Here is a 288,358-nt window from a genome sequence, read left to right as displayed (position 1 = left end):
TTTTTTAATGTGAAAATTTTCTCATTTTTTGTTTGCTTCATTGGCTTGAAAAACCTTTATTCCATGGCTCTGGCCATTTGAATACAGGAAAATTAAAAATCATAATTTTATAGATTATTAGACCCACACAAGCAGCCAGTGTAGACAGTCCGGTGGTAAAAACCACTCTGATATCTTAAAACCCCTCTTCTCTAATTTGTACTATGCTTTTCCCCTGCAAGTCACCCAGAAAAATGAGTGGGCACAATGGTACAATGGTACAATGAGGAAATGCTTGAGGGGTGTGTCTTTGTAGCTGGTGTGGTCTGACTAGCCTGGAAGATGGGGAGGGGAAGCCAGAACACGAAACTGCAGGCCTGGAAGGACCAAGGCCTCGTCTTGTCCAACAACCTTGTTCTGTAGGTGAGGAAACCGAGACCAAACAGCTCATTAATGGCAAGGCCAGAACCCTAAGCAGGTGGCCCAGTGCCCTGTCGCATTACTACCAGTCTGCTGGCAGTCTTGGGGATGCTCATACTGTATCTAATGCTGATACTAATACTGTGGGACCTCCCTTATAATGCAAGTATCTGGGAGCCAGGGCTTTGAACACAGAGGCGAATGGCAGGGACTTCAGACTTCATCAGGAAGGGCCAGCACGCTAGAGCTGGCTGCACCACAGTTGGCACAAGTGCAGGACACCCAGAGGCAAGGCCAGCTAGCCAGACATCATCTGAGACAGGCCAAAGGCCTGGAGGTCAGCTGGCGAGTGGGACGGGGAGTTTAAAGTTCACCTGGTGCCTTTCAGCTTCACTACCCACTCGCCACTACTGGGAACAGGACTCAAGAGCAAGGTGAGGTCTGCAGTGAATCCTGTGGGTGTCCCACCCCAGACCCCCTTTTCAGGCCTGCACACCCATCCCCCAGCTGCTGGGGGTGTGGTTGCTAATATCTCCCAGTTGCCTCTTTCTATGGAGAACTGGGCCAAGCTAAATGGGAGCTGCCAGAGAGGTGTTGCAGCCCGTACCCCCAGACTTTGGCCAACGACTGAAATGGGAGGACAAAAGACCAGCCCTTTGCATCAAGTGGAGAGAGGGTACAACTCTGTGGTGCAATTCCTGCTCGAGAGCCCCCATGGGATCAGGCTGAAGCTGACTCCAGCTGAGACCACATCCTTGCTTTGCTCCTTCCCTGCCCCATCCTGATTCCTCCACTCCCTTCCTCCTGAGAGCACCCTTCAATCAATCCCTTGTATGAATCTCTACATCTCAAGCTCCGCTTCCAGGGACCCCAGTCCTAGACAAGATCCCTCCTAGAAAGCCTTAATATGGTCCATTTATTGTGAGTGGTGCTGAATACATTTTGACCCAGTAATGGTTCTTGTCCTTGGCTGATTCCCCGACCTCTGGCCCCAGCTCTCTCCTTTCTCTGGGTAGGTTCTGTCTTCAGTCCCTGCCCCCGACAGCAGAGGCATCTGAGTGCAGCTGTTACTTGGCCATGTGGAGTTGTGACTCCACATGGAGTCAGCTTTGGGGGCAGCATTATACAGGAGCAATATCCTTCTTGCTTATTGAATCTCAGAATTCATTTCACACCAAAGACATCAAACAAACCCAGACAATACAAGGCAGCTCCATGGTTATGACTGGAGGAGATGAATTGCATTGTTCATCCTCTAAAGTTGTGTTCTGTTCCTTATCAGCCTCGTCTGAAACCTCAGACTCGAGAGTAAAGATGTTTCTCCAGGCGGAGTGGAAAGTTTGGTCTGCTTTGATATGTGTCGGAGATGATAGACTTGGGATGGGAAAGATAGAAGACCTCCCCAGCCCACTCCCTGCCAACAATCTCCATCAAGCCTTTGGCCCTCAGATAGGTTTCAATATCCTGTGCAGCTGACCTCTGACCCACATCAGGAATACAGCCTTTATATACCCGCTGCCCAGAGAAGCCCTCTATCACCTTCTGCAGAGGGAGGGACCCCCAAAGAGCCCCTGAGTTGAGAAAGCAGAGTGGCCTCTGAGAAGCAGGTGCCTGCTGGGGTTAAAATATGTAGAATATATGCATGAACATTTGTTGATAAATATTAGCCACGGTCACTGGGGGTGCTGGGGTTGTTGCTGCCATTGATTCCTTTATCTTATGGAGGGTGTTTTCTCAGTTTTCTATGATGTAGCACTTGTATAATAAAGAAAAGTTTTCAAAACAGGTACAGAACAATTCCATTTTTAATATAAATAACTACTCACAGACACGTATACATGTGTAAAAATAGACTGGAAGTATATTCACCAAAATGCTGGCAGGGCTTATTTTTGGCTAGTAGGAAGATGAGTTCTCTTTTCCTTCTTTTTTATGTGTCCTCATTTCTAATACTTCTACAATGGATAGATAGTATCCGTGTTCAACAAGAGTACAAGGATGATGCTCTGCAGCAAAGTGTCCTTTCTGAGCAGCGTTAACCACCACGGGGACATGGTGACAACCTGGAGCTGGCACTGTGGGATGTGCCTCTCAGGCTGGGTGAGACGCAATTTGGAACTCAGTGATTCAAGCCTTCCAGGGCCAAAAGAGAAGACTGTTTCAGGGCAGAGGAGAGAGTTGATGGGGCTGTCCACTCAGGGGTAGCTCTTTATTTTTTGATTTTTTTTTTGGCTGCGCCACACAGCTCGTGGGATCTTAGTTCCCTGACCAGGGATTGAACCCGCATCCTTGGCAGTGAAAGCGCAGAGTCCTAACCACTGATTCGCCAGGGAAGTCCCCCAGGGGTAGCTCTTATAAGAGAGAGGCCAGCAGAATCTGTTCCCAACTGTTGTCCCCATGTGCTCCTGCCAATGCCCATCCCATTGTAGGTCCCCCAGATGGCCTTCCTATGGCCCATTCTTCACCTGCTTCAGGCTATGGCTCTAGGTCAACCACTCCATTTTAATGTCCTTTGTGCCTTTATATGGGGTCTTTTATTGTGTGTGAGGGAAAGGGGAGGGCAGGATGAGGTGGGGAATAATCTTTATGTTCTTAAAGCTGTTTTATTTTTTTAATCTTTTATTGAAGTATAGATGATTTACAAGGTTGTGTTAATTTCTGCTGTACAGCAGTGATTCAGTTATACATATATCTACATTCTTTTTTATATTCTTTTCCATTATGGTTTGTCACAGGATACTGAATATAGTTTCCCGTGCTATACAGGAGGACCTTGTTGTTTATCCATTCTATATATACTAATTTGCATCTGCTAACTCCAAACTCCCACTCCATCCCTCCCCCACCATTCTTCCCCCTTGGAAACCACAAGTCTGTTCTCTACGTCTGTGAGCCTGTTTCTCCTTCTTAGATAAGTTCACTTGTGTCATATTTTAGATTCTACATGTAAGTGATATCATATGGTATTTCTCTTTCTTTCTGACATGTTGTTGATGATTTTTTTAAAGTTTAATTTTGTTTATTTTTTTATACAGCAGGTTCTTATTAGTTATCCATTTTATACATATTAGAGTACATATGTCAATCCCAATCTCCCAATTCATCCCACCACCAGCCCCCTGCCACCACTTCCCCCTTGGTGTCCATACGATTGTTCTCTGCACCTGTGTCTCAATCTCTGCCCTGCAAACCGGTTCATCTGTACCATTTTTCTAGGTTCCACATACATGCGTTAATATACGATATTTGTTTTTCTCTTTCTGACTTACTTCACTCTGTATGACAGTCTCTAGATTCATCCACGTCTCTACAAATGACCCAATTTCATTCCTTTTTACGGCTGAGTGATATTCCATTGTATATATGTACCACATCTTCTTTATCCATTCATCTGTCAGTGGGCATTTAGGTTGCTTCCAGGTCCTGGCTACTGTAAATAGTGCCACAATGAACGTTGGTGTGCATGTGTCTTTTTGAATTACGGTTTTCTCTGGTATTGCTGGGTCATATGGTAATTCTATTTTTGGTTTTTTAAGGAACCTCCATACTGTTCTCCATAGTGGCTGTATCAATTTACATTCCCACCAACAGTGCAAGAGGGTTCCCTTTTCTCCACACCCTCTCCAGCATTTGTTGTTTGTAGATTTTCTGATGATGCCCATTCTAGCTGGTGTGAGGTGATACCTCATTGTAGTTTTGATTTGCATTTCCCTAATAATTAGTGATGTTGAGCAGCTTTTCATGTGCTTCCTGGCCATCTGTATGTCTTCTTTGGAGAAATGTCTATTTAGGTCTTCTGCCCATTTTTGGATTGGGTTGTTAGTTTTTTTAATATTGAGCTGCATGAGCTGTTTATATATTTTTGAGGTTAATCCTTTGTCCGTTGATTCGTTTGCAAATATTTTCTCCCATTCTGAGGGTTGTCTTTTCGTCTTGTTTGTAGTTTCCTTTGCTCTGCAAAAACTTTTAAGTTTAATTTGGTCCCATTAATTTATTTTTGTTTTTATTTCCATTAATCTAGGCGGTGGATCAAAAAAGATCTTACTGTGATTTATGTCAAAGAGTGTTCTTCCCATGTTTTCCTCTAAGAGTTTCATAGTGTCCGGTCTTACATTTAGGTCTGTAATCCATTTATAGTTTATTTCTGTGTATGGTGTTAGGGAGTGTTCTAATTTCATTCTTTTACATGTAGATGTCCAGTTCTCCCAGCACCACTTATTGAAGAGACTGTCTTTTCTCCATTGTATATCTTTGCCTCCTTTGTCATAGATTAGTTGACCATAGTTGTGTGGGTTTACCTCTGGGCTTTCTATCCTGTTCCATTGATCTATATTTCTGTGTTTGTGCCAGTACCATATTGTCTTGATTACTGTAGCTTTGTAGTATAGTCTGAAGTCTGGGAGCCTGATTCCTCCAGCTCCGTTTTTTTCCCTCAAGACTGCTTTGGCTATTCAGGGTCTTTTGTGCCTCCATACAAATTTTAAGATTTTTTTGTTCTAGTTCTGTAAAAAATGCCATTGGTAATTTGATAAGGATTGCATTGAATCTGTAGATTGCTTTGGGTAGTATAGTCATTTTCACAATATTGATTCTTCCAATCCAAGAACATGGTATATCTCTCCATCTGTTGGTATCATCTTTAATTTCTTTCATCAGTGTCTTATAGTTTTCTGCATACAGGTCTTTTGTCTCCCCAGCTAGGTTTATTCCTAGGTATTTTATTCTTTTTGTTGCAACGGTAAATGGGAGTGTTTCCTTAATTTCTCTTTCAGATTTTTCATCATTAGTGTATAGGAATGCAAGAGATTTCTGTGCATTATCTTTGTATCCTGCAACTTTACCAAATTCATTGATTAGCTCTAGTAGTTTTCTGGTGGCATCTTTAGGATTCTCTATGTATAGTATCATGTCATCTGCCAACAGTGACAGTTTTACTTCTTCTTTTCCAATTTGTATTCCTTTTATTTCTTTTTCTTCTCTGATTGCCATGGCTAGGCCTTCCAAAACTCTGTTGAATAATAGTGGTGAGAGTGGACATCCTTGTCTTGTTCCTGATCTTAGAGGAAATGCTTTCAGTTTTTCACCATTGAGAATGATGTGTGCTGTGGGCTTGTCGTATATGGCCTTTATTATGTTGAGGTAGGTTCCCTCTATGCCCACTTTCTGGAGAGTTTTTATCATAAATGGGTGTTGAATTTTGTCAAAAGCTTTTTCTGCATCTATTGAAATGATCATATGGTTTTTCTTCTTCAATTTGTTAATATGGTGTATCACATTGATTGATTTGCATATATTGAAGAATCCTTGCATCCCTGGGATAAATCCCACTTGATCATGGTGTGTGATCCTTTTAATGTGCTGTTGGATTCTGTTTGCTAGTATTTTGTTGAGGATTTTTGCATCTATATTCATCAGTGATATTGTTGTGTAATTTTCTTTTTTTGTAGTATCTTTGTCTGGTTTTGGTATCAGGGTGATGGTGGCCTCCTAGAATGAGTTTGGGAGTGTACCTTCCTCTGCAATTTTTTGGAAGAGTTTGAGAAGGATGGGTGTTAGCTCTTCTCTAAATGTTTGATAGAATTCACCTGTGAAGCCATCTGGTCCTGGACTTTTGTTTGTTGGAAGATTTTTCATCACAGTTTCAATTTCATTCCTTGTGATTGGTCTGCTCATATTTTCTATTTCTTCCTGGTTCAGTCTTGGAAGGTTATACCTTTCTAAGGATTTGTCCATTTCTTCCAGGTTGTCCATTTTATTGGCATAGAGTTGCTTGTAGTAGTCTCTTATGATGCTTTGTATTTCTGCAGTGTCTGTTGTAACTACTTTTTCATTTCTAATTTTTTTGATAGGAGTCCTCTCCCTATTTTTCTTGATGAGTCTGGCTAAAGTTTTATCAATTTTGTTTATCTTCTCAAAGAACCAGCTTTTAGTTTTATTGAGCTTTGCTATTGTTTTCTTTGTTTCTATTTCATTTATTTCTGCTTTGATCTTTATGATTTCTTTCCTTTTGCTAACTTTGGGTTTTGTTTGTTCTTCTTTCTCTAGCTCCTTTAGGTGTAAGGTTAGATTGTTTATTTGAGATTTTTCTTGTTTCTTGAGGTAGGATTGTATTGCTGTAAACTTCCCTCTTAGAACTGCTTTTGCTGCATCCCATAGGTTTTGGATCATCGTGTTTTCGTTGTCATTTGTCTCTAGGTATTTTTTGATTTCCTCTTTGACTTCTTCAGTGATCTCCTGGTTATTTAGTGACGTATTGTTTAGCCTCCATGTGTTTGTGTTTTTTACGTTTTTTTCCCTGTAACTGATTTCTAATCTCATAGTGTTGTGGTCAGAAAAGATGCTTGATATGATTTCAATTTTCTTAAATTTACTGAGGCTTGATTTGTGACCCAAGATGTGATCTATCCTGGAGAATGTTCCGTGCGCACTTGAGAAGAAGGTGTAATCTGCTGTTTTTGGATGGAATGTCCTATAAATATCAATTAAATCTCTCTGGTCTATTGTGTCATTTAAAGCTTGTGTTTCCTTATTAATTTTCTGTTTGGATGATCTGTCCATTGGTGTGAGGTGTTAAAGTTCCCCACTATTATTGTGTTACTGTCGATTTCCTCTTTTATAGCTGTTAGCAGTTGCCTTATGTATTGAGGTGCTCCTGTGTTGGCTGCATATATATTTATAATTGTTATATCTTCTTCTTGGATGGATCCCTTGATCATTATGTAGTGTCCTTCCTTGTCTCCTGTAACATTCTTTATTTGAAAGTCTATTTTATCTGATATGAGTATTGCTACTCCAGCTTTCTTTTGATTTCCATTCGTATGGAATATCTTTTTCCATCCCCTCACTTTCAGTCTGTATGTGTCCCCAGGTCTGAAGTGGGTCTCTTGTAGACAGCATATATATGGGTCTGGTTTTTGTATCCATTCAGCAAGGCTGTGTCTTTTGGTTGGAGCATTTAATCCATTTACGTTTAAGGTAATTATCGATATGTATGTTTTCTTAATTGTTTTGGGTTTGTTTTTATAGGTCCTTTTCTTCTCTTGTGTTTCCCACTTAGAGAAGTTCCTTTAGCATTTGTTGTAGAGCTGGTTTGGTGGTGCTGAATTCTCTTAGCTTTTACTTGTCTGTAAAGCTTTTGATTTCTCCATCGAATCTGAATGAGATCCTTGCCGGGTAGAGTAATCTTGGCTATAGGTTCTTCCCTTTCATCACTTTAAATATGTCATGCCACTCCCTTCTGGCTTGTAGAGTTTCTGCTGAGAAATCAGCTGTTTACCTGATGGGAGTTCCCTTGTATGTTATTTGTCATTTTCCCCTTGCTGCTTTCAATAATTTTTCTTTGTCTTTGATTTTTGCCAATTTGATTACTATGTGTCTTGGTGTGTTTCTCCTTGAGTTTATCCTGTATGGGACTCTGCGCTTCCTGGACTTGGGTGGCTATTTCCTTTCCCATGTTAGGGAAGTTTTCGACTATAATCTCTTCAATATTTTCTCGGGTCCTTTCTCTCTCTGTTCTCCTTCTGGGACCCCTATAATGTGAATGTTGTTGCGTTTAATGTTGTCCCAGAGGTCTCTTAGGCTGTCTTCATTTCTTTTCATTCTTTTTTCTTTACTCTGTTCCACAGGAGTGAATTCCACCATTCTGTCTTCCAGGTCACTTATCCGTTCTTCTGCCTCAGTTATTCTGCTATTGATTCCTTCTAGTGTATTTTTCATTTCAGTTATTGTATTGTTCATCTCTGTTTGTTTGTTCTTTAATTCTTCTAGGTCTTTGTTCATTCAAGAAATGAATCTTCTCGATCTTTGCCTCCATTCTTTTTCTGAGGTCCTGGATCATCTTCACTATCATTATTCTGAATTCTTTTTCTGGAAGGTTGCCTATCTCCAGTTCATTTAGTTGTTTTTCTGGGGTTTTATCTTGTTCATTCATCTGGTACATAGCCCTCTGCCTTTTCATCTTGTCTATCTTTCTGTGAATGTGGTTTTTGTTCCAAAGGCTGCAGGATTGTAGTTCTTCTTGCTTCTGCTGTCTGCCCTCTGGTGGATTAGGCTATCTCCTGACTTATTTCACTTAGTATGATAATCTCTAGGTCCATGCAGATGGCATTATTTCATTCTTTTTTATGACTGAGTAGTATTCCATCGTGTAAAGGTACCACATCTTCTTTATCCATTCATCTGTTGATGGACATTTTGGTTGTTTCTATGTCTTGGCTAGTGTGAATAGTGCTGCTATGAACATTGGGGTGCATGTATCTTTTTTAATTAGAATTTTCTCTGGATATATGCCCAGGAATGGGATTGCTGGATCATATGGCAACTCTATTTTTAGTTTTTTGAGGCACCTCCATACCGTTTTCCATAGTGGCTGTACCAACTTACATTCCCACCAACAGTGTAAGAGGGTTCCCTCTTCTCCATCCCCTCTCCAGCTTCTGTTATTTGTAGACTTTTTAATGATGGCCATTCTGACCAGTGTGAGGTGGTACCTCACTGTAGTTTTGATTTGCACTTCTCTAATAATTAGCCATGTTGAGCATCTTTTCATGTGCCTGTTGGCCATTTGTATGTCTTCTTTGGAGAAATTTCTATTTAGATATTCTACCCATTTTTCAATTGGGTTATTTGTGGGGTTTTTTTGTTGAGTTGTACGAGTTGTTTGCATATTTTGGAAATTAAACCCTGTCGGTCACATCGTTTGCAAATATTTTCTCCCATTCTGTAGGTTGTCTTTTCATTTTGTTTATGGTTTCCTTTGCTGTGCACAATTAAAGCTGGTGTTTTAAATTCGCTTCTTCTCTCCTGTTAGTTATTGTTTTCCCTTCTACTTCTCCCTCTCCAATTCAGAATAACAATTAATAACAATATTATTTATGATGATGATAATTATTATTAATTTCTTTTAAATAAATTTATTGATTTATTTCTTGGTTGTGTTGGGTCTTTGTTGCTGCATGTGGCTTTCTCTAGTTGCAGAGAGTGGGAGTTACTCTTCTTTTCGGTGCGCGGGCTTCTACTGTGGTGGCTTCTCTTGTTGCAGAGCATGGGCTCTAGGCGCGCGGGCTTCAATAGTTGTGGCACATGGGCTCAGTAGCTGTGGCTCGCGGGCTCTAGATCGCAGGATCAGTAGTTGTGGCGCACGGGCTTAGTTGCTCCACGGCATGTGGGATCTTCCTGGACCAGGGATCGAACCCGTGTCCCCTGCATTGGCAGGCAGATTCTTAACCACTGTGCCACCAGGGAAGTCCCAGATAATAATAATAATAATAATAATAATAATAATAATAATTATTATTATTATTATTATTATTATTATTATTACCAGTGCAGTCCTCCTCTAGAGGTTGCAGAATTATCTAGGAACACAGGAGGTGAGGTAGGGTATAATGTTAAAGCTTATAGTAAGAGACTCAGCATCTTTCTTACTAGGTGAACCAAAGAATATGGCATTTAACTCAAGACAGGGTACGCCTATGATCATAAAATATTCTAAAATAAAATTCCAAATTATTACAATGACAGAAATCACAATTCCAGATCATTACACAGTGTGAATCATGATTTAAGTCCAGAGTGGCTAAGTGTACAAGGAAGGCCAAGAGCTAGGCTGCAATTCACAAGTATATCCTCTGGGATAGAACAACACGGAGCCTTGGACTGCTGGGAAAACAGCAGGGACTCAGAGACACTGTAGCACAGCCACTGGGAGGGGGTGGGGAGCTCTTCTAGGTTCTGAACAAGGTTCACACCTGCAGTCCAGGGTCAGACCGGGGTGGGATAGAGAGCTATGGGGTCAGCAATCTTTCCCCACCCCCCTCCCTGCCTGCTGACCCTCAGGAAGTCTCATAGAACTTCCCAGGAGCCCAGGAAGGACTCTGGTCACAGAGTGAAGTGGGGCCTGCTGGGTACCCCCAAGGTAAGTTATTTTCTCAAGTGCCAAAAAAGCTTTCTGGGAGACAGTTTGTACGAAGAGTCAAAATGAGGCCTTAGGATGTTATCAAGATGCCAATTATTTTGACTTTCATCAGTGCCTCTGTGAAGCACAAAAAATAACAGGCCCTCAGAGGCGCACTAGCTCACCCCAGTACTTTAAGGAGACAGTTCTGGGAATACTCAGGCAGTAAGAACACCAGGAAAATGCTCAGGGTGAGGGGAGGAGAGAGGCCTTTAATTGTCCTGGGTGAGCAGCAGCCATGCTACCAGCCCTCAGAGAACCACAGTAAATCTCCATCATCCTCAAAATATGCTTGGACCCTGGCCTGTCCCAGGGCATGGCAGAAATTACCACGCATCAGCACTTGTGTGGGGGATGCCAAAGCTGGGCTGCAGACTGTGCGATTCTGGTAGCTGGAGGTGAGGAGGGAGAGAAGGCAGCTTAACTCTCCCCGTCCTTGTAGCTTTAAACCTTTTAACCTAGCTGAGAAATGGATGATTCTTCCCCAGTGAAAGGAGAGAATTGGAACAGTGAAGACCAGCCCTCTTCTTGCCCCTGTTGTCAATGAACGAGTCATTTCTGTGCGGTGGGGGAGGGGCTAGGCCAGGTGAGAGGGGACACCTGCTCTGACCTTCTCTCCATTCCTTTCTTTCCATTTTAACTTCTTCCATCCTTCTCCCTTGATGACTCCTAGGTCATGGAGATCCAGAGTGTATTTTTGTCTGAATCTCCCCAGTTGAGTTCTTTTGGGACGCACTCTACCCAAAACATTGGAATGGCCACCAGGCTGATGACCTCCATCACTCAGGAGACTTAAAGAATGAACTGAAATCTGGGAATTGCACACGTAGGCGCACACAGGCTACCGTGGCACACTTCCTGTCCCGTCAAAGACGTACTGATTTAGTACTTTAGTAAACTGCATTTTTGGAAGTGTTTCACTACTGAGATGATGCATATCAAACTGACTAGGAGCACAGACCCTGGAGCTGAGCCTGCCAGCGTCTTAACTTCCTTTACCCAGTGGATGGTCCCAACTTAAAGAGACCAAAAGGACACAGGCTCCATCCTCACTTTGTAGTCTCCTGCTTAGAGCTCTGGCTCTTAGAAAGCAGCCAAAGTCAGCATAGTGAACTAACCGGTCATCCAATGTGTGTGTATGTGTGTGTGTGTGTTTGCGCGCGTGTGTGTAGAACGATCGATCAATAGATCTAAATACGTTTTAGGTGTGTGTGTGTGTAAAAATACATAGATAGAAAGTTTTATCAAGTGCCTGAGTGTCTCATTTAAAAAATTGATGCTCTCCGGCTCCTTTGCATTTGTGACTACACAGAATCTGACAGTGACAGGGGTGGGTCAACAGAGGATCAGACTCTGAGGGGCTAGCTCCTAATTCACCTAGGAAGGGAAGTTTCTGGTGATGAAAAAATAAGAGTCAGGGAGGCAGAAGACCCAGGTTTGGTTTCAGCTCTGCTTTTTTGTGTAGCTATGTGATTGTAGGCAAAATGCTGAACCTGAGCCTCGATTTTCGTCTTGGAAAAATCAGGGAGGGTGACTGTGTGTGTGTGTTTGTGTGTGTGTGTGTGTGTGTGTGTGTGTGTGTGTATTGTCCTAGGAATTCTTAATATGCCTTCCAGAATTACAAATGCTATGACTATATTAAAATTGACCAAGGTTAGGAAAGTTATTTTCTCCTGCTAGTTACCACAGGGTTGGAGAAGAGAGCAGTTCACAACTCACCTTGCTTTGGGGTATAAGAAGGTTTACAGTGACGCATGAGGCTAGCGGATTTGCATTACACTGAACTTCGCCAGTGTCTGGATCAGGAGATAGAGGAAGACTGCCACCCTCACGCTTTCCTCTCTAAGGGGCTAGCTTCTGCTAGAGATATCCTGGACCCCTAAGAGACAGAGGAACAATTGAAGCTACAGGGCAATGACCCAGACTCTCCTCCAGACATTCCTGTGAAAAAAGGGTCCCATTTCTTTGATATAATAGAGACATCTTGAGATAAAAGGAGGCTACATACTTTGAAGGTTCTCTTCCACTAGTACACAGCAGTTCTCAAATTTGAAACACATCAGAATTTGTCACAGGGCTTGTTAAAGCAGATTGCTGTGCCCCACCCCAGAGTTTCTGCATCTGTAGGTCCTGGGCAGGGCCCCAGTTCTGCATCTCTAACAAGTTCCCAGGTGTTACTGATGTTGCTGTTCCAGGGACACCACTTTGAGAACTATCAAGAACGGTACCTAGTATTCACTAGAAGAGTATGCTCTAGAACAGTTATCAAGTATTCACTCAAAAGTGGGGAGGAGATGGAGCAAGAGAAAGTAGCTTAAAATTTTTTTTAAGGTGTTAATTAGTCTGTAAGAGTTCACCTTGAAAAAAATCTTAATGCCGAAATAGCTCAGGCTTTAAAACCAGCTTTTGAAATGTGTTCATATACTAAAGGTTACACATATGAAAAGGATATTTACATGCCTTTTAAAATGAGTCATTTTCATGAAAGACACCTGGCTCAGAGGAACTACCGATTTCACCATTTTGGCACTTAACTGGGTGTTTTACAGGGCCTGAGGGAAATGCGTAAAAAGATAAATCACATAAAACCCTGTATGCCGCCGTGACGGGCGTCAGTGAGGCTGAGGGGTGGGGGTGGCCGCGTGGTGAGAGGCAAAAGCACTGCCATTAGGGCCAGTAGTATGGTTTCCATCTCCCGCCTCTCCCAGACAGGCAAGGGAGACAGAGTTAGCCCTTCTCTCACTTTCTGAAGAGTCCCTTCCTCACGTTTCAGGGGATCATCTTGCAATTCTTGGATTCCTTTTCCGAATCAAATAAAGACACATACGCATCTCTGGAGGAAAATGTCTGTATTAAAAGCCAAAAAAACACAGAAGTACAAGAAGAAACGCCCATCTGGCCACGTCACTGGATAGATCGACTTGGAAAAAGGTTAATAAAGTTCATTTTCAGCGGTAACAATATATCAGTGTTAAATCATTCCCATGCCTCCTCCCCCTTTTAAATAAATTAAAAAACAACAAACTTCAAATACTGTGTTCAGATACAAAGAGCTTCCCTTACTACAGCAATAGCAATTTGATTTTTTTTTTACTAAAACTTTCATTTAAAACGGTTATTAAATATATAAAACAAATACACAGGATTTGGTCATTTTCTGCCATGAATATAGGGCACGTGGGTGCGGGAAGGAAGGAGGGCAGGGGGACGCAAAGAGGGGAAAGGGCCCCAGGGGAAAGGGCCCCATTTCCCTCCTCTCCGTCTTCCAAGCTGCGGATCTCACCCTGCAGGGCAAGGGCTTGCATCTGCTTTTCGGAGCCAGAAGCGCGGCACAAACCTGGCTTTTCCCACACGCTGGGGCCTCTTCCGCGGACCCCTCCCGGGAAGAACTAACGGTCACTACTGCACGAAGCACACCGGCCGAGTCTCCCGGCGGGAAAGGCACCGAGAGCGCGGACACAGGGCGGACAAGGGGAGGAGTGGGGCGGGTCACTTGGTCGCCGCCCCCGAGGTGACGGCCGCGGCTGCGGCGGCAGCGGCTGCGGCTGCGGCTGCGGCGGCGGTGGTCCCAGCGGGTACAGCGGCGGGGGCGGCGGCGGCGGCGGCGGCGGCGGCGCTGGCGGTGGTCCGGCGCTGCTCCATGCCGTTGGGCAGGAAGCCGGCGATGATGGGCACCGGCCAGATGAGGGCGGCCACGCTCCACACGACGATGACCAGGGTCATGAAGCAGGCCACCAGCGTGGACTCGATGGGCTTGCGGTTCAGCCGCCAGCCCGGCTCGCCCTGCAGCTCCTCCAGGCTGAAGTCCAGGCAGCAGAAATGCAGCGGCTCTCCCTGCAGCCACAGCGGCCCGGGGGACTCGGCTGCGGGGTAGGCGGGCAGCGCGGTGGGCGCCCCGGCGGTGGCGCCGGCGGGCCGGAGGCGGCCGGGGCGGCGGCCGCGCACCCAGCCGCAGCCCACGCAGAGGCGCAGGTCCTGCTGCGCGCCGCCCGCCGCCAGCCCTAGGTGCTCGATAAGTAGCGGCGGCCCGACTCGGTGGAAGGCGGCGGCGAAGAAGGCGCGGCCGTGCGCGTTGGTGGAGAAGAGGAGCAGGTCGCACTGGAAGCCCCGCGGGCGGCCCCAGCGCACGAGCAGCGAGCTCAGCATCTGTCGCTGCACGCTGATGTTGCACGGCGCCGCCGCCTCCTCCTCCGGGCCGGGGCGCTCGGGGGCCCCGGGCGCCGCCGAGGCCAGCAGCCGCGGGGCGGCAGGCTCGTCCGCAGACGACGCGTTGACCGAGGCGTTGAGGGGCGCCCCGAGGAGGCCCGGCGCGTCCGCGGCCCCGCCGCGGGCGGGCGGCAGCGGGCAGGCGGCGGCCAGCAGCGCGGCGAGCAGGGGCAGCATGGCCTGTGGCGGGCGCCTACGCGCGCAGGGCAGGCGGTGGCTGCATGGCGCGCGGGAGACGAGCCGGCGAGCTGACGGCTGGACCGCGGGGACTGGCGGCGGGCGGAGTGAAGACGCGTCGGGCCCCCCTCAGCCCGCGGGGGCGGCGCGGAGGCGGTGGCAGCGGCTCGCTTGGCGCGGAGCTCCCTCCCGGCCCGGCGGTGTCTGGGGCTCCCCGCCGCCCCCGACGCAAGGGCCCTCGGACGGCCGGGCGGCTCTGCTTGGCCCTGCGCGCGCCGGGAGCAGGATTCCCCGTCTCGGCTCCGCCTCCCGCGCGCCTCGCCCCATCCCGCCCCGCCCTCCGCCCGCGAGGCTCGGAGACTCCGGGGAGGGCGGGGTTGCACGCGCCGCGGCGGGAGCGAGGGCGTGGTCGGGCGGGCCTAGAGGGGTGTAGGCAGCGTGCGGGGGTGGGACTCCGAAGGCTGCGCGTGGGCCCGGCCGGTCGCTTCTGTGGCTGTCGTCCGATAGTTCGGGGCGGGGTGGGTTGGCCCGGCTCGCGAAGCCTGCGGACGCGCCCTGGCGGCCCTGCCACACCGCCGGAGTCCAACTCCAAGCGGCGAAGGCGCTTTGAGGGAATTGCGTCCTCGGAGGGAGGCTTTTGTCACGCCTGAGGCGGGCCTGAGATGTCTCACCTTGGTGCTCACCTGGACCTCGCTCCTTTTACAGAAGGTAAAATTGAGGCGGAGAGAGGGGAAAGACTTCCCCAGGCCACCCCAAGAGCCAGAACCGAAACTCCTGGCCACGAGTGTCTCTTAGGTCCGGAGAGTTTGGCCGGTTTTTAATGTACCTCCAACACAATAGATCCACTTGGTATTCTCACAGCAAGCAAACCCCAAAATTCCAAGAACTCTATGGAGTTGGGGTGGAGAGGGTCGGGTGGGAATGTGAGCCCCATAGCCTTGCTGCCCTGGGGTTTCCTGATAGGGACTTTAACTCCCAGGAAACAGCTGCTCATGTGCAAGGCCCTGGTCTGGCAAGTCCAATGAGCGCGTATTTAGGAAAGATTTGTATGTAGAATCTGTTCAAGGGAAGATTCATCCCCGTTAGGATATTAAGCGAAGGAAGGCCTGTCAAGAATAACGTGCCAAGACCAGATTTATATTTTAAAAAACACTTTCCTAGCAGTTTGGCCTTTTACACTTGGTAAGAAAAATTCACTGACGCTGCTCCAAGAGAATAACCCTGTGGTTTGAAGCCATTGTGCTCCGTGCGCACCGGCTATTCCTGAGTCTGAGAGGGAAGGGGTGGAGGGAGCAGAAACAGGCCGTCACCAAAATGGCACTCCGTCTAAACCGGCTCCGTCTCCTGAACAGAACTACATTGCTAGGCTTGGTGGCTGGTTACATTTCTGGCAGATGTATCCATTGTTTCTGACAATGAGTCAAACCAGGTTGAGGAAGATGTAAAAACAGCTCCAAAATATAGGTCCCAAACCTACCTGCCTTCTTTCCACCTGGGCAAGTCATTATTCTGACTTGGCCTTGGCTTCCCCATCTGAACAGCGGGCTCAGTGGTACCTGCCTTGCGGGGTTGCTGTGATCAGTGCACTCAACCCAGTGTCTGTCCGTCTGTTCACAGAGGTGCTCATGTGGTGGCTGATGAGATGTGGTTCCTGTCAGTCTGGCCCGAGCTGGCTGCCTGGAATGACCCTTGGTTTCTACAGAAATGATGAATTTCCCTGAGGGGACGGGACTCCCTTTTGTTTAAGCCTTCGTCACTTCTCTGCTGGGAAGCAAACTACCAGAGAGAGCAATGTGAATTTTCGTGCTTTTATTAAAAGTTAGTTTTCCTTTTTAGCCTTGCATGTCAGGAACAGAATCTACCGTCTGATATGGCGGAGCTGTTTTGATCTGAGACATGTGGCTGGTGAACAGCCCAAGAACGAGGGCCTCAGGTAATCTTCAGGGCTGAGACAGGCCCAGTCTTCAAGGGGTGGATTTTGAGTCCACTGGCTTTGACAGCGGGTGATACTCTCTAGGGTTTCATCCAGAGGTGGGAGCTTCCTGGCTTTGTCTGAGCAGCAGGGAGGCAGCAGCAAAGGAAGAAGACACAGAGCCGCTTGGGGAGCCAAATAGTTCGCTGCAAAGCTGTGCCACCGTTGCCCTGCGTCCCAGGAACCTGAATTCTGCCCACTTTTCCAGCACGTGTAGGACTCCAACACCTTACCCTCATTCAGAGGGACAACCACACAGTTCTAGATTGATTTGCTGTCTTTGGGGGCAATTGGAATTTGGGAAGATAAGATAAAATTACGTTATTTTCGTTCTTGTTTACTGCTGTGTTACCAGCAATGGCAGAAGCGCTTGAGCACGGGGGAGAGGCTGTGTTTGTTGATTGGACAAATTTGCCTGTTTGCTAATAGCTCTGACTAGCCACCATTTATTTAGTACTTACCACGTGCCAGGTGTTTTACACATCATCTCTACTCTTTAAAACAATCCTATGGATGTGATACCTATTTTACAGTGAAAAAACTGAGGCTCAAAGAGCGTGAGTAACCTACCTGAGGCCCCACAGCAACTGGTGGCAAAACCAGAATATCAGTCCAGTCTCCACTGACTCAAAAGTTTGTGCTTTTCAAAGAACTAGTTGTGTCTTATCTTATTGAGGTTGGGTTCCAAAGTCTGTGCATAAGTTAAAAGAATATATGGTGTAATTCTAATTTCATTTTGATAAAAACTTTTGGTCGAGTTTCTTTTTAAGGATATATATATAACCAACATATTATAACAGCATTAGACAAAGTTTGGAAAACAGTGGAGGAAACCATTAGAATCCCGGCTGCCTGATTCTTTACTTCTCTGCATCTGCATCATTATTCTTTTCTGCAATCTTTGTATTCTCTAAATGTGCAACTAATACTCTGAAGAAAAAAAAAAAAAAAAGGAAATTGAAGTCCCACTACCTTTTACAGCCATTATCACTTTGTGTTCTTTCCTTCAGCCCAGCGGGGATCTGGGGTCCAGCCAGAAGCATAGGGCACTCAACATGCAGTTGCTGACTGAGTGAGTTGGCCTGCTGGTTAAGAATTCTGCCCAAGCTACAGGTGGAGACCTGTTGGTTAAGTTGTGGCCCCTGGTCCCTTCTCTGATCCATCTCCTACCACTTTCCCTTTCCCTCACCGGCTCTGTTCCAGGCATACTGCCTTTCTTGCTATTCCTGGAACACAGCAAGCAAATCCAGACTCAGAGCCTTTGCCCGTGCTGTTTCCTCTGCCTAGGACGCCATTCTTTCTGATAGCTATCTTGCTTGCTCCTTCCCTTCCCACAGATCTCTGCTAAAATGTCAGCTTCCCCAGAGAGGCCTTTCCGGACCATTCCTGTAAAACAGCACCCATTCCCAGCATCCCCATCCCTCTCCATCCTCTTGTGCGTTGTTCCGTGTCTTCCTGGTACTTATCGTCAGCCGTCACACCGTAGGTTTTTCTTCTTTGTTTAATGTGTTTCCCTTCTTTGGAATGCCTGCTGCCTGAAAGCGGGGCTTTATCTGTTTTGTTCAATGGAACAGTGCATGGCATATAGTAGGGGTTCAATAACTAGCTGATGAATGAGTGAGTGAATTTAATAGACTGGGCCAACCCAGCAGGCAGGATGTCGGGAAGCGGTCAGGGAATTGAGATGGACAGAGCCACGCCAGTTCCACAGCAACAAGACTCACGTAGCCCCTACCAGCCTGCAGGCCAGGAGCCGCCCACCTGGCCCTGCCCTGCCCTGCCCTGCCTGGGACTGGGGGAGGAGCCAGGTCCCATGGGGAACCACCTGGTGGGGCAGAGTTTGGCCTGGAAGGCTGAATTGATCTCACAAACCCTGACACCCAGCAGCACTGAGGGACATGAGTCAGGGCAAGCTGAATGACTAGGAAGAACATCCCAGATGAGCCCAGACTTCCCTTCTATGTAAGGAAGAAAGGCAAACGAGACTCCTTCCATCTCCTCAAGTCCTATCATTTTTATCAAACGAATGGAAGACTTTGATAAATCTGTTTTGTCTATAAAATACAAATAGCAAGTTTTTCTACATGGACTGTATTGTTAGAAAACAATCATGAGGACTTCAAAGAAAATAATTAGTAACGATGCCCAGTTGTTTCATTCTTTTCATTTCCTGTGTCCTTCGCCGGTGTTAGCTAATTTTTCCTTATGCTGCCTACTGAAGTTATAATTAACAAAAAGATCTCTCTGGGTTACTTGAATTCCTTTCATCTAGTGACCTCAGAGTGCCACAGGTACAGTAATTCGTTAGATATGATTACCACACGCTGTAGGCTGAGAAGTAAGCAAGAACCACAAAATAATCGTAAAAATAGGACAGAGGAAAGAGGGGCTTAGAAACCAGTGGTTCAGCTATACCAGAGTCACTGGTGAAGGTTGTGGTAGTTGGGTTGGCGTGTGTTTTGGGCGGGGGGCACTAGGAAATAGGGGAAGAATTCTTTTCATTCCAGTCTCCCTGCGAAATCCCATTCCTCCGATGGGAAACTTGACTGATTGCAGAAGCAGCTGAAGAGCTGGGCCTTTGTACCAGGCCCTGGGGGAGGGCTGGGGGCCCCCAGTGTTCAGGTGATTAGAGCCTGACCAGTCCTGTGCCCTCTGCTTCCAGGTTGCTTCGTGACCTCACCGAGTGGCTCAGCCAGATCTCCAGGGTGTGGATGTTTATCCTTCCTGATCACTGTGGTCAGAAGGGAGATTTCCCTTCGCGCACTTCTGGCAGCAATTATAGCCCACACAATTCATTTGGCAATTAATCGTGGGCTGCCTTGGGACAAGGCTGCTGTGGCCAGCTCAAGCTGTTACTAAGACAATTCAGTCTGGTGCATTGGTTGTTTGCTTTTGGATATCCTCTGTGCATGGTGGGCAGGGCCACTGCTGGTATTTCTCTTCTATCCAGAGACCCAGACATCATGCTGGGCTTCTGGTAAGATTTCAACGAAGCCTTTTTGAGGCAATAAGAAGCTTGTGCTGTTACAGGAATATGGAGAGTATCTAAGAGAGAACTGTGAGGAAGAAAATGGTGCCCGGGTGATAACATATGTGAAAGAATTTGAAGGGGAGAGAAATCCTGCCAAGTGAGACCCTCTTTTGGGTTTGGCCTGGCATTGGTACCTTCACCAGATGATAACTGTCCCTTGACACTTACTGTGCTCCAGGCACTGTGTCAAGCACTTGAAATGCATCCCCACCGTAGTTTACTGAGGAAGAGATTACTGTGACCACTTTACAGATGAGGTGAACGGAGGCTCGAGGGATTAAGTCACTTATACAAAATCACAGTGGTGGAACCAAAATCCAAACCTCATCTGACAACTGTGTTCTTAATCACAGCCCTGCTAAATGATCTCCGCCGTCACCAACAACCTTGTGAGTTGGAGGTTATCGTCCTGTTTTAATGATGAGGAAGCAGGTGCAGGATGTCTGGGCAGCTGGCAAAGGATGGGTCATCTGCATCTCTTCAGCATTCCAATGATATCTAGCCTGTACTCAGTCCCAGTTCATAAATTCTACCAATACTGAAATTCTGGAGGATGTTTTCCCAATCTGGTGCATCCTTATGGATGGAGCCCTGGATTCCCCACGCCTGTTGCTCTGCCTCCAGTGCCGTCAGGGCTCCTGGTACTCAGTAAGTGCTGGTCAGGAACCTGGGATTCAGCAGGGACTGCTCAGCTGGACAGACATCCAGCCTGGAGCTCCTGAGATACCTGAGAGCCTTCAGGTATGACGTTGATGGATTCTAAGATAACGTATTCACAAGTTACTTGGCGAAATATTCAAGAGGTATTGACTAAACCCCATTGATGGGGATAGCAGGGTAGTTTCTGTGAAAAAACTGCCATTAAACACTTATTTCCAGGGTGAGCATCTGTCAGGCAAACTGACTGAAACTATCTTTTAAAAACTTTTTTTTTTTTTTTGGTAGAATGGTGATGTGCATTTCTAAAACTTTGGTGCTGCTTAAAGTAATTTCTCTTGGAAAGACAACCCTTAAAGCAAATGATATTTTGTGGTTCTTGTGTCCACCTTATACAAAATTAAAAAGTCATTTAACATTTATAAATGTAAATTCTGAGAATTTCAATATGGCAAATATGGGAGACAGAGCTGGGTCATCAGAGCCAAGGCAGCTGAATGTTCCCCAGCAAGCAGTAACCAGCATCATAAAAATTTACTTCATGCTGCTTCTAAACAGCGCCAAACACTCCCTTCAAGTGAAATTGTTGGCGTTCCATTTCCAGAGGTAGGGAGGAGACGGAGGAAGCAAGAGCCCATTTAGAGAGAGCCAGGAACATTGGAACACATTTGTCAGAGTCTTTCATGCCTTCTCACCGTGCCCCCTTCCTGCTGGATCTACTGGCCCCACATGCAGGGGGACATCTGCCACTTGCCTGGGCACTGTCCTGTCACTCAGGGGTCCTGCCTGGCATTCCCTTCGTGTTGAGTTGGCCTCTTGGTCTACCCATTCTTTCTCTACTAAAGTCCCCAGATTTGGAGATTTGAGAGAGTTTTGACTATGAACATGGCCTTCGGAGCTGGGCAGACCTAGACTGGATGCACTACTTTACTGTGTCGCGGTTTTCTTGTCTGTGAAATGGGCCTAAGAGCTGCTCTCTTGTAAGGGTTAAATGGGATTCTTATTGCAAAACAGCATTCAGTGAGCGTGGCTAGCACTTTGGGTTCCAGAAACATGGGCACGCGGCTCTTCCTCTGTCCTTACACTGCTGTGGAAATGGATGTATTTGCACCTGCAGGGGTTCATCATTGTATGTGGAAAATAAAGAAAGAGGCATGGCTCCTGGCTTAAAAGAAGCTAGTGTACATTCCTGTCTACACGGAGCCATCCCTAGTAATCAAGTACACTTGGATTCCTGTGGCCGTGAGAGTTGGAAGGGATCACAGAGGCCACCTAGTCCAAGCTCCTCGTTTTATGAATGGGGAAACCAAGGCCCAGAGATGGCTGCTGGCCTCACCAAAGATCACAGTCTGGTTGGCAGCAAAACCAGGGCTGGAAGCCAAAACCCATGGCCAACTTGGCCATCAAACATGGCACCTCTCTAAGTACAGTCTATTGCAGTGCTTTTACAGCTGCACTGTAAAAATGAGGTCCAGTTGCAAAGTGAGAGCAAAGAGCCTTTCTAGTTTACTTAGAGAGGAAGAGGAAAATAATGGGCTTTATAATTGCCAGAATCACACTTCTAACTCTATTTACACGATGGAGGATTGATCGCATGGGCTGAAAGTGTCAGCACACTTGGCAAGCTTCCATTCTGATGCAATTAAGCCTTTCTCCTTCCAGCTCTGCTGAGAACCTGGGTCAGGCCCCAGGAGACCCAGATGTGAGTGGAAGCCCAGGCTGAACCAACCCCACCCTTAAGTCCTGAAGGAGTCCATGGGAATAGGCAGGAACTTGGAGCCCACTGTCCAAGTGAGGCCACTGGGGCCATCAGGTCATGCTTCTTCCTGATACCTGGGCTGTTGGCCAAACTCCTGCAGTCCTTTGCATGGTATGGGAATCCCCAGGTGACTACCTGCTTGAAGCTATGTACCAGGGTCACCCAGAGCTGGCTGTGCCCTGTCCTCACCATCCAGGCTGTCCCCCTCAATGGCATTCTTCATTTTGATGGTGCCTCAGTTTGCTTTGTCCTGTGCACTTTGGAGATGTGAGCTGTGAGCCCCTCCGTGGAAGAACCCAGTGCTACCCTGGAACTGGGCCTGTGGTTCCAGCCCTGTCCACCCTAGCCCAGCATGTATCGCCCTCTCTGGCTGGCTGTTGACTAAGCAATGGAGCACACAGGTGGGAGGGATCAGACTTCTTTTAAAGCCAAACTCCTGTGGAAATCTAATGAGTGAAGCTCAGAGATTTCCCACGCTGCCCACTTGCAACTCGCTTTTCAGTGACAGTGATGGAAAGGAAACACATTTGGCTTCCCATAGGCAGACAGTCTCACAATGTCCCATGCTCCACCAGGGCCCAACCATCTCACTGTCACAGAGACTGATACCTGCAGTCACCTACAGTCCCCTGAGCAGGCATCTCCCAGAGGGGACCCATTAGGGTTCTGAACTGACCCCTGTGGCTTACACCTTCCTTAAATCCAGTTCACTTTAGTCTCTTGTTCATCAATGATCTGGCATCTTGTTTTAAGCCTCAAAATGGCAAATCACTTTTATCTTGTAAGCTAGCTTGGATTGGCTGGAAGTCATTACCTGAGTGCTGTGTTAAGAAGGATTCTGAGGCTGAATCTTGGCTCAAGGGGGAAATATTGTTATGGATTAACAGTAGCTGCCAGGGTATGAAGGAATACAGATAGTGAATATCTGGTTTTGTCTGCCTGTTTCTTCAGGAAAGGACATCCCTTTCTCTTGGGTATCTGCTGCTCCCTAAATCCATATGGTTTTGGTGGTGCTACCAGTTAGAGTACCTGGCCTCTGGTTTCAGTGATGAACATGTGACCCAGGCCTAGCCAATCATAGTGCCCCAACCACCTAACCCTAATGATTTGCCCAGGGAGCATGTGGCCCAAGCCAGCCAATCAGAGACCTTCCTTGGGATTTGATACATGAAGCTGGAGGAGAGAAGGCATCTCTTTCCTCTGGCATGTCTGGCTGGAATGAAGGAATACTGGAGTTGTCTGCAGCTCTGCCCACTCCTTCCTCCACCCCCTGCCCATTTCTCCTCTCCCTGCACACAGAAAGCCTGTTTACAGTAGGAAGGAATAACCAATAGCAGTTGCTGAGAGATGCCAGAAGGCTTGTTGTTATCATTTGTGACCCTTGATCTAGCAGGACTTGAAGCCTGCACTGTCCCTGTTCTGACCAGATTGTGAGCTTAAAAGCACAGTTGTGAAACTGGAAGCTGGCTAGAGATGCATGTCTGACACATGCAACCAAATACATGAAGCAGACATGCAGCAGAACACCCTCAGCTATAGCACTGCTTTAATCTTACTGGGAAGCCCCTCTACTCCCTTTTCTCACAGTCCCCAGAATGCCAGCTCTACTCTTTGAACCCCTCTAATTCTCTCAAAGAAAGAAGACACTTTTTTTCTCTCCTTAATCATATTCATAAATGAGCACCACTCCCTCCCCTGCTCAATCTCAGGTGAATATTTCTGTTCTCTGTATACTTAGCATTTGACCCAAATCGCTCAACATTTGTGAATCTGTGTTCCAAGGTCATAATCGTGAATAAAGAGAAAGTTTGTAGCTCTAAGACATTTATCATGTTGTTTACGATAGTGAAAAATTGGAAACCAACAAAATGCTCCCCAGTAAGGGGATGGCTAGGAAACAGAGAAATGTTCTCCTTATGAAAGAGTATGCAGCCATGACAGTTCTCTTTACAGAGAGTTTTCTGCTGAGTGTGGCATTGAGATCATCATGCAGAATTTAGCTCCTCTCATGGTGTCCAGAGTGTAGAACCCCCAGAACTTTGGCTATTTGCGTAACCCTCACCAATGCTTTGTGCAGTTTAGGGAGAGGGCACATTGCATAAGGCTTGTGATTCCACAGACAATGTCTTGAGATACTCCTTGTTAGGGGGGGGTCTCACTCTCTCTTCCTTTTTCCCACATAGCACCCAGCCTCACTGTCTTCACTCTCCTCCCCCCTAGATTTCCTCAGGGGACCTCAGAAGTCCTTCCCTTCTATCATGAAGAGCAATCCAGTTCTTCCCCGGCTCCTACCTCCCAGTCTATCCCGGGACTCCCCTGACCTGAGCCATGCAGGGAACCAGACCCTTCCTTCTTACAAGGCCATTGACCCCTGGATTTTGCCACTGGAGCATGTTCTGGAGCTTCCCCATCTCCACCAAAATCGGCTTTCCAGGCCTTAACTGCTCCTGAATCCCCTGGAGGGCCCACCCTAGTGGTTCTGATGCAGCAGTGCAGGGTGGGGTCTGAGAATCTGCATCTCTAACAAGATCCCTGATGATTTCCAGGTGATGCTGAGGCTGCTGGTCTGGGGACACACTTTGAGAACCACTGACTTGGAGCATTTCTTTTGAACACATAGAATACTCTCCCTAAGAGGAATTTTGTGAACAGTGTTTGCTCCATCTTGTCACATATTATTGTAGTACTATTCCTGGAGATAGAAAACGTTACATAAAAATGTTTATGCCAGGGGCATCTGCTTCCCAGTTTCTCCAGAGAAGCAGAGCAGGGGATCCCAGGCTGCCCATCATCTGGGTTTGCTTAACTAAAGAGATCCAGATCTTTCCATGGTTTGGAAAGATGATTTCCAGCAACTGACCAGGGCAGCTTCCATGGTATCCAGGCCAGAGAAGGTGCCAGGATGGGGAGCAGCGTTGGGAGCAGGGCTGGGCCAGCAGAGGTTGGAGTCCAGCCCCAGAAGCCAGGTCAGGGACCAGTAAACTCACTGGCAGCTCTACTCAATTACCACTGTACCAAGGGCATGTCAGAGATGACCAGGGACACAGCTCTCTGCTGGTGGAGGAAGGGGAACCAGGCCAAGTCAGCACGTGAAAATATGAAGTCACCCCAGACTCATGGTGGGCACTGACGGAAAAGCCACGGGAGGTGGGGAAGCCCCAGGGCACCTGGTTCTAGTCCCGCCCTGGTGTTGGCTGGTGAGCCTTCCATCTTGAGCACATCACGTCACCTTCTTCAGTTCCAGTGTCTCATTGGTAAAACGAGGGGCCTGCACCAGATGATGTCCTTGGCTCCTTAAGATTCCACAGTCAAATGTGTCCTCAGGGCTGGCACTTCTCTTCTTCATTGGGACTGTCTTCCTTTTGTGGGGTAAGGGGGATAAAGGGCCAGCTCGGATGTTGCGAGAACTTGGGCCAGTTAGGACGCCTTGATGCGTGTGGCAGCCTCTTTGGTTATGAGGGGTCGTCAGGCTGTGAGAGACCCAACACCCTGTCTCAGTCCCTGGGGTGCTCCTTTTACTCTGACAAGTGGAAGCAGGATGTTGGGGAGCGCAGGTGTGGAGATGGGTCGCATACTGGGCTTCCAGATGTGGGGAGTGCCCAGCACAGCTGGACCACATTTGGTCCCCACTGGCTGCTGGGATCTGAAGGACAGGAAGAAAAGCATCGATAGCTCTTGCAGGGCCTCTCTGGACAGCAGCCCTGATGGCTTAAAATGGATGTGGATTGTGAAGGGAAGGGAGGTACTCCACTGGGGCAGGGGCACCGAGGACAATATTGTCGTCTGAGTGCAGGAGCGTGGCTCCTCCCTGCAGCCAGCCGTGGGACGTGGCATTGCCCACTAGGGTACTGCTGGGGATTTGCAGGGCATTTATGTAGTTTCCCCAGATTCTACAGTCAGACTGTTCCCAGGACTCGGAGAGCTCTCGTCTGCCAACAGGAGCTCCTGGTGGCCTTGCCAGCCTCAGGCAGGGCCCTTCTCTGGCCCGATGGGGGCTGCCCCTGTAACTTTGGGACAGACCTAGGCTCAGGGTTTTCCCCCTGCTTTCTCCCTTCCCGTGTCCCTCTTTCCAGGTGCCTGGGGATTCTCTTAGCTGACAGCCAGCTGAGCACTTCACACTTCATTGAAAAGTCACCACAATAATTACCAGATCATTAACAAGGGACTTTGAAAAGGCACTTCAAAGCATCTCTCCCAGAATTGCTAAGACAGGTGTAACAGTCTATCTGGGCAGAGAAGAATGGTTTAAAGGGATGTTGGGGACTGAGGGTAAGGTGTTAATTAAACTGGGCTGAGCAGCGGCAGGAGTGGGTAACCTTCTAATCCGAGCATGGTAACAACCCAGGCAACGGTGAGGAGGCCTGACAGTTTTAGACAAAACACAAAACGTACAGACTTTGTTTCTCCTCTTACACTTTAATAAGGAGTTTGACATAAATCCTAAGTCTTCCTTAGAACGCCTGGTACCTGTTTTGACAATGTTCATGTACAAGAAACATAAACTTCCCTGCACCATGGGCTTCGTTATTAATTTTACTCATTACAGTTAATGAAAAATCAAATGTCCAAATGGCTGGGGATGAGGTGGGCAGATAAGCTCTCCTTATATCAAAAGTCCCACAGGAAGGAAGATAAATGGTTATGTCTCAAATAGGTGGACGATTAGGTATGCCTGCTTAAGCTACCCCCTTTACTGAAACTTTAGATCAAGTTGTTGCCTCCTGATAAATCTGCATACTGTTTGGATGGAGATACAACCCTTCCCTACCTGGGAACCTTGTTTCCAGAGATCCTTGCCCAATTGCAGGTGATATCCGGGTGGCAACAGACTCAAGTACAGATCATCATCTTTCTGTGATGGTCCAAGTCAGTGGGTTTCAGCCCTGGCTGCGTATCAAAATCCTAGTAACACAGGTGTTGGGACTCACACAAGACATGTGGAATCAAAATCCCTGGGACTGAAAACCTGGCATCCATATTTTTAAACACCTCTCAAGGTGATTCTTGTGTAATTTTTAGAGTACTGGTGTTTGGGAACTAACTACAGGAGCTGAAAATAACTTTTTGTGAGGTTTTTTTTCTTTTTTTTTTTCTTTTCATATTCAATGCTACTTTAGAGCACAACTGCTTTAAAATGTCACCTGAGGGTCTTCGGCCTCCTTGAGAGGGCTGATTTGCATGAAGTATTTTCTAGATGCCAGGCAGAAAATGTAAGCTAAGCATAGGAGTGTTTGGGCTCGTGGTGACCATCTTTAGCATCAGGCAAGCATCTGTCTGGCACCTTGCAGGCTGGCGAGGCAAAGTGTGAAGTTCATGGTATTTCTTATTCGGAGAATAGCAGACTCTACCTAGGACATCATGCTATCTGGGTATGACTTGCTAAAATGCAACTGTGTCCGTTTGTGCATGAGATCATGCGTGCTGTGTGGGCCTAAATGTGCAGGTCCAAACTCCATGCCCCGTCCCAGATTCTCTGCCTGACTCTTGGACAGTGATCATGCAGCCTGAGACAACCGTGGTGGGAAAGGGAGGTCCTGGGTGGTCCCAGAGGGAATGAGGGTGATGGAAGATGCTGGGTAGACCCGGGGGGACAAGTAGATGGGAGGGGCTGGCTGTCCCCAGAGGGGATGGATGAGAGTGATGGGTGGGGTGCCATGCTTAGGAGGAAGGTGTCACCAGCTAGATCGGAATCCACAGTTTGGGAGACCCGCTGTAACTAACAGATCAGTCTGCCCCTCCCCCAATCCTTAAATGTGCAGGCATCAACTTGTCATTTTGGATTTTATTAAGTTTTATTAAAATCACCTTGGAAATCTGCCCTATTTATCACAGACACCCTGATGTCTCTGAAACACCTCCGGGCATTCTTGGGGCGTTCACATTTCTCCTGCCCGCCTCTGGCCCTGATTCCTGTTGGATTCCCAGTCTCTATTATGTGCTCTTGTTTTCCCCATAGGATATCACCCCACCTCCCTCAGCCCTGATCTCTTCTTACCCCCAAAGTCCCACCAGCTCAAAGCTTTGAGAGGACCGACTTCCAGGCCCAGATCAGCAGAGCCCAGCCCCATCACAAGGATACCCTTGCCCTTAGCCTGGTCGGGACCCTTTACACTCATGCTGCTCCTCGTGTTATAAAAGCAAAGCGTCCCATTCCTGCCCCATTGCCCCTCTCATCTAGCATCTCCTCACCCCTCAGAGACCTCCGACACCCCAGTTGCCAGGGCAACGCTGCCAGCTGCGAAGGAAGAGTAGCAAGATGGATTGAGGGAGGCAGAGGGAATGACCCTCCTGTATATCTTAATTTCAGCATTAAAATCAAATAGCCAGAGATCAGATTCTGTAGACAGAAGCCAATTACACACAAATTTTGGCAAATCATATGCAAATAACACATGTGACTCTGCCCTGGATTACATCTGCTTAGATGTGTTTTTCAGGAGCAGACAAGGAGAGATTACGGGGAAAGCGTGTTCGGGATGTGGGGCCAAAGAAGCAAGAGAGGGAATGATGGATTCTTAAACCCAACCACATGCCAGGAAATTTTACTTATGTCATTTGCTCAGCTAGCCCTTCTTGAGTGGCTGTTGTGCGCTTTGTATATTGGCCATGTTTCTCTCCATCATTTAAAAGTGGCTGCCATTGCCCCAAACACCATGTCATCACACAGTGAGGGCCAGAAACAGAGAAAGAAAGGAGAAAGATATCCTCACGCCTTTCTCTCTTTCATTTTTCAGAGAAGACAATTGCTTTTCAAAGCTACCCAATAATCTTCCCAAGGCCACAGAGCTGGGAATATAGTGGAGCAGCGATTTCGGTGTGGAAGTCTGACTCTAGACTGTCCAACAGAAACATAATGCAAGCCACATATGCAATTTTAATCTTTTAGTAGCTACATTTAAAAAGTAAAAAGTAGGTGAAATTAATATATTTTATTTAACCCAACGTATCCGGAAGATTATTTCAACATGTCAACAGAAAAATTACTAATGCTATATTTTACAATTTTTTATACTAAGTCTTTGAAATCCAGTATATCTTTTATACTTAAAGTATATCTCAATTCAGTCACCATATTTTCACTGGAAATACTTGATCTGTGTTTTATATTTCATAAAATTTATATAGATACACATACTGAAGTTGTTCCAAATAGACTTAAAGTTTCCCAGTTATTGAATCAAGTAGTGGTTTTTACATTCACATTTAAATTAATTAAAGTTAAATAAAATTAAAATTTTGGTTTCTCAGTGTTTCTAGCCACAGTTCAAGTGCTCAGAAGCCACATGTGGTGGCTACTGTATTGAATAGCATCGTTCTAGAGTCTGCACACTTAATCTCATTTTGATCAAATTCCCTGTACCCAAGTACATAGTGATGTGTTAGTAGGTGTCCACCTATATTTAAGTGATGCACAAACTCTCCAGCTAGAAGACTGGAGACCTGCCTTGTGTTCTTGCCCTGGTTCCAATCAGCTGTGTGACCTCAAGCGAGTTACTCTATTTCTCTGGCCTCTGTTTACTCATTTGTTAATGAGGTGGTGTGTCTCAAATGTCTCTTTCGAGCTCTCAAAATATGTATTTTTTCTCTTTTCTAAAAGAGAAAGGAATGAGGTCATTATTAAAGCCATGGGCACCAGGATGCGCACGTGCGCGCACACACACACACACACACATTCTCCTCAACATAATATATACAATCCGTGTTGCCAGTCTCCAGCATCTGCTGAAATGCTGTGGGCAAGCATGACTCCCAGGGTGTTCTCTTCCTCCCCTCCAGCATTGAGGGACTTTCTCCAGAATGCCCATGATAAAGAAAGATTGAGGCATTGTCTGGCCTCCAAATTCCAGGAAATATTGCTAGTTTGTTCCCTTTTATACACTACCTTTTAAGGAAGAAAAATCCTATACATGGACGGAATCCTGCGTTGGTTTCTGCAATGATTTTGAGTCACTGGCTTCCTGGAACAGGCTGTGTTCTTTTAATATATATAAAAGAAAGGGCCTTGGCTCTCCCATGCTCCCCTTTGTTACAGTTTGTATTGTGTGTACCTGACTTGTTAGTCAGAATGAGGCTTTGGGTTTATTGGAGAGCATAAAAGCTCGACTACATTTTAGGTACAGAGCCATGAAAGGATGGTCAGGGGATTCGAGTCAAACCAGAGAGTAACTACTGAGTCTGAAGGCCCAGCAATCCACATAATAATTGGATTTGACCAGAACTTGCCTTCCAAATGGAGGACGTGGATGTGCCAGGGGGATAAAACTTAACGGCCCTGTAGGAAAGTCGCAGTTCTGAAAAATAATTGCCCCAGACTGGTGACATTTTACTACTTAGAGTCTCATTTCTTTGGGTCTTGTAAGGTCTGCAAAGTGGAACTAGCCTCCTCACCCCAAACTGAGAGATTCTAGTCTGGGTTTGAATGTAGGAGAAGAGAATAATAAGAAACTGAATGAGAGAAGAGGGCAGGAGGGGGCAGGAGGAACTAAAGCGACACTGAAGGAAGATGCTAAAAGTTGTCAGCCATTTTATGTGAAGCTAATGCCATACTGGAGTTTATACAGACCAGCAAAGACATAAAAAATCTGTCACCAGTTTATGCTCTGCTTAAAGAAAGACAGGCTAAAAAGAATCAGGAGTGTGGGGTTTAGTTTCTTCATTTCTTTAACCAGCGTGAGAATCGGAAGGAAGGTTATAACTCATTTATTTGTTCATCTTTTCATCCATTCATTGTGGTAGGTAACTTTGAAAGATGGTCATCATCAATTCTTACCACTCCGTTCATCATGTCCTTCCATCAAGAGCTGAGTTTGTTTTCCCCTCCAGGTGATTCTGGGCTGGCCTGTGACTTGCTCTGACCAATGGAATGTGCTGGAAGTGATGCTATGCCCTTGGGAGGCTGCGCTGTGCCATAAAGGAGCTCAGGCTAGATTACTGGCTGATGAGAGGCCACACAGAGAGGGAGAGGCCAGGCGGAGGAACCTGAGGTGCCAGAGGTGAATGAAGCCTTCCCACCCAGCCCACCTACCATTGGAATGCAGGTGAGTGACCTCAGTCAATGCCAGATGGAGCGGAAAAATGGCTCAGCTTTGAACACTGCCCAAATTCATCATCAACAGAGTCATGAAATTGTTGTGGTTTTAAGCTATTATGTTTTGGGATAGTTTGTCATCCAGCCATAGATAACTGAATATATGTTTTTGGCAGCTGTATTTAAGGGGTTCCTTTTTTCAGTTTTCTAAAAATAGATTTTTGATCATAAATATGAGTTGAAATTTGTTAAATGACTTTTTCTGCCTCTATTAAAATGATCATGTGGTTACTTTTCTCCTTTAGTCCATTAATCTTTAATTTGCTCTGCATTTTTGGTAGTTTTTTAGCAGAGGTATTGCACATCATCTTTCATTAAATTTATCCTAAATATTGTATGTTTTTTGATGCTATTATAAATGGTACCTTAAAAGTTTTTATATCCTAATTGTTTGTGACAGTATAAAAATAACACTGATTTTTCTGTATATTAACATTGTGTTCTGTGACTTTGCTAAACTCATCTATTAGTTTTAGTAATTTTTAAAAAGATTCCTTAGGATATTCTATATACACAATCATATTGTCTACAAATAGAGATAGTTTTACTTCTTCCTGTCCCATATTTCTACTTTTTATTTATTTTTCTTGCTTTATTGAACTTGCTATGACCTCTAGGACTATGGTGAATAGAAGTGTTAAGAGTGAACATCGTTGCCTTATTCCTGTTCTTAGGGGGAAAGCACTCAGTCTTTCATCTTTAAGTATGATGTTATCTTTGGGTTTTACATAGATGTCTTTTATCAGGTTGAGAAAGTTGTCTCCTATTAATAATTTGCTGAAAATTTTTATTATGAATGGATGTTGAATTTTGTTAAACACTTTTTCTTCGTAAATGAAATGATCACATTTCCTGTCCTTTATTCTGATTATTTAATGGGTTGAACTACAATGTGGTTTGCAGCCTCTAACATGGTCCCCAGTAATCCCCTTCTCCTGGTATTCATGCCTTTGTGTAATTCCCTCTACTTGAGAATGACCTGGACGTAGTGACTCACTTACAATGAACATAATACAGCAGAAGTGGTGGCTTGTCACGTTTGAGATTAGGTTATAAAAAGACTGTGGCTTCCATCATGGGTGACTTCCCTCACTCACTTGCTCCGAGGAAAGCCAGCTGCCATGTTGTGAGCCACCCTCTGGAGAGAGAGGTCCACATGGCATGGAACAGAGGGAAGCCTTTGGCCATTAGCCAGAGAAGAACTGAGGGCTTCAGTCCCAACAGCCCATAAGGAACTGAATCTTGCCAAGAGCCACATGAGTCATCATGAAGCAGATCCTCCCTCAGTCAAGTCTTCAGATGAGATGACTATCCAGGCTGACCCCTTGACTACAGCCTCATGAGAGACCCTGTACCTGAAAACCCAGTTAAATAGCACCAGGATTCCTCACCCACAGAAACAGTGAGATAATAAATGTTCATTGCTTTAGTATGCTGCATTTTGGGAGTGATTTCTTTATGCAGCAATAGATAACTAATATATACATTGATTACTTTTTGAAGGTAAAATAAGTCTTGCATTCTTGGAATAAACCTCACTTCGTCATGAAACGTTATCCTCTTAAATATTGTTAAATTTGATTTACTAGTATTTTGTTAAGGATTTTTGTGTCTAGGTTCATAAGGGATATTGGTCTGTATTTCTTTTGTAATGTGTTTGTCAGGTTTTGATATTAGAGATATGCTAGCCTCATAAAATGAAATCCCTTCTCTGTTTTGTGAAAGAGGTTATATGATGTTCATATTATTTCTTCCTTAAATTTTTGATAGAATTCGCCAGTGAGCCTGGAGTGTTCTTGTAATGAATTTTTTTTTCTTAATTATAAATTCAGTTGTCTTACAGGACTATTCAGGTTTTGTTTCTTAGGTCACTTTCCCCCCTTCTCCAGCTTTAAATATTGAAAGAAAAAATATACAGGTTGATTATCAAAAGAAAGGCAATTATGTTGTAACAAGAACTCCTAAGGCTGCTTTGCATAGCAGGATTGTACAACATAAAAGGAACACGTTGCCTGGAAATGCACTGATGGTGGGAAAAGACAGCATGGATGAGAGTTATGTTGGAGCAGAAGAGTGAAAAAGTATTAGGAGTTTTAGGTGTTAGCGAGTAGAGAGCAGGAGACTTTAATGAGTTGCTATGGCCTAAATCAGATTCCCTGATATCTCTGAAAGAGACATGCCTTAAGATTAAAATTCTTGTCTGCACCAAGCTTAAGAGTAACACCCGTTTGGGACAACAATATGGATGCTTGGAACACACGAGAGGAGGGATATTCAAAGCTTTGTAAGCATTACTTTTCCATTGCTCTGATGTCACTGAACTTCATTAAAATAACGTGTACTTTGTTACCATTGCTTCATAACAAATTACCCCAAAACTCTGTAGCATACAACAGCCATTTATTATTATGCTCGTGGATTCTTTGGGTCAGGAATTTGAACAAGACATAGTAGGAACAGGAGTTGTCTCTGCTCCGTGCTGTCTTAAAGTCCCAGCTCTCTCCAGCTCTCTTTTTTTCTCTACCCACTATGCCTTCCAGGCCCAGTCATCTGAAAGTCTTTTACTTTCCTTAACACACTCTGCATTTTCTCTTACTGAGGTCCTTCCTCCATACATGCTCTTCCCAGTACAGAATGCTCTTCTCATATCTCCTTGTCCAATTAATTCCCAGTCTCCTTTGGGGACCACTTAGATGCTACCTCCTGTGACCCTCTGCACCTGCTTTAAGTGCCCTTCCTCCAGACTCCCATAATCCTCTGTACTTCCCCATTGTAAAGCTCATCACCCATTATTTATTTCCTGATTCTAATGTCCAACTCCTCAACCAGGATGCTAGCTCCATGAAGCCAGAGACAGCCTCTATGCCGTTCAAGTGCTTTCCCTAGCATGCGGCACAAGGCTGGATATTTACTTGTTGACTGCATTAATGGGCAAGGCAGGCATTGTTGTTCCCATTCACAGACGTGAAAACATGGTGGGGGAGAGTAAGAACCAGGCCCAGTCATGGTCAGTTCATGACATAGCTGAGTCTAAGTGCAGGTCACACCACCACCCAACACTCTCGTGCAGCCTGGAAACAAAATTTGCAACAAGCCCCCGCAGCTTTGGTCCTTCATACTCTACCAGCTGTGTCCACTGTCTTTCCAGCCTGGACATGCCAGGCAGCAGGGTCCATGGAGGGAAAAGTCCTGGTTATTAACTTATTTTTATTAATTTGCTTGTGAACCACCCAGTGGGAGATGGTGCTTTTGACTTGTCTTGGTAAGACACAGCCAGAGAGATGCAAGTTCTACTCCCATGATTAAGACTTCTCCACAACTAAAATATTGATCTTAATTAAGAAATAATGCAGGGCTTCCTTGGTGGTGTAGTGGTTAAGAATCCGCCTGCCAATGCAGGGGACACGGGTTCGAGCCCTGGTCCGGGAAGATCCCACATGCCACGGAGCAACTAAGCCCGTGTGCCACAACTACTGAGCCTGCGCTCTAGAGCCCGTGAGCCACAACTACTGAAGCCCGCGTGCCTAGAGCCTGTGCTCCACAGCAAGAGAAGACACGCCAACGAGGAGCCCACGCACCACAACAAAGAGTAGCCCCCGCGCGCCGCAACTAGAGAAAGCCCTCTCACAGCAACGAAGACCCAACACAGCCAAAAAAAATAAAAACAAACAAGTAAGTTAATTAATTAAAAAAAAGAAATAATGCATAAGGAGGATGATGGGAACAGTGGCAATAGGCTATGGAGACAATAGGCTTTTGTGAGATGGGGAGAAGATGGAAGTTCCATCCGCTCTCGTTGCCAGCGTTTTTCCTTCCCACTTAGAATAGTGACAAATAGTTTTCTTTTTCTTTTTTCCATTTGGGAGAAAAGTACCTGCAAAGTACTTAACTCAGGGGAAAAACGAGCCCCAAAGCCAGACAACTAGATCACCCTGTCTCTTAGCAGCTGCTACTAATGGGTGTAGAATCAATACCATCGAACCCCCAGACTTTCCAGAGCAGACACTTCCAAATGCCCAGCTCTGAGGCAGGAGGAACGAAGAGGTGAGGCAGGGCTGGACCAGCCAGAGCTGGGCCCGTGAGATGGTAACCAAGCAACAGGCCCACCCTGAACCAGGGCAACCAAGGGCATGTGGCTGGATGGCAAGCAGAATTCAAGACTGTGGCATCTCAAGGCAGGGTAAGAGAGGTCCCAAGGCAGAGAGCTCAGGAGCTAGATAAACAGGAGGAAAGAGCACCTGGTTACCAGGGGTAAGAAAGCCAGACAGTCATGGGAATTTCTGCATTCTGTGGCAGTGACAACAACGAAATAACCTTGATACAGAAGCCAGACCCTAGCCCACGGAGGAGCTTCCCATACACTTCCTTTTAAGGATGAAACCATTTTAATACTCAATAAATAACACACAGGAACACTTAACAGAAGAGCTATACAAGTGTCCACTAAGCATATGAAAAAGGTCTCCAATATTTTAGTCATCAGGGCAATAACAACTGAAACCACGGTGAAAAACCGTTTTAACGCCACTAGGATGGCCAACCTCAGAATGACACCACCTCTTGGTGAGGATGTGGAACAACTGCCTATAAGAATGCAAAATAGTATAACCACTTGGGAAACTTGTTTGACAAGTTCTTGTAAAGTTAAACAAATATACATCTACCCTTTGACTCCGTAGTTTCATTCTTACTATTCTTACCCAAGAAAATGAAAACACACGTCCACAAAACGATTTGTATATGAATGTTCGTAAGCAACTTTATTTATAAATAGCCTCAAACTGAAAACAACCCAAATGCCCATCAGATTGAGAATGATGAAAATGATCATTCCAGGATGATGAAAATGTTCCATATCTTGCTCGCGGTGGTGGTTCCAAGGATGTAGACAGTTGTCAAAACCTATCAAGCTGAACACTTAAGATCATTGCACCTTGCTGTGTGCTAATTATGTCTCAGTTTTTAAAAGAAAAGCCATAGGCAAATTGGAATCTTTAGGTCTAGAATGACAAACACAAAGCTCACATGCTGTTGCTTCTGATTCTGCTCCCATGGCAGACATGATGAATTGATTTCAGCATTCTGTGCCCTTGAACTTCAGTGGGGCTTCAGAATACATCACAGTGTAGCTCTTCAAGCAGCCAGTATTAGTCCACCAATCTGTTAGAGGTCAAAGCCAATGCAACTCATTCTTGCTACTGTGATCTCAACTTGTTTCTCTAGTTTGGTGAGGCCTAGGGAAATTCAAATTTTCTATGAAAATAATAATCCCATTTCAGAAAAGTTTTAAAGTAACTCAAAATCCCACTCTCCTATTACCGTCACTAATACCATTGAAGTTATTTCCTTCTATTATGTTGTCCTAGGTAGGCATATTTAACATAGAAGTGCAGGTCCTGTTTCTCACTATTCTAAGCATTTTTCTGGGATACCTAATAGTTGTCATAACTTCTTTTTATTTTTTAAATGGTGGCATAATTCTCCGAGGAGCTGCACTATCATTTACTGCCCCTGCCCCTCTGGTGCTCTGTTTTCACTCATTCCAGAAATATAGTTTTGTTGGGTTTATAAATCTAGTTGACGGTTATTTCTATCAGCACTTTGAAGACATGATTCCACTATCTTCTGGCTTCTATATTTGAGAAGTCAGGTATTGATTTTTATATTTTTGTAGATAATCTATCTTTTCTTTCAGGCTTCTTTTAAGATCTTGTCTTTGTCTTTGGCATTCTGTCTTTTCACTATGATGTCTGGATATGGCCTTTTTTATTGTTTATCCCGTTTAGGATTTTTTGGGAACTTTCTAAATATGAGGATTCACATCTTCACCGAATTCTGCAAAAATTCTCAGCTACTATTTCTTTGACTATTGCCTCTTCCCCCATTCTCTCCATTATCTGCTTTTCTAACCCTGATTGAAAGTATGTTGAACTTTCTCACTCCATCTTGTCATTTTCTTAACCAGAGTTTTCCATATTTCTGCCTCTCTGAGCTGCATTCTGTGTAATTTCTTCAGATTTATATTTGAGTTCACTGATTCTTTTTTCAGCTCTTTTTTGCTTTTGAACTCTTTCATAGATATTTTAATTTTTATTATAGCCTTCATTTCTAGAAGAAGTCTTTTTGGTTCTTTTGTAGTACATTTGCTGCTCATTTGTATAGTTTCTTGCTTCTTTTAAATTCTCTGTTATTTACATAATCATATTAAAATAATATTTTAAATTTGATAATTCTAATATCTAATCTTGGTGTGTAACATTTTTTCCTTGCTGTCTCTTACTCATCACAGTGGCTTGTTTATTGCGGCATTTTCTGGTTTTATATTGTGAGCTCATATATGATGGAACTTTGCCTGCAGGAGCTTTATGAGGCCTGGGTTGAAGGTACATGCTTGCCTCTGTCAGGAGTTTTAGGCACTAAAGACCTGGGTCCCTCTAAATTAAATTCTTACCTTGGGATTTTTTGGTATATTTCAGTGTATGAATCTATACGAGTGTTGGCCAGTGGCCTTGAAATCTCAGGGGAAGCCTTTTTTTTTTTCTCCTCCAACAGAATTGGTCCTAAGTCACTGTTTCTTGTAATCAGCCTCTGATAGGCAGGATTTCTTCTACTTCACCCCTTTTCTCAGGGTGTAACCCCCTCTGAGTCCTGGATTGATGCCAGGTTTTGCTGCTCTGTGTCTATATCACTATTCACATCTAAGGCTTGTTCTCCTTTCCCATCCACCCCTCACCCCAATTAGCTTCTATGTGAGGAAATTCTAGGTCTCTTTTCTCTAAAGATGACCTCAGGCTGGGAAGTGCTTTTTGATTTTTATTTACCTTCAAGGGCTGGTATTCCTGCCGATTTTCTAACTCACAGATGATTCCCTTACTTTACTTTCTTGCAGACTATTTCATTGCTATAAAGGAGATTGTGTGTGTGTGTGTATCATTTTAAGATATTTTGTTGCTAGAAGATCTCAGGATGCTCAAATTGTTTGCTACTCTTCTTCAGTCATTCTATTCTCTTTACATTGACTTATCTTTACATTGACTTATCCACACAGAGTATATTCTTTCTAATTGCATTAATATCTTTGTATTTTTCCTTTGCATTGTCATGATTATAAGTTCTTTTATGATAGCAACTTGATTTTGAGCCTTTTATTTCTTACTGTTTGTAAATTTTTTAAAAAATTATTTATTTATTTTTGGCTGCGTTGGGTCTTCGTTGCTGCGTGCATGCTTTCTCTAGTTGCGGCGAGCGGGGGCTACTCTTCATTGCGGTGCGCGGGCTTCTCATTGCAGTGGCTACTCTTGTTGCGGAGCACGGGCTCTAGGTGAGCAGGCGTCAGTAGTTGTGGCACGCGGGCTCAGTAGTTGTTGCTCGTGGGCTCTAGAGCGCAGCCTCAGTAGTTGTGGTGCACGGGCTTAGTTGCTCCACAGCATGTGGGATCTTCCCGGACCAGGGCTTAAACCCTTGTCCCCTGCATTGGCAGGCAGATTCTTAACCACTGCGCCACCAGGGAAGTCCCTATAATATTTTTATTAATTCTTTTATGATATTGTGTTTGTCCTCGATTTGTTTTCTTAATTCTGAAATATCTAGTTTAACTGTGGTCTATTGATTTTATGAACTCACTTTTCAGTTCTTGTTCTGTTGAATTCGTGAGAAGAAACACTCATGTTCTGTTTTTTGAGTTGTGTTTTCTTTTAGAATATGTTCTTCACTTATCTTTGGCATGCTTTGTCCTTTTCTTTCCTTTTGTTTATTGGGGTATTTTTTCCTAGTTTGAATGTGGACTGCTATATCCACACAGAGTATATTCTGTGAGAAATTTCCCTACAAGTATTTCTTGTTCTGTCTACTTTTCTGTAACATGAGAGCGTGGGATAGGGGTGAGTATTCTCCTGATTCACTGCGGAGTACTAAAGCCCTTGCTTTCATCTGAGAAAGTACCTCCCTTCTCCTCTCAGTGGCTGTTTCCACTACTCTTACTCTCCCACCCAGCCCCCCACCCAAATAGAAGAGGAAAAGAAAATGTCACATTCTCTCCAGAATAGCTATAAGTAGAATTCTCAGGATCCTGTTGACTCACCAGAGTTACATGTGGGAGGTAGGCTGCACTCCACCATATTCTGAGTTATTTTATTCCCCTTTGTCACCACTTCTTGAATTCTTATGTCATTAGGTTATGCCTTTGTCTGGCTCCTACTGGTAAAATTTTCTGGTTTGTTTATTTTTTCTTAGTGTTTTTGTCACTTCCTTAGGAGTTAGAGGAAAAAGCCTCTCTGATCCTATTTCACTTTGCCAAATCAGCTCAGACTCATCTGTTTTCTATCTTCCATAATTCTCTCAAACTTCCTGTTAGCTGTAACAGACATTATTGTCTTCCAGCGCTTTTATAGTTTCATTCCTTAAACACACACACACACAGCCACACATACTCTGCTTGGGGAGCAGCCATGTATAAAGGACGTGTTTTGACTGAGGTGCCTGTTTACTTAGGGCAGCTCACCAGCTTTTGGCTCATATGGACTTTTCTGTGCCAACTTGAGAAAGGCTTCCTGTGAATTAAGGCAGTACTCTTAAGCAATTACTGCACTTCTGTACCCCACATTGGCTAATGTCAAGTACCCGAGTTAGATTCATCAGGGCTTCTCAAACAGAGAAACGTCAGTTATCGGTGTTGGTGCATGAGGACATTTTTCTGGGGAAAGAGGCCTCAGCTTTCATCAGACAACCTCTCTAAGCCTCCGATTCCTCATCTGTAAAATGGGGATTATAATAAAGGTACCCACTGCAGAGGCTCATTATGAGGATTAAACAGTGGAATTCTTATTTAATCTTATTTATTTAAGTAAAGCATTTGGCATAAGGCCTAGAATGTAGTGAGTACTATTATTATTCTCAAAGGAGCCCATGTCCCCCAAATTTTAATAACCACTGAAATAGAAGATTTTCCTTCTGGTTTTCTACTGCTATATAACAAAATGCTCTAAAATCTGGTGGATTAAACAGCAATTTCCTATCACTTGCTATTTTGTGGGTTGACTTGGACTCAGCTGAGCAGTTCCCACTTGGGGTCTCTCAAACAGTGGCCATCAGACGTTGACTAGAGTGATCAACAGGCTCGACTGGGTTGGCCATCGAGATGGCTCACCCTCATGGCTGGTAGTTGATTCTGGAGGCTGGCTGAGAGCTCAGCTGTGGCATGCAGAGCGCCTACACATGGCTTCTCCTTGTGACTTGGGGGCTTCACACAGCATGGGAGCTGGGTCCTAAGGGCAGGAATCCCAAAAGTAAACTTCCCAAGAGACCCAGTCATGGAAACCTCAAGGCTCCTTATGACCTAAGGGAGTGAATACTGGGAGATGTGAGTACTGAGAGGCTTGGTTCACTGGTGGAGGGGGAGGGACATTTTGGGGAAACTAGCTACCACAGTTAAAGGTCTCTTCTAGCTCTAATATTCCACAGTTACATTGTCATAAACTGTTCTCTTTTCTCATTTCATGCATATAACCAATCTTTTGAACTTCCATTTTAAAGATGAGGAGACACAGACAGGGTAAGTAACTTGGCCAGGGTCCCTTAACTCCACGTCCAGTACTCTTTGCCCTAGTGGCTTGTAAACACGAACTGGAGTGCTGCCATCTATTGAAACCCTGCCCACGTTCCTAGCATGAGGCTGGGTACCCAGAAGAGGCTGAACTTGTGCTTACTAATGAAGCAAAGGTCTTTTCTTTGAGAACTCACCAAAAGAAGGGGTTGCTCAAGTCTGTCTCCCTGGGGTGGTTCACAGGACTTGAGAAATGCAAACACATTTTCCTTTACTGACTATATGTAAGACAGGCAAAAATCTCTCCTTGAACAGCCGTCTTCGGGAAGAGAAATGTAAACCAAAGCACGCTGCAGCCGCTGCCCAGCCTCTGTCCTTTGCCACAGACCTGGATAGGCATCCATGCTGTGCTGGGATGTTGTGTATCTATGACTGTGTGGTCACAGCGGAGGATCTTGACAGCTGAGCAGGCCCAGAATTAATCTTTTCCACCACCAAAATATAGATCAGCTCCAACCCATCCTGTCTGGGCATGTAGCTGCGCACACCGAAACAGGTGGCGTCAATTAAACACCCCTAAAATACCCTTTCCCAGAGGAACTAGTGAGAACAAAGTGACATAGTGGTTGAAGTTATGGCTGAAAAGTGTTTTGCTCTGACATACTTCCTCCCCCGGGGCATCGCGAGTTTGCCCAGCCTACCTGCCCAGGAGGGAGAGGAAATACCAGAGGCTCTGAGGGTCCGTCCCCTCTTAGTCTCTCCCTAACAACTGCTGTTTTGCCCAGCGCTTCACAGTTTATAAATTCTCTCACATGCCTCTTTGCAGAGGCCTTGTGAGCTGGGTTTTACAGGAAAGGAAAAGCAGGTGGAAAGAAGGAAGGTAACTGGCTCAAGGAAATGTACAGGCAGACCTCCTTTTATTGTAATTTGCTTTATTGCGTTTCGCAGATACTGTGTTTTTTCACAAATTGAAGATTCGTGGCAACTGTGCATCAAGCAAGCCTATCAGCGTCATTTTCCCAGAGGCATTTGCTAACTTCACGTTTCTTTGTCTCATTTTGGTAATTGTCACAACATTTCAAACTTTTTCACTGTTGTTATATTTGCTATAGTGATCTGTGATCAGTAGTCTTTATGTTACTACTATGGCTTGCTGAAGGCTCAGATGATGGTTAACGTTTTTTAGCAATAAAGTATTCTTTAATTAAGTTATGTACATTGTTCTTTTAGACAGTGCTATTGGACACTTAATAGACTACAGTATAGTGTAAGCATAACTTTCCTGTGCACTGGGAAACCAAAAAATTCTTGTGACTGCTTTATTGTGATATTCGTTTTATTGCTGTGGTCTAGAATCCAACCCACAATATCTCCAGGGTCTGCCTGTAGTTAGTGGAGATCATAGTCAGAACCTGACTGATTGTCTTTGGACACCAAATGCCAGCCCCTTCTGCTCCCCTGCGGCCCCCACTGTCCCACAATTACACTGGGAGCATTACCTGCCCCCCACGCCTCTTGGGGACCACAGTGAGCTACTCAGCCTTCCCCTCCCACCCGCCGTTGGTGTCTGCCGGTCTCCTCAGTGGAGCCACTTTGAGAACAGGACTACCCCAGCCAGGTCACTGCAGCTCCTGGTTTTCAGTTCAGTATGTTACACAGCACAAGTTACAACCATGAAACTTCATTTTTTTTCTTCCCAACCTTAAGTCTTTCAAAAACAGTCCCAGCTAAATATAATAAGGATGCCCTTTGGCACATCTTGCCAATCTTATGAGTGAATCATAGAGCTCACTGAAGATGCCCAGGGACACAGTAGCTGCCATATAGTAAAAATACCCGCTGTGCTGGAAGGTGGCACAGATGGTTCTTAATGAGCTCACCCTGCTCCTCCGGAGCCGTGCAGCGGTGTGCACAAGTGAGCCTGGCAGGGGACAGGGTTACGCTGGGCTTCCTCTGGGCCCCCAGTTGGCTTATCAGCCCAGTGGAGTTCCCAGAGTCTTCTCACAAGCCCACAGTGCTGGCCAGGCAGAGCTGGCCCCGTTCCACGCAGAGTCTCCCTCCTCTGGCCGCCCCTGAGGCACTGTCTTTGGTTGGGTTCCCCAGAAACAGAGCCTGAGACAGGGGTTTACTGGGGGACTACTCCCAGGTAAAACCTGTAAGGGAGTGAGGGAATCAGGATAGGGCAGGGAGGAGGCTGGGCAAACGTGTAGGTCAAACTGAAATCTAGTCTCAGCCTAATCCCACGGGGAGCTCAGAGGCATGAGTTTTTCCACCTGGAGGTAAGGCCTTTGGCCCTTGGACACGCAGACCAGTCACCGCTGGCTGCCAGCTGCTTCTGCGGGAGGGCAGAACCTCCCAGGCTTTTTCGGGTGAGGATGATTCCCTGGAGAAGGGAATCCATTAGTCACTGACACCCGCAGCAGCTGGGGTCTGGGTGCGCTGGCCAGGAAAAGAGGAACTCAGTGGGACGCCAACTGTACCTACTCCAGGCACCATTTCTCACCTGTTGGGAAAACCAAAATGATCAAGCATCGGAAGGTAAGTCACTTGCTCATAGCAAAATATTATTTTCTATTTGTCCCAAGGGTGGAAGGAAGCCAAATACAGCATCAATTCATTTATCTTTCATCTTGCATTACGTCTGATTTTCCACACGCAGGCCAATCCCTGTGGCTGAGGAAGAAGTAAAAGTATAAACACTACTGAGTCTTTCTTAAACATTCTAACCTCCTATACAACCAGGGAATGCCATAGTTTTCATCTCACTTCCTCAGTTCTTTCACTCTGAGATAAATTCCCTGCTGAGATGCACGTGGTGTGGGATACAGCAATGATGGAGTAAAGCATTCAGTAAGTCTACTGATGATGTTGCTGGAAGAAACATGGTGACCGTGGAAGGCAAATTCAAATCCAGAGTGGGCCCTTACTACCTGAGGACAACCCATTGCCCCCTTCAAGATGGAAGGGATTATAAACAACCTGCCCCTGGGTACCTGAGGTAGGTACTATATCAGATGCCCGGCAATGGTCTTTGCTGCTGGCAAACTGGGGAAACAGGAGTGGCTGTACCAGATCATCTTGGTGAGGGGGAGTCCCTATTGTTTATAATTTTGGAATGCAAGAGAAGCTCTAGGGACTCCCTCCTTCTTACTATAATTGCCTTTAGTCCAAGGTCAAAGAGTCAGTGTGGGGATTCTTCCTCTTGCTGAACTTGGAAATGAGCCATTATGTGCTAGGATATAAGTGTATAAGAAATCAGGAGGCTGACTGAGGTGGGCTAGTACCAGAGTGTAGTCCTGGGTCCCTCAGAGCAGATGTCCAATGCTCCTCAAATGGTCTGATGATTTCCCTGTCCCCAGAACATAGTTACCCTGGGAAATGGCCACAGGTCCGTTTGGGAAAGTGGTGATGTCAGGGAGTAAGGGCAGCCTGGAGAAATTTTGATTTCCCCATGAAAGTAACTTCTTTAGCTGATACCATTACAGGGCTTCAAGCAAGGTGGGGAGAGCCTCTTCAAACTGGGGAGGAAGGGACATTTTCTGGCAAGTGGATTAGTGGGACTTGGTACCTCTCTTACTAAACCATCCAGTGCCACTGGAAGAGGCCAGTTTATCCCAGGTTAGGTATAAGAAGTTGTGTACATACTTGTGATATTATCACATTATCCAGAAATTCTGGGTCTTCTAAATAACTCAGATCTGGGAACTGCTCTGGCGGCTCGAGTTAAGCTCCAGTTGGCCAAACTAGAGGTATAAGGTCAAGTGGCACCACAGTTAGCTGCCACCCTATTTTAGTCCTAAGGACCCCATGATCACTTGGCTGCTCCAAAAAGCTCCGTGGTCAGACTATGCTGAGTGCTACCCCAGCCTCTCTGCTGATTGCCGTGATCCCGAAGCACCTTCTGGAAGCTAGGCCACCTCTTGACCTCAGCCACCTCTGTACCCCTTCACCCCCTGCTGATATCAGGGAACCCATTTTAATGCAGTCTCTCCCACTAGCACATCCAAACTACAGGTAAGAGCTACAATAGTGCCTTTCAAACATTCCCATTCGTTCTTTATTAATGTAATTCTCAATACTTTGGCAAGGAGAGTGTCTTCAGGGCCCTTTCAGGGGACATGTCTAGGGAATGACATGTCCCCTGACATATTATATGAACAGATCTCATATACTTAGTCCAACATTTATAGCTCCTTCCTCTACATCAGGGCTTCATAACCTTGGGTATACATTTTAATCATCTGAGGAGCTTTGACAAAATACTGGTGCCCAGGCCCCATCCACAGATATTCTTTTTTTTTTTTTTTTGGCTGCCTTGGGTCTTCGTTGCTGGGGGCAGGCTTTCTCTAGTTGCGGTGAGCGGGGGCTACTCTTTGTTGGCGGTGCACAGGCTTCTCATTGAGGTGGCTTCTCTTGTTGCAGAGCACGGGCTCTAGGCTTACGGGCTTCAGTAGTTGCAGCATGCGAGCTCAGTAGTTGTGGCACAAGGGCTGAGTTGTTCCGTGGCACGTGGGAATCTTCCAGGACCAGGGATTGAACCCATGTCCCCTGCATTGTCAGGTGGATTCTTAACCACTGCACTACCAGGGAAATCCCCATCCACAGATATTCTGATTTAATTGGTCTTCAGTGCAACCCTAGCATCAGTAGTTTGAAAAGCCCCTCAGATGATTCTAATGTGCAGCCATGCTTGAGAGCTGCCGTTCTACATTAGGCGGTGAAATTTCTGGAACTCTGTTTTATGTTGGCTGCCATTGAATTCAGGATTAAGTCCACCAATCAATTAGAGAGAGTAATTAGAATAGTAATCACCTGCTCAAGACAGTCCATTAAACATGGACTCTGGTCAGAGCACTCCAGTTGACAAATGCAGGTCTATCTATGTTATGTTCTTCCCTCCCTGGCCCAGCATGTTCAGAATCAATCCCTACACACGCCTCCATGCTTCTTTCTGGCACAAATTAGCAGGTTCTTGCACGTCTTTGAATACAGATGCCTTTTCTTCCCAGATTTGACTTTAAATTTGGCCTCCTGTGACTGTTGGGTTCTGATCTCCTGATAGGTCTCAGGGCAATGAGTGGTGATGGCTGGGGGTGAGGGGAACTTGTAGGGAGTTAGAGTTACCGGGCCAAGTAACTCCTGTGGGTGAGGCATTCCAGGCCCTCAAGCAGGCAGGGAAGTAAGGGGATACTGTTCTAACAAAAGCAGGATGGAGGGGCTTAGTGCTGCTCTTGGTGAGCTGGCCAGTGTACTGGGGGCAGCCAGTTTACCACCCTTCCGGCCCTGAATTCCTCATACTTTTCATACCATTTGATGGCAGCACCATTAGATCACCCTGAGCTTTGCCTTCAATGTGCTCTTCAAGGCGGCCCCAGGAAAACACTGTTTTCAAGAGTCATGCCTTGGACTGCCTGGTCCCCTTCCTTATTGCCAGCTGGCCCTTCAGCGCCATCCCTTCCAACTAAGTCAGATAACCAAGCCCACATTCCTTCCCAGGGTTTTGTAGCTGGGACCGACTTCTAGTCCCAATTTCTGGATAAGTCAGGTGTCTGATGGCGAGACTGACTCTAAGTAGGAAAGGCATTTATTAAAAACACATTGCCATAGCTCGTAGAAGTGTTGGGAGGGTGGAGAATCATGCTCACGGCTAAGCTCCCAGAATCACACTGCAGACCTGACTTGATGAGGACACTGCCGCCTCTGGCACTAGAGGAACACTCCCCCCACCTCCAGCCCACCCCTCTGAGGCTGCTTTTTCCCCAGGAAGTGACTTTGTACCCGCTGCTGACCCTGAAAGCTAGATGCCTCTGCCACCACCCTGCAGAAGGTTCTGAATAGAGCCTTCTTTGTTGAGTTGCTCATTTCTGAAATTGTATCTCACACAGATGAGAGTTGACATATAGATCGTGTGCCTGTGTCCCAGCAGCAATGGAGGTTGGGGAACTGATTTTTCTGGGTTCTGCTCTCCATAAGCAGAATTTGTAAGGCTGGTATATGCGCTTTATCTTAAGGAATTGGCTTACGTGATTGTGGGGATGGGCCTGAAACCCTCAGGGCAGCCCGGAAGGCTGGAAGCTTCCAGGCAGGAGTTGATGCAACCATCTTGAGGCAAGAGTTTTTGTTCCTCAGGGAAACTTCAGTTTTGCTCTTAACACTTTCAACTGATTAGGTGAGGCTCTCCAACATTATCTACGATAATCTCCTTTACTTAACGTCAACTGAGCAACACCTAGATGAGTGTTGGATTGAATAACGGCTCTATAGCCTAGTACCCATAAAAAGTTAACACATAAAAATACCCATCACAGATGGTTATTTCTCAGAGTTAGCAATGGTGTTCAGAAGGTCCTGGGAACCCGGAAGACATGGCAGATGTTTACGATGCACCCCAAACTCACCACTAAAGAGGAGATGATGAGGATGATGGTGGTGATGACGACACCTACAACAATTTGTTGGGCTCCTACCACGCAGCAAATGCCTAGTCTATTACTATCTCATTTAATCCTCACAATAATTCCATAAAGTGGTTGTAATTATCTCCATGTTATCAGTAAAGAATCTGAGGCTCAGAAAGGTTAGTTCATGGTCACAGTGCACGTGGAGGAGAGAGGAGCAAGAGACACTCTGCTGGATTCCAAATCTCCGCCCACTCCACACACCGCCTCTCCAATTGTCCTAAGAAGGCACTTTGGTAATTTAGCTAATTCTTAACATTCGTGCTAAGGAGGGGACGAAGGAAGTCAGTAAAAGCAGTGATTCTCCAACTTTAAGGCACATAAGGATCACCTGGAGAGGTTGTTAAAGCACAGATTTTTGGGCCCTGTCAGCTGAGATTCTGATCTCGTGGGTCAGAGGTGGAGCCTGAGAGTCTGCACTTTTTAACAAATTCCCAGATGATGCTGATGGTGCTGGTGTGGGACCAGACTTTAGGTAGCATGGGGTAAAGAAATCCACACGTATCACGAGCATCTCTCCCCAGTGAAACCTTTAAGAGTGACATCTGTAAATAGCAGACAGCTGACTAGAGTGGCCGCTGTCCTCTCTAGCCTGGGGCTGACAGTGCAATGATCAGAAGTCAACGGGGTGATCATGGAGGAGAAGAAGCAGCAAAGGGCAGCTTGCTAGTCTCTTTGTCAAAGAGGAGCCACTGTCAGAGAACTGGGTTTCAGTTTTGTGAGCTCTTCCGCAAGCCTGCAAACACCCCGGTCCCAGGCTCTGAGGGAGCCCTGGTAGGAGGATTTGACACAGCATCATTTTCCCCACTGAGGAAACTCTAGGCAGAAGTTCAGCTCTTGGAAGAGAAGAGAGGATGGGCTTGGCATGGGTGGGGGTCATGGCCAGCTCACTCGTACCGGGTATCCAGCCCTTGAAGTTTTGCCCAGGCCCATGCTGACTACGTGTGAGGAGACCCCACTGCTCTCTCCTGGCAGCTTACTGGAGTGGGGATTTAAGACACGGTCCTGAGAGGTACCAGGAGAGGAATGAGCATTCAGAAGATGGGAGAAGAGTTCCAGTTCAATCATTTAAGCTATAAAACATCTGAGTCTCAGTTTTGTCACTTGCAAAATGGGAAAATACAAGGATCTACCTTACAGAGAAAGGTTTCAGCGCATGGTTGTAAAATTTTATATTGCTTTGACTCTTTCCCTGCCTCATTTCCTTTTTTATTTTATATCCTTTTTTATTTTATGTGACTGATACTACAACTGAGCACAAACTGTTCTCAATTTGGAAGGAAGAACAGTCACTTCCAGATTCTTTAAGGATTTGGATAGTCTGGACTTGATCAAATACCTGGGTGAACATGAGACAAGATAATGAGAAGGGTTTCTTAGCTTAGGCCTCTGGAAAGCAGAGCCAGAAGCAAAGACTAAAACATTGGCCTCAATTGTTTGTTTTTTTCTTTTTTAATCAATATTTTTTATTGAAGTATAGTTGATTTACATTGTTGTGTTGATTTCTGCTACACAGCAAAGTGATTCAGTTATACATATATATACATTTTTTATATTATTTTCCATTATGGTTTATCAAAGGATATTGAATATAGTTCTCTGTGCTGTACAGTAGGACCTTGTTTATCCATTCCATATATAAAAGGTTACATCTGCTAACCCCAACCTCCCACTCCATCCCTCCCCCAATCCCCTCCCCCTGGCAACGACCCGTCTGTTCTCTATGTCTGTGATTCTGTTTCATAGATAGGTTCATCTGTGTCATATTTCAGATTCCACATATAAGTGATATCATATGGTATTTGTCTTTCTCTGTTTGACTTACTTCATTTAGTATGATAATCTCTAGTTGCATCCATTTTGCTGCAAATGGCATTATTTTGTTGGTTTTTTTATGGCTGAGCAGTATTCCATCGTATCTTCTTTATCCATTCATCTGTCGATGGACATTTAGGTTGTTTCCATGTCTTGGCTATTGTGAATAGTGCTGCTATGAACATAAGGGTGCATGTATCTTTTTGAATTATAGTTTTGTCTGGATATATGCCCAGGAGTGAGATTGCTGGATTATGTGGTAATGCTATTTTTAGTTTTCTGAGGAACCTCCATACTGTTTTCCACAGTGGCTGCACCAACTTACATTTCCACCAACAGAGTAGGAGGGTTCCCTTTTCTCCACACCCTCTCCAGCATTTGTTATTTGTAGACTTTTTAATGATGGCCATTTTGACTGGTGTGAGGTGGTACCTCATTGTAGTTATGATTTGCATTTTTCTAATAATTAGCGATGTTGAGCATCTTTTCATGTGCCTATTGGCCATCTGTATTTCTTCTTTGGAGAAATGTCCATTTAGGTCTCATGTAAATCAATGAAGCTAGAACACACCCTCTCACCATACACAAAAATAAGCTCAAAATGGCTTAAAGACTTAAACATAAGACATGACACCATAAAACTCCTAGAAGAGAGCATAGGCAAAACATTTTCTGACATAAAAAGTACCAATGTTTTCTTAGCTCAGTCTCCCAAGGCAATAGAAATAAAAACAAAAATAAACAAATGGGACCTAATCAAACTTACAAGCTTTTGCACAGCAAAGGAAACCATAAACAAAACAAAAGGACAACCTACAGAATGGGAAAGAATATTTACAAATGATGCGACTGACAAGGGCTTAATTTCCAAAATATACAAACAGCTCATACAACTCAACAACAAAAAAACAAATAACCCAATCAAAAAATGGACATTAATTGTTTGACAAGTGTCTAGCCCAGGGTGGTGAGAGTGGGGAAAAAGAGAAGGGGGGCAGGGATAAGGAAAGATGCAAAACAACATGATGCAACGTGTTACCACCCTGGGTACCACTTCACGACAAGCTGAGAAGGAAGAAGCAGGTAACTTAGAAGGTATGTTTATCCAGCACATGGGACTCCTCCAAAATAATTGCAAGGGAGAGCTAGTCTTTTATGGTAGTCCATGGAAGAGAGAAAGGAGGGCACACTTGGTGCTGCCACTGATGAATGCCAAAGGGGGAAAGCCTTTGCCTCCCTCCATCTCTTGTTGTGTCTTGCAGATATGGGCACCTTGGGCTTTCGCTGGAAACTAATTGATGTTCTCTGGCCCCTTTCCTAGGGATGATGGTAGATTCTCTGATTCCATTCCAATCTCCCCACCCATGATATCTGTAACCAATTTCCCCCACTAAGTTATCCAAGAAGCAAGCAACGTCACCAAGGCAAGCATTGTCCTTGTTCCCCTCAGAGGTAGGTCCAGCCTCAACATGAGGAAAATGTCTGCCTGCCTTGAGCATGACTATCATACCCCTGGTATAATTGTGGCAAGATGAATTTGACTTTTTCTGTCCCTGCAAGTGTTGCCAAAGTGGCTGTAAATGGCCTCCCTCTCAGCCACCTGCATGGGTGGTACCAGCTCAGATTAAAAGTCTTCTTAGACATACATACACTACCAAATGTAAAATAGATAGCTAGTGGGAAGCAACTGCATAGCACAGGGAGATCAGCTCCGTGCTTTGTGACCACCTAGAGGGGTGGGATAGGGAGGGTGGGAGGGAGGGAGATGCAAGAGGGAAGAGATATGGGAACATATGTATATGTATAACTGATTCACTTTGTTACAAAGCAGAAACTAACACACCATTGTAAAGCAATTATACTCCAATAAAGATGTTTAAAAAAAAAAAAAAAGAGTCTTCTTGATTCCACTTCTCTCTGACACAGTGGCTGATGCATAGGAGATGCACAATGTGCATATCTGCCCCCTTCAGCACTCCTCCTATTTATGATTATGTTGGCATTGATCCTATTAAATAACTATTTTCCCCCATCACCTCTTTCTTTTACATTTTCTCCCTCCCCTCTTCTTTTATTTCTGACCTCATCTTTGTAGTTTAATCTCTTCTTTGTGGTTTTGTATATCCTTTGTAATTATGAAGTGGAAGGGCTCTTTGGTGATAATTTCTTGAGAAATTCGTACCAGAGGAGAACAAGAAATTTAAAGTCTTCTCTCATCTCAACAAAGAGCTGTGGTTCTGTTTACGTCAGTAGAGGTGCAATTCAAAAGTACTAAACAGTCCAGATTAATGCTCCAAACAGCTTCTGTGTGGGTGGGCAAGGCAATTAAAAGCTAGACATGTTCAAGTTTTTAGCGGATGTCTAGGTGATCAAAATGCTGTCAACACATCCAAGGAGGAGTCTGCCAGCTTTTGTTGGAACAACACAATTCTCGTGTCCACAAAGGAAACTCTCATCTTTTCTTCAAGTTCATTGTCAAACTGGAGAGGAGTATTAATGGGAGCGGGGGAATGGGGATGGAGCAGAGACAGCAGGTGGCTTTGTATTTAAAGGACAGCCAAGGAGACACCCATTAAAATCGGGATTATGCTACAGAACTTAAAAAAACCAATCTCTAAACGTCTAGATGAAAAAAGAGATGAGTTGCTTTAGGATGTCTCTAAAGGTCGCTTTCAAAAAGTTTGAAGGGTCCTTCAGCACACGCTGGGTTTGCAGCTTGGAATGGCTCATTGTCATTGCCCTTAAGTTTTCGTTGATTCTCTTTAGTGTAGCAGGAATGTTGCCATGAGCTTCATGTATACCGTCTCACTCTTCACAATAATAGGCATTATAATCTCCGTTTTGCAGATGACAAGACTGGGTCTCACACAAGTTAAGAAGCAGAGCAAAAGTTACACAGTTTCCAATAGTGAATAGTTGTTCTATTCACTATTGAAAGTGGGGTATTGAAATTTCCAAGTGTGATTGTTGAATTGTCTATCTCTCCCTTCAGTTCAGTTAGTTTTTGCTTCAAGTATTTTAGGGTTCTGTTGTTAGGTGCATATATAACTATAATTGTTATATCTTCCTGATGGAATGACCTTTTTATCATTATAAAAAGTCCATATTTAACTCTAGTAACATTTCTGTTTTAAAGTCTATATTTTGTGTGACATTTGCATAGCCACTCCAGCTCTCTTATGGTTGCTGTTTGCATGGTATATCTCTTTCCATTCTTTTACTTTCAATTTACTTATATCTTTGAGTACATAACTCAAAGCCCATTGAGTACTAACTCCAAAGCCTATTGCTATCTACTCTCTGAGAAGGCACTTTAGATTCAAAGATATAAGTAGATTGAAAGTAAAAGAATGGAAAGAGATATACCATGCAAACAGCAACCATAAGAGAGCTGGAGTGGCTATGCAAATGTCACACAAAATAGACTTTAAAACAGAAATGTTACTAGAGTTAAATATGGACTTTTTATAATGATAAAAGGGTCATTCCATCAGGAAGATATAACAATTATAGTTATATATGCACCTAACAACAGAACCCTAAAATACTTGAAGCAAAAACTAACTGAACTGAAGGGAGAAATAGACAATTCAACAATCACACTTGGAAATTTCAATACCCCGCTTTCAATAGTGAATAGAACAACTAGGCAGAAGACCAACAAGGATAAAGAAGACTTGAACAACACCATTAAATGACATCTGTAAAACACTCCACTCAGAAAATACATTGTTCTCAAGCACACATGGAACATTCCCCAGGTTAGACCGCATGCTAATTTATGAAACAAGTCTCAATACATTTTAAAGGATGAAATCATACAAAGTTTGTTCTCTAGCCACAGTGCAATTAAGTTAGAGATCAATTACACAAAGAAATTTGGGAAATACACAAATATGTGGAATTAAACTTCCACATTTGTTTCCCAAATAACCAATGGGAAAAAGAAGAAATCACAAAGGAAATTAGAAAATACTTTGAGATGAATGAAAACAAAAACATGACATTCTAAAACTTATGGGATAAAACTAAAGCAGTGCTTAGAGGGAAATTTATAGCTATAAATACTCATAGTAACAAAAAGAAGAAGGGGGACTTTCCTGGTGGTGCAGTGGTTAAGAATCTGCCTGCCAATGCAGGGGACGTGGGTTCGAGCCCTGGTCCGGGAAGATCCCACATGCCGTGGAGCAACTAAGCCCGTGTGCCACAACTACTGAGCCTGTGCTCTAGAGCCCATGAGCCGCAACTACTGAGCACATGTGCCGCAACTACTGAAGCCCACATGCCTAGAGCCCGTGCTCCGCAACAAGAGAAGCCACCGCAATGAGAAGCCCGCGCACACAAAGAAGAGTAGCCCCCTTTCACCACAACTAGAGAAAGCCCTTGCACAGCAACGAAGACCCAACGCAGCCAAAAATAAATAAATAAATAAATTTATTTTAAAAAAGAAGAAGAAGGAATTGCAAATCAATAGCTTAACCTTCCATCTTAGGAAACTAGAAAAAGAAAAGCAAACTAAATCCAAAGCAAGAAAAAGGAATAAAATAAGGACTAGAACAGAAACAAATAAAATGCAGAGTAGAAAAACAAAACTTATGTTTTATAAGTAATCAAATATTTTTAAAGAAAAAAACTTTATATATCTGTACTTTAACAGCACTTTTTTCCTGCTTTTTGAACAAGGGGTCCCACATTTTCATTTGCACTGGGACCTGCACGTTACTCAGCCCTGCCCATTAAACAGGAATTGTTCTAAAATGCAAGTCATACCTGTCCTTCAGCTACTTAAAACCCTCTACTCTTCCCTGGCTCCCCACTACCTTAATGTAGCTTTCCAAGGCTCCTCACAGTCCTTGCAAATCCTAGTTTCTGCTGTTCCTCATATCACGCCTTGTACTTCCAATACGCAGACCTCCTTGTCATTGCCTGGACACCCCATGCTGCTTTTCATACCTCAGTGCCTTTGCACCTACTGCTCTCTGTGTGATATGTCTTCTCCTCCTGCTCTGCTTTCTGCCCCAGTGTGGTAACCCCCTCAGCCTTCACCTCCTCCCTAAAGCCCTTGTCTGAAGCCCTAGTTAATTGAGAGCTCTTTTGTGTTATTTCTGTACCTTATACATACTTCACATTGAATGGACCACACTTCCTATATACTAGGTGACTGTAGGCTCCTCTAACACAAAGACTGTTTCTTATTTACTGCTGTACTCCAGGAATCAGAGTAAATCAGAACTGAACCACAGGGAGAGCACAGCTCTGCTCCACTTGAACTAGGGAAAGCATAAAAAAGAAGGTAGGTTAATATGTTACAACCATGAGCAGAGAGCTGCCTTATGATAGCAAAGCTGACACTAACCAACCACGTGACCCTTGGAATCCATAATTTTAGAAAGAGGTAGGAAATATATACATGTTTACATATGTTACTTGTAACATAAATACACATTATCTACATGTTCAAAATTCAGAAACTCCAGCATGTTTTGTCCATGATTCTTAACATGTCTAAGAAGTAGGGAAAAAAATAAAAGCACAAGTATACCACACACCATTTATATTTTTGCTTTAAAAGACTGTTCAATAAAAATATATGAACACAGTAATTTTAGGAGTATATGTTCTAAGAGCAAAGTTATTTTAGTCTACTACCAGTACATTTTGTAAGTGACTCAAGTTTCATTCTGCTTTGTTCTCTCGTTAGAATACATCCGTTATGGTATAGATTAAAATTCTCTTTTATAGAAAGGCTTTCTGAAGAAGTTTTTTAAAATAAAGTCACTTGAAAGCCAACAAAAACGTTATTTATTAAACATATATCTAAAAGGAGCTTTAATCAATGAAAACTAGGAGTTGGATTAGAAAACATCAAAAGGATGGAAGAAAGACACTGTAATTTCTGTCTGATGTATTCTGGTAATTTTTCATTTTCTCCATACCTAGTTGTTTGACCATCTGGAGATGTATAACTAATAGAAGACAATCCCTGCTTGCACGACCAACTGGGACCCGTCATTAAACTGAACCCACACAGCTCCACTAGTTAACTGTGTAGCCCAACCAACATTTTTCACAAAAACAGACTTGAAAAGTTGTGCTGATTTAGAGAGACAATCTTTTAGACTACTAGGAGAGCTGTTAGTTCCAGAAGCTGCACCTGCAAGGCCAAGTCCTTCATTTGTAACCATAGGAGGATTAAGTATTGGTGCCTGTTTTGGAGAAGCAGCACTATTTGTGATCATTCTATTCAGAGGTGGTGTCTCTCTCATTGGGTAGTTTGGATCCACAGAAGGAGGAGGTGTTAAGGCCTTAGGTGAACTAGTACTACTAGGTTTTCTTCCTATGATTATTGGGGAAAAGGGAGCACTTCCACTTTTCTTTTCCTCTTCTGAAATTATGGATTTAAGAGGTAAGAAAGGGGTTGAGTAAGCCAATACTTCTATGGAAAACAACAGTGTCTGGCACATAGAAGGTGCTAAATACGTTTTAACTAGAGTTAGCAGAGCTTAGTTGTTAAGGGCCTTAACACCACAGATCCTCAGTTTCCTAACCTGTAAACTGGAGATGACAATACCAATCTCCAAAGGGATATTGTGAGAACCAGTGCAATACCATGAATAAAGCAATTAACGGAGGGCCTAGCTGTTACTGTTTATTATCATCAGGCTCTTTGAGTCAATAGAGGAAAGGAATGAGATGTTCAAATGAGAGGCAAAGCTGACCTGCAGAGTCAGCAGAGTTTCGATGCCCATGTGGTGTCACAGAGGCCTCTAGTAAATGCAATTACCCTTTGGAGCCATGAAGACCGGGACAGTGCTGGTAGCAGCTAGAGTTAATTGAGGATCAATGACCAGGCACTTCTCTAAGTGCTTCTGTAAGGTATATGACCTATTATAATATGCCTATTTTATGATGAGTAAACTGAAACAAGCCTAACTGTGTGATGTGTAAGCTGAAATATAGTGATGGGAAGTAGGCTACTAATGTGACACACTAATAGTGGTGGAGCCAGGATTTGAACCCAGGCAGTATGGCTGCAGAGGTTAGGCCCTTAACAACTAAGCTCTGCTAACTCTAGTTAAAACGTATTGAGCACCTTCTATGTGCCAGACACTGTTCTGTTTTCCATAGAATTATTGGCTTACTCAACACCCTTTCCTACCTCTTTCTAAAATATCTTCCTACACTGCGAAGACTGGAAAGCTAGGCATTTTCCAGACCCCCTAAGAGCTTGTCTCCAGTTGTTCTCCTATGAGACTTTGATGTACAACTGAGTTACTTGAGCAGAGAAGCAGGGTCCAAGGCTCCATTTTCCTGGCACAGGTTGGTCTAGATGTAGCATGGTTCTTAAGTCAGCAACTGTAGAGTTCGCTTCCTGATCCTGCAGTTTCCTAATTAAGCAGAGGAACAGTTCTTTTGGTGACCCAGTTTGGCACTGTGGTTTTGGCAGTTGTTCCTGGAAGCTCAGCCCGGAGCCAATTTCCTCAGCCCCTATAATGATTCTGTAAGTTTTCTATTCTCCCTTATAAATTCCTTAGCTAGAACAGATACTGTTGCCTGTAACCAAGGGTCCTCATTAGCACCCTTGGATTCCCTCACCCTGGGGTTAGTCGATTTCTTCAAGAGGAAATTGAAACTCCAAGAAGTTAAAAGATTTGTCAAAGTCATACAGTAAGCCAGGAACCAAGATTTAGTTCTGCCAAACTCCAAAGCCTGGCATTCAACCACTATATTTCACTGTTTTGGTTTTTTTGTTTGTTTGTTTGTTTTTTGTTTTTTCCATTTTTCTGCTAGGCTCGAATATAATCACAACCCATCATTTTTGAGATATCCTTATTATCAGAGGCAGCTATGTTCCTCTCTTCCTCTCTCAGTCTTCTTGGAATGTGGTTCTGAATATCTGGCAGTTCCAGCAGCATTACCTTTTAATGACTTATCTCCATTGTCATGTGTTGAGCTGGGCCTCATGCTGGGGATTCCACATCATCCTGCAAGGATCCCAGAGATGGATAACGTAATCGTCATCTTAAAAAGCAGAGAAGAGATCCTGAGGGCTGTTGATTGAAGATCATAGCTGGTTAGTTAAGGTCATGCTAGCTGTTGGAACAAACCTAACAATATACAATGGCTCAAACATGATAGGAATTTATTTTTCATTCACCCAAAGCCCAAAACAAATGTTCCTGATTGGCAGTGGCTCCCCTCCAAGTGGTGATTTAGGGACCCAGGCCGTCTCCGTCCTATGGTTTTGTCACTTTTGACCGGTGGCTTCCTCTAAGTCAAGGCAGTAGATGGAGAAAGGGCATGGGTGACCCCATGTGGGAGGGTTTTATGGACCAGGCCTGAAAGTGATGCTTGTCACTTCTGCTGACTTTCTATTAACAAAGACTCAACCGAAAGGCCACACGATCTCAGGGGAGGCTGGGAAATGTCTATGTAAGGAACACTTGGAAATGGAGCCTGGCCACATGCCCAGGGAGAAGAGGGAATGGGACTGGTGATCGTTAACCAGCGCCACACAGCAGCCTCAGCGGGGCCAGTGCCAGCCCTACTCTCCTCCCTGCTGCCCAGTCGTCTTTGTCACCAGTAGTGGTGCAGAGGGAAGGAGATTGGACTGGAGACAGGAGTCCTAGTACTCACTCTGGCGCTGGCTACATGACTCTGGGTAAGTCATGTCACTGTTCTTGACCTCACTCTCCAACTCAGTAAAATGAAGGGGTTGGGCCAGCTATGTCTACCGCCCTAGCCGGCGCCAACATTGACTTTGACTATGCTGATTGCCTTAATTATGCTTTTGTCTAGAAGAGATGTTTTTAAAACATCTTTTTAAAACATTTATTCTTTCTTCAAAAGGCAGATCACCTGGAAGCCCAATATAGGACAGATAAAAGGAGAGCTGCTCCGGCTGGAGGCAGGAGAGGGGCTGGGAGCCGTGTGTCCTTGGCTGCCTGCTCCCTCTTTCCTGCAGTGGCCCCTGGAGGGTCTCTGTGGACCTTAGGTCTCCAAGAAGCGTAGTCTGAAAACCAGTTGTCGAAACCATAGTGGTCCCTCCACATGTGCATGCTAGGTCTCTGAATAGCACAGGTAACCCCTAGATTCATTCTTTCACTCCTCCATCCAATCTTACTGAGTTCCTATTTTGAGAGGCAGGAGGGTACAGTGGTTAGTCATGTGGTATCCGAACCTGGGTTTCAATTTTGAATCTGCCACTTAATAGCCAAAGGATTGGATTTTGAACACGTTCCTTAACTTCTCTCCACCTCAGTTTCCTCAGCTACGAGACATGGAAAATATGCATCTCATGTGCTTGCTCAACCCTCTTCCTTGTACTGTCTTTCTCCTTAGCACTTATCACCTTATACTATGTCAAGTAATTTACTTATTTATCTTGTTTCTTGTCTGTCTTCTCCACTAGAATATCCACTCCTTGAGGTGGTGACTTCTGTCTATCTTGTTCTCTGATGTATTCCCCAGGACCTATGACCCAGCCTAGCTCAATAACCATTGCTCAATAAATATTGTTAAACGTTGTTAATTGCCTTAAAGCACTCAGAATGGGGCCAGGTGCATTATAAGCATTTAGTAAATGTTGACTGTTAGTATTTTTATTGAGTACTATTGATGAGGATACAGTGTTGAAAAGAATCAGATAGCGCTCCAGCCTTCATGAACTTTACAGTTCAGAGGGGAGACATATAAAATAAAGAAGCAAATATAAATACCTATTATATGTTACACATAGTTAAATTGTGACAACTGTTATGAAAGTTTAGAGAGCCATGAAAGGATGTAACAGAAAACTACCATTTGGTTTTGGTTTTTTGGAGGTGGACAGGGATCCAAGCTGGCTTCTTTGCGATAAACCATTTAAGCTGAGTGAGACCTGACAGGTGAACATGAGTGGGCCAGGCACAGGGACAGTGTTCCAGGCACGGGGACAGGTATGTGAGGCCTCAAGGCAGGATGGAACTTGGAGTTTCTGGGATCTGAAGGAAGACCAGTGGGGCTGGTGCCCAGTTAGTGAGGGGAACAGGGATAGGGAAGTCCGCTGGAGAGGCAGGGATTGGAGGGGACAGGATATACAGAACCTCGTCATCCCCAGCAGGGCAGAGTCTTGGCTCGACAAGCAGTGGGTCCCACAGGCAAGTGATGTATTTAAACAACAGAGGAGGGACATGGTCCCTCTGGTTGCTGAGTGGGGAGGGAGCTGCAGGGGGAGGAGGGAAGCGGGACACAGAGGCTACACTTCACCCCTGCACCGCATTCCACAGGTCAGTGTTCTTTTTCTGCCATTTGTTTTTCCACAAGTTTTGAATTACTTAGGCAAACTCTTTCTTCTGTTTACTGATCAAGTTCTAGTGCTTGATCTTGAAACTGCAGGTCCTCCTAACTGCCAGGAAAGAATTCTCATCACGCTAAGAAAGAAAAACATTGCCTCCTTTCCTGCAGCTTAGGCAAACCTCCTTTGCCTTGGCAAAGCAGATACTACTCTACATCTTAAAACTGTCTTTGCAAATGCTGTTTCTGACAAGGTCTTCTCTAAGATGCCTGGATTTTGGAGATGGTTGCTCTGCCCTATAACTACCTTTTAACCTCTAAAATGTCTCTTGTCCTAATTGAGTGCCCTGGTAATAAGATTTAAAATGGCATCTTTATTCTCTAAAAGTGATAAGTACTTGCGAGGTTTCTTTCTCGAGCCTGGAGGAGAACATGAACCCTCCCTTCTTCTTTCTTTATAAAAAAAATACCTTTTTGTATTTCTTTTTTAAACAGAGTTTGCTAGCTTTGGCTCACTGAAACGAACCCTGGAGACTCGTAGCTTTTGCAAAGTCAGGTGACAGATGCTGCAGGTTTGGATTGGGGGGTGGGGGCGGTGGGGATGAGAGAGCTGGGAATTGGACAGAATTGAGAAAGATTCCGGAGGGAGAATTGACAGGACTTGGGAAAAGACTGAACTGAGGGACTTTGTGGGAGGGACTTTGACAGATGACTCCCAGGTTCCTTGCATGAACCACCCGGAGGATTGTCCGTGAAAAGAAATAAGAGGGTAGAATGTCCCTCGGAAATCTGTTTACTCCACAAATAATGATGTCAAGAGGTCCTTTGTGCAAAATTTCCCTCCTCACAGGCCCCAGAGTGAAAACTTAAAGGTCATTGGCTGTGTCTGAACAGTATTAGAGGAAATGGGGGTGGGGTGGGTCACGGGGGTTCTTGGTGACTCAGCAGGTGGATTTTCCTCCATAGACGTCTCTGATGATGTACTGGGACGTGAATGGGAGCCGAGCTCCACCCTGAGCCCCCAAAGAGGTGGCATTTCTGCTTGAACTCCTCTCAGCTCTGTCCTCTGGGCACTGAGAGCTTAGGGGGTTGGGGGAAGACATCTCACGAGTCGGGGAAAGTCTGACCCTGGATTGTTCTGTGGGAAGTAAGGACAGGGCTGAATGGCTGAGGAGATGTGCTGGGAATTGAATTCCCTGTGAGAGACTAAATGTACAAATGCAGGCAGCTGGACCACATGTAAAAATAGAACTCTGACCCACAGTCTGCTGCCACCAGCTCAGGAAGCCAACCCACAAGGCTTGTAACATTCTGCCCAAAATGACTGGGACATTACAATCAATAGCTGCCAGCTTCCCTAATGTGTGTCTTCCTTCCAACTTAGGACCAATCACAGAAGGCCAAATATGCTCCCCTAACCAATCACATAGGATGCTCGGCTTCTAGTTAGCCCACCTCCAGCTCCCTCTGCCCACAGCCTCCAATCAGGACACACCTGAAACCTTCCCTTTCTCCACTACACAGCTTTCCCACTCCTCCGCCTGCCTTTGAGTCTCTGCCAAAGGCAAGTGATGCTGCTGACTCCCTTGCTATATAGCAAGCCCTGAATAAATATCCTTTGTTTGTTTTCATTTGGGTAGTCTTCGCTTATTTCCGCACCTGGCCCCTTCCAGGACTTCATCGAAGCTACCTTGCTGGGGACTTGGGGAGGGGGAAAGCAGACACGGACCTTGAGATCTCTGTATTTCTCAGTGTTGGGGCAGAAGGCTGATTCTTCATCAGAGGTGATGCCGGCAACATCTGGCAATTAATCTGAAACCTTCCCAATGCAGCTGAGGAGTATGACTGAGTAGGAGGAGGGCCGTCTGCTGGGACAGACCCTCTGAGAAACAGCTGTTTAAAGGGGTGTGTGTGCGCATGTGCACATGTTTTTCTGAAATCATTTAGCTCCTTTACAGGAAGAAAGCCCACAATGGCCACCAGCGTAGCCTTAGAGTTTAGAGCTGTACAAGTGGCCCACATGGTGTGTTCTCCTTCCCAAAGAATGTGTACAGAGTATGTGCACCTCTGACTGCAACTGGGTCTGAATCCTGGCTTTATCACTCTCCAGCTGTGTGATCTTGGACACGTTACTTCCCCCCTCGCGCCCACCCAGGGTCTCAGAGTCCTCCTGTGTTTATTTCATGGGCATTTCCATGCTGCCATGCTGGTTTAAGTGTGGTCTACACACCACCTGCATTTGAATCCCCTGGGGTATTTGTTAAGCATACAGGTCTCTGGGCCCCACCGCAGACCTAATGAATCAGAATCTCTGGCAGTGGTCTGGATATCTATCAGACTAGCCAACTCTCCAAGTGATTTTTCCACTCATTAAAGTGTGGGAACCTCAGGGTTACTGCATCTTAGGTACTTGCGAGATTACAATGATGATCAAGAGCTGATGCTCCTCCAAGGCAAAACACATTGCAATAAACCCAGAAATGGAGGAGCCAACAGCTGTGGGAAAAAGGATGAACTCCAGTCTGGGAAATCTGAGAAGGCTGCATGAAGGAAGTGGTTTCCAGTCTAAGCCTTGAGGGAGAAGCAGAATTCCATCCTGCGGACATGGAGCCCCATCTGAGGTGCTGGTGGTAGGGAAGAGGAAAACCGTCTCCCTCCAGAGGAGAGAGGCATAGACTCAACACTGCCTGGAGGTCACTTACTACAGTGGCACAGGCCCATTCTAAAGCCCCGTTAGATGCCACCTGCCTATGGGGTAGGTAGTACTGTCCCTGTTTCATGCATGGGAGACCAGAGGGCCAGCGAAGACCTGGGACTTACCCGAGGATGTGCAGCGAGGAAGGAGGACGCCGGAGGTTTGCCTATGGAGTTAGAGAATCTGCAGGAAGAAGGGGGTTTCTGTGGAGCATTAGAGGAGCAGGGAGCCCCCGTTGATCGGTTTTTTGGAAAAAGGTTGTGGTGCTGATTTGTCACTATGGGAAACCTGGCCTCAAGGCAGGGGTAGGCTGGTGTATGTTTAACTGGTCACCAGCTCTGGGGAGAGCAGGGGCCCTGAGTTGTAGCATTTGCTGGTTGCTGTGGTGTAATCACTCCCACCATGGCCTATTTCAAGCTGTTGACATGATGCCACTGAATAAAGTCGGGAAGAGACGCACCCAATGGGCTCTCGAGCCAGTAGAAGCAGCTCCAGCACCCTGTGTCTAGGGCATGAACGAAGGAGAAATGTGAGCCAGACTCACCCATCAAGAATGAAGTAATGCTGTGGGCTGGTTTGTGGGCTGACTGTGGCCTTCGGCTGGTTTAGAATGCCCCTTAGTCTCTCTGATAGTCTCTAAAGATGTGCCATCTTTATTGCTTCTTGGGCATGCCTTTGCTGAAACATTTGCAGTTGAGGAACCCTGGGTGTGAGGGAGGCGGGGAGCTGAGCGCTGCTCTTCTCTCTCAGAAGGGAATGCATCCAAGATCTTTACAATGTTGGCTTTTGAAGAACAACCAGTCTCAACATGGTCGAAGGGGCCCTGTGGGCGCGTGGAAGAGCCAGAGGAGAATGAGGGCGTCCTGGCCTTTGGGACACTGGGAGGAGAGGTGCTAGGAAGACAGTGAGAAATAAAGGGGACCTCCCAACCGAGCTGGGCTTCGTGGGGCAGAGACAAAGCGGAGGGAAGGAGGGAAATTTACTTTCAACAAACCTATGCAGAACCATGGCAACCAGATAATTAAGAAGTTATTATAATTTCAGCATACATATAAATATTGTGCTTTATGATTTTTATTTGGAGTTAGGTATAGGGAGGAGGCATGACAGATAACAGATGTCTTTTCTTGCCCGGGGCACTAAATGGATTCATCCAGCCCCACCTCACTGCCTCCTGGCCCATATCTGCCTCCTCCAGCCCCTCACCCCACTCAAACATAGCCCATGTTGGTAGTGGGAGAGGGAAGCGGTGCCGTTTCTCCCCCTTGGAGAGGAAGCCAAGCTGTCCCTCTCTGAGGGCATCCTCAGTGACAAAGGGGGCCAAGCTGAGGCGGAACACACCTGATGAGGGCCATACCCACCATCTAGGCAGAGAGCACCCCACCAGCAAAACCAGAGGGAGCCAGAGATAGGCCCGAGGCCTCACCCAATGATGGGAGACCATCCCTCATCCTTGATTCTCTTAGGTCCCCAAGACCTAAGGACCCAGGAGAAGGCATTTGGTATTGTAATTATTATTCTCTGGTGGTATCTTAGGAACCTCAGGGCTGGGACAATGCCTGCTATGTGGCATCCACTCAGGCATCTACTAAGATGGTGGGTACGTCTTGTAAGCCACTCTGTGGAGGACAGATTGGACAAAAGAGGCAAGAAGAGAGGCTAGGAGAATGTGGCAATAAGTAATAAAGAGCAGGGTGTAATGATGAGGATGCGGGGGCACTTCACCTCTGTGCCCTTCCTCCCAGAAACCCATAACCCTGTCCAAGCACGAGAAAAAACATCAGACAAGCCCAAACTGTGATTGAAGAACTATCACAGATCAGGGGAACCTAAGGAGAAATGACAGCTAGATGTAATGTGCATCCTGGAGGGGATTCTGGGACAGAAAAAGGACTTTAAGGAAAAACGAATGAAATCTGGACAAAGTGGGAAGTTTAGTAGTGTACCAATGTTGGTTTCTTCGTTTGGCAAATGTACCATGGTAACCTAAGATATTAACATCAGGGGACACTGGGTGAGGAGTATATAGGAACTCTTGCTGCTGTCTTGGAACTTGGTTTGCCTCTGTCAAACCTGCCATAAAACTGTAAACTTCAAAGAGTCAATTCTACTATATGTAGATTTTCCCTAAATTTAAACACACACAGTACACACATACACAGGGTCACTTAGGCTGGCTCTCCTCACCCAGAACCAGGTAGGCCTCTGTTGGTCGGATGTTAACTCCAAGTCCTGCCTACAACTCCTGGGATCCTTGTATAATTTTTTAGAGGAGGGGAGAAGGAGGAGAAACGCCAACGCAGGATTATAAAAACTAGGAGGTCTCTGAAGCAGGGGCTTGCCACCTTGGCTGTCCCCAGCACCCCCTGCGAGCTCTGACAGCTCCAGGCCACACCCGACAAATGAAGTCAGAATCTCTGGAAATGGGACCCATCCTCAGGATTTAAAAGTCCTCCCACCCCCACCCCCACCCCATGATAGTTTTGTGTGAACGGTTTGGGACACTAATGGCTCTAAAATCATGAGGAGTGGCTCGTATATTCCATCCTTCACTGTTACATCTTTGGAGTCAGTGTCCAAGGCCTACATCTGAGGCTCTGTGCTCTCCCACCCGCCACCCCGCCCGCCCTACAGGTTGCTGGGTGCCCTTGGATTTCCATCTTGCTGCTATGATGGGACGTCAGTAGACTCCTTCCTCTCCCACTCAAGGATCGATTTGGAACTTTGGCCCTGGGTTCCCACTGCCTCTGGCCCCTGCCCTCCTCCCTCTCTCCCTGGGAATGTACATACATATCGTGTCCCCAGAGGAAGAACTTAGAACTGAACTCTGGTTCCAGCTCCCCATCTTGGGTGAGATTCCTGGATTTAGGAATCCAGGAATGTGCCATCTGCCACTCAGCTTGTCCCTGGGCCCCCTCCTGCCCAGGGCAAATTTGTTAGGGCAAATCATGACCCTCTTAGAAGGGTCATTGGATTTAGATTCCTTGGGTGAGCACCCAGGTTAGGACAAATCACTTATCCTCTTTGAGCCTCAGGTTTCTCACCAGTAAGATGGGGAAGATGGCTGAGATGATATGTAAGGACTCACTTTGGAAATCCAAGCATTCAAGCCCTAGTTAACATTTTCACCAATGGCTCCCTGGAGGACAGGACTTTATATCCTACATTTCTTGGTTTCCAACAGGAGTCTCTGCAGTGTTCTCCCAGGGATGCCCGATCATCGTTTGCCAAATTAATTACTGTTAAACCTTGTTTTTCATGGGGAAAAAGACCAAGCTATTTTCAGGCTGGTGGGTTAAGTCAGAACTCCGTGCAGGCTTCCAAAACAACTGCTGGTTCCTGCTGGGAGGTTTCTGAAGTGGCTCAGATTTCTAAGTGCCCCTGTCCTAAGGGAAAGGCTGTCACCATGCCTGCCCGCCCACTGTGAGGGAAGAGGATGAGCACTGCCCTCCTATGCGTTCTGTTCTTTCCTGTACGGCATGGACAGGGAATGAGGCTCTCCCCTCTGGAGGGGAAAATTGAGGGACACAGTGGGAAGTGGTGTTGTATTTTGAAGCTTTTCCAGAACTGATTGTTTCGGACACTTTTTTAAAGGGTCCCTTCTTGAATGTTGGCAAAGTGGCCAGACTGCCAGAAAAAGGTATGACATGGACAGTGTCCCTCTGCCCTCATTAGATTCCCCACCCACTTCAGAGCCCAGGAAGGCTGCACATCCCACCCCAGGACCCAGGGTTCCCACTCAGGGTGTCAAATCTGGAGTGTGTTCTATGCTTGGCAGAGCAGGGTGGTAGGGGTTGGGGGGGGGTGGCTAGAAACAACAGAAATTTACTCTCTCTCAGTTCTGGAGGCTGAAAGTCCAAAATCAAGGTGACCCATCCTCCCTCTGACAGCTCCAGGGAAAAATACTTCCGTGACTCTTCCTAGCTTCTGGTGGCTGCTGACAGTCCTTGATGCTCTTTGGTTTGTAGCTGCATCACTGCAATCTCTGCCCCATCGCCACATGGCCTTCTTCCCGGTGTGTCTTCACATGACCCTCTTAGAAGGGTCATTGGATTTAGTTAGTCATTGGATTTAGGGCCCTCTCTAATCCAGTATGACTTCATCTTAACCAATTATATCCTAGACCCTATTTCCAAGGAAGGTTTGAGTAGAGCTGAATTTTAGGGGGACACTGTTTAACCCAGTACAGTATCCCTGGGGCTTATGTATCCTTATATATTCTCTGTGCGAGGGGTTTTTTGGGGGCAAAGTGTGAGCAGGGTGAGCTCAGCACCACAGTAGTGAAGACAGGCACTGTGGTGTGAAAGAAGGGCCAGGGCTTGGATCTGAAGACTTGGATCAACTTCCTGTGGACCTGAGCAAGTCACTACCCTCAGAGCATGAAGCTACCTGCAGCCCCACAGCTTAAAAGGATTAAGTTCTAAGACTGTGCATTAAAATTAACCCTCCAACATTCACAGAAAGATAGACAAGATGAAAAGTCAGAGGGCTATGTACCAGATGAAGGAACAAGATAAAACCCCAGAAAAACAACTAAATGAAGTGGAGATAGGCAACCTTCCAGAAAAAGAATTCAGAATAATGATAGTGAAGATGATCCAGGACCTTGGAAAAAGAATGGAGACAAAGATCAACAAGATGCAAGAAATGTTTAACAAAGATCTAGAAGAATTAAAAGAACAAACAGAGATGAACAATACAATAACTGAAATGAAAAATACGCTAGAAGGAATCAATAGCAGAACAACTGAGGCAGAAGAACGGATAAGTGACCTGGAAGACAGAATGGTGGAATTCACTGCTACGGAACAGAATAAAGAAAAAAGAATGAAAAGAAATGAAGACAGCCTAAGAGACCTCTGGGACAACATTAAACGCAACAACATTCGCATTATAGGGGTCCCAGAAGGAGAATAGAGAGAGAAAGGACCCGAGAAAATATTTGAAGAGATTATAGTTGAAAACTTCTCTAACATGGGAAAGGAAATAGCCACCCAAGTCCAGGAAGCGCAGAGAGTCCCATACAGGATAAACCTAAGGAGAAACACACCAAGACACATAGTAATCAAATTGGCAAAAATCAAAGACAAAGAAAAATTATTGAAAGCAGCAAGGGAAAAATGACAAATAACATACAAGGGAACTCCCATAAGGTTAACATCTGCTTTCTCAGCAGAAACTCTACAAGCCAGAAGGGAGTGGCATGATATACTTAAAGTGATGAAAGGGAACAACCTACAACCAAGATTCCTCTACCCAGCAAGGATCTCATTCAGATTCGACAGAGAAATCCAAAGCTTTACAGACAAGCAAAAGCTAAGAGAATTCAGCACCACCAAACCAGCTCTACAACAAATGCTAAAGGAACTTCTCTAAGTGGGAAACACAAGAGAAGAAAAGGACCTACAAAAACAAACCCAAAACAATTAAGAAAATGGAAATAGGAACATACATATCGATAATTACCTTAAACGTGAATGGATTAAACACTCCAACCAAAAGACACAGGCTCGCTGAATGGATACAAAAACAAGACCCATATATATGCTGTCTACAAGAGACCCACTTCAGACCTGGGGACACATACAGACTGAAAGTGAGGGGATGGAAAAAGATATTCCATGCAAATGGAAATCTAAAGAAAGCTGGAGTAGCAACACTCATATCAGATAAAATAGACTTTCAAATAAAGAATGTTACAAGAGACAAGGAAGGACACTACATAATGATCAAGGGATCAATCCAAGAAGAAGATATAACAATTATAAATATATATGCACCCAACATAGGAGCACCTCAGTACATAAGGCAACTACTAACAGCTATAAAAGAGGAAATTGACAGTAACACAATCCTAGTGGGGGACTTTAACACCTCACTTACACCAATGGACAGATCATCCAAACAGAAAATTAATAAGGAAAAAGAAGCTTTAAATGACACAATAGACCAGAGAGATTTAATTGATATTTATAGGACATTCCACCCAGAAACAGCAGATTACACTTTCTTCTCAAGTGCACACAGAACATTCTCCAGGATAGATCACATCTTTGGTCACAAATCAAGCCTCAGTAAACTTAAGAAAACTGAAATCATATCAAGCATCTTTTCTGACCACAAGGCTATGAGATTAGAAATCAATTACAGGGAAAAATATGTAAACAACACAAACACATGGAGGCTAAACAATACGTTACTAAATAACCAAGAGATCACTGAAGAAGTCAAAGAGGAAATCAAAAAATACCTAGAGACAAATGATAATGAAAACACGATGATCCAAAACCTATGGGATGCAGCAAAAGCAGTTCTAAGAGGGAAGTTTATAGCTATACAAGCCTACATCAAGAAACAAGAAAAATCTCAAATAAACAATCTAACCTTACACCTAAAGGAACTAGAGAAAGAAGAACAAACGAAACCCAAAGTTAGCAGAAGGAAAGAAATCATAAAGATCAGAGCAGAAATAAATGAAATAGAAACAAAGAAAACAATAGCAAAGATCAATAAAACTAAAAGCTGGTTCTTTGAGAAGATAAACAAAATAGATAAACCATTAGCCAGACTCATCAAGAAAAAGAGGGAGAGGACTCAAATCAATAAAATTAGAAATGAAAAAAGGGAGGTTACAACAGACACCGCAGAAATAGAGAGCATCCTAAGAGACTACTACAAGCAACTCTTTGCCAATAAAATGGACAACCTGGAAGAGATGGACAAATTCTTAGAAAGGTGTAACCTCCCAAGACTGAACCAGGAAGAAACAGAAAATATGAACAGACCAATCACAAGTAATGAAATTGAAACTGTGATTAAAAATCTTCCAACAAACAAAAATCCAGGACCAGATGGCTTCACAGGTGAATTCTATCAAACATTTAGAGAAGAGCTAACACCCATCCTCTCAAACTCTTCTAAAAAATGCAGAGGAAGGACCGCTCCGAAACTCATTCTATGAGGCCACCATCACCCTGATACCAAAACCAGACAAAGATACTACAAAAAAAGAAAATTACAGACCCATATCCCCGATGAATATAGACGCAAAAATCCTCAACAAAATACTAGCAAACAGAATCCAACAGCACATTAAAAGTATCATACACCATGATCAAGTGGGATTTATCCCAGGGATGCAAGGATTCTTCAATATACGCAAATCAATCAATGTGATACCCCATATTAACAAACTGAAGAATAAAAACCATATGATCATCTCAATAGATGCAGAAAAAGCTTTTGACAAAATTCAACACCCATTTATGATAAAAACTCTCCAGAAAGTGGGCATAGAGGGAACCTACCTCAACATAATAAAGGCCATATATGACAAACCCACAGCAAACATCATTCTCAATGGTGAAAAACTGAAAGCATTTCCTCTAAGATCAGGAACAAGACAAGGATGTCCACTCTCACCACTATTATTCAGCAGAGTTTTGGAAGGCCTAGCCACGGCAATCAGAGAAGAAAAAGAAATAAAAGGAATACAAATTGGAAAAGAAGAAGTAAAACTGTCACTGTTGGCAGATGACATGATACTTACTATACATAGAGAATCCTAAAGATGCCACCAGAAAACTACTAGAGCTAATCAATGAATTTAGTAAAGTTGCAGGATACAATATTAATGCACAGAAATCTCTTGCATTCCTATACACTAATGATGAAAAATGTGAAAGAGAAACTAAGGAAGCACTCCCATTTACCATTGCAACAAAAAGAATAAAATACCTAGGAATAAACCTACCTAAGGAGACAAAAGACCTGTATGCAGAAAACTATAAGACACTGATGAAAGAAATTAAAGATGATACCAACAGATGGAGAGATATACCATGTTCTTGGATTGGAAGAATCAATATTGTGAAAATGACTATACTACCCAAAGCAATCTACAGATTCAATGCAATCCCTATCAAATTATCAATGACATTTTTTTTCAGAACTAGAAGAAAAAAATCTTAAAATTTGTATGGAGACACAAAAGACCCCGAATAGCCAAAGCAGTCTTAAGGGAAAAAAACGGAGCTGGAGGAATCAGGCTCCCTGACTTCAGACTATACTACAGAGCTACAGTAATCAAGACAATATGGTACTGACACAAAAACAGAAATATAGATCATTGGAACAGGACAGAAAGCCCAGAGATAAACTGACGCACGTATGGTCAACTAATCTATGACAAAGGAGGCAAGGATATAAAATGGAGAAAAGACAGTCTCTTCAATAAGTGGTGCTGGGAGAACTGGACAACTACATGTAAAAGAATGAAATTAGAACACTCCATAACACCATACACAAAAATAAACTCAAAATGGATTAGAGACCTAAATGTAAGACCAGACACTGTAAAACTCTTAGAGGAAAACATAGGAAGAACACTCTTTGACATAAATCACAGCAAGATCTTTTTTGATCCACCTCCTAGAGTAGTGGAAATAAAAACAAAAATAAACAAATGGGACCTAATGAAACTTAAAAGCTTTTGCACAGCAAAGGAAACCATAAATAAGACGAAAAGACAACCCTCGGAATGGGAGAAAATATTTGCAAACGAATCAACAGACAAAGGATTAATCTCCAAAATATATAAACAGCTCATGCAGCTTGATATTAAAAAAACAAACAACCCAACCCAAAAATGGGCAGAAGACCTAAACAGACATTTCTCCAAAGAAGACATACAGATGGCCAAGAAGCACATGAAAAGCTGCTCAACATCACTAATTATTAGAGAAATGCAAATCAAGACTACAATGAGGTATCACCTCACACCAGTTAGAATGGGCACCATCAGAAAATCTACAAACAACAAATGCTGGAGAGGGTGTGGAGAAAAGGGAACCCTGTTGCGCTGTTGGTGGGAATGTAAATTGATACAGCCACTATGGAGAACAGTATGGAGGTTCCTTAAAAAAACTAAAAACAGAATTACCATATGATCCAGCAATCCCACTACTGGGCATATACCCAGAGAAAACCATAATTCAAAAAGACACATGCACCCCAATGTTCACTGCAGCACTGTTTACAATAGCCGGGTCACGGAAGCAACCTAAATGCCCATCGACAGACAAACGGATAAAGAAGATGTGGTACATATATACAATGGAATATTACTCAGCCATAAAAAGGAACGGAATTAGGTCATTTGTAGAGACGTAGATGGATGTAGAGACTGTCATACAGAGTGAAGTAAGTCAAAAAGAGAAAAACAAATATCGTGTATTAATGCATATATGTGGAACCTAAAAAAATGGTACAGATGAACTGGTTTTCAGGGCAGAAATTGAGACACAGATGTAGAGAACAAACGTATGGACACCAAGGGGGAAAGCGTTGGGGGGTGGGGGGGGGTGGTGTGATGAATTGGGAGATTGGGATTGACATGTATACACTGATGTGTATAAAATGGATGACTAATAAGAACCTGCTGTATAAAAAAATAAATAAAATTCAAAAAAATAAAAATAAAATTAGCCCTCCGCTCTCTGCAGAAAATTCCTGCCCAGGAAGATAAAGTTACAAATAATTGTATTGTTTGTCTTATGAACTTCCTGAAAATCCATTTTTCTGAATTTTTATGTATCACTGAACTAGCCTTCGTCAGGGTAAATAGCCCCTTTCTCAGCTCAGCTGGTTTTAGCAAATGACTGTTTACTCTTAAGGTTCATTCAAAAACTTCCTTTCTTTGTTTTTCCCAATCCTCAACTATTGTATCAGGAACTTAGTCCAATTCCAATCAGCTCCCCACAGTTGAAGATCCACCTTAAACCAGACCCTCGAATCCTATAAATATGGTACCCTTGACCTCCCCACTTGCTACAGAGCAATAAACTGAGCTTTGCCGGCCCCACAGGCTATCCGGGTGGTATTTTGCCTGGAGATGGTAGCTGGCATCTCTCTGAGTGTCAATCTCCTATATTTTATATTTATATTATATATAGCAAATACATATTCTTATATAGAAATATATTTTTACATTATATATTTTTATATTTATATTATAAAAAGTCTATAAAATGGGGATAACAATTCCCTCCTTTACCCACCACACAGACTTGTGTGTTCCCTGCTCACCCCCACCCCTGCACCAAAGAAGAAAAGGGAGACTGGCAAAAATTCTCGTCAGCAAGGACGTACTCCAAGACTGAAAGGAACAGTTGCCCCCTTGGGAGCTTTGGAGTCTTTTAAATGTGATATGTCAGTAAAAGAATTCTGTAAGTCATAGGCTGCTGTTAGATATTTTTGTCCCTCTACCCACAAACGGAAGCTTTTGAACCAAATAACAATCTAGTGAGGTAAAGTTGGCGACTTGTTGTAAAATTGGTCCCTGAATCAAGAGTTTCCTAGCTTTTGTTAATTAGAAGTAGACACACACACACACACACACACACACACACACACACACACACACACACACACACACACACACACCCCACCGGGCTCAGGATTAGCCTGGGGTATGTCAGGCACCCATGTGGAATGAGGGACAGTGCTGGGTGGTCTCCTTCCACCAGCCCACCTGCAGCATCTTACATGTCCCCGCTGGTTGGGAGTCACGGGGGAATTACTGTGCAGTAAGCCAAGATGTTGATACTTAATAAGTGGTACTTCCTGAAAGTTTAGTTACCAAAACTGAATTTAAATCGTTTTCTAATAGGCATTTTATGTAAAATGAAGAAAAATGTGCTATTTTGAAGTTGTGCAGAATTCCCCTTGGTTTAGGAACATACCGTAATGGCCTCTCTGAGTGTGTCTCTTATGGACTGTGATTCTAGGGGTGGGGCTTTTGCAGATCAGGTATTTGCCAGCTGGGTGGCAGGTCTGTAGTTTGGCCAAGTGAAGATCAAAATGAAGATTCATATTTCACTTTCCCCAATTGTCCCTACAATGTCATTTAGACCTGACCCTGAGTCAGGACCCAATCAAGATTTGAACGTGGCATTTGGTTGCTATGCCTGTTTAGTTTTCGTTCATCTAGAATGGTCCCCCCAATTGTTTGTCCCTTATCATATCAACTTTTAGAGAAGATAATCGGTTTCTTTATAGAAGGTTCCATCTTCTGGATGTTGTCAACTTGTTTCTTCGTGGTGTCATTTCACTTCTCTCTCTCTTTCATGCAAAGTGGGAGTTAAGGCTCATTTGATTAATTTTTGGCAAGAGTATGTCACAGATTTTTTAAAATATTTTTTCAGATAATGAAACCAATTCAAAGTTATTATGGAAAAATTTAAAGAAAAAATAAATAAAGGCAGCCCATAGTCCTATCATTCCAAAATAAATATGTTTTGGTGCATTTCTTGCCAGTCTTTTGTTCTCTGCATGTATATAAAGAGAAACAATGAGAGAAAATATATAAATATCCTTTATAAGAACAAAATTAAGCTCACAGATTCTCTGTGTAGGGAAGTGTGTGTGTATCTGTGTGATCCATCCATCATTTGATCAGTTGTCCTATTGTTGGGCATTAAGGTCATTTCCAGTTTTTGTCTTTTACATGTATGACAAACATCCTTGCATCCAAATCCTTACCTATCTTCTTCTAAAATGGAACTACTAGGCTAGTACTATGTACACCTTGGTACACATTAACAAGGTGCCATAGTTGATTAATTTATACATCCGCCAGCCATTACTCCCCTACCCATTTTATTACAACTTCACCAAACCAGAATTTTCTTTAAAAATATTTTGATAGATGAAGACATAATGGTATCCAATTTTAGTTTTCATACCAGATTATTTAAGGAAGCTGAGCATATTTCCATACGCTCATTAGCCCATCATGGGGTTTTTTTAGTATAATTTTATCCATAATTTCTTGATTGCACAGTCCTTTATATTAAGAATAATCCTATGTCATATATGTTGCTCTTATCAAGTTGGAAAATGAAAGGCCGCTCATAGCCTCAGATTTCAATCATAGCCACTCTCTCCTTGGGATCACGCTGGAGTCTAGGGCCTGTTGAGAGGGTAGGAGCTTGGTGTAGAGAAAGCCCTCGGCACAGGGCCTGGGACACAGGAGGCACTCAGCAGAGGTTGGGAGCATACTGGTGATCCCAATAAGCCCCCAGGACACGTCCCCTCCTGTGACCAGAGGGACCCTGTCATAAACCACCAGCATGAAGCTCAGAGCTCCTCCCGACCTTGCCTCCCCATTCCCACTTCATTCCCTTCTCTCCATCTGCTCCTCGTTGAGTCCAGACCTGCTTGGATTTGCCTCTTGATTTTCCCTTTGTTGAACTACAGACCATGATCCCCAGTTGACAAGGGCCTGATTTGCAGAAGCCCCACCCCCAGAATCGGGTTCAGAATACCTGGTTCAGAGGATTGCACCTCTGAAAGCTGCAGAAGGTGGGGGCCGGGGCGGGTGCAGAGGGAGATGCATACCTCCAAAGCAAGCCTAGTCCAGGCTGGCCTAAGGCATGAGGACATCCTGGGCAGCCTAATAATTTGGTGCCCCATCACACTGATATACTTCTTAAATTCTTTAATGGGAAGTAAATAGAAAGTAATTTTCTGTTTTAAAAAATAGTTTGCAGAGACAGCTTTCTCCCTCTATGTTCCCAGCACGGCTTCTCTAAACCTTTGCTCTGGTTTCCATGTTGTGATCACCAGCAACTGCCTATCTCTTCCAACCAGACTGTGAGTGCCTGGAAGGTGGGGACTTTCCCTCTTTGTCTCAGAGTCCCCAGCACCTGGGGCAGTGTCTGGCACATAGAAGGTCCTGGAATGAATTGCTGACTCTCCTTCTGTAAAAGGCTGCAGTAGACACGTGGGCTCAAAGGGGAGAGCAAGAAACCCACACACTGCTGATCTCAGGCCCCTTTGGACACCGGGGCTCAGCCCTTATGACTTGGAGCCCCTATGCCTGGGCCCTGGAGGGAAGCCCAAGACTCCCCCTCCTCCCCTCAGTTCTTCTGGGAGCTCTCTGCATCCTGAGACACATTTGGCTCTTCTTGTCCTGGATTAACTTTAAAATGCAGCAATTCCTCTTGGAGGAAGAGATGGAGACCGAGAGGGAGAGCAAGCTGGAAGTGATCTGAATGAGGGTGGGGGCTAAGTGGACCACGACGCTGTCCTGGACACCAAGGGTAGGAAATCAGATCGGAAGCCAAGAAGCTGTTGGCAAAAGTGTTGGGGTTAGCAAAAAGGGCATCATAAAATATCTGTTCTAAAGAGAAGTCACTGGGGCTGAAAGGCTAGGGCCTCGCCACTCTAATCCTGTTCCCAGCTCTCTGCTGCCTCTCCCCTGCGAGAAGCCTGGCCTCACACTTCTGTGCTGACCACATCAGCCTAGGCAAATAATAATAGTTGCCATTTGTGAGTGTCCTCTGTGAACTCTGCTTCACATATGCTTTCTCCTTTAATGTAGACCTCACCGCTTCTCATCTGCTCTTTGATGTATGATGATACCTATCCTCACTTTTGTAGCTATAATAAAAATCAATATAACAATAAAAAGCACTAGGGACTTCCCTGGTGGTGCAGTCGTTAAGAATCTGCCTGCCAATGCAGGGGACACAGGTTCGAGCCCTGGTCCGGGAAGATCCCACATGCCGCGGAGCAACTAAGCCTGTGCACCACAACTACTGAGCCTGCGCTCTAGGTCCTGCGAGCCACAACTACTTAGCCCGCGTGCTACAGCTACTGAAGCCCGCGCGCCTAGAGCCCATGCTGCGCAACAAGAGAAGCCACCTCAGTGAGAAGCCCGCGCACCACAACAAAAAGTAGCCCCCGCTCGCCACAACTAGAGAAAGCCCGCGTGCAGCAACAAAGACCCAACGCAGCCAAAAATAAATAAATAAATAAATAAATTTATAAAAAATAAAATAACAAGCGCTAAATTTTTATAATGAAAAAAAACCCTATAGATATGATGCTAACACCCCCCCTTGGAGCAGAGCTTGGCTGCACTAGGTTCCCAGTTATAACTGATGGGCTTCATCTTAGAGGATAAATCATTGGGTTCAGGCATCGCATAGATAAGCCATGCCCTGCACCACCACCCCACTCCTATCCTCCAACTGCTCCCTCTCCCCAAGCCTGTCACATCAGCACTCAAAGCTTATGTTTGCATTAATATATCATTTACATAAAGTTCACCCATTTGAAGTGTACACTTTGAAGAGTTTGAGTAACTGTATACAGTCATGTAACTACCATCAGAACCATCCCCTAACCCTAGGAAATCCCTCCTGCCCCTGTGCAGTTGCTCCCCGCCCCCCACCAGCCTCATGCAACCACTGGTCTGCTCTCTGTCATTATAATTTAGCCTTCTCTAGAATCACACATAAATGCTGTCATGTAATATATCACCTTTTGTGTTTGACTTCTTTCACTTTAGCATCAAGTTTTTGAGATTGATCCGTGTTGTTCCATGTATTGCTATTTTGTTCCTTTTTTTAATATAAATTTATTTATTTTATTTATTTATTTTTGCCTGCATTGGGTCTTTCGTTGCTGCGCGCAGGCTTTCTCTAGTTGCGACAAGTGGGGCTACTGTTCGTTGTGGTGCGCAGGCTTCTCATTGCGGTGGCTTCTCTTGTTGCAGAGCACGGGCTCTAGGCGCGCAAGCTTCAGTAGTTGTGGCATGTGGGCTCAGTAGTTGTGGCTCGTGGGCTCTAAAGCGCAGGCTCAGTAGTTGCAGCACTCGGGCTTAGTTGCTCTGCGGCATGTGGGATCTTCCCAGACCAGGGCTCGAACCCATGTCCCCTGCATTGGCAGACGGATTCTTAACCACTGCACCACCAGGGAAGCCCCTATTTTGTTCCTTTTTATTGCTGAGTAGTATGCCACTGTATGCATATTCTACAATTTGTTTATCCATCCACCATTTGTTGCTTCCAGTTTTGGGTGATTATGACTAAAGCTACTATGAACATTCACACACACATCTTTGTGTGGATGTATGTTTTCATTTGTCATAGGTAAATATCTAGGAGTGGAATGGCGGAATCATATAGTAAGTTTATATTTAACTTTAAAAGATACAGCCATACAGTTTCCCAGAGTGACTGTACCACGTTGCATTCCTATCAGTAATGTGCAAGAGTTCCAATCGTTCCACATCCTTGTCAGCACTTGGTGTTGTCAGTTTTTGTTGTTATTTTGTGTGTTTTAGCCATTCTAGTAGTTGCATTGTGGTGTATTGTTGTGGTTTTACTTTGCATTTCCCTGATGACTAATGATGCTGAGTATCTTTTCATGTGCTTATTGGCCATTTGTGTATCTTCATTGGTGAAATGTCTGTTCAGATCTTTTTCCTATATTTGTATTGTGTTGTTTGTCCTTTTATTACTGAATTGTACAATGCCTAATTTTTTTAAAATTTATTTTATTCAAGTATAGTTGATTTACAATGTGTTAATTTTTGCTGCACAGCAAAGTGATTCAGCTATACATATACATACATTTTTTTCATATTCTTTTCCATTATGGTTTATCACAGGATATTGAATATAGTTCCCTGTGCTATACAGTAGGACCCTGTCGTTTATCCATTCTATACATAATAGTTTGCATCTGCTAACCCCAAACTCCCAATCCATCCCTCCCCCACTCCCCCTTCCTTGGCAACCACAAGTCTGTTCTCTATGTCTGTGAGTCTGTTTTGTAGGTAAGTTCATCTGTGTCATATTTTAGATTCCACATATAAGTGATATCATATGGTATTTGTCCTTCTCTTTCCGACTTCACTTAGTATGATAATCTCTAGGTCCATCCATGTTGCTGCAAATGGCATTATTTCATTTTTTTATGTAAAATGCCAAATTTTTAATAACTAAATGTTCCCTATGACCCAGTCTGAGGCACGGAAGTCTGATTTCTGTCTCCACTGCTTTATCTCACTTAGAGAGACAGATTTAATAATAGTAAAATACAGAATGTGCCTCCATCCAAGTCATGCTGACCACCGAAAAGTTATTTTAATCCATTGCACCTTTTAAAACTGAACAAGCATTTGTCCTCTGAACCCTAAACATGGTTAATATGACTTTTAACTTCCTTTTTTCAGGAACATAAACATGTAACAATGCTTGTGTAAGAAAACACCCACACTTTAGCTGATACCTGCTTTTTCTCTTCTTATGTCAACTAAAGTTAAATAATCACCAACAGAACTTGGAGGAATCTATTCCAGAGATAAATCCCTTAGCTTCTTGATACTCTGATGGGTCATTGCTCTGAGTAAGAAAATCCTTACATCAGGAAATCTATGCCTTGGCTCAAATTCTTGGAGTTTCTGATTTTTACATAAAGTCCTAACCATGCCAGGGGGAACCCTTCCATAGAGTTCGTCCATGTGTCTGTGCTTCATTCAATTCTCTCCCATGGTGGGACACAGAATAAATCTAGTAAGTTTGATAATTTAATAATGGTTACCATTGTAGATGGCTTATTGTGTGCCTGGTCCTTGGAACTTGGAGTCCATAATCTCATCTAATCCTCAGGTAAACCCTGAGAAATGGTGGCTGTTATTATCCCCACTTATAGGTGTGGAAGCTAAAGCTTACAGAGGAGAAGTAACTAACCTGCCCGAGGTCTCACAGCCAGCAGAAGCTGGGCCAGGTTCAAACATTGGATCCAGTGCTACTAACCACCCTACTGCACTGCCTCTCATTCTGTGTATCAGGATTGCCTCATCTGTTCAGCCAGAACACAGCGGTGCTTGCACGGTGGCCTCTGTGCTAGCCACACGGGTGGGCTTTCCGCCTTTATTCGCCCTCACTCTATTTGACCAGTTGGAAGCCTAACACTGCATTTCCTAGACTTCTGGATGTGAATGAGGTTGTGCCAATGAGATGCAAGGTTAGGAAATGTTATGGGTTAAATTGTGTTCCCCCGAAAAGATATGTTAAAGTCCTAACCTCCGGTGCCTGTGAATATGACCTTTTTTGGAAATGGAGTCTTTGCAGACATAATCAAGTTAAGATGAGGTCATTAGGGTGTGTCCCTATCCAATATGACTGGTGTCCTTGTAAGAAGAGGAGAATGCCATGTGAAGACAGAGACACATGGAGAACTTCATGCGACGACAGAGGCGGCGATGGGAGTGATGCAGCTTTAAGCCAAGGAACATGGCCACCACCAGGGGCTAGGAAGAGGCAAGGAAGGATTCTACCTAGAGCTTTAGAGGGAACATGGCCCCGCCCACACCTTGATCTCAAATGTCTAGCCTCCAGAACTATGAGAGAATAAATTTCTGGTTTTAGGCCACCCAGTTCGTGATACTCTGTTACCAGCCTGAGCTGACTAACACCGGAAGGTAGAGCAAGGCAGAGGCTGCTGGCAGGCAAGCTGGGGGCCGGGGGCATGAGCAGTTTCAGGGGCCAACTCTCCGCCCACTGCCATCACAGCTTGTGGCCAGAGACAGTCACAGCAGGTCCTGGCTCTGGATCTTGGCTTTGAGGCTGGACCTTGAAGGCTGTGCTCCAGTGGTGGTCCCTAGCTCCACTTCTCCAGCCCTTCCAACAACTTTTGTAAGGGCTCAATTCCCTGGGTTAAATCCTTTTCTGCTCTATTTCCTGTACTGAACCCTGACTGACACACATTCCTAATGCTGCTAAATATTGGATAGGCTCAAAAGTGGAGAAGATTCCCGTGTGGAAATCAGGGCAAGCTGTACTAGAAACGCAGCTGCAGGGGTGGAGGGCTTCAAGCCTGCCTTGGTCCGCAGGTCTCTCTCTAATCTCCAGGTGACGCACTTTTCCGTCCTTTTGCAGAGCTGACATCCTCAGTGGGTTTCACCCCACTTGGGTTGGCAACCTTTGCTGGATTGTTCTATTGTCAACTTGTTTACGCTGGGAATTCTGTTTTCCAAAATTGCCTTCCTGGTATGGTTCTGAGTTTGATTTGGCCACAGCTGAAGTTCTGCAAGACCCAAGAAGCAGAACTGATGCAGCAACCCTGAAGGTTGTTATTGGCGGGAGGCACTGAAAGAGAGTTTGTCACACCCTGCTTGCTCTGTTTCCCCTCCTGACTGCCAGGTGCCTGACCAGTAATGGCCCAGGGTCACTGTTGGATGCTGCACTGTCACCTCCCAGAGACAGTAGCCACTGCTCTTTGGTTAGCACTTAGGATGGCTAATCCCTTCTTTGAATATCCTGTTTCTCCTTGTCCCAGAGCTAGGGGCACCGTCTGCTCAGAGTTCCTGCATTTTCTCCTTTTTTCAGGCTTTTGCTTTTCTTTTTTGGAATCAGGATGCAATAGGGTAGATTTCCTGCCAAGCCTCCATCTCTCTCCTGTTTGAGTCACATGATTCAGGTAGTTTTCTTTGATGCTTGTCCTATTTTGAGGTTGGGTGATGGGGGAGGGAAGGACAAGGAAGGATTTAAGGGTCCTTTCTTGTAGCAGGATCCTGTGGGAACTGTTATGGGGCTAACCGGTGCATGTACGTCTCAAAATGTCAGAAACCACAGGCAGATTGGAGGGTTGAGAAAACTCTCAGTGAGAACCATCAAGCTGCTCATTCTGTCTGTCTTGATAAATGCCCTTTTTATTAGGGGATGAGGGTGTTATGGTGATGGGAGAGGGCTGAATGGGGAAGGGTTTGGTGTTTTGGTTTTATGTGATTATTTATAGGCAGGGGCATAACTTGTATGAACCACTGTAAAAGTTTTCTTCTCTGAGCTGTACTGAATTCATGTCCCCCTAACACTGTGGACACCATAAGGGAGGAGAATGCTGTTTTCTATGATTCCCAGACCAGGTCAGTTCCTACCTTCTTGACATTGCCCAAAGACCAACAAGGAACCCACAGCTACTAATGAGGGCAGGGAACAGCCGGGGCAGGTGACCCAGTGGCTGGGCATGGACGTGTTTTATTGGTCGTCTTTCCATCCATTTCTTTGGGCTCTAGAATTTGCACACGTTGGGGTGAAGTGTGTGAATGCAGTTCTGAACTCGTCATGACGTTCTGATGGGTACAAAGTGCTTTCACTTGCAAAAAAGACACAGAGCCTGGCTGGAAAAAAATCACATGTCAGGGGGCTTCCCTGGTGGCGCAGTGGTTGAGAATCTGCCTGCCAATGCAGGGGACGCGGGTTCGAGCCCTGGTCTGGGAGGATCCCAGCATGTGCCGCGGAGCAACTCGGCCCGTGAGCCACAATTGCTGAGCCTGCGCGTCTGGAGCCTGTGCTCGGCAACGAGAGGCCCGCGCGCCGCGATGAAGAGTGGCCCCCGCACCGCGATGAAGAGTGGCCCCCGCTTGCCACAACTAGAGAAGGCCCTCGCACAGAAACGAAGACCCAACACAGCCATACATACATACATACATACGTAGAAAGAATGTAAGCAGACAAGGATAGCATTAAAATAAAAAAAAATAAAAAAAAGTGGATTTATTGAAAAAAAAAAAAAAAATCACATGTCAGACTTGAGTCATCTGTCCTTAAGGAAATTCTTGGACTGTGGAAATCCTTTTCTGATATTCTGGCCGGCCCCACGTTTACTCACATATGGGAGAGCCTGGGGAGATCCTCTCAATAGCTATCACAACACTTCTATCTCCACCTGAAATCTCGGGACCACCCAGACCTTCTCACGTTTGGCTTCCGTGGCTCAGGGAAGCAATCATATTGCCACAACCTCCGGGAAGACTCGGGCTTGCTTCACGCACACTGCTCTTGACTGCTGGCATTAACCTTGCAGACAGAGGCCCTAATTATACCAGTCACTCTGCCCGATAGACCTGGAGTATCCCCATGACTAATAGGAGAGATTCAGTCAAAACGCAAGCTATCTCATTTCCTAGTTGGGTGTACAAGCAAAGTACTGCGGAAATGTAGCCTCCACTACTCCAGCTGAAATGTCTCGGCAGGTTTCCTTCTCTTCCCAAGCAATTGGAAACAGCAAGGGTGTCTTCCTTAGAATCCAAAATCACATTCAGGAAGAGGTGGGGGAGGTAGTCATTAGAGGTCCCAGGTGGTTTTTAAACAAAAGTCACTTTATGTAAGTTCGCTATAGAAGAGCTGGAAATTATAGAAAGATATATAAAAGAAAGCAAAAGTCACGCACAATCCCACCAGCCACAGATAGCTATGGTTGGCATTTTGGGGTATCTATTTCCATCTGTTTTGATGCATACGTAGAGTAATAGCTCACACAAAATACTCTGTTTTTTAATTTTTTTTTTTACTTCAGCATACTATCCAAATTATTAAATACTGCCAGTCAACACCTATGGAGCATTAGCTGTGTACTGAGACCAGTTTTCCACACTCCATACTCTACTGATAATACCTCATTTAATCCTCTCAAGTACTAGAAAGAAAGCTACTTTTACCTCCACCGCTCTACAGGTGAGGAAATTGAGGTGAGGAGGGATTAAAACAACTTGCCCAAGGTCGCTAGGTAATACAACGGTAGAGTTAGGATTCAAACCCCGGCAGCCTGGCCACAAACCCGTGCTCTTAGCTGCCACTGTGCCGTGCTCCGGTTTCCAGTGCTGGCTCCCCAACAAATGAGCTGTTGACCTTGGTAGGTCTCTCTGGTCCTTCTTGTCACAGCTTCTGTAGGCCTGGCACCAAGGCATGCTGTGCAAACGTTTCCTGAGCACCTACTATGTGTAAGGTGCTGTGGCTGCAAATTTAACAAACACAGGGTCCTGTTCTCAAGAGTGTCAAAAGGTCATAAGGAGACGAACACCGGTTTCCTTAAAGCATGGCATAGCCAGGGAACTCATGGAAAGACCTCCAGGGGGTGTCCTGCAGGCAACAGCGAGAGCAGGACCTGCTGTTTGGGGTGACCCTGAAAGTGGCCAGCAGCCCAGCTTTCAGCACCTGAAAGAGGGGGATTGCTCTAAACAGTTGTGGATCCTCGTAGGGTTGACCTGGCCAGGACCGGGGCAGTAATGCTGCTTGGAATCAGGTGGTGAAAGAGCCGTGTTTCCAGGAAGTGCATTTGTTGCCATGGTGCCCAGATAGCAGGAGGGACCAGAGAGAGAGGAGCCTCTGTGCCATCTGCCCTGTCCCCGGGAAGGTATTTATGGGGGGAGGATGAGCCCAGGAAAGAATTAGGGACCAATTCCAACCCCAGGAGGACAAGAGGAGGACGACGTTCCTGGCCACGGCCTGGTCTCCTACAGGCGAGGCTCTTGGAAGCCTGAGCTTTGAGTGACAAGGATGCTCAGGGCAGCCGACGCCACGCTGCCAGCCTTGGCCAGGACCCCTCATCCTCAGAGCTTGCAGCCAAGTGACAAGCTGGGCTGCCACTCCTGTGTTCTCCCTCTTTCATCTGTCCTACCGTGCGGATGAGAGGAAATGGGAGATGCTTCGAATAGTGAAAGCAGCAGGCCAGGCTAAGGCCTCTATGGGTGTCCTTATGCCTGCAGAAAACTAGGTCCTCGTCATTAACCCATGTCTCACGAAAATTGAACCCGTCCCCCTCCAGGCTGGCGACTGGGCTGTGCCCCTCTTGTCAAAGAAGTGTCAGTGTCTGGGAAGCATGGACAGGCCGTATTTTCCTGCTAGAGAGTCCTGACTACAGCCCCCAGGCATGTCCTCCGGGCAGGCACTGAGTCGAGACTTTTCTGTGCACTATCGCACAGAACCCACACAGCATGAGGCAGGCGCTAGGATTTCTCTTGTGTGGACAAGGAAATGAGCCTTGGAGAAGCCAGGGCCACACCGGGGCCACATTGGGGCCATGCTGCTACTGAGTGACAGAGTTTGGATTCAAACCCAGAGGCATCTAATCACAAATTGCTCGCTTGGTCTTGTGTGACTGCATCCATTTGTGTGACACTTGAAGCTCACTTTGGTCTGGAAATAAACTAACAGTTTAAATCCTTTGGGCTCACTTGGTGTCATTTTATTTAGGCAAAGTGTTACTGGGTCAGGGAACCAGAGAAGTGGCGGGTGGGTTCTGTCTTTATCTGTCTCAGAGCCCAGGTGTCCAGGTTCCAGTCCACACTCCGACCCCACCGAGGACTCCAAGGAGAGCTGGGAGGGGCGGCACGGTTGCCTGCTCACTCCTGTATCCACAGCAACTAGACCAGCATCTGCCCCACACCCAGGGCTCCATCCACACGCTGCATGAAGAGGGGGTGAGGCTCAGGACACCGAGGCTGAAGGCAGACTCCTATCCATCAGGGAAGCTCTTTCTCACCTGTCTCAACCAGCCTCCTTACCTCCCCACACACCCCCTGTTCTGGTGGAGGTCATCTGCACCCCACCCCGTCCCACCTCTCACTTTTGCTTATGACAAAAGGATGCCCTCCTACCAGGCGAACACCACTCCCGTCTCCAAGGCCCAGATCCACATTCCTCCCTCCTGCACAGAACTCCCCACCAGCCAGTGGCTTCCTCCTCCTCTCAACTCCTGGCACACCTGTCTGAGCTGTGAAAGCCTGGGGGCCCCTCCAGAAGGTCCCCCATCCTGCTCTCCTTCCCCTCTGTCTCCCACTTGCCAATTCATCCTCACCATTTGTGTGTGTGCTGGAGTGGGGGGATGCAGTAAGGAACTGTTGCATCACAGCTCTTGTATTGTTACAGGAGGTAGGAAATTATAAAGACATTAAGCTTCTAGAATGATGCTTGCAGAATAATGTTTGTAGAATAATATTAGCACTAAGCATATTTCAGTCCCAGCTTCTTCTTTTGTTTTTAAGACTCTGAAATTCCAAGTCTAATTTTTCCATGCCCATCAAAAAATTGAACCTTCCTGTGGGCTTTTACCACCACCATCCGCCACTTTCATCAGGAGCTCACGTGAGCTGTGTACTCACACTCCCACCACACAGGTAGCAATCCAAACACACAGCAGGCCCTGATTCTGGACAGAGAGACCTCTGCCAAAGCTGGGGGAAGAAAATCGAATCCCATTCATTCATACTTTCATGTTTGCTGAGTATCCCCTATGTCCCAGGCACTGCCTTGGGGACACAGTAGTGACTAACATTCCAGTGCAGGGAGCCAGGAGTAGGCAGATAGCACTTTCTAGGGAGGGAAGGAGGTGCTATGGAGAAAGTAAAGCAGAAAACTGGACGAGTGGCGGGAGCCCAGCGTGGACTCCAGGCAGAGGGATCAGCAAGAGCAAAGGCCCTGGGGTGGGAGCGTGCATGGCAAGCCAGGCCCACAGGAAGGCAGAGGAGTGGACCGTGGCAGTGGACCAGGGAGAGAGTCAGGTGCCGAGGTCGGGGCAGGGGGTAGACCATAGGACCTTGCAGATGACTTCACATGGCTCTGTGTTGTGCCCAGGTCAGCTGGAGAACCTTTGGAGGATCTTGACTTGTTTTTTTACTTCTGTGTTAAAGAATCACTCTGGCTGCTGAGTGGTGAACAGACTTGGGGGCTGGGGCAAACGTGGATGCAGGAAAACCAGTTTGGAGGCTGATGGTGGTCTAGGGGCTGGATTCTAGGTACACTTTCAAAGACAAGCTGATGGGATTTCCTGACGTCTTGAATATGAGTGTTAGAGGAAAAAGAAGTTTGATGAAGTTGACTTTATATGGAAACCATTTTCAAAGTGCTCGTGTGCATATTATTAGGGTCTTTGATGACCCCTGGGAGGTGGGCGGGACTTCTCTTTACAGATGGAGAGTCTGAGGGCCAGAGAGAGAAGGGGCTTGTCCCAAGTCACAGGTGTTGTTTCTTAGACCCAGGCCATTGGCTGCTGCTGAGGCATTTAATCTCGTTTCTTGCTTTATGTTCTGAGACAGCCTGAGCAGGAGAGCTGTGCAGGGCAGGAGAGGGTGAGCTGGGCCCCAAGAGGGGGTCTGCACAGAGGCCAGTGTGAAAGGAGTCGGGGCACCACAGGCGGGGCCCGGGGTTATGGTCAGAGGCTGTCTCTGCACCCTCCACCCTGCAGAGCAAACGTCCTTCACCCTCAGTAGAAAGACCGTAAAGGTGGCACCCTTGGCTCTGCCAGCTCCCCTCTGGCACTAGATGGCAGAGTCGATTCTACTCATTACCACCCCGAGCTCCCACTCCAGCACCTTCCATGGTGGTCACAGCATGATTTGTTGGTGACACAGAGGTCCCACTAGCCTCAGAACAGTTGGGGAAACCCAGACCCTTTGCAGTAATTCAGGGAGGAAATGGGATAAATGTGCTGCCAGAGAGGGTGACCCTATGCTGCCAAAAGGCTCAAGACATCTTGTCACCCAGTTCCTCAGTGGGGTCCCGGCTGGAACAGAATCCAGCCCTTACGGTTCAAGAGACTTCAATGATGGGGCTGTTATTACAGAGTTTGGGCAGGTTAAGGAAACCCAGAGACCAGCTGCAATGGGGGCTGTTGTTACCACCGGACCTAAAAAGGAGGAGGAAAGGTGTTCCTGGAGGCCTGAGGGCTGGAGCGTGAAGGAAGGACTGCCCCGAGGGAGCAGTGGTCACGGGGCCACGTCCAGGGCCAGAGCAGGGCCAACAGGGCAGACCTTCCCCGGCTCTCCTCCCCGAGGAAGGTCTCGCATTGGCCAACCCAGCCAGAATCCAGAAGACGAGGGAACCCCTGGTGCTGCCATCCTCAGGACCAGCCTTGGGGTACACAGGGCAGGGCCAAGAACAGAAGAAGAGAGAGGCAGAGGGAGAATAACAAACACACCAGAGATGCCTCAAACCTGGGGGAAATGTGTGCTTAAACACTACATTGATCGTTCATTACTGCTTTCCCTGAACCTGTGCTTAAGTTACCGCTGGAGAAAATCAAGTTCTCTGGAAAGAATATCCTGGTAGGAATAGTGATTAGGTACTAAAATCCAGAGACTGTGAAATCTTGACTCCTGGGGACTTTCCAAAACAGACTTAAAAAATCACTGGCTTCAGATGTCAGAGAGCTTCCAGAAGGCAGAGGAATAGACCTAAGCCCCAGGAAGTCATTTCTAGCTCTAGTGTTAACGTATGTGATTTTCCAGTATTTTCCAAAGTGGCCTATATAATTTTGATATAATGGAAACATAAGTCATTTTCCAGGCAGAGTCTATACTAGCAGATAGGCTACTACTATGTAACCCTTTTCAGGGCAGACACATCTTGATAATTGGGATGGTGTAGATGGGTCTTAAAGTCCTCATAAATTCTAAGTAATTAGGATGCTTTGGAACCAAAAGGAATTTGTTGTAAACTGGGACTAAACATGTTGCCTTCTTAGTGTGAAGTTTTTTTTTTAAATTAAGACTTTTTTTATTCCTCTTTTTCCTCAACTAAAATCTAGGTTTCCACAGGCGACCGGCTGGCCTTTTGACTTGAGCAGAATTTGCTGCTGCTTATAAAGTCAAAGATCAATGCTTATCAAAAATCGTCAGCCTGGAAATCTCTTTATTTTCCTGAGCTGTGTAGGCGGCTTTTCTGATAACATGCACTCACTCTGGTGCTACATTTTGGAGGCGGTCTGCATCTGAAAAGCACCCTACAATCTGCTTTCCCTCCCAACATCCAGGCACATTGGTCGGCAATTCCCATCAGTCCTTTCGAGCTGCTCCATGGGGTCAAGGCTGGGTCACAAAGCTCTGAATTCACTCCATCTATCCAGAGAGGGGGAGATGGGAGCGCAGACCTGCAGGAGGGCCGCCACACTTCGCTTAGATGCACCCTCTTTAGGTCCCTGTCGCCTTCGCCTTCTCTCTGTGGCTGCCTCATGGTGTTTCTGTCCTTTTTTGCCCTTTTTTTCCCCTTTCTCCTCTGGTAGGGATTTTTGGGAAAGGATCTTAAATTGTAAGCGTTTGCACTCCCACTCCTTTAAATCATCTCTAGATCACTTATAGTACCTAATACAATGTAAATGCTATGTAAACAGTTATAAATACAATGTAAATGCTATGTAAATAGTTGCCAGTGCGCATCAAATTCAAGTTATGCTTTTTGGAACTTTCTGGAATCTTTAAAAAAATATATTTTCTAGGGGACTTCCCTGGCGGCCCAGTGGTTGGGACTCCCCTCTTCCGCTGCAGGGGGCAAGGGTTAGATCCCCGGTCGGGGAATTAGGATCCCGCATGCCATGCAGTGTGGCCAAAAAATTTTTAGATAACATAAAATAAAAAATATCTGCTACCCCTGGTTGGTTGAATCTGCAGATGTGGAAGGTGGACTGTAATTCTTCTGAAAAAAAGAAGGCAACCTTCACTGACAGTGCATACATTCCTCCAGCTGATAGGTGGCGTTGCATTCGATTAGTGTCAGTACCCTAGGAATTTAAAAGGAAAAATTTGTATTTCTAGATATAATTAAGCAGTTGTGATTTCCACTTGATTATCTTTCTTTTCTTTTATCATGCCATTTCTTTTAGTTCAATATAGCAAGAAAAAAGATGAAAAAGGAACTCCAAGCCTATGTAAAAGCTTGTGCTGATGAATTAAACCAAAGCACCTCATTCATTCATTCATCCAATCATTCATTCAATGATATTAACAAGGGATACTTTTTGAGTATTTACTCTGTGCCAAACTTTATGCTAAGAACTTAAGATGATTACCTCATTCAATCTATATAATTACTCTATGGGATAACTGCTAATATTATCACTATTTCATAAGTAAGAAATTTTCAAGAAATATGCCAGGTCCTATGCTAAATGGGGATGAACAGAAAAACTAACATATTTTCTTGGCATCAAGGATTTAGGACCATGGAGGCAGAGACAAATGCATAAACAAAAACATAAAATAAAATATTATAGGAGCCACCATGAGCAGCTGTTAGGGTCCAGCTGGGCACAAAGGAGGGAATGGTCCCCTCTCCTTACTGTTATTCAGCTGGCTGTAAGTCCTGAGGCTTTCCAATGGGTTGGGAAAAAATGGGCCTAGCACCAGCATCTCAACACACTTTTTTTTCAGCCAAAGCTCTTGGCCACTCCCCCTTTTCCCAATCACCTCTGCTTGCAGGTTCCCCCACCACCCTATTGACTGTGTTATCCCCCAGACCCTTGGGTATGCTCACCCCCAGCCCTAGAAAAGAAAAGCCCAATACTTTCTGTGATAACCATGTTGTGATGTAAAAAGTATACTCTGTTAACTGCAGGTACCCTAAGCCCTCTTAGGAAAGCCAGCCTGGGAAGATACCATGATCAACTTTTGAGGGCAGAGCAGGGAGGTTACAAGGTGAAAAGTCAAAAGTAATGCTTAAAGATGAGAGAGTAAGAGGAATTTGCTCTGCTCCTGAGAGGAAGAAGGAAAAAGAAATGAGGCAGAGAGAAGCCAGGAGCTACCCAGAGGGTGGGTCCCTAGGGGTAAAAGTAGCAGAAACAGGTGGTCCATGCCGGTGGCCTGAGGAAACTTCTAAGAATGAGGACGCCTAGTGGCCAGTTGTAGTTGTAATCCCTTTCTTCCCATCCCCACCGCAACACACACACACACGCGCGCACACACACACACACACACACACACGGTAGAGAAGTCTACCACACTCAGGAATACCTTGACACCTTTTGGAGGAAAACAAAGGGCTGAATCTTGTGTGAGGGTGAATGCACTGTGACATACAGACAGGGAGCTAGGTGCAGGGGCAGATCCAAATTTCATGGAATCTGAAGCTCATACAGTTTGGTGAGATGCCCTTAAAGAAAAATAATATAAAAATATCAAACTTTTGCAAATTTTACCAAAACATATGACCACGTGAACACTTTGCTAGGGCCTCCCACAAGGGAACAGCCCTGGAATTTAAGCTTCGTTAGCTTACTTATAAATCTTTCACTGGGAAGACGTGACCACAGGAGAGCCAGGCCCCATTTGAGAATCCTCAGAAATTTTTGAGGGGGCTTTGGGCTCCATAGTCCACACAATGGGGGAGTTTGAGTCAAGCTGATCTAGATCTCAGGGGCTGGCTGGATATGACTGACAGCTGGGTTATAATCACCTTCCTAGTCTCCAGAACAAACTACAATCTCAGAGGAGGAAAGACCAGGGTGAAGGAGCGACTGAAGGCAGCTGCGTCGGAACCTGGAAGGGTAAGTCTGAGAGCTTGCGTTTCTGGAGGGGATGGGAGGGAGGATGAGCACAGGCCTGCAGAGTGAGGTGAGCCAGCTCTATAAAAGCTCTTCAAGTCTAATTAGAAAATTGCAATGGAGAGATCCCCTGCCCTCTCCTCCATCCCAGGGTACACAGTAAGGTCTGTCCTCCACTCTGATTACCCTCATTTTGGAGCTCAGAAAGAAGCTAATCAGAAGACTCACATTGTACAAGCTACTTCAAGTGCAATTTAGGATTCAGCGTGACGAAGGGAGTCATCGGGTGTGTGATTATAGAGAAATATCCCAACATAATTAAGGCATGAAGGTGCAGGGGTGGGCGGTTGGACAGGGATGGTCAGAAGAAACCGGGCACAGCTCACCACCACTCTCAATAGCTCCCAGCTCTGCACTCCAACCAATGAGGAAACACAGCTTCCCTGTGTTCCTGCATGCCCAGTAGCATCGCCAATGATCCTCACAGCCCTCTCAGTGGCGTGTATTAGTTTTCTCTTGCTGCTGTAACAAATTACCATAAATTTAATGTCTTAAAATAATACATTTATTTTCTTATAGTTCCATAGGTCAGAAGCCTGAGATGAGTCTCACTGGGCTTAAATCAAGGTGTCAGCGGAGTTGCATTCCTTGTTGGAGGCTCTGGGGAGAAATCATTCTCTTGTCTTTTCCAGCTTCTAGAAGCTGTCTACACTCCTTGGTCATGGTCCCCTTCCATCTTCAAAGCCAGCAAGTCTTTCTCACATCTCATTACTGTGACATTGACTCTCCTGCCTCCCTCTTTCACATGTAAGGATCCTTGTGATTACATTGGCCTCACCCAGATAATCCAAAATAATCTCTTTATTTTAAAGTCCAGCTGATTAGCAACCTTACTTCTCTTTTCCCAAATAATGTAACATATTCACAGGTTCCAGGGATTAGGGGATTAGGATGTGGACATCTTTGGGGCCATTATTCTGCTTATCACAATAGGAAATATTATTATCTCCTATTTTCCAGGGGAGGGATATGAGGCACAGAGAGGTCCTGCGGCTTGCTCAACATCACAGAGCCAGTGAGCAGTAAAGTTGGGATTCACCCAGGCCCATTTGATGCCAGACCCTGGATTCTTAACCTTTAAACTGTACTCCTTTCATATAATCGTTGTTCTTTTGTTCAATACTTTATTGAATTTTATTTGACACTTCCATTGATAGAAGCATTGGGTAAGGCAAAGGCTCTGGGGGCAGGAATTGCTGGTGGTATGGACACGCAGGAGTGGGAGAGGCATACTGTATACCCCATAACAGTGCCAAGTGGGGGACCATCTGCTTGCGTTAGGTCACAAGAGACCTGGGTTCACATCTCAGCTCTGTCACTTGTATCTATGTGCCTTCCAGCCAATTGCTGGATCTCTGAGTTTCCTCTGCAAATGATAACAGAACCCACCTTACAGGCTTGTTATAGTAACTACAACAGCATGTATGAAGCTCCCAGCTGTGCCTAGAGCACAGGTGGTGTTCCATGAATGCTGCTGTTACGCCCTCTCTCTCCTTGGCCCCTCTCCCCAAGGAACCTTAACTTCTCACAGGTAGGTATTAACAGGGGAAATGGTGGCTGAGATTTCTGGATTCTGAGGAAGCAGATCTGGGGAAGCTGAAACAGAACAGGTAGGAGGAGGACAAGGAGCTCTGCTTTCATCTGTCTTAGGTAGTGCACATTAGACTTAATTAGAGAAAAAGGGCTCTGTGGCCAAAACACATTATAAAAACACTGATGTCTCCCTCCCTCCCTTCCTTCCTTCTTTGTGTTTTTAGAAAAGTTTGGAAGAAGGAGAGGAGAAATGAAATGTCCATTAGATTTAGAGTTCTTGGTTGCAAGCAACAGAATCTGACTCTGACTAACTTAGATGAAAGTTGAAATTTAGTGGAAGGACATGGGGTGACACCAAATTGAAGACAAAGCTGAACATCTGGGTCTCGGGAAGACAGGAGCATGTACACAGCAGGAAGGAATAGATAGCCTCTTCAGGGCAGCAATGCCCTGAGTGGAGCCCTTCCCGCTGGCCCCCTGGGCTTGGCACTGGGTCCACTATCCATCTTCCTGGGAAGCAGAGTTACTGGACTAACCTGGGATACTTGCTGGCCCCACGTCTCAGTGGGCAGGGAACCTTGACTGACTGTCCCTCCAGAGCATCTCCAGAGGGCACGATGGGGTTCCCCAAGAAGATGCCAGCAAGCAAACAACTGTCACCTTTGACAAAGGTCACCTTTGCAAAGCAACCATTGGTCACCTTTGCTATGTCTGAAAATGTATCTTTCACCCCTGCCCTGCCTCCAGGACTCTCTTTCATTTCCTCATTCATTCTATTTAAACTGCAAAATGTCATTTTTGTAGCTACTGCCACCACCCACCCCCCCAAAAAAAAACAGGAAAAAGAAAAGCTTCATGCTTCTTGGACCTGGGGAGAAATACTTTATGTTTTACTATAGGGTCAACCGAGTCTGGTTAATATGGGACCCTGAGCATAGTGACCTTTTGCTGTGTCAACATCAGTCGAAAAAGTACCACTATGTCACAGAAGACCCACCTGTTAAAACCTCATATTTTACAGTTGAGACACAGGTCGGAGATGCTCAGTGACCTGCTCAAGGTCACAAGGCAGTTTAGAGGCAGGATCTCTGCTGGTTCCTTCCATTAAACAACCTAGGCCTTTGGAGTGGCAGTGCCTCATCAAGAGGGAGCTTCCTCTTATCTGTCGTGTACAACGTTGCCCCATCATGGATGAGGATGTGAGTGGCGCCTCCTGGCGTTTGCGGTACAATATGGCGCTGAAACCCAGCACCCAGGGATGGGCTCCTGGGCGATGGAGCTCTGCTGGCTGTGCTTGAGGTGTCCAGAGTCAGATGCAGCTCCCTTGTCAGTCCGTGCCCCTGAGGGCTTAAAAAAGGAAAGAAAGAAAAAGAAAAGAGAAACACTTCCAACCTCTGATTTTACAGAACAAGGCAAATTTCTCATTTTGACAGAATCAAAACCCAAATCCGTCTTACCAAGAGACCAAAGGAAAAAACAAAGTTCAATAGATTTTTTTTTCTTAAACTGTTGGATCCCATTTGAAAGGAAATGGGTTTCTTTCTTTAAAAGAGAGACACAAGAGAAATGAGAGTTCCTCCAGGATGGAGAATTCAGAAGTATGGTGTCCCTACGTGCCCGGAAGCCAAGGGAGGGTCAGCAGTTTCAGGGTGTGGTTGACAGGTGATTTGACCAGGGGATGCAGAACTGGAAGAGGGTAAGGTTTCCAGAAGAACTGGGGGGTCTCTTACTGTCCAGTGACTTCCAAATGGCATCCTTCAGTTTCAAGGAGGGCAGGGCAGGGTGAGCTACTCAAATCAAAGTTGGCACTACAGTGAGCCTCCAAGCCCCACCTCCAAATGCTGGGCCTAATTGTTTTGCTCTAAAGTAGATGGAATCTAAACCCAAACACCCCATTCTACCTTTATTGCATTTCTAGGCTGTCCTTGCCCCCAGACTTTTCCTCCTGATGGGCCACCTGAGTGAAAAAACAAAATAACCCAAGACCTTGCAGCAAAATGAAGCAAAACCAATCATGTATTTCACCAGGAATAAAGTATTCTGTTGTTGATTTTTTAATGCAGACACTTTGCCTTGGTATGATTTATACCTCATTTTATCTTTCCGATACATTTAGCCATCAGTTGGTGGGAAGTTTTCAGAGCCCTTCTCAAATGTCCTCTTATCCAAGAGATTGGCCATCCTATCCCCAAGAGAATATGCCCTAGTACCTAGAAAACCCCTGGCATATATTAGGTGTCCAATAAATATTTGTTGAATGAATGAATGACAAATTCTTTCACTCAGATGCGCCCAGACCCGGTTGTGCTGATGCCCACAATATTCATCGACTACCCTCCGAGGTAGATACAGTGGGCACAGTATGGGAGGGATAAAGGGAATAGTACCCCAGGCTGCAGCCCTGGAGGACTTGAATGTGTAATTTGGGAGGAAAAAAAAAATGTACGTGTTATAGAAGTTAGTGAACTCGTAACAGAAACAGAGCAACAAGGAGGCAAATAGGGCCATCCATCTGCAAGTGATTTCATTCATCCATCAAATGTCCTGAGTGCTGACTGAGGCTGGCTGCTCAGCTGAGTGCTGGGGCATGATGAATCCTGAGGTCCACCCTGCCCTCCCCGAGCCTTGAGTCTGGTGGGGTGAAGGGAGAGTGAGAAGAACACCCAGAGCCAGAGACAATTTAAGTCTCAGGCTTTATAAGAAACTTATTTAATATTCTTTAATTACCTTAAAATCAATGTAGAAATTTGACTAAGAATTGAGGATTGGAAAATCTATTTTAAGTTCATGTAATTGATTTTGTGGGATCAACTTTTAGAGCTGGGCAGAGCTTGGAGATCCTCTAGCCCACCCCACCCCCTCCTTTATTATCAAATGTGGAAAGCGAGGCTCAGATCAGCCAATGAATAGTTTTCCATATAAGAAAGAGGGCCCAGATCCCTAGGGTGACAAAATCACAATCTCTATATGGTCACGTAGAGTGGGGAAAGCATACAATATGATAGCGACTTTGTGGTCATGGAATTTTACTTTTTAAATTTTATACATCATTAAAGCAGGATGTGAGATTTGTGTGTTTATCAAAATGAGAGTGTATGCCTGACCCAGTCCTCTGCCAAAGTAACATTGTTGTGAAAGATAAGGAAAGAGAGAGAAGCTGCCCAGATCAGAGGAAGCCATGGAGACCTAGTGACTGTATGTGCCATGATAAATGACTCATGGTTATGTAAGATGTTAACAACAGAGGGACCTAGGGGAAGAGCACACAGAATTTTCTGTACCGTCTTTGCAAATCTTCACAATTATTTGAAAATAAAAAGCAATTTTTTTTTTCAAATTGCGGTTTTTCTTTTTTTTTTTTAATTAATTAATTAATTTATTTTTATGGCTGTGTTGGGTCTTCGTTTCTGTGCAAGGGCTTTCTCTAGCTGTGGCAAGCGGGGGCCACTCTTCATCGCGGTGCGCGGGCCTCTCACTATCGCGGCCTCTCTCGTTGCGGAGCACAGGCTTCAGACGCGCAGGCTCAGTAATTGTGGCTCACGGGCCCAGTTGCTCCGCGGCATGTGGGATCTTCCCAGACCAGGGCTCGAACCCGTGCTCCCTGCATTGGCAGGCAGATTCTCAACCACTGCACCACCAGGGAAGCCCAAAAAGCAATTTTTAAGAAGGAGAGCATGGTGTGGTAGATCGTATTTTCTAAAAGTGGATGCCACATGGGTCTTCCAAAGTTTGCCACCTCCACGTCAAGAGGTAGAATCTATGTTCTCTCCTTTGAGGGGGCGCAGGTTACTTACCTTCTCTGTGCTTCTGCTGCCCTGTAAAATGGGGAAAAAATGCTAGGATTGTTTTTACTGTGAAATGGGAACACACATGTAAAGCACGTAGACAGAGCTTGGAAATGTTGGATGTCATTATCGTGGGGCACAAGTTAGGAACCCAGTTATCAGAGCTGGACTGGCAACCAAAGTAACTTAATACAGAATCCCGGGAATTCCTTAAACTCCTCCTGTTTCAGGGGAGAATCCTTCCGGGGGGTGGAGATGCAAGTTTGCAGGTGGACTCTGGGAGAGACGGGATGGAGAAGATAAATGCAGAGACCAGGGATGGATGATGATGTGTAGTGCATTCGCTCGGGGGAGGAGGAAACCTCCATAGTCTGGGGCGATCAGGGGTGGTGTCAGGAGGGGGTTAACTGTAGCTGTACCTTGAAGGCTGGCTCAGGTGCAGACGAGCAGAAAGGCAGGGAAGGGTAGCAGAGGTGGAACCAGGGCCTCACCAGGGGCCTGCCTGGGCACACTTTTAATGTTATTTGCCTTTAGCTATCCTTCTTTCTCGATTTTTACCAATGTGAAATGGTGGAAAAGAATCTGTACATTTCATCATTTTAAGGATAATAGACTGTAGCCATGAACTCAAAGTTCCTGCTGGCCTACATGTACTCGTCAGCTGAGCCCTCTCCCTCCAAGGTCACATGTCCATCAAATGGCACAAATTGGAGCTTATACCCAAGACTGGCCACTTAGGACAGACACCACATCCATGTGCTGGTGGTGATCGGTCCAGAGGTGGTCCTGGGACACCAGCAGGACCGATCAGTGTCCTCTCCTGGGATCATAAGCACTCTGGGAGAGAGAGGGACCCCTTGTGGTGGTTTTAAGTCATGGCCACAAATTCTGTGATAACTCCTGCCTTAGAATTGTAGCCCATGACTTTCGCCTTGAATTTGGGCAGGATCATAACTGCTTTGAGCACAGAATACGATGTAAGTAACACCAGTTGACATTTAAGGCTCCAGCTTAAAAGATCATGTGGCTTCTGTCTTGTTTGTTGAAACACTTGCTCTTACAGCCTTGAACAACCAGACAGTAGAACAGAGGAGAGGAGAGGAAGGAGGGAAGGGGAGGGGAGGGGAGGAGAGGGAAGGGAATATGAGCCCTTAGTCATGTGAGTCATCCCACCCCTTGTGCTAGACATGGAGTGAAAAAGCACTTAGATGATACCAGCTCCCAGCCATTTGAGTCTCACCAGCTGTTATGGATTGAATGTTATACCCCCAAATTCATATGTTGAAGCCCTAGTCCCTAATGTGATGGTATTTGGAGATGGGGCCTTTGGGAGGTCATTAGTGTCAGATGAGGTCATGGAGGTGGTGGCCTCATGATGGGACTAGTGCCCTCACAAGAAGAGACACCAGAGAGCTGTCCCAAGCACGTGCTAAGAAAAGACCTTCTGATCACATAGAAGGCAGCTGTCTGCAAGCCAGGAAGAAACCTGCACCAGAACCTGACTGTGCCGGTACCCTGATTTTGGACTTGCAGCCTCTAGACTGTAGGAAAATAAATTTCTGTTGTTTAAGTCACCCAATCTATGGTATTTTGTTATGGTAATCCAAGCACAGTAAGATACCAGCTGAGACCCCAGACATAGTGGAGCAGAGAACAGCCAACCCTGCCATGCCCTGTCTGAATCCTTGGTCCATAGACTCCATAAGCATAAGAGACAGTTGTTTTATACCACTAAGCTTTGGAGTGATTTTTTAATATAGCAATATCTATTAACTGGATGGATGGTTCCTATTAACTGGAATATTGTCCTTCCAGAGCCTTGAGCTGGGGACTGTGGAAGCTTTGAGTTGCCAAAGGCCATATCAGCTAACAAAGGGACAGAGAGAAGGAGCTGGCCTGAGAAATAAGCTGGCACAGAGCTGGCAATGAAGAGGAGGAAAGGTCCAGCCCTTCTTGATGATACCACTCAAACCCCTGGATCAAGCTGTGTCAATCTCCTCTTCAACTTTTCAGTTATATGAGCCAATATATATATTTTTAAGTCTTAAGCCAGTTTGATTTGGTTTATATTCCCTCCAATTATAACTGGATTAGAGATTAAAAGGATAAAAAAGGGAATTCCCTGGCAGTCCAGTGGTTAGGAATTCACACTTTCACTGCCATGGCTTGGGTTCAGTTCATTGTCAGGGAACTAAGATCCTGCAAGTTGCATGTGGGGCAGCCAAAAAAAAAGAATGAAAAGGAAGAAGAGAGAAATGAAGGAAGGCGGAAGGGGGTCAGGTGGGAAGGGGGACAAGACCAGACCTGTTCTGTTTTCCATTTAAATGTAAGTGGTATCTGTAGCAAACACTGTAGGTTGCCCATTTACTATCCATTCCCCACCTTCCACCTTATTAACAGAACCAATCCAGGTTGTCCAATGTTCCTTACCAATGATTGGCTCAGGAGTGGGCATGTGACCAAGTTCCTCCAATGAGATGTGAGGGGAGGTCTCTGGGAGGAGCCTTTGGGAAAGGCTTCCTCCTCTCCAGGAGGCGAGACAGCCCCTCTTGCCTTCTAACCGCAGGAGTTGGGAAGTACACCTGGAGGGGCCACAGCTACCTTGTACAGAAGGAACCTGGGTCTTAGATGACATTGAGCTGCTGATTGTACCTTGCCTCAGGCGCACTCTCTTCTGCCTTTTGTGTGAAATAGCAAATGACAATCCGGTTTGAACTGCGGTTTTCTGCTACTTGCAGCCCTGATATTGCAGAGCCTGAGGAAGGCCGACTCACCACCATCTTATTTTACTGAGAAAGGAACCAAGGCCTAGAGGGACATCTGTGTGTCCAGGTGTCAAAACTAACTGATGGCAGTGAGAGACAAGAGCCTCACCTCCCTTCTAACCTAGGCTTCATCCCGTGGTAAGACAGGTTCTAGAATCTTCCATGTTGCCTTGCCCCCCCCCCCCCCTCAGCCCAGAGCCTTCTGTAGTCAGCTGTGTCTGTGGAAGCTCATCTGATTTGAATCCCGCAGGCAATATTCCACCTAATTAAGCAATTAAGAGCAGGAAGGCTACATCTCCGGAGTCTACCTGCTTTTCATGTTGAGCCTTTATAAGCCCTCACTGGTTGTTGTGACGGATGCCAGGGGCCGCGGAGACCTCTGGAAGCCGAGTCTTGCTGGGCTGGCCTGTGGGCTGTGGCCCTCTTTATGGAATCTAAAGTCTGCCTTTGGATAATTACCTCCAGGTGATTGTGGGATTAATGTCACCTGGGCCAGAGGTCTGCTGTTTTCTGCTTAAGGGAAGAAAAACAAAACCCTTTGGAGAGGCTCAACGACTGTGAACTTGGAAATCGCCCTAAAAATTAGTGAGCCATTGTGGTGAGGCCAGAGCACAGCCACCAACGTGCTGAACAAGTGTGCCCGTGGGTGAGGTAGAGAGGAGCCTCATAGAAAATGTGTTGATTTTCCTGCTTTCCTCACACACAGGCACAAGGGTTTGCAAATTCACTGAGAAGCAGGCAGCGGTGGGCTTCTGATACGGCACCCTCTGTCCTGGGCGCCCGCTATCAGGAAAAATTCAAGCCAGAAAATTCAGGAAGAAAACTTGGGAAAAGCCAGGTCCAAATAGAAGCCACCTTCATCGTGGACACCTCAGCCATTGCTCTCATTACTCAAGGGCCCGCCCTGCAGCTCAAATTCACAGGCAGTAATATTTCAGCACCAAGGCAAACATCCTTCTCTCAGAAGAACCCCCTCAAAGAGACTGATGCTACAGGTAGAGGTGCCATCTGCCACATGTCTACCACTCAGCCAGACAGAGAGCTGCTGATCAGTGGGTGGGAGGCACCCCCAGCCGATGTTCTAGAACAGCATTTTCCCTCAAGTCCAGTGTGGGGGCGGGGGGGGGATGATATCCTCAGGCAGGTGCTCTGTGGCTGGTCTTGGGGGTTGTGTGTCTTTGTGGCCCCGGGTCCTCTTTCCCTGAGTGGCTCTGTGGGACGAGTGGTGAGTGTTGGGGGTGGGGGAGGCAGAGAGTGTAAGTCGTCCTGCGCAATCGGGTTGTGTGTGCTTGTGCGCGTGCGCGCGTGCTCTCTCGCTTACACAGGGACCTATAGGGATTTGGGTATCCCCGGATATGGGAAATGCCTGGTGCTTTGCAGGCAGAGCTCTAGACCAGGCGTGTAGTCATGTTAATAAAAATAGAACGTGAGTTAGATATTAACTTTCAATTTTCTAGTAGCTACATTAGAAAAAAAGAAAATCTATTTCCAAAATATATTTTATTTAACCCAGCATATACAAAATTATCATTTCAACATACATTCAATATAAAAATATATAAATGGGATATCTTACAGCCTTTTTTCTCTTATGAAGTCTTCAAAATCTGGTGTGTATTTTACACTTACGGCAATATCTCAGTTTGGACCAGCCCCACGTCAAGTGTTCAATAGTCACGTGTGGCTTATGGCTGCTGTCCTGGACAGTGTGGGTCTGGAGACTTGAATCTGTGTCCCTGCTCGGTTTCTTTCTAGCTCTGTGGCCCTGAGAAAATTATTTATGTGTCCTGAGCTGCTATGTGGCCATCTGTGTAATGCCATTGATAGCCCATCTCATGGCAATCGTTCAGGTAGCGTCCCATGTGTTGCTGGGTATGTAGGGTCCAAATCAGTGCTGCGGGGCTGGCTTGTACAGTGGTGTGCCGGAGCTGGACCATACATGCTCACAAGAGCCAATGGTTAAGTATTCAGGAATTTTGTAAACTGATGGTAAACTATTGGTCTCTTGAAATCAGCCATGGTGGGAGAATGTTTACACCATGGAAATGAGCAAATGCTTACAAATCGGTCCCTGCCACTCCAGAGAGCTGGTTGTTAAACATTTACTTGCACGCCATGGACTTGGGTATATTTATATGTGATTGCAGGGGTGAGTGTGGTCTGGGGGCTGCTTCCTTGGCTGTTTTTCCTCGCTGAGGTCCCATCATCTCCCTTTAGGTGCTCCTGTCTTGTGGCAGCCCCTTCCAGATTACTCTTTCCCACTATGAGAGGCAGCATTGAGGAGTGGTTAAGCCAGCAGAATCTGGAGCAGACCCTGGATCCTCCCTTTACTCATTTTGTAACTGTGGACAGGCTAACTTCTCTGTGCCTTAGTTTCCCTCATCCGTAAAAATAATAGCAGCTGAGAAATAGGGATAAATACCATCCCTGTAAAGTGATAGAACAGTGCCTGGCATACAGTATGTGCTCATGAATGTTGCCTGTTCTATGTTGATGATTCGCAGGTGATGTCTGCAGCTCCTCCTGGCCTGCAGGCTCTAACTGTTGGTCACTGTGGAACAGTCGTGAAGGGACAGTGTTTATGGCAGGTACATCCAGAGGACGAGCTGGTGTGATGGTGGGGTAGGTAACACCACAGTCAAGTTGGATCTGGGGTTGTCCTTCCTTACATTTTCCTTTCATCTTCTCTTTCTCATCCTGTTATAAGAATTGACCGCCTACTGTGTGTGAATTCTGTGGGGAGGGGATGGGCACACAAAACTGAGAAAGCTGATCCCTGCCCTCAAGGAGCTTACAAAAGCTCTTTGGGGTCTTCACTAATTTTTAAGAGTATAAAGGGGTTCTGAGATGGAAAAGTTTGAGAACTGCTGGACTGCGGGTATAACGAAAAGACTACTAAATGTGGGGGCCAGAGGGGTTGGCAGGTTTGAGCTCTAGCACATATTACTGTGTTTCTAATCCCTTGACTTCTTCTGGCCTCAGTTTCTTCCTCTGTAAAATGGGAATGATAATGTGGATCGATACCCCAGCCACCTCCAGGGCGCTGTGAAAGTGCATTTAAAGACTCTAAAGGCCTGGGCGGGGGGGGGGGGGGGGGCGTTGCTGTAGGCACAAGCTGGGCCCTTGGGGACTATGTTCTAAAGCTGACATTTTACTATCTTGGGGATCTGACTGACCCCCCTGAAGTGAAGCCCAGAGAGTACCCAACAGGCTATCCCAAGCCCTGTCATCTGGCTCTCTGGAATACCAGGGATTCTCTGGGGTAATTCCCACATCAATGCATGAAAAACAAAACCGACACATTTAGGTGACCCTGGAAACATTGCTGGAAAATGCAGGCAGGGAGTTCCCTGGTGGCCTACTGGTTAGGATTCTGGGCTTTCACTGCCTTGGCCCAGGTTTAATCCCTGTTGGGGAACTGAGATCCAACAAGCCAAGTGGCATGGCAAAAAAAAAAAAAAAAAGGCAGGAAGGGGATTTGGAGCTTGAAATTTCCAGATTTCTGCCACCCTTCTTTGACTGGAATTGACAGCCTCAAGTGTGTCACCTACCAGGACCAGCCTCAAATGGAGGGCTGTTAAGACTCCAGAATAGCCCAAAGGGGACATTGCCCCACCCTACCCTGCTCCTGACCTTCTTCCATCAACCCTGGCTTCCTCCAGGATCCAATGCTTTTTTCCTCCCCAAAAGATGCTGTCATGATTGTTCCTACCCATAAGAACCCCTAGGTTGTCTCTCACCAGAACCCCTATCTCCTACCCCCTTCCCCCAGAGACCCCAGCCCTAACCTTGGCCAATGACTAGGTGGGATGAGGAGACTCCATAAGAGCTGAAGAGCTTTTCCCAAAGAAGAGCTTCAAAGGTTCCTGGGACGTTTAAATATGTCAATATTAATAGAGATGTTTTAAGTAGAAGAAAATGCCAAAATTGCAGCTGGTCAAAATGCTAAAAAACACTCCATGTCAAACTCAGCAACCAGCAGGGTAGAGAGGACAGGTTCTCCTTAGCATCGCTCTGGCCAATTAACTCCACTCCCTGTCTTCCCCCCACGGAGCAGGAAGCCTTCCCAGCACCGCTCCCTTGCCCCTGCCCCTTAAGGAAGACAATTAGCATCTGAGCAGAGGTCTCCAAATGACATCCTGTCAGTTTTCTATCTAGTTCAGTACCATTTCCAACAGTGACTTTCAAAACAGAAATGATTTTTTTGTCATTTACTTACAATTTTTAATATTTTAAATCTGTTTTACATAGTTGTGTGATTATATTCTAAAAACAATTTAATAGGCTGTTTAACGTTTTAATAAACAATTTTTTTTTTTGGTTTTATTAAGCACTTCTTCTTTTTGTTTTTCTTTCTTTTCCAAAATGGAAATGATTTTTTAAGTGTACAAAAGTAATGCATCGTTTAAGAAAAAGTTTAGGGGAATTCCCTGGCTGTCCAGTGTTTAGGACTCAGCTCTTTCACTGCTGTGGTCCAGGTTCAATCCCTGGTTGGGGAATTAAGATCAGGCAAGCCGTGCCACGCGGCCAAAAAAAAGAAAAAAGAAAATGTTTAAAATAAGGAAAAGAAAAAAAACCACTCATAATCCCCTCCCCCCAACTCTAACACAAGCAATACCATCATATTGGTGCTTTTTCCTTGCAGTCTCTGTCCCTGTAAATACATTTTATTTGAACGTTGTGATGCTTGTCTTGGCCTGGTTCCCCAGAAAGCAGAGTCTGAGACAAAGGTTTCTGTGCAAATATTTTACTGAGGAACATGCTTTCAGGGAGGAGGAATGGGAAATGGGGAGCGAAGCTGGCAAGAATGTGTTATGGAATTGGCCACAGCTGAGTGCACCTGGGTGCTGGATCCAAGATCATCTGAGGAGTCATAGGAAGACCTTGCATGGGTGGGGGGAGAAAGAGAGAAGCATTTTCCATTGGCTCCCAACCCCCGTCGGTCAAAGGCTTTCCCCGTGGGGTAACTCACCCACATTTCTGAGCTGCCCTTGCATGGGTGTTGAGTGGGATTCCCCTAAGTCCCAGGCGAAGGCATTGACAGAGAAGCCCCAGGGTGAGTGGCATAAGCAGGGGACACATAATGCCAGGTTGCAGCTGTGAGAAGCTGGCTGGAGTCGACCCAGAACTGGTCACCCCAGCGTGGGTGGGACTAGGAGACAGGCAGGGCCAAGCAGATCTGAAGAGGTGCCCAATACAGTCTTGGCGATGCCCACCTAATTTTATCCTTGCTTTCCCCACTGAACTTTATATATTTTCCATATTGATCAATAATTCTCAAAAATTTTTAATTGAAATATAGTTGATTTACAATGTTTCAGGTGTACAACAAAGCGATTCAGTTATACATACAAACATATATTCTTTTTCAGGTTATTTTCCATTACAGGTTATTACAAGATATTGAATGTAGTTCCCTGTGCTATACAGTAGGTCCTTGTTGTTCATCTATTTTATATATTGTGGTGTGTATCTTTTAATCACAAATTCCTAATTTATCCCTCCCCCACTTCCCCTTTGGCAGCCGTTTGTTTTCTATGTCTGTTAGTCTGTTTGTTTTGTAAATAAGTTCATTTATATTACATTTTAGATTCTATATATGTGATGTCACATAGTATTTGTCTTTCTCTGTCTGACTTACTTCTCTTAGTATGATAGTTTCTAGGTCCATCCATGTTGCTGCAAATGGCATTATTTCATTCTTTTTTATAGCTGAGTAAGAGTCCATTGTATACATGTACCACATCCTCTTTAATCATTCAACTGTTAATGGACATTTTGGTTGCTTCTATGTCTTGGCTATTATAAATAGGGCTGCTATGAACATTGGGGTGCATTATCTTTTGGAATTAGAGTTTTCATCTTTTCTGGATATTTGTTCAGGAATAGGATTGTTGGATCATATGGTAACTTTATTTTTAGTTTTTTAAGGAACCTCCATACTGTTCTCCATAGTGGCTGCACCAATTTACATTCCCACCAACAGTGTAGGAGGATTCCTTTTTTCCCACAGCCTCTCCAGCATTTATTATTTGTAGACTTTTTGATGATGGCCATTCTGACTGGTGTGAGGTGATACTTCACTGTAGTTTTGATTTGCATTTCTCTAATGATTAGTGATGTTGAGCATCTTTTCATGTGCCTTTTGGCCTTCTGTATGTCTTCTATAGAGAAATATCTGTTTAGGTCTTCTACCCATTTTTTGATTGGGTTGTTTGGTTTTTTTGATATTGAACTGTGTGAGCTGTTTGTATATTTTGGAAATCAATCCCTTGTCAGTCACATCACTTGCAAATATTTTCTCCCATTCCATAGGCTGTCTTAGTTCTCATAATTTTTAATGGCTGCTTTCCAAGTAGAGGGAAAAGTTTAAATTTTATATATAATCGATTTCTATATATTGTGTTATTTGCAAAAGAGTGACAAGTCAGCCCACTGAGGTGACCTAAGAAGGGTCATTTTATACCTTTGTGGCAAAGAGGGAGGTGTCATTCCTCAACCCAAGTGAGTGGAGGGAAGGCATTGATCTCCTTACTAAATACTTCTGTTTCTGTTTCAAATTCAGAACTATTTGGAATACATTGATGATTGGAAGTCAGGAGGAAAAAACCCTACTGACTTCAGTGTTCTCAATAAAACTCTATCCCTTTTCTTCCTTCCCAGCAGTAATACTTTTAGGACTGCTAGAGAACTCTGGATAGAGATGGGTTTAGGACTCCATTTGTCTCTTGGCACTCATCCATTCGGCAAATATTTATTGAGCACTTGCCATATGTCAGGTATGGCACCAGGCACTGGGGACCCAGAGACCATGGACCATCTCTGTCCTCAGGGCATCAGGTGATACAGGCTTGTAAACAATCAAATGTTATGACAATGCTATGATAATAAGCACAAGACACAGCAGGGAAAGAATAGGTCTGACATTCCATTCATTCACTGACTGTATTTGTTATTTATTGCTGGGCAATAAACTGCCCCAATACTTAGCTACCTAAAACAATAATAACTATTATCACACAGTTTTGGTGGATCAGCAATTTAGGAACAGTTTAGCTGAGTGGTTTTGGCTCAAGGTCTGATGTTGAAGTCAAGAAGCCAGTCAGGACTGCAGTCATCTGAAGGCTTGACCAGGACTCAAGGATCTGCATCCAATATGGTTCCCTCACATGGCTCTTAGCAAGAGGTTTTAGTTTCTTGCCATGTAAACCTGGACTGCTTGAGTGTCTGTGATGTAGCTGCCCCAGAGCAAGTGATCCTGCAAAAGGAGGTTGAAGCCACAATGTCTTTCATGAGCTAGCCTCAGAAATCACACACCATCACTTCCACTATATTATATTGGTCCCACAGGACAACGCTATTCAGTACAGGAGGGGACTACCTAAAGAGTCAACATTAGGAAGTGGGGATCATTGGGGGCCACCTTGGGGGCTAGCTACCACGTTGGTTCATTGATTCATTCGATTGCCAGTTATTAAGCACCTGCCAGGAGTCTGGCACTACGCTCAGGACTGGGGATACCAACATGGTTGGGAATAATTGAGTTCAGGGACCAATTCTTTGTTTAATTTTATATCTCCAGTGCCTGGAACACAGACAGTCTCAGTAAAGGCTTATTTATTTGTCAAAAGGAAGCAAAAATGAAGTGGTTAGGAGCTGGACTTATGGAGCCAGTACGCCTAGGTTCAAATCTGGCCTCCTCCTCCCCACCCTGATGGTTTTCCAACAAATCTTGTTGGTTTATGTTGCTTACAACCAAGAATGCTAATGATATGCTCATTAGTTTTCCCACTAATCTCCTTTTGTAGTTCAGACTCCACACAGGATCCCACATTACGTTTAATTGTCATGTCTCCTTTAATCTGGGACAGTTTCTCAGTCTTGCCTTGTCTTTTATGACCTTGCCACTTCTGAAGAGTACTGAGTATGCATTTTGTAGAATGTCCCTCAATTTGGGTTTGTCTGAGATTTTCTCATGATTAGATTGAGGTAATGCATTTTGGACAAGAGCACCAGAAGTGATATTATGAATCATATAAGGGATACGTTATATCAACATGTCTTATTACTGGTGCTGTTGACTTTCATCACTTGGTTAAGGTGGTAGGTATCTGTGCAGTTTCTATTTTTTCCTTTGTAATTAATAATTATCTTGAGATACTTTGAAACTGTGGAAATATCTTCTTTTTTCGTTCTTTTGCCCATTGATTTGGCATCCATTGATAATGCCTTTGGACAACAATTATTCCATGTTGTTTGCCTATTGCTGATTTCCTATCTCTATCATTCATTCTACATTTATTAATCAGAATTTTACTTTAAAGAAGAATTATCCCTTCTCCTTCTTATTTACTTATTCAAGTATTTATTTGTAACAGTATGGACTCATGGATTTTTTTCCCTATGGTTTATAATCCATTACTATGGTTATTTATCACTCAAATTATCTCAGATTTGGCCATTGGGAACTCTCAAACTGGCTCCTGTGTGTATAGGAGAAATTATTTTTAATTTTAATTTTTTATTATAAAAGTAATATATGCCTGGGTGGAGGGTACATGAGAGACCTCTCTGTACTATTTTTGCAATTTCTTGTAAATATATAATTATTTCAAAAAGGAAGTTAAAAAAGTAATGTATGCTCATTATAAAAAATCAGGGAATACAGAAAAGTATAAAAATTATCTCATCTCTTAGACTTAATCACTCTCTGTATTCTGGTATGTTTCTCTCCATTCTTTCATTTTAAATGCTATCATAACACAATTGTGGCAGCTCTGAGCACTGACATTCTAGTTTTATAATGGAGAGAATGCCAGCCAGGGAGACAGGGATTACTAAAACAATAATACCACCAGCCCAGCATCCATGTGTCTGCCACATGCCCCCAGCCCTCCTGGTGCTGGACCACATCTAATCCCTCCCCCGCCAGCATATGAGGTGGGGTGGTGTGGGCAGTACCCATCAGACAGGGTACTGGAGGGTCTCAATGTATTGATTCAGGGAGAAAAGAGTATCAAGGTTAGTTAGTAGAAACAGAAGGAGTTAAAGCTAGTAAATTCAGGAGAATGTACACAGGTCAGGCTGACTTGAGAGAAGAAGAGAGAGATTAAGATGATTAGAGGGAGAGAAAAGAGAGAAAAGCAGAAAATGTTGAATTTTTACATTCTTGCTTCCAGGAAACAGAGGGCAGCCAAGAACTCAGTGGGTGTTTAACCAAGCAGACTTAAGGTCTTGGTCAAGGATGAACTTCTCGCCTCCACTCTAGGTTGCCCTGACAACCTTCTCCTTCTGGTATTGACATTATGATGAGAAAGAAGGGAAAACAGGCAAATGAAGAAAATAGTCATTAGAGGCAGAACCAGCTGTGGTCTGGCTTGCTTCATCTTGCAGGGAGGTCTGGGGAGGAGTCCGGGAGAGGCAGAGGGCTCTTGGGCTGGTGTTTCAGACAGAGGCATGAGGACTAGAGGGAGAGATGGGGTTTCCTGTACAGGGATGGACTTGAACTCATGTGCTGGAGACACTTGAGGCTCCTCTCAGAAATTTTAGTGAAGCCATTCAATTTAAATTAAATCTCACTGGTTGCATATCCTCCTTGCTTCCCTGGCTCTTCAAATTAGTCAAGGTTGCTTAGAAGGAAACTCCAGAACCCAGGTTCAGGAAATGGCAGCCACCCACTCTACCAGCAGGGCTCTGAGTCACCACATTAGCCTGGGGCTTAGAGCCCTTTCTCCTTTTCCATCACCCAGAAGGGTTGGGACCATCAGAGGAGAGAGAAAGAATGGAAGAGGGCATCAACAGTAGTTATTACTCTCTTCTCTTTTCAGGTAGGGAAACTGAGGCTGAGACATTAACTCGCCTACAGTCACAAAACTGAGAAGTGTCCGGGATTCAAACCCAGGCCAGATCAAGTCAAGGTTTTGCTGGGTAATTACCTCACTCTGTGATACAGAGCAGTGGTTCCCAAACTCTATCGTGTGTCAGAATCCCCTGGAGGGCTTGTTAAAACACAGAAGGCTGAGCCCCACCCCAGAGTTTCTGATTTGGAAGATCTGGAGTGTGGCTTGGGAATTTGTTTCTGACAAGTTTCCAGAAGATATTGATGCTGCTGGTCCAGGAACCACACTTTGAGAACTACTGACATAAAGCAAGCCATTTAAACCTTGGACCTTGAGTACAGTCTTTGTAAAACAAGGAGTACCTTTTTCAGAGGTGCTTTAGCCATGGGGATACAAAGGTTGAGGGAGTTTTACTTTTAGCAAAGTAGCTCCTTGGATCTCTTTACATATTAGGGTTCCATGTGAGAGGTTATTGGAAAGGAGGTTTCTGCTATTAAACATAAAACCAAGAGTTATAAACTAGTGACCTAAAAGATGTCAAATACTGTTTGTTCCTGTTGTCTCTTGCTGTGGCTTAAAACAACAACAATTTTAATACATGATTTTGTGGGTCAGGAATCTGGGCAGATCTACCCCTATGGTGCCCACCAGAGTTGCTCAGGGCTACTCAGCTGGTGTCCGGGCTGGTCTGGAGGGTCCAAGATGGCTTCACTCACATGGCTGGAGCCTTGTCGGGGTGGTTGGAAGGCTGTTGACTGGAATATCTACCATGGCCTCTCCAGCAGGATGGTCTCAGGGTAATTGGATTTCATGGCAGCTCAGGGTCCAGAGCAAGTGTTCCAAGAGACAGAAAGCAGAAAGCACCAGTCTTTTAAGGCGCAGGCCTGGAAACCAGCACAGCGTCACTTTGCCATCTGCCATTTGTCAGCATAGTCACCAGAGGTCCCTGTCCCCAGATTCAAGGGAGGGCACATACACCCGCCTTCTCAGTGGGCGGAATGTTTTGTGGCTGTCTCTTTGAACTCAAGCTTCATCCACACCTGAACCTTATGCCGATGATAAGCTTCTGATCCTCAAGCCAGATGTGATAAAGGGATGAGACTTGGGTTGGGGGGGGGGTGAGTGTACTTTGCATGTGGGATAAATGTAAATAACTTGAGCAGAGGGTGGGTTGTAATAAGTCCTAGAACACCTCCATCCTTCTGGAAGAAGCCCAGTTGGCCCCATGGAGAAGCCCATATAGAGAGAAACCTGGCCCTGCACCTTTCTCCCAACAGCCCAGCTGAGCTCCCAGCCCATAGGCAGTGCTAACTTGCCAGCCATGGGAGTGAGCCAGCTGGGAAGGTTTGGTCCTCCAGCTCCAGTCAAGCTTAGCTGATGGCACATAGAGTGACATGGCACTAAATAGGGCTGTGTGATGGTTCATGTTGTGTGTCAGTGCCCGGATGCCTGGGTGTTTGGTCAAACATTATTCTGGATGTTTCTCTGAAGGTGTTTTTCAGATGAGATTAACGTTTAAATCAGTGGACTTTGAATACATTAAATTGCCCTCCATAATAGGGTGGGCCTCATCCAATCAGTCGAAGGTCTGAATAGAACAAAGACTGACCTCCCCTGAGCAAGAAGGAATTCTTTTTAAGGTTCATTATTTATTTATTTATTTATTTATTTATTTAATTTTTGGCTGTGTCGGGTCTTAGTTGCAGCACGCAGGATCTTCGCTGAGGCATGCAGGATCTTTTGTTGCAGCACGCGGGCTCTTCATTGTGGTGTGAGGGCTTCTCTCTAGTTGTGGCGTGAGGGTTTTTTCTCTCTCTAGTTGTGGCGCACAGGCTCCAGGGCGCGTGGGCTCTGTAGTTGTGGCGTGCGGCTTCCAGAGCATGTGGGCTCTGTAGTTTGCAGCACGCGGGCTCTAGTTGAGGCGTGCGAGCTCAGTACTTGTGGCACATAGGCTTAGTTGCCCCACGGCATGTGGGATCTTAGTTCCCTGACCAGAGATTGAACCTGCATCCCCTGCATTGTAAGGTGGATTCTTTACTGCTGGACCACCAGGGAAGTCCACAAGAAGGAATTCTGCAGCAGATCTTGAGGTCTTTGACTCTAACTGCAACCCTGAGATCTATGGAATACTAGTTTTTGATGAATGTTAATAAGTCCTCAGCTACTAAAAAAAAAGTTTCCATGGTCAATTATGTTTGGGAAAACTATTTATCAAACAATGCTTAAAAGGTCTCTGTGTTGCAGAACTTCTAATTTGGCCGTGGATCAGTTTCCGTATAGCACATCTGGAGCCTTGGAAAGGGCTGATCTGGAGTTATTGCGAGTTTCCTGACAGTGAATCTTTATTCTGTTTTGTAAGTGGGTCACCCTGGTCGGCTTCCACTCTTTTAGAGGGTCTCATTTATAGGAGAAAAGGGGTCTCCTTCTTGGGTAAAGGGAAAGCGATGCATCGCTTTGTTCTCTTCCATCAGAGCAGCACTGTGGGTCCGCGAGTGAAGACTTTCCAGCCTGAGAGCTGCTGCTGCATCGGAGCCCTCGCCCAGCTCCTGAGGTTTCCCCTTTCTGCGAGGGAGTTTGGACCTCTCTATCAGATATTCTAGAGCAGAACCAATGAATTATTTAAGTGCTTTCTGCTGGCACAGATGCTAATGAGATGCTACTGCATACATTAGTGTAATACCTGGAGGTTCTTTTTGCTCAGGACCACTGTCTCTGCCCTCTATTGGCTGTGGTGGTGGGTGGGGTATGGGGTGGCAAAGAAGCCAAGGAACTGAAGACTTGCCAGCCAGCAATTCATGACTAGGGAGGACAGAGGCCTATCCATCTTCCTAGGTCCCATGTTGGGGACTTGAAGAATGAACATCCAGAAGCTGTTTTCCACTCACACAAGCAGGACAGAGCTCAAATCACCTCCTCCAGGATGCCTTTCCTGACTTATCCCTACCCACTGTGCCCTCTCCTTCCTCTCCAGGCTGAGAGATGTGTCCCTCTTCTGTGTGCCACAGTCCCTGTGCTGACCGACATCGTAGATGATGGCAGGGCTCCATTGTCTGTGTCCACCATTACACCCTGAGCTCCTGAGAACGTGTGTTCAGTGCCTTTCTTCTCTTCCTCTCCAGGACCGAAGGTGGCGCTCAGTACGTACAGGATGTTCAGATGTTGTTTCATGAGTTGAATTGAATTGTTCATACGTGATTAGTTCAATTCAGAAGGAAATGTGGTTATTTTGATAGGGATTGGTCTTTGCCTTTGGAGCTGCTGAGCAAATTTAATATGTAAACAAGACTCAGGTGGAGAGATGTTAAGCACTCAAAAAAAAATCTTTTCCAAGTACTTTGGCAGCTTCCATTTGATGAACAGTTGGTTGGTTTCAAATGATTTAGATGTATTTATTCAAGTAAGTGCAATAGGACCAATCTCTATTTGGCAAAATTCTGTTAACTCTTACTGTCTTTTACTGTATGGCCTTAGAAGTAATTCATTTTCATTTCATCTCCCTTCCTTCCTTCCTTCCTTCCTTCCCTCCTTCCTTCCTTCCTTCCTTCTTTCCTTCCTTCCTTCCCACTCATTCAGATGAGAGTTTACTCCCCAAATTAAGAGAATAAGTAAGTATTAGGAAGTAAATCTGCAGTCATGTATCTTGTCTGGTTTCTGCATTGCTTTCATGTTTCAATCAACACTGTCACACCAAAGCTATTGGTTAGCTCTTTACTGCTTACGGTGCAGTGCATGGGCTGGCAGTATCGGCATCTCCTGGGAGCCTGCTAGAAATGCAGAACCTCAGGCACACCCCAGACTTTCTGATCCCTGGGTGATTCATATGCATGTACATGTTTGAGAGCAGAGGTTTAACTAACCTGGGCAATGTCCCTGTTTCATACCTTGGAGATGATGTGGGGACTGAACCGAAAGAAGAGGATTGAATATATACCTCTTTGCAATTTATCAGCACTAAGTGGCCTACACCTTTACGGGATCTACACACTGGAAAGGTTTCCCTACCTGTCCCACGCACACCTTCTGTAAGAAGCAGCACCACTGCCCCTAAGGGACTGCCATTAACCACTTTATATGCGTTCTCTCTCTCAATCCTTACAACAAATCTATGAGGTAGGCACCACCTCTGTCTCTTTACAGATGAAGAAGCTGAAGACTAGAGAGGTGAAACAGCTTGCTTGCCGCCACCCAGCTTGGCACAGCACCTGGCCTGTAACAAGCGTTCTATAACTGAAGGCTTTCAGCATCCTCCTCCTCTTTTTGGGGACAGGGTGGTCCAGATTTAAATGGCTGCAGAATAGTTCAGTTGACTCATAAACTGCACTGAGGTGTCATCTTCTGTTTTCAACCCTTTGCAGACTCTAGAATGGTATTTGCTACCCTGGGCCAAGAGCCAGGGATAGTATCTTATTGCCTGCCCCGTCCCAAGGCTCCCACTTCCTCTTCCATGTACTTCTTCTCCTCCTCAATCTCCTCCTCCTTCTCAGCCTTCTCCTCCTTCTCTCCTTCATCCAACTTCTCCTCTTTCTCTTTCTTGTCTTCCTCTTCTTCTTTCTATTCCCTCTCCTCTTCCTTTTTTTTAAAGATTTTTTAAATTGAAGTGTAGTTGATTTACAATGTATTAATTTCCGCTGTACAGCAAAGTGATTCAGTTATACATATATATACATTTTTCTTATATTCTTTTTCATTATGGTTTATCTCAGGATATTGAATATAGTTCCCTGTGCTATAGAGTAGGACCTTGTTGTTTATCCATTTTATATGTAATAGTTTGCATCTGCTAACCCCAAACTCCCAATCCATCCCGCCCCCACCCCTCTCGCCCTTGGCAACCACAGGTCTGTTCTCTATGTCTGTGAGTCTGTTTCTGTTTCATAGATAGATGTTTCCCTTTTTTCTCTTCTTTCTCCTCCCATGGTCAAGCGTGTGAACTCAGTGCAGCTCCTCTTTCTTCCATTCCCCTCCTTCCCTCCTTTCGCTCTGGGCTCCAGGTAGAGAATTCAGATGATGATGATGGTGACAATGATGACGACGAGGATTTTATCGTTGTTATTGTTTGGCCATGCAGGATTTTCGGTCCCTTTTCCCCCTTTATTCTTTTCAGCTTCTACCCTGGTGGGAAGGAGGTCATTCAGCATAAGAACATGAACTGCTATGAAAGACAACCAACATTAGGAAGAGAAAGGCTGGTTTGTCTTAAAGATTTAGAAACTCTGTGGGTGAGGAGGAGGGACATGATGGGTAATAAGGACCGCAGGGAGTGAGGAGGGAGAGAAAAGAGAAGAGACTAGAAAGAGGGAACTCCAGGGTGCTCCTCAGACACACAGTCTGGTTGTTCTGCAAGGGGATTAGTAGGAAAAGCACAGACTATTTGGCGCCATCCTCTCTACTTGGGGTGTGTTCGTCACCAGCCACTGGGAAGCCACTGTCAAGTTAAGGGTATGCCGGCAAGTCCTTCCAGCCACTGCAGGACATTAAGCGGCAGTTACATCATTGTTACTGCTAATACCAGCCCACCACTTCCTACGCTCCCTCTGCATGCCTGGCGCTTGTTAAATTCTTTCCATACACGACTCCTACATCTCACAGATTGGGCAGAGTAGGAAACTGAGGCCTGTGCTTTCTCTATTTGTCTGCTCTACAGTTTGGACTGTAACACACTAAACTAGATCGTTGGGACTGACACACAACTTGCTGTCCTCTGTGTACAAAACTATGCTGCTGATCAAGGATCAGAGGAGTGTGATCATTGACTTAATTAATTTATTGTCTACTTGGGAAGAGAAGACATATACACATAAATTCAAGGGCTAATTACCTCTAGAGGAATATAAGAGATGCCAGAGATGGTCTGACTAAACACCAAATTAATGGCAGAGATATAGGACCTATAAGATCTTACTAACATTTATTTATTAAAATTGCAGATATCACCAAAAGATGGACAAGATACATTTTACACATTTGCAAATAAATATAAGTAACCCATAACCCACTCTTAGACTAAAAATAACAAATTCTGAATATCTTCAGGTCAAATGAAACTCAGTACTCTTTTATACATTCAGTATTTCTTCAAATAGGATTATCTTTTTCTAGAAGCAATCACAAAGCCTAAAGAGATTTGCAGCAGTGGAAAGGATTTTTTTCTCCCCTGTAATGAACAGATCAAAAGCTTAATCCCAAGGTCCGTCTTTGTGTCCAAGGATCATTGTGGTGTGAGTCACTCCAAGTGGGTTTTTTCCTACACACTCAAGAACTGCAAGGCATGGCAGCGGGGTGGGGGAGACATAAAATTTTAAAAGTCAACAAAAGAGATCACTTTCAGCAAACTTTGTATCCTGGCAGGGACGCCAAAAACGGGTACTTTTTTATATCAGGCACCTAGGAAAATATGTACTGATTTTGCTCCAGGCCACTCAAGGCCAAGACTGCTCTTCAGAAAGGCATCTACTCCCATTTTCTTTGTTCCTGATCTCTTGGACACTGGCTTTGCAAAGATCATTATGAGTGTTTTGACCCACCAGTGCTAGGCTTAACTTTCAGGTCAGCAAGAACTATTAAAGAAAATATTATCCATGACACTAGTTAAAATAGTGAGGCAGACTTTATTCAGGGAGACTTTTACTATAGGTGTAGGGACTACTGCAATGGGGTTTTGCAGTAGGGGAGAAAGATTAGGCTTAGCTCTGAATATAACAAGGAAAAGTGGCAATTTATAGCCAAGGAGCAGAGTGAGGGTCAGTGGATGGAAAACTACTAATAGGAAACATCAAGGGTAAGGGGAGAGTCTGGCTAAGCCAACCTAACAGGATTCTTGCTGAAGGCAGGCCAGGGTGATCAGGCATCACTTGGGGGTTGGTGGAGGAAGAGGAACCCCGGGCAGGGGGAGTCTGGCTAAACTGACTTAGCAGGATTCTTGCTATGATTGGGCCATGCAAAGATAGACACAGAAGTCCAAAAGTTGAGGCCTAGTTGGGAAGAGGATTCTGAGATAGCTGGCTTCAGGTAGGGCTTGATCTGGCAGATCCTTCTGTAGCACCAGGACCCAATTCCTCTCTTAGCCTCCTGCCTTCATTCTTAGCAGACTCATCCATCTGGTTCTGGGATGGCTGCTGCAATTACTGAGATTTTTCTTTCCACACAGCAGCAAAAAGAATCTGGGTTCTAGTGTTCCCAGCAGAAGTCCTATGCTTTCCTCTGGTTAGTCCAGCTTAGATAATGTGCCTGCCTCAACCATCTCTGTGGTCAGGGGATGGAATAACTGGATTGGATTAAGCCAGACCTCAGACCTGGGGTATGAGGGGTGGGGTCAAGTTCACAAGACTAAATGGCTCAGAGTTGGGGTGAGGGGTGGTTTTTTAAAGGGAAGTCCAGAAGCATTGATCAGAAAAGGGGGAGGAGTAGGTAAGGGGAAAAATCATAGATGATAAGCCTATCTACATCTTCAGTGGTTTGATTATCACAGCTGGGGCATTTTTATTGAAAAACAATCCACACAGTAGCAAGAATCTTGGGGTTTGCCTTCATAGTGGAAGACTGAAAGTTGTTCCCAGAAGATCTGAATCAATGTCTGAAATGTGACAGCTCAGATAAGAATTTACATGACTGCCTCAGGATTTATTTTTTTGAAAGGTCGCAAAAGCATGGAAATAAATGTCAAGTTGGAATTATTTATTACTCTTGCACCTCGAGGTCATTTCTAGTGAGTTTGCTTCACCTAGTGAGGTAAGCAGGGAAAAAGCTTGTTTTTACACTAAGGGAAGAAATGAATGAAGAAATAGAGACTCCTACTCCTGGAAATTCCTGACGCGCAGGCTTTTGTATTAATCAAAGAGAGTGCAGAGCAAGGTGCAAGAGGTAAGGAAAATGAACAAAGGGTAAAGAAGTAAAATTTCAGTGATTCAAATAAAACTCAAAATTGTTAAGGGAGTCCGCAAAGAACTCAGGAAATTGGTCATTACAATTTTCAAAATAGTACTTGAATGAATCCAGAATGTCTAAACCTTGGTAGCGTCCAACAGAGTAGGTGGGGCAAGGTGAGGTGGGAAGGGGGTGAGGAGGTGGCGTGGGAGGGACCAGAAAGAGACCAACTGATAGGGTGGTTGGGAAGAGAAGAAACAGTGAGAGACGGAGGGGTCGGGGGGGGGGAGAAGAGGAAGAAGCAGGGAGAGGAGGAGGAGGAGGAGGACGAAGAAGGATAAGGAGAAGAAGAAGAAGAAGAGAAACTTGGAGGATCAGACACCATAATATGAAAGGCACACAGATGGGAGGAAAGGCAGGGGCACCCAAGCAGAGAGAACTAGGGAAACAATTTGAACATGAGAGTCTCCCTGAGGTCAGAGAAGCCTGTTTTCTTCATCCTTGTCCACGCATTTCCTGATGCAGGGCCTGGCTCTTATAGTGAAAACCAAGGCAGAGGAAGCACGCAGAGAAGGATGCCGGGAAGCTGGAGGGGGAGACACAGGGATGGGAGATGTGCAGCGGTTCAGGCTAAAGATCGAATGCCGGCTGTTAAAGGCGTAAACATGAGTAAATACGTTGGAAGGAAAGTAAAATTTGCAAGTCTCCACGCTATAGAAGCCTCTTACAATATGGGGGGGAAAGGTAGTATAATTTCTGAAACAAGATTGAGCCTAGAGTTTAAAAAAATAAGTCTTTTTCATTTTTTAATCACAAAAGTAATACATGTGTGTTGTTAAAAACTTCGGTGTTTTAATACAGTGAGTAAAATGTGGAAGTCCACCTCTGTGAGCTGGGCATCCTGCCCCCTCTCACTTTTTCAGGCTTCCCTCTTTCAGTTATTCCTTCCATGTCCGGCACTGATTCCTCCTTTGACTTTACCATCTCCACCCCCTTACAAACATGTTCATGCATTTCCGATTCCTTTTAAAAAACACACCAAGAAGGGCTCAGCCTTCACTTCTGTGGCATGTCTGCCCCATATACAAATAGTGAATTAAATCAGGAGGGACATTCTACAAAATACCTGACTGGAACTCTTCAGAAGTGTCAAGGTCATAATAAAGCAAATAAAGATGGAGGAGCTGTCCCAGACTGGAGGAGACAAAGAAGAATTGTATCTCAATGCAGGGTATACCCTGGACTGGATCCTAGACCGCGTATTAGAAGGAAACACTCCTGATGTGATAAAGAGTGCATTAGTTATCTGTTGCTGAGAAAAATTATCCCAAAGCATAGCAGCTTAAAACTGCAAACATGTTCTATCTCATGCCGCTTCTGAGAGTGACTTAGCTGGGGTTCCTCCTCAGGGTCTCTCCTGCTGTTTCAGTGAAGTTGTTGCCTGGGGCTGCAGTCTTAGAAGACCTGACTGGACTGGAGGAACTGTTTCCAAGCCCACTGACCTGGCTGCTGGCAGATGACCTCAGTTCCTCACCACGTAGCTCTCTCTTCTTTTTTTGGCCGTGCCACTCCACACAGCATGCTGGATCTTAGTTCCCCGACCAGGGATCGAACCCATGCCCCCTACAGTGGAAGCATGGAGTCTTAACCACCGGACCACCATGGAAGTCCCTAGCTCCCTTTATAGCCTTGCTCATGACATACTCCCTCATACCCCATCGCCTGAGTAAGTGATGCAACAAACACACGCACCAAGATGGGAGCTGCAGTGTCTTTTACAACCTAATGTGGAAAGTTTAGGTACATATAGTTATTTCTGCTGTGTTCTATTGGTCGTACTAACCCAGCCCAGTATAACATGGGAGGGGATACACAAGGTTGTGAAGACCAGGAGGTGGGGTTATCAGTGGTACTGGTGGTATCTTGGAGGTGGGATACCACAGAGAGTATTTACCAAAAACTTAAAGCAAGCATCATACGTTAAGGTAGAACATTAGAAGCAACCCCAATCCAAGTGAGGGACCAATGGAGTAAGACAAGGATGTCCACTATCACGGCTATTAGCAGTGCTTAATCAAGTGTGAAAGAAGGCTCTCCTTCTCTTTAAGGATTATTTGTGGTATCTGGCATGTTTGACCCTGACCTGTTCTTCAAGTTGAGTCCTGGCCAAAGGAGACAAGTAATGTTTGGGTGAGACTCTGGAGAGCTAGGCTCCTTTGATGAGAGGGTGCCATGTAAAGAACCTTTCTGAAGATCCATAACTTAGAATGTTAGTAACATACAATGCCCTATAAAGATGAAACCAAACAAATGGTGATGGGCATCACTCTATGTAATAAAAAGTCTTCTTAATCTTTTTCTGTATACAAAGTCATAGAAGCTGAATAGTATACAAATTACCACACGCTCGGTGGCTTAAAACAATACACACTTATTTTCTTATAGCTCTGGATATCAGAAATCCATGATCAGTTTTACTGGGCCAAAATCAAGGTGTCAACAGAAGTCCACTCCCTTCTGGGAGGTTCTAGGAAAGGATCTGTTTTCTTTCCTTCTTTTGAATTGTGGTAAAATAATCATAAAATTTACCATCTCGGGACTTCCCTGGTGGCGCAGTGGATAAGAATCTGCCTGCCAATGCAGGGGACACGGGTTCGATCCCTGGTCCGGGAAGATCCCACGTGTTGTGGAGCAACTAAGCCCGTGCGCCACAACAACTGAGCCTGTGCTCTAGAGCCCGCGTGCCACAACTACTGAAGCCCGCACACCTAGAGCCCATGCTCCGCAACAAGAGAAGCCACCGCAAGGAGAAGCCCGTGCACCGCAACGAAGAGTAGCCCCCACTCGCCACAACTAGAGAAAGCCTGTGCGCAGCAACGAAAACCCAACACAGCCAAAAATAAATAAATAAAAAAAATTTTTAAATTACCATCTCAACCATTTTTAAGTGTACAGCTCAGTGGCATTACATACATCCACACGGCTCTGCATTCACCATCATTCATCTCTGGACCTTTTCATCTTCCCAGACTGAAACTTTGTACATGTTAAACAATGACTCCCCATTCCCCCTCCTCCTAGCCCCTGAGCAACCACAACTCTACTTTCTGTCTCTATGACTTTGGCTACTCTAGGTACCTCATACAAGTGGAATCATATAATACTTGTCCTTTTGTGACTGTTTCACTTAGCATGTCTTCAAGGTTTGTCCATGTTGTAGCATGTGTCAGAATTTCCTTCCTTTTAAGGCTGAATGATATTCCACTGTATTTATGTACCATGTTTTGTTTATCCATTCATCCCTTGATGGACACTTGCGTTGCTTCCACCTTTTGATTATTGTGAACAATGCCTCTATGACATGGGTGTGCAAGTATCTCTTTAAGATCCTATTTTCAGTTCTTTTGGGTATCTAACCAGAAATGGAATTGCTGGATTATATGGGAAAATCTATATTCTTGTCTTTTTCATCTTCTAGAGCTGCATTCCTTGCTTTCCTTTGCTCATGATCCTTCCTTCATCTTCTAAACCATCAGGGCAGCATCTTGTTCAGTGGTCACATTGCCTCTTCTTCTGTTTCAAATTTCCCTCTGCCTCTCTCTGTCATTGCATTTAGGACCTACCAGGATAACCCAGGATAATCTCATCTCAAGATTTTTAATTTAATCACGTTGCAAATTATCTTTTGCCATATAAAACAATATTCACAGGTTCCAGGGATTAGGACCTAGATATCTTTGGGGACCATTATTCAGCCTACCACACAAGCTAATAGAAAAAGCAAAAGTAACATAGAAAACTATCATGAATAGTAAGCCCCATAGAACCCCACTGTCCTTAGAGATCATCATAGGAAATAAATAGTATGAGACATATTTTTCTAGATTTCTTTCCATGCATATACTAACACATGCATTTCATTTATTTCCTTTCCTTTTTAAAAAATCAAAAATGGGATAACATTTTACACAGCCCAGCAACTTGTCTCTTTCATTTAATAATGTATCTCTGTAGCAAGCTCTTTAAGAGTAAAAGAAATTTACTTTCATGCTATGTCTTCTTTGATGTAAAAATAGCAACTTTCCTGTAAAGCAAGTGAACTTTTAGAAAAATTCTATTTGAAATAATCTCCTAGAAATGTCAATGTTAACTTTAATTCTTAAGAGGAAAGAGATATTTTGAATCAAAATAAGGGTAGAGGCTACTTAGAATTTAGTGTTTTGGGTAAATTAGAGAAAGGGCACCCTAGTTATATGTGCATACAGCATGAAGTCCTTGAAGATTGAATTACTTTGTGTGGTATGTTGATATGAGAGTCAGTGCTTCCATGGTGTCAATTTAAATTAAGCATCTGGTTTCAGGGGTGGAGATATCAGGAGACCTGGATGGGAATCCTGACTCTGCCATCAACTAGCTGTGTGACCTCAGGCAAGCTGTAGCCAATCTCTGGGCCTCAGTGTCCTCATCTTTGAAATGAGAGAATTGGCCTGGAAGTTGTCTCAACTAATGATCTTTCATTCTGCACTTTGGGAAGGGCACTATTTTAGCAGGTTAGAGACCCAGTTTTGAATACCAAATCTTTTACAGTCAGCCCTCTGTATCCGTGGGTTCTACATCAGTGGATTCAACCAACCACAGATGGGAAATATTCCCCCCCAAATTCCAGAAAGTTCCAAAAAGCAAAACTTGAACTTCCTGTACACTGGCAACTATTTACATAGCATTTACATTGTAATAGGTATTATAATCTAGAGATGGTTTAAAGTGTACAAGAGGATATGCATAGGTTATATGCAAATATTACACCATTTTAAGAAGGGACTTGAACATCCTTGGATTTTGATATCCTCAAGGGGTCCTGGACCCCGTCCCCCTGGGATACCTTGGGATGACTGTATTAATTTGCTGTGATCTTGAGCTAGACAGCTCCATTGGGCCTCAGTTTATTCATCTGTAAGATGAGCCGGCTGGGCTAGAGTATTCTCAAGATCCTTTCTAACGCTCACATTCTAAGACAGTGAGTCTCAAACTTCAGTGTGCCTAAGAATTCCCTAGAGGTTTGTTAAAATGCAGAGTCCAATTCAGCAGGACTGGGGTGGGGCCTGAGATTCAATATTTCTAGCAAATTCCCAAGTGAGGCTGATGCTGGTCTGAAGTGTACACTGAATAACAAAGTATTTGGATTTCGAACTGTCAGGAAACTTTGTTTAAAGACTTGGAAATTGGTGAAAGATTAGTGTGTGGGTGGAGTACTGGTCTGGGGATTATCTGGTGCTGTGGGGTATGCACATTTGCTTGTCTTCTATTGTCCAGCTCTGTAAAAGCTAAGATATAGACTATAGATGTAGAATACAGAATAATGGGATGAATTTTGTTTGATAGAGGTACAAGTGATTTCAGCCCTGTAGAAAAAGATAGCTCTCAAAATTACTTTTTCTAGTCCTACATGATATCAACCAGTTTTGCACAAGTAGCAAATTTCTTTCAGTATTCCTGATTGCCCATATATATGTTCTTCTAAATCTCCTTTAAACAGGTTTTACGTTTTTGAAAATTATACTTTAACACCACTGTTCCTTTGCAATTCATTCATCGATTCATTCATTTATTTATTTATAGCAAGAAATACTTGCCAGGGATGGGGAGGTTACAGGGTGGAATACATAAACTCTTCTAGGAAAGTGGGTGGTCAGGCATCATGCTTTCCTGACTCCCAGCCCAAGTATCAGGTGAGGAAAGCACACTTTACCTCCAACTTTGGGCAGGTAATTCCCCTCCCAGAGCTAGACCACGGATATAGTGGAAGATGGCTTAACCATCATGTGGTCCATTAAGGATCAAGAGGTTGAGAGAGGAGGAGGAGGCTGTAACTACGATGTACTTCGAACCGTGGCCTCGGGATTCCTCCAGTGGTCTTTACACCACGTGCCGCCTAGGGACACTAAACTGATGGCTTTCACACGCCTGCTACAATTGTTAAGAATTTGATCCTTGGGTGTCCAGAGTTTTGCAGCCGCCAGACGCAGGGTGGAGGTCTGGGCCCAAGGGCGGGGCTTGGGGCCAGGGGGCGGTGCCAGTGACCGAAGAGCGGAACCTGCGACAGCCGCCCAGCGGCCCCGGCCTCAAGGAATGCCGGGAGTCGGGACCAGGCCGCGCTCTTACTCCTTCGGCTCCGCCCCCGCCTGTCTGTGTCTGCAGTGGCCGCCATCGATAAAGTTGTTGTTCTGCCAACATGGCGGCGCCCGTGGTGACTGGCCGTGCCGTGTTCGCCTAAGGTGGGAACCGAGGCGTAAGGAGGCGTAGGCCAGAGCCTGTGAGCAGGTAAATCCCTGACCCGGGCTCATAGGGGCAAGAGACGAGGCCTGATCTCCCCTCTACCCGGATTGGTAGATTTCGACTTGCCGGGAGCCGGAAGGGAAAGTGCGGGCTGGGTTTGGTGGTCTCGGAGCTGTGCAGTTTCCCAACTGGAAAAGTTTCTGAGATTCAGATCTTCAGACTCTTTGAGCCACCGACTCTGTTGATAGGTCTGGACCCTTTCCCAGAAAAACGCATATGTACGCATAGTTTTGTACTCAATTCCCTCTCTCCACCGCTCCACTACCCCGGTTGGTCCCTGGATCTTTGCTCCCGGGGCTGAGGCTTTAGACTCGAAAGACATCCATTGGCCCACATCATCTCTGTGACCCACAGATCATTGTCACAGCATGTTAGGGCTCTAAGTTCCTCAGAGATCAACTGGATTTACCCCTTTATCTGAAGGAGAAGCTGATTTTCCAGGCAGGAAGTAATTTCCCTGAGGTCACATAGAGAATTAGTTGGGGTTTTTTTTTGTTGTTTTTGCACATAACTTAGCTCCTTTAAGATTAATTTCCCAGGTACATTCTTGCACACTTTCTTTTGGGCGCACACTAATGCTCTCGTGTGCTTCTCTGTGTTCTGTGTCTTTGCCCTTTTTTTCCTACTCTGCTAGGTTTCTCTGTCCGTATATGATTGTCATTTTGGGTCCAGTTCTCAGGCCCCTCCCTCTATGGTCACAGGCCGCTACCCCCACCATTCTCAAAAAACTTAACCTTAAGCCCTAAGTGAGGTTGAGATCAGGGCTGACTCTTAAAGAGGAGTGGAGTAATGGGGATTGATGCTTTGGAAGGATGTGGAAGAAGAGACAAGATTCCAAACATCTAGGCAAGGAACTGGATGTGACAGAGCTAAGGAAGAAAAGGGCCAAGTTGATCATAACACAAGATATGAATCACACCTTTCATATTCATGGTAGGGGCATGGCCCTCTAATAAAATGGCTGCTCCTTATCAGGAAGAGGCAGTGTCCATCAGGGCTTCGGTGGTGGAGTGTCCCAGAGCAGGGCCTGGGATGTAAAGAAAGGGAACTGGACTGAGCTCCAGCGCTGCAGTAAATCATAGCCCTGAGTGCACTTATGGCTGAGTTCCCCTAACATAAAGGGTGTGGACTTTTCTTAAAGGGTCTTGACACATATATTACCAGATTGCTCCCCAGGGAGTTGGAATCAGTTTGCATTTCACCAGCAGTGTATAAAAGTGCACATTTCTTTTTATAACAGGTTTTTGCCAATCTGATAAGCAAAATATTTCCTTGTTGTTTTAATTTGCATTTCTTTGATTAGTTGTAAAGTCATTCTTTTTCAGGTATTTGTTAGCCAATTTGTATTTCCTCTTTTCTCCTTCCCCAATTTTTAAAATTAGGTTGTTACTGTTTCTCTTCTGATATGTGAACTCTTTATAGAGAAGGGTAATCTTTTGTTGTAGTTTTGGCAGTTTTCTCTCAGCTTGTTGTTTGCTTTCTAATGTTGTTCGTGGTGGTTTTGATATGCAGGTATTTTACATTTTTTAGATAGTTTTATTAATATTTTCCTTTATGAAATCTTCCATTGCTTTTATGCTTAGGACAGAACATCCTGCACCTTTTACAGAATTAGTACATACTCATCTATGTTTTTTCTTGTTTTATGGTATTTTAAAAAATTCTTTAATCTATGTGGGATTTACTCTGCTTTTTGGTTTGAGGTGGGGCTCTAATTTGAATCAGCCCCCCATTCATTGAATAGTCTATCACTTTCTAATCTATTTGTGCTTTTTGCTTTATGAACTTTAAGTTCTTTAAAATACCTGGATCCGTTTCAGAATTCTCTAGTCTATACCATTGATTTATGTACAGGAAAGGTTATTAGTGAGCCAGGTATTATGTAAACATTTTTAGAAAGCTTACTGTTATGTAGACACGGAATGTTGTTATACGTTTTTTATAATTTAGTGCATAGTATAAGTAAGTTATAGAGACAGGATTAGAATTTTAAGTGAACTTAAATTCCTTCCTTCATATTGCTCATATTGGTGATCTGTCTGCACTCTTTGGTATTTCTTTTTTCACAATGGCTAACCAGCATCGAAACAAAACTTTTGAGAGGATCAAGAATTAATGCCAGCTTAGAAATAGAGACACAGATGTAGAGAACAAATGTATGGACACCAAGGGGGGAAAGTGGGGGGTGGGGGGAGGTGATGAACTGGGAGATTGGGATTGACATATATACACTAATATGTATAAAATAGATAACTAATAAGAACCTGTGGTATAAAAAATAATAATAAATAAAATAAAATTCAAATCAAATCAAAACAAAACGAAAAAGAATTAATGCCAGCTCAGAGTGCCAGTTTCTTCCTTCATTTCTCTCTGGTTTTGAAAGGTCTGTTTTTGTCTGTTTCTGCACTATAGCTAATGCTGTTATGCAGGAAGGCAGAAAGTTTAGGCTATTTAGTCATAAATCTTAAATATCTGATGAACTGTCACCTTAGGCTTTAACACAGTGATAAAACATGAAACTTCTTCTATGAGGTCATTTCTGGAACTCAGCTTTGGAGGAAACCAATGAAACATTAAAGTTGAATTTTGGGGCTTCCCTGGTGGCGCAGTGGTTGAGAATCTGCCTGCCAATGCAGGGCACACGGGTTCGAGCCCTGGTCTGGGAGGATCCCACATGCCGCGGAGCAGCTGGGCCCGTGTGCCACAACTACTGAGCCTGCGCTTCTGGAGCCTGTGCTCCGCAGCAAGAGAGGCCGCGATAGTGAGAGGCCCGCGCACCGCAATGAAGAGTGGCCCCCACTTGCCACAACTAGAGAAAGCCCTCGCACAGAAACGAAGACCCAACACAGCCATAAATAAATAAATAAATAAATAAATAAATAAAAATTAATTAAAGTTGAATTTTGATTCGCAGCTAGATGTCTTAGTGGGTCCCAACCTGTGGGTTGTATTCCAGAAAACCATAACACTCATCACTGTTACACATGTTATATATTTATTTGTTTGTTTCTTATCTGCTTTTCTCTACTAGTATATAAGTGCCATGAAAGAAGGGACTTTGTTTTTGTTCACTGCTCTATCCCCAGTGCCTAGAATAGTGTGTGGACCTAGTGACACTCAATAAATATTTGGTAGGTGAATGAAGAACTAAATGAATAAGCAGTCTTCTAAATAATGGTTATTTTCTGGCTCAGCCTACTGAGTATACTTAACTTGTAGTATGTATGAAGAATGTTAATCTTTGCTCAGAGTCTCCGATCTTCCGGGGAGACCTGTGTTCAGGTCTCTTCTGATACTTGAGCCTAAGGCCAAGCCCAGATGTGCTTAGAGCTCTTCTGAAGCCTGGACAACGGGAAGTAAAGCCTCCTGTACAGACCCTGGGCTGGCCTAAAGGCGAGGGCCGGAGGTGGCTCTGCTGCTTCCCGTGCAGGCAAGCTGTGAGGTTGCAGCAGGAGCTGGCCCAGTTGGTGGTCTCCTTTTTTTCCTATGGGGCTTTTGTATCTTTGTTGTTTGGGAGCATCGAACACCTTTAATATTTTCCAATTAAGAAGTTTGTGTTTAGCTCAATTGCACTTCTAAAGTATTCTTTTCAGGGAAAGAAGTCATCAGAATAAGAGGAAAGCGTGTGGACGGGCAGGGAGCGCTGGCTGTGCTGAATGGAAGGATGAGCTCGGGGAGGTTCCGGGCGGCTCACACGTGTGCTTTCTGCCCTCTCTTTCAGGGCCTTCCCTCCTTTTGAAGAATGGCTCCTTCTTGGCAGAGGCTGGGTTTATATGCCTCTCTTCTGAAAAGGCAGCTAAATGATGGTCCAGATGTCATCAAATGGGGAAGGAGAGTGATTCCAGGATGTTCCAGAGGTATTTACAGTGCCACGGGAAAGTGGACCAAAGAGTATACGCTGCAGACAAGAAAGGATGTGGAGAAATGGTGGCATCAACGAATAAAAGAACAGGCCTCCAAAATGTCAGAAGCTGATGTGAGTATTCTTTTATATATATATTTTGGTTGCACCAGGTCTTAGTTGCGGCAGGTGGGCTCCTTAGTTGTGGCATGCGAACTCTTAGTTGCTGCATGCATGTGGGATCTAGTTCCCTGAACAGGGATCAAACCCGGGCCCCCTGCATTGGGAACTTGAAGTCTTATCCACTGTGCCACCAAGGAAGTCCCGTGAGTATTCTAAGAGACGCTGAAAGGGTAGAGAAGAGGGACTAAGGGCTTGGACTGGGGTGAGACTGCCTGAATTCAAATAAGTTATTGAGTATGTGACCCTGAACCAAATTTCTGAATCTCTCAGGGCTTCAACTTTTTTAAATCTAAAATGAGCAGTGTTAATAGTAGCGCCCACCTGCTTCCCAGGATGCTTGTGAGGGGTAACTGGGATGAGCCCAGGATGGTGCTTGGAGGAGTTTCAGTGTGGTGCACATACAAACAAGGTGCATGCAAATGGTGCCACACTGGGCATTCTGGAGCAGCATTTTCTGGGGACACTCATCAAGACAGGAGCCACAGCAGATGTCAGATCCTCTGTGGTCCACTGCATGGTGGGGCAGCACACAGGGAGCCAGCAGGGTCACATAGGAGACTCTAGGAGAGGCACCTGGGCCCCTCAGCTGTGGAACTTTTAAGCTCCTGCATATTCTGAGAAGTACCTCCCTCTCCCCTCCCATGACGTTGACCTCCAACCCTATTCTGCCATCATGGCTTGGGAGGTACCAGCCCTTCCCAGGTGTGATCTGGGACTGGGGTCCAACCTCATGGTCGCAGCTATATAAGTTAGTGGACCCTTGGCTTCTGGTCTGTCTGCACCAGCTTAGCGCTCTACCTGAATTAATTGTCTTAAGCACTTGGCTGTAGCGAATTTCCGTGGAGTGCTCTGCTGGAGGCCAACTCCTTCTCTGGGAGGCCAACCTGCTGGGGATCAGTCTTGGATGCAGTAACCCTGACCTTACGATATTGGTCAAAATGACAAATGGAAGATGTGATTTGTTACATGAAATGTTGAATCTGATCAGAGCACAGCACTATAAAATAAAGTTTTACTCTTAAATTCTGACCATCCTTTCATAATAGTTACCAGTCAAATAATACTGACCCTCTATGTTTAATTAAAGAGATTAGGCCAAAGACAAGCAGTTGAGTAAATATATATCTGCACAAGACCACACTGTGCTTGAATCACCTTTCCTGATTCTCCACTCTTATCAGACTCATTCTTTCTATGAGATTGATCATTATGAAAAATGGGGGTGGGTAGCTATTTGTGTTAAACTGAAGGATGGTTTTTGGCATTAGTTACAAAGAAAATCTGGTATTTAAGAGCTGTAGTGTGTAACACGTGAAATGATAAAAAGCAAGGTTTAAATATAATGCATAATTATACAATAAAAGCTTGACTTTTACCTCATTAGGAAGTGAAAATTCTTCGTGGCAACATGACCAGACTAATGTAACTAAATGTATTTTGGAAGCAGACCTTAGGGAGCAGTTTAATTCTCAATGAGGAGCATAAAATTAGCTTTTTTTCTTTTTACTTTTGGTTTAGATTTAGTCACTTCCAAACATTTTGAAGTTGTAGCTTTTTGTTCTTGTGACATTGCATTCTTAAGCATATGGTTGTGTAAAAAACTAAATGGATCAAAATAAACTGTGTTTCACTAGTTGGGTAAATGGCTTGGGGGACATTTTGGGTGATCCCCTGGTGGCATTCTATGAGGGTTTGAATTAGGGAATGGCAAAGTGGAGAGAGCACTGGATCGGGAGCTTGGGCAGTAATACTGGTTCTGCCCCAAATCAGTGTGATCTCATCAGCATCGTTTAACCTCTTTGATCCTCAGATTCTTTGCATTGTTTATCTCACAGAATTGCTTTGAAAATTAAATGAGAAAATATGACTGAACCCATTTTATAGACTGAAAGAGGATAAAAATGTGTGGTGTGTCTTTGTCAGGAATGAGAACATGACTAGATGCTGGTGGATTTTGAAGCATCTATGATCAACCTCTCTCTGGTATTAGCTACATTTGAAATCCACCTGAATGAGTTTCTAGAAGTTGAATATTTTGCCATCATCATCATAATCATCGTTATAAAAAGAACTTCCATTTAATGAGCATTTTACTATGTCAGCCACCATCTTTCCATTTATTATCTCATTTAAATCCTGAAACAACCCTGGGGGTGGGTAGTATTATCCTCATTTTGGGGGTAAGAAAACAGGCTCAGAGGGAGGTTTGGTAACTTGTTGAGATGCACAACTCACTTGTGGCAGAGCCCAGAACTCAAACCCAGACACGTTTGATTTCTGAGCTCATGCTTTCACCAGGAACCTTCTTTTGCCTTGCCTTTGATTTATAGATTGTAAACCGAGCCCAGAAAGACAAAGGAATTTGCCTAAGGTCTCACAGCTAGTGCCAAAGCTCGACCAGATCCCAGGCTGCAGGCTCCTATTGAGTGGTCCTTCCCCCTCCATCCTCTAGACTCAGCGACAGCTTCAGAGCATGATCTATAAAGAGGCAGAAGTTATCTTTCTCTTGATGTTAGAAGCTGACAAAAATAATAGGACCCACTTATAAAAACCATCCTTTTTCCATCACTTCCAATCTTAATTTCTTTTAAAGGCTTAAATTCTTACACTTTTATATAATTATGAAAATTTCCCTTTCAATCAGATTCCTACTCAATTATAGTATAAATTCCCATAATTCCTTCTTTCCACTCCCAGAGATAGGACTCATTTCATTGTCACAGAGGAAAATGACTTAATTCACACAGAAAAGCAAAAGGCAAGGGCAGGCAATAAGCTGAATACCTTTTCTGCAATAAATAAAAATATTCATGAATAGTAAAGACTTTGCTAGCAATACTTTTCTTTTTTTTTAAATTAGTTAATTAATTAATTAATTTTTGGCTGTGTTGGGTCTTCGTTGCTGCGTGCAGGCTTTCTCTAGTTGCAGCGAGCGGGGGCCACTCTTCGTTGCGGTGCGTGGGCTTCTTATTGAGGTGGCTTCTCTTGTTGCGGAGCACGGGCTCTAGGTGCACGGGCTTCAGTAGTTGTGGTGTGCAGGCTCAGTAATTGTGGCTCACGGGCTCTAGAGTGCAGGCTCAGTAGTTGTGGCACATGGGCTTAGTTGTTCCGTGGCATGTGGGATCTTCCCTGACCAGGGCTCTAACCTGTGTCCCCTGCATTGGCAGGTGGATTCTTAACCACTGTGCCACCAGGGAAGTCCAATACTTTTCTATATATATTCTGTAAACTCAGTTTTGTAATTTGGCTTAGCTAGTATATAATGAATCCCTCGGTTTTGCTATAAATTTAATCTTTGTTGGATAGGCATACAAAATGGAGATGTTAATGAAGAAGCTATATGTGGAAAATGTTTGGGGCAACATTGTTAAATAAACATAATTTTAATATATATGTCACTATAATAAAATCAAAGTGATTATAATAAAAAGTAGGTTTAATGTAAAAACTTTAAAGTGAAAAACTAGAGATAGTTTATATCTAGGATTTTATTGTTTTTTTCAGGTCCCAAAGAACTCTGTAACAGCTGTTTTCCCATGTCCCTAAAAATTCCCAAAGGAAAGGCAGTAGGCCTAATCCATTGCAATGAGTCATGTTTGAATCGAGTGGATAGTCTGCTTATTTCCTATTCTGCACCAAGTATCAGAACGAGGTCTTGTACTTCCTTTGAGGGATTTGTTTACAAGCTGAGAGGACTGTCTGTCACTTGCCTTCTTAAAGAAGGAAAGTCCTGAGTCCCCACTAACTCCTGAATCTCAAGTCCTCTCTCATGCTCCTGAGGTTTTCCTAAGAGTTATGGATCCACATTAAAGTACATGATCAATGTGGAGCTTTCCATCCGTTTCTAGAAATCAATAGCAGCTGTCACTTCAGTATTCCAGATTTCCAAGTTTATGTATTATCCAAACTTCTTATTTATTCACTTTTCCCTTCTCTTCCTTCAGGCAGCTTTACTTACCACTCACTCAGTTGGTAATTTCCAGAAGATGGGCAGTACAGAGAAAAGTGCCACTCTGGTCTGTTTTGCCACCCTTTAGGGGCCCTGCTAAAGATTTGTTTAACTTCTTTGCAGAAGGAAGTGTAAAGCAGGGAGTCGAATGAGATTTGGAAAGAATCTGATTTCTGGTTTCTTCTGTTCCCCTGATTACGGTTGGCTGTCAATTATCAGTCATGCAAATACTTACCAAAAAATACCTCCCCAATACACACACATACCCAAAAGAATGGTTATGAATATTCTGTCTTGCATTTGTTTTCATTAATTTTGGAGAAGCAAGGCCTTAAAGAACTCTAGTAGAGCTCACAGAAGGGAGTAAGGACAGAAAGAGAAAAATAGAAGGTGGCAAAAAAGTAATGATAACATCAGACAGTCCAGACCCTTAGTGACTAAACAGAAGCAGTTACCTGTTCTCTTCCTTTCTTCAGAGGCACCCCTTCTCCCCAGTGGGAGGATTTAAGGTTGGATAGGGGGAACATTCCTGTCACCTGGACAGGATTGCTGAAGTGTGCTGGGAAAAGTGCCCTTCAGTAATAAGTGCTCTGCAGAGGTCTGTTATCAGGCTTCAGAGCACAAAGGCCGACAAACATTTATCCAACAGTTATTAAACTGGGAGGTGGGCAGCCGGGAAGGTGGGGTTGGGGGGAAGGGATGATTAAAACATGGTCCTTGCCCTTGAACAATAGGTCCCCAAAAGGAATCAATTAAATGACACCACCTTTCCTGTGGAGCGTTGTCCCCTCATGTGCACAAACTCGTGACAGCATTCACCATTTTACTGTGGAAGAACTAAGGTGCCAAAAGTCAGTGTTCCAGTGAGGACCTCCTGCCCTGTGTTCATTCCATTCCAATGCATTTACCTTTCTTCTGTGTTTCTCGTGATGAAGCCGCGTCTTTGGAAGTTGGAGAGTTATGTAACCCTGGCCTGAGGCTGCCTGTAGATCACCCCCTGGGAAATGGCAACCTGGCTAAAATTTTCTCATTACCTTCGCATTTCAACTTTTTCTGTTGAAAGATAAGCTCACAATACAGCAGAGAAGCCCGGCACCTGAACCGGTGCCTGAGGACCCTGCTCGTACTGTTCAATCCAAGTCTGCGCGCAGCTACAGGGAATTTAGGGAGGGGCCCCATTTTTAGACATGTCACATCTCTGTGATTCACCATTGTTTCCTTGAATTATATGGACATATGTGTCAGAGCTTCATTTGGAAAAACTTATAGTTCTTTAAGACCTAGATAGCTGTCCTAAAAGAGAAGCTTTTAAAAGAGAAAAAGACAGATTTAAAAATACATATGGGTAATAGGACTTTGAGGTTGTTTGGCATTATTTTGGACATTCTTTAGGTTAAGCCAGGGCTTTGAATTTTGGTATTAGGCATTTTTGTCAGTTTACCTTATAGGAGTGGTTTTTTAAAAAGAAAACTTTTAAAAATGTTAAATTATTACCTTGAGTAAAATGCCAAAATATTATGTGCATGCAGGTTTCCCCGTGAATGCTTAATAAATACTCATTGTCATTTTTTTGTCATTCTTTCCTAGAAATCAAAGCCCAAGTTTTACGTGCTTTCCATGTTCCCTTATCCTTCCGGCAAGCTGCACATGGGCCACGTGCGTGTGTACACCATCAGCGACACCATTGCACGCTTCCAGAAGATGAGAGGGATGCAGGTAAGGCAAGATGCCTGCTGGAATAGCACTTTCCTGCCCGACTCAGGACAATATGAATGTAGGACAAAGGAAGAAAACCAATCTTAGTTAAGATTAGGACAGCTTTGAAGATAAACATGAAAAGCTCAGGGTTTCCTCTCATGAATTGCAGGACATAATAAAGCATCCAGATTAATTGGGGGGCAGCCGCGTGTTGGATGTTGTGCTAGGGAGGGAGGTGGGGTGTGGATGCAGTGGAAGGAGGTTACAAATGTGGGTACCACATGATATCTCCTCAGGAGGAGTTCACAGTCCAATGGGGCTGACATCCATAAATAGACAAACATTGAACAGGGGAATGAATCCAATAGTAGAGATGAGGAACAAATGCTGTGAGTAGGAAGTGGGGCCACAAGAGATTTTTCTCCTTGTATTTGATATTTTCTGTATTCTCTAATGAGCATGTATTATTTTATAATGGAAAAAGTAAAATTTTCCTAACAAAAAAATATGTGGGGAGTAACAGCTCTGCGGGAGTTGGGGAAGGCTCTGCTAAAGAGGGAGCATCTGTCCTTGAAGGACAAGGTGAAATTTCCTGGGAGAGGAGGAGAGGAACCCTTGCATGTCTGTTGTGGGTAGACCCCTTTACCCCACTGCCAGTTACCCCAGAGCCTGCGCTCTACTCTTTACCAACACGTCATCTGTAAGATGAGGTGGCAATGATCATAGCAGCTTCTTTAACACCTTACAGAGAGAGGCAGGATCAAAGAGGGGCTGAGAGCATGGCCCATTGAACCAGATGGCCAGCATTTGAATGCCAGCCCTGAACACTTAGTAGCTGTTCGACTTTTGACTAATTACTAAATTAACGTCTCTAATACCTAGTTTTCTCTCATCTGTAAAATGGGGATAAAATATTACCTGCCCATTGGACTGTTACAAGGATTGAAAGAGGATGGCTATGAAGCACTTAGCACATAGCTGGCGCATAAGTATGTAACCAGTAAATATTAGCATCGCCAGTGGAGGGCTGGAGCCTGCTTGTACCAGCTCCTGAGAGCTGTGCGCATGTCTGCCCAACTTCATGTTAATTATTTGTCACCTTAGTAGCTTGAAATCCACCATGGTGGGAGTATTTACATCATGGAAATCAGCAAAGCCTACAAATCAGGGCTTTTTCTGCCAGAGAGTTGATTGTTAAACATTTACTGGCATTCCCACTGGCTGTTGCTATTATTAACCTCTCAGGGTCTATATAAAGGTTATCTGCCCCCTCCCAGTTCTTTATCAAGATTTTCTTTTAGAAAGGTACATGAATCCATTGTCATAATTGGTTTGAAAATTTGTGCTGAACTGACATTGGCAGCAAGAAGTATTCCTAAAAATAAAAAGGAAGTCAAGGTATAATGTCTCTTTGTCACTTGAAGAGTTAATGACTTTTACTGTCAGATTCAGAGATTTGCCTTCTACAGGGGATGTCTCCCTGGGCTATGCCAGGTGTTATTTTTCCCAGATACTGCTTTCCATCACTTCTGCAATGTTTATTAGAAAGAGGTGGTGCAGAGTAAATTGGCTCTTGTCATGAAGCATAATATCTAACTGTGTTTCTTCAACTAGATTTATTATTATTATTTTTTTTACTTAGACCAACTTATTTTGGACAATTAGTGAGTACAGGCCAGTTGCTGAAGATTAACCTTTTAAAGCAAAACTGTACATTTATGGTACATTAGTGGCTAAGTGGTTGAGGGGATGTAGGTGGGACTCTAATTCCCTCGGATGGATGAGACGTTACAGAGAAAGCTCAAGGCAGAACCCCAGGCCCAGAGATAACTGGGACCCTTGTAGGCAGCTTAGGCCCAAAAGACAAAATGGAGTCCCTTACAGTAACTGAAGCCCAAGGTCAGGCTGGACCCAGGGACTGGGCAACCCAGGTTTGAACCCCACCGTACCACTTTCTCACTGAGTGACCCTGCACAAGTCATTTAATGTCTGTGAATCCTACTCTCCTTGTCTTTAAAATAGGGATGATAATATAGTAATAATTATTCTTCCCTCCTGGGTCGTTGTGTGGGTTAAATGAGATAGTACATGTGTCTGGCACATAATAGTCCCTTAATAAGTGGTAGTCATGATTATTATTTATACTGATCTGACTTACTCTGGGAAGTCATTTAATAAGTGAAATGAAATCTAATTCATTTAGTAAATGAATCTGTGCTCTCTTTTGCTTGGGGCCTGCTGCATGGAGTTGCCTTCTTAGAAACAACTAGACTGTAGATCATCACCTGCTATTTGTATTATCTATCCTGTGACTCGGTTGGTTCCTGAAACCACTCTTTGTTATTTGGTTTATGGTATCTTAGTCATTGTGACCAGCAGGCACCTAGGGTTCCCTCTGTTCCTCAGTTTCAGTTGCTCTCTTTAAGATGATAAGCTATCTTGGACGGGGGCGGGTATCCTCCAGGCGCTCTTGAAATTAATTTCTTGTTAATTTTCATAGCCCATATTTAAGTCAGATCATCCCCAAGATAACCGCCAAATATGGTGAAAACTTGTCCAGCCATTTCTAAGTGGTAATGGCAAAAAAGAAGCAAATCTCTGTAATGGTGAACAGTGTGAAAGCCTGTTGAGCTTCCTGTTGTTTTAAAATCCTTCTTTCCCAATGTCAGGACTAGTCCCAGGGATTGGGATTCAGGTCAGGTTCAGTGATCCTTACTCTAAGGAGGGAAGGAATATCTGCTCTGCAATAGCAAGGTCTGACATGTGTATTGATTAATTCATTCGGTACATAGTCCTTGGGCACCTGCTTTTCCAAACACCAGCCTTTCTACTGTATTGTGTAGTAGTATTGGAGTCTTAGATTCAAAATCAGTCAGTAGGCCTAGGAAAAATTCAGTAAGCTTGCCTTTTTCTATAATTTGTTAATTTGTTGGTAGATTTGCTTAATTTTTTTTTTTTTAAGATTGATTTATTTATTTGGTTGTGCTGGGTCTTAGTTGCGGCAGGTGAGCTCCTTAGTTGTGGCAGCCAGTCTCCTTAGTTGTGGCTCACCGGCTCTTTAGTTGTAGCACGCGGTCTCCTTAGTTGCGGCACGTGGGCTCCTTAGTTGTGGCATGTGAACTCTTAGTTGCGGCATGCATGTGGGATCTAGTTCCCTGACCAGGGATTGAACCCAGGCCCCCTGTATTGGGAGCACGGAGTCTTATCCACTGCACCACCAGGGAAGTCCCTGATTTGCTTAATTCTTTTTTTTATTATTATTATTATTTATTTTTAAAGATTAATTAATTAATTTTATTTTTGGCTGCACTGGGACTTTGTTGTTGCGCGCAGGCTTTCTCTAGTTGCAGAGAGTGGGGGCTACTCTTTGTTGCGGTGCGTGGGCTTCTCATTGCGATGGCTTCTCTTGTTGCGGAGCACGGGCTCCAGGCATGCGGGCTTCAGTAGTTGTGGTTCGCGGGCTCTAGAGCACAGGCTCAGTAGTTGTGGTGCGTGGGCTTAGTTGTTCCACGGCATGTGGGATCTTCCCAGACCAGGGATCGAACCCGTGTCTCCTGCATTGGCAGGCGGATTCTTAACCACTGCGCCACCAGGGAATCCCCCTGATTTGCTTAATTCTTGAATGGAGATATGGAAGTCATTCTAAGGCACACTAAGAACAGTAGATGAGAAGTAAAAAGTGGAGTGACCTTTGCACCAAGTCTGCTCTCTTCAAGGCCACCAGTGACCTCCCTGGATGTGTCTCTGTCATCCTGTCTCACCTCAGTGGGATGTAATACAGTAGAACATTTCCCCCTCTGTGAAAGACTGTGCTCTTGGCGTGAGACCCCACTCTCCAGGTTTTTTTGCTGCATCTTGGTTTCTTCCTCCCAGTTTACTCCACAAGGTTTTCCTGCTCCACTCCATCTTTGCATACTCTTATCAGGTTGGAAAGTTCTGCTTTAAAGGCAGACCTCAGGGATTGTGTGGGTTTTGTTCCAGACCACTGCAATAAAGTGGATATCGCAATAAAGTGAGTCACAGGATTTTTTTGGTCCCAGTGCATATAAAAGTAATGTTTACATTATATTGTGGTTTGTTGTGTGCGATAGCATTATGTCTTTTAAAAAATGTACATACCTTATTAAAAAATAATGCTGTTGGAAAAATGGTGCCAATAGACTTGCTCAACGAAGGGTTGCCACAAACCTTCAATTTGTAAAAAGCACAGTATCTGTGAAGTGCAGTAAAGCAGAGTGCAGTGAAACGAGGTTATCCCTGTATTCCTAGTTTGCTCAGAATTTTTATCATGAATGGGTATTGAGTTTTGTTATATGCCTTTTCTGCATCTATTGAGACAATACATGGTTCTTCTCCTTTAATCTGTTAATGTGATGTATTATGTTGATTGATTTTTTAAAAATATTAAACCAACATTGTGTTCCTAGGACAAATTTCATTTGGTCATGATGTACTTTTTTGAATGTATATATTGCTGTATTCATTTGTCAATATCCCTATGTGCCTGAAAGACACTGACCTGTAATTTTCTTTTCTTGTAATGTCTTTGTATTTAATATCAGGTTTATGCTAGCCTCATAAAACAAGCTAGGAAGTGTTCCCTTCTTCCCATTTTCTGAAAGTGTTGTGTATTATTGGTGTTATTTCTTTCTTTATTGTTCAATAGCATTCACCAGTGGTGGTATCTTGACCTAGAGCTTTCTTTGTGGGAAGTTTTTAAATTACAGTTCTATTTCTTTAATGGATATAAGGCTATTCAGACCTTCTGATTTTTTTTTCTGTCAGTTTTAATTTGTGTTTTTCGAGGGATTTGTCTACCTTACCTCAGATTCCTTTCTAGACTGCCTTCTCTTTTTTTTCTCTATCCACTTTCCCTAGGTAGGCTCTATCCTCTTTAGTTTAAATATGATACTTTAAAAAATTATAAACATTTCCAACACAGGAGTACAGAGAACATTATTCTAAATACTCAGACCCGCCATCCTGATATAACAGATATTACCATTTAATCTTGTTAATCTCAGCTTTTTCTTTTCTATGTTGCAGATACAGTTGTGCCTCTCCACAATCAGATTCCAGTCCTTCAGTTAAAAAAAAAGCTAGTGTCTCTCCTTTGCCTTCACGTTTTCATGCTTTTATTCTATGTATTGTTTATGGATACATACACACTTGTGTGTAGTATTGTGTGTTTTAAATTTTATGTAAAAGACATCTTAATATTCTGCATGTTTTTTCAGTCAGTATTTTGTTTCAAGATTTAATCTATGTCTCTAGAGTTAGTTGTTCATCCATTATAAGTGCTGTATAATTATGACAATATTTAATTATCCATTTTCACATTGATAGAGTTTTAGATTGTTTTAGATTTTTGTTCCAATGAACATCTTTGCACCTGACTGTTAGCCTGTGGGAGAAGTGGCATTGCTGGGTCATAGAGTGTACACTCCTCAGCATAAATATATCTTGCCAAATTGCTTTCCAAAATGTTGGTGCCAATTTATATTCCTACCAGAAATGAATGGCATTTCGTATAGCCCTACATCCCTGACAATACTCACTAATGTTAGGCTTTTAAATCTTTGCTAATTTGATATATGGGAAATGGCATCTAATTGTGTTTTTAATTTACGTTTTCCTGAGTTCTGTCCTAGTGAAGCTATTTTTTATCTATTTAAGTTTCCTCTTCTCTGACTGGCTTGCTCACATTATTTGCCAAGTACCTCTTGGGTTGTTTGTCTTTTTCATATTGTTCTTACTGTTCATATAGTTCTTTTTTTTTTTTTGGGTCTCAGTTGCTGTGCACAGGCTTTCTCTAGTTGAGGTGAGCAGGGGCTACTCTTCATTGCTGTGTGAGGGCTTCTCATTGTAGTGGCTTCTCTTGCTGCAGAGCACGGGCTCTAGGCTCACGGGCTTCAGTGGTTGCAGCACAGGCCTCAGTAGTTGTGGCGCACGGGCTGTAGGGCGTGTGGGCGCTAGGGCACGTGGGCTTCAGAAGTTGTGGCTCGTGGGCTTAGTTGTTCTGCGGCATGTGGGATCTTCCCGGACCCGGGATCGAACCCGTGTCCCCTGCACTGGCAGGTGGATTCTTAACCACTGCGCCACCAGGGAAATCCCTCATATAGTTCTTTATATAGTCTGGATTATTGATTCTTTGTTAGTTAAATACAATGCAAATGTCTTCTCCCAGTCTGTGGTTTGTCCTTGTATTTTGTGAGCCTGCCAGACCGCAGATTGTAATTTGGGTTTGAGAATGGACAAGAATGATGATTTGGAAAGTTCAAGATTGCTTTTACTTTGGTTTCCTCCTATAGCAGCAAATAAGTTGTGCAAAGGAGAGAAATGAGACAAGAGTGTAAGCAGATCATTGGGGTCCCCCACGTTCTTGTTGTAGTCAGTGGAGATGTGCCTGAGGCCATGATCATCACAGTTCTCTTGGGGAAACCTAAAGTCACAAAGTTGGCCAGGCCTTGGGCATACAAGTAAATTACATGTGGACTTGGCAAGTGGAGAGGGAGGTGGTTTGGGGATGATGAGTTGATCAGGAATCTGTGACTTTAGTCAGTGGCAGTGGCCTCCCACCCGCCTCCTGCCTCATAGATTTGTTGCAAGGTTCATGTGCAATGATCAATGAGAAAACTCATTAAAAACCGTAATGCAATTTTCCAGTGTAACCCAATTAATAATAGCAGGAATACGGTAGTCCTGAGGTTTGGATGTTTAAGCAGGAGCCACTTGAAGCCAGAGATAAATTATTCTCTTTCAGGAGTCAGTAAAGACCACAGTGCCGATCGGTTTCTTCTTAAACTCATACAATGTCTGATGACATATTTAAAGTTTAGCACCATATGGTGATTTTGTTGTGTTTTCATATGTTGTATGCACAGATGGTTAGAAAATAAAATTACCCACCTCCCACCTCGGCTGGTCTCCTCAGCACCTTCTGGGCCAGAAGCGGGGCAGTTAAAGCATCAAGCTGCCAAGTCCCCCCTCACAGAGTTGGACCTTGAGTAATTTGTCTCAGGCAAAACGCCTCAGGGCACTGCCCAAGTAGTGTTTTCCGCCTGGGCCTTTTTGCTATTCCCTGTGGAGGAGGAAGGAAATTGAGGCTATGTGTCTGGCACCCGCATGATCATAATGCAATTACCCACAAATATCAGGAAGTGAGGGGAGTTCTTAGCAAGTGAACCATAATATACGTTTCATCAGCTTTCAGTTGGCCAGTCAGTCAACAAGTGTTTATGAAGCGCCCAGAGAATGCATCGCATGGCATTTAGTTTTCAGATTTTCTAATCTCTGGGGCATCTGAAAGTAGAGAGTAGATTTCCAGGGCTTATCCTCTCAGATGTAATTTGAAAGGGACAATGAGTTGCTAGTCCAGTATTTTGATTGGAAACTGCCTGATTTATCTGCCTCACATCCCCAGAGGTCTTCTGTTTTGGGTCTAGTTACTGTCATTTGGATTCTTTACCCTGAAGTATTCGCTTCATTTTGATCCCCAACCTGTAATAATAGTGAGTTATTAAACTTGCTAAACAAAATTAAATGTTGTGTTTCTCATTTCTTGGAAATAAAGTGTTGAATCTACTCCGCAGAAACCACGACACTCTCTGAAAATAGCAATTTTTTTCAGAAGCAGTAACCATGGTTGCTCTTAATTAGAAGCTGAATTGGTTTCAAATATAAAGTTTTGTTTTCTGATGAAAGGGAGAGAAAGCTGGTCATTCCTGGGGAATTGGTACTTCCCTCTTTGGGAGGGCAGACAATCAGCTGCCCCAGCTCCCTTCCCTTCTTAACCTCCAAAGTCTTCTTAACTCTCCTTCATCTTCCTTCCCGTGCTGGAGGAAGAACTGTACTTTTGCCTGTTCGTTTCTTCCTTCTTAAAAAAGGTATTTTTAACTTATACTGAAAATTCCATATTCTCCCCTTTAAAAAGGAGAGATACAACATAGATAAGGCTGCAGTCCCCTTTGACTGCCCACTCCCCCCAGGCCCTTCTGGACAGTGATCCCTATCATTTTCTAGGGTATATCCCTCCAGAGCCTCATCTGTACATTGTCACATGTAACTGTGTTCTCCTGTATCCCTTCTCGTCTGCTTGCCATCCATCCTGCCTGCCAACCCTGAGATGCCCATAGCTCTGCCCAAATGGAGGCAAGAGGTCCTGTTGGGTAAGCCATGGTCATGTGACTGGGTCCACACCAGAGGCTGGCCTAGCTTGAGCTTCTAGGTCTCGCTTCCTGGCCAGCTCTGTCTAACTTGACAGGGCTCTGATCCCTGTGTTTGCCCCTCATCAGTAGCTGGCCCTCACGCGCCTTTGATATCTCGAGTCATGGTAAATTTTGCAGTCCTGTAGTGTTCCTTTGCTGGTCTTTGACTAGTTTGCTGTCAGATGGATCTCCTGCTTTGCTTTGTATGGTGGAAGGGCAGAACTCTGCAGGCCACATTTCCCAAGCTCTGGTGTCAGCTGGCGTCTGGCTGGTTTTGGACAGGAAGAATTCTGGCAAGACTGTAGGGGAGGAGGAAGGAAGAAGCCAAGGAATTTCTCTCTCTCTGCCCTGGTTAGTATCTCCTTCATTAATCCAGTTCCATTTGGCCAGACCTGCCTCTTTCAGCTTCTGCAACTGATCTCAGCCTTTGGGTTCAGTTATCTCTGCTTCCTCCCTTTGTTCCTTCAGTCTAGAAGTGGGGGCAGTGTCCCACTCGTCCTAATTTCTGGGTTGTTTCCCTGTCCTCTTGGCTTCTCACTCAATTTAAAATACTTAGAGCATTTGTTAGAAGAACAGCTGGAAATGATGGTTTTTTACACCCTGGAAGTTTATTTTATGATTTCCAAGTTATAGCTGCCAGGACTACTTGATTCCCTTTCTGCTGAAAGCACTCATCCAAGAAGAGGTTAACACCTAGGGGACTGAGAGGGCTCAGGTGGCCCTAAAATATAAATCCAGATGTTGGTGGGCGGGTTGTTGTTGTTGTTGTTATTTTTAGGAATAATTGTCTAGTTGGCATATGTGAACTGTAGGTTTAGTTGCTTGTGGAACTATGGAAGGATTAAACCAAGTTATGGTGATAGAAAAGAAAGAATAGGAATTTCAGAAGCCAAAAGGAGAGTTTAGAGTTCCTCCAGTGAATGTTTTCGATACTCTTGCCCATAGAGAAATCACAGACAAGAAAGTGGGCATTATATATCCAGAATGGGGGTATTTGATCTGGATGATGTAGAACAGTGGTCCCCAACCTTTTTGGCACCAGGGACCGGTTTTGTGGAAGACCAATTTTTCCACGGACCGCGGGTTGTGGGGGGATAGTTTCGGGATGATTCAAGCACATTACTTTGTTGTGCACTTTATTTCAATTATTATTACATTGTAATATATAATGAAATAATTATACAACTCACCATAATGCAGAATCAGTGGGAGCCCTGAGCTTGTTTTCACTTGCCACTCACTGATAGGGTTTTGATATGAGTCTGCAAGCAATTGATTTATTATGGTCCCCGTGCAGTCAAATCTCTCTGCTAATGATAATCTGTATTTGCACCCACTCCCCAGCGCTAGCATCACTGCCTCATCTCCACCTCAGATCATCAGGCATTAAATTCTCATAAGGAGAGCGCAACCTAGATCCCTCGCATGCACAGTTCACAGTAGGGTTCGCGCTCCGATGAGAATCTAATGCCGCCGCTGATCTGACAGGTGGCGGAGCTCAGGCAGTAATGCGAGTGAAGGGGAGCGGCTGTAAATACAGATGAAGCTTCGCTCGCTCGCCCGCCTGCCCACCGCTCACCTCCTGCTGTCCGGCCCAGTTCCTAACAGGCCATGGACCTGTACCAGTCCATGGCCTGGGGGTTGGGGACCCCTGATGTAGAAGAGACCAAGAGGTGAACGAGGTGGGCAAAGGCAATACTGACATGGTGTCTTTTAAATAAATAGGCCATAACAATTTGACCAGCAAATAGAATCTGCTGCCCAGGGGAAAGGGACAGGCTTTGGTATTTTGTAATCTTGTTATAGGTCTTTACTTTGTTCCTTCTGGACAGTAGTGAGTCATCTTATGGCACAAGAGTGAGTTCTGCCCTTGGTCACGGGATGTCTGGGAAACCCAAGGTGTAGAATTCATTGGACCATTTCCTGTTCCGTAGAAACTTGGTTCACAGGGACATTGACTCCAGTGGTCCAGCCCATGGTGGAAAGAACTATCCTGACTCCCCACAGTCTGTATTCCAGGGCAGACATTTGTTTTTTGTTAATTTCTGGTAAGACTGTGAAATATTAAGGAGCTTTAAGATTTTTCTAACTTTCTTTTCTTATTGGATCTTTATTGGAGTATAATTGCTTCACAATACTGTGTTTTCTGTTGCACAACAAAGCGACTCAGCCATATGCATACACATGTCCCCGTATCCCCTCCCTCTTGAGCCTCCCTCCCATCCTTCCTATCCCACGCCTCTAGGTCATCGCAAAGCACCGAGCCAGTCTCCCTGTGCTATGCTGCTGTTTCCCACCAGCCAACTATTTTACATTCGGTAGTGTATATATGTCGATGCTACTCTCACTTTGCCCCAGCTTTGCCCTCCCACCCCATGTCCTCAAGTCCATTTTCTATGTCTACTTCTTTATTCCTGCCCTGCAGCTAGGTTCATCAGTACTATTTTTTTTTTCTTAGATTCCATATATATGTGTTAGCATACGGTATTTGTTTTTCTCTTTCTGACTTACTTCACTCTGTATGACAGTCTCTAGGTCCATCCACCTCACTACAAATAACTCAATTTCATTTCTTTTTATGGCTGAATAATATTCCATTGTATATATGTGCCACATCTTCTTTATCTATTCATCTGTTGATGGACATTTAGGTTGCTTCCATGTCCTGGCTATTGTAAATAGTGCTGCAGTGAACATTGCAGTACATGTTTCTTTTTGAATTATGGTTTTCTCAGGGTATATGCCCAGTAGTAGGATTGTGAGTCATATGGTAGTGCTATTTTTAGTTTTTTAAGGAAACTTCATACTGTTTTCCATAGTGGTATATCAATTTACATTCTCACCAACAGTGCAGGAGGGTTCCCTTTTCACCACACCTTTTCCAGCATTTATTGTTTCTAACTTTTTTGATAATGGCCATTCTGACCGGCGTGAGGTGATACCTCATTGTAGTTTTGATTTGCATTTCTCTAATAATTAGTGATGTTGAGCATCTTTTCATGTGCCTCTTAGCCATCTGTATATCTTCCTTAGTGATATCTATTTAGGTCTTCCGCCCATTTTTTAACTGGATTGTTTGTTTTTTTGATATTGAGCTCCATGAGCTGTTTGTATATTTTGGAGATTAATCCTTTATCTGTTGTTTCATTTGCAAATATTTTCTCCCATTCTGAGGGTGGTCTTTTTGTCTTGTTTATGGTTTCCTTTGCTGTGCAAAAGCTTTTAAGTTTAATTAAGTCCCATTTGTTTATTTTTGTTTTATTTCCATTACTCTAGGAGGTGGGTCAAAGAAGATCTTGGTGTGGTTTATGTCAAAAAGTGTTTTTCCTATGTTTTCCTCTAAGAGTTTTATAGTGTCTGGTCTTACATTTAGGTCTTTAATCCATTTGGAGTTTGTTTTTGTGTATGGTGTTAGGTAGTGTTCTAATTTCATTCTTTTACATGTAGCTGTCCAGTTTTTCCAGCACCACTTATTGAAGATGCTGTCTTTTCTCCATTGTATGTTCTTGCCTCCTTTGTCGTAAATTAGATGCCCATATGTGCGTGGGTTTATCTCTGGGCATTCTATCCTGTACCATTGATCTATATTTCTGTTTTTCTGCCAGTACCATACTGTCTTGATTACTGTAGCTTTGTAGTATAGTTTGGAGTCTGGGAGCTTGATTCCTCCAACTCCGTTTTTTGTTCTCAAGATTGCTTTGGCTATTCAGGGTCTTTTCTGTTTCCATATGAATTATAAGATATTTTGTTCTAATTCTGTGAAGAATGAATGCCATTGCTAGTTTGATAGGGATTGCATTGACTCTGTAGATTGCTTTGGGTAGTATAGTCATTTTCACAATATTAATTCTTCCAATCCAAGAACATGATATATTTCTCCAGCTGTATGTCATCTTTGATTTCTTTCATCAGTGTTTTATAGTTTTCTGAGTACAAGTCTTTTGCCTCCTTAGGCAGGTTTATTCCTGGGTATTTTATTGTTTTTCTGGCAGTGGTAAATGGGAGTGTTTCCTTAATTTCTCTTTCAAATTTTTCATCTTTAGTGTATAGGAATGCAAGAGATTTCTGTGCATTAATTTTGCATCCTGCAACTTTACCAAATTCATTGATTAGCTCTAGTAGTTTTCTGGTGGCATCTTTAGGATTCTGTATGTATAGTATCATGTCATCTGCAAACAGTGACAGTTTTACTTCTTCTTTTCCAATTTGTATTCCTTTTCTTCTCTGATTGCCATGGCTAGGACTTCCAAAACTATGTTGAGTAATAGTGGTGAGAGTGGACATCCTTGTCTTGTTCCTGATCTTAGAGGAAATGCTTTCAGTTTTTGACCATTGAGAATGATCTTTGCTGTGGGTTTGTCGTATATGGCCTTTATTATGTTGAGGTAGGTTCCCTCTATGCCCACTTTCTGGAGAGTTTTTATCATAAATGGGTGCTGAATTTTGTCCACAGCTTTTTCTGCATCTGTTGAGGTGATCATATGGTTTTTATTCTTCAGTTTGTTAATATGGTGTATCACATTGATTGATTTGCGTATACTGAAGAATCCTTGCATCCCTGGGATAAATCCCACTTGATCTTGGTGTATGATCCTTTTAATGTGTTGTTGGATTCTGTTTGCTAGTGTTTTGTTGAGGATTTTTGCGTCTATATTCATCGGTGATATTGGTCTGTAATTTTCTTTTTTTGTAGTATCTTTGTCTGGTCTTGGTATCAGGGTGATGGTTGCCTCATAGAATGAGTTTGGGAGTGTTCCTTCCTCTGCAATTTTTTGGAAGAGTTTGAGAAGGATGGGTGTTAGCTCTTCTCTAAATGTTTGATAGAATTCACCTGTGAAGCCATCTGGTCCTGGACTTTTGTTTGTTGGAAGATTTTTAATCACAGTTTCAATTTCATTACTTGTGATTGGTCTGTTCACATTTTCCATTTCTTCCTGGTTCAGTCTTGGAAGGTTATACCTTTCTAAAGCTTTGTCCATTTCTTCCACGTTGTCCATTTTATTGGCATAGAGTTGCTTGTAGTAATCTCTTAGGATGCTTTGTATTTCTGCGGTGTCTGTTGTAACTTCTCCATTTTCATTTTAATTTTATTGATTTGTGTCCTCTCCCTCTTTTTCTTGATGAGTCTGGCTAATTGTTTATCAATTTTGTTTATCTTCTCAAAGAACCAGCTTTTAGTTTTATTGATCTTTGCTATTGTTTTCTTTGTTTCTATTTCATTTATTTCTGCTCTGACCTTTATGATTTCTTTCCTTCTGCTAACTTTGAGTTTGGTTTGCTCTTCTTTCTCTAGTTCCTTTAGGTGTAAGGTTAGATTGTTTATTTGAGATTTTTCTTGTTTCTTGAGGTAGGCTTGTATAGCTATAACCTTCCCTCTTAGAACTGCTTTTGCTGCATCCCATAGGTTTTGGATCGTCATGTTTTCATTGTCATTTGTCTCTAGGTATTTTTTGACTTCCTCTTTGATTTCTTCAGTGATCTCTTGGTTATTTAGTAACGTATTGTTTAGCCTACACGTGTTTGTGTTTTTTACGTTTTTTTCCCTGTAACTGATTTCTAATCTCATAGTGTTGTGGTCAGAAAAGATGCTTGATATGATTTCAATTCTCTTAAATTTACCGAGGCTTGATTTGTGACCCAAGATGTGATCTATCCTGGAGAATGTTCCGTGCGCACTTGAGAAGAAAGTGTAATCTGTTGTTTTTGGATGGAATGTCCTATAAATATCAATTAAATCTATCTGGCCTATTGTGTCATTTAAAGCTTCTTTTTCCTTATTAATTTTCTGTTTGGATGATCTGTCCATTGGTGTAAGTGAGGTGTTAAAGTCCCCCACTATTACTGTGTTACTGTCGATTTCCTCTTTTATAGCTGTTAGCAGTTGCCTTATGTATTGAGGTGCTCCTATATTGGGTGCATATATATTTATAATTGTTATATCTTCTTCTTGGATTGATCCCTTGATCATTGTGTAGTGTCCTTCCTTGTCTCTTGTAACATTCTTCATTTGAAAGTCTATTTTATCTGATATGAGTATTGCTACTCCAGCTTTATTTTGATTTCCATTTGCATGGAATATCTTTTTCCATCCCCTCACTTTCAATCTGTATGTGTCCCTAGGTCTGAAGTGGGCCTCTTGTAAACAGCATACATATGGGTTTTGTTTTTGTATCCATTCAGCAAGCATGTGTCTTTTGGTTGGAGCATTTAATCTATTCACGTTTTCGGTAATTATGGATACGTATGTTCCTATGACTGTTTTCTTAGTTGTTTTGGGTTTGTTTTTGTAGGTCCTTTTCTTCTCTTGTGTTTCCCACTTAGAGAAGTTTCTTTAGCATTTGTTGTAAAGCTAGTTTGGTGGTGCTGAATTCTCTTAGCTTTTGCTTGTCTGAAAAGCTTTTGACTTCGGCATCGAATCTGAATGAGATCCTTGCTGGGTAGAGTAATCTTGGTTGTAGGTTGTTCCCTTTCATCACTTTAAGTATATCCTGCCACTCCCTTCTGGCCAGCAGAGCTTCCGCTGAAAATCAGCTGATAACCTTATGGGGATTACTTTGTATGTTATTTTTTGTTTTTCCCTTGCTGCTTTTAATATTTTTTCTTTGAATTTAATTTTTGTTAGTTTGATTAATATGTGTCTTGGTGTGTTTTTCCTAGGGTTTATCCTGTATGGAGCTCTCTGTGCTTCCTGGACTTGGGTGACTATTTCCTTTCCCATGTTAGGGAAGTTTTCAACTATAATCTCTTCAAATATTTTCTCAGACCCTTTCTTTTTCTCTTCTTCTTCTGGGACCCCTATAATTCGAATGTTGGTGTGTTTAGTGTTGTCCCAGAGGTCTCTGAGATTGTCTTCAAGTCTTTTCATTCTTTTTTCTTTATTCTGCTGTTACTTCCACCATTTTGTCTTCCAGCTCACTTATTTATTCTGCTTCAGTTATTCTGTTATTGATTCCGTCTAGTGTATTTTTCATTTCAGTTATTGTGTTGTTCATCTCTGTTTGTCTGTTCTTTAGTTCTTCTAGATCTTTGTTAAACATTTCTTGTGTTTTCTCAGTCAGTGCCTCCATTCTATTTCCGAGATTCTGGATCATCTTTACTATCATTACTCTGAATTCTTTTTCAGGTAGATTGCCGATTTCCTCTTCATTTATTTGGTCTTGTAGGTTTTTACCTTGCTCCTTCATCTGTGACATATTTTTTTGCTATCTAATTTTTTTTTGTTTTTTTTTTTTATGAGTGGATTGTGTTCCTGTCTTACTGGTTGTTTGGCCTGAGGCTTCCAACACTGGAGTTTGTAGGCTATTGGGTAGAGCTGGGTCTTGGTGCTGAGATGAGGAACTCCGTGAGACCTCCCTTGGATGAATATTCCCTGGTGTCTGAGGTTCTCTGTTAGTCCAGTGGTTCAGACTTGGACCTCCCACCACAGGAGCTTCGGCCTGACCCCAGGCTCATGAACTAAGATCCCGCAAGCCGCCTGGGGTGGCAAAAATAAATAAATAAAAAGAAAAAAAAAGCAATAACAAAGTAAAAAATAAAATTAGACTAGGAAACTAACAGATATGTTAGGAAGAATATAAAAATAAAATTATAGATGAATCAACAACTGGAAGGTACATCAGTACCACAATAGTAAAAAAAAGTGGAGGAGGGAAAAGAAAAATAAAGTGGGGGCGGGGAAGGCCTCGGCTGTGGAGGGCGGGGCCTAAGCAAGGGCAAGGTTTGGGTAGTGGGCAGGGCCAACGCTCTGGACCCATGGAGCTGGGAAAGGCCCTGGGGCCTGTTGGGGGTGGGGCTTAGGCTCAAGGAACAGAAGGGACCCAGGTTTGCCCCCCACCTCTGGTGTCAGAGGGTAGGGGACCTCACCTGGGAGCCCAGCAGGCTTCCTGGGCTCGAGTGGGTGGGGCAAATGCCCTCTTCTCCTCTCCTCTGGTCTGGGAGGGCCCCTCCCGCCTGCCTCTACTGATCTCCCTGGCCTCCCTCCTATGCCCCCAAGGACCGACGCAGCCTGGAAGGGGGTTTGGAGGGCGGTTACTGGCTTGGGAGCTCAGCAGGGTCCCCTTGCCCGAGTGGGTGGGGCAATTGCCCTCCGCTCCTCTCCCGCTCCTCCTGGGTGGCTCCTCCCACCTGCCTCTCCTGATCTCCCCGGCCTCCCTCCTATGCCCCCAGCACTCACACAGCCTGAATGGGGCTTTGGAGGGTGGGTACCGGCTTGGGAACTCAGCAGGCTCCCCTGCCCGAGTGGGCCAGGCAATCACCCTCCGCTCCTCTCCCACTCTTCCCGGAGAGTCCCTCCTGCCTGCCTCTCCTGATCTCCCCGGCCTCAGGGGCATCAATCCTGTCTGACCTCCACTTCTCCGCCCTCAGCCCCCCTACGTCCTACTGGTTCACTTTGGGGTTCCTCCCGTCTCCTTGGGCATCAGAGTCCCCCACCAGCGGCGGGCAGGTGCCCTAGTTGTGGGGAGACGCTAACTCTGCATCTTCCCACACCGCCCTCTTGACTCCTCCTTCCCTAACTATATTTTCATAGACAGCTTGGGGTAACATGTGAACTAAGAATATCTTTTCATGTTAATTTCATCTGAAAACAAAAATAGAAATGAATAAGTATATTACATAAATCCAGACTGATTTTTTGACTGTCTCTGTATTGACTTTATTTAAAAACATGGATGGTAACCTAACAGAATGTTAATAGGCAGAAACATTGAACTGGTGCCATTTTGGCAGTTCCAATGAAGAAACCAAGTGGTAATTAAGTTTTCCCCTTTCTTGTGGAACATGGTTATACAACAGTTACATTATTCTGCCAGCGAAGTAGCCCTAGGAGAATTAAAGCATCACTGGAAGCTGTACTGTAGTGTTGTCCATGGAAGTATTTCAGAACTTTCTACTAATCAAGCACAAATCCCCAACATGGGATTATTATTATTATTATTTTTAGCTCTTGAAAATTAAAAAGAAAAAGAAAAATCTGTGAAGGAAATGTTTTTCATCTATGGGTTAAGCAGTACTCAAGAGAAAGCTGTATCCTAAAGGGTGAGTGTTTTAGTCAGGATTCTTGGCTACCAGGGACTGAAACCCAGCTCAGACCAGTTTAAGCAAAAAAGGAGGTTTTGTGTGTTTTTACAAATCCTGGTGTAACTCACAGAACCAAAGGAAATGTTGTAGGAATGGGGCCCACTGGGAATTGGGCCCACGTCCTTGGAGCACATCAGTATCCCTAGTCTCTGCCTCCCATTTCTGCATCTGTCCACATGCCAGCTGTATTTTCTTAGACATCTCCATCAGGTGCTCCCTCTGTGGCCAGAGGGGTGGGTTTTGTGATTCGCCGTCCGCAGCAGGACCATGTGAAGTAGGGGGAGGAGCATTTTCCCAGAAGAAGGGGAGGGTGCTGTTTGGAAAGATGAAACACTTTGGGTAGGACACATTTAGCAAGAGGAAAAGAGACCTCAGGTCTGAAAGATCAACTGGATTGGGTTATGTTTTGACAACTTCCTAAAACTACATAGACTAGATATTCCTAGGGAATGTTAGAATCTTTTTAAAAGACGTGTACACACACACACACACACACGTACTTACATATTTTGTACACATGTCCATGATATGTTAAATGAAAAAAAACAGGTCATAAAATAGTGTATGACAGGTTCTATTTCCATAAAAACAAACCAGCCAGCTCCTGTATATGTATATATATGTTTGTGTATCTGTGTTTGAGTGAGGAGAAAGGTGTGGAAGGATACACTTGCTTGTTGGTTACACCAAGGAGTTGAGAATAGGAGTCGGGGCTGGGGGAGATGATCAGCTTTGCCTTTATATATCATGTATTGTGTCATTTCACTTATTAAAATAAGCTTGTATTATGCTCGTAATTTGAGAAACAACCAATTAAGGAAAAAGAAGAGGAGGCTATTCCGGCTGACCTCAGGAGCGTGGATGCAAGGATTGAATGTGATAGCTTGGGAGTCATGTCTTTTTTTTTTTTGGCCGTGCCGCATGGCTTGCGGGATCTTAGTTCCCTGACCGCGGATTGAATCCGGGCTCTCGGCAGTGAGAGCACGGAGTCCTAACCACTGGACTGCGAGGGAATTCCCCGGGAGTCATGTTATCTTAGGCTGGCAGGCCAGGGCATTCCACTCTTCCCAGATTCCCAGGACTGGGAAGCACGGCAGAGGATGTGGCAAACCAGACTGGAGCAGCAGCAAACTGGAAAGATCCACAGCACTGTTGTTCACCAAGTCTGTATCCCGTACAGAAAGCAGACCTGAGTGGATCAGACCTACCACCTCCCCTGACATGGCAAAATCTACTGGGCAGGGCCCTTCCTACCCAGCACACAGATGGCTGCTTCTGCTCATGGACTACCCCTGCTCCAGTCAGCCATGGCAAGAACAGCTGGGCTGCTTTCGAACGAAGCACCTGATGTGAGCCACTTAGTTATGCGCAAAAGAAGAACTGATGGGCCCCTTCCGTGGAAAAGAAGGCCAAACGGCTGGCCCTTTGAGCCTCATGGTCTGTTCGGTTTGGTTAAGAACTTCCAATGCCTGGCACCAACCTGCTACAGAGGCTCTTATCATAAGTAACACACCCTTAGGAATGTACATGGATGAGGATGTGTGTGAGGTCAAGGGGTCTCCCTGCCTGTTGTCACAGAGCCACCATAATGAATGTGGCCAAAGAGACACGGGCTGAGGTCCTGACGAGGGAATTGGTGATGTGCAATGTTGTGAGGTGCTGAAGATCAAGCAGACGACAGCAGCTGCCACTGCAGCCAGCCCTGCCATTTACTGGGTGCCTGTACTGTGCTGGGTGCACCACATACATCTTAGTGTGTAATTCTCAACGATTTGGGTGGCTGCTTTCAGTCAGAGTTGATAGTTGGGACTCAGTGTAAGTGACGTGCCTCAGGTCCCACTGCCAGTAAATGGCAGGTTTGGGTTAGGACATTTCCCCCCAAACCACACAGCCTCCCGAGGAGCGAGCCTTTGTTGCATTTCCCACTCACTAGCCAAAGGAGTTAGAGCAGCTCTGATTTTAGATGCATGGTCTTCATTCTTGAGATGGAATTGTTCCATCAGAACTAAAACCTAATTAAAAAATAATAATGTGCAGAATGGAAGGACGATGTAAGGCAAGTGGCTTCTGCCACTGGGAGGGCCGTGCCTGTTCTCTTACTGCCACCTGCTAAGAGGGACTAGGGAGAGAACGGATCTGGGCACTGGGATTCGAGTGTGAATCCAGTTTGGGACACTAAATTGTAGGTGCTTATGGACTTGAGGCAGAGGTGGCCATGGGTGATACTCATTTGCATCTCAGAGAGTCTGAACAACACAGAAAGATGGAAGAAAACTCTAGGTGCACAATGAAAAAAAAAACACACAGAAATAATATGATCCCAATTGTTAAAAATTGGATGTAAATTTACCAAATAACATTTATGTATGGCTACATGGTAGAATTAAGGGTATTTTATTTTCTTCTGAATATTTTTCTCTATGTACCAAAGCTATTTGTAGTGAACATGCATTATTTCAATAATCAGGGGAAAAAGTTATTTATAAAAGAAAATGAGACCTGTTTCTTTAGTGGAAAATGTTCCATCATGATATGGGCGGGTGATGAGGTAGTGCCAATAAGTGTGTCTGAGTGTCCATCACTATCCAAGATGTATGTGAACAGAAGCTCAGGTTCTCTGCATGATTACAAACAAACAAACACACAAACAAACAAACCCAGCTTGTGGCAGTTGACAGATCAGGAGCTTGATAGGAAGTAAGAAGGCCAGCTGTAAAGGGCTGTTTTCTAGAAATACTGGAGCCTCCTCAAGCCATCCTCATCCACAGGCAACCTTCAGAAATATGGCTCTGGGAGAAGCTGTGTTTATGGCTTTGTGGCTGAAAATCAGCATTAGAGAAGGGTAGGAGTCTGAGTTTTCAAAGCAGGTGTCCTTCCTGGCAGTGGGTAGAGAGCCCGGCCTTCTGAGTCTGTCCCTTGATGCCACAGCTTGTGTTTCAAGCCATTGTTCCCATTCATGGCATGTAAGTTAGGTTGAGAGAACTTGCTATTGAAGCTGCCAGCTGAGCTGTGACTGGTCATCCATTTGCAGAAATGAGAGCCTATCCTGGTCTGAAGTAATTGCTTCTGGTGTGACCTAGCTAGGCTGCTTACTCTTGTTGGTCCATCGTTGCTTGGACTGTCAAATAAAGGAGTGGGGATGGAGGATATATTTCAAAAGCTTCTTCGAGCTCTGAGATCTTAGGATCCTCTGTTGTTTGGAAAATGGAAATATCTTACAGGAGGTGATTCAAAGTGGCTTATTGTACACTTGAAAAGTGGCTAGTGTGACTGAGGAACTGAATTTTAAATTTTAATTAATTTTAATTAATTTAAGTTTAAATTTATATAACCACATGTGGCTAGGGGCTACCCTATTGGACAGCACAACTCCTTAATTGGAAAATCTAGCATGAGGTGAGCATTTTGAATGCCTATATATATTTTTATATATACCTATTTTTGGAATTGAAAGAAACTTTTTATAATTTCAGAAAAACCCTTTGGGTTCATTACACACAATACAGACAAGAAGAAGAAGAAAGTAAAAAATAGTCACGAAAATACCTACTCAGAGATAACTGCTATTGGCACCTTGGTGTATAACCTTCTAAATTCTCTTCTGTGCTTACGTCTTAGGTAGCCAGCTGGCTTTCAAAAGCATAGTTTGAAATCATCCAGGAAAGGGATAAGACGTGTTAGAAGGAGAGAATGCCTGCTTATTTCCCAGAAGAGAATACTGATAAAGATTTTAGCAATCTGCCACGGCTGATGTTTCTTTTCTGGGTGCTAGGTTATCAATCCCATGGGATGGGATGCATTTGGATTACCTGCCGAAAATGCTGCGATCGAGAGGAATCTACATCCAGAAAGTTGGACACAGAGGTATGTGTTTACAGGCATATTCAAGCATTTGTATACAGAACCCTTAAACAATTTTTTTAAACCTGTGCACAAGAAATAGAAAGTAAAGCAAACAAAACATTGCAGTCTGCCAAGCAATAAACAGGATTGTCTGTATTTGGTGTTTGCCTTTTAGCACGCTGTATTCTTGTCTAAGAAATAACAAAGAGGGTTTGGATATTCATTCATGTGTTCATTTTGATGCTTTGTTATTTACAGTTATTCTTCCTTTGAGTATGTACATTTGGAAGGAAAAAGGAGAAGGAAAGGGTGACATTTGTTAAATTTCTACAGTGCTCCTCATCTTCCTGACCATAGTTTGAGCCATATTCAAATTCCACATTATAATTTTCTCTGCAAATTCTGTTAATTTTTTGCCTTCACCATTTTGAAGCAAGAGGAACTTAGATATTCACCGAGGAAATATATGGCCAATTTATTCTGGGTGTGGCTTTCTCCAAGGAGGACATACTCCCAGTACCCCCTGTGCCTCAGGCTTCCATGTACTTGTGGGCCAGCAGTGCCCATCCCTCTCCCTCCTGGTAAAGCCTTGAGGGCCTTATACCAGAACCCAGCAGAATGTTCTGGGCTCACTCCAGCCCCTTTCACAAAGCCTTTCCTCACCCTACCCCTCAGAGGTAGAGAGGGCAGTTCAAAGTCTATCCCCATTGTCTTTCACCTCCCTTTGCTTTATCTTACCCAAGGCTACATTGTAAAAAGAAATATCTTCTGCACCATCTACTTGTCTTTTTTCTTCCTAATCCCTAGTTTCCACTTTTCCAATTATGGTTAATTCTAGAGTAATGGGCGTGATGAAAAAAAGGAGGAAATAATGATTTAAATAAAATGAGTCAAATATGGTATAAATTTGATGTAAGCTAGGCCAGGGATTGGCAAATTCCATGGGCCAAATTTGGCCCTGCCTGATTTTGTAAATAAAGTTTTATTGGAACACAAGCTACACCCATTTGTTTATATATCGGTCATGGCTGCTTTCATGATGCAATGGCAGAACTGAGTAGTTGTGACAGAGACCATATGGCTCACAGAGCTGAAAACATTTACCATCTGGCCCTTTACAGAAAGTTTGCCAACTCCTCCAAGGAGGAGTAGTAAGCATAGCAGTAAAGAAGATGGCCCCTGAATCAGGCCATATAGGTAAAAATCCTGCCTCTCCTTCTTCCTAGCCATTCACCTTGAGCAAATTACCTAACCTCTCTGTGCCTCAGTTTATTTATCAGTAAAGGAGGGATAGTCATAGGTCCTACCTCTTATGAATGGATAAAGATTAAGCACTGTCTTAGTCAGCTGCTATAACAAAAATACCATAGTCTGGGTGGCTTATAAACAACAGAAATGTATTTCTCACAGTTCTAGAGGCTGGGAAGTCCGAGATCAAGGCACTTGCAGATTTGGTGTCTGGTGAGGACCAGCTTCTTGGTTCATAGACAGCTGTCTTCTCTCTGTGTCTTGACATGGTAGAAGGGACAAGGTTGCTCTCTGGAGACTCTTTTATAAAGGCACTAATCTGGTTACCTCTCAAAGTACCTTTGGTTACCTCAAAATACCATCACGTTTGCAGATAAGGTTTTAACATAACAGTATGAGGGGGACACAAACATTCAGTCTGTTGTAAGCACTTTTCTGCAAAATGCTTAACACGAGGCTTGGAATTAAAATAAGCTATTGTTAGCTAATCAGAGATCACCTAGAGAACTTCTTCATGGTTTTTCATATTTTCAGTCTGCTTGAACTGAAAGGGGACACAGTAGAAATGAATTAGTCCTTTTTCTTTAAAAAGAAAAAAGAGGACCTAGAGATTATCATATTAACTGAAGTAAGTCAGACAGAGAAAGACAAATATCATATGATATCACTTACGTGTGGAATCTAAAAAAATGATACAAATGAACTTATTTACAAAACAGAAATAGACTCACAGACATAGAAAACAAATTTATGGTTACCAAAGGGGATAGTGGGGTGGAGCAGGGGGGAATAAATTAGGAGTTTGGGATTAACATATACATATTACTGTATATAAAATAGACAAACAACAAGGACCTATTGTATAGCACAGGGAACTATACTCTGTCTTGTAATAACCTATAATGGAAAATAATCTGAAAAATATATTTATATGTATATATGTATAACTGAATCACTTTACTATATATTTGAAACTAACACAACACTGTAAATTAAGTATATTTCAATTAAAGTTAAAATTTTTTTAATTAAAAAAATTTAAATAGAAAAAAGTAAATAATATTTTCTTATTTCATATTATATTAAAGTTGATTAATTTACTTCTCTCCTCTTTTCCAATTGTTGGAGAGTTTTCGGTTTTAGGTTTTGATTGACAGAGCACTGTATGGCTCCTCTTGGATTCCCGCAATTTGTATGTTAAGATTTTTCTTTTCAGTCGCTTTTAAATTTGTAAATGCTTGGCCTAAATTTGTGCAGAATACAGGCATATGGATGGGCCAGGAGTGCACAAATCAGAAGGGTTGCCTTCCTGAATGGCCAGGGAAAGGGTTAGTCCCCAGGACCAAAGACTGTCATGGTTTTTAGTGGATTTTGCACAGGTCCAAAGAATAGATGTCTTCTACTAGGCAGATATTTTCACTGATTCTTAGTAATTAATTTTTTCGCCAGGGCGAAACAACACTTAAAGCCCTTTGGAATAATCTAGACTTTTCCAGTTTCCTTTTCATATTCTCAAAGTGTAGTTTGTTTATGGCTTTTCCTGTTTCTAAAATCCAAACTCTTTTCCCTTTGTTTTGCAGTAATATTAGACACATGAGGAAACAACTTGATCGACTGGGCCTGTGTTTCAGCTGGGATAGGGTAAGTCACCTTTTTCCTGGAAGGTCTTTATTTTAAACAAGGTCCTGATTGAATGCGGGATTGTGCACATTTACTTTATCTTCCTTCTCTTCAGGTTGGGAGGAAGGAGGAAAAGAAGGGTGGCAGAAAGCAGGAGGGAAGGATTAGCACTCCACAAATAAAAAAGTATCCCCAGTGGATAATTTGCCTGCAAACAAGTAATTTTCTGTGGGATTAAGCTAAGAGAGTTAACATCTTATTTAACTTCACAGTTGGCTATTATTTATGTGTGGCAAAAGCTTTGCACAAGGATTTCTCGTGTTCTCAGCAATAGTTTAAAAAGACTATTGGAATCTATGTAAAAGTGATTAAATATCAACCTATGTGGTCCCTTTAGGTGATTAGGTGTAGGTTGATGGATCATTTATCTCTTTTGTTCCATGTTTGGAATTGAGGCGTATAACAAATAGCCTTTTGGTATAAAATGTTTTCAAACTGTGTATTAAACCACTGGAGAATTCCAGACCTGGGTGGAGCTCAGTGAAGACCACCTGGGTGTTAGGAACACCCGCACTAAATATGGCTGAGCCCTTTAAAGCTCTGGCCAAAGACCACCCCTTAGACATTGATGAGTGGTCTGTTAGGTAAGATGAACTCTTGCTTGTCCTCTCCACAAACCAATGTCGTGATCTCTCTTAGCATCCCATTAACTCCACAAAATGCTTTTCATTGCTGGGTCTGTCAAGTTCAAGTTCACATCCTTTTACTCATGCGAAGCACCTGGAACAAACCCAAATGTAATCACCTTCTCCTCCTCCCCCATAATTTCTTAAATGATTGCAATTTGATGAGTACAGTAAAAAAGAGTGAAAATCAAACACGTTTAAACAGTCCCTGCTTTTTTCTTTTTTTCTATTTTTTCTTTTTTAGCTTCTTTAGATAAGGTCATGGGTTGAATCAAGTTCTTATTGTAGCACTGATGCCATTTTTATCACTAACGTGCAAGGTCACCAGGGTTTCATTTGGTAGAGGTGTGAAAAAGTCCTGGTGCCTGAGTCAAGTTGTCCTGAGGTGCCAGTGGGGAAGTGCTGATGGAGAATGAAATGCATTCTAATGTGGAGAGAACTGAGTAATGCCCTCAGCTCTCCAGAGATGCGTTGAGAGCAGAGATGGGCTTGTTAACCCTCTAGGATGAGAACTAGCCTAGTCCTACGCAGGGACAGCAACCATAAATAGTTCAAAAATTAATGGATTGTTTTCCTGGTTATCATAGAAGATTAGAAAATACAGAAAAGTATAAGGAAGAACATAATGTGGTTAATGTGGTTAACCACAATGTAGTTAATTTAAGGTCCTTGTATAGTTCCTTGTAGTCTTTTATTCTGGGATATTATATAATTTACTTTTGCAAAAAAGAATTCATAATTTGTGTTTTTTATTTTGCTTTTTTTTACCTGCTATTCATGAACATTTTCCCAGTTTATTAAATATTCTTTGGAAAAAGTGACTTTTTATAGCTGTATAGTTTTCCATCCTATGAATGTATCATAATTTATGTAACCTACCCCTTATTATCATACGTTTAGATAGATTCTAATGTTTCTCTGTTATAAATATAGGTTCTCAATCCCTCTCGTAAAAATCTGAAGTCCAGAAAGCTGTAAACACGAAAAGTTTTTCCATAACTCATTTGACTGCAAAACCTGACCTGAACTGATGTTTATCTCACTTAGAATGAATATTCATATATTTTACTCTACGAATAGTGATGTAATTGATTACCAGGTGCTTTCCCAGACCTAGTTAGGTAAATATACTGTTACCTTTTCATATCCAAAAAGGTCTTAGTTCTGAAGCACCACAGTTGGACCACAAGCATTTCAGATAAGGGATTTTGAACCTGTTAGTGCAGGATTGTAGATAAATATCATCACCCCTGCTGTCAGTGTCTAATAGTTACTGAACAATTCCCATGGGCCAGGCACCCGTAATTCTCTCTTCAGATCTCCAGAAAGCTCTAAAATGTGGGTGATTTTATTGACATCATTTTATTGCTGGTCACCCAAGTGGCAGGGCTGGGCTAATCCACTGGCCAATTTATGACTGCTGTGCTCACCTCCCGCACTTGGAGCAGATACTTTAGTACACACATTTTATTTCCTTAATATGACTTCTCAAAAAACCATGAGCAAGTTTAAAGCTTACAGTACTTGAATTTAAAGATACTTAAAGGTATAATTTGCTTATGTTACTTTGCTATTGCCAAATTATCCTCCATAAAGGTTATACATATTTATACTCCCAAGTTATTATATAGTTGTTTTCACCTGTACTTCTTTTGTTGTTAGTGATGAGTTTTTCCGTGCTTTTAATGAATGTTTGAATTTGGGGAGGGAGGGTGTGTGTGAATAATCTAATCATGTCTTTTGCCCATATGGTTAGAGGGTGTTTGTCCTTTTCTTAATGATTTTCATTTTGTTACAAATATTTTCCCTCAATTTATCATTTGCCTTGCATTTTGTTTGTAGTGGGATTATTGTTAGCACACAAATATGTACTTGGAAAGGCTTTTCAGATAAATACATTTTTGTTCTCAATCTTGTGTTTAATTTTGCATTTAACTCAACTGGAATTATTTTAGTATATGATATAAGACAAGGAATTCCTCCTTTTTCTGAATAACCAACTGTTTCTGTCTTTGATTTTCAAACATTCTTTTCCTCATTGATTTAAAAGGCTACCTTTATTATAACCATCTTCTTTTACACTTATTATACAGTAAGTTCTGTTTCTGTTCATTTGATCCATTTATTACTATGTCATTACTAAGCTATTTTTAGTTACAGTTGCTTTATAATTGGCTCTAATACCAGGTAACAGAAGTTGCTTCTTATTGTCTGATACTGACAGTGCCATCCCTACTATCTTGTGTTTCTGTTTCCTTGATATATTTTGCCCATTTGAAAAAAATTTTATCCTTTATTTGTTGAATTCTTTTGGTGTATCACTTGTGGATACAATTAATTAAAAAAATTAAAAGATGGACAAAGCATATGGGGGAAACCTTCTTTTGGCTAATCTAGAGTCTTTGTCTTTAACAGGGAAGTGTAAGCTATTTGTATTTGTTTTTATAACTAGTATAGCAATTCTTTATTGTGCTAAAAGATAGCTGTAAGGGTCTTAAACCACGTGTTTAGTATCAACATAAAAAATAAAACAGAACATATGTTTTTGCCTCCCATGTATCAATAAGGTAAGGAGATTAGCTGGCAGCATTGGGTCTTCATTGCTGCGCATGGGCTTTCTCTAGTTGCAGCGAGCAGGGGCTACTCTTTGTTGTGGTGAGTGGGCTTCTCATTGTAGTGGTTTCTCTTGTTGCGGAGAACGGGCTCTAGGTGCATGGGCTTCAGTAGTTGCAGCACGTGGGCTCAGTAGTTGTGGCTCGTGAGCTCTAGAGCGCAGGCTCAGTAGTTGTGGCACATGGGCTTAGTTGCTCTGCGGCATGTGGGATCTTCCTGGATCAGGGACCGAACCCATGTCCCTTGCATTGGCAGATGGATTCTTAACCACTGTGCCACCAGGGAAGTCCCACACTTTCCACTTTCTAAATCTATTTTCCAGAGTTTTTTTTGGGTATGTTCTGAGATTTTAGGCCTAATTTCTTCTTCTTCTTCTTCTTCTTTTTTTAAATTAATTAATTTATTTATTTATTTATTTTTGGCTGTGTTGGGTCTTCGTTTCTGTGCGAGGGCTTTCTCTGGTTGCAGCAAGCGGGGGCCACTCTTCATGGTGGTGCGCGGGCCTCTCATTATCGCAGCCTCTCTTGTTGCGGAGCACAGGCTCCAGACGTGCAGGCTCAGTAGTTGTGGCTCACGGGCCTAGTTGCTCCGCGGCATGTGGGATCTTCCCAGACCAGGGCTCGAACCCGTGTCCCCTGCATTGGCAGGCAGATTCTCAACCACTGCGCCACCAGGGAAGCCCCCTAATTTCTTCTTATTGTAATTTTTCTTATCATGTATCATTTCTTAAATATAAACATAGATCTTTGCTTTTGGTTTTAGAATCATTTTCATAGCAAATTACTTAAACTGAATGCTCCTTAACTAGTTTCAGTGCTCATCAGTAGACCTTATAGAGCATGATTGCCCACTTTCACAATTTAGATTCATGAAAGAAAATGTTTAGATATTTTAGCTCTTGCTTTGAATCTTCCGATATTACATGTTATTTTCATAATGGAGAATGACTTTTCGTTGCTTTCACCTATGACCAGCAACTTACTGGGGTATGAAATTCTCTTTTCTTTCAAATCTCTTTAGTAGACCTTGATCCTTGATTTACTGTCTTAAAAAAAAAAACAAATTATAGACTCACAGGAATTTGCCAAGATAGTATAGACAGATCCTATGGACCCTTCATCCAGCTTCCCCCAATGATAACATTTTATACAACTACAATATAATATCAAAACCAGGAAATTAACATTGGCACAATACTATTAACTGGAGTACAAATTTTATTCAGATTTCACCAGTTTTTATATGTACACACAGTGTGTGTGTGTGTGTGTGTGTGTGTATAGGAGTAGTAGTAGTAATTCTGTACAATTTAATCACATGTGTAGATTTATGGAATGACCACCCTCTGGCCCATTGGCCTCTGATGGAGAAGTTCTGAGGCCAGCCCAGATCATCTCTTTGTAATACAGTGATCTTTCTACCCTCGTTTTGATGCTTGTTGGACTCCTGTCTCTGCCTTTTCCATTTAAAATTTTCATCAGAGTGTAGCTCAGTGTCCATCCTTTCACTTTAATTTTGCCTGGTGCTTGGTGACCATTTTTGATCTGCAGTGTAGGTATTTCCTCCTGTTGGTTTTCTAGACTCTCTTTCTCAAGAACACTGATTTTGAGTGTGTGCTCTGTTCACTGTCCTCCATTGTTTTCACCATCTTTCTCATGATTTTGGTCCCTTTGTTCTTCTCTACCTTTTGGGAGAACTTCTCATGTTTGCTTTCCACATCACTGATTCAGTTTCTATTGAATCAGGGCTGCTTTGTATGGTTTCTAATGCAGATAGTAATGCTATTGTATTTTTAGATTGATTCTTAGTGTTCCTCATCTCATTCAGTTTGCATTTTCTTTCTCAAGCCTCTTGGCCAACTGCTTTTTTTTCTTCTTATTTTGCTATCTTATCTCATTTCACAGACTGTGTATGTTCAAAGATCTTCTTGAGAATACAAGGTGATGCTCTTGAAAAATTATTTTTGCTTCTTGTAATAAATCTTTTTACAAGTTTGAAATGCTGTGCTCTCCTTGTTTGTTTCAGAATCTTTTCATAGACACCTTGTGGATTTTTCCCCCATTTCCTGAGTGAGGTGGACTAGTGTATCAGTTTAGGGATCCATCAGCATGAGGAGAGCGGAGTGGAAGCTCTGTCATACTCTCTGCCTCATTCATTTCTGTCCAGGTTCGGGGAACCCAGAGCTCCTGGGGCATCTTTCTCTTTGCTCTGATCTTTACCCGGGTGTGAGTTGTGGTATCACAGATGCCCCTGTGACACCCTGCCTGCTTCAAATGCTTCTGAGGCACCACAGACAGGGGTGTCCAGTTGGTGGGCTTTCTACCTGCTCCGTAGCCCACTCTCCCCTCTGGATTTGCCGTTTCAAGTAAGGGGTGACAGAGCCCTGCTTCTCAAGAACCCAGTCTGTCCTTAAGAGGGAGAGATGCTATTTGGCTTATGGTATTTTTCTTCAACCTAGTCCCATCTGCCAAAATTCCTTGACATTTCTGGCATGTCAGTGGCACCTCTGTTATTTCCTGTATTGGTGCGGTCCCCTCGGCCCCCATCTTTATATTCTCTTGGTCATTTTAATGGGAGTAATGGAAACAAGTTTAGATACATGTGTTCGTGATGCCCTTTTTCCCAGAAATCCACAGTGCTTTTTAATGAAACCTTTACAATCTGATTGGTCATATAGAGCAGCAGAGTGAGGAGGTAGAGGAATAGTTTATTTAATTGACGAGGCAGATCTGTACTCTTTGCAAATAACAATTCTAAAGTCCCATAAAAACTGGGTAATTAAGCAGATGGGTATCTGACAGTTAACAGAATATTTAAAAAATGAGATGGCTCAGAAACGTTATCTTCCTCCCCCAGGTGAAGAAAACTAACTTGAAAACGTGGCTCATGGCCTCATTCTTCCTGTCTTTGCCTGGATGGGAATCCCTGTAGGAATGGTCCAGCTCTGGAGCTGCATTCTCATCTTTCTTACAGAAAATGCTTAATTCTCTGAATTAAAAGGAAAAAAGTATACATTTCTTGAATTAATGGTGAGCCAGAATGATAATCAAATGATGTCTTTTAGCTCAGCACTGTGTTTCACTTTTTCAGACGTTATTCCGCAAATAGTTTGTATCGTCTCGATTTGGAAAGTAAGAAACTGAAAGCTGAATTTGAATAGTTGAACATCTACTAAGGGAAGAGTGAAGAGGAGATAAAATTCCAAACTGTGCAATGAGAGAGATCAGACGTGTTTTTTTGTGGAGCATTTACTTTGTGGAATAATTGGCAGCCTTTCTGGAGAGGGTGTGACCCTGCATTCTGCTCTCATGGGTTCAGATTATGGCCTTGGTGATCATGCACTGGTCCTAGGGGATGGCCCCGTGAGTTCCTTGTGACAGTGACATAGTTAGCTTCTAAGTTGTGTGGTATGGCCCACTGAGGCAAGTGTGTCTCTGACTTTGATCTCTACCGTCTCACCAGTGCTCTGGTGCCTGAGCTGGTTCTGGACCAGGCCTTGGCTGTGTTTTGATTGGCATAGACTCTGTGGCTTGATTTTTATCAGGAGTCATCTGGATAATTATTTGGGGACCAGTTCCCTAGGAGTTCCCTTCAAAACCAGACAAGTATACAAAAGGAAAAAAACATCCAAACCAGATAGGATTCAAAGTAATGCCTGTGGAATCTGCGAGAGCAGGGCTTTATTAGCTGTTTATGGTGCTTGCTGAGCAATCCCCAAACACTCATACTCCAATGTAAAATCAAAACAAAACAGGAACATAGGACTGGGCATAAATGACATTTGGATTAACTTTTCTTGTCTCCTTTACTAGAGTAATCAAGAGTTGACTCTGCTGAGTTTCTTTACTATGGAGATCTTATGAACTTTTATTTGCACTCATTCTCATTGGATTTTAAATTCCTGTGTTTGATTTCCTTCTCGTGTTTCTCCATTCTGCCTTCTCTACATGTTGGTGCCCAGTAATAAGACTGATGGCTTTGCCCATCAGTCCCCTTGGAGCCAGGCAAACACACGAATTACTGCCCCCAAGACAATCATCCATTGAAACGAACTCGGTGTGCCCCCCACCATGTTCCCCAAAGGCTGAGTGGGCTAAGGTGGATGTGTAGTGTGGTTATCCTGGAGCAGTGGAAGAGACACATCAGAACTGGGCTCCATCAGAATTTTTACTGGGACAGGCTTTTATGATGTCGAGCTTTTCCAAGTTTTATCCATCAATGCTGCACAGCCTACATAAATTAAGGGGGCTGCTGAGGCATTTGTGGCATCTCCACCATGTGCAGATGGTGCTTTGCTTCTATTTGCATCTCTTTGCTTCTATTTCTCTCTCTCTCTTTCTCCGTCTTTCTTCCCTTTCACTGTCCTCTTTCCATTCCCTTATTCTCATCCATTTTCCTTGACTCACCTTCCTTCCTTCCCTCCTTCCTTCCTTCTTCACAATTCCATTATCACACCTAAAACAATTAATGATAATACCATAAAATCATGGAATACCAGTCATTTTGCAGATTTCACTGGTTGTCTTATCAGTATTTCTTATTCCGTGGGTTTGTTTGCCTGCACTTCTGCTGGCCTTTTCTTCCCCACCCTCATGTCATAATCATGGTTTGGAACCAGTACTCTCTTTTCATCCAAAACACACACCCTTTGGACCATACCTGCATGAGTTTATTTTCAAAGACAGCATGATTTGTATGATTACAAAGTGAAAATTATTATTGCTTCAAGACCCTTACTACCTCGGAATTTTATTTACATAGAAGACTAGACATTCGAAAGGAAGGATTAAACTCCAAGAAATAATGAGGGTTCCAGGATAATAGAAAGATATATTTTTAACGGTTTTTATTTTAAAAGAATTTAAAGAATAGCCTAAAACAAAAAGGATTTAGGGCAAGTGATTGCCTGAAAACCTGGTTGGGAAGATTCCTGTTGTCAGAGCTTGGGGTTGTGGTTGCCTTGACAACGTGTAACAGGCCCTCGAAGTGTTTGACTTTCTGAGTCCTCTTTCAAGTCCTTACAGAGGTGAAGCAGTTGGTCTGGTAGATCTCTGACTCTAGATTACTTTCTGTCTCTCAGAATCAGAAAATTAACCTTTTTCCAGAGGTTTTTCTTTTGGTTGGGAGGGAAGAGGCAATACCTTTGTTTTAACTGAAATGAATTGGCAGCATATCTCTAGTGCTTTCATTTCAGGGAAGGTTGGTGCTGGTGCATAAGGGTTAGTGTTCAGAATTGTCATCATCTCGAGGCTGGGAACCACGTCTCATAATGAATACCTAGCACACATGCAGCTGACCTCATGCACAGCTGTGACAGCTCAGTCCTTACCAGCCTAAAACATGGAGGGAAGTTTTTCATTGCCTCAGACAGGATAGTGTTCTTGGACTCTTCAGCCCTAACTAAAGAAGGAGGTCTCCTGGGGCCGCTCAGCAAATGTGGCTATGCAAGGAAGTAGTTTGTTTTATCCTCATCCCCAGTGGTGGTCATGAGCCCTATCAAGGATGTACACTCTGGCTAATGGGAATAGAATTTACCAATTTAATGCTTGTTAAATGCTTCTAGGAGATTGGATCTTGGATGCTCATTCCAGAGGCTTGGGTTTTGGTGATAGGCTTTACCATTCACACATGGTGGGCATGATCTGTTGCCCCTCTGAGCCTCAAGTTCTTATGGTTATTAAAGAGATTAGATCACTCTTCAAATACTGTAGAAAATAAGAGTACAAAACCTCTTTCCCCATGGCTGAATCAGGTCTCCAGGTCAGTTTTGCATAATGGCCAGTACAACCTTTGACAGAACAGGTGCCTGTAGGTGTACAATGCAAGGTGCTCTAAGCGTGTGGTTCAAGATCGCAAGGTCTTGAAGATGAAGTTGTTACTCCATGAAAATAACAAGGATAATTTATGTGTGTGCTTATACCAGTGGTTCTCAAACATCGGCGAGCATCAGAATCACCAAGAGGGCTTATTAAACCACAGATTTCTGGGCCCCACCCCCAGAGTTTCTGATGCAGAAGGTCTGTGGTTTTGTTTTTCTATTCAGAAAAAAAGGATCTTAGGAATGATTGTGCTCCCAAACCTTATTAGGTAGGAATCATAAGAAGACCTACCATCAATTTTTTCTGACATGTGGTAGAGCGTAAATGAATAATAAAAACAAAATTTTAAGACATAGGCAATGTTTTTGCAAGTACAAGATTATTTTTATAACTTCTTTCACTGTGAAATATTAGACGTGGATAGATAAAGCAAAAGCGTATATGTAAAGCTTAACGCATTATTGGAATGTACAGCTACCACCTAGGTTAAGAAACAGAACTTTGCAGCACCCAGCAGTTCTCTGTGTGCCCTTTTCCAATCACAGCTCCATATCTCCCCACTACCACTATCATAGGGAACCTCTGTTCTGACATTTCTGATAATCACTGCCTTGTTTTCAGTTTTACCACCTACATATAGTTTTCATAGTTACATAAATGAACTCACATAGTATGTGTTCTTTTGCGTCTAGCTTCTTTAACTCAACATTATGATCAGAGAATATTCTCTGCATGATTTTCTGGAGGAAGAACATTCCTGTGTGTCTCCTGTACTCTCAGTACTCTACTACAGCACCTTCACTTCTGACACCAGATGTGTGTCCTACAATTTAACTCAATTCTGATACAATCTACATGGAGATGGTGTCAGATCCCACAGGTTAAAGGCTTAGCCCTACAGGACTTTCCCCCTCCCCCACTTCTTATGCCAATTACAAGTCCAGGTTGTTACCTATGCTTCTGACCAACTGCCTATATGTCAGAGGTTCCCACAACCCTTCCTTGATTAATTTGCTAGCAAGAATTCGTGAATTTCACAGAATTCAGGAAAGCAGTCTACTTACTAGATTAGTGATTTATTACAAAGGACATCAAAGGATACAGATGAACATCCAGATGACGAAGTATATAGGATGAGGTCCAGGAGGGTCTCAAGCACAGAATCTTCTGTCCCAGTGGAACTGGGATGGGCCACCCTTCCTGCACGTTATCATCCAGAGGCTCATCAAATCTTACTGTTCAAGAGTTTTTATAGAACAGGGATGGACTCCCTGACTCTCCGTTTGAACTCCTCTGTCACTGTCCCATCAGGGAGAGGGAGGGGCACCTCATTACTGCTGGTTGGAGTAGAAGTCCAGACCCCACCCCTGTGGTCTCCACTGACACCGCCAAGGGTTTTTTTTTCCTAAGTTAACTTGCATTTTATTTTATTTTTATTGAAGTATAGTGGATTTATAATGTTGTGTTAGTTTCTGCTGTACAGCAAAGTGATTCAATTATACATATTTACATTCTTTTTTTATATATATTCTTTTCCATTACAGTTTATCATAGGGTATTCAATATAGTTCTTTGTACTATACAGTAGGACCTTGTTGTTTATCCGTTCTGTATATAAAAGCTTAGTGCCCAGCAGGGGTAGGAGAGTCCCGGCTTTCCACTCAACCTCCTCTGATGCCACACTGACGCTGAGAGAGATTGGGCTGCCTTTTTATTGCCTCCCAAGGTTGTAGGTCTAGACTCTCCACTGAGCCCTTGCTGGCGAGGGTAGGACTGTCATTTTTTTTTCTGTGGTGTTGACTAAGGTAGAGCAATTACTGTCTAAATTTTCTCTCTTGCTAGGCTGTCCCTTTCCTGGTACTCTGGCTAAAGAGAGCAGGCTTTTCTTTTTTCTTTTTTCTTCTTTTTAATTTTTTGTCTGTACTCCTTGGCATTTCTGGATTACTGGCTTCATTAGCTCCAATTCTGGGACTTATGAGAAAATCCATGGAACTCACCACTGTGTCACTCCTCAGGTGCTGAGGTCTCTAATTAGTCTACCTTCTCTTCTCAATTTATTGGACTCTATGTTTGTTTTATACATATATATAATATTCAAGGTTTTTAGTTGTACTTAGTGGAAAGAACAGGGAAAAGTACACGTATTCCATCTTCTCAGAAGAAGACAGCATATATAGTTTTAAATCCCTCCTTCTTCCTGTGAGATTCTGATCTGCACTTCCCTGTCCGTAATCTTTCCCTTAAACATCATTGGACTAAAAGATCTTCAAAATAATTTTCTATACTATTTTCTAAGTTTATAGTTTTATTTCTTGCTCTGTGTCACATAGGAAATCTTTTAAGCTGTGATGGGTTTCTACTACTCGTTGCTTATGGCGCTCGCAGGCAGCAGAGCAGCTCATTTTGGGCACTGCTGTCGCTTTTGCATCCTAGGAATTGATGAATTGATATTTCCTCTTCCTCTGGATCCATGCCCGTATCTAACAAATAGCCTTCACCTTATTCAGGAAACCTAGAGAACTCACATCTCAAAAATATCTTTCAGATGACTCTGCCCTGTTGATCCTGAAACTTTCAAGAATGTTGCAGATAAAATTAATGTTCTTTTCCTTCCAGAAAAATGGAACAGTTGTAAAGAGCTGGCTTGGCATGGATAGTTGAAATACTGGCATCTCCCCAAATAGACCGATAACAAACTGCAACTCAAGCCCATTCATCTTATCTGTAGTTTAATGGAGGGTTTTCGTTCCCAACTGTCTAGTTAGAAAAGCTGTCTGTATTGTTTGACTGCCTTGATGAAATTCTTGTCAGCTGGCAAAGAACAGTTACCAGGAAATTAGGCAAATTGTTGCTTCTTGTCCGATTATGGATAGTTTACAGAATCTTGTGCAGTTTGTAGCAGGAGGCAGCTTTCAGGTTACCATAAAAATGACAATGCTCAAAAAATAATGGTCAAGGGACTTCCCTGGTGGTACAGTGGTAAAGAATCAGCCTTCCAATGCAGGGGACGCGGGTTCGATCCCTGGTTGGGGAACTAAGATCCCACATGCCTCGGGGCAATTAAGCCCACACGCCACAACTACTGAGCTTGCGCGCTTCAACTAGAGAGCCCATGTGCTGCAGCTTTAGAGCCCACACGCTCTGGAGCCCGCGTACCACAACTAGAGAGAAGCCCATGTGCTGCAAACGAAAGATCCCTCATGCCTCAACAAAGATCCTGCCTGCTGCAACTGAGACCCAATGATGCCAAAAAAATAAATAAATAAATAATGGTCAAGAAAATAGCAAAAGAGGAGCTTACTGATGAGTCTGATTTCAGTTCAGAAAGTGTCAGTTGTCTTCAGAACTGCAAAGACCATGATTTCCCTTCACTTAATACTCATTCTCTAAATTGGCTTCAAGAGCACGTAGAACATGAACTTTTCAAATTACTTGAAAATTTAGCTGTAGCCCTAGATTTGAAAAACAAGACCTTTAAGAATAAAATACATGCTCTATAAAAGCAGAGTGTCTAGCATTTGTCATTTTCAATTTTCATTAAATGCTCATTTTCAGTCTAAAGTTAGTCCTGAGATGAAGAAACATAATTATATAAAAATGAGTTCTTAGACAAATGTTTAGGTTGATGATTAATTAATTACCCTGATATTAACACCTGTTCCCTCAGTTCTGCAGAAAGGAGGAGAACAGGGAAGGTAAAGGAGGCCAGAGGGAGAAACTCAGCCAAGATGGAATTAAACAGATGGTTGAAGGAAGTGGGATGAGAAGATAAAGCCAAGATGAAGTGGACAGTGAGGCTGAAGAAGCCTGGGCAGTGGCAGTCATGGGGGGTAACAAATAGTTTAGGAGGGAGGAAGCAGTGGCCGTGTGGTCTAGAACAGGGACCACTGGCTGGGCCTGTAGATGACAAAGAGTTGTTGGGAAAGATGCAAATGCAATGGAATAAAGCAGAACCGGAGAGGTAGGAGGGATGGGTCTAGGGCCTGGAATGCCTGTAGGAGGTAAGGTGGGTGATGGATTGCCTCTCTTTTCTCTCAGAGACAAATGGGAGTGAAGGGGATAGGAATGGGGCTGACAGTTCAGAGAAACTGCTTAAGGGAGGAGAGACTGTGAAAAGGCTTAATGTATAGGTAGATGGCCTGAATCTTCATGCCCCCTGACCCAATGCCCATATGTTGTTGGTACTCAATAAATCTCTGTGGAATAATTCAATGAGTGAATGAGCAAACAGAGCCCTGAGTTGGATGGAAATTCCCTTCTTTTTGTTCTCTGTACCTCCATTTTCTATCATGATGGCCAGTTATTGAGTCTCTCAGGATAAGGACTCGGTAATGTAGACTCTTGGTGAGCGTTTTCTCATTGGTGGATTAAATGGGGAGAAACACAGAATTCTGAACCAGTGTTATACCAGGGAGCTGAGAAACTGATCTCAAGTGTGTCTCCTTTTGAAAAGCCATTTGTTTTTGATGTTGTAGAAGTTGCTAATGGAGGTAAACGTGGTTCTTCGTTTGCCTTGTAGAGGTTCAAAGGTTCTGCAGACAGGTTTCTTAGAACACTGGGTTCAGTGTGAATTGGAGTGACATTTCTCATGTGAACCCCTGCTTGACAACATTTAATGTGAATAAGCCAGACTAGTTCCAAGAACAAAGGCATTCTATTGATACTTTTTTAGAAAACCTGTTATATTTAAGAAAACTTGCAAGGGTTCTGTCTCAAAGCTTTAATTTGTTTTTTAAATATAATGACACTTGACATCCTGAATTTTGTTGTATTTGTTGCTTTAATGAAGATTTATTGAGCAGCTGCTATGCATAAATACTGGGCCAGACAGTGTTGGAAAGGCAGGCTGACCCTCTCCAGATTCCTTGATCCTCACAACAGCATTCCAGTTTCCAGAGGAGGAAAGTGAGGCCCAGAGAGATGAGTCATTTGTCCAGGGTTACCAGTGAGTCCACAGCAGACCCACAGACTGAGTCCAGTGCTCAGACCCTGGTCTTCAGCCTGCCTGCCCTTCACTCCTTCCATCCACTGCCCTTCACCTGCCTCCAGGAGCTGACAGCCTGTTTAGGAAGGTGAACAAAATTTGGGGACTTAAATAATAGGGCCAAAAAGTTTGGGTCCTAAAAGATGGAGATGTACTTGGCATTTAAGACTCAGCCAGGCAGGAGCTTGTGACCAAGATGGCAGAGTAGAAGGACGTGCTCTCACTCCCTCTTGTGAGAACACCAGAATCACAACTAGCTGCTGGACAATCATCGACAGGAAGACACTGTAACTCACCAAAAAAGGTACCCCACATCCAAAAACAAAGGAGAAGCCACAATGAGATGGTAGGAGGGGCACAATCACAGTAAAATCAAATCCCATAACTGCTGGGTGGGTGACTCACAGACTGGAGAACACTTATACCACAGAAGTCCACCCACTGGAGTGAAGGTTCTGAGCCCCACGTCAGGCTTCCCAACCTGGGGGTCAGGCAACGGGAGGAGGAATTCCTAGAGAATCAGACTTTGAAGGCTAGTGGGATTTGATTGCAAGACTTCGACAGGACTGGGAAAAAGAGAGACTCCACTCTTGGAGGGCACACACAAAGTAGTGTGCGCATCGGGACTCAGGGGAAGGAGCAGTGACCCCAGGGGAGACTGAACCAGACCTACCTGCTAGTGTTGGAGGGTCTCCTGCAGAGGCGGGGGGTGGCTGTGGCTCACTGTGGAGACAAGGACACAGGCAGCAGAAGTTCTGGGAAGTACTCCTTGGCGTGAGCCCTCCCAGAGTCCGCCATTAGCCCCACCAAAGAGACTGGGTAGGCTCCAGTGTTGGGTCGCCTCAGGCCAAACAACCAACAGGGAGGGAACGCAGCCCCACCCATCAGCAGTCAAGCAGATTAAAGTTGTACTGAGCTCAGCCCACCAAAGTAAAAGCCAGCTCTACCCACCACCAGTCCCTCCCATCAGGAAACTTGCACAAGCCTCTTAGATAGCCTCATCCACCAGAGGGTAGACAGCAGAAGCAAGAAGAACTACAATCCTGCAGCCTGTGGAACAAAAACCACATTCACAGAAAGATAGACAAGATGAAAAGGCAAAGGGCTATGTACCAGATGAAGGAACAAGATCAAACCCCAGATAAACAACTAAATGAAGTGGAGATAGGAAACCTTCCAGAAAAAGAATTCAGAATAATGACAGTGAACATGATCCAGGACCTCAAGTGCACATGGAACATTCTCCAAGATAGATCACATCTTGGGTCACAAATCAAGCCTCAGTAAATTTAAGAAAATTGAAATCATATCAAGCATCTTTTCTGACCACAACACTATGAGATTAGAAATCAATTACAGGGGAAAAAACGTAAAAAACACAAACACATGGAGGCTAAACAATACGTCACTAAATAACCAAGAGATCACTGAAGAAATCAAAGAGGAAGTCAAAAAATACCTAGAGACAAATGACAATGAAAACACGATGATCCAAAACCTATGGGATGCAGCAAAAGCAGTTCTAAGAGGGAAGTTTATAGCTATACAAGCCTACCTCAAGAAACAAGAAAAATCTCAAATAAACAATCTAACCTTACACCTAAAGGAACTAGAGAAAGAAGAACAAACAAAACCCAAAGTTAGCAGAAGGAAAGAAATCATAAAGATCAGAGCAGAAATAAATGAAATAGAAACAAAGAAAACAATAGTAAAGATCAGTAAAACTAAAAGCTGGTTCTTTAAGATGATAAACAAAATTGATAAACCATTAGCCAGACTCATCAAGAAAAAGAGGGAGAGGGCTCAAAGCAATAAAATTAGAAATGGAAAAGGAGAAGTTACAACAGACACCACAGAAATAGAAAGCATCCTAAGAGACTACTACAAGCAACTCTATGCCAATAAAATGGACAACCTGGAAGAAATGGACAAATTCTTAGAAAGGTATTACCTTCCAAGACTGAACCAGGAAGAAATAGAAAATATGAACTGACCAATCACAAGTAATGAAATTGAAACTGTGATTAACAATCTTGTAGCAAACAAAAGTCCAGGACCAGATGGCTTCACAGGTGAATGCTAGCAAACATTTGGAGATGAACTAACACCCATCCTTCTCAAACTCTTCCAAAAAATTGCAGAGGAAGGAACACTCCCAAACTCATTCTATGAGGCCACCATCACCCTGATACCAAAACCAGACAAAGATACTACAAAAAAAGAAAATTACAGACCAATATCACTGATGAATATAGATGCAAAAATCCTCAACAAAATACTAGCAAACAGAATCCAACAACATATTAAAAGGATCATACACCATGATCAAGTGGGATTTATCCCAGGGATGCAAGGATTCTTCAATATACCCAAATCAATCAATGTGATACACCATATTAACAAACTGAAGAATAAAAACCATATGATCATCTCAATAGATGCAGAAAAAGCTTTGGACAAAATTCAACACCCATTTATGATAAAAACTCTCCAGAAAGTGGGCAGGAGGGAACCTACCTCAACATAATAAAGGCCATATACAACAAACCCACAGCACACATCATTCTTAATGGTGAAAAACTGAAAACATTTCCTCTAAGATCAGGAACAAGACAAGAATATCCACTCTCACCACTATTATTCAGCATAGTTTTGGAAGTCCTAGCCACGACAAGCAGAGAAGAAAAAGAAATAAAAGGAACACAAATTGGAAAAGAAGAAGTAAAACTGTCACTGTTTGCAAATGACATGATACTATACATAGAGAATAGTAAAGATGCCACCAGAAAACTGCTACAGCTAATCAATGAATTTGGTAAAGTTGCAGGATACAAAATTAATGCACAGAAATGTCTTGCATTCCTATACACTAATGATGAAAAATCTGAAAGAGAAATTAAGGGAATACTCCCATTTACCATTGCAACAAAAAGAATAAAATACCTAGGAATAAACCTACCTAGGGAGACAAAAGACCTGCATGCAGAAAACTATAAGACACTAATGAAAGAAATTAAAGATGATACCAACAGATGGAGAGATATACCATGTTCTTGGATTGGAGGAATCAATATTGTGAAAATGACTATACTACCCAAAGCAATCTACAGATTCAATGCAATCCCTATCAAATTACCAATGGCATTTTTTACGGAACTAGAACAAATCATCTTAAAATTTGTATGGAGACACAAAAGACCCCGAATAGCCAAAGCAGTCTTGAGGGAAAAAACCGGAGCTGGAGGAATCAGACTCCCTGACTTCAGACTATACTACAAAGCTACAGTAATCAAGACAATGTGGTACTGGCACAAAAACAGAAGCATAGATCAATGGAACAAGATAGAAAGCCCAGAGATAAACCCATGCACCCATGGTCAACTGATCTATGACAAAGGAGGCAAGGATATACAATGGGGAAAGGACAGTCTCTTCAATAAGTGGTGCTGGGAAAACTGGACAGCTACATGTAAAAGAATGAAATTAGAACACTCCCTAACACCATACACAAAGATAAACTCAAAATGGATTAGAGACCTAAATGTAAGACCGGACACTATAAAACTCTTAGAGGAAAACATAGGAAGAACACTCTTTGACATAAATCACAGCAAGATCTTTTTTGACCCACCTCCTAGAGTAATGGAAATAAAAACAAAAATAAACAAATGGGACCTAATGAAACTTCAAAGCTTTTGCACAGCAAAGGAAACCATAAACAAGACGGAAAGACAACCCTCAGAATGGGAGAAAATATTTGTAAATGAATCAACGGACAAACAATCTCCAAAATATCTAAACAGCTCATGCAGCTCAATATTAAAAAAACAAACAACCCAATCCAAAAATGGGCAGAAGACCTAAATAGACATTTCTCCAAAGAAGACATACAGATGGCCAAAAAGCACATGAAAAGCTACTCAGCATCACTAATTATTAGAGAAATGCAAATCAAGACTACAATGAGGTATCACCTCACACCAGTTAGAATGGGCATCATCAGAAAATCTAGAAACAACAAACACTGGAGAGGGTGTGGAGAAAAGGGAACCCTCTTGCATTTTTGGTGGGAATGTAAATTGATACAGCCACTATGGACAACAGTATGGAGGTTCCTTAAAAAACTAAAAATTGAATTACCATATGATCCAGCAGTCCCACTGCTGGGCATATACCCAGAGAAAACCATAATTCAAAAAGACACGTGCACCCCAGTGTTCACTGCAGCACTATTTACAATAGCCAGGTCATGGAAGCAACCTAAATGCCCATCGACAGACGAATGGATAAAGAAGATGTGGTACATATATACAATGGAATATTACTCAGCCGTAAAAAGGAACGAAATTGGGTCATTTGTTGAGACATGGATGGATGTAGAGACTGTCATACAGAGTGAAGTAAGTCAGAAAGAGAAAAACAAATATCATATATTAATGCATATATGTGGAACCTAGAAAAATGGTGCAGATGAACCAGTTTGCAGGGCAGGGATTGAGGCACAGATGTAGAGAACAAACGTATGGACACCAAGGGGGGAAAGTGGCGGGGGGGGGGGGTGAGGGTTTTGGTGGGATGAATTAGGAGATTGGGATTGAGATGTATACACTGATGTGTATAAAATTGATGACTAATAAGAACCTGCTGTATAAAAAAAACAAGTAAAATTAGATTAAAAAATTTAAAAAAACAAAGAAGAAGACTCAGCCAAGCAGGAGCATGGCGCACGAGGCCTCCCTTTCATTCCCTTGTGGCCTGAACAGCAGACTGATTCCACCCCAACACTGTGGGGAAGGGAGCGGGTGATCCTTAGATACCCCTGGGGCCCCTGGCATCACCATTCTCCTCTCATCTGTGTGCTACGCATTTGCCAAGTACATTACCAACATTTTCTCATTTAATCTTCGTGTCTATCCCAGGATTTGGTCCAATTATTGGCTCCTTCTACAAATGTATTAGTTATCTATTTGCTGCATAACAAATTGCCCCAGAACTTAGTAGCTTGAAACAATAAGTATTTATTATTTCATCATTTCTGTGGGATAGGAATCCAGGCATGGCTTAGTTGTGTCCTCTGGCACGGGGTCCCTCATAAGGCTGCCATCAAGGCCAAGGCTGAGGTCTCATTTGAAGGCTCGGCTTTGGTGGGATCTGCTTCCAAGCTCACTCATGTGGTTTTTAGCTGCTGGACTGAGGGCTGGTTCCTTGCATTTGCTGGCAGAAGCTTACCTTAGTTCCTTGCCACATGAGCCTTCATAGGGCAGCCCACAGCATGGCAGTTGGCTTTTTTCAGAGCAAGAGAGAGTGAGAAAGAGACAAAGAGAACAACGGCCAAGACAGATCCACAGTCCCTTTGTAACCTAATCTTGGAAGTGACATCCCCTTACTTGCTATATTCTATTTGTTAGAAGCAAGTGTCTAGGGCTCAGCCCACACTTGAAGGAAGGGGATAACATAAGGGTGAGAATACCAGGAGGCAGGGATCACATTGAGGTCCCTCTTAGAGGCCACTTGCCACAACTTATGGGGAAAATGAGGTACAGATATGGACAAGTCACTTGCTTTGTATCACATGGCCCCTAGGTGGGATCTGAGCCCTAACCTCCTGATTCCAGGACACTGCATGCCCTGCCCCCACCCCACTCTTGCTCATTACTCGCAGGCAAAGGTGTCTACCTGGCCCTTTACACCCTTATAATAGCAACTTAGAAGGTGGGTAGGCCATCCTAGGCCTCTTACCTAGAGATTGTGGACAGTGAGCCCTCCTCCCCCGTTATATTCCCCTGTGGTTCTGCCCTTAGGCCAGATCCTTCCCTTTGGAGCCTGGGTTGTTGGAATTGGTTATATGGATACAGACTAAGGTTGTCTGGGGGCCTTGGAGGTGGCCATGTGGATGCCCCTTTGTGACCCCAGGACATCTGTCTGTAGATGGGCCATCTCTAGTTCCTTTAAACTCTTCTGTGTGAGTCTCAAGGTGTGTATTCCAAGTATGTTGGAAAGCTCCTCACCAGGGCAAGGGTCCCATTGCTGTAGACCTAGCTCTTTAGTTTTCTTCTTCCTTTGAATCTAAAGGTTTTCTAGGACTGTAAAACCATAGGCGAATTCCCAGAGTAATACACAATCACTATACAGCATCAGTGAAGTTCAGAAAACTTTATAATTTTAAGAAAATCACCCACAATCATCAGTGTCATCCTGAGGCAACCCGATGTTTGTTTATATGTTGGCATTTTTTCTAGTATTCTTATCATTTTTCCCTTATATAGTTGAAACCATAAAACATACTCCATTTTGTATCAACTGTCATGTTCCCATGTCATTAAAAATTATATATAGTTTTTATGAAAGTCAAGGATATAACATTTAAAATATTTCATTAATTCTAGCTTTAGTGCAACTTGTACAAATATTCAATAGAAAGACAGCTATGTGAACATTTATAACAGAAGTTTAACTACATGTAGTGTGTGTTTGGTTCATGTGGCTTTCCGTGTTTGAAAAGATCTAGCGTGAAAGTCTTACAAAAGTTGGGCTGACATTGAGGGGAAGAAATCATTCGGGGTCGTACAGTCATCAAGTCACTCAGACACATGTTTGGATCCTAATTTTGCCTCCTACTGGCTATGTGATCTTAAACAAGTTACTTAGAGACTCAGTTTTCTGAAAGGTAAAATGATTTATTCATTCAGCAGCCGTTTTATTAAACATCCATTGTACCAGGTACTGTTCTAAGCTCTTGGAATATATCAGTGGGAGGAAAAAAGACAAAAACTTTTTTTTTTTTTTTTTTTGCCCGCACCACGCGGCTTCTGGGATCTTAGTTCCCAGGCCAGGGATTGAACCTGGGCCATGACAGTGAAAGCGCCAAGTCCTAACCACTGGATCGCCAGGAAACTCCCCGACAAAAATTCTTTCTTTAATGAAGGAACCTTACAGTTGACTGGGGGTGGGAGGAGGGGAGACAAAGAAAGGCAATAAACATAATAAATAAGTAAATAATATAGTATGTTAGGAGGTCATAAACGCTACAGAAATAAAAAAGTGGAGCAAGGTAAGGGGTGGGGGACAGGACGGCCAGGGGTTAATTGCAATTTTAAGCAGGGATGTCAAGTCTACATTTGATAACCGTGATAACTGACTGCTTGCATCATAATAAGAACTAACTGAGATGTTTCTAAACTGCCAAAATGGGACCCAGTACTAGGCAGCGCCTGGTAAATGTTTGCTATTATTACTGCTGTTGTTATTCCTAAAAGAAGATTCACTGCGGTATTCCTTTATCTAAGAGTGCTCCAGCCTGTTCCTCCTGCTTGATTTACCCAGACCTCCTTGGAGCAGACATTTGAGTCAGTCTGGGCACAGCCTGGCTGTACTTTCCAAGGTGCTGTTTCACTGCCTGGTGCCCCTCTGAGCCCAGAGACCTGGGTTCCTGTCTTGATTCCGCCACCCAAAAGCTGGGCAGCGTTAGGCAGGCCACCCCCTCCTCACTGAGGTGCCGTTTCCTCGTGTGTAAAGCAGCATTCATGGCACCGCTTCACAGCGCCACCGTGGGACGTGGGGTGGGAGAGGAGAGGAGGGGAGAGCGGGAGGAGCAGTTTGGGAGCACAGAGCCGTGTACAAATGTGTCCTGTTATTTACTGATTAAGACTCCAAGCCAGGGCTGTGCTGCACGGTCTGCCTCCACTCTCTATGCCCCCTCCTGCCTGAGGATCCTTTAGGAGCCTCTAAGTGAGGAATTAGTCATCTTCCCCCGTATCTCTTCCTGTGAAGCCCCACGGGAAGGCCAGGCCACTCTTGTTGGTTTTCTGCAGCTTCCCTTCCAGAACCAAGTCTCCTCTGGGAAGAGGGCTGAGCTGTCAGACAGCCTTGTATTTTTAAACAGATGATCATTGAGCACAGTAGTTACCTAATCAAGTTTCTGTGTCTGTTGGGTGGAGGTGGTTATTTCTTATTGTTTTCTTATGTTTGTTTTGTGAAAACAGAGAGTGACGATTGACTGTGAGGACGAAGAGAATCTGTGTTGGGGCAGGCCTGAGGCGCACAGGAAGGGTTTGAAGCCAGGACAGGCTCCTGGAGAGACCCTTCTTAGCACAGTGCACTGGGGGCCCTTGTTAGAAATCTCGTATGGACTACATTGTGCCCTTAGCTCCTGTCGAAGCCCAGTTCATTAAGTTCCATGAAGACACAAGGGCAGGACAGAGGACCCTGTCACTTAATGCAGTATTTGGGAGGGAGATGTATTTGGGAAGAACCTCTCTGCAGTGGTTCTCCACCCTGGCAGCACATGAAATTTCTGGGGGTGGGGTGAGAACTAGGCACCAGTAACCTTTAAAGCTCCATTTCAAGGTGCAACCAAGTTTGAGAGCCAGTGCTAAGTTTAGAGGACTTCGTGCGGGGGTGGCCATACATGTCCTATTCCGGCAGATTTTTCTGGTGAGCCTCCCTCTCCCTTCTTCCAACACAGCAGGTGCACTGAGCTGTGGACTGGAACCTTGAACCATCACCAGTGAGGAACATCTGATGCAGGATATATATTTACTCCTAAGCTGTGCAGTATGAATCCTGAGGCAGGTTTCTCCAGCCTTTAAGCTGTGCTCTGCTTTCAGAACCCCTCCCCTTCAGAATTAGAGAACCTGGGAAGGAATAAAAGGCAAGGCCATTACCATACATTTCCTTTTGATCCGTTGCAGTAAAGAGCAAATGATAGAAATGCACAGAAAAGGTATGTGAGTACCCCCCCTCCCTCCTCTGTTTACAAGATTGGTTGTTTTGGAGGCAGAAGGCTCTGGTGAGACTGAGGAGAGGGGAGACGATGCTGGAAACTGTGATGCATGGTGGTGGCTCACCTTTCTTACTGCGTTTATTTTCCCGGTGTACACGGCCACCGAATGACTGACTTGATTGCCTCAGGTTTTGGTTTGTTTCATTTTCTTCAATCCTGATAGCTGACCTAAACATTGTGAGATTGCAGTGCAAATTACATGCACGATGGCTTTGAGTGGTTCTGTGATCTGGGACCAATCACTGTCAAAAGTGCAATGGGAGCAAGTAACAAAGACCCAACTAAATCCTGCCAGAGCAGAAAGGTGGGGCTAGGAAGCGACCTTGCTGGCTCTCCCTGCGGTGGGCATTGCCACCATAGGTGACTGGGAGCAGCCTGGTGTGGATTTCTCTGTCGGGGTCATGTGTTTTGGTCTTCCCCTCATAAACGCTATCTCTTTTTAGTCAGAAAGCCAACATTTGGTAAGGGATGGTGATGGCAAGCTCTTTTGACCCCAGTCCATTCCTCTGCCTTTCGCCCTGTCCCAGTAGCCCAATGAGGGCACCAGCCGCCTCTGAGAGGGGTGTGGTGATGGAGCCAGCCTCACTCCTCTCGTCACACACTCTGAGTCAAGCAAGGGAAGTGGCACCATCGATCCCTCATGTGTGCCCAGCGTGTGCTTTACACACATCATCACGTTTGTCCTTACGGCCCCTCTGACAGACCTCATCACCCCTCTCTTCTAGACAGGGAAACTCAGCTGTGGCTACAAGGCTAATGATGATGCAAGGACTTGAACCCAGTCAAATGGCTGCAAAGTGGGTTATCCTTCCCTTGGATCACTCTCTCTCTCTTTTCCTGGAGCAAGGAGTGTCAGCCTGAGGGGACCTCAGTGAGGTACACAGCAGTCAGTCACCTGCACAGATCAAATGCTGTTTTCTCTCAGGGACGATCCGGTGGACGTCTGCACCTCGGCCTTCTCCTGGCCATTGCCGAGCACTGTGTGCAGGCAGTCCTGGCAAGGCTGGCTTGGTTATTAATCTGTACAGTCACTGAGGTGTGGGTGGCAGGCCTCAAAGGTTCACGTTTTGATCCTTGCTTGTGTTCTGGGGGAGTGTCACCTTCTCTGTTGGGCCCTGGGTTTGGCTGTGAATGTGCAAAATATTTCTAATGCTAAAACAGTATGGAGGAATGAGTCTAGTTGAGATTCCAGATGCATAAGTTTGGTCTCTTGGCAGCTAGATTGCACTTTCTAGAGCTCAGGGAGTTATAAAAGTTGACATCTTTATATAGATCTATGTGCAGCGTGGCCGAATTGCAGTTGCTTTTGGAGCTATAACTTTGAATTACCTGACTTTTTGTTTTAAAAACAAGGATGCATTCACGTAGGTGTTGGCTTATTTGGAAAGCAGGGCAAGGAAGGCACAGGAATGAAAAGGGATTTTGGAACACAGGGAACAGCCCTCGTTTGACTCCTCTGGTGGTCTCACTGAGAAGTCTTACCAAGATGGTGCCGTCCCACAGCTTGGGGACAAGAATCCCCAGCCCGCAGATGTAGGGCTTCCCTTTGGAGGACAGGCAGGGCTGGGCCTAGACATTTGGGTACTGTGGGCTGGATTCCAAAGGATGATCTTTAAACATTTTGTTCAACAACTCGTTCATGGGCGGGGATAAACTGATGTTGTGTCAAGAAAAACTGTATGCCTCTCTAACTTCAAAATAGGAAATTTATTACATGAATTTATTACAGGAGATTTTCCAAGTCAGACAGCTACTCGGAGGTATATTGAATGATTTAAAATTTAGTTCATAAAGGCAGTCACTCTTTCCCAGTGAGTAGCATTATGTGTGCCTAACAGTTTCAGACCTGTGTCTGCCGGCACCCCAATTGCCAGATCTCCCCTCTGGTTGGTCTCAGCGTTGGTGGAAGGGCCGGTGGCTGCATCGTGCAGCGTTCCCACCTGCGTTGCATGATGTGCTCAACGGAGATGGGGTCACACCAGCTGGAGAGGGAAACCTAAGTTAATTTACTCCCGTTTCCGCTCTTCCCAAGGACGTTTTATCATTTTTATGGACTGCCCTCCAGAGTTGCTTGGCTCATTCCCCTTAATCTGTGGTTACAGACTCAGACTAAAAAGATTGAAATCCTTCGAGTAGGGTTTCTCCCTTTGACATTATTGGCATTTGGGGCTGGATAATTTTTTGTTCCAGGGGCTGTCTTGAGCATTGTAGGGTTTTAACAGCATCCCTGACTTCCACCCACTAGATGCAATTGACAGGTCCCCCCACCCTCGCCCCCATCACAGTTGTCAAAAACAGCAATGTTTCCAGTCATACCTGGGGAGCAAAAGTTTCCCCGTTGAGAATCCCTGCTTTAGGAAAAGGAAGGAAGGGGTCTTAACATCTTTGTGGGTGCTGAAACCCCAGAAGACCTTTGTCTACAGGGCTGGGTTTTAAATTAGTTCCCAAAGCCTGAAAAGGGAGTCTCTCAATTTCTAGCCAGTTGACTACAGTTAAAGCTTTTAAGCAGTTTAATTTCAGAAAGATGTGTTTGATGATTTTTACTGAGATGAGGCATTAGAAGACTAGAAATAGCTGTTCGGGTTTTTTTTTTTTTTTTTTTTTAAATCAGCAAATCAAGGGAGGTTCCAGAAAGGCTCTTTGACTTTCTCAGGAAATACTTTTCCGAGCAGGGTCTCTGACCTACCATGTTTATGGTTCTTGTGAGACTGGACTCCTGCTCTGGCATTTCTTCATGGAGTGGGCAGTACTGAGGGTCGTGGCTGGGCCCTGTGTGCAGCAGATGGGAATAAATGGGCAGGGGCGAGGTTCCTGTCCCCAGGACGTCCCCAGCCTCCTCTAGGCAGGAGACTACAACACTTCAGCAGGAGGGGCAGTGCAAGTGAGGTAAACATGAGTTGAAACAGTTCTGTTGGGATTGGAATGACGGTTCTGGAGCCGTGGTTTTCGAGCTGTACTCTTTTAGCAGCTGATGTTACTTTTTCTTCAAATGACATGTGCAAAAACACAATATAAATAAAACAGGTCAGACCCAAGTTTGAAGGCAGAGTGAAAGAGGGGGCCTGTACCCCACACACCTCATCTCACCTTGGAGCTGACACTTCCAAAGACAATGCACTTTGCATCACCCGTCTGACCGAAAGTGGGCTAATGCGTGGTTGGATAATCTTGTTTTTTTCTCCCCCTGACTGGATCTATCATCTTTTTTCTATTTTAGATAAAAGTAAATTTCAAAACTACAAACCTAAGTGAAGATTATCATGCTCCATTGCTGTGTAATTTTTACTCTCAATCTATGGAGACAGATTCAGGGGCTGAGAAAATACATATGTATATACATACATACATATACCTATTCATTAGGAGTATTTTGATATTTTGTTTTGAAAAACTTAAATATATAGAAAAATAGAGAAAAAAGCCCAACCCCTAGATTTAACAGTTGTCATTATTTTGTCATATTTGCTTCACCTATTTCTTTATGTCATATTTGCTTCACCTATTTCTTTAGACCTCTACTGGATAAGAATTTTAAAGAACATACCTACCCTAACAAGGTCTGGGAATATTTCCACCGCATTCCCCTCACCCCCACCCCATTCCCTATTCCAGTTCATCTTGCAGACCTGTGTAATTTGAATTTAGTTTGCGAAATCTCCATGAGGAATACAAATTTAATTCGACATGCAGACATCCCTATATCTATTTAGTTTATTCTTTGTTCAACACCAATTTGGGGGTGCCTTGATGTGTCGGGGCCTGAGCGTACATGATAAGCAAAATGAAACAGACGAAACGTAGCCCCTGCCCTGGGTTTTGTAAGTTGCTTGTCAGGAAAATGAGTTCTGTGCCAGGCTTGCAGGGGGGCTAGCTGGTGAAGAAAAGATGATGGGATGAGGATGAATTTGGAGGTTTGGGGGAGCAAGCCTGCCCACAGTGTGCTGGTCTGATTCTTGCATTGGTGAAGTGCTTTGTGTCCGACACCCTGCAGACTTGATGTCCGTGGAGCCTCGGGAGCTGGTATAGGCTGTGTGTGCACATGGCTCAGAAATCGCGGCTTTGGCGTTGGCAGGGGACAGCTACGGTGTGGGCAGAGCTGTTCGACTGGCTCGTTGTTCACTCCCTGCCTTGTAGGGGCGAGTGGAGCCAGTGATCAGAGTTGAGTTATTTGTTTTCTAATTGCTATTACTCCGCTATTATTACAGAACAGCATATAAAAGGACCCAGGAATCTCACATAAGAAATATCACCCATTGGGGACAGCAGGAGTTTACCTGACACCTTGCTCAGTTCCTGCTACACTTACCCTCCTGTCCTTGGCTTTAAACTCTCTCCTCATTTACTCATCTGAAGAAAGACTGGATTGTTTGCATTTCTGATACTTCCGTATGCCTCTGTTAATAGTCCATGATGAATGGGACCATTTGGAATGTCCCCTGCCCTACATCCATTTCTCTGTTAGCTCTTTTTTGAAGTGAAAGAAGAGCACTAGAGGAGAAACGGTGTGACAGTGTAGAGGTTTTTAATGCTTACTTGACTTCCTCAACTGCAAACGTTATTGGTTAATTAATTAATTAAACCTGATTTTAAAGATTCTGTAGCACATGTGTTTTCAGGACAGAAAATAAGCTTAAATAAAATTAAGCTTCAAAATACAAGCCAGGTGATTTCTCACTAAGTTTAATATTTGATAATGCTTTTTAATGGGCCTTCCTAAGTAGACTACAGCATGATTCACATAATGGGATAAATGGAATATAATGAGTCTAAAAGAGGTACCAGTCCCCAGTTATATATAGAAACACAGGTTTGTTTTCCAGTGAGGATCATACCAAAGCAGGCAAATATTCTTCTTGAATTTTGTGATTGCTTCTAAAATGAACTACGTTTATGAATTAGCTTTTTGGCCCCCCAAATACGTTTATGCTGACAAAAATGGGAGTACCCAATTTGGTACAATGTAATTCAGCTATTACTTGCATACATGGGGGGTGGTGCTGTGCAAAAGACTTATGTCGAGTTTCTCATCATTAAACATGCCCTGGGAAAGGTGAGGGTGGCTTTCGATAACATCTCTCTTCCCAGAATAAATTGCTTCTTCCCTTACTTTGCAAATTGGTAAAAATATTATAGGTTGATAAATATTTTTGCAGTGTGATTGCTTTTCAAAATTGAATTGCAAAGCTCATGCATACGTTGGAAGAGGGGATATTTACAATGGCCTATACCTGATTTTCCCCCTCTTTGGCAGGAAATAACCACGTGTTTACCAGATTACTACAAATGGACTCAGTGTCTCTTTATTAAACTCTATGAAGCTGGACTGGCCTATCAAAAAGAGGTAAGTTAAAGTTAGCTATGCTTTTAAGATTCTATAAACCTTCTCCATCTTCTTAGAAGACATCGTTGTTAAATAAGGAATAAAACAAACCCTGTTTGCACAGTAACAGTGAAAATGAACACAACCTCACATTCATGAAATCAATCACAGCAGGCCCAGAGAGTAACTACTGTCTGGCTTATTTTGGTGCCTCCAGGACAGGGCTTGAGCTTCTTTCACCCTTGAATTCCCAGCACATAACAATGTCTGTAATGAAGTCAAGGAGGCTTAGGAAGAACACGTTTCTCAAATCCTAGCTACCTCTCATAGATGTGTGCCGGCTGGTGACAACCTTTAGGAATCATGGTTTCTCATCTGCTGATGGGTGATAATATCTTCCTTGCCCGGTCTTGGGAAGAGAGAGGTAATATTTAAAGAACAACAAGCACAGTGCCCACACTAGTGGCCTCCCAAGAAATGGAATGCTTCTTAAAACAGGAGGTCAGTAATAGTAGATAAGCCTTAGATGGTGGGAGTTGAGAGAAAGAGTATCATCACATGGCCTAGAACTGCACCGTCCAGTGTGATGATAGCCATTAGCTGCATGTGGTTGTTGAAATTTAAATTTAAAGTAAATAAGATTAAATAATATTAAAAATTCAGGTCCTCAGTCATACTAGCCACATTCACGTGCTGGTAGCTAGTGTTGGACAGCAAAGATATAAAACATTCCCATCATAGCAGAATATGCTTCCACATAAGAAAAGTACCAGATAGCACTGGTCTAGAAAATTCAGAAGTACCAAGTAGAAAACTCATTGTACCGTTATACTTGAGATGTTCTCCTTTGACCAGAGGGATTTAATGACATAGAATTATATTTACTTTTCTGTGGGTCACATCACACTGCTTCGTCTTGCAAAGAATAGTACTTATAATATCATTATGTTTTAAATATAAAACATTTTACAATCAGTATAGAGACTCATATAGAAGGCTCAGTTTAGAATATGAGAATAACACAAAATGTCTTAAACCTTGACAACATAAAAAATAATATAGCTAACAAAAATCAGGAGGTGAAATTGGGGAAGAGAAGTAGAAGCAAGCGTGAGATGATCCCTACATCTTTCATAGCAAGGAGTCATAGATGGAGAATTAGAGATTTATGTCTATTTTTTTTTTAAGTTGAAAGGTAGCTATTAAAGCTAAAGTTAACAAAGGTAGCAAAAACTAGAATAGGGGTCAGGTGGGAGGAAGGCTGTATGACCGTGCTGAATATCTCATATTACATGGTAGAGGGTCAGCAGAACTGTCTAAAGATAGTATATCAGGGACTTCCCTGGTGGCGCAGTGGTTAAGAATCCGCCTGCCAATGCAGGGGACATGGGTTCGATCCCTGGTCCGGGAAGATCCCACATGCCACGGAGCAACTAAACCCATGCGCCACAACTACTGAGCCTGCGCTCTAGAGCCCGCATGCCACAACTGTTGAGCCCATGTGCCGCAACTATTGAAGCCCGTGCGCCTAGAGCCTGTGCTCCGCAACAAGAGAAGCCACCGCAAGGAGAAGCCCGCACACCGCAACAGAGAGTAGCCCCTGCTCACCACAACTAGAGAAAGCCTGCATGCAGCAATGAAGACCTAATGCAGCCAAAAAAAGAATAAATACAATTAAACCTTATTTAAAAAAAAAAAAAAAAAAAAGAATCCGCCTGCCAATGCAGGGGACATGGGTTCAATCCCTGGTCCGGGAAGATCCCACATGCCATGGAGCAACTAAGCCCGTGTGCCACAATTACTGAGCCTGCGCTCTAGAGCCCATGAGCCACAACTACTGAGCCCACGTGCCACAACTGCTGAAGCCCATGCGCCTAGAGCCCATGCTCTGTAACGAGAGAAGCCACCACAATGAGAAGCCCGCGCACTGTGACGAAGAGTAGCCCCCGGCTTGCCACAGGTAGAAAAAGCTGGCACTCAACAATGAAGACCCAATGCAGCCAAAAATGATAATTATAATAAAAAAAAAAATAAAGATAATATATCAAACTTGAGGTAGTACAATTTTATTACTTAAAGTTATAATAGTAAATACCAGAAGAACTAATTAACAGAACTTGCTAAAAGTGGAGAAGTATTTTAATAACCATTGCAGATAATTATGAATGTTCTCCTTTGATACTACACCAAAACTCAACAAGTGGTGGGTTCTTAAAGGTCAGTTGCAATGTTGAATCTAAATATCAATGAACTTTTTGTACTCTGTTATTTTAAAATGTGTTGGCCTATTTTACACTTTGAATGAATGTTGTGCCCATGCATTATTATTATAATGGAAATAGTTTTGACCTGCACACCCCTTGCAGGGGTCTCGGGACCCCAGAGGTTTATGGACCACACTGTGAGAACCATTGTACAGCATATACAATCCCTAACCCACTCTCATCTTTATAAATTAAGGATATTAAAATATTGGTGGTTTAAAATATTATGTTGTTATGTTTGTTTTTTTAAAGAGACTATTCCATCCCCATTAACATTTGGGATAAATTGAGAGTGAGAACTTTGTGGAACTGAGTCATACTGATGTTTAACCACTGTAGAGCCTCCTGGGTCAATTTAATTTCTTATCACACCATAGCTGTTCCTATGCCCAGAGCCCTGTTAGGTGAGGAGTGGTGAGAGACGAGTACCTGTCCAAAGTGCTGACTGCAGCAGACCTTTTGTGTTGTTAAAGCATTATTTTCAGAAGTTAAAAATATGACTCCCATACAAATATAAAATGAATATGTGTCAAGGATTTTATTCAACTCATTAATTAGTGAGAGAACCATTTGTATGTTAAGACTGGTTCAAATGAGAATTCAAGGAAGGGCGGTTTATAGGGTCACAGGCGTGCTGAAATGAATTTGCTAGTAGAATCAAAACTGCTTAATGTCTGTCCTACAATTCTGGGGACAATCTTTTCTGTGAGACAGAAATCATTTGCATTGTCATTGCATGGGAGCCATTTGCATCACTCTCAGACAAAAAGCGTTTGTGTAGCTCTGAGTTTTCTACAAGTTAACCTCTTCTTTTCACCTAGGAGGGCTGTAAAATAACTTAAACAATAGTGAATGGGGAGTCAAACAAAGGTACACATCCCTAGACAATCAGATAATCCCTGGGGGATGTGGGTCTGCTAGCCAATCCCAGCCTACACTGAAGGAGCAATCCCTTTTGCCTGTTTCTAAGTTTTGGATAATTTTTCTTAACAGCATTATTCAATATCCAAAAGCAAAAGGGTAGGAAGAGAATTGGTGGGAAAATCATCAGACTTCCACTCTAATCAGCAGGTTCAGTGCTGATCTAGCAGCCTGGCAGACACCTTCCCAGAAGAGCCTCCCTTGCTCAGGTGGATTATAATTATACCCAAAAGGGGTTTCCACACTGGAATCACCCATGGGTCCAGGCAGAGGGAGTAAGAGATCGTGAGCTACATTGTGTATCCCAAGTGATAGCAGGAAGGACAAACAAAAATTGAAGTTATAAGACATGAAAAAGCCACAGCAAAGCAGAGGGCGTCCTGCAGGTAAAACACAGGAAATAGTGAACAGTTCTTTAAAGAGTGTAAGCAGTTTGTACACAGCATCAATTAGATTAGCCAATGTTACCTATCCTCAGTTGCGTAGTTACTATTTATATGCACGGGGTATGAAATGATGTGACATGTTAATGTAATAGTGTAAACATTTCTTGCATGGAGCCCTTGGTTGTGTAATATCCCTTTACAAGACACTTGATTTTTTTGTATCTATTTATTGTATAGTTAAGCTGACTTTTTGGATATATTGAATGTTTATTATAATATTTCTTCATAGGATACTTGCTTCTTTGTCTCCACACCCCGGGTTTGTTCATGCTGCTTCAGTTCTAAGCACATCAAACCCAAGTAGGAAGCTTAATCTCATCACTATTGGGTTGGATCCAAAGCCAATCACAGACAGCATCTTAGGAGCTGAGTAACTTTTCTGATGATGGAAGGGGTTTCTGGGGCTCCCCATTGCACAAGGATGACCATGCTACTGGCTCCAGATGTCTCTCTTCTCCCCAGTTGTTTCCAAGTCAGTGTGACACTCCTCCCCCCCCCGCCTCACAATCTGCATACCCCTGGGGAATTTGGTCCAGTTTTCCCTCTGACTACTTCTCTCATGGGAACAGACTGTATTCCTTTCCTGTTGCTGCTGCTGTAACAAATTACCACCAACTGGGTCGCTTAAAACAACACAGATTCATTGTCTTACAGGTCCATGAAATAGGTCTCACTGGGATAAAAATCAAGATGTTGGCAGAGCTGCCTTCATTCTGAAGGCGCTAGAGGAGAATCTCTTTCCCTGCCTTGTCCAGCTTCTGGAGGCTGCTTCTGTCATTGACTTTGGACTGCTCTCCAACTTCAAAGCCAGAGCGTAGCATCTTGAAATCTCTCTGATCTGTGCTTCCATCGTCACCTCTCCTTCTCAGACTCTGAATCTTCTGCCTTACTCTTTCTCTTATAAGAGCTTTTGTCATTACTTTGGGCCCATCTGGTTAATCCAGGTTAATCTCCCCATCTTGAAATCCTTTATTAATCATATCTTCAAAGACCCTTTTACCATGTGGGTAACATATTCACTGGTTGCAAGTGACATGGGCATCTGGATTCTGGATGACATAGGATGTGGACATCTTTGGGGTGCAGTTGTTCTGCCTACCACCCTCTTCTCCCCACTTCATAGGGTGTTACAAGGGTAAAACAGATGAATGCTTGTAGAGAGCCTGGGATGGTGCCTGGCACAGAGTATGTGCTTAATAAGTGCCTGTCTGTGCATGCCTGCAGGTACCTGGAGTCATTATGATATTTAAATTGGAAAAATAGAAAGTTAAAAAAATCCTGAAGGGACTTCCCTGGTGGTGCAGTGGTTAAGAATCCACCTGCCAATGCAGGGGACACAGGTTCAAGCCCTGGTCTGGGAAGATCCCACATGCCTTGGAGCAATTAAGCCTGTGCACCACAACTACTGAGCCTGCCCTCTAGAGCCTGTGAGCCACAACTACTGAGCCCATGTGCCACAACTACTGAAGCCTGCGTGCCTAGAGCCCATGCTCCACAACAAGAGAAGCCACCGCAGTGAGCCCGCGCACTGCAATGAAGAGTAGCCCCCGCTCACCACAACTAGAGAAAGCCCGCATGCAGCGACGAAGACCCAATGCAGCCAAAAAAAAAAAAAAAAAAAAAAAAAAATCCTGAAGCTTCCTGGCTAATTCTAAGGCAGGCTGTCCATGGGAAGGTATCACAGAAAAACAATGTAGATTATTTCATGGATTTTCATTTAGAAAGATAATGTTCTTATTGCTAACTAAAACTTGCTAACATTGACTTCAATGTTTTTGGTGTATTAATGTTTAAAAGTCACTATTAAATGACATGATCTTAAGAAAAAAAATCATAAGTAGAATGCAAACGTGCACAATTGGTACATTGTTTGAAGATCAGAGTTAGCTCTAATCCAAAGTATTTTTTCCAGGTAGATCTCCTTTTATTGGATAGCCATTTTCAAATTGGCTTTAAAACATAAAACATATTGGGACTTCCCTGGTGGTCCAGTGGTTAAAAATCCTCCTTCCAATGCAGGGGACGCAGGTTTGATCCCTGCTCTGGGAACTAAGATCCCACACGCCGCGGGGCAACTAAGCCCCGCGCGCCACAACTAGAGAGCTTGTGCACCACAACGAAGAGCCTGCGTGCTGCAACGGAAGACCCCGCGTGCGGCAACTAAGACCCAACACAGCCAAAAATAAATTAATTAATTAACAAATTTTTTAAATTAATAAATAAAAATAAAACATATCGATATCAGTTAACATTCTATTCCTGGGGTTTATTTCAAAATATAAACTTGAAATTAACATTAGAAAGTTAATTTACTTTAGAAAGACTGCATATAGCATACTTTGTAAAGCATATTTGGCAAAAAATAACTCACATATTAATACTTTTCCTCTAATGGCATTGTCATAACTTACTTTTTTTAAAAGAAGATAGCCTTAATTCTTAAATTCAGTTCTGCTACAAGCTGTATAAATGGACATTTAGGGAAAGTATTTTAGCAGAGCATTACAAAACAGAACCGGAGTCTTTAAATCTTGTTCTTAACAAGCACTGTCCATCAGAATGTTTATTTTCCGTGCAAAAGGGAATCTCTTCTTGCTCTCACAGAACAAAATATTTTCAGCCAAAAATATGAATATAGAGACCTCTTCTTGGGAGAACATTAATTTCACCTCTCCGGTTTAAAAAAAAATTATTCTGTGGATGTAGCTAGTAGAGAGAATGATGCTGTGTTCCCCTTGGACATTCTAGAGACCTGTGGAGTGCCACCTAATTTATGAGTTTGTCTTCGGTTGTCTTCATGATTTCAGCGGCAGCTGCTTATTGTGCTAATTCACCCACCTAAGCTACTTAAAGAAACATGGTGCACAGACAGGCAGCCTCTCTCAGTCTGCCCCCTGGTGGCTTTGGAAGGTGGTGGCAAGTAACAAATAAACTGGCCTTGGGAACCTTCCACCCCCCATTCTGGACTGAGTCCAAATTCAGGCCCATTCTAGATAGAATGGGGCAAAATCAATTTTGAGAATTAGATCCTTTAGTAAGATCTATATGGTGTTCCTTAATTAAACACGCTTTTGTGGAGAAAAAGGCTAATAGACCCTGAGAAAATCAATACCCTAAAACATATATTTTACCAGCCTTCTGGAACGTGAAGCTACATGACAGGATACTCAAAAAACCGTCTTCAGTCATATAAAAGCAGAGCTTGAGGAGAAAGAAACAAGGGAAATGATGGAGAGCAGCCAAAGGCCTGAAGAGTGATGCCTTGGCCAGGAGACAAAAGCATACTAATGGAGGATGTGCTCTAGTTGGGACTGGCACCCTGTGAAATGGGTGAGGGCCAGGGAGGCGAGGGGAAGGAGGATCCAGGGGAAGAGGAGGATGAGATGAGAAAGGATGAGGTTTGGAATAGGAAGCCTGCTGGGCAATAGGCACCACAGCTGCTGTGTCGCAGAGAGGAGCACTGATAAAGTCAAAATCAGGATGAACTTGCCTTGAGAATCCCCAATGGACCCCATAGTCACCCACACCTCCAAGAGCCTAACAGCCAAGAAGGGGAGGGGGAGGAGGCAAAAATGATGCAGCACCCACAGTCACTGTGCAAAACTGACCCTGTGAACATGGCCGATTCTTGTTTAGAATCGTGTTGTGATGTGCATTTCTAAAATGCTTTCTGAAAGTTTCCCACAAATCACTCAAACAAAAAAAAATGTTAATCTTAGTGTTTAACCCTTGATCAACTGGGGAAGTTCTCTTATTTGGGATGGCTCATTCTGTGATGTTGCCAGATAACTTGTGTGAGGGAAGCAGTGGGCAAAATCGACTAGAGTCCAGTGTTTCTGCAGGTGTTTTAATGATTTCAGTATTGATTTAAAGTTGATTTCAAAATACAGAGATAGGCTGTATTTTACTAATAAGACTAGTTAACTATAAGGAGCATGGAGTTGGCTTCAGGAGGTGATAGAGACCTTAATCAACCACCGTAGTGACTACAGTCAGTGAAGTTGTCCAGAAACTATATTCTATGTAGCAAGACTGTGCTTGCTTAAAAATCAGGGCATCTATCAAAGTAAGTGTTCAAAATGTGAAAACCCAAGAATGCCAGATGAGAGAAGACAGACTGTGGCTTGAGGGGAAGCTGTAGGATAGAGACCATTACATAAGAGAGGAGACCCAGAGAAAGGTATTTGGGAAGCAACTCCAGGACTTCAAGAGGCCACAGGTGCTGTGCACCCTGGACCCCACAGGCCCTACATTTTGACCACCCATGGGTTTACCGCCAGCAGAAAGGCTGAGTCTAAACCCTGAAACTCTGTGCTTGAGGTGGATCGCAGTCCTGGGAAGAAAAGAGAGTGGGTTCTCACAAGGATGCATCTTTGATTTGAGACTTTCCTTTTGTGTTTTTCCTCATCTCCCCCACCCCCAAGACTTTCATCTGGGAAAGATTGCTTTTGTGTTTTGCTTTTATTTGTCTTTCGTTCATTACCAGGGTTTTATTGCATTTTGTAACCCGGAGTCTGAGAGATGCCAGGCCATGTGGGAATGTTGATAAGAAAATAAAGTCCTATTTGTTTTTGCAATCTGCAGTGCTGAGTGTTTGCTTCTCTGTGTCACCTGCAGGGGGCAGGAGACAGAGATGAAGGAATATAGGGCTTTTTTCCCTCCCTTTCATACTTTATACCATTTTAGTTGTACATGCGGTTTTTTTGGGGGGCGGGGTGCCTTTGAAGGAGCTGTCCTTGTTACTAAACAATACTTGGCTCTTTCTTTTTATCTTTTAAGTGGTGTCCTTCCCCCTAACCCCTAATATGGGCAATGATAATAGATAAGTAAGTCACCCTTGGTTTATTCACCTCAAGTTTTTAGGTCTAAGGTAATTTGTCCTATATTTTGTCTATCTCTATTTATGGATTCAAGGATTTGGGGGGCCCTAGAATCAGGGGAGAAAATCATTCAATGCATATCTTTCCCATTCCGACTCTAGGCTTCACAGGCTAACGTTTTTCAGTGGATGTTCTACTTTTTAGTTGTAAAACCACAACCCATAGATGGGTTAGTCTCTCCTCCACTCCTACTTTTTATGTAATTTTTAGATATGTCTCTGAATCAGTCAGGGTCCCAGCAGGAAAAAGAGGGCCTACCCGAAAGCAGTCATTGAAGAAAATGTAATGAAAATACTGTCTCTGGGACTTCCCTGGCGGTCCAGTGGTTAAGACTTTGCCTTCCGGTGCAGGGGGTGCAGGTTCGATCCCTGGTCGGGGAGCTAAGATCCCACATGGCTCGCGGCCAAAAAACCAGAACATAAAACAGAAGCAATATTGTAACAAATTCAATAAAGACTTAAAAAAAAAAATGGTCCACATCAAAAAAAAAGAAAAAGAAAAAAGACTTTCTGTGCAGAGTTCAGGGAAACCCACAAGGGATGGTCAAGCACCTGGCATTGGGAACAGAAGGAAGCTTTTGCCCACCCCAGGCGGCAGGGGCGACATCGGGAGCCGTTACTGGAACTGGGAGAGCAGTAGCTGGAGCAGTAGGAGAGGCCTGCCCAACGGGGGCTGTGGCCCAGCTGGGAGGAAGCCAGGGTGCCTCTCATTGGCCAGCCAGAGGGCAAGGGTCCTGGTTAATGTAGGCACAGGGGACAGCTTCCTGGGGTACAGAACAGGGTAGAAAGAGGATTTGGACGGGCAAATTGGCAACATTCAGCACAATCTCTTATTAAAATTGCTTATTAAAATCTTAAAAAACAATGTGTATTTTACTGCCTAAACATGTCTCTGTACTCATTGCCTTCTTTGTACTCAGTTGTACTTAAATGTCATAAAGGAGTGGATGTAGATGGCAGAGGTATTTTAAATGAAAATAGAAACGAATTAGAACTCTATGGAGAGAAACTTCATCATGGTTAAGACTACAGGTTCTATCAGCCAAAGCAATCTATGGAGATAGATCTCAGAATATTGTTACCTTTTGGGGGGGGCAGATGTTGATTGGGAGAAGGCACGACAGAATTTTCTGGGTTGCTGGGAATGTTCTGTGTCTTGGTATGAGTGATGGTAGAAATTGATTGAGCTGTACACTTAAGATTTATCCACATTACTCTATGTATGTTGTACCTTAATTTAAACAGAAGTTTTAAAAAATTGCAAAAATGTTTACAGTTCCTAGAGACCTGAGTTCCTACCTTGCTATCTCTGCCACTTACTTACTGTGTGACCTTAGGCAAGTTATTTAATCTCTCTGTTCCTTAACTTCCTCCTCTGCAATATGGGGATAATAATATTCTTACCTCAAAATGTTGTTGTGAGGATTAGAAGAGCCAACCTTAGGAAAGCACTTAGCACAGCATCTGGCACATGGTAATCTCTCGGTAAGTGTTAGCTATTTACATTAAAATAAATACATTTTTTCCCCTAAAATAACCCAATTCTGCTAAGTTCTAGGTACCATTTTTTCTTCTTTTCCTCTGTTTACTAAAATTTCCAATCTGCAAGTCCATCCGTTCATACAAGCAGATTCCAAACTTGAAGACACATACTTAGAGCCTCCCTTCCCAAGCCTATTCTAATAAAATGAAAGCACAGAGGCAGTTCACATTCTTTTTTTTACAGCTTGCTAGTGGCTTCCTTGCCAAGTGATGCTTCAAGGAGATGCTCTCAAGTCTCAGAGCAGAGATACTGCCTTTGCAGACCCTCTCACATGTAAGGAACCTCAATATGATCCTATTCAGTATACTTACCAGATTGCATCATTTTGTTTCATGAATTATAACAGGCCTTGGTTAACTGGGACCCAGTGGATCAGACAGTGCTTGCCAATGAGCAGGTGGATGAACATGGCTGTTCGTGGCGTTCTGGAGCAAAGGTGGAACAGAAGTACCTCAGACAGTGGTTTATTAAGACAACCGCTTATGCAAAGGTGAGTGTCAGCCTGGAGGCTCCCCAGTAATGCATACGTGTTGGCAGGCAACACCAAGGTCTTCTCGGTATTGGAGAGCCTCACTGTTGGGGGTGAACTCTAGTTAGAGCTGTTAGAGCCATGGGTGTGCAGACAGGAAGCACATGAACCTCAGGGTCACTCACGTAGAGGGTGATGGATTTGGGTCTTTCAGTTGGAAATCAAGAATAGCACCTGGAGGTCATTGTAGGCCATTGTTTGCTGACCTTTCAACAAATCATTGTACTGCCATAGAGGCCAAAAAACATTCATCTTCATCTGCAATTATATCAACAATAAAGCCAGAAAGGAAGAAAGTATCTTCACCTGTGCAGTTCTAGTAAGACCTCCAGAAAGACAGAATGACATTTCAGAGGGTCCAGAGAAGACCATCTAAAAGGAGTGAAGAGATGGCCAGTCTCCATGAGGGAAGGCCAGGGTGAAAGTGAACTAAGCCAGGAACCAAAGCTTTGGACTTTAACTCTTGTTGTGTCTCTGATTAATAGTGTAAACTGATGCGAGTCCCTGCACCTCAGTTTCCTCATCAGTAAAAGGAGAGGGTGCGACCAAGTGGTCTTTAAGGTGCCTCTGGCTTTTTATGTTTTCAGGAATTCAAGGCAAACCCAACCATTGAAAGGGGGAGCTTGCTTACTAAATCACCAATAGCCTGGGCAAAATAACTTGTTCTGGGTATGCCAGAACCATTCTGTGCAAGGTATTCTTTGAGCCTACCATGTTTCAGGATATGGAATTGAGTGATCACTCCCTGAAACTCCAGAGAAAAGTGGTTAGAGCAGATCAGGGGCATTTCCCATGGCAATTTGATAATCTCTGTATTAGCATAAGACAGGAAGTAAGCAGGATCTGAAAAGGTAAAGGCATCATGAAGGGCTACTGATGGTATGTCACGGTAGTTCTTACCCTCGGGTAGTCACCATAAAAAGGATAGTTGTACCTTTCCATAGTAGCCCATGGGTTGCTCCATCACAGAGAGGGTACTGGACTGAAATGGACTTTGGGTCAGATCCAATACTGCACTTCTTATATGCAAAGAAAGCACAAGTTATAAATAACCTCTGATCACTACAAAACTTTGCTGAATTAGAACTGTAGTACACCAGCTCACCATACCAATGCCATATGGTTATATGACCTCTAGTTCTCTCACTCAAAAGACATGTCTTAAATGAGACGGTTTTCCCTTTTTAATTTATTCAGAATGTAGCATATGGATTTGGAAAACTACTAATTAGAACTTAACATAATGCCTTACTCCTTTTAAGCACACTAGTAGTATTGAGAGACTGAATAAGAAGAAGAAAGCTGAAGACATTGCTTTCTATAACATCCCAGGCAGTGAGAGCCCCTACTTGCTGACAGTTGGGGTCGACAGCATTACTGGGAGGCATGCCAGGTCACCTCGAGGACCTGTCAGATGACTCTGTAATAGGCACTGGTGGAAAGGCCACCTAATTGTCCTCTGCCTCTAATTGGAAATGTAATAACCTAACTGAGTGGCATTATTCTTTAAACTGTCAGCCGTGAATTTTCAGCTCTTCAGCAGAAATGGTTAGTTACCATGGTGACTTGCATGGTTCTTTCTGAACTCCAGTGAAGAATTATTGAAACAGCTGACTTTGGAGGTCAACACTTGGTTTGCCCTGAAAATCAGGAGAAGAGGGGGTGGCATGGGAGGTAGGGGTGGGCAGAAATCCATGTTCACTGCAGGTCCTTGGCTGAGGGCTGCACATGCACAAAGCAAGACTTCATAAGGCCTAATAGAAAATGATTACTATGAGATTGAGAGGAGAACAGAGATACCAGGGGGCTGCACAGTGCTCTGAAACCTTGGAGTTATGGCTCAGCCAAAAGTACGCAGTTGAGAGCTCAGAAAGACTATATATTACAAGTGTGGATGACACCCTAGGACCAAGGACAAGATTAAAATAGACTAACCTTAATTAAAAATAAAAGTAAGCCTGACAGTTTCAAAAGGAACTTTCAGAACAAAACTCAACACCTTTAAAAGGAAACAACATAATCCAGACTTTCTGCAAGGTTGGTTTCATCTGCAATGTCTAACATATAATAAAAAAAATTACTAGACTTGCAAAGAATCAGGAAATTGTGACTCATAATAAAGGGGGGGGGGCGGGAATGGAGTCAGCCCAATAGAAATAGATACTGAGATAATGGAACTTAAAGGAAAAGATGGTCATAATGAGTGGACAGGGGAATCTCTGAAGAGAAATGGAAACTTTTTTTTTTAAAAAACTGGAAATCTAGAACAGAAAAGTGCAACTTCTAAAATGGAAAATTTATTGTTTGAGCTGCAGAGGGATGAGTAAGGGTTAAGTAGGCCATAAAGCTATAGGGGAACCCCCATCCCCCCACATAGAGAACATAACAAGTGGTAGCCCTAAAACAGAAACGGATATGACAAGTTTGAGAAGCTGAAATAATGACGGTATACCTGAAACTAAGAGAGCCAAGAGGAGAAACTCAAGATAGGGCTGGAGAACCTGAATAGGTGGTTAGGGGCCAGATCAGCCAACGCCTTTTAGGTCTTAAGAAATATGTACTTTATCATGGGGGCCCTGAGAAGCCATTAAAGGATTCTAAGGAAGGGAATGACGTGGTCAGATTTGTGCTTTTATAAGTTCACTGTGGAAAGGGCAAGTGTGGGTGCAGAGAGACTAGTTAGGAGGTTATTGCAGTGGTCCAGGCATGCATAACTTAGACTTAGATGGTAGTGGAAAGAGATGGGTAGGTTAGAAAAATATTCAGATGGTGAAATTTGTAGAACTTGGTGATAATGAATGAGAGTGTGTAGGAGATGATGTCATCAAGAAAGACCCTGACTTGGACACGAAGTGAATGATTAAGCTACTCACTGGGATAGGGAGTCCTGGAAGAGATATAGTCCTGACCCTTTTGAGTTTGCAGTGGCCATGAGTCATTTGAGTAGAGATGTAGAAATAAATGACGCTTGGATAAATGGGTCCAAAACTTCAAAGAAGATCAAATGAGATAGGACATCTACTTTAAAACCTGGTATGACAGTAATAGTGTTGAGTTAGTGATGAGGTCCTATTTAGATAAGGATGAGATATTGAGTCAACAATGCTTTTAGCTGCAAGTAAATAAAAACCCAAGTTACAGTAGCTTAACAGATGGGCGGTTACTTCCCACACAAGAAGTCCCAGTTGCTGAGACCAAACTGGGAGAGGGCTCTGAGTTGGCATTTCTGTGATTCTCATGACCTTTCCTTCCTGCCTATCACTCATGGTTGCAAGATGGCTGCTGCAGATCAGACATCCCGCTTCCATTCAAGACAGAAAGAAGCAAAAGAGGCAGTGTGAGTGACTAGAATGCAAGAACTTTCCCACAAACCCACAACCAATTTCCACTGATGTTCTGTTAGCCCCGGTTGTGTCATGTGACTACACCCAGCTTCAAGGAAGACTAGGAAAGCAGGCTCAGGCTTTTTAGCTTCTATAGTCAAGATGGTTGGGGGTAGGGGATGGGGAATGGGTGCTGGGATGTCCGGTGAGCTGTGCCCGCCACAGTTATCTTTAGAGCTCTGTATTTACATCTAGTTTTGCAGCTCTGAGGGCTGCCTCTGTGATGTACAGCTGGTGGTCTGCTTGGGAGCATGGCTGTGAAGGAGCCCTCCTTTCATTCACTTGACTTCCAAATTATAAAGACGATGCCTGATGTAAAAATTACAGGGAACCCTGAAATATAAAAATCCTTTATTAAGGCTGTTCTGTGACATATTTGATTTTCCTCCCTTTACCCCCCACCCAGTCTTCCTAGGATTGTTTGCTTTGCTTTATGAAACATTAAAAGTGATTTCAGCCACTCGTTCTGTGAAAAAGAAAACTGGCAGTAGGAGTATCTGAAGAAAATGAATTAGTCTTGGCAGAGATGTGTGGGAGGATTCTTGCGGGCAGCACCACGAGGTGAGAGCAAGGGGAGGAGGGCGGATTGGAGACTTACATACAGAAAGCAAGAGGGATTCAGAGCCGGGTAGAACGAACACTTCAGCTCCTGACAACAGGGTGACAATTGGAAGGCGGGACAAATAGACAGCTTCCCGTTTGAACTTTTCTGATAGATTTGTGGTTTCGTTTTCTGTGCGGCTTCCTGTAGCCCCCAGAGGCTGACTTCTCACAGGCCCTCAGCTGCTGGGACACTATACATGGACTCCTCTTTGGCGTTAAGATGGACATAATCATGCCCTGATGGTGCTTAGTCAGTGCCCACACCAAATTGGTGCTTATGTTTTCTAAGTTTCCAGGAGTTACCCAGCAACTGCTAGAATGTGAACCAAGTCTGTGATCACCTCCCACTTCCTATCTGCTTGCCCCTGATCTGATCAGTTCTCAGGCTTTTACTTACACCATCTTACTGAACCTTCACATTATTCTTTGGAGGGTAGATACGCCTGTTATCCCTGTTTTACTGATGAGGAAACTGAGGCTCACACTGGTCATAAGTAACAGCGCTGAGATTCAAATCCAGGTGCTTGAGCTCTTAACTGGCAGTCTGTGCCACTTCTCAGGTAGCCTGAATTCATTCTTTCTCTCCCCAGCTGTATTCTTGCCTAGGTGCTAAGAATACAGGTGAGAAAAGCTGAGGTCCCTGCTCTTTGGGAGCTTGGAGGCTAGTGCAGCAGACATTCGCAGACATGAGAGGTCACAGCCCTTGGGATCAACATCACATTGCAGGAGAGTGCAGGGGAGGCGAGGAAAAGCCCCAGCTCTACCCAGTGGTCTGAGGAGGTATCACAAGATGGTGATGAAAGATGGGAAGTGCAGAATGTCTGTAAGGGAGCGTTCCGTTGCCTCCCAGACATGCAGAAAACTTCACGCTTCACAAGTATTTCCAAGTAGAATTTCTGCTGGCAAGAAGCAGATGGGCAACAGTGAGCCCTTATGAAATCAGGGAGGATGGGAGGTAATAAGCCACCCATTTCCCTGTGCCCTCTGTGCCTCTCATCTTGGTTTCATGTTGCACTTGTGGGTAAAGTAGAGATGCCTTTACCAGAACGCACTGGTCTTGTTGGACACTGCAAAGAGTGAAACTCTGGAGTTGGAGAGCCAAGGAGGTGAGGGAAGGGAATGAGGCTTATGACAGGAGCTCTTTGGGGAGGTGGAGGAGGAGGCTGGAGCCGAAGGACAGCCCCGGAGGAGCAGCGGTATAAGGGTCTAGTCCCCTGGGTGCCCCTGGCTGCTTAAGAGTCCCCTGCACTCTGAAATGGGGACCCTTGGGCACCCTTGTTCTAATCCTGAGGCCTTGAGTTCCCTGTGAAAGCATTTGGCCGTCTCCTGGAAAGTGGGCTGTCGCCTGGCTTTCTGCTTCTACCCTCAGGTCCTCTCCCAGCCCCAGAACAGAGATAGTGCCAGGAAGCGCCTCCTTGTAATGGCATGCAAGTCCTCCTGTGCCCTCAGAAAACTTTGCAAAGGGATTGATCAGTGAGGTTTGGCGACTTGACCCCACCTTGTCCCCCCAAAAAGACCCTTGGCCCCAGTGTCGCCTGCTGTGTGTTCAGCCTGGCCCTTCACACGGTGGGCGTGTGCACAGATTAGATGTTGGCAGAGGAAGCAAAGTTTCTGAGAACCAAGAGGAGCAAGTGAGAAACGTTTAACGAACTATCAGCTTCTCTGCAGGGCGGTTGGGATAAAAAAGCCGTGAGGATCCAGACCAGGGCCAGGTTTAACAACGCTGATGCTGAGGTGTATCTACTGTGAGGGTTAGGGTTAAGCCCAGTGGCTTTAAAGCTGTTACTGCGTTCACCCCCACCGTGCCCCTCTGTGGCCGGTCAGGGCTGAGGGTGGCCTTATTCCTCCCTCCTTGTAAAAAGCAGTTTATCAGCTCCTGCGTGGTAGGGGGGCAGAGCCCATATGGCTCTGGACCCCGGGGCTCAGACCAGCGCTCAGACCCAGCCTCGGAGCCAGCTTCCTGCCCGAGTTCTCCCCCAGGCCCCGGCTGTGTCTTCTTTTGGAAGCAGCAGAGTCTGCTCCCATTCCCAGGATCTGGTTTTGACTCCCTGTCTCACAGAGCTAATTAATTGTTAAATTCTGCTCCTTCTTACATAATACTTCCTGCTGTTCTCTGTTTAACCTGCCTCTCCAGGATCCTTTCTCTTCTAAACCATGAGCCGAACGCTACTCTTCACTTTCCGTCCTGTTCTCTCAGTCCTCCTCAGGGTGATCGTTGGCTGGTGCCAAGGGGCGCAGTGAAGTCCTTCTGGGGGCGGGGGTGGGAGGGGGACAGAGGCGAAAGGAAAGTAGATGATTTGAGGCTGACAGCCCCGGCACTTTGCAGGCGAGCGAGAGGCTGCCTGGGGTGTATCAGGAGACTTGTACGCCAGCCTCCATCCCGGCCCACAGCCCCAGCCAAGGAGACAGGCTCCTTAATGTCAGCTGGGGCTGAAGGTGAGACTGCTGGGAGAAGGCCGCCGGCTGGCTCTGAGCAGGCCTTAGGGATAACTTCTGCCTGGAAGAGCTCATCAGAGTTGGTGCAGGGCTGGGTTCCAGCTCTGGATTTGGAAACCATGGTATTCCATGACAGAACAGGCAATGAGATTTCCTGTCCCCTAAATGCAGTGCCTTCCTGCCTGTCTCGGGAATGTCCCCCATCAATGCCTGATCACATCTGTATGTGGCCTCTATTAGGTCAGGTCTCTAGGGCCGCCTTATTTCCTCACCCCTGAGTTCGTGCCCACACCCTGTCCCTCCCATCAGGGAACTGAAGACAGCCCTGCCTGCACACCCACTCCAGAGTGTGTGAGGATGAACGAGAACTTCTGAAGGAAGGAGACGCACAGTTTCCAGCTTGGCACACATACTCTGCAAGCAGGAAGGTTTCCTTTGGTTTTTTTTGTTTCAAGATGGAATGATTGCAAGGGGAAAATGGGAGAAATACATAATAATATATTTCCTATTGTGTATTGACAATGAATTAAATTATAAATTTGATTAGGAAAAAAAATGAACAAAGTAAACATTATGTCTTGCTCTTAAACCCCTAGTAGCCTTTCTGAGCTCCCAGCCAGGTCCTTTAGGAGTGTAAAGGCCACCTTCTTTCTCAAGGTGTTAGCCTGGACTCCGTGGGAGGAAAGAGATTTGATTAGCACCTTGTTGGGGGCAGTCCCTGGTTGTGCTCGGGAGGGCTAGTGAGTGTCACCAACGAACTCCTTTAGCTTAGGGAGTCATCTGGATTTTAACACTAGAAGAAACCCGAGAGAACATTGTGCAGCCTCCCCGACATTAGGCTCAGTCTCCTGTGCTTTCTAATCACTGTCCTGATCTGAAAAACATAAAAGCCGGCAAAAAACCCCCTTGTGCCTGCCTTTACTGCTGCCGGAAATTACAAAGTCAATATGATGTCTAAAAACGAAGGGATGAGGTGTTGCTTTATTTTAAGCAGCCCACATCCTGCCCTCCTCCTGCTCCCCAGGGGGGCTGATGGCCAGCTTGAGGTGTCCCTGAAAATTACCGCCTGATCCCATTCCTCTTTTTATAACTCAGGCCCCCAAGGCTAGGAAAGCCAGGACCCAACTTGAGTTTCCAAAGCCCTAGGCCTGTGTTTCGTCCACCTGCTCTTGAGCACTAGTTCCCAAGCAACCAAGCATTTCCGACAACCACGTGCAGAGGGCAGACAGTCGGAGGGTGAGTGTTGCAGGAAGGCAGCTAATGCAAGTTAGGAAATGTTATAGGTACAGGGAGAGGGCACAAATGGCCAGATAACGGAAAGTACAGTGATTAGAGCTTTTCTAGTTTGTTCTTGATGGAATTGGCTTGTTGGCCTCAGAGCTTGAGCAGTGTCATGTTTTATGTCATTATTCTCTAATCCAGTGCCCTTTCCTTACCCCAGGGCATTCTAAACCCAGCTGCTCGGAGAACACTGAGACTGATCCAGTGGCTTCCACTGCTATTAAGGAAGCGAACAGACATTAGCAGATACATACATATCCACATTATATTGTTCCGTTTTGTTTTTCAGAATGTGTTTTCTTATAGAAAGGGACAATTTTCCACAGTATCTTTCCATTTCTCTATTTATTTTGCTTACTGTTCCAGGGTGGCTGATTCTGAGTGTCAGAATTGCTTAAAAAAGAGATTTATTTAATCCTTTCTAGAGCTGTAGTAAGTTGTGAACTCTGGTAAAATGCAAACTCTAGTCATTTAAAAACAGTATATTAACAGCATAATTTTAACTGTAAAAACATATGCACAAGTACGCACACTCATACTGTTTTATCAGTTCTAACACACGATTGGTTTTAAATTTTATGCTCCACTGAGAATGAAAAATGCTCAATCAAAGACACCATTGATTGTAAGACATGTCTCAATTTCAGAATTTGTGGGGAAAATATGTATCTCTATCACTGGAAGATGGGCTATAAATAGGATGGAAGGATATAGAACAAATATTAATAGTGATCTCCCTGGGTGCTTAAGTTGATTTTGGGTAACTGTAATTTTTTTCCCCATCCTTTTCTGTCTTTTCCAAATTTTCCATAATGATTACTGTTGTTTTGATAATCATAAAACAAAACAGCCTGACAACAGGGTTATGTCAGCATTTATTTACACATCTTCTTTAGACCTGAGTGTCTTGGAAAGGGATGGTCTTATGTTCTTGCAAGTTTTAAGTTTATAAGCAGGCTTCCAGGTCGAAGGCATTTGAGCAGAATGTCCCCTGGGACTGCTGTCCCCATTTTGTTTTCCTTAATTAGACCAATAAAAGCTCTTAGTGTTGCTCCCAAAACTCCCCTTTCTCGGAACAAAAGCACCTTTTCAGGCAAGGGTAGCCTAGTGCCACAGATTGGACTGTGTACCGTGTTCTGTTTGCAGGATAATGATTTAATTTTTCCCTCCCCCTAAGGGGTACAGTTACAGCCTCTCTCTTGTACTGTGGAGACATGGGCAGTGAGGTGATGTGGGTGGCCTCTGGGAATCAGAAGCTGTCTCATCAGACAGGTGGCTCTGTCACTGAGAGAGTTTGTCCTCTGTCATCTGCACTCTTAGGTTTTGGTGGTGACATTTCAGAACCTATAGTCACCATCTCTTAGAAGTTAGTGGAATTTAAATCATTTTGCTGCTGAAAAAGTGGGTTACCTGAGACAGAGGGAAAAAACAAAAAGGCTGATGTGTGGCCTGAGTTGATACATGAGTAAGAAGAGATTAGTCAATCTGGCTGCCACTGTAGCTTCCTGGTTTCCTTCACCACATCCTTTCCCACAGAGCATGCACACTGGGCCATCCATGCTGGTCATACCCAGAAAGCACTTCCTTCTTTCCAGCTATTTGGAATCTATTTAATAGCACTTGGTTTGTTCCTCCTTTTCACATGGCTCTGAGATACACCCTTGATGTAAGCATGGGCTGCTTGGTGCCTCTTCTCCTTTTGCCTCTGCAGTCCCATGACCCATACATTGTTGGCAAGTCATACATCATTTGCAGGGTGCCTTGCTTAGAACTGACTATTTCCCTTCTGGGTTAATAGCAACTTCACTGGAATTGAGACCCTTGGATAGCGCAACTGTATTTGTAAATGAATGTTTTACATTGAGATGCCACAACAAATGGATTTTGCTAGAAATGCATATTATATTGCAGAAGAGAGGTTAAAGTAGAACCATCAAAAAGAGAGAGTTAAACAAGGTAAACATCATACCAGAGCTTTTTAATGTGTCTATAATCTTCATGCACAACTTCGTGCCAGAGCCAAAGCAGAAGAGGGAGACTAGGATGTGAGAGAGTTTATTCCTCTAGAATATTCCAGAGGAGACATCTAGATTTTTTAAACATCTTACTGCCTCCAGAATTGACTTTCCTTTATTACAACTCAAATATATACTGTGTCTTTGGAGTAATTGCACTGAAATGATTCCAGAAACAAAAAGAATAAAGAAATCTTGGCAACAATAATAAGTTTTAGAAAAAATACAGACAAATTATCGTTCAAAAATAATTGCTAATCAAATCATACTGATTCAGAAGAAGGCTAAGTGTTAAGCTTTTTAAAAAATGTCCATTTTAATTAAATCTCATTAAATCCTGTCTCAAATCTGTAACCAGCTCTCAAGGTTCCAGTTTCTCAACTTTCCCCTTAGTAGCTAATAAATCCACTTGTTTTAAAAGGTCTATATTTCTCAGTTTGCCTAAACTTTTTTTTTTTTTTTTTTTTATCAAGGTCTTTAAAATGTGTCATGTTTTTAAAACCACGTCTTCTAGAATTCTTATTTACGGTCCTGTTGCACCTTGTTCTTCATGCTTTAGCTCACATCCTGTCTTCTCTTGGGAAGTATGGATTTATTCCTGGCATTATTTCTGCTTCTTTGAAGAAACAGTCAGATTAGCCGTGTTATATCTAATCCTCTTTTTATCCCCAGCTTTGTAGTTTTGATCTTCCTCTTTCTTCTTCCTGATTCTATTTTGTATTACTAAAGCCTTTTCAGTTGGATGTTTGCTTCAGCCCATCTCCTGATGGTACATGCTCTTAAACACGGGCTCACACTGAGACTCATTCCTGTACAGTGTTGTTTCAACTTCTGAAAGCATCTTCATTCACACACTGTACCTATGGAGCAACAGTGGCCGTCTTTTCAGACTTATCCTAGTGAAATGATTACAATAAGTCCCCCCTAATCCTAACCATAGTACTTCTATATACGCTAAATAATAACCACAGGGAAACTTTACAATTTGACTCCAGCTGAGTATTAAATACAATAATTATTTGTAAAAATCGAATGAGGGGCCCATTCACGTTGTTCATTTCTAGGTTTTGCACATAGAAGAGGTTGTCTTTTTTTTTAATTTACAGAAAGATGCCTGAAAACTGAGCATGATGGCCCCAGAAAAATCAGATCTGGTGAATTCATTATTTGGGGTCTGCTGTTGACTTGGTCGAGTGAGCCATTTTTTCATTAATTAAGTGAAGGGAGTTGAATAATTAATGGTTTCCAAGTTGTGCCCAAGCCTTGGGAGTTGATGTAGAGGGGTTAGAGGAGAGAGCAGGGCATCTCCTAGAATAGTTGAGCTTTCAACTCTTAGATATTGGGTTCCCTCAGATTTTATTTGAAAAGGGATTTCATAGCACTTTAATAAAGAGTCTCAAAACCTGGTACTTCCCCAAGTTTTTGGATTCTATGAGCCAGTAAGATTTCTATAAATTGAGGTTGGCCAGAGTGGGGAAGGGAGGCACTGCCAACTGGCAAATGTAAGGACTTGAGATGAATACCATCTACTGTCACTGTAATTGCAAAACATCACAAAAAGGATATAATCTCAACAAAAATCCCAAACAAACAAATGAAAACAGTTCTTTGCATTGAACAACTGTAGCACTGTAAATGCTCACCAGGCTTTTCTTGTTCTGGTGGAGACTTGGTGGGGCCAGCCCTGGGCTGAGGGGAGCTTGTTGGAAGCTGTTGGGCAGGTGCTTTCTGGAGCCCTGTTCTTCAAAATTCAGTCGTGAATAATGAGTTTATTTTATAGTGGGGACTAAAAAGGGCTTGCTGGGTTATTCTCAAGAGGTTTGGTTTCATTTTTTCTTTTTCATTTCTTTTGATTTTTAAAAAATATTCATAGATTTGGTAAGGTTTTCAGCAGACGGACTTTTTTCCCTGCCACAATTAGCATATCAAAACATTCACATTTCATTCTATTTGAATCTTTTGTCCTCATCACGATCTGAATATTTTAAGCAAAGCACCTCCATAGGAAATATTCCAGCTTTGACAGTTCAATCTAGAAGAAAAACACAATGAGAGGGTTTGTAAACTGCGGCTCAGTAATGCAGGGGAAGGGAGGGGCGTAAAGTGTGTCAGAAATGGACCCCATCAGCTCCGAATTTTCTGTGGCAGGAAAGGATGGAGTGGGAGTTGGGGCTAACCTTCAGATCATGTAACGTGGGTTTTATCTGATGGAAAGACATCAGATCCCGTGATACCACACATAGGTTTGCTTTGAAGTTAAATGGAATCTCACTGATCCTTGGAGAGGAAAAGCCGAGGGTCATTCTGAGTTCATAATGCCCTAGTTACGTGCTTGTTGGCATTTAAGACCCCTTAAATTGCTGCATAAATTGAAAAGCTTTCTAAAATATATAATTGTATCAGAAGATTGAATAATAGTTTATTAACATTGTTTTATTTTTCTAACATTAATATATAATTAATATATTCAAGATTTTACACTTTTGCTACAATGATATCAGACAGTATAGTTTCAGCTAATATAGATATACATCAGGATGTTGAAACTTTTTAAATCCATTATTAGTTAGGAAGCTTGGTTGAAACAACCTAAAGTTACTCTGGTTAACTTAAGCCAAAAAGGAATTGGTCAGAAGAGGATCAGGTTCCTCACAGTTGGATGGGAAGGCAGGGGACCCAGGCCCAGGCAGGAATCAGGGAGAACAAGGACACAGCTGAAACCTTGTCCTAGGAATGGTCTGGTTAAGTCATTGCTGCCCTTGGTACCAGCATCTCCAGCCTCTCAGTTCTGGTGTGGCATTTAAACCAGTTGACCCTGTGCCTCTAGGTCCCCTCAGTGTTCCAATTGTACTGAGCCTATGATTGGTTACACTATTTGTTTAGCTTCCACAGAGGAGGAGATTGGGATGGGAAAAGCACCCCCTTTCTAGCTTCCATAGTTGGTGGTGGGGCCCTGCCACTCACCCCATCTTGCAATTCCCCTCCCTGCCCCCACCCCCAAGAAAGAAGAGACTTCAGGTGCTGGGCAGCTTAAACAATAGAAGTTCACTGCGCAGTTGGGGAGAAAGGTTCTGAGGAAGATGCATTGTAGTTAAATGAGGCCTGAGGAATGAGTTTTTAGCTTCACTCCAATTAGCTAAGTGATGTTGGGCAGCTTGCTAAACCTCTGGGAGCCTTTGTGTCCTTATCTGAAGAAAGGGAATTTTGATCACAACCCCAGTCCTATGACTCTATAACCAGAGTCTTCTTTCCAGGAAAAAAATAAAAATATAAATAGGATAATAGAAGCAGGCAGATCTCTAATAAGTGTCTCTTTTAACTTAGAGAATGATAAGCCAAAACTATCTGAAATATGGATGTGGGAAAGCTGGATTTAAGGACCTCTGCTGGAGAGTAGTCATTGCATAGTAGAGTATAGGAATGCGTATGAACTTAGGAGTCAGCTACACCTTGCTGCCAGTGCTTTTTCACTGTTCCACCCCATACTTCTGGAGTGACTTAGAGGAAATTTCTGAGACTTGTTTTCTCATCTGTGAGGTGGAGATAATACTTCTTGACTTGTCCTGTTGTGAAGATTAAATGAGGCAACATACATAAAAGTGCCTGCTACATAGGAAGTGTTCTACAAAGGTTACTACTTCCTTCCCTAGATGCCTGGTGATCTGGTTCTGTTGTACTGCTTGCTCTCTGAGACTCTCCCTTGAGTGGAGGGAATTAAATGGGAATTTAATGAGCATTTGCCCAGTTCAAGACACAGTCCTAGGCTCTAGGTCAGGCCCTTTGTGGGGTTTTAAAGAAAAACAAGAGAGTTTGCACTTGAATCATAGAGATCACAGGCCAACATTTCTCTATGCCATACTCTGGGAACAATGTGGGATAAGAGTTGTGACCTATGTAATACCAAACTTAGTAGTAAGTTTTTGTTTTGTTTTTACATTTTTATTATAAAATGCAGATAACCATATAAAACAAATGTATAGCTTTTGAATTATTTTAAAGCAGCCGCCCTTGTAGGTCAAGATAGTGGATCTTGCCAGAGCACTCCAGAAGCCCTCTACATGCCTCATCTCAACATTAGTGCCTCCCTAGCCCCAAAGTAGCTACTATCCTAACTTTTAGATAGTCACGTCCTCACATTTCTCTATAGTTTTATCACCTAAATGTGCCTCCCTAGAGAGTATAGTTTATTCCTACCTTCACTTTTTAAATTTGATGTCTTTCAAGTACTTTAATCTACAGGTTTCCCTCTTTATCCCTTTCTTTTTCTTACAATTTATCAGTTGAAGGACCTGGGCTGTTTGGCCCATAGTTTCCTGGGTTTTGCCGATTGAACACTCATGGGGCAGTTCAACATGTCCCTGTGTTCTCTGGATTTCCTGGCACCTTTTATTACACGAAACACAATGTCTTCTACAAGGGAGCTCAGTGGCCATATTATAATTGAAGTGGATGGGAACATGGAAACTTTGGTACATGATTCCATTCATAATTGAGATACCACATGCCATCTTCTAATGTCCATAGCAGCTGGTTCCTTTTGAAAGAATTTCTAAGAAAGCCTTATTTTAGATGAAGTTTACATTGCAGTTCTTACCAACTGACTCATTTTTATCTCTCATGCATCTTTAGGATAGTATATCAAAGATCGAATCCCAGAAATCCCATTAACCTCTGGGTTATGCTAAAATTAGTTGTTCGACTTTTCAAGTCTGTGCTGTCAGTAACAGAAACTCCATGTTTCTAATATTTGTTTTGTAGCATTCTTAAAATGTTACATGTATGTGTAGCTCTGCAAGCTCATGTTCCATTTATGTCAGCCAAGAAGGGAAAATATGGAGAAACTATGGTTTACCTGAAAGATTTTGGGAATAGGCTCTTTCAGTCAAGTAAATATTCTCCTTAGCTGAGTGTGTTTATAGGTACCTTTACATATATGGTTAGTTTCCAAGGAATTTGTATCCAACTAAATATATATAAACTACATATGGAATATAATTCAACTTTTCTTCAATGAATCATGATCTTACGCTGCCTTACGGCCACCTCTATGAGTGATTTTTTTTTAATATTTATTTATTTGGCTGCACTGGGTCTTGGTTGCGGCACCAGGGATCTTCATTGCGGCGTGTGGGATCTTTTAGTTGTAGCATGCGGGATCTAGTTCCCTGACCAGGGGTCGAACCCAGGCCCCCTGCATTGGGGGCACAGAGTCTTAACCGCTAAAGCACCAAGGAAGTCCTTATGAGTGATTTTTAAATACCCCAAAAGCCACATTTAAAAATAAACCTGTATTAAATAAATAAATAAATCTGTATCAATTTTTTTTTTTTTTGGACTTTTGTAACTTTCTCTTAAAGCAGAAAGATTGCAGACTCAAAATCATGGAATTGAGGCCTCTTGAGATCCCTGAGGGAGGGAAAGAGAGGGACACCAATGAAACTGAAAGGCCACCAAGGGGCCCACTGAAGAGCCAGGTTCCTGTTGGCTGTGCCGCAGGAGGACAAGGCCACCTGTCCATGGTCAGCAGTGTGTCCCCTGGGACAGGTCTATTGAAACCAGAGCCTTGGCTGATCCAGGTTATTAGAGGTAGGCTTCCTCATCATTATCAGGGAAAAGAGGAGGGGAAAGGGTTGGTTTCTACATTACCTTGGCAGGAGGCCCATTTCTCATTTTTTTTTTCACTTATTCAAAATACCTATTATATATCAGAAACTATAGGTGCTGAGTTTATACTGGTGAACAGAACTCTCAGGCAGCTTATAATGCAGAGAAGGAGCCAGACCATCAACAAGCAATCAAACAGACTAGAGAAGAAATGGACCATTAGGGATGTGGGAAGAGCAAGGAGAATGATAGGGGCACCACTTTAGATGGGGAGACTCAGCAGCCACCGTATAGAGGGTGAGGAAATGGTGTTTCAGGGTAAGAACATAGCCTGTGCCAAGGCCATGAGGCAGGCTTGGTATTTTTGAGAAACTGAAAGAAGGCCACTTCTTTTTTTTTAACTTTACAATAAATTTTATTGACTTTTTTTTTTCTTCATACAAAAGGAACTACTTATACACTGTGTGATTGTTGCTTTAATTTTTTTTGAATTTTATTTTATTTATTTTCTTATACAGCAGGTTCCTATTAGTTATCCATTTTATACATATTAGTGTATACATGTCAATCCCAATCTCTCAATTCATCACACCACCACCCCCACCCACCGCTGCTTTCCCCCCTTCGTGTCCATACGTTTGTTCTCTACATTTGTGTCTCAATTTCTGCCCTGCAAACCGGTTCATCTGTACCATTTTTCTAGGTTCCACATATATGCGTTAATATGCAATCTTTGTATTTCTCTTTCTGACTTACTTCACTCTGTATGGCAGTCTCTAGATTCATCCACGTCTCTACAAATGACCCAATTTCGTTCCTTTTTATGGCTGAGTAATATTCCATTGTATATATGTACCACATCTTCTTTATCAATTCATCTGTCGATGGGCATTTTGGTTGCTTCCATTACCTGGCTATTGTAAATAGTGCTACAGTGAACACTGGGGTGCATGTGTCTTTTTGAATTATGGTCTTCTCTGGGTATATGCCCAGGAGTGGGATTGCTGGGTCATATGGTAATTCTATTTTTAGTTTTTTAAGGAACCTCCATACTGTTGTCCATAGTGGCTGTATCAATTGACATTCCCACCAACAGTGCAAGAGGGTACCCTTTTCTCCACACCCTCTCCAGCATTTGTTGTTTGTAGATTTTCTGATGATGGCCATTCTAACTGGTGTGAGGTGATACCTCATTGTAGTTTTGATTTGCATTTCTCTAATAATCAGTGATGTTGAGCAGCTTTTCATGTGCTTCTTGGCCATCTGTATGTGCTCTTTGCAGAAATGTCTATTTAGGTCTTCTGCCCATTTTTGGATTAGGTTGCTTGTTTTTTTAATATGGAGCTGCATGAGCTGTTTATATATTTTGGAGATTAATCCTTTGTCCGTTGATCTGTTTGCAAATATTTTCTCCCATTCTGAGGGTGGTCTTTTCGTCTTGTTTATGGTTTCCTTTGCTGTGCAAAAGCTTTGAAGTTTCATTAGGTCCCATTTGTTTATTTTTGTTTTTATTTCCATTACTCTAGGAGGTGGGTCAAAAAGGATCTTGCTGTGATTTATGTCATGGATTGTTCTTCCTATGTTTTTCTCTAAGAGTTTTATAGTGTCCGGTCTTACATTTAGGTCTTTAATCCATTTTGAGTTTATTTTTGTGTATGGTGTTAGGGAGTGTTCTAATTTCATTCTTTTACATGTAGCTGTCCAGTTTTCCCAGCACCACTTATTGAAGAGGCTGTCTTTTCTCCATTGTATATCTTTGCCTCCTTTGTCTTAGATTAGTTGACCATAAGTGTGTGGGTTTATCTCTGGGCTTTCTCTCCTGTTCCACTGATCTATATTTCTGTTTTTGTGCCAGTACCATATTGTCTTGATTACTGTAGCTTTGTAGTATAGTCTGAAGTCAGGGAGTCTGATTCCTCCAGCTCCGTTTTTTTCCCTCAAGACTGCTTTGGCTATTCAGGGTCTTTTGTGTCTCCATACGAATTTTAAGATTTTTTGTTCTAGTTCTGTAAAAAATGCCATTGGTAATTTGATAGGGATTGCATTGAATCTGTAGATTGCTTTGGGTAGAATAGTCATTTTCACAATATTGATTCTTCCAATCCGAGAACATGGTATATCTCTCCATCTGTTGGTATCATCTTTAATTTCTTTCATCAGTGTCTTATAGTTTTCTGCATACAGGTCTTTTGTCTCCCTAGGTAGGTTTATTCCTAGGTATTTTATTCTTTTTGTTGCAATGGTAAGTGGGAGTGTTTCCATAATTTCTCTTTCAAATTTTTCATCTTTAGTGTATAGGAATGCAAGAGATTTCTGTGCATTAATTTTGTATCCTGCAACTTTACCAAATTCACTGATTAGCTCTAGTAGTTTTCTGGTGGCATCTTTAGGATTCTGTATGTATAGTATCATGTCATCTGCAAACAGTGACAGTTTTACTTCTTCTTTTCCAATTTGTATTCCATTTCTTCTCTGATTGCCATGGCTAGGACTTCCAAAACGATGCTGAATAATAGTGGCGAGAGTGGACATCCTTGTCTTGTTCCCGATCTTAGAGGAAATGCTTTCAGTTTTTGACCATTGAGAATGATGTTTGCTGTGGGTTTGTTGTATGTGGCCTTTATTATGTTGAGGTAGGTTCCCTCTGTGCCCACTTTCTGGAGAGATTTTATCCTAAATGGGTGTTGAAATCTGTCAAAAGCTTTTTCTGCGTCTGTTGAGATGATCATATGGTTTTTATTCTTCAGTTTGTTAATATGGTGTATCACATTGATTGATTTGCATATACTGAAGAATCCTTGCATCCCTGGGGTAAATCCCACTTGATCATGGTGTATGATCCTTTTAATATGTTGTTGGATTCTGTTTGCTAGTATTTTCTTGAGAATTTTTGCATCTATATTCATCAGTGATACTGGTCTGTAATTTTCTTTTTTTGTAGTATCTTTGTCTGGTTTTGGTATCAGGGTGATGGTGGCCTCATAGAATGAGTATGGGAGTGTTCCTTCCTCTGCAGTTTTTTGGAAGAGTTTGAGAAGGATGGGTGTTAGCTCTTCTCTAAATGTTTGATAGAATTCACCTGTGAAGCCATCTGGTCCTGGACTTTTGTTTGTTGGAAGACTTTTCATCACAGTTTCAATTTCATTACTTGTGATTGGTCTGTTCATATTTTCTGTCTCTTCCTAGTTCAGTCTTGGAAGATTATACCTTTCTAAGAATTTGTCCATTTCTTCCAGGTTGTCCATTTTATTGGCATAAAGTTGCTTATAGTAGTCTCTTAGGATGCTTTGTATTTCTGCAGTGTCTGTTGTAACTTCTCCTTTTTCATTTCTAATTTTATTGATTTGAGTCCTCTCCCTCTTTTTCTTGATGAGTCTGGCTAATGGTTTATCTATTTTGTTTATCTTCTCAAAGAACCAGCTTTTAGTTTTATTGATCTTTGCTATTGTTTTCTTTGTTTCTATTTCATTTATTTCTGCTCTGATCTTTATGATTTCTTTCCTTCTGTTAACTTTGGGTTTTGTTTGTTCTTCTTTCTCTAGTTCCTTTAGGTGTAAGGTTAGATTGTTTATTTGAGATTTTTCTTGTTTCTTGAGGTAGGCTTGTATATAGCTATAAACTTCCCTCTTAGAACTGCTTTTGCTGCATCCCATAGGTTTTGGATCATCGTGTTTTCGTTGTCATTTGTCTCTAGGTGTTTTTTGATTTCCTCTGATTTCTTCAGTGATCTCTTGGTTATTTAGTAACGTACTGTTGAGCCTCCATGTGTTTATGTTTTTTACATTTTATTCCCTGTAATTCATTTCTAATCTCATAGCGTTGTGGTCAGAAATGATGCTTGATATGATTTCAATTTTCTTAAATTTACTGAGGCTTGATTTGTGACCCAAGATGTGATCTATCCTGGAGAATGTTCCGTGCACACTTGAGAAGAAAGTGTAATCTGCTGTTTTTGGATGGAATGTCCTATAAATATCAATTAAATCTATCTGGTCTATTGTGTCATTAAAGCTTGTGTTTCCTTATTAATTTTATGTTTGGGTGATCTGTCCATTGGTGTAAGTGAGGTATTAAAGTCCCCCACTATTATTGTGTTACTGTCGATTTCCTCTTTTATAGCTGTTAGCAGTTGCCTTATGTATTGAGGTGCTCCTATGTTGGATGCATATATGTTTATAATTGTTATATCTTCTTCTTGGATTGATCCCTTGATCATTATGTAGTGTCCTTCCTTGTGTCTTGTAACATTCTTTATTTTATCTGATATGAGTATTGCTACTCCAGCTTTCTTTTGATTTCCATTTGCATGGAATATCTTTTTCCATCCCCTCAGTTTCAGTCTGAATGTGTTCCTTGGTCTGAAGTGGGTCTCTTGTAGACAGCAGATATATGGGTCTTGTTTTTGTATCCATTCAGCAAGCCTGTGTCTTTTGGTTGGAGCATTTAATCCATTCATGTTTAAGGCAATTATCGATATGTATGTTCCTATGACCATTTTCTTAACTGTTTTGGGTTTGTTTTTATAGGTCCTTTTCTTTTCTTGTGTTTCCCACTTAGAGAAGTTCCTTTAGCATTTGTTGTAGAGCTGGTTTGGTGATGCTGAATTCTCTTAGCTTTTGCTTGTCTGTATTCTCCATCAAATCTGAATGAGATCCTTGCTGGGTAGAGTAATCTTGGTTGTAGGTTCTTCCCTTTCATCACGTTAAGTATATCATGCCACTCCCTTTTGGCTTGTAGAGTTTCTGCTGAGAAAGCAGATGTTTACCTTATGGGAGTTCCCTTGTATGTTATTTGTCTCTTTTCCCTTGCTGCTTTCAATAATTTTTCTTTGTCTTTAATTTTTGCCAGTTTGATTACTATGTGTCTCGGCGTGTTTCTCCTTGGGTTTATCCTGTATGGGACTCTCTGCCCTTCCTGGACTTGGGTGGCTATTTCCTTTTCCATGTTAGGGAAGTTTTCGACTATAATCTCTTCAAATATTTTCTCTGGTCCTTTCTCTCTCTCCTCTCCTTTTGGGACCCCTATAATGCGAATGTTGTTATGCTTAATGTTGTCCCAGAGGTCTCTTAGGCTGTCTTCATTTCTTTTCATTCTTTTTTCTTTAGTCTGTTCCGCAGCAGTGAATTCCACCATTCTGTCTTCCAGGTCACTTATCCGTTCTTCTGCCTCAGTTATTCTGCTATTGATTCCTTCTAGTGTAGTTTTCATTTCAGTTATTGTGTTGTTCATTTCTGCTCGTTTGTTCTTTAATTCTTCTAGGTCTTTGTTAAACATTTCTTGAATCTTCTCAATCTTTGCCTCCATTCTTTTTCCGAGGTCCTGGATCATCTTCACTATCATTATTCTGAATTCTTTTTCTGGAAGGTTTCCTATCTCCACTTCATTTAGTTGTTTTTCTGGGGTTTTTATCTTGTTCCTTCATCTGGTACATAGACCTCTGCCTTTTCATCTTGTCTATCTTTCTGTGAATGCGGTTTTTGTTCCACAGGCTGCAGGACTGTAGTTCTTCTTTCTTCTGCTGTCTACCCTCTGGTGGATGAGGCTATCTGAGAGGCTTGTGCAAGTTTCCTGATGGGAGGGACTGGTGGTGGGTAGAGCTGGCTGTTGCTTTGGTGGGCTGAGCTCAGTAAAACTTTAATTCACTTGTCTGCTGATGGGTGGGGCTGGGTTCCCTCCCTGTTGGTTGTTTGGCCTGAGGCGACCCAACACTGGAGCCTACCCGGTCTCTTTGGTGGGGCTAATGGCGGATTCTGGGAGGGCTCATGCCAAGGAGTACTTCCCAGAACTTCTGCTGCCAGTGTCCTTGTCTCAGTGAGACACAGCCACCCCCCCCCCAACCTCTGCAGGAGACCCTCCAACACTAGCAGGTAGGTCTGGTTCAGTCTCCTATGGGGTCACTGCTCCTTCCTCTTGGTCCCAGTGAGCACACTACTTTGTGTGTGCCCTCCAAGAGTGGAGTCTCTGTTTCCCCCCGTCCTGTCGAAGTCCTGCAATCGAATCCCACTAGCCTTCAAGGTATGATTCTCTAGGAATTCTCCTCCCGTTGCCGGACCCACAGATTGGGAAGCCTGACGTGGGGCTCAGAACCTTCATTCCAGTGTGTGGACTTCTGTGGTATAAGTGTTCTCCATTTGTGAGTCACCCACCCAGCAGGTACAGAATTTGATTTTATTGTGATTGTGCCCCTCCTACCATCTCTTTGTGGCTTCTCCTTTGTCTTTGGATGTGGGGTATTTTTTTTGGTGAGTTCCAGTGTCTTCCTATCGATGATTGTTCAACAGTTAGTTGTTGTTCTGGTGTTCTTGCAAGAGAGAGTGAGAGCACCTCCTTCTACTCCGCCATCTTGAACCAATCTCTTTGCTCTGACTTTTTTTTTTTTGATGTATAGTTGATTTACAATATTATGTTAGTTTCAGGTGTATAAGGTAGTGATTGAAAATTTTTATAGATTATACTCCACTCATAGTTATTATAAGATATTGGCTATATTCCTTGGGCAGTGCAATATATCCTTGTAGCTTATTTATTTTATACATAATAGTTTGTACCAAAAGAAAGCCACTTTAATTGAAGTAATGAACAGTCAGGAACCTGAAGCAGGACTTTTACCACCTTCTCAAAAGTCAGTTTTCACTCAGGCAAATACTGAAACATAATGGTCCTTTTGGGCAACTTTACTTGACCCATAAAGCATTTTGTATATCCTATGGAAAGCCATCTCACAAGCACAGATGTTGGAATATATGTATGGCATTGACACATGTTGATCTGCTTATTTTACTTAAAACTAGCAACTCTGGTTTTCCTTGATCCTGCCCTGGGAGATTGGGCAATACGGTTTCATCAACATCATGAATTGGCTTAAGTATAGGTCATGCTGAATTATCAAGTTTCAAAACTTACCTAAAATATTTCTGAATCTTTGTCATCAGCTATTTGGTTTTTGTGGATCTCCTTTCCAAATGACCAGGTAGACTATAAAATACCCACGGTTTCTAATTGATGACATTTCCTCCTAAAAAACATTTTTATCTTTCATGATTAATGGTCCGGAAATGGGAGAACCCTAGAATCATTTTGTTGAAGATGACCTATAAACATGAGCTGGGTAGTTGGGTCTCTGCACAAGGATTATGCCAAGTGTCACACAGCTAGGTTCCTATTGGTAGCAAAAAGGAAAGGGACCTGCCTTTACTGAGCCTTAGTGTGACGTTGCGTTAAAAGGACAGCTTGAGCTCTTCACTGAGGCTTTCCAGTGCTCTCCTTTTCCTATTTTGCACACATGTCTGGTTTCTATTTTAATATTAGTGTAACTCCGTTCCCTCTTTCCTTTGCTTTTCTCTCAAGGTTGACAGCCCCATGGCAGGAAGGCTCACCCTGTTATTGATTGGTCATTGCACCCTACTGTGGGCTGGGCAGGCACTCTTTAGTTGCTTCTTTTCCCTTTCTTTGTTTTCTTTTTGGAGCTTTTCTTTCCTCACCCACCCACTTCCTATGACTTTCCTTCTCCTCTGTGGTCCACCCCCCAAATCTTTTATATCTCTCCCTAGTTTTCACTCTGTTACTTTTCTTCCCTACCCTCCCACTATTTTTCTTTTCCCTTGATTCATTTCCACAACCCGTGTCCCATCTTCTTTGATGCTAATAGCATTTGGCATTGCATTTTGATCAGTTACCCAACTAATAGCAGCAGGCTCCATGTGTGCATTATTTAAACTTCATTTTAGGGACTCTGGCACATCCTGCTTTGTGTATGCCCAAGTCTCCAATGCCTAGATGAGGTCCTTGTGTTTAGGGTTGGGGAATTAATACATTCCTAGGGATAAACAAATGAATGAACACATTGCTGGTCAACTTGATGGTGTCCATAATCCACAATTTCTGCCTCAGAAGAAATTTCTGGATCTTGAAGCTTGCAGCCTCTCCCGAATAAATGAGAATGGATGGATAGATAGATGACAAGTATAGAAAATGCTCTGTGTTGTTTATCACACGATAGAGTAAGTCTCTGCACTGTAGGCAAAAGAAATGCGGTTAGTAAGGTCTGGGTTTTAGTCCTGACTTGTCCTTTCCTGCAGGCTTGCATGAGAAAGCTATACCCTTTCACAGTGTGGGCTCATTAATCTGAAAGTGAGCTACCTTACCCAGAGGGTGTGAGAAGAGATGTGTGTAAAAGCACTTTATGAATTACAAAACACTACACAAATAAAGCATCGTTATGTTGCCTGTATTAGTCATAATGCAATTAGGAATTTAAAATTGGACTCTTATTATAAATATATGATTTACTTTTAAACTTATTTGTTGAAAGAATGTACCTCATCTTCAAATAAAGGGATGGCATGAGCTTCAGACCATAGAGAATAGTTTATTGAAAAGCCTCCCTTTTGTAAGATTTTAGGATTAAAATTAGATAACGATGAGAATAAATGTGTGCTTTTAATAGTAAATGTTACACAAATCAATGTGATGGCTTCCCTTATGCTAATTTTTATTTTTTAAATAAACTTATAATGTTCTATATGTGATACAGTTGAGTGGTAGAATAGCCATACCTGTGAATGACTTATCTTAGGGTTTAAAAATTCATAAACTTGAACTTCTTTTGTTTAGGTCCCAGACTGTGGAGGAGAATGCACTAACCACATCCATCAAAGATGTTAATCATGGTTTCTCCTTGTTAATTTTCTTCTCTCTCTGAAACCTTGGCCCACTGAAAATAGAGAAATGAGTGAAACCCATCTCACTAAATTGAGTCATGATGAGTGCATCTGTGTGACCTTTGCTGGGCCCCTCTGATTGACAAGTGAAGGAGAAAAGGGCTAAATCCTGAACCTCCTTCAGTGTCCCCAGTTCTCCCACCTTAGCGAGCCCCAGATCACTTGCTTTGTCTTAAGTAAGCTGTGTGCTTCTACCTCTCCATTCTCCTTTCATTCCTACAGCCCATGCAGGACGCGCTGGCAGACCTTCCAGAATGGTACGGAATAAAAGGCATGCAGGCCCACTGGATCGGGGACTGTGTGGGCTGCCATTTGGACTTCACGTTAAAGGTGATCGAGCAAGAGCATCTCCAGCAATTAATGCTCAGAAACCCCCTTCTGCATTTTTAGAACTCTTTGAAGAGACCAGCAACTTGAGACTCTGCAGCAGTGCTATCCAGTAGAAAGATACTGAGAGTCACATATGTAATTTCAAATTTCTAGTAGCCACATTTTTTAAAGTGCAAAGAAACAGGTGAAATTAATTTTAATAACATATTTTATTTAACTCATTACATCCAAAATTTTCATTTCAAGATGTGATCACATAGAAGACCTTTGCTTCTCCACCAGGGTGAGGGATGCGGGTCTCTGAGCCACCTGGCTACTGTATGTGGAATGTCTTCTGTATTCTCTCCCTTGCCCAATATTTTATCATGAAAGTGTTTCCATCTCCATTCCTGGACCCACCTGAAAATGAGACATCTCCGGAGGGAACACTCTCAGTCCTGCAGGTACAGGGCCATGTGGCTGTGCCTCTGAGGCCCCACGACTGGCTCCATAGGTGACACCTAATTGGCACTCAGTCCATAGTGTGGACTTTTAGTTCTGGGCCCCAAGCGCTTCGCACATCACTGGCACTTTGTGAGCACATTTGAATGTGTGAAGGAAGGAGGATCTGGCCTCTCTGTGTCCTCTGTGTCTGTCACATAGTTGGCATTCAGTTGGTGCCTAATGTTTGACTCTTCCTTGAAAGGCATTTAACCAGCCCTAGGAGCACTCATTCTTGAGCTCAGCTCAGGCTGTCCTTTCTTTCCTATTCAAAATGGAATTAGCCTCAGTGTCTTTTTCTGGTTAGAAATGTTGATGCCTTTATTTGTAACTTAAATCCTGGAGGAAAGTATAGCTCCTTTCTCAGGACAAATAACACTGACAGTTATTATCGATTTGTGAACAAAGGAGCCAAGAACCGGGGAAGGCATCCTTCTGAGCATGCTTTGACCCCCTTTGATTTGGGGCCCCCAAGTACGCCTGGTTGTGGGCACTGGAGAGGCCTCCTGAAAGATGAGCTGCGACCCTCTTCTCTCTTGCCCTTTCTGCCCCTGCCAGGGACCACCTCAGGTCCCCACATCCCTGTGGCTATGGTCAGAAGCTGTCACCACTGTCTGGGATTGGGGAGGGGTGGGGGGAAGGGATATGGCTGGGGAGCACAGCAGCCCAGAGGGAGGACTGAGAAATGAAATGACTCTGCTTCCCCCCTGCCAGGTTGATGGGCAAGTCACAGGAGAAAAGCTGAGCGCCTACACGGTCACCCCCGAGGCCGTTTACGGCACCTCCCACGTGGCCATCTCTCCCAGCCACAGACTCTTACATGGGCACAGCTCTCTGAAGGAAGCCTTTCGGAAGGCTCTCATCCCTGGCAAAGGTGAGTTGGCAAGTTAAGGTTAAGATGGGGGCATTATGCCTTATGTTTCACAGAGTTCACGGTCCTTTCACATATGTCATCTTGTGTGATCTGTTATTCTCCTTGGCCTAACTTTTCATGTTTTGATTTTAAAACATGAGGATCAAAAAGAACTTTGAAAATGTTAAGTTACTTAGAGTTACTAGTTTGTCCACTTCTTAAGTTTTTGTTTGAAAGCTCAACTCTTTCCCTTTAAATATAATCTAGATTTAAAGCTCTTTTCTGATAGGAATAGAATCTGGTACTTAATTTATAATTTTATCATCAAATAAAACTATACTGACAGGGACAGGAAGGAAGCCAATGACAATTAGAGGAAACATTTTCAGTAACTTAGTTTTAGTATCTTTAAGAATTCACACAGTGATCTGAGCAGACAAGCAGAGTCCTGCTCAATACAGGTCTTAAATGAGTGGATCAAGCTGACCTAGAATTGGCATAGCAGGTGTTGGTCAGTGAGGACTGGGAAGTGCCTACGCATTAGTCAGTATTCCAGGGTTGCAAGCAACAGAATCCATCTCTGGCTAACCCAGGGGAGAAGGGGAACATACTGGAAAGCTGTGGGGAAGAACCAATCTGGAAGAGGACTTGGACCAGACAGCCATGGGGGTTTGGGCAGCAGGAACTAACAGTGTCTTGAGTACCACTGACTGAGTGAGTCTGCTCTCACCTCGCCCTCAGTGCTTGGGGCACTTGGTTTGAGATTCCTGTTGCAGAGAAAGGTGTTCGCTTGGTATAACTGGGGACCCTGGCCTTTTTGTTGGCCAAGGGAAGGCCAGGCACCTTCCTTGATAGACCAACAAGACTGTCATCAGTGAGGAAGGGGTAGCTTTCTAAAACTCAGAGGCTCTTACCAGGGGAAGGGGATATGGATCCTGGGCAGGCGAAAGGAACTCCCCTGTCATTTAGAAGTAGGTCTCCAGAGAAATGTAAAATTTCTGTAAAACTCTCAGCCTACTTCACGTTTCATAGACTATAAACTTCAACCCAAAGCACACAGTCTGAATTATTGGAGGTCTATTTAAATTATTTGATTAATAAAATTTTTTGAATGGTGGCATACAGTTTTTTTTAAAATTGCTATTCTTAAAATAGTCAGAATGAAAGATTTCCTGATCACGTTGGAAAGATAAACAGTGTCATCCCAGCTTATCTCTGCTTAAGACTTCTAATTGTTTACTTACAACGTTAATATTCAGATCAGTTAATACTTACTGAGCACTCGGGGATGCATAGATGGCCGTCCACAGTCCTGTCTTCGGGGGGCGGAGGCGGGGTCATAGCAGAGGAGACCCAGGTGCTTATGTAATTCACTGGCACAGGACAGATATCACCTGGTCTCATCTCTTTTGTTGTTGTATATTGAAATGGAGAAAAGACTCTTTTAAGATTTCAGCGTGTGCTTATAAAGTCCAGTAGCTATCTCTCTGTTTTCTTTTCCACGTATTCAAAAGAAAGATTGGATTGCTTTCAGCTGTTTAGTTTAAAGGGAAAACTCGTTGTTTTTGCTTTCATGAGCATTTTGAGATTCCTTGAGGGCTATGTTGGTTGAATAATGTCTAAAATTGAAAAACTGAAAAATATAAACATCTGGCCTTAGATTTTTTTCCCATGGTTAATTTGGGGACACAAATTAAAGTGAAGTAATAGCAGTAGAGGATTAACCAGCTAATAAGTTACAAAAGATGGAGTTCCTGACATGAAAGACACTATATAAATCAAAAACATTTTCATACATAAGAAATTAAGAAATGATTTTAGCATATGCAGAGAGCAGTGTTTTCATGATCATTTGGATATCAGCAGGTCTGACTTGGCCTGGTTATTTCCTTTTGGCGCTAAATGGCTCGTTCGCTTTGTTCTCCCCTCTTTTTAGTAATCTCTGAAATAATTCCAAACGGAACACTAAACTTGTCTCTAAGTTTTCTGATTCTAATTTTCAGAATGGAAATATTTTTAAAAAAATATTCTTTTTGCAGATGTCAATTTATTCAAAGTCTCTAGACTAATTTGCATGTCAAGTCTCTGGATGTTGACATGTGGAATCAGTCATTTATGGCCAGTACAGTGCTTGAGTGTAATGCAGTTTTCCCAATGAATTAAAATTACCATATGAATATGGATTTATGCCTCCTTTGGCCTTTGAGGTCACATTTTAAACCTGAACATCTTATCACTAGTGTCATTTACCATTGCCATCTGGCTCAAATCAGGCAAGCAGCTTGGTTTTCCCTCAAATGTCCAGTTTTGAGGATAACTAATGTTAAAGCAGTGACTGCTGCAAGTCATGGCAACACACAGTTGTGACTGAATATATCACTTGCACAAGTTTAAATTCTCAAACATGAGTTCCTGCAGTTGCTAAGTTGATTTCTGCATATTGGCTCCTGAGTTGGCACAAGATGATCAAGGTTCTGATCCCGGATCCATCCTATGACTTAAGGATGGTCATTTTACCTTTGTAAGTTGAGTTTTCTCTGCAGCGCAGGTGATGGGGCTATCAGGCAAGGTGGGATGGAGTGCTTGGTGGGAACAGAAGGAGCCCTGAGGGGTCTGAGGAGGAGGATGACTCATGTGGACAGGGTGATGCTTGAGTCGCAGAGTAGAGGCAGGAGAGCTGGCTTACCCCATTAGTTAGGGTGAGAGATGGTGAAGACCCTAGAACAGTGGCCATCAAAATGGAGGGGCGAGAACAGCTCTGAGAAGTATTTGGAAGGCTCCTGGGACAACTCCCTGATTTCTGGCCTGGCCGACTGGGTTGCTGATGTTATTGACTAAATGTACTGTTTTTGCTCAGCATCCTATAATTGGCACAGATTCCTTTAAGAGAGCAAAAATTAAGGTCCTTCTCTATACAGTTCTTGAAATTGAGTGTATTTCCATAATCATTGGCACTGCCTCCTTTTCTCAGCTGACCGCCTCTGATTTAAGTTATGTTATGTAAGCTGTGACTTGATAGGAACTAGAAACCATAAAAAGCATCAATAGGGAAATATCATCAGAGTTTTAGAAGCTGTTCTGGCATTCCCTGGAGTCTTTTCTTACATTCCTAATATTAAAATATGCAAACCCTGGGGCTTTGGAACCACGCATTTCAGCTCTGAGTCACCAGTGGTCTACACAATGTATTTTTTGCCAAAAGGGTAAATGAGGTCTCCCTAATGGGTGACTTAGAAACCCTGTTGTTATTGACACATTAGAGAGAAGCCCCAGAACACTGAATAATGTATTGCTCCCTATTGTCTTGCCCCGGCTCCATTGATTCAGCATGGGGGTGGGACAAAGGGTAAGGAACAGAATCCTGTGGATAATAGTTTATTCTCGGATCAAACTGCTCCTACTAGCATCCTTTCAGCGCATGTTAATAGATGCTGTGTGGAGGAAAGCTTCCGTGCTCAGGTAACCTGGAATAAAGCAAAAATAAATAGGTTTCTTTGCTTCTGGACTTTTTAGTGCCTTCGCTGTGCTAACGTGCACTGCGACTGTCTACGAGGGGACGTCATGCAGCTCTCCTCACGCTAACTTGACCAGAGGACCCTGTTTCCACAGAGCATCCCTGCGACCTAGTTGCAAGCAGCATTGCTTTGCTGAGTTATGAACAGAGACTTTGGTCTGTTTTTCCATGGGGCGTGAAAGACCTGCCTTTTTTGCAGTGGGGGCCCTGAGAGCAGAGGGCAGCTTCTTGACTGGAATGTTTCCTTCGTAATTTCTAACTATTAAGTTAGTAATCCTTTGTATCTTCTAAAGCATTTAGCTGTGACTTAACCCCTGTATGAACTGCTTCAGTTACTTGGGATTTCTCCTTGGCTTCCTGCTTCATGTCACCAGCACGTGACTAATGAGAAACGTAGAGAATGCTAGGCCTGGCCAAGAACTTTTTTCTAATTGAAAAACTGTCATAATAGACCTTTTATGTGGGAAAATGGAGAAAAATTCAACCCTTTAATGCAAGTACTCTACTTTTTTTTTCATATTTTTCTTGTAATGACTTTATTGAGATATAATTCACATATCATAAAATTCACCCATTTAAAATGTGCAATTCAAAGGTTTTTAGTGTATCTACAGAGTTTTACAACCATCACCACTGTCAATTTTAGGACATTTTTATCATCCCCCAAAGAAATCCCATACCCTCTAGCAGTCACCCCCATTCCTCCTATTTCCCCAGCCCCAGGCAGCCACTAATCTACTTTCTTTCACCATAAACTTGCCTGTTCTGAACATTTCATATAAATGGACTTATATGATATTTGCTCTTTTGTGACTGGCTTCTTTCATTTAGTATAATGTTTTCAAGGTTCATCCACGTTGTAGTCAGTACTTCATTCCTTTTTATTTCAGAATAATATTCCATTGTATATACCAGATTTTATTTATCCATTCATCAGTTGATGGACATTTTGTTTCTTTCCACTTTCCAGCTAGCTGCTATGAACATTCGTTCAGATTTTTATGTGGATATATGTTTTTATTTCCTTGTGTATATATTGGCTTGGCCAAAAAGTTCGTTCGGGTTTTTCTATATGATCAAATGGAAAAACCCGAACGAATTTTTTTGGCCAACCCAATATCTAGGAGTAGAATTGTTGGGTCTTATGGTAACTCTATTTTTAACTGGTTGAGGAACAATCAGACTGTTTTTTAAAACAGCTGCTCTATTTTACATTCCCAGCAGCAGTACATGGGGGTTCCAATTTCTCCACATCTTTGCCTACACTTGTTATCGTCTGTCTTTTTTATTATGGTCATGCTGGTGAGTGTGAAGCATTATCTCATTGTGGTTTTGATTTGCATTTACCTGATGGCTAATGGTGTTGAGCATCTTTGCACGTGCTTATTGGCCATTTATATATCTTCTTTAGAGAAATGTCTGTTCAGATCATCTGCCCATTTTTTAATTTAGTTGTCTTTATTATTAAATTTTAATAGTTTTTTATGCTAGATACAAGTTTCTTATCAGATATATGATTTACAAAAATGTTCTCCAGTTCTGTGGGTTTTCTTTTCACTTCCTTGATGGTGTCCTTTGAAGCACAGAAGTTTTAAATTTTGGTAAAGTCCAATTTATCTACTTTTTCTTTTGTTTTTGCTTTTGGTGTCATATCTAAGAAAGCATTGCCTAATCAAAGATCACGAAGATTTATACCTATGTTTCTTCTAAGAGGTTTATGGTTTTAGATCTTATATTTAGGTCTTTAATCCATTTTTAAATTAAGTATAATTTTTATATATAGCAAAGGTAGGAGTTCAACTTCGTTCTTTTGTATGTGTCATAAATCTTTTAAATTCGTGTTCCCGCACACACTTATCTTGAAAATCAGACTGCTTCTGTCTTTATTTTTTGGTTTTTACTTAATATGATATCAGAAAATATTTCTTTGTTTTTAGGCAGGCTTCCCAATTGTTTTTTAATCCATACATAATATTCTATCTACTCAGTGTACCATAATATCCTAAATCTTCCCTATCGTGTTGAACATTTGGCCTTTTTCATGTTTGGGCTATTATGGAGACAGCTCTTTGCCTCTATAGAATTACTTCCTTAGGAAACATCCCCAAGAGTGTGATTTTTTTGGTCAAAGGTTATGAGCCCTTTTCTAGTTCTGTTTACAAGTTGCTTTTATTGGTTTCTGAAAGGGCTATATCAGTTTAGAGTGCTGTATCCAATGATATGTGAATTTCAGTGCAACTTCACAAACAGTGATGGTACCCTTCTAAAAGTTTTTCTTATCAGGTGAAAAATAATAATACTTCAAGATTAATTTCCATCTCTCTTTATAAAAATTAATTTGTGTTTTTAAAAATCTAGGTGATATATGTATATTATGTGAAATTTCAGAGGGTACTAACAACAGCAATGACAGTAGCCTCCTTACCCAACCACTTTTAATTTGGGGGGAATTTGTTACTTAGGGTATAAGTTCGATGTCTGTGACAGAGTCCTAGAAAAACAGTGACTAAAAGGACAGAAGTTTATTTCTTGCCCACGTGACATGCAGAGTGGGTGTAACAAGTCTGCTTTGTGGGGTGGTTGGGGCTGAGGCTCTTTCTGTCTTCCTGCTCTGCCCCTCTAGGACGTCGCCCTTATCTGTGTGTTCTAGGTTGTTCTACACTTCATCTGTGTCGCAGTAAGAAGGTGGTGGGGGAAGAAGGGCAGCTCCTTCCCTTTGACAGCGTGACCTGCAAGTTGCTTCTACACTTACCCCATGGCCCTACCCAGTGCAAGGGAGGCTGAGCAGTGCTGCCATTAGCTACGCAGTCATGTGTCCAACTAAACATTCTATTGCTGAATCAGAAGGAGAGACTGATATGGGGTCAACTGGCAGTCTGTGCCACCGCTGTTTCTCTGGTATAGACCGCCACATGTCTGTATAATATGCCTACACTGCTGTCTCTCCATTCACCAGTTCCTGACATTACCTAGTGACTTTTATTCTCACTCCACCACGCCTCACTGTCCATCCTCCTAATAACATACCATAATTGCAGAATTTGCAAATGTATACCTCTTCTTTGAGAAGGGACCATATGGAATCAGAAATCTGGGTGTCCACTTTGAGGGTGTCAGCACTTCAGCAGCTCCGGCAGCAGGTGCCTCCCAGTCATGGTACCAGGGTGCTGGCTGAACCTCATCCCTGGAGACCCATTTGCGTTGCATTTTCACTCTGTCCCCACCATACCCTGTCCTGTGCTTCCTGACACCCAAGGTGAAGGAAGATCGGAGCTGGCTTAGATGTTTACAGAGCCTATCTTTACCTCTCTGAAAAATAAATCCTAATTCCTAGGCTTTTTTTTCTTTAAGGTTTTTCTGATGTGGACCATTTTTAAAGTCTTTATTGAATTTGTTACAATATTGCTTCTGTTTTATGTTTTGGTTTTTTGGCTGCGAGGCATGTGGGATCTTAGCTCCCCATCCAGGGATCGAACCCACACCCCTTGCATTGGAAGGCGAAGTCTTAACCACTGGACCACCAGAGAAGTCCCCCTAGGCTTATTTTAACTTTGGGGTTTGTAGAACATATTTTAGATAAATCTATATAAAGTCTTAAAACATAGCAGGTGTAAATAGTAATAGTTCATGAATTATAACTGTAGTTAATTGCTTATGTTGCAAAAGCTCAAATGAACTCACTAATTGTTTACATCTCTCATCCCTTCTTCCTTTGGGACTTTATTGGGGTCTTCATGCTTCCAGTCCTACATATATTCAGTGAAGATTCATGTATGTATGGTTTATCTCACTGCTGCAGTAGTTGTAATAAGCTTCATTTAAGATGACACACTGTTTGGATAATTCCAAATTAAGTGTTTTATTATGACCACATAAATATTGGTCACCTGAGCCAAATATACTACGATTACATTTTCCTTTTTATATAACTTTCTATTTTTCCTGAAGTTCATGGTGTCCTCATTTTTTTAATTTGCTTTGTGTTCTTTGAATTTCTGACTGTCTTCCCACATCCTCCCAGAAGCTCTTTAAAACTCCTCTCAAGTTTTCTGCATATTCCAGCCTGTCAGATAATCTATCCATCCCCTTTTTTTCCTGAAGATGCTTCCTGGGGCTCTCTGACCTGGTCATCCTCCAGGCTTCTGCATATCTGTCCTCCTGGGACTTCTCTCTGTCTCTGCTCTGCAAATGTCCCTACCCTCTTTTCTTTGTTGGATCCTCTGTTTCCTAGATCCCATGTCTGTCTCTTTCTTGATTTACCCCTTCCTTTTGCTGGACCACAACCTCTGGTATCTCCTTAGAAATGGTACATGGGAGGGAACTGTTTTGTCCTTGTATGTGTGGAAATCTCCTCTCTGCTCAGTCATTTTCTCCTTTCCTATACACTTCCGTCTTCAAGTGTTATAGTTTAAAATTTCAGATATCTTTTAGTTTCACCATAGATAGATTGTTGTGTTTCTCATTCTTCTGTATACTTGAGGTACTTTTCAAAAGGAAAAGGGGGTGGTGGGAACATCTTTACTCCACCATCTGGAAAGTAAAAATGCCATTTTCATGTCTTTGGTTAGGCGCGCGAATGAATATTTTCATTTTTTTGTTTAATTTAGATTCTCCACTAGTGTGAATTATCTGTTAATACCTTCAAAGAACAAATTCTATAATAATTAGCACAAAAACACAGAAATTCTAAAGCTTATTTTTCTCACTTGTCTCCTCTGAGATTCAGATGGTGTTAGAGTCCCAGCACACTGGCGTCCACAGTTGTTTGCTCTCATTTTCAGATTGCCTCACGCCCGTGACGGCTGTGAGCATGCTCACCCAGCAGGAAGTCCCTGTTGTCATCTTGGCCAAAGCTGACTCTGAGGGCTCTCTGGATGCAAAAATAGGTAAGTAGCCATTAAAATGTAATCAGGATAATGTACTTGGCAGGTTTAAGATCAAAATACTAGCCTGGAGGAGCTGACTATATATTCCATGATCTGTTTTGCCTCTTTGTAAAAATGAATGTCCCTTCATTTCATCATCTCTTATTTAAGCATCACGTTTTGAAAACATACCAAGTATATCGCATCTTGCTAGTTGCTACTGAGAATAATGAAAAATGTCCGGCCCATGGATTTTGCCAGTAGAGCTAGTTGGTGAGACTTGCCTATACAATGTGGGGAACCATACAACTCAGATGAAAATCCAATTTCAGAATTCATAGAACCAACAGCAACTGCTGAGATGGGCGTTCAAAGCACACATGATCGATGTGGGCTAGGTTTTTGGTGAAGGCTTTGTGGAGGAAGTGAACTTCAGCTATGCAAGAAGGGGATCGTGAAATAGCAGTAAAATCGAAGGCATATTTAGAGCTGTAAATTGGATATCCTTGGCGGCCTTACTCATTCCTAAGAGTTCTAACCTCTCATCACGTAACAGGAAGTCTGGGATTGAACCAAGGCGTGAGACCTAATCATACCCCATCCAAGACCTGCCCTCAGGGTAGACCCGAGCATCTCTCTACAGCTTTCCTACTGTAGATTCCAGCCAGTCTCCAAAGTGCCAAAACCTGCGGAGAAAGTTATTTCCACACTCTCTATCTCCTAGCACACAGAAGAAATAGCATTGCTTATTGAAATCATGTTTTTGCTCACAATTCTCAGATCCTTTTTTGGCAAACTGATTTGAAGAAACATCAACACAGAAAACAGATATTAAGCCACTCAAGTCGTTCTCCTCTGACAATTTAAACCTAGAAAGTATGTTGCTTAAAGGAAATAATTCCTTCTATTACTTTAATGCGTTTTATAATTAGTAAAATTCATTAATAGAACCAGCCAAGATAAACAATAAAGGAAGCTCTTGTTGATGTGGCTTTTTTCCCTTTTGTTTTTGTTGTTATTGTTGTTTTTAAATATTTATTTATTTATTTTGGCTGTGCTGGGTCTTAGTTGCGGCATGAGGGATCTTTTAATTGCGGCGTGCAGACTTCTTAGTTGCCGCATGCAGACTCTTAGTCGTGGCATGCGAACTCTTAGTTTCGGCATGCATGCAGGATCTAGTTCCCCACCAGGGATCGAACCTGGGCCCCCTCCATTGGGATCGTGGAGTCCTACCCACTGGACACCATGGAAGTCTCCCCTTTTGGTATTTTGAGTCAAAGCACTAACACAATATTGAGAGTTCTGAAGGATAAGGGAAAAAGAAAAAGGAAAATCTGATTTTCTTGGGCATGCATGGAAAATCATTTTTCCTGTTGTCTTGATTTCCCACACTTCCGTAATTAATGTTCTCTGAATTATTGGCTCTTGCCTTCCAAGAAGAACAGAAACAAAAGTAAACAAGAGTTAAAGTGGTGTTTTCACCATCTCACCTGCATGTTCCAAATAGTTCACATTCTACTGAGCCCCACATGACCAACACCGTGGCCCAGAGCGGTCTTTATGTGATCAAATAAATTCTGTGGTCACAATGTCTCCATTCGAAGATTGCTCCTAGTTACTACAGACCACAAACTTTTGGAATGCAGTAAATGACTTTTTTCCCTTCTTGACCATAAACACTTTTCAGCAACCTTTATTGCTTGCCATTTGTCCTCACCCTTCAGTATCCTTCAAGTCCACTCTGAGAGTTTATTTGCTTCATTAGATGCTTTTCGTCCATAATCTCAGCTGGAACACCACAGAACTTTCCATCATACCATGGAGTTTTCCATCTTACCCAAGGAGCTTTAGAATGTGTGTTCCAAACATTGAATCACCCTTTTAGGGCAGCGTTCCAGAGAGGTTGTTCATGGACACCTGACGTAAGCATTTTGTGTATTACCCTTAGTTTTATCTCTCTCAGTTGCTGCGTGATGTGTAGTGTCCACAAGGATGTCAGCAGTTTTGACAGTTGACCCTACAGCAGTTCTCAACCAGGGGTGATTTGGCAGCAGGCAACATTTGGCAATTTTAGAAACATTTCTACTGGTAGAGACCAGGGATGCTATTCAACATCCTACAGCACACAGAACAGGCCCCCCAGCAAAGTTCAGAATGTCAGTAGGACCCAGGTTGAGAAACCCTGGCCTACAGAACCAACAACTAAAAAGCCTGTTTTTATTAAGAGCTGAAGCTGAAACAGCATGCCTTGGCCCTCTGGATGAGTGATTTACTTACATTCAACTCCATCTCCTCAAGGGCGTATGTGGGTTGAAGAATAAATGTCTATTCAGAATGTACTGTTGCCTCTGGGAACAAAGCATAGTTTGAAGAAACACAGTGGCCAGCTTTCCACTTAGCGAGTGGATTTTTCTGGGGTGCTAGGAGCTGCTGGAGGAGTCAGCCCTGCTTCTCAAGAGAACTCCACTGCCCTGTGTCACTCAAAGGAGACACTTCCCCAGATGCTTGTGATTTACTATTTAAGTGACAGAAGCATCCAAAATTGTATATTTTAGAATTACAACTATTTTTTAAAAGAAACTAAGCAATGGAAAAAGACTTACAGGAAGTAGTGCCAATATGGTAAACTATTGTGTTAGGGTAGTGAGTTTCTCCAAGACTGTTCTCCATTTTCCCAATGAATATGATGTGGTTTTATAATTTCTGTGACTAAAATCTTTTAGAGTCTCCCTTCAGAAGCTAACGCTGAGTGTCAGTGCTGTCAATTACTTTGTGATTTGGCCATTTGCAAAGGAGACATTTTGTGTTTCTTCCCCTAAACAGGAATTCCCAGCACCAGCTTAGAGGACACTCTCTTAGCCCAAACCCTGGGCCTGTCGTACTCTGAAGTCATTGAAACGATGCCAGATGGCACGGAGAGACTGAGCAGCTCTGCGGAGGTCGGTGCCCGTGGAGGTGGCCGAAGAACTTACTTATAAACTCAGGGCCTTGACATGAGCTTGATGACACATTTTCCTTTGGGTGCAAGTTACAACCTATCATTTCATTCATACCCACACTAACAGTCTTGCAGCCTCGTTTCTTAATCTATGAAAACAAAATAATATTCTTTTTCAAGATCTAAAAGCTTATCAGCTCCAAGTTGAACCTGATCCTAGGATAGTGTGGTTATCGAAGCAACTAAACTTTATTTTGCGAATCTTCTGCTTAAGAAAAATGACCTCTTCCAGGGAAAGTGATTCCTTGGGACAGGTGACCAAAATTGGCTGTTCCTTTTAGAGATCTCTGTTCTCCCCAGATTACTGACTTATTCCCACCTAAAGTTTGACTCAGTTTTAGAAATCAGCAGAGAAGTTTTGAGTCATGTTTATTTGGTCAAGGTTGTCTCTTGCTAGGTGGTAAGTCTGGCAGGATTTGAGCTCAGCCTTGATACCGAACTAGGCCAGAAATTATGATGGGAGAAGAAGGGTGAGGTGGGGAAGGGGGAAGTGGGAAATGGCTTAGACAGTGATTCTCAAACTTGAGCACACACCGGAATCACCTGGTGGCCTTGTTAGAACACAGATTCCCTGGCCCCCATCTGGAGATCCTGCTTCACAGTCCCTGATGCAACCGCAGAATTTGCATTTCTAACAAGTTTCCAGGTGATGCCACTACTGCTGCTGATCCAGGCACCACATTTTGAGAATCCCTGGGTTAGAACTCTGCCACCCAAAGTCTGGTCCCCAGGCCAGCAGCGTTGGCATCGCTTGTTAGAAGTGTAGACTCTCAGACCCCACCTGGTCTAGTGAGAACCCCATGTGATTGGAGTGCACACGAAAGTTTGAGAGTTCCGGTTTAGAGCACTCTTTCTTCAACTTGGCTGCCCTTTGAAAACACCTGGAACATTTTAAAAAATACTGACGCTTGAGTCCCACCCCAGATATTCTGATTTAATGGTTGGGGGAGTGGAGAGGACATGGATCAGACATCGGGAGCAGTCAGTACTCCCCGGGTGATTCTAACGTGCAGTACGGCCTGGGAACTCCTGGCTTAACATAGTGATTACAACCCGGCCATGTCTCAGAGTCACCTGGGAGATGCTTACTGGCCCCACCTGGGTGATCCTGATTCCGTTAGACCTGAAGATCCAGGTTTTTCAGGTTTGGGACTACCTAGCTATAGGATATTATGTATATAAAAAATAAGGGAATAGCCAGGTTTTTTTCCTCTATAAGGAGTGGCAATGTTTTCTGACCTCACGTTTGTGCCTTCACTGCATAAATTATATCCGCAGACATGAGTCATGTTGTAAGATACTGAACCTTAAACCCTTCTTAAGACTGTGTGTGAGCAGGCTTCTTAGATGTGGAGCAGAGCCAAGCCAAGGTGCCAAAAAGGAGACCCGGATAACCCTGTGCAGTGCGAGAAAGGGGACAGTCATGGCCAAAATTAGTCTTCTGAATTAGCCAGAAAAATGCCTCCTCCTTATTATAGGACTGAGCATTAATTATGCTCCCTGGCTTCTTTCAAATAGCTTCAGGTGCTCTGTTGAATCCTCTGGTGGCCCTAGACTGAATATCTAGACTGGAGGAATTCTTTCAATGGATGGAAGGAGAATGGATGGTGAAAGCCTCCATGAGCTTCTGGGATGTGAAAACAGTAATGCATTGAGAAGATAGACTTTCAAGAGAGCTTGTGATCACCTGCACCATAATTACATGATAGTGGGAGTGTAGGACAAAGAAAGTGCTCTCCCAGAGTGCAAGTGGTTCCTTGGTAGAGAGCTCGGTCTTCAGGACACTTCAGACGCTTAATGGAAAAGGCTGCTTTTGATAAACATAGCTGTACTTTCCTATTCTTTACGCCCCATGGCTGTAAGCTCATTGAGGATAGGGGCAGATCAGATTTATCTTTTTGCTCCCAATGCCTAGCACAAGCCTGGCACCTAGTAGGTTTGCGGTACATCTGCACTGAACCAATTCCAAGGTTCCCACGATCCCCTCGTTGGCAAGCCATGCTGGCCTGATTCTTATCATTAGTTTGGTTCTCTCAAAAGTGTCCGGTGAACAGAGAATTCCTCTTTTCTGCTATTAGTGTCCTGCCCTGCTGTCTCTAACATGGGAGCATTTAAATACAAAAGGGGTGGTCCTTCAAGCTGAGGCCTCAGTTTGTTCCCCTGCTTGCCCGAATTCCTTCAGCTCTAGGATAATATTGAACTTTTCTTTTCTGGCTACCCCTATCTCAAGAGGGGAGTAGTCATTAAAATAAATATGCAGTTTTTTACTGGCAGCTGAATGCTGATATTTGCCTCTCTCTGTAGGTGCCACAGGGCTCTGGTGATAAGGAGAGCCATAAACCAGGGCCCACAATACTCTCAGGGGCCCCCCAAAAAGTGTTAATTTCTTTTAACATCAGAAGAAAAAAGTGAACTCCTAAGGTCAAAAATTATATTCATCTTTATTCACCACCATCATAAAATATAAGTTTTAATACTGTAAGGAGGAAGGTGCCCACAAAGGCAACAGAGAGTCACAATGCGGCCCTGCACAGACCACACAAAAAATGGCAATCCAGGGTGGCGGCATCAGGGTGGCAGCTCATTCTTACCAAGGGAGGAACGCGATCTCTCTCCTTCCCCTCTCAGTTCACAGGTATGAACCGGCCGGATGCATTTCTAGCCGTGACTCAGAAAGCCCGGAGGAAGAGAGTGGGCGGAGAGGTGACAAGTGATAAACTGAAGGACTGGCTGATCTCTAGGCAGCGGTACTGGGGCACGCCCATCCCCATGGTCCACTGCCCGGCCTGCGGTCCTGTGCCCGTGCCTCTGGAGGACTTGCCTGTGACCTTGCCCAGCATCACCTCTTTCACTGGCAAGGGAGGCTCCCCACTGGCCTCGGCTTCGGAGTGGGTGAACTGCTCCTGCCCTAGGTAAGGAACCACGTCCCCCAGCTGTGACCATGTCTGGTCCCAGACTTCCACTTGGCTGGAAAGAATAACGTAGGTCTTAGGTCTTTTGCTACCTTTGAGAGAAGGGGCTGGAATCTGGGGCCCAGCCCCTGTGATGAGCGCCCTGTCCTCTCTTCTGAGCCGGTAGAAGCAGCAATGTCAATTCACATCTTCCCCAGAAACAGCTGATCCAACTGGTGGAAAAGCTACACATTTTCATGATAGCTTTGGAAGAGACCACTTTCCTCCATTTTATATTCCAAAGAGCTTCTCAGAGATGAGAGAAAATGCCTCACCGTTTTCCCACACAGTGGCTGTGATAACAGTGGGGATTTTATCACAAGTAGCAGAGCAGTAGTAGCTACGAGGACAAGTATGCTCAGGGGGTCTCGTTCTTTAACATACTGAAACATACCATATCTCATTTCTTCTCATTTTGGCAGTAGGATTATGTTTTTCTGTTAATTCACTGGCATGCCTCACATGTGATTTTTATGATACCATTCCAGCTGATTAAACAAATAAATAACAGATGCCAAGCTGTAATATTTCCCTTCTTCCTTCTATGGAAAAGCCATTTTCCTCTGCCTCATAGATCATGATGGGGTTGTTTTAAAATAACTTAGTCCTCTTCTTAGTATCTCTAGGTCAGTAATTAGGTAACCATATAGTGCAAGTGCATGGCTCAGAATGGGGAGTCAGACAGTAATGGCTTCAAGTCCTGGCCCTGCCTCTTCCCTAGCTGTGTGGTCTTGGGAAAGTCACTTAACCTCTCTGAGCTGTGATTCCCTTATCAGGAGCTAAAATAACCCCCTTGAAGGGATTTCAGAAGACGAGAATTAATGCATGTAACTCTGCAGAGTGACACCTAGCAGACACTCTGTAACTGGAAATGTTAGTGCCATCCTGCCCGGGCCTGCCAACAGTCCACCCAGGTCCTCACCCAGGCGGTTCTGAGGTTTGAGATGGGGCTTGCATTCAGGAACGTAGGAAGCTCTGGGCCATTTTAGGGTATCACCCTCTTTGTTGATGAACAGTGACAAAGGGTTTCCCTTCCGGAGACATCAGCAGCCTTCAGCCCACCAGTTGTGGCAGCCCAGGGCGTTGGTGGTGGGGATAAGGTTTCCTACCTTGGCTGCAGATTCCTGGAGGGCAGAGCCCAGGCCTTGGTCTTGGTCAAGTCTCCCTGATGATTCTAATGAGCACGCAGGGCTGAGAGCCACTGAGCCCATGTGGCCAAGCGGGACAGCATGGTGGTAAGCACCACAGGCACGAGTCCAGCAAAGGTGGATTCCTTACCCTTGAGCTCCAAGACCTTGGGCAGATTTCTTAACCTCTCGGAACCCTAGTTACTCAACTGCAAAATGGGGACATGAGTAGTGTCTACCTCATAATCCCCAGGGTTACTAGGGATTAAATGAGATAATGCCCGTGAAGCATTTGGCTTAGTATCTGCCACCCAGTGTTAGTATTATTACTATTGGAGCTAATAATGGTAATAACGTTGTCACCATCACCATCATCTCTCCATCCCACTTACCAAGTAGCCTCTTCCGTGCAGTCCAGCTTTTAGTGTCAGCAGGAAAACATGTTGGTTGTCTTCAAGTCCAACATGACCTTTAAAAAGAAAATCAGCATGGCACGTTTTAGTCAGATATTAGTCCTTTTATCAGTTGAATCCTGCATTTTCTTCCTAACTTGTATGGGTGCCCTAATGGTGAGGAAGAAGTAACAGTTATCTTCTAATTATTTCCCAAAACAGTATGTGTTCTGGTTGATTGCCTTCCAAATAAAAAGACCTGGATTTTATTTATTTATTAAATTATTTTATTATTTTTTTGGGGGGGGTGCATTGGGTCTTTGTTGCTGCGCGCAGGCTTTCTCTAGTTGCAGTGCGTGGAGGCTACTCTTCGTTGCGGTGCGCGGGCTTCTCATTGCGGTGGCTTCTCCTTTGCGGAGCACGGCCTCTAGGCACATGGGCTTCAGCAGTTGCAGCTCACAGGCTCTAGAGCGCAGGCTCAGTAGTTGTGGCACACAGGCTTAGTTGCTCCGCGGCATGTGGGATCTTCCCGGATCAGGGATCGAACCCATGTTCCCTGCTTTGGCAGGCGGATTCTTAACCACTGCACCACCAGGGAAGTCCCCTGGCTTTCATTTAGAGATGCACTGTAGGAAACAGGATTAGGGCTCCCTTGGGGCTCTCTCCGATAAGCTCCTACCCCAGGGACCACCACTCTTCCCGGTGGGAGGCCCCCTGACTGAAATGAGGAGGCCCCTGGGAACCCAGAGCCCTGCCAGATCTGGGCTCCTGTGCTCTCTGCTGAGCCACTTCCATTTAATGAGCAGAAGATGGGGAGTGGCTGTTTCCTCCAATAATATTTGGAAAGCCAGTATGAACTGCGTCACAGATGCAACATATAAAGGCAACCCTTCTTTTATTTTTAAATTAAAAACAGACTCAAGCCCTTGCGTGCTAAATTAGCAGAGGATTCATCAGTTCCTCTTGGGGTTCCTCATCCCCCTCCTCAAATTCTCCAAGAACCCCCAAGGACCCATACTGCCAAAAGGGCAGCATTTGGAGAGGTGGTTGGTCCCACTTCCATGCCTCAGAAGGGAGAGCCTGGAGTCTGAGCCGTGTTCTCCTGCTGTGGCTTCTCACGGCCACAAAGGGTCCCTGCTAATAGCTGTCGGTAGCTGGCTCACCCCATCCACTGCTGTTCCATGCCTTTGGGGGGTCTTCAAGGAAGCCAAGCACCCTCCTTGGCCAGGCTTGGCTCAGGGTACTCTCTCTTGGCTTCCCAGAAGTTGTGGCTTTTGGCTTCAGTCCCACAGGGCCATCACCCTACCAACATGTTTCAAAATTGGTTCAGCAGTTGGGTCCTTGTGGAACCTTAGTCCTCCCCAGGCATCTACATGCCTAGGATGAGGATTGCTTTTTCTTTTCAACCCTTTACACACCAAGCATCTCACTTCATTCACTTTCTTGAACAGTGGGGCTATCTTCACCCTTCTATAAGGAAGCTTCCTTTAGGCAGTGGTGTGTTGGTAAGTGTGTACTAAATAGCTCTCCGGAGGGGAGCTTCTGATTTGTAGTGTTAGCCCATTTCTGTGGTATAGGTACTTCCACCAAGGGCTAATTTCAGACTACCAACTTGGCATCATTTGTCCCAGAGTTGGGAAGCGATCCCAACAGTTAATCCTCACAAGCTGGTATGAGGTGGCTCCAGCATACCTCTGCCTTTGGGCTCCCAAGGTGATTTATCTTCCTGAGGTCACCCCTTGTGGATTTCTGCTCCCCTTACCCAACAGACAGAGATAGAAAAAACCCCAAGTTCATTTTTCAGCACAGTATGTCACTACATTTGGTTTTCAGCTTTTCTTCATAAACTGATTTGCCTCATAAGCATCATAGAGTAGGCATTGGCTGAAGGCAGTCTTGATATGCCTGAAAGAGAAGTGAATGCAGTAAAGAGACAAGATTCCTGTTAGATATTCTACCATGTTAAATTCAGAGAAGTACAGAATAGTGCTTTTAATTGTTGAAGATTTAAATGTTTATTTTGTAAGTTTCTTTAAAACATCATGTACTCTGCAGTACAAAGAGAGTCCATACTGTGAATTATCTTTTCATGATGGGGCATTGTTCTTATGACATTTTAAATTCATAATGATTGTCATAGCTTTCTCAAAAGCTGGTGGAAAATGCATTAATATTTAAAAAGAAACCAATCGATGAACTTCATTTATTTCTTAGGTGCAAGGGAGCAGCCACGAGAGAGACAGACACAATGGATACCTTTGTTGATTCTGCTTGGTACTACTTCAGATATACCGACCCTCAGAATACTCAGAGGTAAAGAAAGCCCTGCTGAATTCGTGAGCATGTGTCAGTCTAGGTCTTCCAAGAAGCAAACACCAAGATGGAATTCGATGGGCAAGAGATTTATTGGGGCAAGTGCCTCTAGGGAATAAGGAGGTGAGGGAGCAGGAGTTGGCAGGGCGAGCCCTTGACCGTGATGCAGGTCTGACACCTGTGAAAGGAGAGGGCGAAGGTAGGAGGATTGCGTAGGAAGAGCCTCAGACCCCAGTGCAGCTTGAGAAAGTCTCGAGCAGGCTGACGGGAAGCCTCAAGCAAAGCTTGTCCATTAGAGAGTCCCAAGTCAGGAGGAAATGCCTGCTGTGGTCCGCTCCCTCTAGGAGGGCATGGGCTGGCGTGAACACCCAGTGGCTCCAAAGACAGAAGAGCTGGAAGCTGTTGATCAGTTGTGCTCTTTGAAACAGGCTTTTGTAGGGAGTGTGTTCGATTATTAAATTAGATTCTTCACAGCCAGGTAAGTCCCAGGTACAAGGAAAATGAAAAACAGAAAAAGGAAGGAAGTGCTAATACCCTCGTTGGCCCTGTGGTGAACTGCATTTATGCAGTTGTAAAGATGTAATGTTATTTACTTAACTGAAAATAATGATGTAACTATTCAGGGAGGATAAGAGGTAGGGAGTGTGAGAGAGCTGAGAAGCATGACTTCGTAGCACATACAGTCGCTAGATAATTTCCAAAATTGATAAACAAACAAAGAGCCTAAACATGTTTTTTAATAATTGCCAGAAAAAGCATCTGAAAGAATTAAAAGTGGCTAAGCGACAGGTGAGGGGTGGGAGGGAGGTTAGTGAAGGAATAGGGCTGGAGACCACTGTTTTAAATTATAAACCTTTTAGTACTATTTGATTTTTTTCAGCTATGTGCATGTGCTTCTTTGACAAAAATAAATAAATAAGGGAAAGAGAGCAGTAGGTAGATAGGTAAAGAAGGAAATGAGAACAAAAGAAAACTGGTGCAGAGCACAGGAAAACCACAGACACTGTGCTTCAAAGACCTTGCCAGCTTGCTCTTGTCCATGGGAGAACAATTATACTGAAACCCCATAGTCCACGTATGAAAATGCCCCCATTTTCTTCGTTGGTTGTAAGATAATATATTTCCAGGGAGACAGGCGCTCCTGCCTGCCCTGCAGTCCTGCGAATCTGTGATTTGAATTGAGGCTGTGCAGGAAGAGCAGGATCCGGAGTAAATAGCAGCCGGCAGAGGCAAGAAAGGATACAGGGCGACTGCTGTGGCTGGGAACCACCAGGGCAGCCCCGGCTAACCCACAGAGGGGCCCCTCTTCTGGGTCTTCCTTCTAGAAGGGGCTTTTGGTGACTTCCAGTTAGGAAGAGCTGCCTTAGAATGCAAGGGAGATCAGGCTCTCCACCTCTCAGAATGCTTCAAGGGAAAACCTTCTTACAGATGATAGACTCCAACTTAATGATGGAACCCTTAACTGGTGAGAGGTATGTCCCGAGACCTTCACAGCCCCCAGTTTGGGAATACCACGTATCACGTCATTTCCCTCGTAAAATGCTGTTGTTTATTTCCATGCTGGCTTGCATTCTCACTAGGTGGTTTCCAGGAAAGATCATAGATCCCAGCTATAGCTACCTTCAACATCTCACTCCTCAATTTATTTCAAACTTAGTTTCAGGCCAAGTACCATCCTTGACTTCCCTTGCTTTTCTGTCACCTGCATGAGCAGTTAGATTTCTCTGGGGAAGCATTTTTCACAAAGAAACATTATTTAAAATTTTACCAGAATTCTGGCATAGTGACTGGAGGAGAGAAAACCAAGCTGCATTAAGATGCAAACACATGGTGTTTGGCCAGGCCCACCTGCTGAGCTCCAAGGAAAAAAGTACCTTGAGGTGTGGGGAAGAGAATTCACATATATGTGAAACCATGGAGTGCACACACACACACACACACACACAGGGTGTATACACACACACAGAGTGTACACTCACACACACACACACACACCCTCCCCCAGAAAATAAAGTGAGTGGCATTTCTTTTCCTCCCTAGCATCCATTAGGACTAGGGAATGATGCTTCCAGTGAGGAAGCCTTTCTGTTAGGACCTCTGTTGACTAAAAAGTATCTATTAGGTGACAGAGACTTAGGCTATTTCATGTTAATTACTCCAAGTATGCTCAGTGCATTCAGGAAGCATACGCAGGCTCTTGCTGACAATCTGCATTTTGAGGCTGCTTTAAAAATAAGATTGAATTTCTGTTTTATTTATTTATTTATTTTTTGGTTTATAAAATGTAATTTTATTTTATGTTACTCTGCTGTTACATAGGGCATACATAACATTTTCACAAGGCTTTTTTGGGACTACAGTCGATGATTATTAGCAACATACGATAGTGGTCCAGCTCTAACAATCACTAGACAAACTGGACACCCTCTCACAGGTGCACAAATCTACATGGAAAAGTACTAATTTTAGACTTGGACTTGTGTACTTTATTTCCCCTTTCTAGTGTATTAAGAAATGACATGCATGTGTCATGAGAGTGAGACTGTCTGCATGAGAGTCTCCATTGTACATGCCATATTGCCCTCTATTGGTAAGAACTCAAAAATCTTGATTGTCTATGGTAATAAAAATTAAAATAAATCCAGATAGTCAAATATGCATTGTACAGAAATATCCTTTTTGCTGGTATGTTTTCCTTTTGTCCTCATTATATATGAAAATCACATTTGTTAAAATATGTCAATAATGGCTTCTGAAACAGTTTTTATAAATTTCATAAATTAACACTGCTCTGACATTTTTCTCCTTTGTTACATAAGCTTCTCTCATTATATTTTAAAAAGAAAATCACTGTTTTTCTCTGACATAATTTATTTCAGGGAATATGCAAATTATGATTGGTCTAATTTATGCAATTGTGACAAAGCAGGGTTTTTTTTTTACAAATGACCGTCTCTCTTCCTCCCAGCCCTTTCAGCACAGCGTTGGCAGATTACTGGATGCCTGTGGATGTGTACATTGGAGGGAAAGAACATGCTGTCATGCACTTGTTCTATGCAAGATTCTTTAGTCATTTTTGCCATGATCAAAAAATGGTCAAACACAGGTGAGCATTTATACTGCTTTGCAAAAGAATTCAGTTCCTTGAACAGCAACTGAAGGCAGGTGTTGGTTCTTCTGAAGCAAGGTAAATATATGTGGCAGAAGAACTCTATTTTTCAAGCATACTTTAGAGGTCACTGTCAGCCTTAACCACTGGAAGTCCATTTATGTTGCTTAGTCAGTTCTAGCCCGTGGTGTCTGCCTGCTTGCGTAGGATCTTCCCTTCAGCTTTTCTCTGTTGAACTGAGTTAAGTAGTTGAGATTTTCACTTGTGAGGCAGAGAAGAGCAGTTCATAATGTCACACAGCTTTTTATAGCTTCTCATGTGAGGTCATGTTTATCATCTGGTCCCTTGGTGTAAGCTCTGTTTCCAAGCTTGACTGAATCCTGTCTCAATATGTCATTCTGATAAAATGGATTAAAAGCTAGGGAATCACATTGTAAATCCATTGATAAATTCTTTTCTTGTTGGTCTATAATATATTCCCCATCATGTTCAGAAAGATGTGTGTGTGTGCTTTTTTCCCATGAAATATATCATATATATGTATATATAATATATACATAATGTATTATATAATATGTATTTAATGTATTATACAATTTAAAATATAAAAAATAAATGAACATCCATGCACCCCCTCCTCAGATTAGGATGTAGAGTATTCCAGGTCCCTTAGAATACCCAGGGTGCCCTCACTAATCAGATCATCCCCCTTCCTACACCACCCACCCCTCCCCCATACAGTCCCTATCCTGAATCTTGAATTATTCATTTTCTTGCTTTTCTTAAATGTATTACTTCTTTATATATTTTTAAACAATATGTGTTGTTTAGTTTTCTGTGTTTGAACTTTGTATAAGTAGAATCATATTTCACGTATTCTCTCTTGCTTCTCTTGCTCAGCATTTTTGGGGATTCATCCATGTTGCTGCATGGAGTTATGTTTCATTCGTGATTCACTGCTATCTGGTATTCCATTACATGGAATGGAATTTCTAATACAGAGCTCAGTTTATGTCCATACCACCATTAACGGTCCTTGGGCTGTTTTGTGCAATTAAGAACAAAACTGCCATAAGCATCCCGGTACGTTTCCTGACATACGCGTGTTAGCAGTTCTCTAGGATGTGTACCTGGAGTAAGATTAGGGTAACCACATGTTCAACTTCACTAAGAAATGCCAGACCGTTTTCCAAATTGGTTATATAAGCCTACACTGGCACCAACAGAGGTGAGGGTCCTATCACTCAAGATCTTCATCATTACAACATATAGTACAGCCATCCCTGTGTATCTGCGGGGGATGGGTTCCAGGACCCGCCACAGATACCAAAATCTGTAGATGCACAGTTCTCATAGTAGGCCCTCCTTATCCGTGGGTTCCACATCCTTGGATTCAACCAAGCTTGGATCATAATCACAGAGGGCTGACTGTATTATCTAACTTTTAAAATTTTGTCAAACTGGTGGTTATATAATGGATCACTTTGTGAGTTAAATTTGAATTTAAAGACACTGCTTACTTAATGAAGTTTAGCATATTTTTATTATGTTTATGGACCTCTGTGTTTCCTCTTCTGTTAAATCCCTATTTGTGTCCTTTGCCCTTATTTCTTCTGGGTTGTCTTTTATCAGTTGTAGGAGTTCTATAAATATTCTGGATGCTAATCCTTTATCAGCTATATGAATTGCAATATTTTTTCCCGGTTTTTGGCTTGTCTTATTTTTATGGTGTCTACTGATGAACAGAAACTTTTTTTTTTTTAATGATTGTTGTGCTCTTTTATTTTTTTTTCATGTCACACATGGATTCATATGTTTTTTTATATCTTTATTGGAGTATAACTGCTTTACAATGTTGTTAGTTTCTTCTGTACAACAAAGTGAATCAGCTATATGTATACATAAATCCCCGTATGCCCTCCCTCTTGAGCCTCCCTCCCACCCTCCCTATCCCACCCCTCTAGGTCGTCACAGAGCATCGAGCTGATTTCCCTGTGCTATGCAGCAGTTTCCCACTAGCCATGCATTTTACATTTAGTAGTGTATATATGACAGTGCTACTCTCTCACTTCGTCCCAGCTCCCCCCCAGCCGCGGTCCTCAAGTCCGTTCTCTACATCTGTGTCTTTATTCCTGCCCTGCCACTAGTGATGAACAGAAACTCTTAATTTAATGTAGTAAATTTTAATAATCTTTTCCTTTATGGCTATTGCTTTTAGTGTCTCAGTTCCTTTAATGGAACAGTCCATCCATTTCCCCACTGATCTGCAGTGCCCTCTCCATTATAAATCCAGTTTTCATACATATGCAAGGGCCTATTTATAGGGTCTTTATTTTGTCCATTAGTCTATTTGTTTTTTGCTGTGCTAGTTAGTTACTGGCATTGTTATTTTAATTTTACAAGTCTCAGTATCCAGTAAGGGAAGTCCTCCTACTTTGTTCTTTTACTTTAGGAGTATCTTGACTATAATTGGACCTTTGTTCTTCCATATAAATTTCAGATTTAGCTTGTCAAATTCCACAGAGTTTATCTATTGGGAGTTCAACTGTAATTGCATTGGATCAACATACTTACTAATATCTTTTCTCACTCTTCCTTCTTGCATCTCTGACTTTAACATCTGAAATCATTTCCCTTTTATCTGAAATATATACTCTCCCTTATACTGAAATATATCTTATGTTTTTTAGTGAAGGTCCGTCTATTAGTTATTATTTATCTAAAAATACATTTATTTCAACCTCATTTCTTAGAGTTTGCCAGCTCAATAACACATTTAAAACATTTTATACACGTTTTATATCTTATCTGACTTTTTCGCTTGTTTTTCATCAGGACAATGATTCAGGCTCTCTTGCCTTCCATACCGCCTGGAGCATGGTTCCTGGGATTTTTTTTCAGTTTTTGCTGTGTTTTGTTTTTTTAATACAACAACCTTTAGAATATTTTTTAATTGCAGAGAAGAAAAGGGGGGAAAAAATCTGGTTATCTCCTTGTGCAGATAACTTCGTGTTAACAATTAAAAAATTAAATAATGAAAAAGTAATACGTCTAAGGTTAAAATTTAAAAATTTAACAGCACAGAAAGTAAACATTGAAATCTCCCTCCCTGCATCCCACCCTCTACCCATCTCCTCAACCTGTTAAGTTTCTTTTGATTTCTTCCAGAAAAATATTTTGCATATCTCCATATTTCTATTGATATACTCATTTTTAAATGTTACATATATTATATATATATATATATATATATATATATATATATATATATATGCCTTTTGCATTTTTGATATAATATATTTCAGTTGTCGTTCTACATCAGCATTTACAACTTATGCACAGTATTCTGTCATATGGATATACCATAATTTATTTAAGCAGTCACCTAATTTTCTAATTGCTATTAAAAAAAAGAAAAAGTCCAATGATGCTCTTTATCTATATTCTTAGCAGGCATTTGGGATCATATCTGTAGGTTCAAGTCCTGACACTGGAGAATGCTGGGCCAAAGGATATGTATTTTTAAATTTTTGATCCTTAAAAAATATATTACTTTTAGAACCTCTGTAATGCAGACTAAAATCCAGTTTCATTAAAATGAAGTACCTTGAAAGCTCCCTCCCTTTTCACCTCAGACCTGCTCCCTCATTCTGTGCATGCATACATGGATTAAAAGTCTACAGAAGGCTAATTTAGGATATAAATTAAATGCTTAAAATAATTTTTTCTCATTAGTCCCAGAGACCTTCATGTGTAAAAATTAACCCAGAAGGACACTAAACACATTAACCGTGTTAATCTTCAGAGAAATAAATTACAGTCATCCCTTGGTGTCCGTAGGGGATTAGTTCCAGGACCCCCGAAGATACCAAAATCTGAGGATGCTCAAATCCTTCATACCAAATGGTGTAGTATTTGCATATAACTTACACTCATTCTCCTGAATGTTTTAAGTCATTTCTAGATAACTTATAATACCTAATACAACGTAAATGCTATGTAAATAGTTGCCTGGGTGCACCAAATTCAAGTTTTGCTTTTGGGAAGTTTCTGGAATTTTTCTTTTTTTCGAATATTTTTGATCTACGGTTTGTTGAATCCACGAGTGTGGAACCCACAGATAAAGAGGGCTGACTGTAGTTAAAATGTTTGTAACTTGGATTATGTAATTTACCATTTTGCCTTGCATTTCTTCTCTATGGAAACTTCTTTACCTCACTAGGTAAAGATTACCCTGGAGGATGGAAACCGTGTTCTGTTACTATCACAGTCTCATGGACATTATATATTCTCAGTGAATATTTGTTTAAATAAGTTGAGTTTAACCCCTTGATATAAACAGATAAAAGTTTATGTTGTTCAAAGGAAATGTTCTTCTTGGGATAGGGAGAGTTGGATAGAGAGAGGTTAAGTTCAAAGACCAAATACAACATGAGAAATATTTCCCTCTCATGTAGGTCTAGAAACAAAGACCATAATGGCTTCTGGCTCCTTAACAGTAGGGCACATTTCTCAGCTTTGGAACAATTATTTGTAGAAGTAATGAATGAGTAAATTTATTCAATGGCTCACTAATTTAAGATGTAGGACAGGCCCTGGCTACTTTTCTGATTTCTTTACAGTGTTTTAAAACTATAGTCAAGGAGGAAAAATGTTTGTAGCATTCCGACATAATTTAAAATACAGGTTTGGATGTGACTTGTTTCTGTTCAGATAAATTTCTAATTTGCAAAGCCTCGAGGGACACCTGGTATTTGCCTTACCATCAACTTTAAGGGACAGCTGTATGGTATAAATGGAAATATACCTAGGCAATATATTTTTTTAATTCTTGACAAGATGGTACGTTCTATTCCATGCCCTCCCACTCCCCAAAAAGAGGAAGATTTATTTTAAGTACTTAGAAGGCTGACTTTTTTGAGGAAGGTGCAGAAAGTCATCTTATCTCTGTTTCTCAGCACAGTTGTCAGAATTACTCCTGTTAAATTACATCAGGGCAACAATAGCCTCTGAAAACTATTTCTGAGTGTTACCTGTTTATCAGAGGTGTTTTGGTAAACCACTTGGCCTCAAATGAAACGAAAATCATCTACTTTCTGTGATGAGTAATTCAGAACTCTCTGATTAAACATTTTTTAAAGCCTCCAAACAATTTTATCAAGCTGGCCTAGGAGGAAATTTTGAAACCTGTCAACCATGTGTGTATTTCTCTCTGTTTATTAGCTATTTTTCCTGAAATGTGTATAAGTTGGAATTTCATGTCCATTTCTGTATTCTTTTTGATTAGCGTTGTCATTTCAGGAGGGATTTGAGACTACAGCTGTTCACTTTTGTTTCCATTTCTCAGCCACGTGGCCACTGTCTCAAGTAGTAGCTCTGGACTGGGAGTCCAAAAAAACCTCTGTCCCGTGATCACGTGGGCCTGTCATTAGCAGTGTGGACAAGAGACCTAGCCCCTTTGGTTCTCAGTGGCCTCATAGGTTAGGGATTCAGTCACCTCTGAGCACCCTTTTCACTCTATGATTCTGGTTAAATGTCTTCAAATATCAATATAAAAGTAAAGGTTTATGTGGATTTAATCATCTTCCTAGTTCCTAAAAGAGCCCTGGCCCTTTCTTTCATCACTTGTACATTTAAGTCTGCAGTTTGAACTTTCAGAAGGTCTCTTTACCCTTTATGAGAAACTGGCCTATGGGTTGGGTATGCCATCACATGGGACAGCGAGTGCCTTTATTGTGTGTCTGAAACACCAGGTTAATGATTTTTTTTTTTTAATAAATTTATTTACTTATTTATTTTTGGCTGCCTTGGGTCTTCGTTGCTGCACACGGGCTTTCTCTAGTTGTGGTGAGCGGGGGCTACTGCTCGTTGCGGTGCGCGGGTTTCTCATTGCGGTGGCTTCTCTTGTTGCGGAGCACGGGCTCTAGGCACGTGGGCTTCAGTAGTTGTGGCTCGCGGGCTCTAGAGCACAGGCTCAGTAGTTGTGGCACACGGGCTTAGTTGCTCCGCGGCATGTGGGATCTTCCCGGAGCAGGGCTCGAACCCGTGTCCCCTGCATTGGCAGGCAGATTCTTAACCACTGTGCCACCAGGGAAGCCCTAGGTTAATGATTAAGCTGGAATTGATGTCAACAGGAAATTTGCAAAAGGAGAAATACAAGTGATCAATAAACATACTACAAAATGTTTAGCTCGCTGGCAGCAAAAGGAATACAAAATAAACAGCAGTGAGGTACTGTTTTCCATATAGCATCCCAATGAGAGCAGCTCTCTCATATACTACAAGGCAATTGCCAACAGGCTTCATGAAAAGCATTTTGGCAGTGTATAGTGAGAGCTTTAAAAATAGTCAGACTTTTGGATACTATTTGCACTTCTAGAAATCTATCCTAAAGAAATAATCAGAAATGCAAACTTATACAGCAAAGTGTTCCTGTAAGTATTACTTCAAGTAGCTAAATACCCCGAACCTAAATGCCCCAAAATGCTGAGAAAGGGCAAAGTATACCCCATCTGTATGGAGGATTCTTGTACAACTCTTTAAAATTATATTACAAAGAATGTTGAATAACATGGAGAAATACATCTGAAGTAATGAGAAGTGAAAAAAGCAAGATAGAAAATTGTAGATAGTTTGATTATCTCTGTCTTTATATGTACACACATACCAATACACATACACAAAGCAAGAGAAAAGACTAGAAAAAATTATGTCAGCATGCTAACACTATTTTTCTCTGGATGGTGAGCTTATTGATGATTTTATTATTTTTTAATGGATTTTTTTCCAGATGTTATACAATGATTATGTAACTTTATAACAGAAAATAAAGTGAAGTCATTTACAGTTTATATTCTGAAGCAGGGAAGTGCACTGGGCCTGCCAGTGTGACTTGTGAGTGTGAGGTTGGCACCAGCCTTGGCTGCTCGTCACCAGGATGCTGGGAGGCACAGAGGGGCACGCTCGGTGGGGGTGCGTGTCTCTGCTCCTCTCCACTGAACTGGGGTCAGGAAGCCTTTTCTCCCCCTTTGTGAGAGACAGCTGTAATGCGGAATCTTGTCAGTTTTTGTTCTCGCTCTTTCATACAACTCAGACACTAAATTCCCTGAATCGACTTTCTCCCTGCAGTTCGCAAACAACAAAGAGTGGGGTGGCGTGGGAAGCTGCTACTCCCGTGCTAACAGCCACCTGCTGACCACTGAGAGCTCAGCAGGCCCCCATCCATGGTCCGGGGAACTTTTTCTGAGCACACCAGAAATGGAGCTATTGGGAAAAGGCAAAGGAAGAGAAGAAAAGCCTTACTTGCGTCTCGCTGTAATGCTAAGGCTTCCTTCCATGCCCCTGGCTAGCTGCTAGGAAATGGAAACCGTGATATTTTAAGATGAGCCTTGTCTTGATACTTAGAAACGGGCTAATTATGTGAACATGATGGTCCTAGACTCAGGGTAGGGACGAAGAGCAAGGTGAACTTAGTCTGAAAGATCCCAGTTAGAGACTATATTCAGAGATCCATGGCTTTCTGTTTTCTTTTTTCCAGATCTATAGTAGCTGCCTGACCAGGCAGGAGAGTGGGTAGCAGGCTCTCCAGGTCTTCTTAAGTAGGGAAATGTCATCTGCAGTGACTAGTTAGGGCTCTGATGGATCCTGAGATTCTTTTAGCCCATCTTGCTTAATGCATTCCTTTATGCAGTGAGTTTTACAAGGGTGCTTAAAATAGCTTATCTATGTTCTGAAATTCCTTGTTAATCCTAAGAATTAGTAACCTTCCTCCCTCCCTCCCTTCCTCACACCCACCCTCCCTTCCTTCCTTCTTTCCTTCCTTGAACAAAGGTGCCTTTCAATGACCAGCAGGTATTCATTGTAATTTCTGAATTAGTACAGTCCAAACTATCAAGGAAACAGTGAAGATTCCATCCCTTTTCATCATTCTGATTGCATATAGCTGTGCTGCGGTACAAAGAAAGGTAATCGATCTCTAGGGGTGGTATTGAAGGAGTGAGAAGAAAGCTGACTCAGCAAAGAGCACAAATTTGTATTCATGAAAGTGAAACCATCTAGGCCTTCCTCAAGGCAGATGCCCTGCAGAACGCCTCCACCTTCAATGGCTTCAGAGTCAGAAGGGGTTTGTTGGTGGTTTAGAGTTGCAGACTTTTCACTTTCTTTTTTTTTTTTTCTTGTTTTTAATTTACTTTAATTTATTTTAAAAATCACAGAAGTCATGAATATGCATGTATCCTTAGCTTAAAACTTCCCAATTTTGCTGTTCAGGGAGACGCTGCTTTGGGAAATATCCCCGGCGTTCTCCTTACTTGCTGTCAGTAATAATAAATCCTTCCTTCTCTTGAAAAATAACTAGCTAACTAACTAACTAAATAAATAAATAAATATCACAGAAGGACAAATGCATGTTTAAAAAAATTCAAACAAGATGAAAGTGCATTAATACTGTCCACCCCCCGTTCCCCGGTTTGTGTATTTGTTGTCCAGTTTTCCCTTCAGAGGGAAGCTTGGAGGAGGGCTGTTGAGAAAGGCCCAGGAGCTAGAGTGGGTGGGAGCAGTGACCAGGGAGATGGTGGGCGGGTCCCTGGGGCGTGGCCTGGCTGGACAGGTGTCCCCAGGCTCCTTCGGAGGGGTCTGGGACCCAGGTACATGCCCTGGTCATGTTGGTCCCTTGCGGGCACCAGCAGCGTGACCCACCCAAAGTGGAGGAGGGCGCCACCTGCAAGAGAAAGTGCCGTTTGCACTCCTGACCTTGCTGGAACGCCTCCTGTTACCTTCAAATGGAGGAAAGTAGAAGCTTGGGTGCCCAGGCGTGGCCATCATCTTAACCCAGTGGAGACGTTGTTCCCAGACTTTAAAAACATTCACTCTTCACTTTCTTATAAAGCTCCCTGCTATACACAGTCATTATGATGTGTTAATAACTTGTTTGCTTATACAAGTTTGTTCCCAGGTACCATATGTTGAATGAATGAATGAATGAACAAATAGGAAATACATTAGTTACATTGTTGTGAATCTGAATAATGAACCTGGCAATGTGGTGTCATCTCTGCTCCAGCAGGACTAGGCTCCAAGTCTAGCAGGGCCCTTGATGTCCCCTTGTCCCCCATTCCCATGTACCGTGCTTCTCTATATCACACTTCATGCCTCCTCCTTGTGTTGGTGGCGGTTTATGAGCATGTCTTGGGCCACTCATTTTACTGTAAGCTCTTTGGTTAATTTCAGAGGGCTCTGTACCCAGTTGTCGCTCAGATACAAATGTGACTCCTCATTCTGGGCTAAACTACACCTGAGGATGGATGGAATAAGAACCAGCTTCCTAGAGCCCTTTGGCCCTGGAAGAGTGGAGGGAGAATCACTGGGGAGTGAGCAGGATTCCAGGACCTGGGAAGCGCCCCTCCCCACTGTGGAATTTCTCTCTCTCTCCCACTTTCACTCCCTGCTGATCTTCCCAAGGGCTTGAAATAGAAAGAGTTTGAAATCTTTGAGGGTGCCTCTCTCTGCAAAAAGGTCCTGGCCCCACCTGGAAGCCATAGCATCCAGTGCCCACTCTTCATCCCCTTTCTTCCTTCATCTCTTGTCCCCTCCACATTGTCCCCCCCCCTGCTGCTGGCAGATTTATTTATTCATTCATTTCAAACCAGTTACATTAATTGAGCATCTACTATGAACTGGGCGCTGGGAGGGGTTTTCACGGCTCCTCCTCTTCCTCCTCCTCCTCCTCCTCCTCCCTTTCAGGAGGAAGACAGGCAGCAATGCAACTCACCTGAATACAGTGACATGTAATATCTGCCCAATGCCGTCACAGGCACAACACTGGACACACCGAGGAAAAAGCAACTAATTCTGACCAGGAGGGCCTGAGATGCCTTCACAGTGGAGGTGGCATTTGAGTCAAGCCTGGAAGGGGGAGTAGAGTTTTGACAAATGGGCAGTTTTGATAGCACTTCAGGGAACAGTGTGAGTGAGGACATGGAAGCGCATATGGGCAACATGTAGAAAGAGCAAAGGAAGCGAAAAGGGAGGGATAGAAGTCTGACGGCCAAGCCGGCAGTTTGGACTTGATGTGGCAGGAGTTGATCTTCAGATCTGACTGGACTCTCTGTTCCTCCTTCCCAGCTCTGAGAGTGGTCAGGCATTGGTTTGGTTCAGTGATAGCAGACAGGCTGGCTCCCTGAGGGCAGGGATTGATTTGCCCACCATGACATCCCTAATGCCTGGCTCAGTGCCGGAGTCATAGTCAGCACTCAATAAATACCTGCCGAATAAATAAATGATAGATTTCACAGGGTAACTCTGCTTTCTGAGGACGTGATACCAAGAATTCTGAGCCTCGGCCTGAGTCCACCAGGAAGTGCTGCCATGGATCAGTGATGGGGCGGGAGGGGCACTGGGGCAGTCTTGCCATCCCCGCACTAGATGACACCTCCAGCCATCCCTGCAGTGCTTCGGCCCTGGGAGAAGAAGGTAGCCCAGATGAGCCTCAGCTATCAAGTTGTGTTGTTGCTAACTTTTGGGAATTAAGATTTATTCATTTAACTGGCAGGCCTTGTTTTGGGCGTGCTGCTGTGTGAGAAGGGTACGCCTGCCATTCTGGGGAAGGCCGCCAGTGTGGACGCTCCCCTGAGATCCCTCATTCTGAAAGGCTTAGAAGTGGTTTTGAAACAGGCAGAACTGATCTGTGGTGTTAGCAGCCAGGCTGGTGGTGCCCATGGTGGGGAGATGTTGCCTGGAAGTGGGAGGAGGGGGCCTTCAGAAAGTAGGTCACATTCTGATCTTTGACCTGGGTACTGGTTACACAGGTGTGTTTATGTTGTGAAAATTCCTCACGTTTTACCCGTAGGAATTATATGCTTCTCAGTATGTGTGCTTTACCTCATTTAAAAGTTTACTTTTAAAAGAGAGAGAGAGTTGTAAAAGATGAGGCCTGAGGAGTGCAGCCTTAGGCGGAAAGGCTGGAGTTAGGGTCAAGATTCCGGCAGGTTGCAATTCTGTCCATTCCCAGAAGGGGGCAGCATTGTGCCACTTGATAACCTGCAAGACTGGAGAACAAGCTCCTTGTTTCTGACCCCGCCCCTTCAGGAGGCTTAACGCTACTGATTTTGATCATCCTACTGGTCTTTATCTTTGGGATCCAGATTATTCCCTCCCTCCTTCCATCCCAAAGACATCTTTTTTCTTTCTCTTAAGAGTGACCAAAGCCATGTACTCAAAGTGAGAAAAGAGAGGAAAAACCTGGGATTTCCCTGGTGGTGCAGTGGTTGAGAGTCCACCTGCCAATGCAGGGAACACAGGTTCGATCCCTGGTCAGGAGGATCCCACATGCCGCGGAGCAACTAAGCCCGTGCGCCACACCTGCTGAGCCTGCGCTCTGGGGCCCACGAGCCACAACTACCAAGCCTGTGTGCTGCAACTACCGAACCCCGTGCGCCTAGAGCGCGTGCTCCGCAGTAAGAGAGGCCACCACAATGAGAAGCCCACGCACCGCAACAAAGAGTAGCCCCTGCTCACCACAACTAGAGAAAGCCCACACGCAGCAAAGAAGACCCAAACACAGCCCCAAATAAATAAATAAATAAAGAGTAGTATTAAAAAAAAAAAAAAACAGCAAATTCATCCTCCTGCCACTGAGCACAGCAGGGACAAGGTTGCACTCTGTCTCTTTTGTGTTAGGCAGCAGCGTGTAAAATTATTTGAGGAAGATTCTTGAAAGATAAGCTAGCGCTCAAAAACGTGCATCCTGGGCGTGTGAGAAATCAGCCCCGTCGAGCCACTGATGGCCAGTGAAGGCACCAGTGGGGCTTGGGGAGGCATCCCTTCTGTGAGAACACTTGTGCAGTTTGCTTTGTAACCAGTCTCTTCATCTGCCCAATGAAACGTAGCCATACGATTTTCTCCTTCTGTTTTAAAACTGTGTTGTATTGTTTCTGTAATGAGGCTAAAATTCAGGTGCCACCTCAAATTGGATGGAAGGCAAAGATGGCTTCAGGAGCTGGCAGCCCCAAACATCCCGTGTCTTCCTCCTTCCATCCCGCCATCCGTCTGTTCATTCGCATTTGTTCATCCATCCATCCATGTTTTGAACATGTTTAAAGAGCCTGTTGTCTGTTGAGTACAGTGCTACGTGCTGGGGATAGAGGGAAGGACAAGAGAATGCTCCTTGCCACGGTGCGGGTAGGGCGGGGGGCGGACGGGTATTTATGTTGTAATCACAGTGCAACCTGGTCATGCTCTTCACGGCGGCAGGGTGTGCTGGACGTGGCAGGGCACAAAGGAGGGTTCGGAGCTGCATGAAGGGGACTGTGTGCAGGGTACAGGGACAGCCACCAGAGAAGGGGTTGCCTGAGCTCAGTGGTAAAGGTTGGGTCCAGGTTTCCCCAGGAACCCAGGCTGAGGTGGGCAGTCCTGCTGAATCCTAGGAAGCACGGCACATTCTGGGAATGGCCAGGTGTCCGTGTGACCTCTGTGAGGAGCAGGGGCATCTAGATGTGAGAGGAGAGGCCAGGAAGGTAGATGGGGCTGATGGTAGAGAGAACTGCATGCTTGGTCTGTGGGTACAGTTCCCTGAGCTTCCTGAGGAAAATGCAGATCTGGGTCCTTGGGCATCAAAACCCCCACCTACCCTGGATACGGCTCATGTGGCCCGAGGACACAAGGTTCCCGCAGTATCTATGCCAGTGTTCCTGAGAAACAGGGACCCCAGACACCATTGCTCCCCCTTCAAGGTGCTTCTGTATTAAAATGCATCATGAGATCCAAGTGCATTGTATTTTTAAATCATTTTTCATATCTTCCCATCACTCACATTTTCTGGGAATCTTGCTGGGATGTGGCACAAAAGGATGTCATTCTGCCAGTGGTGACATTGCTGGTAGAATTTCTTGGAGGTGGAAGGAAGGCAGTTTTATGACTCAAAAGAGCTTATTATTAAGATAGATCTTAGAGCCGGAACAATGGGGTGACTATTTTTATGCATATGCACATGTGAAATTTCTTCCAAATTAACACGGTACCATGCTGGACGGGCCCTGTGACACTGAATAATTTGACTGAGGCTTCAAAAATACGTGTTACATTTCCATTTGATGTTAAATATATGGGTCTTTTCCACGTTGGAAAATACCCCCCCACACACACACATACCACCAAACTCACACATGCACACACGCATACATACACACGCTCATAACAAGATTTTAAAATACGAAGGCCAGGAGTCCTTTTTTTCTAGCTGACCTTCATCTTTTTCCCAGTCAGCCTCTTTGTTCCACTCTGTCCCTCTGAATCCACTAGAAAGTTTCCTTTAAACTGCCTCTGTCCACACAGCTGCTGTGACAGGGGCTGCACAGTGTACAAATCAGAGGCCTGTCCAGAGGCCTTACCCTGTATCAGGGTTCATCTACATGAGCCTCGAGTGTGAAATGAGATCCTGTTAAATTAACAAAGACAGCGCCCTCTACCTCCATCACTAGAGCTAGGTTTGTGGTCTGCTTGGCCTCTTTGAGGTTATTGGGTTTTTGAGCCTCTAAATAAAAGCCATTCCATGTAAGTGAGCTTGAAGCACCCGAGGGTTTGTACATCAATAGGCTCGTCATGCTGGGGGTGATATTGGTGGAGAACATCAATCTGTCCTCTCATTCAGACGTTCCTGCCTGCTGCTTTGTAAGAGTGAAATACAGGCATGTGCTCTCAGCAGAGGTTTCCACAAATCTTTGAGTTTGGCATAGCTCTTGCTCGCATGCTTCAAAACTGAGTAACAATTTCAAATCTGAAACAAAGTAATTTCAGTTGGAGGGTCAACCCCTGCTTGTCCTCTTAAAAGAAAACATCTATAGTTCACTATTCAGCCAGTAAGGGTGTGACTAAAACAGCTTTTTAAAACATAGGCACTATTAAAAAAAAAAAGGCACTATAAATAAATTGTAATCCACCCATATGTAAAATGCTAGATAGATGTTTAAAAATGAAATAGATCTGGGGAATTCCCTGGCCGTCCAGTGGTTAGGACTCAGTGCTTTCACTGCTGGGGCCCCGGGTTCAATTCCTGGTTGCGGAGCTAAGATCCTGAAAGCCTCTCGGAGCAGCCAAAAAAAAAAGGAAATAGATCTGTATGGACTGATAATAACTGCCTCATCAGAGGGGAATAGGCCTGGGAAGGCGGGGGCAGGGGTGTTTGAATTTGAACAGAAAGGGCATATTCATATATAATTTGTATGATTTAAAAATTTTAAAAAGAATATAAGCAGGCACTGTATAAAAGTTAAGGAAAAAGTAATCTTCTTGAGCAAAACCCCAACATAAACCTGTCTGTGTCCTCCTGAGCCCTTCATTACTCCGGGCTCAGCATAACTGGCATTTGTACAGACCTTTAAAATTTACAAGTATTTTCATGCAGTCATTTCATTTAATTCTCCCAACAACCCTTTGAGGCAGGTTTTTAAAATCCCCATTTTACAGAGGAGCAGACTGATCCTCAGAGTAAGTGACTTGCCTTGGCTCATAAACGCCTTTGAGAAGCAGAACAGAGATTCAGATCCAGGCCTTCCAGATGCGAGGCTGGGTGTTCTTTCCACTTTGCCACATCGGAAAGTAGTTAATTTCTTCTGATTTGACTTAATTTCCTTATCGCTTATTTGTAAGGAGCCATTTGTTCAAGTTAGATTTACAAGTGGCATTGGTCAGCCTGTTTTCACGCAGGGCAGTTATCTCTACTCATCAGCTGGTAAGGCTGGTACTGCTGTTTTCTGGATGCTTTGAACCCCTGCCCCACCAGTTTTCTTTTTCTGTTATCTTTCCTCAGAGAGCCTTTTCATAAACTGCTGGCCCAAGGCCTTGTCAAGGGGCAGACATTCCGCCTACCATCTGGACAGTATCTACAGCGAGAGGAAGTAGATCTCACAGGTAAGAATGGCCCATCTAGTCCCATCCAGGTGCTCACAGAAAACCAAGCAGGAGAACGCTGCCAGGCCCTGGCTGGGCAGGAATCCAGGAGAGCGACCCTTTAGCCTCACGGTCTCAAAGCCTCAGCTGGCTCTGGGCTGGCGCCCTCTGAGGCTGAGGCTGGCTGCCCCTCAGCCCCATCCCATCCAGCTGAAGTGTCAGTTCAGTTTCTGGAAGTGTTTTCTTTTGTGTATAACATGTAGTCAACTCTGACATCACCTCCTGTCCTAGCCTGTGTTTGACAGCCCATCACAGGGACAGAGCCCCCAGACCCAAGAGACATTCTTGTAAGACTGGGGCATTCTCGGCACATCTCCCCCCGTGGTCTAGAGGGGCATTTCAGAACGTCAGGGGCCACCACTCTACTTGGGCCCCCTGGTGGAATTCCTCCCCCTGACCCCCTGGACTTCCCCTTCTCTCAGCTTTCCCGAGCCTTTTCCTTCCACCCTGTGTTTTCACTCATCCTCAAAGGTCTCTAGGTGGCATGATGAGGGTGTATCATGTGCACCCAGCATACAAATAAATGACATGTTAGAAAATTGGGAGGTGGCTGTGAGAAACTCTGGCCATTAAATTTAGAATAACTCATGCTTAATGGATGAAACTAGATAAACCCAACAACCCCTTAAATGGTAGGCAGCCTCCCAAGCCAAACACTAGAGAGAAGGTTTAGGTGGAAACAGGCAATGGGATTACCTAGTTAAAGCAGTAATTCCTCAGGGTTTGGAAGGGTCACCATGGTCCTTGGGAGAAAAAGAAGCTGGAGAAGCAGAAATTGGCAGTGTTTCTCCAACGCTTGCCAGAGGGAAAGGAGCTAAATCCAGGGGACACGTAACTTTTAGCTGTTGGTGAAGGGCTCTCTGTGTCATGGGCAGGGCTGCTACGTATGACTGTGCAGTTTGTGCAATGCACAAAGGCAGCTGGCTGAGGGGGTGAGCAGGGCCCAAGATCCAGCCACTCACCCAACTATACACCTCAGGGCCACATCTGCCAAGAGAGGGCACCTTTTTCTAACTTCTCAACTTCTCTGCCCAGAAAGATGCCTTTTTCCTAATTTTCACAGCAGTGTTATAAAGGCTTGCTGCAGCCTGGACGGGGGGTGTGGGGTAGAGGGGGCAGTGGTTCCCTGATCCTCACCACAGCTTGGATAAAACATCTTCCAGGACTTCAGTCTCCCTTTGCTCTGATGTCACAGGGTCAAGCATTGTTGTGAACATCTTTTCCCTTCCCACTCAGACTTGCCCCCAGGGGGAGAATATGTACGTGGATCAGCAAGGGCAGGCATCTGTCTCCTTAGTGGGTGTGCCTCTCATGAAATAATGGAGTTGGCTTGTAGGTATATAGGGAGTGAGTTTGGTTGCTGTTAGAGGGAGTATTTAGCTGGAAGGAGCAGAAATCCACACAAAGGCAGGTTTCGCACAGGGATGTAGGGACATCGCCCAAACCCAGCTGCAGGAAGTACAACGTGTAGGAAGCCGCCGGGCCACTCCTCTCTCCTCTCTCTTTCTCGAGCCTCCAGTTCCTCTTCCTGCTCCTCTCTGTTCTGCTGTGTTCTCCTTCCTCTGCCAGGCTCGGATTCTGCTCTCCCTAATTTCAATTTACAAAGTGACCTTTGGCAGCCGCAGAGCCACGTCTTGCCCCATCTCCTCAGGACCTTCTGGTTCCAGTGCCCAACAGCATTGAGACAGAGTTTCTGTCTCTTAGTTCCAATTCCTGAGAAGGAGGCTTAGCCTTCTCAGATGTCCTTCCTGGTCCCAGCCACTGGAGCTTGGCAGCAAGGTCACCTCATCCAAACATGGCCATGGAAGGCCTCCGCCATCAGCACCATCTGGACCGATGGTGTGTGGGTGGGGAGGAGACAAAGAACAGGGCTCCACAACCGGACACCACGTTCACTGTGAGCCCAGCGGCCTAACTCCATGCATGGGCCTCGATGGTGCGAGATCATGTTCTGGTGACTTCAGCACGGACGGGGGACCTAGCCTCCAGGTGAAGTGACCTCTCAGGTGCTTTGCTGCTCCGAGACCCTGACTGGTCATCTGCCAGTTTCCAAAGGAGACCCTGAATCCGTAAAGAAAAGAGCAATATGCGAGTCTTCCTTATCCTTTTTCACTTTCCTTTTGGTATGTAAGTAATTCACTTTTTTTAAAAAAAGGAAATTGCTTTGTCTTGTTTTGTGATTGAGAAAAAGGAAGATTTGTTATGGGAGGTGGGCCTCATTTATTTGAAAACAAAAACATTTTTATAACGTCTAGAGGGAGAGAACGAGTCATGTTAAATGAATTAGTGGGATTCTTTAAATTGACACTTATAATTGCTCACCCAGTATTTTCTTATTGAATATACTGTTATAGAACCAATTCGGCATCACACATCCCCTACCGGTGCAATTTTCTGGCGTCTAGGTTCTGTTCCTGTTCATGCAAACACGAGGGAGAAGTTAGAGGTGACTTGGGAGAAGATGAGCAAATCCAAGCACAATGGTGTGGACCCCGAAGACGTCGTGGAGCAGTACGGCATTGACACCATCCGGCTGTACATCCTTTTCGCCGCCCCTCCTGAGAAGGATATCTTGTGGGACGTAAAGAGTAGGTCACCTTCCTCTTCCCAGCCTGCCTCCTCCGTGATCCGCCTCAGTGCCGAAGGAATTCAGGGAAGGAAATATCTTTGCTGAGTCAATAGTAGGGTTCTAGGAATCAGCTCTGTGAAGCAAGTAGCAATTTGCCCAACATCCTGTGCCATTCCTAGGCCAGTTTTCTCAGATGTAATGAGCCTCAAGCCTTTGGGGAAGCTCCCTGTGACTGCAGACTCCCAGTCCTCACCACAGCCCTGCCGACCCAGCCCCCAGGGCAGGGCCCCAGAGCCTGCCTTCAATGAGTCTGTGGCGTTCTCATGCAGGTTCTACGAGGATCCCACTTTGGAAACGTTTCCTTGAGCCAGACTGGCGTTTGTGGTACTCCTGGGCCCGCTGTGGTCCACAGAGGCCAGTCCCCTTTTGGTCTAACCTGAAAGGTTTTTTCTAGAATTGTGTCATTGCCCCTCACCAGTCCAGAAAACCCCGCATGGGGCCTGGTCCTGATGTTACCTGTGACCTCTTCAGTCAGCCACAGTAGCCTTCAGAGGCCCCCGCAGGGGAAATTCGTCCCTCCAAAGTTGTTTAGACCTAAAATGGTGTGAGGTAAAATAATCTCAGGTATCTGGATATCCTAGAATAAGCTGTCCAACAGTAATCAGTAATTCAGTTTTCCTTCATGTGGTCTTATCCAAATGTTATGGGAAAAAGAAATCAGGTGCCTGGAATCACCGTTGAGTTCAACACACCATTTCTAGTGAGAAGTGTGGTCTGGAGCAGTGGCCACAGATGCCAGTCCTGGAACTAGAATCCCTGGGGACACTCAGGCCCAGGTTCTGGCTCCCCAGCCCTCCCTGTGGGACCAGCTCCAGGAATCTGTTTCTAACAAGCCTTCCAGAAGACCCTGCTGTGCATCCAGGCTTGAGAATGTCTAGTCCAGTGGCTAAAGTGTAAAAGACCTGAACTGGCCCTAATTTGGTTAGCCATGTGACCCAGGGCCACCAGGTGAAGCTGTTCAACTTCTCCAGATCAGATGAACAGCTGATTTGATGAACACATCTGAAATATGTCATACGTACAGATCTGGCGAGGACAGGGGTTGCGTTAAAACACCTCAGGCTGTGCAGCACTGCAGCTGAGAGTGCGGTCTGTGGACCACTGCCGCCTCTGCATGTTACCTGTCCGCGTGAGATGGGGCACCTGCACCAGTGTAAGTCAACCCTGTCTCCAAGCACACTGTTAGTTCCGAGGACACTTTTGTCACAGCAAGCTTTCTAACCAAGGAGACAGTGCCCTGATGCACATCGTGGCCCAAGCTTCTAAGCTCGTTGTGGGCCAGTGACAGTTGGTGGAAACCCTTTGTGTAGCCCTAGCCCTGCCGTCCTGTACTCTGAATATCTGGGGCTCTAAGAAATGATAGAGTCAGTCCTGGTCTGAGTTCCCAGACACTGGAAGCCAGGAAGGACCCTCCTCCGTGCCCTTGGAGCGATCCACCGGGCACAATGAAGTGTCTCTTCATTCACAGGTGCTTTGTCACTTAGGTGTAACCAAACCAATCATTCTCACATGTCTCTCTTTCTCTCTCTCATTCACTGACATTACACTCAGCCGACGCTCTCCCTGGGGTGCTGAGATGGCAGCAGCGTCTCTGGTCCTTGGCAACTCGATTTATCGAGGCCAGGGTTTCTGGGAAGGTTCCCAGGCCTCAGCTGTTGAGTAACGAGGAGAAAGCCGAGGCCAGGAAGCTGTGGGAGTACAAGAACTCCATCATCTCTCAGGTCAGAAACCTTCCAGGGGACACTGGTTGATTCTGTAACTGAGCCCTCGTGATCTGTGTGGCTCGCCCTGCCTTGGGGTGGGCACTCTGGGTCTTCCTCCTTTCTTATTATGGTGGCCCACTTGCCTTGATTAATTGGTCTTACTGCTTTGGGTATTTCTCCAAGGTGGAGCAACAGTGCAAACGTTGTTATGAACAGAGATGCTCTCAGGAAATGGCTCCCTCTAATGGTGCCTCCCATTTATCCATCCCGGATCTCAAGAAGCTGCCCACTTTCCATGTTTCCATATTTAACACATCCATGTAGAGAACCAAATTTAATATCATACTGATGACACACTGTATATGTTATAAAAACAGAAACAGAATTTTAGAGTTGAAAGGGGCTTGAAAAGACTCTCTTCTTTAGCCTCCTCATCATCCTGTCTGTGGGCAGAGCTGAGACACAGAGAGGTTAAATGTCTTATGAAAGTCACACAACCAGTGAGGAACTGAGCAGAGAGTTCCCTGATACTCAGAACAGCGGGTACTTTCCCACTCAGGTACTTTGTTACACAATGTTCACGTGAGTTATTGTGGGTTAAATTTTACAGGTAAAATAATTGTTCACTTTATCTTCTTAGAGAATAGTATATTATTCTCTAAATCATTTTAAAAGATTCTTCATTGATAGCATCCCTTTAAATTGTTCATCTAGAAGTCTGCTATAATACCATGACATTCACCTTTTTTAAGAACTTTGTGAAAAAATGTCATATATCTTTGAAAGAAGGCCCTTAGGAAATCTGAAGCCATTTTTTAATGGGTACCAGATACCCCAAATTCTCCTTAGGCTGAATTTTTTTTTTAAGTTGTGCTGATTCAAACTTAGAAAGTTAGCCAAGGTCACTTCGCTGGACTCGGGCAACTGATTACATTGAAGGAGCAGGGCTTTTCCTCTGGTTTGTATAACCTACAAGTGGCCCTGGGTCCAGCATGGTCTCATTTAGTGACACTTCTTCAGCTTTATTTTCATCCTCTCTACTATAGTGTAGAGAAACAGAGCTCACGGAATTGAATTCAGTGATCTGAGTGACGCCTGAATGATCGTTTTCATACCCCATATTTTCTCTTTGGATTTGGCAAATTCTTCTCTTCTGTCAGATAATGGAATTGGGTTATTTCAACAAGTTGGAAACTCTTGACGTCTTAAGGATGTGTTATTTTTCTATATCTTTGCCCACGGTCAAAATTGAAAAGCACACCAACAGGAAAAAGCTGACAAATCGTACTTGTGTTCTTGTGTTGACTCCATATTTGAAAATGTAAGACTAACCTTATCCCATATACCAATAACCTTCACTGTGAATTGAAGTCATGTAACCACGGAGAAGTGATATCCTTTACCCCATCTCCTGTTTAATATTGTTTTGATGTTTGCTCATCAAATGGGTCCCACCTCCTTTTCAGGTAATGATCAATGTTTTCTTAGGCACCTACTTTGGGAACCAACACTGTCCCAGATATGGGGGAAGAGTAACAGTCTTGAGTGGTGGAAAAAACATTGACTTTGATTTTAAAAACCTTTGTGCTGACGAAACATTAAAGTGACTATTTGAGATAGTGAATACACTCATAAATATCTTTTATTGCATGCGTTTAGTTTCACATTTTTTGGATAATTCAGTTTTTTTTATGGAAAGCTTAAAGGAAATTTGAACAAAGTGAATAATTCAACTTTTTGCCAATAGGTGACTGCCCATTTCACAGAGGACTTCTCACTGAATTCTGCGATTTCTCAACTGATGGGACTCAGCAATGCCCTCTTGGTAAGTGGCCCGTCTGTGCTCATTTGCTGGTAACCGAGGAGGGAGCGTGGCTTCCAGTCACGTGGTGAGGTGGCCTGCAGCTCCTTGAGGGCAGAGACTATGCCTTTCTGGACGTTTTATCTCTGAAGTCTGGTGTATAGTAGGTGCCCCATAAAGTGAATGGGTGTGACTGAGTTAACTGATTAGCCACACCTCAGGAAGACACTGAGTGTTTGCAGGAACTGTTAAAGAATGGGGAACCCTGAGATCCCTGAGGGGGGCAAGAGGACCCCTGTCCTAGAGGTTCCACATTGCAGAACCTTTGAGCAAGTCTCTGTATTTCCCACTGGTTCTGTGCACATAGGAAACATAGCTGAGTGGTTAAGAATTAGGACTGACCTGGATTCTAATCTGGTCTCCATCTCTTGGTTAACCGTGTACCCAGGGACAGATGACTCTCCCTCTCTAACCCTCAGCTGCTTTATCTGTCAAATGGGGTAACAATACTGCCCTCAGAGGGTAGTAAAAACCAAATGAGTTAGCATCAGACCGCGGGCGTGGTTAAATGCTCAGTCAGCAGTAATATATCTGCTCAGGAATTCCCTGGCGGTCCAGTGGTTAGGGCTCTGCGCTTCCATTGCAGGGGGCACGGGTTCGACCCCTGGTCTGGGAAACTAAAATCCTGCAAGCCACGCAGCATGGCCAAAAAGACAAATAGTAATATATCTGCTGTTGCTGCTCCAGCTATTTTTAATACTATGATTAAATGGGGAAAGTTCTTTGCCCAGAGCAAAAATGATGTTGAAGAGGTTTCTTCCTGCCTGTTTGTGTCCCTGGATTTCACGTACACTCATGGCCTTTCTTACCCAGGCTTATCTTGTACACCTCAGTGTTCTTACATTGCTGTTCTTTTCTGTTCCTCAGCAAGCTTCTCAGAGAGTTGTTCTCCACAGCCCTGAGTTTGAGGATGCTCTGTGCGCCCTGATGGTGATGGCTGCTCCCATGGCCCCTCACATAACCTCGGAGCTCTGGGCAGGTAGGTGGGGAGGCCTTGCTTGACCAGTTACTACTGACCAGCATGTGCTCCAGCCTCTTGTTGAGCATTATTCAGGACTCAGATGTCCTCAGCCGTGGGGTCCAGCGTTTGGCATCTGCACTTGGGACCTCTCTGTGGAAATGGGAATGAAGTGAGAAGGTGCTGTGCAGGAGGACTTGATGGTTATTCTGGGCCCCGTTCTCCAGACCTTGTGTTCAGAGGTCTCCTGTGACTTCTGCGGATGTTTCAAAGGAGCTTGCAGAAGACAGGCAGCCTAGGGATGCTGTGTTTACATCATGCTTTTATCTGGGGGCCTCTGAGAAATAGCATTCATTTCTTTTTCATAATTATTTTAGCTCTTCTCACCTGTTTATTCTTCTCAGTAGAACTCTGGCATAGTTCTGTTAAGTTCTCCCAGAATCTCCTTGAGATTTTGATTGAGATTTGGTTAAACCTAGAATTAACTTGGAAAAGTTTCACATTTTTACCGCATCTAGGCTTCCATCCCAAAACATGATCTGTCTCTCCATTCATTCAAGACTTCCCTCATGCCTAGGCAAGTTTTGTAATTTTCTTCATGTAGGTCCCACACATTTCTTAAGATTATTCTCAAGTATTTTATCTTGCCACATTTCATTTTATTTTTGTTATTGTGACTGGAATCTTTTTTCTTTAATAATTTTTGACTGGTAATGTCTGGCATATAATTTTTAATATTAATTTACTTCCTTATTTTCTAACCAGATTCCCTTCCAATCTCTCCTCCTTCATTTAAGGGGTAGAATCCTCTTGGATTTTCTAGGAGTCTATGATCAGCAAATAAGGTTAAGTTTTCTCCTTTCTGATAGTAATGCCCTTGTGTCTGTTTACTTTCTTTAATATACTGCTTAGAAAACTGTATGTAACGTTTAAGAATACTGGCAACAGCCAATGTTGTTTCATTTCCAGATTTAAATGGAACACTTCCCTGTTAGGTATGGTGTTGGCTGTTGGTTTAGAGTAGATATTCCCTGTCATGTTAAGAAAGCGGCCTTCTAACCTTGTTTACCAGAACTCATCTTAGGAATTGGGAGGTAGATTTTACTTAACATCCATTCTTCAATTGTTGAGGTGTTGTATCCTTTGCTTTTAATTTTCCCCTTTGCCCTGTTGTTATGACTTATGTCCAATTAATTGATTGCCTAATAGCCTATTGCGGGATAAATTTACCTTAACCATGGGGTAGTAAACCTTTAACATACTGTTAAATTCTATTTGCTAGTGTTTTATTTAGAATTTCGCAATTATACGCCTAAGGGACACCAGTTTTTTCTCAGTATGCATTGTCAGGTTTGGGAATAAGGGTTTTGCTGACTTCACCAAGTGAATTGAGTTGCTTCTGTGCTTTAGAACAGACTATACAGGACAAGACGTTCACCCATTCTTTGCTGAATAGACAGAATGGCCTAAAGGGAGGGTGGTATTAGGCCCTGCCAGGCTGCTGCCATATTATATTAGATTATGTAGCCTTTCATTATCGCCTTAGGCAGGAAACATGCCTCTTTCATTTAGCATTGGTGATCACATTAAGTCTTTTAAATGGCACACTGTTAATTCTTTCCTAGTCTTCCCTTCTTTTAAAACAAAACTTATCTAATTTATAATAAACGTGTTTGCTCTGACCCTAGAATATACAGATCTCTCCCTTTTATCATCCTTTTTTGTCCCACATTATCTGTCTGCCTCCTTCATTTCATTTCTCCCAGGAGGGACTGATGTAAATGGGGTTTTCAGAAACTCCCTCCTTGCATGCCCCTCCAGTCTCTGTGTTTTAGGGCCAGGATTTGGGGGGGTTGCAGAGAGGGTCTGCTGTCTCCAGGGTCCTGTCCCTGCCCGGCAGGTCTTACCAGACAGGTGTACACTGTGGTGTTACCCCGTTAGTCTGTCCTTCAATTGTGTGACAAGATCTCCAGCAGGACATACACTAAAGCAGTATGGTAGAAACTGGCCCATTTCAAACTTCGCTCCATGTTTTTTTCCACACACAATACCAGTGGGCTTTTGTGAGCTGTGTTATAATAAGGAGTGGGTCTAGACTGAGTCTTAGTTTTGCTAGCATGTCTCATTCAGCCATTCAGTAAACATTCATTGAGAATGTATTTTGTGCCTGGCTCTGTTCTAGGCATTGGTGGGAAAGCTGAGGAGGCAATTCTGAGAAGCGGGCATTGCAGTCTGTGTTCATTCACTTGAGAAGATCTTCCCTCAAGCTTTACAAATTCATGGCAACTAATTTTTTTTTTTTTTAATTCAAAGAAACAATGGGAAACCTTTGTCTCCTGGCCCTTCACATGTGTATGTGTGTGGCTCCTCTGAATGAGCATCAGGGGCTGTAACACAGTCAAGTGAGGAGTCCTACACACCAGGCATATCACCCTGGTCATTAACTCACAGGTCTTTGTCAGGTGCCTTCTGGAGAGAATGGGGCCACGACCCCTTCCTGCCTCTCCCAGCAGCGGATAAGGGCCAGTGTCACAGGGTGTTGAAAGTCCTTTGCAAACAGAAGTGCTATGTTGTGAGGGTCATTATTGTCATCCCACACTGTCAGTCACTCTTGTCTCAAGGCTTTGGGACAGTTTTTACACACATTTGGTTTATTCTGCAAAACATAGCTTTCCTATAACTTCTGGTTTCATTCCTGCATCTTTGAAAGATAACCTCACAATGACTATAATGGAAATGTGGTCAGTGAGGGTAGGATGTTCAGAAATTACTATTTCTCAGAGTTCTCCAGAGAAGCAGGTTTTCATAAAGGAGATCCTCCCCCAAGGGCAGCAGAATTGAGATCTGTCTTCTGGGGACAATTGGGGGTCCATGGGCAAAATGGCCATCATGGCTCTGGATAAAAGGAAACCTTTAGAGAAGCCCAAAGTAATTCTCTACCGATCACTTAAAGAATCAATGGAGACCCAAGAAACAGAACCAGTGTCTTGGCGGTGTGCACACTTCAACAGGATGAGGAAATCTTTTTTTCCTTCCTGAAACTTTGGATCTGAGAAGGTCAATAGACCACATCTGAATTTACAAACTTATCTTTTGTTTACCATCATAGAATATTGTCCTATCTATGAGGGTGTTAGGGAAATTTTGCATATTTGGAGTTACTGATACTGTTTCTACACAAAGGACACAAGGTTTCCTTTGTTGGTGGGTAGTAAAAAAGCAGAAAATCACCAAACAGGGAGCTCCTTGATGGTACTCTGGTTAAAGGTATAATTTTATCATCATCAAAAATGACCTTTCTAAGAATATATCAGCAATACAAATGAGCTGGTTTTATCTTATATGCAGAATAAGGGCAACTGCCTCAGGTCCCGCTCTTGGGCAGTTGGTGGGGGGAACTACAGCAGCTACGCAGGTGTAAAGCAGGGGCGGAGCCTGACAGCAGCTAAAATATTCTAACATGCACTCCCTCACCAAAGCTCCATCAGGAGGCTTGTTGTCCATCTGTAAGATCCACCCTCCCCCATGTTGTTCTCCAATCTACTGGCTGCCACCACCAACTGGGTTCAGATAATACAGACTATGCCTTGGTAAATGCTTTTGGCAGTTTTAGGTATGAGTAAGTGTGCCTCCTCAGGATGACCCTCCTCCTCCCCCTCTACACAAGGAAATCATTCTAATGCACAGTGCCCAAGTTTCATTTCCATAGTCTTTTTCTTCATCCTTAGAGGGAAAATGTTTTTTGGGGAAAAAAAAGATCAGGGTTTGGCTGGGCATCTAGTCCAGTATTTAGCCCAAAATGATATTCCAACAGTATTCAGGTTCACATAAATTCATCTCAATTCAGTTCAGACTCAAATTCACTGTTGGTATTAGTCATCATATTATTAATCACAGTCTTTTACTGAGCCTTGCTCAGGGTTTGTTAGGAAGCACCTGTCTATGCCTTTTTCCAGAGGCTCAATTCTGCACCTTCCTTGGAAGGGTCACATCCTTGCCAAAACTCCATTGTGGGTGGTGGAACAATTTAGCTTGTGCATGCCCCCCCCAAGAAATACGTAGCTAATGATAAGAATGTACGGTGTCAAACTGGAGAGGGACAAAATGGTTCTAGTGACAAAATTATCTCTATCAGAGAGAAAAACTCTTCAGTGGGATTTTTTTCACAGCCTCCCATTCAGTGCTCTGAGGAGTTGCCTTGCAAATGTCCATTATTACTCTGCTCAGTCACACCCTAGGACAGCTGTAGCCCTCATTACTCATTTGTAATAATAGTAATACCTTGCATTTAATGTACCGCTTATCATATGTATGATATGTCCTATAACATTTATGATATATTTATTTACATTTAATTATAATTTAATGTATGTATTTTATAATGTACTGCTTTATCATATATGTATATATAGTACATTAAATTCACGATAATTTGATACCTATCTGTGAAGTAAATAATTAACCCAGCAGCCTTGAGTTACTCAAATCTTTTACATTCTCAGAAGGGCCTACTTGCATGACTAGCCTTTGGCTGGCTCCTAGGAACTGAGGTCTTAGAATGTTCCCTGTGCTACTAACTGATTAGGGCACTGTGCATGCTTGAGGTCTTGAACCACATTATACCAGGTTGTGTGGATAGTTTGTGTAAAAAAATGTGATTTATGGTGAACACCTGCTTTCCTTCTGGGGGGTCTGAAGTTTCAGTAACTGCAGTCAGCACTGCAGTTACCCCAATAAAAACCCTGGACTCTTAGGCTCAAGCAAAATTCCCTGGAAGAAAACGTTTTGCATGTGTTTCTGCAGTTCACTGCTGGGGATTTAGTATGTCCTGTGTGACTCCACTGGGAGAGGACTCTTGGAAGCTTATACCTGGTATCCTCCAGCTTCTGCCTGATGTACCTTTTTCCTTTATTGATCCTGCCTTTTATTCCTTTGCTGTAATAAACTATAGCCTGACTATAAAAAAAAAAAAATGACCTTTCTAACAGGCAGCAGCTTGGATGGATCTCAAGGGGATTATGGTGAGTGAAAAAAAGCCAATCTCAAAAGGCTATATACTCTATGATCCCATTTATAACATTCTTGAAAAAACAAAATTATAGAGATGAAGAACAATTAGTGGTTGCCAAGGGTTAGGGACTGGGCAGAAGGGGTGGTGGCCATAAAAGGGGAGAGGGAGCCTTGTGGTGGTGGAACAGTTCTGTCTCTTGAGTGCAGTGGTGGTTATATGAAGCCACACGCACACACATTAGTGCTTGTAAAACTGGTGAAATCTGAATGAGCTCTGTGGATTGTACCAATGTCCATTTCCTGGTTTTGATATTGTGCTGTAGTTATGCCAGATGTTACCAGTGGGGGAGGCTGGGGGAGGGGTCACAGGACCTCCTGTACATTTCTTTGCAACCTCCTATGAATCTATAATTATTTCAATTTCTTTTGTTTGTTTGTTTTAAATTACCTTTCTAAACCCACAAGTCCTGAGTGTTGAGATTCTGGTTCTGGAATGTCATAGACGATGAGAGAGGAAGGAAGGGAAGAAGCAATTTATTTCTTGTTGTGGAAGGTTTTAATAGACACACACACACACACACACACACACACACACACACACACACAACTGACCAGATGCAGCCATTCATCCCACTAGCGTGTGAGGCGCCCGTGTCTCCTGCATCGCTCTGCAGAGCAGCGTGAAGGAGCTCGTGATGACGGGATGGGTCTGCCCTAAGTGCCCAAGGAGCGCTGCTCCTCGAGGGTGACCTCGCAGCTATACAAGCCTAGCTTCCAAAGAAAAGCCCATAGAGCCAGCTGCAGAAAATAGCTCCACCCTCCAGTGTACCTCTCTGGGCTTCTTAAAGCAAAAGCAAAACCTAGATTTTTCATTGAAAAGTACATCTATACGCATATTGTGAAACCTTCAGTTCTTACAAAGGGTGTGTCCTAAGTTCCCTCCCATCCTCACCCCTATGCTCAGTTGTTCTCCCCAGGTACCTGCGCTGCCAGTTGGATAGTTGATTTGACAGAACTCCATGCATGTATGTGAAATGTTTCTCTCTTACCATATGGAGTGTATAGAGTCATTTCTATATCAACACTTACAGGCTGACCCTGTTCTTTTTTAACAGCTATATGGTGTCCTACCCAGTGAATATTCCATAGGTTATTAAACAGTCATCCACTGATGGGCATTTGAGTGATTTCTCCTCTTTTTCTGTTTTTTTGTGCTGCTTTGAGATGAGCCTCTTGTCCAAAATACAAGTTATTTAAAATGTGGTGATAAGATCTCCATTTCTGATTCTCTGGCCATTTTTACAGTTTCAACAGTGATTTACCTATCTTGGTTTTTGCCTCCAGCTTCTACCTCTTGTCATCTCCAAGTCTTCCATCAGTACTTTAATTGTGAGGGTCACAGCAAGGTGACCCTTTGCCTCTCTTAAGTTTCTGAAGTAACTCTAATCTTGAAGTATAGTCTACTACCATAAACCCATTTTTCTTTGTACAAATGGTGGTAAAATATTGTAGCTATGTTGTTTTGCTGTACATATATGCTGTATTCATTAATTTCAACAAAACTGTAAATCTTGGGAATTCCCTGGCGGTCCAGCGGTTAGGATTCCACGCTTTCACTGCCAAGGGTGCAGGTTCAATCCCTGGTTGGGGAACTAAGATCGCACAAGGCACGCAGTGCAGCCAAAAAACAACAACAACAGCAACAACAACTGCAAATCTACAAATAATCTAGAAGTGTGGGAACACTTCTTGTAAGGGACGCTAAGATACTTGTAAGGGACAGTAAGACATCTGCTGATGCTCGGATGGTTTTATACATGAATGTGTATGCTGTGTCAGTGTTGTTATTTCAAAATAATGTCAACAGAACCCTTTCTGTGGGTAAAGGCTAATGTGAAGTAGCATCACTTCCTGTCCATTTCCTTGGAAGTGCCAGGGCTGGACAAGGCAGGATGGGGATGAGACACCACAGAGTCCCCAGGTCCTCCCCTGTGTGTATATGAGGATGGGGGTGGGGTGGAGACAGGCCTGAAGATGGCTGTCAGGAGAGGCCTGCCATCCACGGACACCATGACCACCCAGCACTCACTCCGGGTGCCATGGTGGCTTGGCGACCTCGCCAGCTCTCAGAGCGGGAGAGGAGGCTTGTTTCAGTTATTTCACGGGAAGCTCAGCGACAACAGCTCTCCAGAGGAGGGGCAGGAAGGGGGTGGGCTGAGAGCGACAGCTGGCCCTGCGTGGTGGCCTTGTGTGTGCAAGGGCCTTGCCACTTCCCAGCCTGTGTTCAGACTTTCTCCACATGCTTCCCAAAGGCCAGCTCTTGACCTGCCCTGTGTCACGTAAAGAAACCATTGTATTTGCCATGCAAATATTAGGTATTTTTACTACCCTAGAAAGAGCAGGAAGGCAAAAACACTACGTAGAACCTGGCGTAGTGAGTTTCTGTTCCTCCCTGCTGAGCAGGATGGCCCCACCCCCATCTATATGGAATCGCTGGCGGGGGCCCAGGCCGCTATAAATAAGCATCCTGATTGCTCCAGGAAGGCTGGACTTCCTCATTTTTTTTAAAGTGGAATTTGTAACAGCTTCTGCCCAGAACATTTGTGTCCAATGTCCTTTCATCTCCCAGGCATCCTGTACAACTGCCATGCGGAGAGTTTGGAATGCTTCCCACTGCAGCTGGGTCACAGGACAAGGCATGCTGGCCCAGCCAGCTAAAATAAAGAAGCAATTAATCTTCCTTCTGTGACCTCTGTCTTGCGATATGAGTCTTAATAGCATCCCTTCTGAGGAACAAGCAGGAAGCTCCTTTCTGCTTCTGCCAAAAGGCACATCTGTTAGAAATGGCGTAGGTTTGTTAGAAGCATGGGAACCCCAGGACACAGGGGCCAGATGGGCCCCAGGAATACATCTTTTATGCTGCTTGATTCTTAGACCCCGCTGGGCCTTCCCTTCCCCCGGGTTGACTAGCAGCACAGGGTTACAGTAGGAGTGACAGATAGTAAAACATGGGAAGCTACAACAAATCTGTGATGCCTGCACAAGAACCAAGACAGAGGTCAGCAGAACAAAATGGGCCAGTGCTATTCAGAGTGGTCCGTAGACCTGAGGCTGGTCTAGGAACTGTCTCTAGAACAAGATAAGGAGCTTAGCAGGTACATCACCTGTGTCACTAAGCACACGTTCGTGTAAGACTGACCATTTTTCTGGTAGCAAGAATTTCTCAGTGAAGGAAGCAGTGTGTTGATTCATATTCTGGCCCGTTCTTCACCTCATCACAGACAGGCATTTTGAGTATCTTTGTAGTGAATAGTTCTGAAACCATCCCTAATATAATATATTGTAAAAGAAAAATCACAAGCCAATAGGGAAGAGAAGGTTTATTCAACAGATTGGATTTGGAGAATTGACCAAGTATTTTTTAAGAATGTTTTTTCATATTATATGCAAAATAAATTATGGATAGATAAATTATGGATAAATGGGCCAGAAAATGAAACCTTAAAAAGAAACCAGAAGAAAAATCTTGAACTGATGTTATAGCATGGGAAAACTGTTCTTAAATATCTTTTCTAATTACAAAAGTAATAAGTATTCCTTGTAGAAAACCTATAAAATTTTGTTTGGAAATTTATGTTTATTCTTATAGTTCTAGTTATTCCATTTCACTCTGTATAATGTTCTGTTGAATAAATAGCTCACAATTTATTTATCTAGTCCCCTACTAAGGGACATATGGGCTGTTTGAAGTTTTCATTATTTTTACTATTAAAAAAAGTCAACAATGCTTCAGTGAATGCTCTTGTAGCTGCCTTCTTCCTAACACTACTAAAGGCCTAGATGGAGGCAGTACATGAGAATTCCATTGTTTTACTTCCTCACCAGCATTGGTATTGTTTCAGTGGTGGTCTTTCATCATCATCAATAAATTTGTTTTTAATAGAAAGATCACCTATGCTTCTGCCTCCCAGGGATATTGCTTGCTGCTATTCTGATGTATTTCCTTCTAAATTTTTATCTGTTTATTTAAATATTTACTAAAACTGTGGCCATACTATATATACTATTGTGTGTCATCCTTTTCCATGAAATTGATTATTAAATGTTTAAAATGTGGGAAAAAAGAGAATCCAAAGCTATATCTACAGCATGATCCTGGTGGTAGTTTGGTTTCATTTTGCGGAGTTGGTTCGTACATACAAGTATTCATTAAATATATTACATTAGTATCTTTCAAAATAAAAAGTTTAAAAGATGCTATCCATATGAACATGATTTTCTTCTTTGTTTTTAGACTTTTTACAAATTTTCTGTAAGGAGCATGCATTACTTTTGTCATCAAAGAAAATAAAATTAAACATTGTCATTCACAGCCCAGTGTTCAGGACCGGCATTGGTGGGATTCATTCCCTCTGTCCCAGACTTGGCCTCAGACCATCCCCTGAGCTATGGGCCCGTCCCTCAAATGCATTTGCTGGTCTCAAGGCTAATAATAAGGGGGAGGTGTGCAAGGGCCACCCCACCTCCACCAGCCCTGGAAAAGCCATTCACAGCGTGAGGGCTGTGCATCTGCCACAGCACCACCCCCAGAGTGGGCACACTGGCCACATGCACTTGCCCGCTTGCCCAGGGCTTGCCTCTGGGAGGACCAGGAGGCAGCGGGGATGTACCACACAACAATTGCCCAGGGATCTGTTTTCTGCTCTGTGTATTTCCTGCCCATTTGGGGGCATCTTTTGTACTCATGAGATCACCAGAGGCTTGGAAATCAAACTTTCCCTGCTAGGAAGCCCCTGGTTGAAGTCCCGAAGCACTGACAGTTGGCCCTGAGCAGCTCTGGATGGTGAGCCCCCTCTGCTTTGGGAGCTGCAGCGTGAAGCACTCTGGGAAGAGAGACTGGAGAGGGTTTCGTTCCTCCCTGCTTCCTTGGGTTTGACCCACCCTGAGCCAAGGACAGCTCTTTCCAATTTGGTAATGGCGGGAGCCCCTCCCGAGAAGTTTAGCGGAAAGGTTGAGCGCCCTCTGAGTAGGTCCAGAAGGAGCGCCCCGCTGTTCTCAGCATGTTGGCTCTGGTGATTATGAGTAAAAGTACTCTCAGGCCACAAGTATTCATGGGCCAGAAAGGAAGCAAATGTAGCTCATTACTTTGGGATCCACTCTCAGAAGCACAAAGGATTCCTTCACCAGCAGGACTGCAGAGAGACTGAGTAAAATCAGCAGCCTTGCTTTTGCAAATGCACTTGAGAACAGTGTGTCCGTCCATCTTTACGGCTCTGGGTGTCATTTGAAAAAAACAAAGAAAAAGAAAGCTACCTATAAACTGGGATGATGAGCCAGGCTGAAGGAAGTAGGGGGCACCTGGTAGGCTGTGGAAAGCCATGGTGTGGCCTCCTGGGGCCTCAGACGGCTCCAAGCCAGGCTGTGTCAGGGCAAACGCTTTATTACGTGCTCCCAAGGGCCTCGTATGTGCTCAGTGACTCTCTGTGCCTTGGCGTTGCAGGCCTGGCGCTGGTGCCGAGGAAGCTGTGTACCCACTACGCCTGGGACACCAGTGTGCTGCTTCAAGCCTGGCCAGCTGTGGACCCGCAGTTCCTCCAGCAGCCCGATGTCGTACAGATGGCGGTTCTGGTGAGTGTCTCCCGCAGCCCCCAGGGCCAAGGCGAACCAGCCACACACACACACACACACACACGGATGGGTTTGGAAGTTTCTCGCCAGGCCTTTTTAGCCCACCCAGCTCTCCGCCCAACCCTCCAGGCTGTCTTCCTTTGCCAGCACCTTCAGTTTTGAAGTTACCACATACCAAAAGCTTGTGAGCATAAAACTTGTGGCCAGAAAGTGGAAAGTATCAACCTGTCCTGCATTATAGGTTCTAATTGTCTTCCTTTCCAACCGTGTTTCAATCTCTCTAAATTTCATTCAGCTGCTCTAGGCTCTTGGTGGGGGTAGGGTGATGGTGAGGAGGTGGGCAAGGAACACCTCGCTCTGCAAAATATATTTCAGAAAGGCTACATGAAATTTATTTTTTGGTAAATTGCGTCATTTTAAATACATAAAAGTAGCTGATTATAGTTTATAGAGCAAATAACTCTCCTATAGTTTATCCTTATGTAATTTTTATGTATTTAATTTGTTTAATCTGAGACCCATTATGAGGAATATCTCTTAAATATGCTGATGTGGCTGAAGAGGGAAAGAGAACACGGGGTGGACCTTTTAGTCTGAACCACACGTGGGCCAGCTAACTTACATCCCAAGTTTAATTTAACTCTCACCACCCTAAAAGATAGGCATAGCTGTTCCCATTTTTTTCAGCTGAGGACACAGGCTCAGAGAAGCTCGTCACCTTGCCCACGTTTATTTGTTTATTCCTCAGTCATTATCAAGTTACCTATGCTATCAATACATCAGGCACAGTGCTAGGCTCTGGGGACACAAACCGAGATGCAAAAAACAGGGTCCCTGCCCTCACGGAGCTTAAAGCCTGGTGGGAAAGATAGGGGAAAAGAAGAAGGAAAGAGAAAAATAAACAAAATAATTGCAAACTGTGGAAAGTACCACAAAGTAATCACCCAGGGGCTGAACGGGAGCCGGGCCTGCCAGGCCCCACATGCTGCGTCTGCAAACCCTGGGCCCTGCGGGCAGGTCCATGTTGAGAAAGACAGTTTCCCCCAGGGGACTGGCTCCGTCACAGATGCTCTGTCTCCATACCACCTCCCTGACACTTAGTTCCTCGCTGCCTCCAATTTGCCCCCACCCCCATGGAGGGGAGGAGGGGGGCTGCCCTGCTAGGCTTCTTCCAAAAATCCTCAAAACCGAAACCAGCCTGTGGCACAGAGAGGCGATTTCTTTAACTTGAATAATGTTTCTAAGAAATAACTATCTGTGTACCCCTAAGAACTCGTCCTCAGTGCAACTGAGAAATGCCAACCTGAGACACTGAAGTTTTAATCTGTGAAAATGTCTTTCCATTTTAAATTACCACTGAAGAAAAGAAATTTAGTTTTGATAATTGGTAAAATAATTTCAGATTATCATTGAAATAAAAATCCAAGATTTAAAATGTGTGGAGGACTCCCTGCAAGTACACCCAACTCAAGAACCTCTGGGTTGGGGCACTGTGCCATGTGGCAGGACTTCTGTCAAGGTCTGTGTTCTGTCTCCACATGATCTCACTTGGTGCCATGGCCAGAAATAGAAGTTGCAACACAGAACAGTGTAACTCAGTGTAATTCAGTTCAGCCGTGCCCGTGTGCTCTGAGCCCAGAGACACTACATCGTCTTCATGGAGCCCAGCACCCAGGAGGGACAGTCTGGGAAGGTACACGCGTTGTCATGCACACCGAGAGTTTGTGTAGCCTCCAGGTTAAGATGTAAGAGCTTGGGAGTTGGACCATCTCAGTTTTGCAAAATACTTAATTTCTCTAAGCCTCAGTTTCCTCAGTTAGAAAACACAGGGCCTGCCTTACCTGGTTGTTGAAAGAATTAGATGGGATAATGCCAGGAGGTACTTAGCCTGCTTCTGGACACACTAATGACAAAAGCCACTAACACACAGTGAGTACCGACTAAGAGGCAGGGACTGCCCTTAGAACTTACCAGATACTAACTCATTGACCCCGCACAACAGCCCTGTGAAGCAGACCCCGCCGTTTTCCCCATTTCACAGAGGAGGCAGATACATGCCTAACCGCATCTTGCAAGTGAGGAAACAGTGGCAGAACAGGGCTTAATAACTCACTCAGTAAATGGTAACTGCTGCTAGCATCAGCATTGCGCCTCTGGCAGTTGGGGGATTGGAGAAGGCATCCGAGGAAAGGGATGTGGACCTTGGCTTTGAAAGAGGAGCAGCATTTCCCTAGTGGAGAAAGGAGCAAAGGCGGGGGAAGTCCTCACTGGACCGTGAGCCATGGAGGAGGTGGAACAGAGGCAGAGGCAGAGGCAGAGGCAGGGCAGCACTGGAGAGAAGGCCAGACTCCATTCCGAGAGGTTGGGGGCTGGCAGGGAAGAGAGAGGGTCCATGGGGTCATCCCGTCTCCACCACTTGCTGGAAAGGGGCCTTGGGTAAGTGGCTTCACCTCCTATCCCTTAGCTTTGCCCTCTGTGAATCGGGGGTGGAACGGCTGTGACCTACCTCACAGGCTTGTGGTGGGGATAAACAGGTTCACTCAGGTGGATGGTAGAGCACAGTGCCTGGCACAGAGTGAGAGCTCAGACAACGTGAGCTTTTATTGTCATTAGCCATTGCAGGGCTCCTGTCAGTGAGTAGTGGTGGATGGGGCGGGTGACAGCGCTCGTGGCCAGGGGCCCTCCAGGCAGCTGTTGGAAAAGTCCAACAGAACAATGCAGAGGCCCGGACCAAGGCTGAGCGATGAAGTGGAGGTGGCAAAGCTGGAGGGGTGGAAGCTTGCAAGGCCACCAAATGGGGACTGGGAGACCTTTCTAAAGTCAAGCAGCCACTGTTTGAGGTGATGTCTTACTTGTCTCCCACCCAGTGATCTAGGCTAATGCAGCCCATAAAAATGCCACTAAATTCTACAGAAATCTGAAAAGATGAAGTGGGTGATTAAGGGATCCTGGATGATGTGCTTGGGTTGAAACTTCAGAAATTATTCCTGGTAATTTTTCATAACACAGTGACTTTATTTTCCAAGTCAAAAACAGGAGCATTCGTGAAAAAAACGAACGCGTTCTTACAGGAGCGATGGGATGGAGGATTTGAAGCACGGCTGCTCAGAAGCTATTTGGGTCATGTGTCGCTTTCCTCGGTGGCAGTATCAGTTCATATTTGATGTGAAGTTTGTCCTTATGAAACTAATATTCAGTGAATACCACTACAGCTAGAACCGTACTGGCCCATTTTAGGCAAGAGTTGTGTGTGATATGGGTCCAGCTTCCAGGTGGTCAAACTTGAGCACCCCCTTCTGGAACCAGTCTTCAGGGAGGGGGGTTGCCTACACGTCCCAGAAATTAGTCCACGTGAGATCTAGGTAAATCCTCGGTGACACCCCCTGTAGCCAGATCTGAACTTGAATTGAGCTTCAATAACACAATAATCCCTCTACCCCCGGATACAGCCTAAGCCATCTCATGCTGAGGATTTTTGACATAGTTTCCACCACAGCTGTGATGGGGCAGCACTCAGGAAATACAAGGTGGCGCCCTCTCCCTCTCCTTATCCGAAGTGTTCAGGCGTTAATCCTACCCATCTAAGTGCACTTTGTTCTTCCTGGAAGCTGGGTGCTGCCTTTTCTTTCTCTTTTCCCGTACTCCCTTCCCACACAGAAGCAGCAGTACCCTTTAGGGGCAGTGGGTATTGATGTCTGGCTGCCTGCCACTCTCAGGACTTTCCTCATTGTTTGTCTCGGCTTTTCACCTTCTCAGATCAACAACAAAGCCTGTGGCAAAATCCCTGTGCCCCAACAAGTTGCCCAAGACCAGGACAAAGTCCACGAACTGGTTCTCCAAAGTGAACTGGGTGTCAGGCTCTTACAGGGGCGAAGCATCAAGAAGGCCTTCCTCTCCCCCCGAACTGCCCTCATCAACTTCCTGGTGCAGGAGTGACTGCAGGGACGCTGCGGCTACCACGAGGGCTTGAGGCACCTCCTCCAGGTCTGGGATGAAGGAAGGAGTCTGGGGCCCAGGGGCAGGGAAAAGCCAAATGCCTTTTTTTATATATATACATAAATTTTATTTATTTATTTATTTATTTGTGGCTGTGTTGGGTCTTTGTTGTGGTGCGCGGGCTTCTCTTTGTCGTGGCTTCTCTTGTTGCGGAGCGCGGGCTCTACGCGTGCAGGCTTCAGTAGTTGTGGCACGTGGGCTCAGTAGTTGTGGTTTGCGGGCTCTAGAGCACAGGCTCAGTAGTTGTGGCACACGGCCTTAGTTGCTACGCGGCATGTGGGAATCTTCCCGGACCAGGGCTTGAACCCATGTCCCCTGCATTGGCAGGCGGATTCTTAACCACTGCACCACCAAGCCCCAAGCCCAATGTCTTGAATGTCTGCCTTTGTACTCTGACGGGCTGGCATCAACAGGGTGCCTCTGAGGTGTGGCCTGGTGCCAGGGTGAAGGTGGGTGGAGGCAGAGGAGAAATATGAGTGAAGCGGGTTGGGGACCCTGTACCTTCCTCCACCATTGCAGGGTGGAGGAAGCATCTAGCCCCAAAGGAAGCCACCAGCGAGTCAGCTGGGTGGGAGCGAGAAGGTGAATTGAAAAGCAAGTGAGGATGAGCGCGAAGCCTCTCGAGCAGCCTGGGAGCTGCTGGACCCCAGAAATTGCACTGCCTTAGGCAGGTGTTAGGAACGTGAGGCTAAACTGAGGAGGCACAGGGGCTCAGGAGCAGCGTGGGCAGTCACTGTTGAAACGGTGACAGAGCCTCAGCATCGTGGTGGATTGTCTCCCGCCTTCAGGCTAGATGGAGAAGCCATTTGGGTCGTGTCCAAATATCCATATGCGGAATGGACACTGGGGTCTTCGGAAGTTGCTTGGGGGAATTCCCCGGCGGTCCAGTGGTTAGGACTCGGCGCTTTCACTGCCGTGGGCCCGGGTTCGATCCCTGGTCAGAGAACTAAGATCCTGTGGGCTGGCGCAGCCAAAAAAAAGAAGAAGAAGAAGAAGTTGCTCGGAATCAAAAGGCAAGCAGGGCTAGTCTGGCTGCCAGCACTCCCACCACTTCTCAGCCCTGCCGTGCGGACTGTTTCAACCCCAGCCCAGCTGGACTTGCCTGCCGGGCCTTCTCTGATCCTGGTACTCAGGCTCTTGGACGAAGTACCACTTCCCACTGTGACTGGTGAGCAGCGCTTCCTAACCACTCCCTCAGGGTGTAAAATTTGCTGTGAAGTGAAGCAGAACGGAGCTGGTTCCAGCCTCGGATGGAACCAATCTCGGAGCCCGCTGCAGCTCAACAGGGAGTCTGCTCACGTGCGCCGCAGATGGTAATGCCGCCATGGATGTGGCCCCCAGAGCCAGTCAATAGGAAGAGCAAGTCCACCGCAGGGGGTGGGACTGATGCCACCCAGGCCTCTCCTCCTGTGCTTGAGCCACAGCAGTTGGCTGCCAGGGAGACCCTGTGTGATTGTATATTAGGGTGATCCTGGGTTTCTGTGAAGTCAGCTATCAGGTGCTCTTACCAGAACTGGCCTAAGCCACTGATTACTATTTAATAGGGGGAGGAGGAGGAGAATCTAGCCATTTGGTGACACTGAAAATCTGTATTCATTCTCTGATGCCTTTTTCTGAAGTAGCCTCAGATGTGGTCCCCTGCACTTCAGCAGTTAACAGATGACTTTTTTTAATGGAATAAAATGTTTGTCATGTATGACTTTGGGACATATGTGTGATCCTGGAATAGCCACCATATTCCAATTCTGGGAGTTAATCAGAAACAGATGGAGGTATTCCATCGTCATCTGAAGCACTGGCTATGTGCCTGACTCCACGTGGACTGTTATAAAGTGGGATGCATGCGGAACTTACAGAACATGGTAGACCATACTGACTCAGGAACGTTAGTAACAGCAACTAAGTCACTTGGCTCAAACTTAATATTCTGCCTGACCCCCATGCCCAGAAATCCTGGTTTAATTGATCTGAAGTGCACTTGGGCATCTGGGAAATCTTAAAAGCGTCACAGGTGATTCTAATGGACAGCTAAGTTTGAAAAACCACAGGATTAATTGATGCATTTGAACCATATGTCTAACTAGTCCTTTCTCTCCCTAACCTTCAGCTTAACTGGGATGAATTTGGTAACGACCAAAACACAATGAAGTAGAGCTGGGAAAGACTAGGACCAGAAGGGAAGGCAGGGGCCGGAACTCTGGAGCAAATATTTAAGACGTTCCTAGAGCTGACTTCAGTGTACACAATCCAATTCCATGTACCAACAAATGTGGATTAAATATAAGTGAACGGATGCGGATATTTGGTACAAGGAGGTGAGTGAGTGTTTTTGCTTGATTGTCTTGTTTATTCCAGAAGTAAGGTAAAGTGATCTTGAGTCTGTCAACAAGATGAGTGTAGGGAGCCCTTTGTCTGCACATAATCTGACCAGAGCAATGGATGAGTCCAGCCTCAAGGCCACTGGACTAACCAGCATGTCTTTGGAGACCTTTTTCTCCAAGAGAATAAAACTTTTAAAAACAAGAGCTCATTGGTACTACTGAGATGGTTGGTGTAATGGAAAAATTGAACAGAAAAATCTGATCCCTGGGGTGGGAAATGATCTCAGTCCTTTATTAACTGCCTTGATTAGGTCAAAAACTGGACTCAACAAGTTCACTTGCATTATGTCATTTAATTTCCACTAAAACTCTAGAGGGAAGGAATTATTCTCTCATAAATATGAAGATCCCCAGGTTCTGAGGTTCAGTAATTTGCTCAGTTTCCACAGCTAAGTAGAAGAACCGAATCCAAGCCCAGGTCCTCTGGCCTCCAAATCCCCTTATGCCATCCACTGTGTCTACCAGTCCCCTCACCTAATTGCGCATCTTGCTTGAAGTCGGGAAAATTGAGATGTTGGCTGGAAGCTTGGGGCCTACTAGGGAAGCCTCGTGACTGAATGGAGTGGCCATTATTCTTGTTGCCTTTGCTGCCTTGGCTTGGGGTTTACTGATTGATGGCCTGCGGCTGCTGGGAGCAGATGGCCCAGTGGTGTGAGCTAGAGGTTTGGGGCCACATAAAGAAGTCCACCAGAAATCCTTGCAAGCCACTCATGGCCCACAGGCTTCTTGGCAGGCCAATGCTCAGACAAGATGGCCTCCAAACCAAAAGCTGAGGATCGGAAGTTGGCTTTGGTTTTCATTTCCAGGTGGTTTGATTCCTGAACTGAGCCCAAGTCAGTGTTATGAGGCCACTAGTGCACACGGACATGCAGCAACATGCAACTGGGCTGATGACATTTCTGCTGGGCCACAGTTGGCCATTACTCAGGCCAAAGAGGGCATGGTTCCTGCACCAGCTGCCCTGGCCTCCACCACCAGCTGCCCTCTTTGTCTTTCTCCTCCTAGGAGGGAAGGAAAGGAGGCAGACAAGGCTACAGGGTCATTCTGTGCGCCAGGAACCGTGCAAGGGGTTTGGCTGGTGCTCTTAAATCCTCACAGCAGTGCTACAAAGTGGGAATTATGACCCACATCCTATAAAGAAGGAAACTGAAGCCTAGAAAAGTATAGCAAATGACCTACATCATGCCACTGATAACTGCTCGAGCCAGGATTCGGCCCCAGTTCTGCCTTTCTGTTCACAGCTCATGCTTTCTCTGCAGCCCCACCCTCCCTTCCGGGAGGGAAGAAGTGGGATGTCTTGGGAGGAAATACAGCTCTTTCTTGTTCTTTCTGTCCCGGGAATTCTGAACTGGAGCTCTGGCATGTATGTGGCCCCACAGACTGGAGCCCCACACTCATGATTCACCTCCCCACAGACCCTCCTTAAAGAAGGGGGCTGGGCTTTTGTACCCGGAATCCGTCCATCACTAGCTGTGGACCAACACCGGGTGGAGGGGGATAGTTAATAATTTCCTGGGCATCTTGGGATGAAGGGACTCCCACTGGCTCAGGGAAGGTTTCCAAAGAGGAGCACAGCTGAGCCGTCGGCAGCCAGCATGCACGGGAGCTGGGGACAGGCACCCCTGCTTGTGAGGAGGACCCGGGTGGAGCACCCAAGGCGACCACCACAAGGAGAAAAGGTGAGAGTCCTGAGAAGCAGTCCTGAGAAGCCTGAGAAGCAGCGAGTCCGTGGGTGAGGAAACGCTCTAGACAGATGCAGAGTCACAAGAGACGTGGATGAACATAGGATGGAGTGAGGACAAGCTGAGCTGCCTTGGGCCTGCCTTGATGCCCTGGGCTGGGTGGCTCCGGGCATTGCTGCTGCATTCAAGGCAGCAGGTGAGACCAAACCGGAAGACGTCATTCCCCTTTTGCAGATGACAGAACCATAGCTCACACAGGCTGTGACTTACTTAAGGTCCTACAGTAAGTGATGGAGTATCTTGACCCCCATTCTGTGCTCATTCCACTCAGGGGCCCCTGCCCCTACCCTGCAGGAAAAGCCTGGTGGTACTGCCAGGCAAAACTTAGCTCAGGAGGTAAATATTCTTAATTGTGGAAACCATCAGGGTAGACAAAATGAGTAGAGTCTGTACTCCCGTTTCTTCCTGTGAGAAGAGCAAGCAGAAAACATCTGTTTCATGGGCTGAGTCTCTGTCTGAAGCTCAGAGGGTGGGCGGCCAAAGGCTCTCATCCAAGCTGATGAGTCTGGAGATTGGAATCTGTGGTGACCGACAATGAGCAAGGAGGAATCCCCCCAGGGCGGGTGGGCAGGCAGTGCTGGCAGGGAGGCGGCAGCCTGGAACGGCTGGGGAAGGGCCAGTCCTGTGGGCAGCGGCCTCGGATCCAAGGGTGGGGCCAACAGCCGTCCAGAACGGTTGACCTCACTCCAGGTCTTCATTGCGTCTGCCCACGTGAGGGAGCGGATGCACAGATAACGAGGCCCTGCGGGGGTGCGGAGCCAGGCCTGCTGGAGTCACGTGCCTGGAACCCAACAGTCATGACTCACCTCCATGCGCCTCAAGCCCTGAACTTGAATTCCAGTTCTCGTCTGGCTTCTGGAAGAGCAGGCCTGTGCCAGACACCCAGTGATGCCTGAGATGCCCTGATATCAGCAGCAATAATAACATTTACCACTTACCGAGGACTAGTTATGTGCCAGGCCCTGTTGTAAGAGCCTTACCACAGGAAGGGCCCAGCTCAAGACCACACGAGAGGCTGGCAGAGCCGTGATTCCGACCCTGCCTCACCACATTGCTTCCCAAAGGCCTTGATGCAAACCAGCCCTGAACCTCCTGGGTTTTCCAAGACAGCCCTGATTTCTGGCTCTCAGAGTACCCTAGAACCTGCCACGCCCACACTTCCTGATCTGAGGACACCCGGGTGAGCACCTCCCTGGTACCCAGGGAGAGGTCTGGGCTTTCTCTCTGAGCCTGGGACTGACCACTCCCAGGGAGCCCTCACCTTTGAGCCCCATCAGTGAGACCTAGAAGTCAGGGGGTCAACTTTGCTCTGCTCCACATACTGTGAGGAAAATCCCATGGAAGGGGAGACCTGGCCTGGGCCTGTGGGCACAGCGAGAGCTGCCTGGCCTCACAGCAGCCAGGCCGGTGTCTTCCCCAGAACATCCTTTCCTCCGCCCACTGAAGAACCTCATCTGGGATTACTTAGGGGTGGTTCACCCCAGCCCCCCCAAAGGTGGACTCGCCTGCCACACCTGCTGCAGCTGCACCCTCATGGGCTGCCTCAGGACCAGGAGAAGAACCGGGCCTGGGCAGGGATCCCCTTCCTCAGACACTGTGAGGTGAGGGGCGAGTGTCCAGTGGGTATAGCGGACACTGTGGGATCAACTGGGGAGGCGGGGCCACCCAAAAGGTGATATTATTCACTGAACCTGGAATGTCATTCATCAGGGAAAAGGCAGCTCCCTTCCAGTAGAAACAGGGCCAGGGTGGGCCAGTGGGGCTCTGCGAGGTGGGTTCCCCAGGGGGCTCGCTGTCAGTGGGCAGGACACAAGGCAGCCACCACGTGGAAATAGGCTGAAAAGCCAGATGTCACCAAGTATCTCCACGATTAGTTGTCAGTTAACCTGTTAGTTATCAGATAACATGTTAGCTTTCTAGTAATATCTTAATTGATTTTTATTACGGCCTGAATGTTTGTGGCCCCCTAAAATTCATATGTTGAAATCGTACTTCCAAATGTAATGATACTAGCAGGTGGGGCTTTGGAGGTAACTAGGTGAGGTCATGAGGGTGCAGCCCTCGTGGGTGGGATTAGTGTCCTCATGAGAGTCACAAGAGAGCTTGCTTCCTCTCTGCGTTCTGCCACGTGAGGACACAAGAAGTCAGCAGTCTGCAACCCGTAAGAGGGTTCTCACCAGAACTCGACCAAACTGGCACCCTGATCTCAGACTTCAGCCTCCAGAGCTGTGAGAAATAAATTTCTGTTGTTTATCAGCCATGCAGTCTATGGTACTTTGTTACAGCAGCCAGAACTAAGACAACTACTAACATCTTAGGAGTCAGTTCCCCTCTTAGTGAGTGCAGTAGACCTCAGTTACGAGTTACTTCATGATTACCTGCAACCCCTTAATTGTGCACTAACACCTTAGTGGTCTGCCAGTATCTTGATTGTCTACCAATCATCTTTAGCAATAATTTTTCAAAAATTATCAGCTGTTAATGTAACTATAACAGATAAACCCCTAAGCCACAGTGGGCTCACTCAGCAAACTTTATTTCTCATTCCCTAAGTCTAATCCTCTGGAGAAGGGAGCAGGGAGGGATCCTGTTCCATCCCAATCCAGCTTGATGGAGGGACCCAGGCTGAAGGAACCTCCACCACCTTCACCTCTTGGCTCTCAAGTTGCCCTGGACGTCGATATCCAGCCCTCAGATATGGGCAGAGAGAGGTGGAATTTCAGAAGGTGGTTTTTATGGGCTGGGTCTGGAAATGGCCATACATCACTTCTGCCCACTTTCTCTTGGCCTCAGGGGGCTGGGAAATGTGGTCCCGGCTGGGCAGCCCCTTCCCAAGAACAACTCTGCCTAAGGGAAGGGGAACCCAAATCTTCGGTGGGCAGCCACCTGCCTCCACCACCTGAACAATCTTTGCTTTTAAATTCTTGGCTGTCTGTGTAAATCTGTTATCTTCTAAATATCTCAGTTGTCTGCTGACACCTGGGTATATAGGCATCTCCTGAGTGATGACTGACTGTTCACCTTCTAAGTGTGTGAACGCTGCTGACTGTGGCTCTGAAATAACTCATTCGTCGCCTGCCTGCTGATGCCGGCCCTGCCCTCTGTCCTGGACTCCAGGCCTCACTCCAGAAATGTATGAAATCACAGATCTGCTTTGTGCCACTTTATAAATGACTGATTTTTACTCCAAAGGTCCGTTTATTGGTCTCTAGTTCTCCCCACTTTCTTCCTCCATGAGATTCACACATTGATTAATGGAGACAGTTTGGAGTGTTTTGCTGGTTTGGAAGAAGTGGGGCATTTTAAAAGGTAGAGAAAGGCAGGTTTCCCACGTGCCCTGCTGGAAACCTGGGAAATTCTTCAGATTCCTGTTTCTGAAGGGTCAGGGCTGTTTATTAACGGTAGAAATGTGACACAGCCCTAAATGCTTCACCTTGTTTTGGTCCTGGAGACTTACACCCCCACCCCACCCCATCCCACCCCATCCCACCTCACACACACACACACACACACACGCCACACACACACACCACACACACACACCACACACGCCACATACACCACACACACACTCCTCAGACCACATACACACACGTCATACAGCCCATACACAACACACACATACTGCATACACACACACCCCACATATACACACCTACACCTCAACACGCACACACACACCCCCACACACATATAGAGATACCACACACACATAACACAACACCACACATACTGCACACACACCCCGCGCCATACACGCCAGCATACAACACATGCACAAGCCCACAGCCAGAAACGTGCGTTGGGGGAGGTAACTGGTAATTTGGTTTTGCCTGACAGAGGATGAGCTTCACACCAGGTGACTAGGAGTGTCGTGGGGAGGGCAATTTAGTCTTGAGGATTAATCCAAGCCACAGCTGCCAGTCAGGGAAGGGCCTGAGGCTGGGGCCAAGGCGGACAGTTACACAGGGAGGCCCCCATCCTCACTTGTGCTCAGGTGACACCATCACCGGAGGCATCAAACTGCAGGGAACCCTCCTGTGACAGCACCCACCTATGGTGGGAGTCGTCTGTATTGTTGATGGAAGCACAGTAATAAGTCAGGGCTCTACTGCATATTAAGCTTAACTTTGTGCAGAGATTGAGCTCAGCAAATGGCGGGTGAGATGGGGGACCCTGGAACTCGGCTTGGCTGGAGTCCCCGCTCTCCCAGGTACTGGTCCTGAGAGCTCAGCGGGCCACTTAACCCCCCAAGCCTCCGTCTCCTCACCTGGGGAAGTGGGGATGACAGTTTTAACCTTGGCGTTGTTGCGAGGGTTCGATGAGTTCATGTATGCAGAAAGGCTGATGACTCGGCCAGTGTTCTTATGATTAAATGCTTTATCCCATTTAATCCTCACCAGACGTGCTGTGAGGAGGTTAACAAGCAGGACCCCACTTTACAGATGGGCAAACTGAGGCTTGGAGCTGTCGGGGAACCTGCCTGAGGCCGCCAGCTGGTGAGTGTCTGGAGGTGGGTGCTGTTGGTTTCCGTTTCATGATCTGGGTGCTGATGGCAGAGTTTATGAGGATTTGTTGAGCTGTACGCTCAATGTGTATGCGTTTTCGGAATCTGTATTTCCGCAAATGTTCACTTTTTCTAAGAAGTCTATATAAGCTACAGGATATATTGTACAACACAGGGAATACAGCCAATATTTTATAATAACTATATGGAGTATAACCTTTAAAAATTGTGAATCACTGTATTGTACACCTATAACTTATAGAATATTGTACATCAACTATACTTCAAGAAAAAAAAATCTATAACACCAAGTGCTAAAAGCAAAAAAAGCCAGTCATGACCTACCCGGCAGGACCCTGGGCCAGCCTCCCACAGCTCAGAGGCTCCACGTGCTCGCAGTTAACCCACCCCACAGGGATGGTGCCCACCAGGATGCGCGAGGTCATGAGCTCTGGTACACAGTAAGTGCTTAGCACAGGATAGCAGGATAGTTCCTTTCTCTTCCCCTTTTCCCCACTTTCCTGGCCTGAGACAGGGCCCTGCGGAAGGGAGCAGAGGAGAGGAGGGTTCAGAGACCTGACCTTGGTTTCCCCATTTCCCCTCCCAGGGCCCTCCCTTTCCCTGACCACTGCCAGGTGGTCACAGGTGGGGCAGGTGAGCTGAGGCACAGCCCCAGGGCCGGGGCAGGGGTCAGAGGTCTGGGCGGGGGCCTGCCTAGGGTAACGACAAACACGAGCCTCCCAGAGGGTGGCCTTGGGGGTCAGGGAGAGGTGGGGGCAGAGGGCGGAGGGGTCTTCGCTTCCCAGATCCCATCTCGTTTTTATCCAGGTGCTGATCTTTCAGTGCAAAGGCTAGGAATGTGAGTTGGAGGCCTCTCCCCACACACTCTACCTGTGCCCCTCCTCCCCGCAGGAGCTCCGGGACAGATTCCAGGTGAGGACAGAACACCAGGTCACCCGCAGGGTTGAGCTCCCCCGCATCTGTTACTGCAGCCCCACAAGCTGCCATAAACCTCTGATCAGCCGTGCTTTGCTCTGTGCTGTGCTAAGCAAAGTGTACCTGGAAATGAGTAAGACGCCGTCTCCACATGATGGGTCCACTCCCTCCCACCACTGCCTCTCCACACTCCTCCGAGGTCACTCTGCTCCAGAAACACTGGCTTCTTTGCTGTTCCCCGGGCACACCGGGCACACCCCTGCCTCAGCATCTCAGACTTGGAGTCCCTCTACCAAGAAAGCCCCTCCCCAGATCGCTCCTTCTCTCATCTCCTGCTGGTCTCCGTGCTCGTAAGGTCTTCCCTGACCATCCTATACCAAAAACCACCCCATCCCCAGCATCCCCTACCCCCTAGCAAATAATAACACAGTTTGCATATTTATCTTATCATTTGTCTCTCCTTCCAGAAGGTCAGCATCGTGAGGGCAGGGACTCACGCGGCCTTATTTTATTTATTTACAGCAATTTTAGTCTCTG

At 43.9% G+C, this 288,358-nt stretch overlaps 2 protein-coding genes across 2 annotated transcripts; one reads left to right on the top strand and one right to left on the bottom strand.

The window, feature by feature from the left end:
• Positions 1-13,188: 13,188 nt before the first annotated feature.
• On the bottom strand, positions 13,189-15,028 carry TMEM158 (transmembrane protein 158). Its single transcript, XM_068558119.1, has one exon. The coding sequence runs from the start codon at positions 14,735-14,737 to the stop codon at positions 13,844-13,846; it is 894 nt and encodes a 297-aa protein (XP_068414220.1). The 5' UTR covers positions 14,738-15,028; the 3' UTR covers positions 13,189-13,843.
• A 106,940-nt stretch (positions 15,029-121,968) lies between these two features.
• On the top strand, positions 121,969-278,336 carry LARS2 (leucyl-tRNA synthetase 2, mitochondrial). Its single transcript, XM_068558880.1, has 21 exons — positions 121,969-122,082; positions 125,822-126,076; positions 131,661-131,789; positions 152,829-152,920; positions 155,728-155,788; positions 183,903-183,992; positions 194,371-194,514; positions 218,818-218,925; positions 220,120-220,279; positions 228,554-228,658; positions 231,461-231,576; positions 234,264-234,547; positions 238,320-238,418; positions 241,387-241,524; positions 256,331-256,431; positions 258,876-259,058; positions 260,651-260,820; positions 262,550-262,627; positions 263,531-263,642; positions 274,132-274,259; positions 278,016-278,336. The coding sequence occupies exons 2-21, from the start codon at positions 125,843-125,845 to the stop codon at positions 278,193-278,195; spliced, it is 2,712 nt and encodes a 903-aa protein (XP_068414981.1). The 5' UTR covers positions 121,969-122,082; positions 125,822-125,842; the 3' UTR covers positions 278,196-278,336.
• Positions 278,337-288,358: the final 10,022 nt, after the last annotated feature.

The sequence above is a fragment of the Eschrichtius robustus genome, chromosome 12 (assembly GCF_028021215.1).
Source record: "Eschrichtius robustus isolate mEscRob2 chromosome 12, mEscRob2.pri, whole genome shotgun sequence".
NCBI classification, from domain to species: Eukaryota; Metazoa; Chordata; class Mammalia; order Artiodactyla; family Eschrichtiidae; genus Eschrichtius; species Eschrichtius robustus.
The sequence above is the reverse complement of the archived record's forward strand: the minus strand, read 5'-3'. Positions and strand labels throughout refer to the sequence as shown.

Bases quoted from the DNA above. Each gene is read 5' to 3' on its own strand.
- TMEM158 (XM_068558119.1), bottom strand. From the start codon at position 14,737: ATGCTGCCCCTGCTCGCCGCGCTGCTGGCCGCCGCCTGCCCGCTGCCG.
- LARS2 (XM_068558880.1), top strand. From the start codon at position 125,843: ATGGCTCCTTCTTGGCAGAGGCTGGGTTTATATGCCTCTCTTCTGAAA. The intron at 155,789-183,902 runs GTAAGTCACCTT...CCTCTTTGGCAG, and splicing joins TGTGTTTCAGCTGGGATAGG to GAAATAACCACGTGTTTACC. The intron at 238,419-241,386 runs GTAAAGAAAGCC...TCTTCCTCCCAG, and splicing joins GACCCTCAGAATACTCAGAG to CCCTTTCAGCACAGCGTTGG.